Below are 288,358 nucleotides of genomic sequence, written 5' to 3'. Positions count from 1 at the left end.
TAACTTAATATACCTCCTAAACTTTTTCTCTGTCCTCTCTCTCCTATAGTAACCACTATGCAGGGCCCATCTTCTTCCTTTCATTTGAGGCTCACATTAGAGTAAGCCCTTCTGCAACGTATCATTCTTTATCCCTTCCTTTCCTTGAGGTTAAGGAAAAGAACAAAAACTTCTTCTGTAAGAACAAGCTGTTCAAGTTCTAGGTAAAGTGGACTACCCAGTTGGTCATGATGAAGATCAGAATGTCAAATTCTTTTTCAGAAGAGTCAGCGTTCCAGCATGTAAGGAATCTATTTAGTTTCAGGCAGCACAAGATCAGAGCTCTAAGTTGTCTGAAGCTGGCTTTTAGTATGCCCTTTACCTTTAATATCCGAGTGCATTGAGCAAAAGCAATTGAGACTCTGTTTTGTGCTAACCTTGTTTAGTAAAGAAAAGAAATCTGAAACTTGGAGATTGCAACACAAGAAGTCCTAGAAAATAATGTGTGAAGCATTGTTTCATGATAGGAATTACTCAACAGTTGCCTTTCTAAACTTAATGTGACACTGTTAGTGAATAAAGCTTTACAGAAAGAACACTGCCTTTGTAAAAAGTCCCCCCGCCCCCAGCTTTCTTCTAGCCCCTTCAGGTACTGGAAGGTCGCTATAAGGTCTCCCTGGAGCCTTCTCTTCTCCAGGCTGAACAAGCCCAACTCTCTCAGCCTGTCCTCATAGCAGAAGTGCTCCATTGCTCTGATCATCTTTGTAGTGCTCCTCCAGATCTGTTCCAGCAGTTCCATATCCTTCTTAGAATCATAGAATCATAGAATAATGAGGTTGGAAGAGACCCACCGGATCATCAGGATTCCAGAAATGGACACAATACTTCAGTTGGGGTCTCACAAGAGTGGAGTAGACAGAGAGAATCGCCTCCATTGACCCACTGGCCATGCTTCTTTTGATGCAGCCCAGGATACGGTTGGCCTTCTGGGCTGCGAGCACACATTTTCAGCTCATGTTGAGCTCCTCATCAATCAGTGCCCCCAAGTCCTTCTGTGCAGGGCTGCTCTCAATCACATTGTCTTCTATCCTGTACTGAAACTGCAGATTGCCCCAACCCAGGTGCAGGACCTTGCACTTGGCCCTGTTGAACCTCATAAGGTTCACACAGACCCACTTCTCCAGCTTGTCCAGGTCCCTCTGGATGACATCCTGTCCTGATGTGATGTGATGGCATGCAGCTTGGTGTCATCTGCAGACTTGCTGAGGGTGCACTCGATCTCACTGTCTATATCTTCAATGAAAATATTAAATAGCACTGGTCCCGGTATGGACCCATAAGGGATACCACTTGTCATGCATCTCCACCTGGACATTGAGCCGTTGACCACTACTCTCTGAATGTGACCATCCAACCAACTCCTTATCCACTGAAGAGTCTACCCATCAAATCCAATTTAGAGAGAAGGATGTTGTGGGGGACTGTGTCAAAGGCTTTACAGAAGTCCTGATAGATCCCATCTATTGCTTTTCCTATGTCTGCTGATGTGGTCACCCCATCATAGAAAGCTACTAGGTTGGTCAGGCAGGACTTGCACTTGGTCAAGCCATGCTGGCTGTCTGAAATCGCCTCTCTGTCCCTCATGTGCTTTAGAACGGTTTCTAGAAAGATCTGTTCCATGATATTCCTCAGCACAGAAGTGAGGCTGACAGGTCAGTAGTTCCCAGGATTTTCCTTTCTACCCTTTTAAAATATGGGCATAATGTTGACCTTCTTCCAGCCACCAGTTGCTTCCCCTGGCTGCCATGACTTTTCAAATATCTTGGACAGTGGCTTAGCAAGCACATCAGCCAATTCCCTCAGGACTCTGGCAGGCATCTTGTCAAGTCTCATAGACATATATGTTCATGTCATGGGGTGAAAGGGTTAAATGTCAGTCACATATTTCTTATCTAGTAGACTGTGTGCAGAGGGAGCAAGCAGGAGGAAAGGGAGTAGAGGTGAGAAGTGAAATGACACTAGAAGACTGCCTGTGTACAGCTGCACTTGCACTTGGCATAAATTTGGTAGGTCACAGCCCATCCTACAATAGCTGTAACCCACCTCCCTAGCTGCAAAAGAAATCACAGGTCTGAAGCAAGTGTAAAGCTCATACATATAAGCCAGAAGGACAGAGGCAAATTAATGACTTAAATATTTAAATTACAGTAAAGGCAGAGCCTCTGTGTCTCTCTGCCCACATATGAAGCTCCGCCAGGGGAGGTTTAGGCTCAAGCTCCGCCAGGGGAGGTTTAGGCTAGACGTTAGGAAAAAATTCTTTACAGAAAGGGTCATTGGGCACTGGAACAGGCTGCCCAGGGAGGTGGTTGAGTCACCTTCCCTGGAGGTGTTTAAGGCACGGGTGGACGAGGTGCTAAGGGGCATGGTTTAGTGTTTGATAGGAACGGTTGGACTCGATGATCCGGTGGGTCTCTTCCAACCTGGTGATTCTGTGATTCTGTGATTCTGTGAACATAATGCATTAATGTGTAAACTTCACGCTAGTGTTGCTCCTCTAGCTTCTTGCCTTAAGGTATGACATTGTGTAAAATCCATGTTTATCTAGATAAAGGCAGTGTGGTTCATGTGGTCATTGGCAGTTTTCTTGCAGTTAATTGCTGCTAGGCTAACAAGTTGATTTAAAGTCAATGGGAAAGGAGGGGCTGAGGCCTATAAACCATGCTAAAAGTTGTATGACCATGCTTTTTATGATACGCTTAGCCATCTCATCAGTCATCTTTGTGAAGGGAAAGAAATTTATTTTCTTCCTTCTAAGAATGATGTTCATAATTTCCTTAAGAAAGATAATATTAGTACTCAGTATATAGTGTGACTCATACAGATATTCAGGCAGCTGTTTTATTGGGTTCTATTTTCCTGACATGAGTACATAGTACAGAGCATCATTTATAGCATGATAGTCACAGAATGGGTTGGGTTGGAAGGGACCCTTAAAAGTCATCCAGTCCAACCACATCTTCAACCATATCAGATTGCTCAGAGCCCAGTTCAACTTGACTTTGAATGTTTCCAGGGGTGGGGATCCTAGCATCTGGGTGACCTGTTCCAGTGTTTCACTACCCTCACTGTAAAATATTTCTTCCTTTGGTGTAGTCTGAATCTATACTTTTTTTAGTTTAAAACTATTAGCCCCTGTCCTATTACAACACATCCTGCTAGAAAGTCTGTCCCCATCATTCTTGTAGGCCCACTGTAAATACTGGAAGGCCACAGTAAGGTTTCCCTGGAGCCTTCTCTTCTGAACAACCAGTTTTTTTGATAGTCATTACTAGTGAGTTTTGTCATCAGTATTGAGTTTTGTCATCAGTAACAATTTACAACATACACTTAGTTCTACTTGTGATTAGCACATTCATGAATATGACTTCCAGTAGTCCCTTATGTGGATGGCTCTACCAAGTATGTGACTCCTTATCAATAATAAAGTGAACAGAACAAAATGAATTTAAGGAAATTGACACTCCAACTACTTTTCTGCTCTCTGAACAAAACCCTGCCCAGCACTCTCAATGTTTTGTGGGGGAAAGCAAGTGTTTTCAAAAAAAGACTTTCAGACTGAGGCCAACAAAAGAAGCACACAAATCTGTGTGAGAGGACACGCAGGGTGAGTTTTGGACATGCAGAGTAGAACTAAATAAGATGGTACATCATCTCTACAGAAGAGTCCTTAGAGTTAAAGTCATACTATCAAAATGCTTAACTGGACACTCAGCACACATAAGTCCAGTGTGATAAAGATATTCAGTTAAGTTACTCTGCTTCATATTAATCTTGTATAATTTTAGGGACAGTTATGACAAAAAATTTAGGGTCTAAAGCTATCACTGTAGATGCATCTATTTTGCTAGTAGAGCTCCTTGAATGTAATTTGGCATGTGCTAACCCCAAATATAGGAGAACTAAGATAAATGTAAAGCAAACTATGTCCTCACAATCACAGTTGTGCATCAGAACAAATATAACTGAAAATACAGACTAATATTTCAATATTTCATTCAAATGTAGCTGCATCCTAGATCATTACGACTGCTACTGCTTCTAAATGAACATCCGAACAATTGAGCTGAACAAGAGTTGTTTTAATCAACACTCTCCAGAGGAAAGCTAAAATGTCAAATGCCATCATCCTTCAAGTTATGAAATTATGCCTTCGACTCTTAATAAGAAAACAGCTTTTCAGATATCAGAAAGGTAAGTACTGAGTTCTAGCATATAATAAGCAATTATTACTCATGGGAGTTCCAAATATGCAGTTTTCTTTCTCTGTTACCTTCAGTTTGCAATCTGGAACATGACATTGGATATGGCATATAGGATACTTTCTGAACCAGTCTTGACACTTTTTTCCCCTTCTGGCAGAAGTAGTCAGCTTACTCTTATTTTCTTACATTTTAAGCCAGTCAGAAAAACAAGAATCTGAGTCCTGCCTAATTTTGTCACTTCTTCCATCACAGAAGGATTTACGCAACTTTAGCTAAAGAGGAAATATTCTCTGAATCAAGAGCCTCCTTATCCTCTGGCAACAACTTGAATATTTAAAGAAAATCACAAGTTCCAGCAACATTCCAGGCTCTTTTACTGTTTCGAGCTTCCTGTATCAGTTGTCCTCTCCAGGGTATTCTGTGCCAAGGTTAAATGTGTATGCCTTCTTTTTGTACCTGGAAACACCGAGAATTTCTCTGTGGTGGGGTTGAAGTTTTCTTCCTTTAACCCAGAATCAGCCTTCAGTTCTTTATACTCCTGTCAGTGTGGACTATGCCATTTCCATTATACAGCCACAACCAAAAAAATACATACTGACCTGTGACATTTTTCTAACTTTCCTTAATGAAAAGCTCCATGGATTTTACAAGAAAATTAGATCAAGTGTTTTATCAAGGCGTTTTTTGTAACAATTTCTAGAAAAATGTTTTTCTCCTAGAGTACTCCGTTCAGCAGGGATTAATCTTTTCCTGTGTTTTATGAGATATTTCTATAATTAATTACTGATTTCAAAAAAGATTGTCTTTAATGTTTACCAAAAGTGTAGTAAGTAACAGTTTTTTTGAGAGATCTGTCATACTTAAAGAGCAATATCCTTAATTTCAAGGGAGAAGTGCTTTACTTAACATAAACAGCCATTGGACGTATTTCAACAAAACACATATTTTCAAATGAAATTATCATTACCACAATCATTTTCAAAAGACAGTAGTTTCTGTTGATGTGTTCATTTCATCCAGTGAGCCATCACTGTGAAAGTTTTAAGAAAAGCAATCAGATTAATATGATCCAAACATGAGTTTCCCAAAGACAAATGGGAAAATCAGTATAAATGCTTCTTTAATGTGTTTAAAAATGTCAGTGGAACAAATGAGCATTTTATTACTTGAAAGATGACCTCTTCAACATTCAGCTGAGCATGAGTCTTCCACCAGTGCCAGGCAGTAGAAATAGTCTAAACTGGGAATAAAACAGAGAGACCCTGGATCTCAGAAGCACCATATTGCCTGTCAAGCAAACCACAATCAAAAAAGGGTTTGGGAGCTGCAAATGAAGAGGCTTTATAAACAATAACGTATTCTGGAGAAAACTCCAGGGAATGGTAAATGTGTCTGAAGAACCAGAGGAGTATGTCTGGAATAATCAGCCTGCAGCACTTATTAAAAGAAAGTATGTAAGAAACTATGAAATTCAGACAGAAAGACAGAACTGCTAAATAATATAACATCCCATTGAAACTGAAGAGAGCAGCTCAGGAAAGGACAAAGGATGCTAAGGTGTATGGCAAGATTCCTTCAGAAACTGGAATAAATGAAGGTGTAAGGTTAAGTAATTTGGGTAATCTGGTAAATTTTGCAAAGTGAAGCAGAAAGTCTACTAAAGGGTAAGGCTGTAAGAATCAAATATGATAGCCTCGACTACGCTGAGAACTGCAGTATAAAATGCTAGCTACTAATGCCCCAGTGGCTAACGAGAAGGGGGTTTTGTAGCCATGACAAGCAAAGCAGTCCTTGTAAAACGAATGCCCTGCTGTAAAATAAATCTGTGCAGAACTCCAAAACCAAATGCATTTGATAAAGAATTAGGATGTAGGCCAGACTTAAGTTATAGGTAAGATGAGCTTGCCAAAAAGCAACATAAAAACAAGCAGCAAAAGCAACTTTGACCAGAGGGAAACAAGGAACACTCATGAAGAAATACTGTGATGGCTAGGACACAGCATAACTGTGAGTTGCCCCAAAAGAAGATTAAAGAGGTAGATGAAAAAGAAGATGGGTGAAACTCTATGTTGTATATAATGCGAAAGCCAAAATGAAAGAAAACAGACTCTTCAACAGTATCTCAGCCTGGAAAAGCTGAAGCCTTGTAACAGAAACTCAACATCTTGCATTAGACTAGTGCTAAAAAGAACTTCATTCATATTGAAAAGATGGTCTCATACGTATAAACAAGAAAAGCAGATTTTCCATTTATTTCTTTGGACCACAGCTGGGTGCATGAAGACGGGAAACAGGCTTTCATACCTATTCTGAAAAACTGGAAATTATTAAAAAAATCTAGCAAGCAGCTCCTCTGTAGGAAGTAAAACCTTAAAAAAATGTGAGGGAAAAGCCATGGAGAGTGTTTCAGAAGTCTACATTGAAGATATTCACTGTGGTGGACCTCAGAGTCCCTGCCCACGACTACACAGACAGAGAAGTTCATGAGTGTTGCAGCCTCTTTCTACTGCACAGCCCCTGATTTTATTCCCATGTAAACCAAGGCTTGAGAGAAAAGGATAGTAGTGATGAGGTATAGTCATCACACCCTGTTGTGGAATCAGGGTAGAGCTAGAGCTCACATCTCTGTGAGCCCAAAGACATTCTCAGACCATCCTTCTACAGACAGAAGGACAGAGTCAGCCAAACCTTCTGTACGTCCAGAAGGCAGCAAATTTAATCAGTGAGGAAAACCTAGCAGCATTTCTTAGTTCCAGTACAACTAAACAGCTGTCATCTAATTTTTTTCTAGATTCTGTCATATTGAAGAGAATTTGTGACTTTGTCCAGAGCATAGGCTTTTGGGACTACAACTGTCGATTATTTCTACTGCAGCTTTTACAATTAAAGGATAGCCAAAGGGGTAAAGTTTATTTCAGACAAATGGCAAACCTTTGACTGAGTATAAAATTGTGAAGGGAGATAATTAGGCCAGCATCCATTATAAGGTAACTATATGTGCACTTATTCCAGACTACTGAGATATCAGATAGCCCAGCTGGCTGTGCTAACCCTAGAACTGGAATCAGTATCATTGCATCCTCATAGCACTACACTCAAACTAATTAACTGGGTGATGAGAGATTCGGTTTTTCAGCTTGCCATGTCATTTTTAACGTATTATAGCTTAAGCTAAATGTCTCCACTCCACTTGCTTCTGGAAAATGCGTCTCTGTGAGCCTGCTGGGAGTTTGCTTAGGGGACTTTGCATGCTGTCTCCTGTGGCATGCAGTCAGGTCCTGAGTAGACAACCCTAGATGATTGAGTAGGGGCTTGGAATGGAAGAAGTCCTCTGAGAGGGAATGCAAGAAGAGCAGAAGGTTGCCTGCACCTTCATCTGGATGCACAGCTTCATTTAATGAAATTTCATCTCGGGTGTCGTCTCACAGCACATACAGTACAACTGGGTGATCAGGCCCTCTCAGCGTTGGTTTATGAAAGGCAGGTCCTGCCAAACTAACCCTATCGCCTTCTATGACAAGGTGACCCACTTACTGGATGAGGGAAAGGCTGTGGATGTAGCATACCTGGACTTTGGTAAAGCCTTTGACACATCTTCTCACAGTATCCTACTTGAGAAACTAGCTACCACTGGCCTGGACAGACGTACCCTCTGCTGGGTTAAAATCTGGCTCGATGGCCGGGCCCAAAGAGTGGTGGTAAATGGAGTTAAATCCAGCTGGAAGCCAGTCACAAGTGGTGTTCCCCAGGGCTCAGTGCTGGGTCCAGTCCTATTCCATATCTTTATTCACAACTTGGATAAGGGGATCAAGTCCACCTTTAGAAAATCTGCAGATGACACTGAACTGGGAGGAAGTGTTGATCTGCTGGAGGGTAGGGAGGCTCTCCAGAGGGATCTGAACAGGCTGGATCAATGGGCTGAGACCAATGGGATGAGGTTTAACAAGGCCAAGTGCAACCTTCCCAGGGAGGTGGTTGAGTCGCCATCCCTGGAGGTGTTTAAAAGGTGGGTACCTGGGGACAATATTTAGTAGTACACAGGTACAGTGGGAATTGATGATCTCTAAGGTCTTCTCCAACCTGATGATTCTATGATTCTAAGGGGAAGAACTAGATGTTGATCTGCTTGTAGCTCTCAGCATAGCTGGCTAGTAGTCTCCTAACTCACTGACAAGCAGCTGATCCTGGTTTAAAAGCTACCAGGTTAGTGCTGTTGCTATGCTTTGAGAACTCTGCATCCTTATCATCCCCTTGTCAGTGATGTAACATACAAGCAGAGGCATTTCATGCTACTACATGAAATTTAACTGGAGATCATGAATCCTAAAACATATTTAACTGCCACTCCCATAATTTCTTCCTGGTACCACCACTTTGTGCCAGAGCTGCGTTGCTCTAGCCTGACGTGGTTTCATTTACTTTCCAAGGTAACCTTTGTTCTTAACTTGTTGTTTCATAATACTTGGATTTACTGTTAATTTCAAGATCTCTATAGTATATTTTGCCTTAAATTGCTTCTAGGTGCACTTCTCTGCATTGTAGTTGAGGATTTGGGAATTACAGAGCTCTACAGTGATGTAGTTGTACCTGATTTGTTTACAGATGCAATGCAGAACTCACCACCTACATCCTATGTGGCAAAGAACAAACTGGAACACCTAAGCTCTATGTTTACAATGTGTCTAGGTTAATAACAAAACAACTACAGCTCCTTTATCATGCATAAGCCTTTATAGAAACAATAGAGATGAAATCAGTGTAAATTTGGTTAATAGAAGGAGGAGGGGTTGCAGTCAGAGCAGACAGATTTATCTTTCAAGTTGGTGAAGCCTTGGGCTTGGCTTTGCTTTGAGTGGGGAGTTGAACCAGATGAGGTTCATTACAACTACAAATTTTCTGTGATTCTATGATTCCAAGAGATACCAAAGAAAAGAATTCATTTCAATTCCAACTGCACTGTGAATGTCAGATCCAGAGTACAGCCACAGATTGGAGAACCTGACCCGTTGTCAAATAAGAGCAGCTATTAAAATGTCACACAGAACAAAACCACTCGGTTTGATTTCTTCTACTGTTGAGCTTCAAATTTCACCAAATCAATCTGGATAAGGCTTCCAAAGGGTGCCTGACTTTAAGGCGTCTGCCTGCTTCAGCTTCTGACTGGAAACCCTGGCTCTCTACGCAATGCGTTCAAGTCTAATCCTGCTAGCTGGTCCTTCTAAGAAGAGAGATAAATGTAATTTATGCCCTAAATTACAGAAAGCTGCTTCTCTCCTTAGGAGAGTGGGATTAGTTTCCTCCCTTAGGAGGATCCTAGTCAGGAGGAGGGATGTATTTTCTAATCCACATTCTGTCTCTCATCTACATCCCTGTTCTGAATAATTCTTTCTATACGGCAGAATAAAGCAAGTTAAGAGATTCCAGAATATTGACGCTTAGGGTGTAGGGCAATCTGCTGTTATTCAAGGTCATGGGAGAAAGAATTAACACTAAAATTACTAATCAAGCAGAGTAAGGGCTGAAATCAGGTCTGTCAACACCAGTGTGGGTGCCTTAATTGCCAGATTACTGGATCCTTAGACTTCTCCAAAATGATATCACAGCTCAGAATTCTTATGAGTTCTTATGTCAAGTAAGGATTATTGCATTCAGACTATTATTCTTAGGTTGGGGACTCTTTCGTCTCTACCTGGATAGATGTATATATACATATATTTAGCACTTAACACAGTGAGCCTGACACATTCAGGTCCCCATAGACCATACTTAATGGGCAAAAAAGGCATTTGGTCAAACTCCAACACACATGGAGTTTGATGGATTTGTGCATCTACAAACCATTGCTACACTACATGAACATTAGATCTGAATCTTCTGGGAAGTGCCATAACTAGCGTGTGTTTGTTACAGTGTATGGGATTTCTGAACATCCTGCTCTGTGCTTCAGACTGAGTGGTGGAACAACCATAAACATTTTGACAAATGTCCAATACCCTTAAATTCTGCACAGTCAAAATATCTCCAGAATCTTCTGCAGAAAATGCCCATATCCTTGGGAACCTGAAGACCTGATAACTCTGCTTTAAGAGTCAAGTCCTGTTGGAGATTGCAGCAATATTACAACACTACAACTGCAATTAAACCTTAAAGCATAGACTATAAATTCAAGTGTCATAGAAGAAATAATTCCATGGCAGCAAGTGTTACAACTGTGCATTTTGTAGAGTTTCAGTTAACTGTGTTGCAAAGAAATGATCTTATGTTCTAATATAGCTAATGTTACGGTGAAGATTTAGCAGCTCTCCAGTATGTGGCTCAACTGACTGTAACTTACCTGAACAAAACATTTTTCAGTGTTAGAATTCAAATAGCCTGTTGCTTGATGAGACATTAATCTTAACAGAGGTGTCTTGGCATCAGTGGCATCTTGCAACTGTGCATCATTGTCCTGGGTTTGGCTGAGACAGAGTTAATGTTCTTCCTGGTAGCTGGTGTAGTGCTATGTTTTGGATTTGGGATGAAGATAATGTTGTTGACACACTGATGGTTTTATTTTTTTCTAAGCAACCAAGGACTTTTCAGCTCAATCATGCTCAGCATGTAAACTGGTGGAGTCGGCCAGGGGCCAGCGATTGCTGCTCAGGGACAGGATCAATTAATCAATTATTGAGCAATTGCATTGTGTGTCGCTTGTTTTATATATTCTGTTATTGTTTCTATTGTTGTTACTATCTGTCCCCTTTGCTGTCCCATTAAACTGTCTTTATCTTAACCTGCTAGGTTTACTTGTTTTTCATTCTCCTCTCCATCCTATTGCAGGCTGGAAGAAGCTATGTGTAGTCTGTTCTGACAGGCTCTTTGTGTTATACTAGCCTGAAAACCTTAATGAAGAATAATAAAACTTTGCTGAGTAGCATAACTGCATCATATAAGTGCTGACAGTGCAGCTGTGAGATAAGATTCCATTCAAGGATTTGCACTCAAAATAAAGTTTCTGTGATTCTTCATTTTCATGCCTGGTGGCTCTTTGAAGTACCTTTCTCCACCTCCGCTGCCTGAAAACTCACAAACATGACAAATCCGTTCAAGATTGAATGTCATGTCAACAACTCCATTTACAGCTGATGAGCGGTCTTCAGCTCTTCCTCATCCACCTACACATCTTCAGGTTTGAAATGCTTTTTCCTGCCCTACTTTCTGCTGCTATTCCCTCCTTGCTGAAGTCCTTCTTTCTTTTAATACTTTTTTTTTTTCCCCTCTTTATCTGTTTGCTTCTCCCATGTCAATAGCCATCATCCAAGGTCATGGAAATTTCAGAGAGGTGCAACCAGGAGCCTTAAGAAAATGATACTCCTTATGAATCTGTGTCAAAAGAAAGTCTGGCGTTTCTTGGGTAGCAGACTTACCTCATGGCAGTATCAGAGGGTTGCTAACCTCAGAACAACTTCTGGGTTTGAGAAGACTGTTGCCCCAATAGATTTGAATGAACAAAGGCAGTGTTCTTGAAGACCACTGGGGCCACATAACAGATGCGACAATGACAAAGAGCTTGAAAGGATCCTCAGATGGGAGCACGCTACCCAGCTGGCAGCTCATCTGGACTTCTGCACCCCCAGTCCCATGGTCATTACACAGGAAAATGTGGAAGAGTACATACTTCCTAGCATTACTCTGGATATCCAGTTCCTAATCCCTCACAAAACTCTGGAAATTAGATGTCTTCATCTTTCTCTCCGCCACAACCAGGAACAGCAGTTCCCTGTATCAGCATAGCTGATTAAAACCAAATTAACTGCAATACCTTTTAAACATGTGTCAAGGGCTTTGGGTGAAATAATGGCAAATGAGCTCAGAGCCTTGCAGAAGCCATACACATTGCTGACCTGATTCCAAGACAACAGTTCTCTGTGCTATCCCAGAAGCTCTGTGCTATAGGCAATAGCATTGTATGAGCAAACTGATGGCCAGCAGTCACAATACACCTTGTCTACAATGAAAGGCCTCACCCAGTAACCATCATTGGGGTCACCTGAACAAGCACAAGCTTTTTGACCCACTTGTCATTCAGTGAACACTACAAAAGATAAGGGATCATAATTCTCTGCTTTATTTCTGCTCCTTTGCAGAGGCCTCTTACCATTCTCCATTGTCCTGCTACAGCCATCCATAGGAGACAATCTCTTAGGTCACCATGCTGGCATTAGCATTGAGGTAACATCATGACTAGGTGGATCATCATCTTCGGAACTTGACTTCGCTTATTCCTCTCAGCTGACAGTCAAGGCAAAGATAGCTCCATCCCATTTCTTCCAATACTGAAGCCTGTTCTTCAGAGCCTGGGCACTGTGGGGACTGGGCCCATAGGAAACAGAACCGTGTCCTGTATTTGATGGGCTTGCTTTTCTCAGCCCTGCATATTTCTTCGATGAAGAGAGGCCTCAGTACAGATTGTTTTAGGCTTCTAATCTGCCCCTGTCGTGCCAAGCTGCAATGAATATAATGCAACATATCAATTAAAGGGTAGAAGATCCAATTAAACACCAACAAATAGCAAACTTGAGAAACAACGATTATATGACTGAGAAAGGGATGCTATTTTATTTTACAGCTGAATGCATGAAATGGCTTATTTTGAGCAAAGTAAACATGGGAAATACATTAATTATTTTGAACCTATAAAATCAGAAATGCTAAGGTAAAAAGAAATCATTGGGGAAAACAACATTGAGGCAGGGTGTTCTGCTTATATTAAAGGATATTACTAAACTGCTTAATAGAGCAACAGCAAAAATTACCAGGTAATGATTGTGAGTAATGAGATAAGAAGCTCTATAGTTTATATAATTATGTAGATAGGTAAATGACTCCTCAATTATGTCAGCTAGATGTTCATTGTGTGTAATCAGTCCTTGAGGACAAATTATGAAGCTTATGCCAGAAAAGGGCAACTGAAAATGAAAAAGAAAGGACAACTGACCATGAATTCAAAGGTATCACATCTCAGGGTATATTATGTAATTACTAAGCAAAGAAGGACACAGATTTTCATTTTGATTTGGAAAACTACTAAATAAGATACAGAGAAAAACTGAAGCATGAAATGAGCTGACACAAAAGGAGATGTCTACAAGCAATGCTCATGTGTGGATACCTGCTAATGAAAATCACTGATGAAGTATAGAAGCATCATCAACACAAATAATTAATGATTACCAATTAGAATTAAAACTAAAAGAGCCTACAGGCTACACTAATAGAAATAAGAAGAAATTTCATTTATATAGAAATGTATAGTTTTGTACTCAGGACCAAATAACAACACTCTGGGCTAAAATCTGCACAGCTTTACATGACAAAAGAGGAAACTAAAATATACTCATTGAAGTCATGTATTTTTATAAACTGCTGACCTGAGGCAGTTATGAGAAAACGAAATATAAGCTTAAGTTACAATTAAGGTGTTTTCCATAGAGGTATGAAAATATTTTTGCTGTATAAGATCTCAGTGAAACGTCATCTGGAATATTGTATAAAATTATGAACTGAATCTGAAAAAGATGCAAAGATGGGCTCCTGAAATGATTAGGAGAAGATTCTCAGTACAGTGAAAGCTTACAGAACATGGTTATTCTACCCCAATGAAATGAGAGATGAAATGGGATAAGATTGCACTCTACAAATTTATTACTATGGGAATGGATTCTTAGCTAAAAGGGCAAGTGCTGACAGAGAAACCAAAGTGTATATTGGTAAATGCTTTTAGACTGCAAATTAAAGGACAATTGAAGGGAGGTTAGAAGCAAGGTACAACTGTGTCAAAAATGGAACACAAACATTTTGTGAAGGGTCTTCTGTGACCGAGTGTGTGTGATAGCTGGGCACCAGAACCATGCACTCATTAGGCTCCATTTAATCCTATGTTTGTAACCAGGCTATGTGTCTTGTAGCTTTTTCTCATTCAGTCTGCTGTTCCTAACTGAGCAAAATTTTCACATCTAATATTTGATTCCTTTCAATAAGTCTGTACAGTACAAAATTTGTCCTTTACTGAGCCGTTTTACTGTAGTCATGTGACCCACCCAGCCACATTTCTTAAATGTCATGATATAAGCCTCATATGATCAAGTTGTAACTAAGCCTCCGTCCTTCCTCTTAAAAGGATCAGTCCACCTTATAACAGTCCTCACAAATACCAGCCACTCCTAGGAAATGTTCCTGTCACCCACAGGTTTATTGGTACACTCAAGGTACTAAAATGCAATTACATTAGAAAACTTCAATAACAAAGAAGAGAAAAAATATCAAACACAAATATCACTAATATCAAGTTGACTAGGCTTGGCATGGTAGCCAGCACAGTTAAGAGGTGTTTTAATAATTTTTTTTCAAAATAGGGAGTATGAAATTAGACTCCATACTTTGCATCTCATGACAGGTATTTCTGCTGCTTTTAAATGACTCAGCAAGAATGAAAAAGGAGAAACCATGTTTGTGAGTAGTCATGCAGCAAAAGATAAGAATCAGCCAAAAGGAACCTTATAAAGTTCAACAAAGGGAAATGCAAAGTCCTGCACTGGGTAAGAGTAACCCAATGCACTGGTACAGAATAGTGGAAAGCAGCTTTGTAGAAAAGGCCCTGGAGATCCCAGTGAACATTGACCATGAGCCAGCAATGTGATCTCATGGCAGAGAAGGCCAACAGCCTCCTGGACAGCATATCAGGAAAAGCACTGCCAGTAGGTCAAGGGAGTCGATCCTTCCCCTCTACTCATCACTGGTGAAACATTTCTAAGGTCCCAATACAAGATTGACTAGGACATGCTGGAGCAATTCCAGTGAAGGGCCATAAAGGTGATCACGTGATTAGAACTTCTGTCAGGTAAGGATGGGCTGAGAGACCTGGGGCTCTTCAGTTTAGAGAAGAGAATGCTCAGGTGGATCTTACCAGTGTGTGTAAGTACTTACTCTGAGGGAGTGAAGAAGACAGAGCCAGGCTCTTCTCAGCAACAGGACAAAGAGCAATACAGGGAATTCCACGTAAACAGTAGAAAACCCTCATTTCACTATGAAGGTGGTTAAACACTGGCAGAGGTTGACCAGAGAGGGTGTAGAGTCTTTATCCTCGGATACTCAAAACCCAGCTGGACAAAGCCTTGATGAATCTGCTCTAGGTGGCCCTGCTTTGAGCACGGGGGTGGACTAGGTGTTCTAGTCAAGTCTCTTCCATTCTGCGATTTAGTAATTTAGTAATCTTTACTGAATATATATTGCTATCCTAACAGTTGCTACTGAAAACCAAATAATTAGCACGTTAGCATGGAAAACATATAGAAGGTAGCAGAATACATTCAATTGCAAACAACATATTCCTCACTCATCCAGTTTGCACATCTATAACTAATACACATTAAATATATTCAGGATTAAATTTTAAAAACACCCAGAATGCTAAATAAATCTTCTCAATCAGTTAATTCATTAGTAAAAGACAAAAGCAGCCCTTGATCAAAACCTGTATTACTTCTTCGGACAGCAAAATTATAAGTTTCTTTTCACGAGGTGTTCATTCTGTTCTGAATCCAAAGATATCTTTAAATACTCTGATTAACTTTAGTACACAGCTGAAAATAAGTTCCTGGACTTTTCCTGAACCGGTTTAACTAGTTTTGATTGGACTCTTATCCTTGAACCATAATCCCTTAAATTAGAAAACAAATAGTTTTAACTGTATTAGTTACTGCTTATGCAAAGCCCTGGTTTTGAGTTCCTGTAGAACTGTACCTTCTGTACCACACCACATACAGAAGTAAGTTTGCAAATTCAAGCCTAAATTACTGTGAGTGGAATGCACTGTAACTCAAGGATAAGCGCTGTTAATGCTCATAATATCATAAATACACCCTTTACAAATACCTTCCATAGGTATGGCTGTTAGCTCCTATCAGCATAAGCACAAATATTACGAGAATGTAAGATTGCTGAACAGAAACAGCCTGTGTGCATACTTCTGGCAGCACAGAAAGTACATATTTTGTTAACTAATCCTTTCAATACATGTGTTCCATTTACCAAAAATCAGAAGCGAACATCCATGAAGCTCTCATGAGCAGCTAGCTTGTGGTACATGCATGCCCTAGTTTATGCAAAACCCCCCCATACTTCATAATCATAGAATAATAGAATCATAGAATGCTTTGGGCAGGAACGGATCTGTGTCGATGAAGGAGGCACAGACCTCGTAATCTTCTCTAAGCATATTCTTTTAATCAGAACTGCATACAGGAATCAAATTAAGAAAGTACTTCTCTCATTCAGGCAGATCTCTATATAGCTCTTCGGCTTCTGAACTTCAAACAAAAAGGATGTTTTTGTTTTGTCTATTCTACACTTTCGTGACTGTGCTCAGTCATACCTCCAATTCACTTATTCCCGGGAGTTGTTTTCCACCCTGGCCTTCTCACACATTCAAGATTTGTTATCCTGCTTGTCTAGCTTGGAACACCTGCTCTTTTTAATTATGTTTATTTTAATATGCCTGGTACCAGCTTCATGCTTTATCTTAGTCCCAATTAATCTCCCATATACTTAGCGTTGCTCCCACATGAACCTTTACAAATCATCTAGTTAAACGCCCTGCAAGCGCAAGGCCACCTTTAACCAGATCAGGTTGCTCAGAGCCCTATCTAACCTGACCTTGAATGTTTCCAAGGATGGAGCCTCCACTACCTCCCTGGGCAAATATGTCCACAGCCTACTGAAATAAATATACACGACTATTGATTGCATAAATACAATTCTGTTTCTGATGTCTATAGTGACAAAGCTATGCACAGAGAAACAGTTTCTGTATGAACACTGTGTTCCTGCAGTGTGTCTGTAATTTCTAGCGATACTTCATGGTTTTGGAAGGAAGGAAGACTGGGGAGCCTTGTCCAGGATGTGGATGCATCTACTCTCGCAGATAACAAACCAAGACTTGGTCTTGCAGGGACTTGTTATTTACATGTAGATTTCTATAACATTGCGTCACACTACCTCCTTTTGTTGGGTAATAGAATTTCAAATACTTTTTACTTTAACAGCAGCTTTTTTAATACTCCCTAATATAAGTGCATGTTGTTTTAGTTATAAATAATTTATTCGGCGTTCCCAGACCAGAACATATTTTTGTTGGTATCTTCTCAGTTTTACACGTGACGAAAAATTCACAATGCTACTTTGAATAACCAGTTGGTAGGTTCTTTGAGAAGCAACTTCATATTATTACATTACTACATTATTAATACATTTAGCATTGTGAACTCACGCTATATTGTTGCAATACTCTGCTTTATCAAAGCATTTAGTCCTAGTGCAGTATAAGACTGAGAGAGAAAATGGTACATTGCAATGTTAATTTTTTGAATTCACTGAACAGAACTGTACATTGAGCCCATGATCAATACAAACCAAAACCAATGCACTTTGAATACTCCGTGTTTATTTTATCTTCTGATGGCATCTGAAATAATTTTCATAGAATTACAGAGTCATAGAATGTTTTGGGTTGGGAGGAACCTTAAAGATCATCTAGTTCCAACCTCCCTGCTGTGGGCGGTGAAACCTTCCACTAGATCAGGTTGCTCAAAGTCTCGTCCAACATGGTATTTTGTGATACTTCGCTCTGCTGTGTTGCCAAGGTTTAAGCCATTTTTTAGCTATTTTCAAAAATGAGACTGGACAAAATACAATTGTGTTCCCACATTGAAATATTTTTAGCATTCTCCATGTTTCTTCCATTTGGTATCAGAGACATATTTTACAAAGTGAATTCTGAAAAATGCACGCAAATTTAACATCTGTAATAATCTGAGAAACTTTGACTTGCATATATGAAGAGAGATTTTTCTAAAACCAATTTTTTTCTAAGAGTTCATGCACACTGACCGCAATTCTGCATCTGCATCTCTGCTGAAATGGACTCTTGCACGCTGAGGAATATGAAATGACAAAGCTTCATTCCTGTAGTCAGTAAGGCTTCATCAGGATCTCACTACAACAAAACAGGAAATATTGTTGGTGTAGAAGTGTACAACGAAGTAGCAAAACCTTTCAGCAGGAATGTGGGAGATCTGGAATCAAACCTGTGCATTGCCTGCATTGATTTTCCTATATGGTCAGATGATGGGTCTAAGCTTTAGCTTCAATGAACAGGTATTTTCCGAGGAATAAGGTCTTTGAAAAACAGTCCACTAACAGTTCTGATACAGAGTTTAGAGTTATGTGATTCCAAGTACTATGTCATGATGTACTCAAGTACTAGTTTTAATGAGTATTGAGTAGATAAATTGTGGGAGTACACATTTAACAGTAAAGATTAAATCATTACTTAAAACTCTGTGGATTATGTGAGCTCCCATTCTCACGGCCTGTATCAGGCAAAAGCCATCCCCAAAAAGTAACCTGAAGTTGCATAAGCAAAGACTGCATTTACGACAATTCCACGTAATACCTGATATGCACAGTAATCAGAATTAATATCGATAGTACAAGCTTATATAGGGTGTTTCCTAACTTTTGAAGTTGTTTTCACATTTTTAAGCTGATGCACATCCATCTGTGCAATATTTGGTTGTGAAACGAAGGACATACAGTGACAGGGCATGGCATAATGGTGTATTGCTTTGTAGCCTAGGAGTATTTGGTAACGAACAGTGGGGTAAGTGGAGCGCAATGATTTCTGTAGCACAGGTATGATGTGTACCAATAACACACAGGTGACATGGTCTCTGCACGTGTAATGTGGTACTGGATCGGACTCTGCATGTGTAATGTTGATGCAAGCTGCTAGAAACTTCTGCAGTGCTGCTGCCAGGAAACAACCATACCAAGTGATGAGTTCATAGAATCATAGAATGGTTTGGATTGGAAGGGACCTTAAATATCATTGAGTTTCAAACCCCTGCCACAGGCAGGGACACGTCCCACTGGACCAGGCTGCTCAAAGCCTCATCGAACCTGGCCTTGAACACTTTCAGGGATGGGGCAGCCACAACTTCCCCAGGCAACCTGTTCTACTGCCTCACCACCCTCATCATAAAGAATTTCTTCCTAACGTCTAACCTAAATCCTCCCCCTTCCAAATTACAGCCTTTCCCTCTCGTTCTATTACTACGTGCCCTTGTAAAAAGTCTCTTCCTTCAAGTAAAGAAGTCTTGTAGCAGCAGTGTTAAACATTTCGTAACTCTCCATTTCCCTATTCACATTTATAGATATTCATTCATCATGGAATACAACGAACATTAATCATGCTGTCAGGCATCTATCTCAGGTGTTGGATGCACAATGCACCATACACAGGTTCACACGACAGAGTGATGGGCTGATAACCAACTTCTAGAATTACAAGGTCACTACAGTGTTTATCTGCCATCACCACCATGTAATACCCAATGCATATTGTGTTCAGGACACTTTTGTCTTCTTAAAGCTGCACTCTCATTTCATCGATTATACATATACCACTTGCTCACGCATGGTTAATACCAGAAAGCCACCAATCAGGCCTCCTCCCTGGAGGCATTCAAGGCTGGGTTGGATGGGACCTGGAGCAGCCTGTTCTAGCAGGAGGCATCCCTGCCCGCAGCAGGGGGTTGGAACTGGATGAGCTTTAAGGTCCCTTCCGACCCAAACTATTCTATGATTCTATGATCTCCACCAGCTGCTCATCTGGGAGGCCCAAAAGTCTAATGTCTTACAATATCCACAAACAACTGTGCTAAGACTCACTGCACATACTTATTTATTTTCCAAGTACTTCCAGATGGATAAGTATTTTCTATATTTTTGTCGCTACTGATCATAGGCTTTACAATATTGTCTGGTTTTGAATGTTGTGGATTAGAATGCTATAATTTGGGTACCCAAGAAATGAAAGCACCTTGATTTAATGTAAATACAATTTCTAAAACAAAGGCAGCTTCAAGAAAATCAGTTCTAAGGAATCTCAAGTGGTCAATGGAAAGGGCTCGTTATCAGGGAGCACAGCAATAGGAGAAGGGGTAATAATTTTACACCGGAACAGCGTAGATCAAGTTCTGGTCTTAGGAAGAAATGTTTTTTTGTGAGGGTGCTGGCACAGGTTGCCCAGGGAATTTGTGGCTGCCCCGTCCCTGGAGGTGTTCAAGTATATTATAGTACTCATAATATAGAATATATTTGGGCCCCTCACCACAAGAAGGATGTTGAGGCTCTGGAGCGAGTCCAGACAAGAGCAATGAAGCTGGTGAAGGGGCTGGACAACAGGCCTTATGAGGAGCGGCTGAGGGAGCTGGGGTTGTTTAGCCTGGAGAAGAGGAGGCTGAGGGGAGACCTTATTGCTCTCTACAACTACCTGAAAGGAGGGTGTGGAGAGGAGGGTGCTGGCCTCTTCTCCCAAGTGACAGGGGACAGGACAAGAGGGAATGGCCTCAAGCTCCACCAGGGGAGATTTAGGCTGGACATTAGGAAAAAAATTTTCACAGAAAAGGTCATTGGGCACTGGAACAGGCTGCCCAGGGAGGTGATTGATTGACCTTCCCTGGAAGTGCTTAAGGCACGGGTGGACGAGGTGCTGAGGTGCTGAGTGTTTGATAGGAATGGTTGGACTCGATGATCCAATGGGTCTTTTCCAACCTGGTGATTCTATGATTCTATGATTTATACTTTTATGATGATTGTAAAATATGAGAGGATTGTAGTCTTATGGTTATAGACTTATGGTTATAATAATATTATTTTTTATTATTATATATGTAATATTATTTTGCTGGGGAGGTTCAGACTGGATATTAGACTAGACATACAGAAGAATTTCTTCGCTCTGAGGGTGCTGAGGCCCTGGCACAGGTTGCCCAGGGAATTTGTGGCTGCCCCCCAGGCCGGGTGGGACGGGGCTCCGAGCAGCCTGGTCAGGTGGGAATGGGGGTGGGAGCTGGGAAGGGGTTTCACGGTCCCTTCCAACCCGTCCCTTCCTCCCTCCGCGCCCCTCAGGCGCGCAGCATGGCGGCCGCTGGCGGCGGGGGGCGGGAAGCGGGGGAGCCCGGCCGGGGGGGGTGGGGTGGGGCGCGGGGCGGGGCGGGGCTCGCGGGAGCCGCCCAACCCGCGGCCTCCTCGCCCCCCTCCGCGCGGCGCGGGGCCGGCAGCCAATAGGGCGGGCGGGCGGCGCGTGCGCGGCGGCCAACGGGAGCGGCTCTTGTAGGGACCGCTCGGAGCCCGAGCCCCTCGCAGAGCCGGCGGCGGACGGCGCGGGGAGCGGAGCGGAGCGGCGGGGGGGGCACGCGCTGAGTCCGGGAAGGGGAGCGCCGCCCGCAGCAGGTAGCGGGGAGGGTGGGGGGAAAGGATGAGCCGCCTCGCCGCATCCCGCGGGCGGGCGAGAGGGGCCGCCAGGCCGGAGGCGCGGGGCGGCTGAGGGGGAGGAAGGCGGGGAGGGGGGGGCGAGGCCGGCGGCCCCTCAGTGCCTCCTCGGCCCCGAGGAGCCTCCGTAGCCCCGAACCCGCTTGGGATGTGCGGGAGAGACTCGGGCGGGGGAGGCTGGAGCCTGTGCAAGAGAAGGATGACATCGCTTTCACTCTCTAATATTTTTCTAATGGCATATAATGTCGACATTATATGACATTATATGACATTATATGACATTATATGACATTATATGACATTATATGACATTATATGACGTTCTGACCCCGCGTAGATTTAGATTACATATTAAGAAGATTTTTTTTTTTTCTCTGGGGGTGCTGAGGCACTGACCCGGGTGCCCAGAAAAGTCGTGAATTCCCCATCCCTGGAGGTGTTCAAGACCGAGTTGGATGAGGCTTTGAGTAACTTGATATATAGGACTTATAATATATTTATATATTATACAGTCATAATAAAAGAATAAGATGGTTGTAGTCTTATGGTTATAATAATATGCATAATAAAATAATAGTATATATAATATTATTTTGCTGGAGAGGGTCAGACTGGACATTAGACTAGACATAAGGAAGGAATCCTTCACGATGAGGGTGGTTGAGGCGCTGGCACAGGTTGCCCAGGGAAGCTGTGGCTGCCCTGTTCCCGGAGGTGTTTAGGGCCAGGTTGGATGGGGCCTTGGGCAGCCTGGTCTGGTGGGAGGTGGCCCTGCCCTTGGCAGGGGGGTTGGAACTAATGATCTTTAAGCTCCCTTCCAACCCAAACTGTTTTGTGATTCTATGATTAGGAAAAACTTCACCAAAAGGGTTACTGGGCACTGGACCATTTATCGGTTTTCAGGCAACAGTGTGGTTGAGTCACTATCCCTGGAGGTATTTAAAAGACGAGTAGATGAAGTGCTTAGGGATATGATTTAGTAGTGGACAGGTATGGTTGGACTTGATGATCTCAAAGGTCTTTTCAAACCTAGTGATGTTATGATTTGAGACGTGCACCCTACTGTCTCAAGATAGGCCACGCGAGCTGACAGTCTACATCCTAAGTCAACCTTAATGTCTTGTGACATCCATGAACAACCATCAAGACTCACCAAATGTGTTTATTTTTTTATTTTCCAAGTACTTCCAGATGGAGAAGAGTATTTCTGTATTTTGGTTGCTACTGACATAATATTATCTGTTTTAAATGTCACAAAATAAAAAGCTGTAATTTTGGTACTCAGAAGTGGAAGTTTCTTGGTTCAGTATAAATATGATTTCTAAAACAGATGTAACTTTAAGAAAACTAGTTCTGAGGAATTTCATGTTGTATATGCAAAGGGCTCTTTATCAGGGAGTGTAATGATAGAAGGAGGGATAATGGTTTTACACTGAAACAACGTAGATTTAGATTAGATGTTAGGAAGACATTTTTTCCTGTGAGAGTGTTGAGGCACTGAAACAGTTTGTCCTGAGAAGCTGAGGATGCTAGGTCCCTGGAGATCTTCAAGGCCAGGTTGGATGAGGCTTTGAGTAACCTGATCCAGTGGGAGGTCTCCCTGCCCATGGCAGGGGCTTGAAACTGGATGATATTTAAGGTCCCCATTCTGTCATTTTGTGGAATGTTCTGTTTCTTTAAAGAGGAGTTCCAGCTCAATGGGTCCACGTATCAGGAAACAGTTAAGTGGTTCCACAGCTCTTGGTGTGCACAGCAGCCCTTAACTCCAGGTAGAGGATTGGAGTCCTTGTGGAGCTGGAGCTGTTTGGGGCTGCAGAAGGCCTTTCTTGGGTGAAGTTTAAATTGTGGCTAATTGCAGCGATATACTGGTTGGTGGTGGACTTGTAATTGAAGCCAGCTTGAATCCTGTGGAAACGGAAACTTTTAATTTTATTTAACCTACTTCACAGCTTTAATAACTGATAGGTTTTGCTGTTTTAATAACTGTTTCAATAATAATTAAACCAGAAATGGAGCATGTAGGAGTTTCACTATCTTTGATATCTGTCTGTACTGTAACTTCCCCAGCTCATGATGTCTGTACCTCGTAACTGAGCTACCATTATTTCAGCAATTGGAAGATTATGTATTGAGTATATATCTCTAGGATCTCTATTCTTCAGCTTTTCTACTCTGGTTTTGTACCCTTCTCTTGAATATTGCTGGCTTAAAAATCAGCCTTTTCCCTGCCCAAAACTTCCTACAACTTGATATGAAAGACTGACTTTGTAGGGTTTTTTTTCCCTCTGAACTACTGCAGAACTATACGGTAATATGCAAATTAGATCTCTAACTTTTTACTGCAAGTACTTAGTCTTTATTTACTTCATGCTGAGCTGCAGCTCTAATCAAGTGTTACTAGAGACAATTTTAACAGTAAAAGCATAGTGGGCAATTGTGTTCCTTTTAGTGTGACTGTCTAATATAGAGGCATGTTTTGGACATGATAAATACTTTTTCCTTCCTATCGTTACACCACCACCACCCCACCACCACACCCCCCCGCCTCCACTGTCCCTCAATGTCTTTAGCAGCTGCTTGGGGTGATTCTTGTCAATATAAAGTTAGCATTGAGGTAAAATTGTGACTTACAATAGCAAAGGATTTATCCTGATTTGGTATTTAGTGTTCCTCGGACTTTGAAAATGTACAGTATATCTACTAGCTACATGTCAGTAGAGAGCATTGTTAAGTATCAGTTTTACAGTGCAACTCCTGACAATATGCCAGGATTCTGCCTAGAAGAGTCATATTTGAAAGTTCAAGTAATAGATGTCTTGGAATACCTGTACTAGCATTTCTCTTGCAAATAGAGAATCAGTCCATCCATAGAACCTCTTGGCTCCAGAGAGACCAAGCCAAATCTACTTTTGACTGCCATGAACCAAAAGGTCCTCTGTCATCTTCCTGTTTGAGTTCTAGCTCTTGTAGGAGCTCTCATTTGCTCACGAGCGCTGTACTTCCAGTGCTTGGAAGGGATGTATAACAAACTGAAGTGGTTATACAGCAGTTTGGAAAGTTGAAGCAATTTCTGGGAAAAATACTAGTTGATGTTGAAGACGAGGCTGTATCATTGCAGTAATTTCAGGTTTGGTTAGGTTCTCCATTCTAGACAGCTTTCTCTGTGCGTATTCTGTGTGCATTTGTTGTTGGGTTTTGGTTTTTGTTTGTTTTTCTTTTAGCACAAAATATTAGATGTTTGAGGAGGATCTGTGTTCAGTACAGCATGCCTGTTACTTGTCTGTAGGAAGCAGAGCTGCTGGGTACCAGAAGGCAAACAGAAACTTCTGAAAAGGGAACAATATAATCAAAACCTGTGCTTGGTTAGTTTGGTACTTTGTAGGTGGACAACTTCTGATATAGTCCTTTAATGGCTGGGCCTAGTTACTGGCTTCTTGTATGTTCACAGTGTTTATCTCAGTTGCTAATTCTGAGCCTTGCAGCAGTTGGGCAGTCAATAGTCCTCCAGCTGTGCTTTGTTTCACTTCAACGCTTGTGAAGTTTGGAAGTTGCAAACAGTACTAAAAAATACTGTCTCTCTCTGAATAGATTGAGTATTCCTATTTGCTTTTTTTTTTTTTTTAATTCTGAGTGTCTTTAAACCAGGCTTATAGCAAGGCCCTTTAAATTAACTGTTCTTCTTTGCCTTTGTTAAGCTTTTTGCAAACTTTATCAAAGGATGTGTGGGACTTGATGTACACTGTTATTTTGTTCCTTTGTGTGTGGTTAGAAAAACTATGCTTAGTAGACCGTGCTAAGCTGCTGTTTGGTGTTGGTAGCTGTACCTTCACTGTATAATGCCATCCTTTCCATGTTATTGTTCAGCTTGATATTTGTAACTTTTTAGGGCTTGTGGCATAGTAGGCATAATTGATAGATCTGAGTAGCACATCTGTTGATATGAAAAAGAATTGGAGCCCTTAGCATCTACATGGTTAATATCAGCTATAGGAGTGGAGTAAATACCTCTGTTCTTCTGATAAGGAAGAGAGAGGCATCATGCATCTCATTTATTGTGTTCACTTTTATTTGTCTCATTTCTAGGATAGGTAGGCAGTCTGTTAGTAGAACAGTCTGTTATGTTGTTGTGTGTCCCCACCCCTAAATCTTCCTTAAGCTATCTGAAATGTTCAGTTGAGAGGAGCGGAGAGGATCAGTAAGGTTGTTCATTTGGGATTTTTCAATTGAAAAAGGTACAGGACAGTATGGAAGGAGTCTGGAAGTGTTAATTCTTAGGATTTCAAATTCAATGTGTAATGTCTGCTGTAAAATGTGGCTCAAGCCACATCTCTAACTCTGTAATAATATGTGTAATTTAAAACACAAGGGGGGGAACTGTTAACTCAAGTTGGAGGTTTTGTTCTTGATTTAAGTATTCTGATTGTATGTGCTTTGTTAATAAATCTAATCATGCATGCGAAGGCAGTCTCAATAAAGGACTGGCTTAGATGGCTTATCTTGTCCTTTTGATGTTTTGAACAGAACGTAATCGCAGGTGCAGTTTTTGAGTAGTTCTCTGCTCTGTCCTGTCAGATCAATATAAAGAGTATATGGATCTGGGTTTTAATTATCTAGGTATGTCTCTTACCTGTGAAACTAGGCAAACTGATGAGCCCCTTGAGTTGTTTGTCATCATGCCCCCTTCCCCCTTCTTGGTTTTTGGCTTTCCAAAGTTGTTTGAAGAATTCTAAACCTCCTCCCAGCAAAATGACAGTATCACAGAAACAACTGGAGCAATAATCCTGCTGCTGCTGCTGCTAAGGCTTTTCCTAGTGATAACCTGGACTGGGTATCTACATACTCATATGAAGGCTAATGTGATGCCTTAGGTAAATTTGCTTAATGCAATGAATAAGAATTGAGTGAACCTGTAGCTTCGACAGTTTATGTAGTAGTCAACTGTGAGCGCTGGTATGTTCATTATGTTATAAGTGTGTTCTTCAGGCAAGTTTTGTTGTGTTTGTTTGGTTTTTTTTTCCTCCTTTCAGGGTGAACTCAAGAGTCATTTATGCAAAGTAAGACACATAATTTATGCAACTACCTTGATAAACATTGAGGCTTTATCTTGTAATCCTTTCATAACCAAAAGCACAAGGGAGTTTTCTAGTGCAGATTTCTAATTAACCTTAGATAAAATGATTGGAGCTATGATCTTGCTTAGTGAATCTTTCATCTGCTTGTCTCTTTTCATAAAACTAGTTTGAAAGCTTTCTGGTTGTGTTAAACATGTTTCCACATGAGCTGGGCAACTTAAAAGAAATTGTGTTTTAATACGTTTTAAGAGGAGGGACTTAACTATGGAGGAAATACAATTATGGCAAGGGAAGGGACTGCTCTCATACTTTTTGAACAGAGTATTTACTACTTGAAAGTGATTTCAAAATCGGCTGGTACAGAGTCCCTCTGAGTAGAAGCACAAGTGAATGGAAGCTTGTAATAAAATCAAAATTTTGGGTGAAAGAAGGGTTATGAACATGGACATGAGAAGTATCTGTGTAACCACATGCATCAAATACTTTAATGATGAAGTTCTGCTGAGATCAGCTCAGCAGAGGCCCACGTTGAGGTTGGATTCCTCTCAGGAAGACCGAAGGATTAAAGGAGGGTAAAGACCCTAGAATTCTGGGCACAGCCTTAATTTCATAATCTTACCTTCACAAGGATGTCTTCAAATAGCAAATTAAATAGTTTGTGCATTGGGCTGAATGCTGCACATAACTTACAGTTGTGAATTAGCTGGTTCAAATTCAGTGTTTTCTGAAAGCAGTTGACTGACTGCTGTTCTTGGGTTTTGTCATTGTCTTAAAGGAGGTGACAGAACTACTTCAGTGTCTAGTATCAATCTATATTATGGTATCAGTTCTGTAGTACTATTAAACAGTTCATGTTTACAGCAGTATTAGTTAAGTCTTGGCTGAATCAATTTAATAATGCTTTTTTTTTTTAAGCAAGACTACTTTATTTGTGGACATAAGGCTGGCTTATGTTATATAAACTTTGACCTATCTTTATTAGTTACTCTAACTGGTATAGTCTTTCAGTAGATAAATAATTTAAAGTAGACAAATCTCTTCATTGGTAGTAGGTTAGTATCTGAAGATTGAAAAATGTGCCTAGTTTGAAATGTCTGTTGTTGCTTTTCAGAAATTCTCTAATATACTGAGTCTCAGCCACAAGTTTGCCATATTCCGTATACAGCTTTGGGTGTTCTGGTGTACTATAGCTGTGATGCACTGGCTATGATCTTTTGGATTGATTTTGTTTTGTTGCATTTCACTTCTATGTAGAGATCATCAATACAGGCATGTTAGGATACACAAGAGAACTTGCGGTTACCCTGAATGCACTCCAATTACTTGTCTGGAAAGTGTGCAGTGAGACGCTTGCCATCTGATGTACTACCAGGCATATTAGCTAGCCAGTCTTTGCTGTTTTAAATTAGTGGACTCATTTTGATCATTAAAAATGTAGTTGTTCTAGTCCACTTCAGCCCTTACAGTTTGTTTTCCAGCTCCTGGAGATGTGTTAAATTTCTTGGCAGGCTTATCCTGCAGGGTACTGTGGCTTACAGATGGTGAAGAAAATGACCTTGCAGAGAGTAGATAAGAATGTTGATAAAACATGGATAAGTTTGTCTTTGTGCTAGCTTTGGGAAGAATCCCAAATCTTCCATGTGACTGTGAAGTTTGGAATAGGTATGTTTTAAGGTTAACTTACACCGAGGGCAGTTAACAGGAAATGCTCTGTTCCATCATTTCAGGCTTTACTCATCTTCTAAACCAGTATGTTTCACAGATGAAGTTTCTCAATGGGTATAACCTTGGACAGTGAAGGCAAACAAACTATCATCCTTCACTGATATGCTGAATAAGTATTGTCCAAATAGGGCAGATCATTGACCCTGGTGGTTGTTGAAAATGTGGACATTCTGCTGATAGCCTTCATTGATTTACTTTTGTGGAAACAAAACACCAAATGAAATGAGACGTGATATCATGATATGGCCTAGGCTTGTCTTTTTGGCAGTAACCTTGTTTAGGTGAGTTACATATTACTTCCTTTGTCGCCTGAATCAAACATTTATTTTTTTTTTAGCTTGCTGTTGTGTCCTTGCAATGTGGCAATTGAAGTTCTAAATGAAGGACTTGTGTAATGATTTTTGTCTGGTGTGTGTACATGCACGTGTGATGTTTAAAAACACTTGTTTCATTCAGATTTGATGTCTAGATGGACTTAAGCTCCTGAATTTGCATAAATAAAATCTTTCTTCTGCCTTATTTTTAGACTTTTTTTTTTTTAATAGCTGCTGCTGCTAGGTTCAAGCTGTTGGAGGGAAAGGGTGAAATTAGTTTATCAGGCTGTATTTTGGCAGAACTTTATGGCTTGTTGCTGAGGCTTGGGAAGTTGGGAAATACATGCTTTCTATTTCCTGTAATTGATAATCTTGACATGATTGAATTTGGAGGGACTGTGGTGTTGACCTCATGTTTGTCAGGTGATAAACTAGAAAGTGGACCATTTAATCTCAGCATTCACACTCTTTCTAGTTGCTGAATTTAGCATTTAAACATTCAGTGGAGCTGCACAAGGTTTTCTGGCACTTAGAAAGCAAATCTTTCAGCGTCTTGATTTGTGTTTGGACAAATCTGAGCACTGATCTTTTTTCCTGTTAAAAACAGAATTGTCCTTGTTTTGAGAGTCATAGAGACCTCTGAAGTAATGAGTTAAATATTGCTGCAGTAGCTCTGAAGGCAAACAGAGCTGCCGTTGTTTGCTCCATAATAGCACTTGCTCAGCCTTGGACATTAGGATTTTTTACAAGATGGGGAATGTTGGCTAGGATCCTGGAGTGTAGGGGTGCTCCTTGCTGAAGTGCTTAGGAGCCCTTGATTTATCAAAGGACAGCACCCTTCAAATGAGCATTATCTTCAAAGTGTCAGTGGTGACTTAGCCCTCAACCTGTGAATTCAGAAGTATCACCATCAGTTGCTCTGTAGCAACTTAACAGAAGCCGCTTCTACCAGAGTCTGTTTGTCCCTACAAGTCATCCAGTAATTTTAATCATACCTGTTCTAGAGCAAGCGTTCTTCACTGAACTCTTATTAATGCTTCCAGCTGACAGATGTTGCTTTTTCTTGGCTTCTGTTGGTTGAAAAAAAGTAGCTACAATACAGGGATTCAGATGTTCCCAAGTGTGCATTAGACAATTTTGCATTTGATAGGAGTTGTCTGTGTGCTATTTGAAGAGGTAGCTGTTAGCAAGTTATTGAAAAACTGGCTAAAATGTGTTATTGATTAATAGCTGTAGTTTACTTGTTGCAAACATGCAAGGAGTTGATTTCTAAAACTAAATAAAATGATTGCTGATAGGTAAATGTCAACCTTGAAATGCTAAATTCAATTTTGCTTTGTTATCTTGCATGGGAGGACCTGCTCGAGCCTTTGTGTTAGAGGTCAGACCACATTTCCACCAGGGACTACACCTTTCTTGTTAACTGTGGTTTGGTTTTGTTAAAAAAAAAAAAAAACAAACCAAAAAACCAAAACCAAACCACCAAATTATGGTGTTGTTCTTCAGTAATTTGTTGCTATAAATAACTCTAAAAGGTGACACAGGTTATGTCTCACAGGTATAATACAAATCCGTTCTGAACTTGAAATTAGGAGTTGCCAGCAATGCTATGCTAACTGGCATGTGGAAATGCATTCTCGGAGAAGGCAGGGGAAGGTAGAAAATAGGAACATTCTTTCCTGCAGTTGAGAGAACATGTCTTTCTAGGAGGGCAAAACATGGGGTGCTTATTGCAAACTTTTTTCATTCACACCTAGATTCCATATGTGTTTTTTAACCTTAATTGGAATTAGGTGCTTTTGGGCAGGTCCCTCACGATCCTAGTGTTTATTGCTGTAACAGCAATGTGTACTTCTGAAAAGGTCACTGATTCTGTTTCCTAGCTGGAATCTTCCTAGGGGGATGGAACTAGAAGGCGAACTTCATGTGGAAAATCAGTATGAATAAAGTCTACCAGATGCTAGTTGTCAGAGAGCAGGGTAAAGAAAAGTGATGCTGAGAGTTTCTAAAACAATTCTGTCAATCTTTTAAAAACAAAACAGTCAAAAAAATTTAGCCTGCAAATGTAGAGGTGGTGTTGTCTCTCAGGTGTGAATGCGAGTATTTATGTATGTTTGTGGGTTTTTTTAAATGAACCTGTTTCCTGATTATACTTAATTGTAGCTTTGGATCTGAATGTTTTGTAGCTCTGGTATTCTATAAGAGTTTCGGGGTGATTAAGTAATTGTTCCTGATCTGCTGTCAACCTCATACTCAAAGGAGTATGGTTAGAAATAACCGAGATAGAAAGAAAACTAGAAACCAGAATAAATCCAAGTTTCCTATCATATGACCCAAAATATTGTCAGCATTTTTCAGTTAGCTAAAAAATTGTACTGTAACAACACAGTTATTTCCACTGGCAGCAGAACTTTTTCATTGTTTTGGCTTTTAGAAACAGATGTTGGCTTGTAGCCCATGGGTGTTGTAGAAAGGTTCTTGTGTTTACATAGCCAAAGACTGTATTTGCCCGTGTGAACAGGTTTGTAGATTGAGGATATGGCATTATGTCAGAAGTAGTATTAAGCCTTCCGTTGAAGAAGGGCAAGTTAACTGGTGGTATTAAAGTACTGTCATAAGTATTCCACCCCTTCATATGGAGTTATGGCTAGACAGATAAATTAGTAATAAGATTATGTGGGAACCGTAACGAAACTGAATCTTGGTGACAAAAATGGTATGGTAATAGTTGCACAACTTTCCTCTTCTCTTTTTGACAGAATAGAAGTCTTATCCTATGTGTGGCAGCAAGCATGCAGATTTTTAGGTGGAGATGGAGTCGAATGGTGTATGCAGAGACCAGGAAAATGAAAGTTATGAGGAGATAGCTCAGTAGTAGAGAGCATTAACTGTGACTTTAAGAGCCACGGAGTGAAGATAACAGGCCTGTGTCTTACATTGGAAAGGGAGAAATTACTCATAAGCATGCTATATCTTGCTCTCCATGCTTTATTGCAGGAGGTGGGCTTTGAAGTTTGCATTGAAGTCTCTTGACTATGTGGCAAAAATGTTTTAATGTTTCGCTCCATCCACCTCTGTCTCATCTTTAAAGAACCAATTTTGGATGGACCGTGACCAATGGAAATAGTGCTTATTCTGTTCTAAACTTGGTACTGTATCCCACTGTCGGTTTTTTAGATGCTTCACTAATAAATGCAAGACTTAGTGGTGTCGAAGAAGGGAGTGAAAATTAAGATTTGGAGTGTTGGACAGCAAAATGTAAGACTTTTTACCCAGACTACTGAAACTGGGGCTTGTGCAGGTGATAATCATTTCTGGCAAGTAATTATTTACAGCTTGTTCAGAGGCTTTGTTGTGACACAACACTTAAAGAGCACAGCACAAGTGCTTTAATATGACAGTATGGAGATGTAGACATGTGTTCAAAAAATATTCACTTTTCAGGCAAAAAGTGCAAATTAAACTGATACTTGTTCACTGCTAACATACAGCATCTCGTTTGTTCTCTGGTAAGTTCCTGCTTGCAGTAGCCTGCTGTTACAAAAGAACTAAGCATGTTTAGAAGTTACATTCCTTTATTCTTGGGTAGTAGGTAAAAAAAGGTTTAGGTATTCAGTGTTGTAATTCTTACTTGCATAAGAAATTATCTCCATTCAGGAGAGCATGGTATCTGCCCCTTTTTGGTAGCATTTTGGTTTTAATGGTTTGTCTGAATCTGCTACAGGAGACTACAAGTAGACTTTCCCTACATCACCTTGTTGCAAGTCTAATAGGAAGGATTGGTATAACATAGTGGAAGTGTATCCATATGCTATGGTCTTCTACAGTAAAAGTAAGCTGTTCAAGGGTTATGGTGAAGATAAATAAGCGTTATATGTAAAAATGCTGGTATATCAGACTTTATAGAATGGCTTCAAGTTAGCCTGAGGCACAGATTGAGTTCTAAAGGTCACAAAGGTTATGGTCCAAAGACTGCATTAGTGTGAAAAAAGCAATATATTGTCCTTAAAGTCTTGCAATTTCCAGTATCTAGAATTAGATGTAATATCCAAGTGGATATCCAATTAGATGTAATATCCAAGTTGATTAAAGGAGGGGAAAGAAATAATTCTCAAAGTTAACTGAAGCAAAACCTACAATGCTTCTGAGCTTTGTGCTGGATTTGAGTAGCAGTCCCTTGCCCTTTGTTTTCTTCCGATGTGTGATTGTGGATAACTCAAACCTTTAGTTTGTGTGAGAATTCTCATAGCTCATTTGGGGAAAAATAACACTTAATTGATGAAAAGGTTGGAAACTTGTCATCTGTGAAACTGTATTGTAATCAATGTAAAACCAGCAGATCTCATGCCAAGGAACTAACTACGAGATGCGATAGAAAATAGGAGTCTGTGCCTATAAGTCTTTATTTGACAAATTAAGAAAAATCAGCTATGAATACCTTCAAGATAGTTCCCTTCTGAGTTGACACACAGCTGTATATGATGCTGACGAAATTCAAAGCTGTTCCAGAGATCACTTTCTGAAAGGCTGTTGAGTATTTCCATATTTATTTACTTTCATGTTTTCTACGGACGAAAAAATGATTCCTCTGAGCAGTGACTTGATCTTTGGGAAGGGGTAGAAATTGCAGGGAGCCAGGTTGGGCAAACGGGGTAGGTGCTCAAGTACGGTGATGTTTTTCTTAACTAAAAACTGCTTCAAAGACAAAGTGTTATGGGCTGGCACATACCCATGTTTTCTGGCTGAGGATAAGAAAATGTCTATATCTGAATACACATCTACTTCTACTGGGTTAAGCGATTGACTTGAGCCTTGTTCTAACCTGTCACAGTGAGACACGTTCTGTAACAAATCTCCTTGTTTCTCCTTGCCCACTCTTGGTTCTTGAGCTATAGGGTTCATCTTGGTTTTCTTTGTCAGACCTCCTATACCTTCTCTCTGGCCTAGCAGTGTTTGTTGTAAGGCTCATCTTAACACTGACAGGGGACTTTGCTGACACAGGCAAAATACCAGGGCCAGCAATCGGCAGATGCCTGGCTCCCTTTCTTCTGTCAGCATATCAGAAGTGTCTACTTGTGACTATATTTTAATGACACGACCTTTAATTTACATGGAACAGACACTTAGCGTGGTAAAGGACCATGCACATAGAGATAAAAATAGGCTAAAGTTGAACTGTTTTCCTAGACTGAGTGCCTGTCTAATTCCTTAAGACGCTGTCAACAGGGGCAGTTTACAAGAAGATCTGGGATGACTGTAGTGACCCTGTGGGACTTTGTTGGAATGTGGTGAAAAAAGGTGAAAAGACGTCTTTAAGTACTGGTTATAGGTTATTTAAAAAAAAAAAAAAATAGCTGTTAAGCATGTCTTGTGGATATGAGGCTGAATGTTTGCATCTGTGCTGTTTTTTTTCTTCTGCAAATTTGAACTCCTCTAAGTTCCTTAATACACTTCTGGTTTTGATTTTTAAGGTCATCATGGTTTCCATCCCTGAATACTACGAAGGAAAGAACATCCTCCTGACGGGAGGTACAGGCTTCATGGGAAAAGTGCTTCTGGAAAAGCTACTCAGATCTTGTCCTAAAGTGAAAGCAGTGTATGTATTGGTAAGACAGAAAGCAGGGCAGACACCTGAAGCACGAATAGAAGAAATTACCAGCTGTAAGGTATGTGACTATCTAAAAGGTTTTCTGTGCATGCTGGGTGGGATATTTTCCTCCTGAAAAGTCTCATTACCTTAATATTCCAGCTATGCTGAGCACTCTTACTACGTGAAGAACCATCCTTCAGTGCTGCTCATCTTGCTAATACAGAGCATCCTGTCTATGATAAGGATGAAGAGGAAGGGGAGAGATTTCTAGCATGAACTTTGCTAAAGCAGCGTTTGTTTATTTCTATCCAGTTCTTTCTCTTATGGGACATGGGAGTTGACAGCTTAATTTTTCAGGCCTAGGAGGTATGTTGAGATGCCAGGTGGTCTCTATATAGTCTGTGCTTAGAAGATGTTTAAAGGGATCAGTAAGAAAGCATGAATGCATTTAAGCTAGGAGGTGTAAGTTGTTTAAAGGCAAAGAATTTCTACAACTTCCTGTAACCCTGTCAAAACTCTAGTTCATTGCTCAGAAGCATCCACTTTGCAGTCTCGTGTGATGTCAGAATGCAGCAGAATGATTTACAGAGGGGTTCTGTCTTAAAATTGAGTCACAAGTTTTCTTTGCGTAAAACTGTAAGTTCCTCCTTATCTGAAACAAGGAAAAGATCTCCAGGATAAGCTGAGATAAAAAATGAAAAGTTTCTCAAACTCCTTTTTGAATATACTATTACCCAAATGAAAAATGGGGAACATTTGGGCAAAGGAGAGAGTAGCAGTAGTGTGGACTGACTTCAGTAAGGCTTAAACCTCAGTGTAGCTTTTGGGAAACTAATGTGTTGTAAAAGGCTTTAAATTTGAGTCTACATCTTCTGCTCCTAGTCAGTCTCAGCAGGTGCTGATGTGTTTTATGAGTCTCAATGAGTACTTACTGTTGGAACAGATTCACAGTGGAAATCCTGGTAAGCAGGGCTACTGCCTATAGTAATCCTATGTCTTAGTCCCTAGAGTGAGAGCATAAAGGAATGATGTTACACACTTGTGCAGGTGTTCATGGGGCCAGATGTTTGTTCTGTCTTCATCATGTGGTGAGACAAATTAGATTTTAAGTGTATTATTTAGTTGATGTTAATCAAGATTGCTCCAAAAGACTATGAATTTTTTTAATAGGATCTTTTGTCTTAAGTTGTCCAGTTGTAAGGGCTCTGCCAGTAACTTACCACAAGTTGGATGGACTAAAGAATTCTACAGATCCTTGGGCATTCTGTTTTGTGAAGTGTTTAAAATCTAAATAGGCAAGTGTGATAATTAAATGAAACTGCAAATAGCCAAAAACTGTTGTGGTTTCTTCTTGCTTTGGATTTCTGATATTCAATTCCTCTGTTAATTTGCCATAAAATTGCATGTACTCTAGGTGTTTATTCTTGTTCCTCTTTGTAGTGGTGTCAGTGCTAGTACGAGGTATGTAGGAATAACACGTGGCTGTGGATGTGAAAAGTAGCAGAACAGATACAAAGTACAGACTAAGAGTACCAAACTAGTTATTTAAGTGCTTGTCCATGGGATTGTTTTTCTATTATAATGTTTAACATATTAATATGGTTAAAAGGTGGTTGCTTCAGTTCCCTGGAGGCAGGCATTGTCATTCCAACTAAAGAACATAGCAGGTTTATTTTCAAAATGGCAAAAGTCTTCCTGCCCTTAGGTAAGCACTGTTTGCTGTACCCTGTGAACTAAGAATTGCAGAGGCTTTAAATGCTGTCTTGGTGGCTTTGTTCTTTAAGGTGGAGTTTCATGTTTGGGAAATCAGTACAGGACCCCCATCACTGGAGGTGTCCTATATTCTCACTGTAGCATTACCACGACTACTTTAGGTGGCCAGCATTAGGTGTATTAGCTCATAGTTGAGCTGAAAAAGTAACTACTAAAACTACTTTAGGTGGCCTGCATTAGGTGCATTAGCTCATAGTTGAGCTGAAAAAATGAAAAAAAAAAAAGGCAAACACTTTTTTAGTAGTTAACTGGACTGGCAAGTTCGTATGCTTACATAGGCATCAAGTTACCTTCTCTTGCCAGGGCTGGAGAAGTAAAATGGAAGTGAAGTTAGAAAGACCATTCTGTTTGGTAGCAGTGCAAACTTATAATGCCTTAAGAGTCCTGAAACTGTACCATTAGGTGGCTTAGATTCTAGTTGAAAACGAATTGACTTTTCTTCATTCTGTAAGTGTCACTTAACTATTTGTGTTCAGTATAACTGCATGCTTGGAGGGGGGAAAAAAAGTACTGCTGTGATTTTAATACATTATAATCAACTTGCATTGAAGCAGTTGCTAAGAAATCTACCTCTGTATAATTAAGAGGATTCTGCTCTGGTGAAACTTTCAAGTGTGTTTTACTCCCGCAGTACTGTTTTGCTCAGGAAAACATGCATACTAATGCGTGTAAATAAGATGAGGCAAGAATTTTTATCTGTGTGCAATAAGCCACATGGTTAGAACCCAGGTAATTATGAAGAAAATATATGGTGGAATATAACTTGAGTGTGATTTTTTTTTTTTCAGTGAGCATAAGTAGTTGAACACTAGATTTATAGAATTTTATTGGATGTATGTAACCTTCAACCCTGCATTGGGTTAAAGCATGACTCGTGCAAGTCTGCAAGAATTTGAACGATTATTGTCAAACTTGAGAAGGGGCAGACTTTCTCCCCCCACTTTTATTCTGTGAAAAGAGAAGAGATAACAGTATGTGGACTACTACTGAAAATTTCTTTGAGTCCTGGTGTCTAATAGAGACCATTCCTTCTTTCTTCTGATATTGATAGAGATCTGTTTAAGGACATGGACTAGTATTAAAAAAATTTAAGTGCAAGTGAAGACTTACTACCTTCTATACAACACGTGCAATCTTCACTGCCTATTAGTTTGAATTTTTAATTGTGTTTTTTTAACAGCTTTTTGACAAGTTGAGAGAAGAGCAGCCAGATTTCAGAGCAAAAATAATAGTAGTTACAAGTGATCTTACACAGCCTGGACTGGAACTCAGTGAACCAATCAAGAAAGAACTTATAGAATGTGCTAATATAATATTTCATTGTGCTGCTACAGTCAGATTCAATGAATCGCTGAGGTAAGTCTGAAATTCTTTGTACTCTGGTCTGGTAAACCAATGGTTTTCCGAGGAGGGGCTAAATTGGGCATCTGCACAATCTTGCAAATATTCATGTTGTCATGCTGCTTCATGTAGTCTGATGTTTGTGTGCTTGGTCCATTTGGTGATGCCCCTTAAGGTAATAATCTTTTCCCCAAAACTTATCTTAAGCTGTTGGGTTTTCATTTGCTGCTCTTAGAAAGATGGAGGCATATTGTTTTAAACCTGCTTTGCCAGAGGTTAGAATTACACTATTCAACATTGAAAAGTTGTTATCTTTTTAAAGCTTTAGACAAAAAGACAAATCCATTATTAGTGCTTAGAGACTAAATAAAAGGGTTTTGTACTTTCATTTTAGGCCCCTCAGAATTTGTGTGTTTGGTTTGGTGCTTTTTCTTTGTGGTTTTTGTTGTTTGTTTTTTTTTCCTAAATGCCTGTGCCTGAATTTCAAGGCCTTCTTGAAGGGAAGCTGTTGAAGACACAATGCTATTTAGAGTCTTCCTAACTAACAGCATGTGTTGCTCAGATCTCTGAGATGAGTAGAAAGGATATGAATAAATTGTAGCTATATGTACTGTATGTAATATATGTACTAGTAATGTCAGCTTTTTTGCTAGTATGTAAAAGGGGACACAAACTTCGTCCTTCCTAGAAGGGGGACACATTTTCAGAGGATGACTTTTTCTGGCAAAACTGTAGGTGAGAAGAGTTGTAGCATTGCTGTCTACCTGATGAGCAAACAGGAGGTTAAGTGCTGCTCAGTTTTCTCCTTATCTGCAGAAAGAAGAATGGAGGTTTGCATTGGAGGGAGCAGGGATAAGTTAGATGCACAGGGAGAAAGGTGAAAACTGAAAGCTGAGAACTTCCATGGGGAACTGAATCTTGAGGAAATTCTAGAGAAAGGAGTAACAGAAGAAAGAAAAGATCTTATTTGCCTTCTGTAACAAGTAATGATTTGCTTTAGTGTTGAAACACTGGAGTAGATATCTATTTTGGTGCATGACTAAGAGCTCTAGTTTGAGGAGCGGGAGGTAAAGCAACTTTAAGATAAAACACTTAACTCTGCTTTTCTTTTGAGTTGTTCCGGAGGCTGGCACTACCTCTCTAAGAGTGCTATACCGTATGCTGAAATGTCATAAAGTAGCCCATGTTTATCGCTGTTGTATGGCCTTGAAATGTTAAGGAATGTCAACGTGGCAAAAGCCCACTGGGACTTAAAACACCAGTTTGAGAAACTGGTGAAATGTGGTCTTGGTACAAAAAGCCACTGTCAGTTTCTACTTTCTTGTGGGGCCCAGTATGTTGTTCGGCAAAACAGAAAATGTGAGCATTTTTTAGGTGCTCTGGCCTCAAATCTTTCCTAACAGATGTGCTGAAATCGTCAGAGGAACCTTGCAAATATGAAGGCCACATAGAGCAGACTTCATTAGGTATTTAACAGGAATAACTTGTAACATTTAAAATACTTGGCTTGGGCCAGTGGTAAAAGCAATGTCAAGAAAGCAAAATACTTAGGCTTATTTTGGAACACTTCCTAATTTGTGTTTGCTATACAGTCTGTATCTTAAAATGCTGTGTACAGCTCTGGGTGAAACCTCCTTCCTTTGACTTCCTGAAAGAGGCAGTGAAAGCTGAGAACAATACTTTTATCTGAGGGGAAATTGAGAAATTACATTTTCCGTTGATGTTAATTGCTGTGGGATAGTGGTCCCAGTGCTTCGATAATCATGTGTGATAAAGCAGTCTTAAACCCAGAGCTTATTTGGAGGGTGGGGAAACAGGATTTTTTTTTTTTTTTTTTGTTAACACTTTATTGCAAAGACTTTGATAAAGCTTCATTTGTCTGTATTTTTGAAACCTATTCGTATGCTGTGCACAAGAAAATTAGTACCCATAATAAGCTTTATAGGCTAGAGAGAATATCTGAATTGTATAAAACAATTATAGACACTGGTAAGTAAGCCTTGTTCTGCTGGGAGTTGTAGAGGTGTACCTACTCTCCCACAGTGTCTGTAAGGACCCTGTTATAATAAAAAGCAGTGAAGTTGGTGGATGGAAGTATGGTTCTTGGTGGTTTTTCTTTCCCTCCCTCCCTGTTTTGCTGTTGAGTCTCGTGTAATCTTACAAGATTAGGCCAGTCTCTAGTAAAGCCCTCTGAGCTTTTCTCTCTGAGTTTTTAACCTAACTCAACTTGAATTAGGAAGTTTGGAGATGCTGTTAAAACTGAAACATCTCATGTGGTAGGTAGGTGTTGCATGATTTCCTTCATGCTTTAACAAAAAAGTAAGATTGGGATTTTGCTTGAGGACATCAAAGATGCTGACTTTTCCCCACTCTAGTAACAGAGCATGAGAATGACGGTAAGTACAGGGTGTAACTTGGGAAAATGATCCTGAACACTGAGAGGTGCATAACAGTACGCTGCAGTCTTGAATAGGAAGCTAGGACGTTGTTATAATGTTTTTTTGGGGGAGGGTGGATGTTTTGGAATACTTTATATACCCATCACTGAGACATTTAGGAGTGAATTGACTAGTTGTTTGGTTTTTTTTTTTTTGCTTGTTCTTGTTTTGCTTTCTGACAATGAAATTTCTGTTTAATCGACAGAGATGCTGTTCGGTTAAACGTGGTGGCCACGCAAGAGCTGCTCCTCTTGGCACAGCAAATGAAGAATCTAGAAGTGTTCATGCACATTTCAACTGCCTTTGCATATTGCAATCGAAAACAGATTGAGGAAGTAGTTTATCCACCTCCTGTTGATCCCAGGAAACTGATAGATTGTCTTGAGTACGTATTGTATTTTATGAAGCGACTTCAGTTATCTGCAACCATTTTCTTCCTGATAATGGAGTACCCAAAAAATGGTTAGGAACCTGAGAGATTAAAAAATTAACTTATGCTGTCCTAGAAGTCTGACGCTTTCTTTTTCTGTAAAGACGGTGGACTGAGGTTTTATGGTCTCTTTCAGCTGAGTTGGGTGTGGAAGGAGGGGTATGCTTGTATCTATTCATGATGCCTTCTATATGCTGACAGTAGCAGTTGTACAGCTGTGTGGTGAGCTGAACTGGGAGCTTTTAAAACAAGAAAAGCTCTGCTGTTATGAGTATGCTAGCACCAGCATAATGAGGAAAAGCAGTAAAGACAAGAATCCTTTAACAGCAGCCTGCATGCCATAGCAACATCAGCCTGAAATACTGAAATAGTATTACTTAACTGCTCAGAAGCACATTTGTAGAAGTAGTTGCATGAGGTGTTTGGAGAGTGCAAACATTAAAACTCTGTTTCTGTGGCTGTGTGCTCCTGATTTGGCCATTACTGAGGGGAGGAGGGGCTATGGGCTGTGGAAATTACTTGTTTTGTGTTTTATTTTCTGTATGTGTTAGCTGACCCTAACTGAAACAGATGGCAAATACGGGTTAAGTGTAAAGCAATAATTCTAAATGGGTCTCCCTTCTTCCCTGTCATACAAAGCATCACGCCTTGTAAATGAAGTATGAAACTGAAAAGAAAGAATTAAAAAAAATCTTTTTAAACTTGTTATTATAGATGAAAGACCAATAACATTAAAAACAAATAAGGCTCTGCCTAGAATGTGCAATGAGTCAACTTTTTTTATACTGTTGACTTTAAGTACACTTTCAAATGAGATATTCTGAAATAGTCATATTTTTATCTATCTTTTCACAAACATGATAAATATAACTTACGCTGCTTGTTTTGGGCTTGAGCAGCTGTCTGTATATTAGAACTCATGGAAGTGAGGGAGAGTTTACTAAGACACATACAAACAGATTTGGGTCCCTTTCTGGGCTTTTCTACCACTCTTCCCACTCCAGTTTGTATTATGAAGGCAGTCTGATGTTAGTCAGCTTTGATTGTAACAGAATATTAGTGAATAAGAATAACAATGTTAGCTATATTCCGTATGTGTGGCTAAGGTGTTGGGTGACTGAAGCAAATAAAATGAGTGTGCCTGTGTCCCAGATACTGATTTGTTGTGTATACATTTTGTGTTTGAGAATTTAGTTGACAGAATTAGGATTATTGTAAAAGAATGTACTACTTGTTCTGTAGTTGGTGTGTAATAAATTAGTTACTTGGGCAAAAAAATGAATAGCATTGTGCTGCTTTCAGTAGTCACCGAACATGCAACCCCCCTCTCTTTTACAGAGAAACTTGTTTTTGTTTCAGTTGTTATTACTTTTTATTTAAAGGGAAAAAAAAAATCAAAGTAACTTAAATGACAAAAGAAGAAAAAGATTTGATAGTTAGGAAAGTTCATAGATGTGCATACTTTGTATAGTATGCCATGTAAAATGTTCTGAAATACTTTTGGAACTAGGCATGTGTTTTGGTGATTTTTTTCGTTGTTGTTGTTGGGATTTACATTCAAATGTTTAGATTTTATGGTTAATTTGTAACAAAATGAGCATGAAGTCAGTATAAACAGTCTTTAAATTGGTAGTAATGTCTTAAACCAGACTCACTATACTGCTGCTGTAGGATCTCAAATTGTTACCTTCTTCCTTAAGATTCCCTTTTCAGAAGGGTTCTATATATGCAGTTGCCTCCTTAATTTAAATTGTAGTGTGTAATCACAATGAGTAATAAACAGGCTCTATTAAACTTGATTTTTCTGGCCTCTGGGATTGGCCTGCAGTTCAAATAAGCAAAAACCTTGTAACTTTTCCATTTTGATGAATGGTGTTGTAGGAAATTTTAAAGTTAACCACCATAGGAGCTGTCAACAGACTTTGTTTGTTATGTAAATGCTTATGGAAATAGTTTACAACTTGCAACTGCTTAAGTAAAAAGAAGCATGTGGCATGCGAACTTCGGGGGGAGTTGGTGTTAAATTCTGAAAATCCAGCTGAGATTTTAAGTGTACTAGTTTGGATACTGGGGTTGTTGCAGAAATGTGAAGTGCAGAACTGAGTTCTTAAATATTTCCTAAATTTCTTCACAGAATTTCTTGTTCCTCTGCTTGTGTAGCATTCTAGGGGAACGCTAATGCTTCGGTGGTTTTGGGTTTTTTTTTTTCATTGAATGTTTTTTTGCTTGATTTGGGTGGTGTTTTGAAGAGGTTGGACCTCAGTTTTACTTTATGAAGTATTTTTAGATTTATCTGGTTATCCTTTTTACATACTGTTTTTGCCCATACTTTCCTTCCCCTAGTGACACAGCATGCAGTAATTTTCACTTCTGATTTTCTTTCTTTAGGTGGATGGATGATGGCCTGGTGAATGATATTACTCCTAAACTGATGGGCGATAGACCTAATACTTACGTATTCACAAAAGCCTTAGCCGAATATGTAGTACTACAAGCAGGTGCAAAATTAAACACTGTCATAATGAGGCCATCTATTGTTGGTGCTAGCTGGAAGGAGCCTTTCCCTGTAAGTCTTGAGTTTTTACCTGATGTTGTTGCCTGTAAACTGAGTACTTGGCAACAGTGCATTTATCTAGTGACCTTTGCAGATGGAAAACTTTTGAACTATGAAAACTTCTGTTTGAAAAATGAAAAAAATAATAATCAGTATTGAAACTGCCTATCTGCGTTCTCAGTGTAGTCTAAAAGTACTTGTAAACTTGAGTACTTTCAACATAAATATATCTGTACAGAAACAAGCCAGCGTCTCACTTTGAAGGACTAGTGAGTCTACAGGCAGATCTCTTGTCTGAGTCATAGCAACTTGTTAAATCACCAGATTTTGCTATAGAAGAACTTAATTTAGTCATGGAAATTAATATCTTTCTCTTCTTTATTCTTTTTTCCTTCCACCCGTTATGTGTAGAAGCTTCTCAGATTTTCACTTGAAACTGCTGACTTCAGTATACTCTAACAAAACACTTTCCCTTCCCTCTGTTCGTAATAGGGATGGATTGATAGCATCCATGGACCTAGTGGTTTCCTCATTGCTGTAAGTAATGAATATACTTAAATGTTTTTCCTCCTTTTGGAAGGCTGCAAAGCTTATATGACTTACTGCTGGGTCTTCTGTCTCTTCTCTGTTGTTGTTTTGTTCTTTAAGGCAGGAAAAGGAATTCTTCGAACAATGAGAGCTTCCAACAATGCAGTAGCAGACCTTGTTCCAGTAGATGTTGCTATCAATGCTACACTGGCTGCAGCCTGGTATTCTGGAGTTAATAGGTATAACAGGTGACAGTAGAGAGTCCTGAATATTTTGATATGATATTGTGTATTTTAATAAATCAGTCTTCTATTGAACTTCTAATCAGAGTCCTGCTATTCCACAGGATGAAGGAATCTAAGGTTTTAACAGCATTAGTCCCTCAAAGTGTGACTTTCTTAGGCCAAAGAGGAAGACCTCACCTACTGGTGCTGGTGCACAAGCCATGACTGAAAATTCTTTCCTAGGCCTTGTTTTAATCAATATAATCTACAGTTATATAGGTGGCGGCTCCTGTGAAAGAAATGAAATGTAGTTAAAGAAGGAGGATGATATAGGAAGCAAAAAAATCTAACATACGACTCACTCTTTGCTTTTTGTAAATGATGCTATTAAGGAAAAGGATAACTTTGGGTATGTCTTCTGTCTGTGTTTCTAAAAGGTTATTTGTCTTTTAACTTTCTCTTTTCTCTTTTTCTTGTCAGACCAAGAAATGTTATGGTATATAACTGTACAACAGGTGGCACCAATCCTTTCCATTGGGGTGAAGTTGGTATGCCATGTTTCTATTTTTTTTAATAGGCTTTAATAGAAAAATAAGGTTAAATAGTAAAAGCACAGGCTATAATTAGTAGGTCATGTTGCATTTTTATCGTTGAACCTAGTTTAATAGACATACCTCTCAATTTTGCAGTGTACTGTGCTTTTTTCTTATACCCTTAGTTCTCTCCCCTTGTTGCATTAGCATTGTTCCATGTTGTTCTTGTGGTTTTTATTTCATTTTAACTTAAACTTTGGGAGAACCTATTTTTCTGTTTGCTGCCATAATTTTCAAAGAGTAAGTAATTCGTGGAAAAAAGCGTTGCTTAGAGAAGCAGTAGTGATGTTTGGTTTAATGCCAACTTTACTGAATATGTATGTATAAGCAGCTCACAAGTAGATATTCTGTACGTCTGCATGATTGAGAGGTATGATTTTTAGAAGTTGTGTAGCTCTTCATTTGGCTTAAGTTAATTGTTGATTGAGGTGGCTTTTTTCATCGGATAGCTACACGAGAACTTAACTATTCATACACAGGAAAAAGTAATCTGTAAGAAAGTATGGTCACCTATTTTCAGCTCTTAGATATGCTGACTACAATGTAATCAGCATGCCAAAAGCTTTGTAAAAGCTTTTGTTCTAGACAGCATTACAAGATGAGTGGCATGGTAAAGCTGTTGACTAGCTTTCAATCTCTTTAGAAATAGAATCCTTAAATTCAGATTATTTTTTTTCTTTCAGTTAACCTAAATCTCTTTTTATTTCTCTTGACTACTTTCCTCATGCTTTTTACTTGCCTTTTGCCCATTTTATATGCCTCTGTATTTTTAAACCTTATTGCTTCAGCCAAACTTGGAAAATTGCTGACTTCATTTATACTCCAATTTGAATCGGGATATTTAAAATTGGGGTATTTAAACATTGTCTGTAATAGCATTAGTTACAAGAGGTGATGATAAAGATGAGGTGAATTTCCACATAACTTTAAGACACTGATACTGCACATCTGTCAGGTACAGAACTTTTGTGTGTCAGCAAGAGTTGCTAATGGAGTCCCATTCTGATAGCATTTTTGCTTAATACTTAAATATGGATAAGTTGTTTAAAAAAATTATTTAAAACGCACTTCGGATGATTGCGAAGTCCTCAGTCTGTTTTTAAATTATTCTGAAAAACAGCGTTCTTGATGAAATATAGCTGACTATTTAAATAGCATTACATGCTATATAAATTGAAATCACTGAGTTTTGAAATCTGCTTCTAGGATAGGGAAGAGGAACAGAAAGAGAGGCTACAATAAAATTTTCTACTAAAGATGAAGGCATAAAGAACACTCTTGATTATAGTAAGAACTAGTTTAACAGGATTTTAGGGTTAAAAGCTTAGAACTCTTAGTTTCTGTGGATTGTAGAAGAGTTAGTGTGGCTGGTTAAATATTGCACTCTGTAATATTCTTTGAAAACCATTACAATTTACATGGTTATTATCAAAGCTGTTACACAACTTTTCTTTCTCAGAATACCATGTAATTTCTACTTTCAAGAGGAATCCTCTCGAACAGGCCTTCAGACGGCCCAATGTAAATCTAACTTCCAATCACCTTTTATATCATTACTGGATTGCTGTAAGCCATAAGGCCCCAGCATTCCTGTATGATATCTACCTCAGGATTACTGGAAGAAGCCCAAGGTAATGGTGACTAGCTCCGTCTTGTCTGTTCCTCTGACTTTTAAGCAAAGCTGTGCTTACGTTATGATGAATGTTGAATATTTTTTAATTTTTTTCTCTTCCCCCAAATGCTTTGTGATTAAAATTCAGCATTTTATTCTTGAACAGGTTCTTGAATTCGAAGCGACTTTGAACTTTCTAGCAAAAATGAGGGTGTTTTTGTTGGATAGTCTGGGGGGTTGAGTAGTCAAGGTAAACAGAATCACGAAGTTTAGGAAGTGATGTTTGTTCTTGAATAATGAATATTCAAAATATGTTGATCCTTATTTTTTCCTACAGGAGACCTTTCTTACTTGATGTTCGAGAAAGTTCCTTTAGAAGGTGCAATTAGGTACCCTAAAATTAGTTTTCATTCCAACCCCATCTTGCATCAATGTTGTGCTACAGTCAAACATACAATACCGGCATTTTTGCTTGATATTGTTCTCGTACTGACAGGTCGTGCACCACGGTAAGAAAGACAGAGCTAAAAATATCTTGCTGGTAAGGTGGTGGAGACCTGTGAAGAAGATATGGCGTGGGCACTGCTTAGACTTACTAAATATAAGCAATAACAATCCAGTGGTGGCATTTCTAAGAGATTAATGACTGGCTCAACGATATTGTCCAAGATAAGTCTTGGATCAGAATCCAAGAATTAGTTATTCATTAAACAATATGAAGTGGCTTGCGTCAAGATTGTTATTGCTGTTATAAACTGAAAATGAAATGGGAGACATAGTTAATCGTGGCTTATTCCTGTAGATGATCCAACTTGATCTTGTATCATCTCAACATTTCATTCAGTTTATAACATTTACATTACTCTGTGGCTAACTCCTTAAGTGGTGAAAATGGTATAGCTCTACTGAGTAGGCTAACTGAAGTTATGTAGAGGGAATATAAGATGTCACTTCAATTTGTTTCAGATTTGCCAAGCCATATGTTACTAATTCATTGCATATATTATGTTTTCAAAAGTATTTGTCTCCAGACTCTCTAAAAATCTCCACTGTGGTGACTATATTAACACAAGTGAGTATTCATTCCTTACCCTGTAGTTTAGGTCTGTCATACAAGGAGGGGAAATTATGGCTCTGGATCAGCAGAAGGATGCTTTGTAAGTGGTTTGTAGAACACTTCTAAACTGCCTTGCCTTGTGTTCCAAGCCTACTCAGTAGTGAATACAACACTGGCAAGAGACTGTGCCTGTAGAGTAATCTTCCCACATTAAAAAGATGTAAGACCTTCAGATCGAAAGAAGGTATTTAATGTCAAGTTTGTAGCCTTTAGGTTCTTTTGCAATTTTAAGTTGTTATTAATAAAAAAAGAGTAGAAATTCTGACAGATGTGAAGACTTCATCACTCACTAAAAATAGAGATGTGATAAATGCCAGCCTACGGTCTTTCAAATGGTTAGGAAGTAGTACTACTAGAATCTTGTCAGTCTTTAAAAAGTGTCTTAAGTATTTGACCATTGGGATTAAATGTGGCTGGGAATAACCACATTACTTAGAACACGCTTAGCAGTTTTACATTATAGTAGTGGGAATCTTGAATCTTGGGTTTGTTCTCCTTGGAGTTCTTGATGTCCAAAGATGGGATTTAGGACTTTAATCAGTCCTAGTATGGCTGGTAACGTTAAATACATAGTTTTAAACCTGTGAAGTATTACTGATGTGGGTATTCCTAATCAGTTTAATGGAACAGTGGTTAGGGAATTTTCCTATCATGCACAAGATTTCCAGTTTGTATGAAAGATGGGAGATGGAACTAAAACAAGTTAAATCATGAAGGTTACTCAAATGTACTTGAAAGAAAACCTTTTACATTTGATATCCAGCCCACTTGCATGAATGTAGCTTTCATTATATAATGCGCATCTCTTTCTTTTTAATCATTTAAAAAATGGGAGCCTGCAATAGGAGCGATGGAAGCAAATTAATCTATAGATGCAAGCAAGACATGCAGTATTAAATCCTCATGGGCTTTGCATGTTGTTTAATAACAGAAGAAATTTGAGACGGATCTTTTCTTCTTTTTTTGTCTAGCCTTCTGGCTCAAAGTACTTTGAAAAGTGCTTAAACTGTTGAGCTGGAGACTGCCATGGTATAGGGATGTATTACTGTTGCTGTAGTCATTCTGTCTAGTAGACAGAACGGTTTTAATTACGAGATCGCATCTAATAGGAAACTTCTAATGCCTTAAATGTTATTGGAGAGTTTTACGCTCAGTGTAATGTGGTTCTGAGTGAGAAGGGGCTGACTTAATCTAAAACGTGACCTTTTCCACCACAATTTAGCAGAAAAACTTCAGCAGTGTAGTAAAAATGTAGTAAAAACCGTACAAGGAAATCTGAATGGTGTGCTAACTTGACTTCACATGGTCAATGGCTTGCACTGTCTGTGCTGAGACACTGACTTGCTGACTGCTGCTAATGTTCAGATCTTTATGATGATCAGCAGGTCTGCCTTTTTTCTGTGTTGAGCTAATGAATTTTGATGCTTGTTGTTATACTGACTGGTTATATATGGCTTTCATATTTGTGATTTGTATCCAATGGCTATCTTTGGAACAAGCTGTGAAGTGTATATTTCAAAACTTCAGGCTGAGGTTTAAAGTTCCATGATGTGTGTTCATGTTCTGTGAGTTGTGTATGTATTCTCATTTGCAGGAGGAATATGGTAGGAATATGGTGCCATTGAAATAATAAAACTCAGTCTACCAGAGTCACATAAATGTCTGCTAAATGACACTCGCTGCTGGCATCTCTGAATATGCAAGGCTGTCATCATACTTCTTTCTTCCCCCAAAAAAGTGTTGTTTCATGTTGATTTAGTGCAAAGTAACAAACTGTTGCCAACTTTGTAATTGGTCTGGCAGTTGAGTGTGGAGCCATTTGATTCTTTTGGCTGGTCCATCAAGAAACTAACTTTACAAAGAAAAAAATTTTCCACTGGTGAATTGAGTCAGCTGGTTCTATGGCCAGTCACTAAATCCAGCTTGAGTTGGAGGGAGGAGGAAACATCTGCAGTTGAAGCAGAACTCTTAGCCACTTGACTTTTTCTTTTTTTCTTTTTTAATCAGCTTAACTGTGCTCTAAAAGCATATCCATAACTGCAGACACCAAGATTCCTGGAAGACTTTAGTCTTTGTTAGTTTAAATTTGGATTACTTCTTCACAGAAGAGTGAAAACTAATATTAGTGACCAGTAGCAAGCTGAAAATCTAGACTTATAGAATCAGATACTCATTGGGACCATTTTGTATTTTGCAAGCTTTCTTAAACTGTAGCAGGCTAGGCACTAAGGCCATTTTGCTATGAGGTCTTTCTGGCTTGTCTGACCAGTAAGATCTTTGCTTTCCAAGTTTTGGGTTTTCTGAATTTTTTTACTTAACTATTAACGCGTTTTTAATGTTCAGTTCAGTCTTGTTAACACACGATGTGTTTTGGATGCACAGTCTGTGTTCCTATTTTTTGAATTGGAGGAACTCTGGTTCAACTCTACTCCCACTGTTACTGCCTTGACAAACTGATGAAATTATGAACGGGTGTTTGAAAGCATTTAGAAATACCTACTTAATAAAATCAGCTTGCTGGTGATCTAAAATCTGAATACAGCTCTGAATTATACTCTGTAGATAAGTTCCTGTGAGGTTTAAGGAAAAGTAACTGTGCGTTTTGTACTTTAGAGATACTCTGCTTTTTCAGTGGTCTCTGCAATCTCTGTATTACTTCATTTCCTGAGAAGAAAAAGAAGCAATTTTGATATTCCTTTGGATACTGAGATGCCAGCCATTAGTGACAGTAGGGAACACTGAAATACTTTCTTTAGAAGATCTCCTGGGACAATGTCCTATATCCCTTCTACAAGTATGAATGCATCAAGGCAGCTTTCAGAGAAAAATCAATGGGGTTTATTGCATCTATGAACTTTATTGAACAAAACTTACTTTCAGAAAGCAATTTCCTGGTAGTACTGTGGGGTTTGGTTTTCTTTGCCTGCCTTCCTCTCCTTGTGCTTAAAATGGTAGTGTGTCCTGCTATAAGGATCAAATTGGAAGCAGTTCTGCAAAGTGGTAATGCCTCAAACACCCAGAGCAGGAATTTAGTAGCATTAGATTATGTAATACTAGTTAGTATATATTTAAATTGAGTGGCCATGTCTAGCATTGTAGCACTTGAAGCAATTTTCCTGTCACCTCTGGGAACTTTGCATCCAAAAGACTGAATGACTCACATAATTTAGATCTACTTTGGATAGTCTGATCAAAGAAACTTGCCCAAATTGATCCTTATAACATAATTTCTCTGTACTTAATGTGATGACTTTATAGAGTTACTTCCTCTGCATATTAAGGGATGGTGGAAGGTATTTTGATGTATTTTGAAGTAGCATCATCTAAGTAGCAGGATCTGCTATGGCTTATCTGTGCCCTTGAATATTTTCCTGCCTTTTGCTGCAGAGGCAGTAGGGCTAAGGGACAAAGCAATATTTCTGGTTGTTTTAAGCCTTGATCTCTAATAAGCCTTGATCTCTTAGTCACCGTAATAAACCGATTCTGTTTGGCTACAGAGCTCTGGTCTTGCACACTGTGTGGGAAGATCAGGGGCTCTTACTCCCTTGCTTCAAGTTGCCACGTGCATATGTTCTGCACTGTGCAATTTGACTCTTTCATCATGTCAAGTTGATCAGTACAGCTAGATATTTCAGTATGCTGAAGTGAAAAGTGGTTTGTGTCTGTTCTAAAATAAGAGTTGTCAACAGATGACAACATTTTACTATCCCTTCTTTTTGGGGAAGAAACTTACTACTGCACTGGGAAATGGGATTAGGAAAAAAACAGTCCTGTAATCTCTACTTCTATATAAAGACTGGACATCTAAAGTCCACTTTAATGATATGCAGAAGCATCCCATTAGTCTAATATAACATGCTTTGGATACAGAGAGAGGTGGGATATGTTAACATACGGGAGTGGGTTTGGAGGGTAAAAAAATTGCAATCTTACTGCCTGTTTGTCATCTTTGAACTAATCTTTACCACGCTAACCTGTACATTCCATGACTTGGACTGCAGGATGATGAAAACAATAACACGTCTTCATAAGGCCATGATGTTACTAGAATACTTTACAAGCAATTCTTGGATCTGGAGTACTGAAAATATGACCATGCTAATGAACCAGCTAAACCCCCAAGACAAAAAGGCAAGTAGCTGTGTGATGTGAGCATGGGGCTGAAAGTGAAATATAAGCTCATTGATCTAAGATTGAATAAGGACGTCCACTGGAAATGCTGCATGCTGTAATGTAGAGCTGACCCTAGTACTAACTCAGCCCTGGAGATTCCTGTCACATCCTTTCAGTTCTGCTAGTGTGATGTTATGAGCTAGATCAGTGATGTGATCAGAGGTTAAGGACAGGACCCCCTCGAAGGAGGCCTAATCATGTGATCTGGTGTTGCATCTGTATCAACCAGGTGGCCAAGCTGTTATGGTTTTATCTACATCATGAATAAAACAAGGCTTTACTTCTTGAGCACTCTCTCTTTTCTGAGGAACAGGTGGTAGGTTTTGAGGGACTTCTTGTTTTTAAACTAGTTACAACTTTTGTATCCACTTCTTACGCTTGGGGTAGTGCACCCCATTTAAGTGTAAATTCTCTCCTTTCTGAGGCACACTCTGGCTGTGTTACTAGAACTGCGTCATGAGGGGGGAGAATCATAACAGAAGTGGTGTAACGGCAAAGTCCTGAAGGTGGTTGAAGAAGAACAAAAACTTGTTTAGTGCAGGGTCTGAGTAAGAGTGAATGAAAGAGCTCAGAAGAATAGTTTACTTTTCCCACTGTGTGTGGTTGTTGGCCATCTAAGAGTCTCTATTTTGGTGCTGTTTACTGATCTCAGACTGAAAGAAACACCTGGATATCGCTAGCTGGTTCACCCTAGTGACTAGTGCTGACCAAAACTACCTTTTCCCTGCATGTGTGCCTGTGCTGCCAGGTTCCCACCTCCCTGCCCTCGTGGCTGGGAGAAATTATGCAAATCTTACTGGATTCATTTTAAGTTATTCAAAATATGTTTGTGCAGCAGTGAAGCTGTAATGGAATGGGGTAGTACTCTTCCCCAGCCACTATGTCTCATAGGAAACTATGTGTATGCGTTTAAAAAAAAGAATTATTGCAACCGAGATCAACTTTGTCCCACCCCATTTTGAGTTTAAACTTCCTTTCTGTTATCACTTTGTGGTTAGTATTCAGCAGGATGTCCTGGTTTTGGCTGGGGTAGAGTTGATTTTCACAAGAAGTTAGGAGGGGACACAGCTGGGGCAGAGGATTCAAGCTAGCCAAGGGATATTCAATACCATGACATCATACTCTGTTTATAAGGTGTGTAGTTGGCTGGGGGCTCTGTAATCAGGGTGTGGTAATCTGTATTCTGGATCAGGAGCACACTGTGCGTTGGTTTCTGGGTGGTGAGTGATTTGCTATGTGTATCACCTGTTCTCTGTATTATTATATTACTGTTGTATTTTTCTCTTCCTTTGCTGCCCTGTTAAAACTGTTTTTTTTATCCTAGCCTAGAAGATTTACTTTGTTTCCAATTCACCCCATCCCATCCAGGTCTGGGAGGTGGGGAAGCAGCATGTTGTCCTTTGTTGCCAGTTAAACCATGACAAGGATAAAAATAATCAGTTGTAAAAACTCAAATTCCTGTATGCATTTGAAACAGTTCTGCTATCTTTAAGATGGCTTTCCTACTCAAGTTTTTTCCAGAATCTAGTTCTGTAGTTAAGTTGAAAAAAGCTCTCAAACTTTTAAGTAAACTGTTTAAAAGTAGGAAATAGAATAGCTTTTGATCATTCTTGTGTGGAAAGGATTTACACCCCTCGTCCCTCTTAGCACCTCCCAGCAACTTGAGTTCAGGAAAAGTTTAAACAACAAATCCAAAATAACTGTAGAGTTTTGGACTGTTAGTATTTTCAAGTAGCTGAGTTTTCAATAATACGCACACACAGCTATAAAGAACTAGGTGAAATAATGGCTGAAACTTTACTTTACTTATACGTTCTTGCTATGATGATGTATTAGGGAAAATAAAGTTTAATTGGGAGATTCTGATAACTTGCTGGTACTAGAAGGCTGTTTAGCATTTACGTGCAATATCATGACTGCAACTACATGCTGACCTTTTTCTTACAAGCAATGCTAAATTTCGAAGACTAGCTGTGAGTGATTGTGTTCAGAACCATAATGGTTGAAATTTGGAAGACATGCTATAAGAAGCTGGTGATTTGAGTCAGAAATGGGATCTAAATCTGGATCATTCTTATGATTAAAGACATCTTCTTGCATCAAGGAGAAATTGGAATCTCTTATAAAGGCATTTTTTGTCTTCCTCTAAATTATGTGTGCATGTGTCTGTGTGTATATATATCTCAGATGAATTTTTGGGCAACTAACAGTGGAAGCTTTTGTTTTATACAGACATTTAATTTTGATGTTCGACAACTACATTGGGCAGAATACATAGAAAATTACTGCATGGGAACAAAAAAATATGTGCTGAATGAGGAAATGTCTGGGATCCCTGCAGCTAGGAAACATTTGAATAAGTAAGCATAAATTTTTATTTTCCTCTGTTTATATTTTCTGCATTTTACTGCATCTATTGAGTTTTGCTTTTTCCATGTCAAGGTTCTCCAGAATTTTTCTGTTCTAGGCCAGTGGTCTGAAGCATTTTCCAAAGAAGTCAGGTGTTACCTTTCTTATTCTCTTTGCTCCTTGAGTTTAAAATTGTAGTGAAGACTCTGGGCTCTGAGGCTGGAAAATGCTGAGATGTAGGGTTTTTTTTTTTGTTAGTGGCAGTTGAGTTACTTCTGTGTATATGTGAAGCTTTAAAATACGAGGAGGGGAGTTCGTAGTGTTAAATATCACCTTTGTTTTGGGGTGGATGGCAGCCTTCTACAGGCAATTTAGTGTATTATCTTGACTTTAAGAGGTTTTTGCCGAGCAACTATAAAGCAGAAGTTGCCCTAAGGTCGGCTACGTTCCTTGGTTTTCATGGGTTCCACTTTTCAGCAGTGAAATGTGGAAAAGCATCCTGTTTGGTCCTTCACTTATCCAAGTTACTTCTGTCATTCACTGAATAATACTTATACTGTATCTTGACCTGAATAGATGAACAAATTAAATTCTGCATTAGAAGTTAATTTTTAGTGTTCTTTCTTCTGTAAGTCTTGAAAGCTTGGCTTTTAATTATTTCATTTGTTTTTCCTTAGGTTAAGGAATATACGCTATGGCTTCAATACAGTTCTTGTGATCCTGATCTGGCGTATCTTTATTGCAAGATCTCAAATGGCAAGAAATATCTGGTACTTTGTGGTTAGTCTGTGTTACAAGTTCCTCTCCTACTTCAGAGCCTCCAGTACTATGAGATACTGAAGAAGAGAATTTAGCATTAGGACATCTATGCATATGGTGGTCTAACTGCACAAAGCCTGTAACATGTAGTCATCTCACATTTTGTAAAAGCATAATTTCATCTTAAATGGGGGTGCAAAGTACACGGTATGGTATATGTCATGTTAGTTGTGTATCTTCCTGGAAACAGAAAATAAAATGGTCAAGTGCCAGGTTGAATTGGCATTAGACAAGCATTTAAATAACTTAAGTCTTTGACCTGGGGAAAACAATTTGGACCACTGACCAACATAACTGTGCAATTTGGAACGTGTTTGATTGAAAGCTGCCTTAACATGATTTTTTTTTTTTTTTTACGTTTTACTCCACATTGAGCAAGATAAATATCGACTTAGTAGTTTCTAGTTGTTGTAGGCCTATTTATTTGAAATTCCTCTAAATTACAAAGGGTTTTACAAGTTGCAAATTGTAGAAGTGGTGGTGGATCTCCTGAAAAAAATAATTTGAGGATTTTTTTAGAATTCATCTTTAGTTTTTGCCACTTCTTCCTTTCTCAAAGTATGGATGCAACAATGGTGCCTACTTTGCTTTAAGAGGAAAAAGGAGACAATAAACAACCTCCTTAATTGCTGAAAGGCCTTTTGTGTGATCTGGTCTTCAGAATGCGCTTAGTCATTCAGTTCTGTACTCAAAACTGACTGCATCCAACTTGCATTTATGTCAACATGAACAGTTTTCTTCTCTGAAAGCAGAACTGATCCTGTCATTGAGTAGATCAAAGGCAGTGTAACCTTGAGAGGGGCACCAATAAAGTCATTGGCCATCGTTGTTTTTAATCATTTTTACTGAGAACACAGAGCCAGCACTTGGTTGTTACACTTCTGACTTCAAAAGATAAATGTATTTGAAAGGGATTTATTATGCTTAGTTGCTATTTATAGTACTGGTAATAGCAGTTGGACAAAATATAGGCTTACATTAAGTGATATACGTGTTTTTAAATTCTAAGCAATGTTAGCAAATACTTCATCAGTTGATTTTTTTTTTTTATATCTTAGCTATGGAATTTGATGCTTGCACAACACCAGTGCATAAGCACACATTCTCTTCCGTGCCCCAGTAAAACCTCTCATCTCACTGGGCAAGGAGAGCAAGATGTACCTTACTTCAAAGTGGAAGTATCTTAACGATTCTTCCATCTATTTTTTACCTTAAATTATTAAGTTTAAATCAAATAAATCTGAGGTTTTTTTCTGCGTGTTACTCTGTTTCAGTAGGGAAAACATGAAGATAGCAAGTTGTAAGAAAAGGTTGAATCCTTGTTTAAGGCAATACATGAAGATTCCTTTGAATTTTGGTTGCACAGAATTCTGTCTGAGAACACTGTAATGTTCTTCTATTTGATGCACTGACCAGCACCCTTGCCTAGTGTTTGTTCATTAAAATTGGCTTGTACTGATGAATATGTTCTTGAATCTGCTTGAAAAGGCAAATGATGACTTAATTACACAAGAGCTACATTATATTTGCCCTTGGTAGTTTTTTTTTTCTTATTTGAATTAATTTTTGCTGTTCTTGTGAAAACTCTTACTTTAAAGAGGACACCTTTCATGCAGGTGTATATCTCAATTTGAAAAGATAATGGCTTCCTTGCTGAAGCTAAATATTCTGTAGTAAGTAGTTAGGCTGTAATTCCTTTTTAAAGTTACCTGTGTACATGTAAAGCTAGTGATGAAAAGCCTAAATGGTCTAGGACCACACCTTGTGTGAGAGACCTCTGTGGCTGAAAATAAGTTATGGCTTCTGTGATCGAAGATGTTACACTTTTAACAAATACATTAGGTATATTACATTTTCAGTTGCCTCCTCAAGTATCTTACTAGACCTGAAAGGATGCCTAAGCATTCCTGCATTGTAGACTTTTTTTTTTCAGAGGTGCCTACTATTCAGTAACCACCCCCCACACCTTGTCCCATGTTGGCATGTGGCTGAAGTTTGCAAAAGGCAAACACATCATATTCTGAACATGATTCTGTGAAGCAATTCAATTATGAATTTTGGTTGTTTTGAACTATTATACATGATACTTCTAATGTTGATTTGTTAATACCGAGAACTATGAAGCCAATGAACTGAATATTTCTGGTCCAAAACACTGCTTGGAAATCTGTTCTTATGAAAGAACTACTTTAAATGTAAGGATATTTAACCTCTACTCTTACAACACTTGCCAATTTTTGGAAACCCAAGGGTTTTCCCTCTCTAGAGACTGTGGTTCTGTGCACTATTGGTATCTATCGCAAACCCATCAGTCATCCTGTTTAACTGACAGCAGATCAGTGTCACATTTATTACATTAGTTTTGTCACTTTTGTCACCTGTGGTCAGTCTGTGAAATTCTATCTGAGACTACTGGGGGTTTTGCCATATCAGAACCCTATTCTCTTGGAGTTCTTCATACCAGTGCTTGCACATAATGGATGTTGAACAAAAATATACCAGAACTATCTTTTGATATAGTAAGCTTGACTCACTGTACTGACTAGCAAGTTACAGGAGGTATTTCAGTTGGTTAAACAGGAAGAAGAAATGACATGATTACTTAACAGTTACTGGTATTTAAATTTGGGACCAGAAAAAAAAAAATGTTTTCCTTTAATGTTTTTTCTCTGCTGTAGGAACAGGTACTTGGGGAAAAAATGCTAAATCTGTGAGCTTTTATAAACAGAAATATTGGGTGCCTTTGTTTGTAAACCAAAAAATAAACAAATCCCTGGAAAGTGTTGTTACAGTGTTTATTGTATTTTTGCATATTTGTAGTCTGTTTTGTTGAAAAAACCTGGATAGTGTAAATGCTGTCTTGATATATGTGAACATGCTCTTTTCTTTGTGAGAAACTGAAAATCAAGTTAATGACTAATACAGCATTTTAAAAAACAAGCCTGGAAAACCTTCACGATCGCAAACCAAAAAAGCAACAAACAACCCCCCCCAGTCCGAACCTTCATGGGGTGATATCAAAATGCATTTAGGTATGTTTGGTTGTGGTGACTTTCTGTGTAGCTGTTTTCTCCTCACTATCATTGCCTGTTCCTAGTATTAGTTTCAAAATTACTTAAGTAGATGATGAGTGTTCTTCCCTATGCTTTAAAAGGTTACTGTGCTTTTGCAGTAGCTTTTGGATTAACTTTAAAGGAATTGTAAGCAACTACAGCTGTTTGTAGCTTTTACGTTTTGTGAGAGAGGAAAATACAGCATTAAGTTAGTGCAGTCACCAAAATGGCTTGGTTCTTTTGGTTTTTAACCTTAATTTCTTGGAATCTTCAGATGACATGGTGTCTGCCTTTTACCAAGAGCACAGCTCTAGAGATAATGCATGATTTGTCAGCTGTGGTCTGAGGGGCTAGTAGCTTTAAAGCATGACTGTTCCTTTACTTAACTTGATGCTAAACTCCAAAATATAGGTGGGTTTTGTTGGTTTCTGTAGTTCATTCAAAATTGGAAGAAAGGAACAAAAAAAGTTTTAAGATTTTATCCTTTACATGTTTTGTGCTGTTAAACATTTTGGCCTTTCTTCATAGTACAGTACTACATATTGCATTATTCAAAAACAAAGAACAGATTTATAGATGTAACTTAGATCTCAAAAGTACCCTGCACAGAGCTGGGAAATGTAACTTGTTAAGATATTTTTCCATACTTCACAATCTGCGGAGCAGACTTTAAAACAGAAAAGAAGAACAGCCATCGAAGAATGGCTGCTCTGGAAAATGTGAATTCCTTTAAAGTGTGTTCTTGATGTTTGTCAATCTTTTTGTGCTGAAGGACGTGCAGTTTATTTTGTCAAGCCTGGTAGCATTCACTGTGTTTGAGCAAATATCTAGAAACTATTAAAATAGTTCCAATGGAGCCGATAGGAATTGTCTGCTCCCATTTTTAATGTGCTGTACTAGCATAAATTTAGAAGCAATGGTTGACAGGTTTTGTTATCACTTTAAATTCTAGGTTTTCTTGCCCTCTTCTAGAGTGTTCTTCAGAGCTGCTTCAGAAAACTGTCCTCCTTTCTGCAGATGACTCCTGCAAGTTAAAGGTTACTTAACCAAACTGTGAGCAGCTTCTCTGCCATCTTGAACTAAATTTAACCCTGCTTCCCCTTTCAAGATATTTATAAATTTTCTTCCTTAACATCATCTTTAATATTTCTCTTCAGTGCAGAGTTGATGTTCACTTTGGCTTTCCCTGCTCTATAACAATATGACTCACTGGTGGATAATTAATTATGCAACTGTCTTTTCTAGAATACAGAACAATGACAGCTTTGAGCAATTTTTATTCTGCTATGAGAAGCAGGAGAATCTGTGACTAATCAGTAAAAGCACAAGTTCCAACATGTTAATGCACTGAATAAAACAGGGATGCTTAGGGATGTGGGATCTATGTAGGGTGAATGGAAATTTTTAACTCTTCAGTTACATCCACTGACTGTGATTGTGGTGATTATTACCAGACGGCTTTAATTTCAGTCTATTTGGATTATTACACCTTTCAAGATGGTAATTGTTGCCACTATCACTTCTGAAAAATTAATATTTGACATGTAGAAGCAAGACCTCTTTTGCTTCTTTATAAGCATATAAAGAAATTGATGTATGACCTTGCCGTAAAATTCTTTGAAATGAAGAAAATAAATCCAATGTTGAGTCGAAGTTTTCTGGGATCATGTCGAATGAAGAGCAAATCTTTAATTGCTCTTGACCACATGGTTGGAGTTTCTGCTACATCCTCTATGTATGCCTTATCTTTACGGTAGAAACAGCAATTCAGTCTAACACCAGGATTGTCAGAAAGTAGTTGTTTGATTAAAAGAAGAATGTATCTGATTTGCCACTTAATAGTGGCGAAGTACTGAATCACTATCAGTTAACTTCTGTGTATTATGTCTGCCTTTATCCAGATTCAAGACAGCATCATATAGTTGAATGTTTTTATCCTTGTGAAGCTCTTACCTTTTCCTTTGTTCCTGAGGAAATATCCCAGAACTGGATTTCTAGGGACACAAATAGGAGGGACACAGTTAAGTGCCTTACTGTTTCAGGCACTTAACTTGGATGGAATTCAAGAAACTAAAGTTAGGAGTCTCTTTCTTCTATTTCAGTTTTCTTGGTGTCATTCAGAATCACAAGGCAAATGCTTAAAATAAGCAGGGACTTTTCAAAAGCATTCAGATTGTGGGGTGAAGAGGGAGAGGGCTATGGAAATGAAAGGAAATGGTTAAATCTGGGAGCAGGCTGCATATTGTTTGTTCTTATGTTAGTATGTACTTGGAACTGAGGCTGTATTGACACTGTGCTGTGTCATGTGGCTCGTGATTTGCACCATATATAAAGCTGGTAATTCAAACAAATCAGGCAAGAAGTTTGCTGTAGGTGAGCAAGTCTGTCATCTGATACTTCTTACAATATGCCCTCCTTGGGCAGTGCTTATTCAACTTGAAGATTCAGACTCAGTTTGGTGACGGGGAGCAGCTGACAAGATGTTTGCAATATTGCTGACACGATGTTGAAGTCTGTAGAGTATATGGAAAATGAGGTTTTCTTTGCAACTTACAGGATAGAAATCTTGTGAATTAAGTCATTTACACAGCATAGAGCGCAACAGTGTCCCAAAAATACACGTTAATCACTCCCATGAACAGACTCCCAGTCTGTTCAAATAGGTCTTAAAAAGTTTCTTGTACTTCAAAGTGGTAATTAATTTGGAACAAACTGCATAGGACAAGAGGACTTGATGGCTACTCTTAAGTTCTTAGCTAGAAGAATAAAAACTTCCTGATCCACCTGCTGCTTCATATTCCTTCAAGATTTTTTTTGATGTGCTTAATTTTTTACTTAAGTTAATAGTTAAGTATAATTCTTCACTTGAATGAAGGTACTTCTACTTTGAGAGGGACTATTTGTTTTTTGTTTACAATATCTTTCAAATTCATCTTTCCTTATTTCATACATGCTTTTCCAGTTTAGGTCAGCGACCTGCTATTTGTTACATAAGGCACACAGCATCTACTTACAAAATCGTGTGCCTAGTAGCTAGGGTGAAGATTTGAGTCTGTTTCAGGCCAGAGCAGTACAATCTTCCTAAAGCTGAGTTTTCACTCAGTAACTGAACTAACCACATGTGCAATTCTGAGTGTTAATGCAAGCTTCTCCAGGCCTGCAAGGGAAAGAGCTCTACTCTACTCTCATTAGACCCTACCTGGAGTATTGTGTCTGGTTCTGGAATCCCCGACATAAGGATATGGAACTGTTGGAATGGGTCCAGAGGAGGTCTGTGAAAGATGATTGGAGGAATGGAGCTCTTCTGCTGTGAAGGCAGGCTGAGAGAGTTGGGGTTGTTCAGCCTGGAGAAGAGAAAGCTGTGGGAAAACCTTATAGCAGCCTTCCAGTACCTGAAAGGGATTACAAGAAAGCTTGGGAGGGAATTTTTACAAGGACATGTACTGACAGGACTAGGGGGAATGGCTTAAATTGGAGGGGAAAGACTTAGATTAGATGTTAGGAGGAGGTTCTTCACAAGGATTGTAGTGAGGCGCTGGCACAGGTTGTCCAGGGAAGCTGTAGCTGCCCTGTCCCTGGAGGCGTTCAAGGCCAGGCTGGATGGGCCTTGGGCAGCCTGGTCTAGAGGAAGGTTCTTCCTGCCCAGGGCAGGGGTGTTGGAACTGAATGATCTTAAAGGTCCCTTCCAACCCAGACCATTCTATGAAATACAGCGGTATAAACCAATATCCTGTGCATTGGTTGCTGGCAAAGTGCTTGTCTGTAATCAGCTATTTAATATGGTCTAATGTAGGAACCATAATAATCATCTTTTTCCTTTGTATCGTGTTGCAAAAGTGACAGTCTAATGAGCTGCTTCCACATTTGAGTATTAGGTTTAATCTGCCCTTGCTGAAGAGGCTTTTTTAAAAAAGGAAGGCCAGGGCTCTGGATTTAACTGTGCTTCGCTAAGATCTGCTATGTTTGGAGTCTTCTTTTTTTTTTTTTTTAATGGGTTAATTTGTAGTATTGTTAAAAAAACCCAAAGTGGCAATTTCCCTGATATCTAAGTTAAAACTCTTTGAAACAAATCAAAGTCTTTTAATTTTCCTGTGACAGCAAGCGTTGGTCTAAATTATGCACCCATAAGGCTACTTATTGAGCAGAGTATGTCTTGCTGCTTTCCAGTCCATGCGTGTGGCTTTAAGCCACAACTAATCTTTCCTTGTTGGTGACACCTATGGTTTTCCTCTTAAATATTTGATTTGGAAAGGAAAACATACAGGGTAGCTTCCACTCTTCATGACTCTAATTTAAAACCAAGCCTATCCATTTTTAATAGGAATGTGCTGCACTTTACCTAGTAAGTCACTGTTGGGATGAATTGAGTACTTCTGTGCTGGTTTCTGCATTTCACAGCCAGTGGGTGCTTAGCACCTAGGCATAAGTTCAAAGAGCATGAAATGTGACTTGAAATTCTACAGAACAGTAGGTGACTGAAGATATTTTAGGGGCTTATACTCCAATAGTACTCTGTGAAGGCTTTCCTTGTAGCAATGCTCTCTGGTTAGAGAGAGACAGAGAAAAGTTCCATTTTTTTTTTGATATAACAGTGACATCACTTCATGTTTAAGTCTCCAGTGTTAGTGTAGAGAAAGAGGAAAGTACTGATATGAGTTAAAGCACTGGTAGGAAGTGCTGGCTATGTCTGTGTTAATAAGCTGAAATATTTTTAATCAGACTTAATGGAAAAGTACTGGAAAAACTCAGCCACAGAATACAGAAGCAGTTAGTGCTTTTCTCTTTAAAGGTTGTGCTAATACCTATTAAATAAGCTTTCTTCTAATTAGAACTTTACTGTAACTTTGTAAGCAAAAAATGCTTAGACCAAGAAGGAAGTGCAAAAGATACCATCGGCCAGTTCTTCCTGGTACGTCTTTCTTTGTTTTAGAATGAAATGGAATATTGTCACTTTAGTCATTTTGTTGGAAACCCTTGAGTTTTGTTCTTCTTGTTTGTCTTGTTGAACTGTCAGAAGTTATTAGCCAGGGTGCCAGCAGTGATCAGCATAGCTGGCATAGAAGCTGAATAAGGAATTGGCAAGCAGACGATCCCTTCACTCATGGTAGCTTTACAGGTGCTTGGCATGCAGGTTTGGAAATTAACTTTTTCATGTCTGGCATCTTTCAGGATAAGCTGGGTATGCAGTGGCATAGTAAGATAGCTTGCCTCAAAGGGCAACTTCAAAAAGAATAAAATATAATTCAGAAAAACCATGTTAAGTGGAAAGCCAATGATACCCATGTGCTTAAGGTAGTACCCTTTCTAAATCCTGAGGCATTGTCACCACATCAGAATGTTGCCTTGTTGGGTTTTTTTTTCATTTTCAGTTGGAGAGCTATTAATGCATGGCAAGTGAAGATGATGACTTCTGTGTTGATGAATGATGATAATCTTTAAAGCATGAAATCTGTTTGCAGGTCATCTCTGTCTTGATTATTTTTCCCACGTGTGAAACATTGTGTGGCTTCTCTTTTAAGATCACCATTTTAAAAACCCAGGTGGGAGAGTTTAGAGCAGGTGGATATTGCACGTGGTGCTGCCAGAGGACACAGCTGCTGCACATTAACTGCTTGGGGCTTTGGAGCAGGAGAACAAATTCACTTGGGCCTCAAGTGAGGGTCAAAGAATGACCTGCCACCACGTTAAACTGAGAACACATGCTATTAGTCTTTCTGCCCAATTTGCTTTGTTTGTTTCATGGGATTTTCAGGGTTGATTGCTGCTGCATCTTCTTGATCGTTCTTCTAGAACGATTTTGCTGGTTCTCTTCATCAGAAGCAATTTCATCAGGAGAGGGACAGAGACTTCAGGTAAGAGAAAAGAACAAATGAGCAGCTTCCATAAGGAGAGAGAAGCCCTGAAAAGCCTCAGGGGTTCCTTTGAATAGTGGCTTGTTTGAACTGACCCACAGTGAACTTGCTGCTCTACTTGTTCATCTTTTTTGCATCATTCCTCTGCCCCTCTATGCTGACTTGTAAACACTTGCCTCCAGAGGGATTGCTTGCTTCCCCTGCCTCACAGTGTTTGATTAAAGCATTTGTCCTCAACCACAGGTCCTCTCCGTTGTAGTTTGTAAATACTTGCTTCCAGAGGGACCGCTTGCTTCCTTCTGCATCACTGCATTTAATTAAAACATTTGTCCTCAACTGCAGGCATTTTGCAGCCGTGGTTCTTTTGATCTCAGGCAGCAGTTCTTTTTTTTTATTGGAGCATATATGGTGTGTTAGTGGGTGCTGAGACATGTTTCACTGCTTCTTAAATGTCCCAACAAAATGCACTGCGAATGGCTTCCTTTTTGTAGTGCTTTGTTTTGTCAGTACTTCAATATCCTTAGCCTGGGTAGCTTAAGAGGCTGGTGCAAATGCCTAGACAGAGCTCACCAGGAAAACATTGATGTGGTTTCATGTGCATGTAGTCAGCACTCTGACTTGTAAGTTAAAAAAACTGACTGATGTTTTTTTTAATGTAGAATGTGTGCTGGAGCTTTTATTTTTCCTTCCAGCTCTCTGTAGTACTATGTTGTCTACTAATTGTTGGATTTTATAGGAGTACTCAAACTATGTATACAGCACAATGGCTTCTGTTGTTCAGCCTTCTGGTTTATTGCTGGCTTTATTTCCTGGAAATATATATATTTTTTATCAGAATTCTATTTAGAACAAGTATATCTACAGCAGATTTGAGTCCTCCTGTTTCTTTAAAGTATTACTCAGTTGTGTTAATGGCATTATGAACATGTATAGTAGCTTGCAAGCATTGTATAATATTTGAAAAACTTCTGAAGTGTTCAATATGCACGTCTTGTGATCTCCATAAATGTGTAGATGTATATATGTATAAAGAGCAATATATATTGCCAGGTTTTCCTCTTCTGTTTTTTGTTCATGACTTCTGATTAGCTGTTTTATCTGTAGCTCCTTTTGGAACTGAGGGAGGAAACACTTCACCGCTACTATTTTGAAAATGTAACTGCTTTGCAAGAAGGCTAAATATAGAATGCTTGCGCTAACTTGTGCCATCTGTTGGGTGCTTGGCTTGCATCGAAACTGCTCTAGTCCAGTGCTGCCTTAAGGCCAATTTCTTTTGCTATGTAGATGCTGTGGTCTTAGTGTTGGCTGTATGGAGGCACGGTTTGGTCTGAAGAGAAGGTGTGAAGCTAATGTGGATTTGCTACAGCATGACTGGAAGTTCTGTGGGGCTGCTGACTGTTGCTGTGCTATAGAATTAAGTACTCTTCAGCTCATGTCCACTGGTGAGCTGCTAAGGGAGGCTTCTGAAGTATACACCAATGATGGGTGCTAAAAGGTTAATAGTCTTGAGAGGCTTACGGTTTCTAAGAGGACACCAGAACTTAAGTAGATGAGCATGGGTTGTCACCGGTGTCTTGGTGTAAATGTGGAAGACGGGAAAGAACACTTCATCCTTATTGCAGAAATTGCTTCCTGAGATTCATCTAAAACTTTTTGCGCTACTGCCTTTTGAAAGCAAGAAGTATGTGTGCATAAAAGAAATGAGAAAGTGGCAAAAGACATACAACTGGACTGAATAAAACTTGCATAGCTTATGGTAGTATTTGCAGTTCTCTGAAAAAGTGGAAAATAAGAGTTGAAATGGAAGGTGGATGATGAATCACTCTCTTAAAATATTTCTACTGTTGCCCTTTAGAATGGAAAGTATAACTGCTTTAGAGATCTTGTTTTGATATTAAACACCCTTACTAAATTATTGCAAACTCTGGTTTTTGCTCCTGCAGGAACTGGTTTTAGTGTATTTATAAAATTGCTGTAGGATGATGTCTCTTGGGCTGTTTGATTCTGTTCTGTCAAAATGAAGTATTTGAGGAAAGAGAAAAGGTGAAAAGGATGTAACTGTAATATTGATTGCATTGCAGATTTGAACAACAGACTCCTGGTGGCTGGCTGGGATGTCTTTGAAACAGAAGTAATTTGAATACAGGGGATGTTAATTGGTAAGCCCTGCTTACATTTAACTGCACTGTCATTGTGAACTGTGTGCGTTAGAAGCAGCTGATTAGAAAAGCAGTGGGCAGTGTTCTGAAGAAGTGACACAATTACTCTCTTTATTTACTCAGACTGTAACATTATCAGCAGATTTTCTGACACTCCTGTTCTTTCACCTCTTTTTTTCTTTAGAAAAGAATGACTGAAGATCAGTAGTTTGATGGAAACTAAGAAATGCAGAACTCAGATCTCTCTTACTTGGCAATTAACTTCTTTAGGAAAGAGGCTTGTCTCAGGAGACTGTTTGTAAGTGATGCATGTCTACCAATATAGCTTTTTAAAAAGTGCTGAAGTACACAATCTATTCAGTCAATGCTTTTCAAATAAGTTGGAGTTTAATCCTATGCTGACAATACCTGCTATATTACATTTAAGAAGACAGTTCTAAGTGTAATAGAATGAAACATTTTCCATGTCGTTATTGAAGATTAAAATACTATCCCCAACTTAAGTATTTCCAAATAAAAATAATCCTGGATTACAATTTGCTTATTTTTTTGTGTGAACTCTGCAACCATATATCTACAGATATATATGTATGTAAATATCTGCATGTCTTTTCAGTTTCAACCTTTGTAGCATAAGCTAAAATGCTTGCAGTGCAAGATGTGTGAGGTGGCTTTTCACTGCTTTACACAACTAAAAGGTTTATCATATCCGTTTCATCATTATAGGTATACTAAATGTGGTTTGGAGCCTTACAGTTCTTTCTTTAAGTTAGTCACTGCACTAACTTAAAGTTAGTGTATGGCGAGTGTATTGTCATTAAGTTCTGCTCCAGAACAATTGAGTTTTGAATAAAGGATTAATAGAGAGACTGAAAAGTTAAAGACTGTGATAAGAACTATTTTTATGACTGCATGAAGATGTGTAGGTTCTAGTTTGTTTACTGATGGGTTTGAAATCTTGACAAACAGTAAATGAACTTGTAGAGAGATGATATTAGTCTTAAAAACACTCTGCACATACTTGAGCAGGTAGCAATGAATGAACAGATGAGAGAAGAGAGGCAAGTCCAGTTGCATACTATGAAAGGCACTTTCTTCCTGCAAGCTAATGAAAATGACCTGAGAGCTTGTAACTGCACACATTGGAGGGGAAAAAGTAGTTTTAAGTTTACTTTTTCTAGAGCTCTGTAGGAGCTGTATTATAGAGTTAATTTTTAAAGCAAACTTGAATGCACAGCTAAGCAGTGGTTGAGTGAAGGTGCTGGTGCACCATTAGTAATGATACTGCAGCTGGTGTTGCTTCAGCGAGGTTATGGACTAATTCATTTGAGTAGGGAGAGCGAGCCAAAAGAGGTTTTAAAACAGGGATCATACAATGGACTGTTGCTGCATGCAGACTGTTAGGTAAGCAGTGCTAAACAGAGTGCGTGTGGATGGTAATTACTGTGCGCTCTGTTTTGAACACTTAATTGTGCCTTCTGGCAAACACAGTGGTTACTACTGCAGGGGCTGCTGTTAGCCTGTTGTGTGACATCACTTCTGTAATGGAATTGCGGTTTGATGCCATGAGACCCATCTAATCTTCTCTTTTGCACGCCTGTTTCTCTCTTTCCCTGGTAATTCTGCACGCTGTCACTGTTGACGCTGCTCTGAGTGCTCTGTGTGGAGATAGGACATACAGGAAATTCTGATGACCAGCTCCAAGTTGCTCACATTCCTGCAATGTGGTGCAGAGCCCCTGTTGTTAGGATACAGTTGGTGTTTCCATAGTAAACTCTAGGTCTGCAGCCTGAAGCCCTTTAAGGTGGAACTTGGCAAGCACACCAGGGCTGGTTTTGCTGCTGTTGAGCTCAACTGCAGGATCACAAGCTGAAAGAGCTTCTGGGGGCTTTGAAACAGATAGTGAATCAAGGATACTTCACATGGCAAAACCAACTCTTCCTGCACACACACACACACACACAAAATACAGAAGTTTCCGGGTGTCCAAATGCTCAGGAATCTGTAAAATGTGCAGCAGAAGAGTGGGATATCAGAGGTTCTGAATTGCTTTCGTTTTGTTTGGGTTTTTTTTCTTTTTTTTTCACTCTGTTTTTAAGGTAATTTAGTCATTCTGCTATTTTGACCTTTGCTGTGTCTACTCATGCAATGTTAATTGAGCAGTGAAATTCTGTTTTTATTATTTAATTCTATCACTTAATATAATTTTGTACACCAAACCAGGTATTTCAGTGAAGAATGAATGAGTTTAACTTAAAAAAGCAAAACAAAACCAAAACCCAAACAAAATAGATCCCAAACAATCAAAACAGAAAGCAAGACCTCAATTTTAAGAAGTTTGAAACTCAAGTGTACCCAAATTCTGTTGTCAAGGTTTTTCCACATTTATGAAGTCCAGACAGCTGCTTTGTGCATGCCAACTTTATTTTTAACATAATCTGGGAAGTAGAACCTTGACTAGACATAGCTCACAAGTGATAAAGGCTGTGAAAGCACAGAAAATCAAACTGTAAACAGAAGCTTCTTGTGCTCATTGTTGAACCCTGGCCCACAAGCACTGCAGTCCTAAAGTCTCTAATTTATCTGCTGTTCGAAAAATGACTCACATTGAACACAGCTATTAAGTAACCACTAGTTTCTTTCATGATTCTTTCCTGCCCGTAACGATGAAAATATTGGAGTCTGCTTGAATTATTAACTCTTCATAGTCCTAAATCTGGCATCTTTCCTGTGAGTTGAGAGAGGACCTAAGCTGCAGAAACCTTTTGGTTTGCTCTCTTACTATCTGGGAACAGTTCAGGATTTGAAAGACTATTCTACTCTGAGATCCCAGAGTTAAGAGGTCCTCTGTGGATCTGGTACAGAGGAGCAGAATTGACTCCCTCAGCCTGCTGGTCATGCTTCTTTTGATGCAGACCAGGATACAGTTGGTCTTCTGGGCTGCAAGGGTACATTGCTAGCTCATGTCCAGGTTTTCATCCACTAGGACCCCCAAGTCCTTCACCACAAGACTTGATTGCCCCAAACCAGGTGCAGGACCTTGCACTTGGCTTTGTTGAACCTAATGAGGTTCACATGTGCCCACTTCTCCAGCTTGTCCAGGTCTCTCAGGTGCATCAACTGTATACCACTCAGCTTGGTGATGTCTCCAAACGGGCTGAGGGTGCACTTGATCCCATTCTCTGTGCCATTGGTGAAAATATTAAACCGTGCTAGTACCACTAAGGACCCCTGCGGGACAACACTCATCAGTGATTTCCACTGGGATATTGAGCTGTTGACCACCACCCATCAAATCCATATTTCTCCAATTCAGAGAAGGATGTTGTGGGGGACTGTGTCAAAGGCCTTACACAAGTCCAGGCAGTTGACAGCCAGAGCTCTTCTTTTGTCCACTGATGCAGCCACTCCATCACAGAAGGCCATTAGGTTAGTCAGGCAGGACTTGCCCTCGGTGAAGCTGTGCTGGCTGTTTTGAATCACCTCCCTGTCCTCCATGGGCCGTAGCATAGCTTCTGGGGGCATCTGTTCCATAATCTTCCCAAGCACAGAAGTGAGGCTGGTGGGTTGGTAGTTTCCAGTGTCATCTTTTCTACCCTTTTTAAAGATAGGCAAAATGTTTCCCACTTTCCAGTCACCAAGGACTTGCTTCACGTGACTGCAATGGCTTTTCAAATATCATGGAGAGTGGTTTAGCAAGCACATCAGCCAACTCCCTCAAGACTCTGACAGGCATCTTGTCAAGTCCCATACACTTCCGTATGTTCAGGCTCCTCAGGTGGTCAGAAACCCAATCTTCTCTTGCAGCAGGAGAGATGTTGCTTCCCTAATCCCTGTCTTTCAGTCCATCCAGTTGCCAAAGAAGACTGAGGCAAAAAAAGTTGTTGACTCCCCCAGCCCTCTCCTCATCTGTTGTTAATAGTTTGCCTGTCTTGTTCATCAAGAGGTTATGCTTTCTTTGACCTTCCTTTTCTGGGTGCCATACCTGTAGAAGTGCTTCTTATTATTCTTTGCATCCCTTGCCAAGTTCGCTCTAGCCGGGCCTTGGCCTTCTGGACACCATCCCTGCACAACTGGGCAGCGTCCCTAGACTTTTCCCAGAACTGTCCCTGCTCCCACTGCCTCTGCATTTCCTTCTTGCCCTTTAGATTCTGTTCCTTTTCATCCATCTGTCCATATAATCATACCACTCAAACTATGTATGTGGAGGCTTTCTTTGCATAAAAAGATACCAAAACCTACAGTTTACCCCGACCTCTGCTCTACAGAAAGTAAAGAGTTCCTAAATCATGAATTAGTGATGCAAGCCTATGCATATTGCATTAGGGCAAGGAACAGTGCAGCAAGTGGTGCTAATTCAATATAAACTAGCACAGAGTGGCACAAAACTACAGTATTCTGCAGTATTTGTGAATTACAGCGTTCTGAGGGCTTGACATGGCACTTTCCTACATAAAAAGGATTGCATTGTGTACAAAGTTGTGAAAGAAACACTGCCATTCAGTGTGTTTCAGCTGTTTATCTGGAGGGAGTTAGTATTTGCTGTCTAGTTGGTTTGGCCAGAGATCTTGCATGATCAGCACAGTGCTGCTCACAAATATGATGCCAATTCCCCGGCAATGAAGTCTTAAGTCAAGTACGTACAGATAGTGTAGGTGCTTTAGTTTTATCTCATGTTTATGTCAACTTAAGAATAAAGCTTGTTCATTTCAATGTAAAAATATGTCTCTGTTGGTTGAATTCACATGTCAGCAGGCTTTTAGTGCCACGTACCGCTGTTAGAAATAACTGTGTCTTGAAGGAAGAGAGCTGACGTTAAAACTTGCCTGCTTAGCTTTGGTGGACTGTGTGGCAGTTGTTCTAAGTGGAAAGAATTTGGCAGCTTCAGCTGATGCTGTTTGTGTGGAATATCATGCATCTGCTGACGAAGGGCAAAACCTGCTTCCTGTCTTTGAGCATAATGTGGTTTCTGTAGAGTTCTGTGATGTTCGTTAAAGGCCTCCAATTTTTGACTGTATTGCTGCAAATGAACTGACCAGTAGTGTGGTCAGTTTTCTACCTACTGAAGTCTTACATTCACCCTGGATCACCTTTAAATGCACTTTCTTAAGCTATTGAGACTCTTCTGTGATCACTTTGTTGCAATGTGCTGCTTGGAGCTTGTTCTGGCCTGTCATTGCACCTGTGGTAGTGGTAACCTTAACCCTCAAATTCTGCTACTTTGCCAAATCTTGCTGTGGCAGCTGAAATTTATCCTTTCCAAAGCACGAGGCGTGAAGGAATGGCTGTACAACCATGTCTCTTCTTTGCAGTATACATGATCATGTTACTTACCTAAATGTTTTTTTTTAGTAGTTCTAGTATTCATCTTTTCTTTGCCTTGGTTCTTTTTGCCTCTTCTCCTTGCTGCAATTATTTTCACAAAGACTTCATTTGTGTTCGCATATTCAAAGTATGGAACTCTTTGCAAGGCAGACTTCTCATTTGCTACTCAGCGTTTAGAGCTACACCCACCATTGCAGAGACAAGGATTCCCCTCAGTTCCAATGGAGATGTTTTTTATTTCCCCTCTTTCATCCTACTCTCTGATATTTACTGTAACATAATGTGTGCTGCATTTTTCCCTAAAGGAGAGAATGAATATTTTTGTTGCTGGCTGGCAGTACCTAAGCAGTGAGTCCCTTGTGGCAGAAAATGTTGCAGGTGGTTGCATTGATACAAGCTGCTTGCTAAGTCTTTGCTGCTTGCAAGCAAGAAGCTTATTATGAAAGTGAGAAGACAGACATCTTAATTCAGCTTGAGAATTGTAAGCCAGCTTAAGCTGATTTTCTATCAGTGCGTATACCTGTACTGGGATAAATCCTAATTAGGTTTGCTATGGGGCAGAAAGGGTTTGTGTGTTATTGTCTTTGTATGAACAACACTGAGAAACAGACACACAACTGGAAAAGCCATACAGAAATCATGCACCAAATTCTCTGCTGTGTGTCAGTGCTATTCATAATGCACTTACGATTAGATAACGTTGCAGACTTCTTGGTTTTCCTGAAACTTTCCCTGCAGTAAGGAAAACTGTTCATTTCTGCAAAGTCTATTAAGAGGATTATAAGCTAGACTTTCTGATATGACTTTGGATGTCTCGCTGATTTGGCTGAGGCTTGTCTTGCAGTACAAAGGGGGCACAGTTGATATTCGTTTCTACAGCTACTTGTATGGCTGCGTGGTTCCTATACCAGGCAATATCTAACTGTCAGGTGCAGATCAACAACCCCCGTGACAGAACTTGTGTTGCTCTGCCACCTCATGGCAGAGCTGAGAACAGAACACAACCTTTGCTACTTTAGTTTCTCTGAAGATTATTTTATGCATATTAACGTGGGGCAGCTAGAAGAATAAGTATGAATGCAGTTGATTCTGCTGTTGGCTGCATTTTATTTATAAACAAAGGAATTATCCTAGTATTGTTCAATAACCATGTTTGGCTTAGCTTTCCCCTGATATTCCTTTCTTTTTGGCCTTGCGCCGACTTGGCTTGTGCTTTCTACACTTTTAACGTTATTCTGGTAGAGCAAGATAGAGGATCAAATTCTGGTTTTAACTTTGTTGCAGACCTTCTCTCTGGTTCTCTTTTTCTCTGTGTCTCTATTTCAATATTTAAAGGTGTGGACTATGAATCTTCAGATCTTTCACAAAGAAACACAAAACCTACCTAGATTTCAGCCTGGAAAGTACTTCCGAAGAGTTATAAAACCACCTTTCTATCATTCTGGCACAATATAAATAGCTTTATGAGCATGCTACTTTGTCATTTTTCTCTCCTCTTTTCTGACGTGACTTCTTGGTGTAAACCAGTAGTCGAGGGCTGTGAACCTGCTCTCTCATTCTTCCTCTGCTGACTGCGTTCTCCCCTGGGTCCTAGTAATAAGCTATTTAGTCATGGAGACCAAGCCTGGCCAAAAGCAAACAGACCGTGGTTATGCATCAGTTTTCTGTAACAGTAGAAGCTGGTCTCTGTTGACTGATCAAGAGCAAATACTTGGATTACTTTTGGACTTCCTTCTTCTGGACTTTTAAGCTAGTTTGACAAATAATTCATTTCTAATTGCCTGCCATCTGGACTCAGTTCTGTCTCTTTGTAAGGCAGGGGTACCTCCTGTGAAATAGGCTACTCAATGATTCCAAGTTCTGGAATGTTAAAATCGTACATAGAAATGTATTCACTATGCTCTTCAAAAATCAAGTAATTTGTCGCATTTATTTTGGACCATATGACATCAATTTAACATGAGATGTGCAGTTGATTTGATGTAATTATTATGAATGTCTTCTATGTAGCAGGCAATTTTTCCTTTTATACCTTGCTCTCTATGATATTTTAAACCTTTTAAATCTTAATAGGACTATTTATTTTTTTTTATATTTCTTAACTAGTTACACTAAAAGCTTCAATTCTTTATCATTAGTCATGCTGAGAAAAGAAATTGCATTCCAGTCACTGATTTGCTTAATCCATACACCAGATTTTCCTTAGCTGAATAGTGTTATTATTGATCTTCCCTTACAAAGCATTTTGAGATATTCAGGCTCAATTCCTGAGATAAGCACAGTTTTGTTGCCTACATCTTCCTTCATTTCTCCTTTCTCAATTACTCGGTTATGCTTAGATGTAAGGCTGAACTCTAACCAGGGGTAGCTTTGGTCTGTATCTTTAAGAAACATGTTGTGCTTTTCATACGCGGCAGTGTTTCTGCATTTATTGATATTGTTGTTCCATTTTGGCCTTGCTTACTTTGAAAAGTAAAATCTCTGTCTGTGAGAAGACTTGACTGCAAGAGGTAAGTGTTCATCACAGCATTGCTCATAGCCTGTATCTACAGTTCTCGTGTATTGGGGAGCTCTGAAAACAGGAAAATGGGAAAAGGCCAGCAGGTGCTGTTTCTGTAAATTCTTGGTTACCAGTTACTTTTGGCTAGTACAGCAACTATTTCACTTCGCTTTGCATAAAGAAAAAGAGCTCTAGTGCGTTTTTCTCTAATGTTGTGCTTCTTTTTTTTTGCACAGGAGACTCAACCAGCTCTTGACGCATATCCAAAAGCCAAGCCTGAATTAAAGACCAAATGTTCTGGGAAACAGCGTCCTGGGGGAGGCGGTTCTTTGGGCTTTTATCCGATGAGTACTCTTTCAAACATTCTTGCTATTGTACACTTTGTTCCCTGCCCTGACAGGTCACCTGAAGAATTTAGGAGGATGTAGTAAGTTGAAGTAAAAACATTATGAAAAGCTAACCTTTCTTGTTTTACTGCTCCTTCTGAGTCCTTACTTTAGTTAATTAGAAGCAATAAAACTTAACTAAATGTCTCTCTGTGAGGCAAGAACACTGGCCCTTTCAGTTATGCAGAGTGTTGCAATGGGAACACAGTGATAGCGGGGGAGGAAATGTTAAAAGCACAAAGTCTCAGTAATCTGCATCCAAGGGAATCTGATATATTAGGCTGACTAATACTTGGGAGGATGTGGAGTGGATGGAAATTGTGCAGGGGTGGTAGTAGCTTTCCTGTTTGAACTATGGAGTTACTAGGTGACCATATCTTTTAACTTATGCTATGCTGCTAAAAGTCTGTAAAGGTATTTTGCCCTTTCAGGGATCTTCATACCTTAAGAAAAGGGAGTTTGTAATCCCCAGAGTGTGGTAGTTGATTCTTTAGTATTGTAGAACATTGTGGATGTGAGATATGTTTACTAACCAGAACAAGACAGGAGGTCATAACAAAGCCTGGAAGAGAACTGAAAACGCTGGGTCTATTGTCAGGACAACGCTGTGTCCAGAATCTCGTCGGGCTTAAGTTTTGTGATTGCTTTAGGAACCTCTGCTTACAATTTAAAATATCTATCAAAAGGAATGGACTGCTCTGTCTAGTGCATCCATTTGTTCCTCCTCCTTTGCATTAGAACTAGATTTCAGTTTTTGAGCAACAACTTGGATCAAGAAGTCAATCCACGTATAAGCGTGCAAATCCAGTTTCATTAGAAAGAAGAGTATTCAACTGTCTGCCCAGCCTGACCAGAACTGAGGCTCATGCAGGGAGGTGACAGCAACAGACACTTTAATAGAAGATGGGGCACAACTGCTCTCTGAGTAGCAGCCTAAACTTGGGTTGCTTTAAAGCTATCACGAACTTACATGCGCTGTGGGAACATGCTTCAGTTATTTGGATCAATGTGAAGCAATTGCCTTGTGTTTTTCAACAGGTACTGTTTGTTCTTGGCATAGTAACAATCAATTATCAGTGCTGGTTTTATAAATGCATGGAAATTAATTAGGTTCAAAACGGTACTGGGTTAAAGCTTTTCTCTGACCTCTTTATAAATATTTATTTGTTTAATTTTCAGGCAAGCATTTTGCTTCCCAAAACATGTCCCAGCAACTGAAAAATTTTAATTTGCTGATATTTTTTACCCAAACCGATCTATAATCCTCAACAAAAATTCACTAGGATTCGTGTGGCAACATTGAGGCAAAATTCTGTGGTTTGTCTTTTGCAGGAGCTCGAGCAAATTTATCAATGATCTCTGCTGGTCTGAAAAAATGCATGACTGCCAACCATGTGAATCCCAGCTTGAAGGCGTAACGTGGCAGAACAGCATGGTTCTGCTCAGAGATGAGGGAAACCCATGTTTGAGCTGAAGAGATATATGATGTTTTGATGTTAGGAATGGAGAATTTCAAGGAGGAAATTCCCTTACCTTTTCTATAAGTTGATCTTTGAAGTAACATGAAGACTTTGGCTGAAAAAAAAAAGTGAAAGAAAATTTAACTTTTCTCAGTGTGCGAGTGAGTCGTGGTGCGTTTTTTTAAAGTGTATTAAAATTGAAGTGAGTTTTGTGCTGTTTTTATGCAAGGTCTTTTGTACTCATCTTGGTGTCTTCTTTCATTTTTGGGAAATTGTGGGCAATAATGAGCCTATCTTGAGAGTTAAACTTGATTTTCTTATTACATTGAACTTGAGCGTAATTTGAATCAAGTCATTGGAATTACAGTAGGCTAAAACTGTTGAAAACTAAGTTTGCTGGAAAATCAAAATTAATGCACAAACATAAATAAATTTAATACTTATTAAAGCTAAATCTGGTTCTGGTTAAGAGCTGCTGGATTCAAAAATGTAACAGTTGAATGATAAGATTTATCAGGTTTAATATTGCAAGATATAATGTCTTGTTTAAACTATGAAACTGTAAATTTTATTGAACTAATAGATTTTCCAGTTTTCTAGTAGTGAATTGCAAATGGTTCAGATGTTATCAGTGACCTGTAAAAGCACAAAGCCCCCTCTGATTTAAATGTGTCTTTTTTACTGATCTTCCAACAGGTTAATTACTAACCAGCATTTGCTTCTTGTTTTAACCTCCCCAACCCTCTGTCCCTCACTTCTTGTTCCCTCTTCTCTTACATTTCACATTGTCACTATGTGAATAAACTTTCTACCTTTCTTCCTACTCTAACAGGAGGAGCGATGTTAACCAACTTTTCTAGTGAGACTAGAAAGTGTTTTTTTCCATCTTGCAGCCTGGCCATCTCAGTGGTCCACTAACCTTCACTGAAAAGCAGCCTGTGTTCCCTCCCACCAGCCCTCAACCCCATTTGAGACCTCCTCAAAACCAGAAAAAGCAGCTGCTCTGGAAAGTTAAGATGATGAATATTATCTATATTCTTTGCTTTCTCTTGGTGTTAAACTTATGTGTAGATTGTTGCTTTTTAATAATCTCCTGAGAAGAAGCTATATATATTTCTATAACATCAAGCATACTTTGGGGAATAAAATCCTTGTACATGAAATGCACAGCAAAAGAAGGTATGGGCCAGACAGACTATCATTGATTCACACCATTATTTTTGGGCTAGGGACTACCTCTGCCTGCTAAATCTTGGATCAGTCTGAGATTTCAAGCACATGGTCATTTTGGACACTTGGTGATTTAATGGCTTTGCTTTGTCTTCCTACAAAGGTAAAGGATGCTAACAGCTCTACGTTGAGATTTGGTGCACATGCGTGGATGGAGATCAAGTTGAAAGATTTGACCTTTACCTTTCTTTGAGGAGTGATGCTGGCAGGGCTGCCTGCCAAAGCTGTGAATTTTAGGAGCGATATCCAGTGGGGGAAGTAGAAAAAATCATTAGTGCCTCTGCCTGTGCACAGGATAAATATAACAGCTTCAGGAGAAAGATAAAAAGATAATAGAAGAGAAGAGCAATAAGTAGTTGGACAACAAAGCCTGTGCTTCCATTTTGCCATCCCAGACAAGGATCACATTGTACAGAAAGTGCCTTTCTTTGCTTTTTCTTTCTGACATCTGGTTGCTGCACAGTAAGTGTTGACTCTCTGTCATAAATTTGAAATGAGGTGATAGTTTCTCCATTTATCAGCAGGCTGGATGTTTCTATTTCTCATTGGTAAATGGGACAGATGTCATTTGCACAGCATCAGTTGTAACTGCAGGGATTGTTTATTCTTGTTTCTATATCTTCCTGTTGGATGGCATCATTCCAAAGGATGCCATTGTGGTGGGTGACCAGAGAGATATACTATACATGGAACTCATTTTAGGGTTTTTGTTTTGTCCCTGCAAAATACAAATTAATTAATGAAGGACAGCAGCTTTCAAAGGTTTTGGTTAGTGCTGGACTGATATTGGTGATGCAGGTTTCAGAAGTTGGATGATTAGAGGTCTCCACACAATGAGTAGGAAAACTGCAGTCCTAAGAAGTTCTGTGTATTTCTAACGCTAAAACCAACTGCAACTCAAAGTTTCTAGAACAGGGTTTGTATTCAGTTGTTAGTTATGAAACTGCATATTCAGAATAAAATCTAGGGATTTTTTTATCCTCTGACTAGCAAAGGAAAATAACAACGAAAACCTAGAAATGAATAAATACATAAATGATTGTTGGGATGTTGACTGATGGTGGATTGAGGGGGGTATTGTGAAATTCTTGGCCAAATAATAAACATATTCAATAGACTGGGGCTAATGAGTCAAGTACTAAGTTGTTTTATTTGGGAGTCTGAGCAGAATTAAAAAACAAGTGTCTTGTCCTTTGCAGTGGTAAATGCAAGAAGAGAAAGTGTTTAATTACTGTTGCAACTTAATTTTAAAAAAATGGATAGATATTTTGCGTTGTGGCATCTCAAAAAATGTACTTTTGATAAGTTATGACTATGAAGATGTTCAAGACTGAAATTTGTATTAACATGTCTGTATTGTTTACTCCACGTTTCTGTATTCAAAGTTTGTTACATTTCCCATGTGAACGTTAAGGGGTTTGTAGAAATATTGAAGGTGGAAATGTTGAATTATTTTTTACAAAGAGGGGGAAAGCTGAGGACCACAACCACATAGGCCAAGGAAAAAAAACAACCACAAACTATTGTTTCCTGTCTTGTGTAAATATTTCTTTGTTTGCAGATGTAACTATCTCTTGCCCTTTCTGGTATAAATGGGATGTGTGGCCTCTGTCATCCAGAGTAAATCTATTGCTTCTCTTGATGAATCTAATCTCTTACTTGGTGCTTATATTTTTCATATGAATTTAAGGCAGTTCAGATAGCATTTTGATTGTATTTTTCACTTTGTTCAGTCGCTTCCAGGTCAGGAAATATTTACTAAGACTGATGAGACCAAAGTTCTAAGTGGTGAATTTGCAGGTTAATTTAAAATTACGCTTTCTGTTTTGTGAAATCTTTTAATTCAGCTTCTGACATGTTCCTCATTTAGGATTTGATTAGATTTCTAATGACTTGCACCTAAATTGCTATTAAAAGTGGAGTTTAGCCATCAAAGTGACTCAGAATTAGTGCTACTGATTGCACCCCTACTGAAATATATTTTAAAAGCCCTGTCCTCCTTAGTTGACTCTCAAAAATGGGATGTAAACACCATTCTTCTGAAAATATGACACTTCGATGCAGAGAGCTATCTTTGTCTTGTACAACACTGAGCATATTGCCAACAAAGTGATAAATTTTTGGTGTGTTTCTCAGGTCTATAAAATTGGCTAAATATAAGTATAAAGTGTACAGGATGTATATCTGTTCATGTGTGTTCTGATTCAGTGCATAAGTCAGCCTGGGGAATTAAATTGTGGCAAAGCAAGCAATAACTTCATTTTTTCATTTTGCCTGAAAAAACTAGTTTTAGGCATGGCTTTATCTAGTATTTTAAAGCAAAGACTTCAGTAATGGCTTACAAAGAATCATACTCAGTTAAATTTGAAAAACTTTTTGTGCAGGTAAATGCTTTGTGGCTGGATTAATGAGTAACTTCTACTTCAATTAACGGCTGTTTTCCTGCAATGTAGTATTTGGGTTTCTTGTTCCCTATAAAAACTCTCCGTGTTTTCACTCAGTCATTTAGCACCACAAGATGTGTGTTGCCCCAATTAAGCTGCAGCTACTCCTGACAGGGATAATTTGTGCTGCAGAGTGTCATCCTCTACCATCTGCTCTTCAGAAAGGTAGGGTGAAAATTTCACGTCTTGCTTTAGCAGTTTTCTAAGTACTAGTGGTTTTGTTCTCAGGCAGTGACAAGCATGGGAGTCAGTGCTGGAATAAAGAAGCTGCACTAGTTTCACCTATTAAATTTTTGATCCTAAGAGCTCATAGACCTAGACAGAAGGTAGCATTAGAATAAATGGTCTAGTTTTCATTCTTTCTTTTTGTTCCAATCCGAGTCCGTAACTGAAAGTTATCTTTTATTGAGTGATACTTACAAGGCTTTTTTCTGATTCCTTGATGATTCAGAATGAATAACATTAATATATGATATATAATTAATTAAATAAAACTAAATACCCTCAGATTTATAGCAAGTTAATGAATGTCATGGTTTAAGGTGTAACCTATCTTAACAAAATACAGTGAATCATCTTTTCTATTTTCTTACAGTTTAAAATCCAGAGTATTCTTTTTTTTTTTTTTTTGAACAATTAGTGATTACAGTTGTTCCTGTTTCCTTCATGAAGATTTACTGATTTATAGCAAACTGATATGGAAGTCAGATCTTGGCTGTTCCCAGAAGTATTTTGCTTCCATTTTAAATTTGCATGAGTTAAACCTCAGAAATTTACAGCTTGATTTCCCACATTCTGCAAATCACCAGTTTTCATTGTAAAAACACTATTTTGGCTGTCAAAACAGATGTGGCATCTCAATCATTATAATATGTTGCTCACTTAAGTAATCCAAACGTAGTATTCTGTAGAATACCATTCTCTTGCCTCTCAGTCCTCCCATGTAGATGGATGCGACACAGTCTGTAAAGCCATCAGGAATCTTTTGGTCTTAACATGTCCCATGGTGCAGAAGACTTTAGAGTTTGTCAAAATATAGATAATATGTTTAGTACAAGTTAATATTTATATTAATATTATAACTTTTAAGCTAACCTTGTATATGTTATCAAAAATAGATTTATTCAATGCTGAAAGAAAAAAAAAAAAAGGAAAATTTTAGTCCACTAATCTGATTTTTAAAAATATTTATTTATTTACGCCCATTTCCCTGGTACCAAATTCCTTTCCGTAAAACCTAGATCCTATTTTTAAAAACCTTTTCTCCACTTCCTCTTTTCCCTTTCTTCACTGTATCTTTGCACATGGGAAAAAGGTGGGTGCAGTGAGAATTATGAAAGAATGAAGCAAAATCAGATAAACTGGATCATTTCTATAGGAAGCCTCTTTTATTCAAAAGCGAGGGTAGGTAGAATTGTGTCAGCGCTATTGTGACATTGTAATCAGTTGCATCATCCATGCTGCTCCTAAGGACAATTTTAACCTATTTTTATACATGCTGTAAGCTGCACTTTACAGTTTGAAGAATTCCACGTCTTCTAGACGGTGTATACAAGTATTGCCTTTCCATCCTTTGAATATAGTCACCTATCTGCCAGAATAACAACACAATATTCCAAGTTATGGATGCTAAATTTTTCCCAATGTAATTTTTAACAGAAATTGATTGGAATGTATGAGTATTGGTTGCTTTGCCCCTACCTTTCTTAAATTACTACCAAATCAGAGGTTATCACCACAAATGCTTGTTTCAATATATATACTCCTTTAAAAATCCATAAATATTATCAGCTCTACTTAGCCACAGTAAGTGATAATAATAGTAAGTTAAGAAGAAATAACGTTGGCCCAATAGTAGATCTGGAGAAATTCTGCTTCCGTTATGGGTCATCAAGGTCTGTATGTTGTACGTTTTCATCCTATTGGTCTAAAATATTTTAACGGCAAATGCTGAGTTTAAAGAGATTCCTGAAAGCAATAGTGAAATGGTGATTTAGCACCAAAATAATTCCAAAACTTGCTTCAAAAGAGACTGTTGACATCCAGAAAGTTCAAGTAAGCATGGATGTAATGAGCCACATTTACTCATGGAAGGCAAAATTTAATTTTGTGATACAGTTAAACCAAAAAGTGCTCAGTTGGAGAACTTCTGCAAAATAAATCAGCCTTATTCTTAGCTCAATTTAGCCTGGGCAGTTTGTATTAGGAATCATGCAAAGTTTTCTGTTGTGGTTGAGAGACTGCACTGGCCTCTGTGCCAGGCCATGCTTTCCGATTTTACGTACTAAAAGGTAGAAAAAAATCAAATCCAGTCTAAATCTTTCCTTCTTTCCCCTTCTTTCACTCCTCAGATCCTAAGTGTGGGCAGGAAATTCAAGAGACAAAACCATGGAGTTACTTTAACTTTTTCACTCGGATTGTTGGGGGAAACCAGGTGAAACAAGGCTCCCATCCATGGCAGGTTTGCACATACAAATGTAGTTTTATCTTCGGAACAAAGTCCTGACTTTTACTAGAAATGACAAAAGAGGAAAACGGGTATATTTGTGCTTAATGACACTTAATGGTGTGCTCTTGAGCTCCACTCTGCCTTTATGAAAAGGAGTGAGGCAGGCAAAGAGGACATACAACCTCTCCTGCTCTGTAAGAAACCTTTGCTTATAATTTATTATTTTGTTTATAATTTGTTTGGAAAGAGCATCTGTGGATTACTCTGTTGTGTAGAGGCATGGGTGAAACTGCTAAAATATATGACACTGAAGGACATCACCCTCAGCTCCCACTACTGTCAAGCATCATGGATTTGCAGCCCTCCCAGTGACCTGCACAGTAAAAATTCTCAACTAATTAGCAACCTTTACAGCATGCTGGGGACCCCAGTGACTTGGCATTTATTACATGTATGTTGCTTTTATCTACGTAACAAGTCACAGCTGAGTTGAGCAGCAAAGTCCCTTAGATTCAAGGGCCATAAGAATGCCATGAAAGTATTTGCTTGAAATGCAGCATGTCCTTTAGCTACCTGAATCTTCAGGGAACACCTGCCTGTACTCTCTTCTTTCTTCCTCAATCACAGTCAGAGCAGATACAATGATTTTATTTATTTGGCATGCCATCTTTATGGGATGCAGGTTTCCTTGAAACGAAGGCAGAAGCATTTCTGTGGAGGCACCATTGTTTCTGCTCAGTGGGTGGTCACAGCAGCTCACTGCGTCTCAGACAGGTATGGATGTGATATTTCAGGAGCTGGCTGCAGGTGCAGAAAAGCATTGATTGTGAAACCATGTGTTTGCTGTAGCATCTTTTTATGGTGATTACTTACAGGTGCTATTCTCTCATTTGTAACCAGTATTTTCCATGTTCAAACAGAAAGGGAGAAAAACCTTTAAAAATCTCAAATATAATTAAGAATAAAATTATAGGGATTGATGGAGACTGATTTTGGAAGTGTAGGTAAGAATCTGTTCCTAACTATAATTATCAGGTGACTGCAAGTTTGGGATTTTTTTCCAGTGGTAGCAACTTGTAAAGTATAAGCAATTAAACACTGAATGGATCTAGTAGAGACCTTTTGCATGCTGATGGTTTTCAGCCTTAGTGGTGAAAAAAAAAAATATATTTGTGAATGCTGTATGGAAGATTTTGTTATTTCTGAATCTTCATACTAATGTATCTCCTGGCATTAGTAATTTGATCTGAATTTCGCGCTGTATGTGATCCCATCTTGGTCAAATTAGCCAATAACTGCAGAAGGACAGAAGGACAGGCAATACCTAAATCAGTATAAAGATTCCTGACACAAAAGTAAGACTTCAAGTCCGGTGAGTAAATCTGAAGCACTATAAAAATGTATAATGATTGCTTTTGTGCTTCCTTGGTGCATGTCTGATCTGGTACTCGGAGCCCTAAAGCAGGATTCACTGTGTTTTTAAGGTATAAACTGAGAAGGCTAGAGAACTTGTCTTGTTTTTTTCTGTACTTTCCTATGTCCAAATCTTCCCTCCTCCTCCAAAAAGCAGTGTGACTGAGCATTTTTAAATGCAAGAAGAGGAGCTGGTTCCTTAGTGGAATGGTCTTTCTTCCCAGTCCTTTTCATCTCCCAATGTCTATTGTGGGGCATAGTGAACTCTTGCTGACTGTATATATTAAACATAAATTGGAAGATGAAAGTTATTCAGTTATCAGTAGTAATAACCTTCTGGTTTAAAAACAACTCTATTTTTTCTTTTCATTTTGAGGACACTGTAGCTGGGCTTTTATTTTTTGTATTCTACAGGAACCTACTCCAGAACTTGAATGTCACTGCAGGAGAGCATGATTTGAGGATCAGGGAGAGTGGCGAGCAGACACTCCCTGTTAAATATGTCATTAAGCATCCAAACTTTGACCCCAGAAGGCCAATGAACTATGACATTGCCCTTCTGAAACTGGATGGAGCCTTCAGCTTCAGTAAGGCCATAGTTACCTGTGGTATTTTTCAGTAGGGAAGGTAAGGTCTTTGTTTCTCCCACATGCTGTGAGAAGTCTTGAAACTCAGTTTAAACCTATTTCCCACCTGTTAGCTTATACCACTAAAAATCTCCAGAGTATTTCACAACTCAGTTGTTTAAAATACAAGAAGTAAATCAGAAAAATACATCAGTTGAATTAAATGATCTTTTTCAGACTTAATCCTCTCTTGAACAAAAAGGTGTTGGTCTTTCTATGCAGGAGGTTAAAATTTGCTCGAATAGGTGTGTTTTATCTGAGGCGTTTTATCTGCCAGCGATGAATGATGAGGCTACTGAAAGGCACATCAGAGTTTAAAGCATTCTGCAGAGGTTTCAGTACCTCACTTAGACCCTCTCTGCTGCTGGTCCTCTTTTCCCTTGTGGTGGACTGCAAAAAGAAGCATCCTCAGTAGTGGTAGGGTGGACATCTGAGGGCTATAAAAGAGAGGTGAAGGTGAGAGGAGGACAGTTGCTGCTTCCCCATTTCCTGGCCCGTGAGCTAACCATTTCTCAGCTGTACACTAACTTCACCCCACGGTCAGGTTTTCTGGAAGGCTACTTCACATCACTTATTATATGGAGGCCTGGACTGAAGCTTGTGTGGTACTCATGCTTTCCTTTTCCATTCCAAAATACTATGAAGTGGAGGCAGACACAAATTGTCAAATTCCAGATGCCACAAAAACAACAATAGTTTTTAGTTTTAAAAAACTAACTGAGAAAGGAAGCTATTTATTCTGTTCTTTCAAATACTTACCAATAAAATTCATGTCTATGTGGCAGGTTCATCGGTTTTGCCAGCATGTCTTCCTGATCCAGGAGAAAAGTTTGAAGCAGGATATATTTGCACTGCTTCTGGTTGGGGCCGTCTATATGAGAGTAAGCCCCTTGGATTGCTCTTTGACATTGAAGTTTCATGGTGTCTTATTTCTGAAGCCAAGAGCTTGATTGGTCACTGACAGGCCAGAAAATAAAATCAACTGATCATAAGAACTGTAATCTCAAACTGGGATCTCTGCTAGCTTCTGTGTCTACCTGCGATTTATCTCAACGATATATCACTACAATATATAGACTTGTATTTCAGTTTTGAAATAGTTTGGAATTTATGCAAGTAAAGCTTCTTATGTACTCAAAACTAGATGTTTATGTAGCTGGAGCAAGTTTACAACTCTTTGCATGTGTGTATTAGCAGTGACGTTAAGTTCACATTCTTATGAATAACCTCTTCTGTATTTCAGATGGAGTACTCCCTCAGGTCTTGTATGAAGTCCATTTACCAATCCTAAGTAGTAAGGAGTGTTCAAGAGCATTATCAACTTTAAAGAAACCCATCCAAGGTGACACTATAATGTGTGCTGGGTTTCCAGATGGAGGAAAAGATGCCTGCCAGGTCAGCTGAACAAATGTTTCTCAGAAGGTCAAGGCTCTGTGTGCCTATGTGTATAAATACACTGTAAAATGTGATGTTTGGAATGTATTTTTTTATGTGCAAATTCTTTCAAAGGTTCTGTATGGGGCAAAATACTTAATTACATGATTCCATTTTAGTTATTGTATGAGTTGTATAACAGGTTCCTAAGAGCAGTTTTGTTATATATCCCACTGCAATAATGCTTAGGGCCTTCTAACCTCAGGACACTTGATAAATTTATTAGTTTGTGTTGCTAAAATCCTAAGGAGGGAAGTAGAAAGTATTGCCTTGGCTTACAGGAAGGAAAGGAAGTGAGATAGAGGTTAAGGGATTGTTCCTTGTCATGGGAGTGAATAAAAAGCTCCTCACTCCTTTTTACATGCTCAACCACAACAGTTGTGCTCCCATGAAGGAATTAGTTTGTCTCTCCCTGTCTTGGCTATCACGATTAATCACAAAAAGAAAAGTCTGTCTTCACAGTTGTTTGCGGGTGTGTTAGTATGACACTAAAGAGAACTCCCTAAACTCTTTAAGGCTCACCCAGCGGTGTGCAGGCAGTTCTGTCAGCTGCGGGTTGTGGGTTTTACTTGTCATTTTACAGGGAGATTCAGGAGGGCCCCTTTTGTGCCGACGTAAGCATGGTGCCTGGACTCTTGCTGGTGTGATCTCCTGGGGGATGGGATGTGCTCGTGGCTGGATAAATAATGACAAGAAAAAGCATTACAATAGAGGATCTCCAGGAATATTCACAGACCTCAGCACAGTGCTTTCCTGGATTCAAGAGAACATGAGTGCTGGTATTAGTCTCCACACTACTGGATCCCTCACCTTTGATAACTCTTCTGTCTCATAGTAATATTTATTTTTCTTTTCTCTTTTTCAAGATATAATACATATTTTCCCCATTTTTTTCCTGGCAGATGGCTATAGCATTTCACAATGACTTTAAATAGTTGCCAAAAAGAAAGTGAGAGCATTGTAAATGCCTGCTTCTTTTCCACTTTGCCTCTTACTTGGTCTATAAATGTGTGTGTTTACATATATATATATATGCATGTGTGTGTGTATATATATACACACAAGGTTTTTTAACATTAAGAATGGTCATTTTATCCAGCTAGCCAGTTAGCCTGCTATTTTTGAAGTGGGAATTTTACCATTAGAAAGTAACTGAAATTCCAGACACACCTCTTCAAAGTCACTTGCCATTTTTCTCAGCTAAAACATCTTGGATCAGACATTTGACTACATGGGGAAAAGTCATGCTCTCAGAAGTGTATTTACTTGCTCTGCCCAAAGGGTTACAAATACCATCCGTGCCAGGGAACATCATGAAAACTACCTATCGCTTCCAAAGTCATGGAGCGGGAGATAGAAACAACAGTTTTTCCAAGGGTGAACTTCACTCAGGCATTACTGATTTAATAATTTCTTCCAGTGTGTGCTACTTTATTTAAAAGGTATGAAAAGGGTTTAGTTTCTAAAAAATATTTTGGTTTTCAATTTAAAAAAAACACAGAAAAGAGAGACAGGTTCTTGTTATTAAAAAATTACTATTTTGTTCATTTTATCAGGAAAAAAAATATGATTAGCTATTGTTGTAATTGAAGTGTGTTGGCTCTAGTGAACAAAAAAAGCAGTTCAATCCAGGCCTCTATATAAAAAGCAGTTCTCAGTTGCACTACACTAGGTTTTGCTTGCTCTCTCACTCTTTTGTGTTGTCACACTGGTGTGAAAGATCTTAATGGTAATTGCTGCTAGGCTTAATGTCTTTGCATCCCCGATGCGGTGCCAGCAGTTGGATTCTGCTGCCCTTACCTGAAATGTATTTACTCAACAACTATGTAAAATGACAGTACAGTGCTGGTCAGACCGAGCAGTGGCTTACTGATGTATGATTAATTCCATAAACAGCTACTTCAGAATTGTTTATTCCAAAGTCAGTATTGCCTGAACTTGAAATCTTGTTTTAATTCTAAGTCTAGTTTATTATAGTCATTATGTCCTCAGGAATAACTTGGATTTGCCTCAGTGCTAGCTGTATAAAATTACCATTTCACTTGAATAAAAATAAAGCTTACATTGTGAATAGGAAACTAAGGTAATTTATTCTTCTTTTTCTACCCCCTTCCCTAACCCTCTTTTTTAGATCTGAAAATGAAAAGCTCCACAGGTGAGTACAGTATTTTTTCAGTGTCTTCAGTGTTAGAGCATAAAAAGACCCTAGGAATGGTCTGATACATAATCTATGAAAGAAGAAACATGAAGAAACGTGTCTCATCAAAGCATTTTTAAACGTATACTTTAAATATATACTTATTTCCTCCGGGTTCTGTAAAAAGATTACTCATGTAGCACTGCACTTATGTACTGGTGACTTCAAAAAGGAATTTTCCTTAAGACAGCTACATATATAAAGCTATATTTTTATTGAAATGCAAATACAATTAATGGGAAAACTTTAGAACAGAACCTCAAGCAATGCTTGAAATCTAGTTAGTGAAGTTGATTCTGTATGAAAATACAGATTCTAGATAGAAAGTGTGAGGTATATTAATAGAACTTCTGCACAGTCTCTGTGCAGACTGTCTGCTTGTCTGATGTCTAGTTTTACGAATAAAATGCGACATACCCCCCTGAACATAACATGTTTAAAAATCAAAGTTTTACTTTGATTCTGCCATACTTACGTTATTGTTGAACTCTGTTCATCTAGGTTTAAGTTCACATAAACATACTAGAAACAATTCTTGTGAACTACATCTTAAAATTTTAACTTTAGTAATCCAGAGTGACATTTCTCAGATTGTAAATGAACTTGGTCAGTTTGTATAGACTTGTTGTGGCCAGTGAAAACTGGGTATTTAAATGCTGTTTGTTTCTCTGAAATTTTTAACTGGTCTTCCTAGAATGCTTCAGGTAAGATAATCTTGTAAGTTCATGACTCCTTGTATTTGTTTTCATATACATAGTTGTTGATAAATGTCTTACTGGCTTACCTTGCAAGGAGAAGGAAAAGCAAAAGGATATTATTTTTGTAAGTAATTGTGTTTCTAGTGACATTTATCTGGAGAGGAAATTTTCTGTTTCTTCTATTAAAGTGACTTTAATACCTGTTGCAAAACTCTCCTGTAGTAATGTAGCTAAGGTTGTTATTACAAATGGGATACAATGAATAGTTTTTTCACATCTTGAGGTATGCATTTTTCCTCCATGAAAATTACTGAAATCCTCATTTAACAAGTAGTTTCTTTAGGGTAAAAAGCAAGCACTACCATTTTTGCAATAACATATGATGGCGCATTGGCAGTACTTCATTTTTTTCTCTGAAAATGTGTTTTAAAACTGACTTATCATAATTCCAAATAAAGAAGACCCAGCATCAGTCTGCCAGCAGAAACGAGGTACAGCTGAGCCTCCCAATATTCTCGGGATGTTTGAGCTTGTTGGTGGAACAGATAATTGCATATATGTCAAACCTGATTCCTTCTATTTTGTTATAACTCTATAATGCAGCATTTTGTAGCATTCAGGATGGGAAGCTCCCTGGCAGTGAAGGAGAATTACATTTCCCTGGAAGTCCCAAACAGTTCTATCAAAACCACCAGTAAGTAGACAAAACATAGTCTTCCCCAGAAACTATTCCCCATACCTGTGTGGCTATTTCTTTGTTGCAGTTTTGTGAGCAGGAACTAATTTGTTGTTCCAGATTGTGTGTATGGACTCTGTTTGTACCAGAAGGGGATTACATATTGCTTCATTTCTCCCACTTTGATATAGAGCCAGACCCATTTTGTGACTATGATTCTTTATCAGTCTATTCAAAAGACAACAGACTTGTTGGTGAGTTACTGTCTTTTTGTTCTTTGAAAAAATCTGTCAGTGTAGAGATTATGGCATCATTCTGATGGCAAGTACACCCCATGAGGATGTTGCAGCAGGTTATGTTTTACTTATGATGTATACATTGTGATGTATCATCTAAAATAAAAGACAAAGAAGGTGGGGTAGGGAACACTATCAATTGTGTTCTCAGTTTTTAATTGTGTGCATCTTTTATTTGGGAAAATAAAAGTGACAGGGGACAGGACAAGAGGAAATGGCCTCAAGCTCCTCCAGGGGAGGTTTAGGCTGGACATTAGGAAAAAATTTTTCACTGAAAGGGTCATTGGACACTGGGACAGGCTGCCCAGGGAGGTGGTTGAGTCACCTTCCCTGGAGGTGTTTAAGGCACGGGTGGACGAGGTGCTGAGGGGCATGGTTTAGTGTTTGATAGGAACGGTTGGACTCGATGATCCGGTGGGTCTCTTCCAACCTGGTCATTCTGTGATTCTATGATTTCCTTCCATCTTTAAATTTGTATAGCCAAGAATTTAAAATGGTACATGCAAGTATTCTCAAGTGACTAAACACTTAAAATGGTGATTATTCTCTAATACTATATTTCAGGAAAATTCTGTGGAGGAGATCTTCCATCACCTATTTTGATTGGCTCCAATAGTTTAAGGCTGAAATTTGTTTCTGACAGCAAGGATTATGGAACCGGTTTTTCTATGACCTACAAAGCTCTTACACCAGATATTGTTCCCAGTAAGTCTATCACTAGTAACACACCTGTCTGAGCTCTTGGGTGGTGGCCTGAAAAACATTTTCAGAATAAAATAAATCACAGGAAGCTCAAATGGCCAGAATTAGATGATCTTTAAGGTCCCTTCCCACTCAAACTATTCTATGGTTTCTCTGTGTGGATGATGTTATTATAAGCAAGGTAAGTGTGCTTAGGCTGCTATGTGACATCGTGCAGAAACTGGGATGCCAGAAAGAGATAGGATAGACGCTCTTGAGACAAGCCCTCCTTTAACTTTGCCTCTTCTCCATCTGCTTTATACAAGATCTCATTTTCTTCCCTACTTCCAGAATGTTTTAGAACTTATTTAATATGATTGGTCAAATAAGCAGAATTTCCAGATGAAAGCTCATTTGCTAGTCCCAAACCTGCTTTCCTGGAGGGGCCCTGAGGGAGGCAGCTAATGCCAAGATATATGTAGGGGAGAACTGCTTTCAGTTTTGTTGTGCGGAGTGGTTTACCATCCCTAGGGAGTGGCCCAAGGGCTGTCCGCTGAGTCTGGACAATCCAATTACAGACAGACATCTGTTTTTCCTGTTTCTGCATTTGTTCCAACTAGTGTCTTTCCTTTATATAAGGACAGGGTGCAGTGAGGGTGCATAGCCCATCAGGAATCTGCTGGTTTTGTTTTATGTCTCCACTTTGATTTCCAAAGAAACTTGGCAAATGTTCTTCTGGTACACCCATGTCCTGCTTTTCTGTCGCGTCACACTGGTAGCTATGCCTGCAGCACACTGCCTGTAGCCAAAAGAGAAATGCTGTATTCATGGATTGAATTGCTCTTCTGCCTGGGAACAGATTAAGTATTTTCTTCGTATTTTTCATTCCAAAGGATTTAGCTTCCTGCTGTTGTGCTGTTGTCTTTCTCAGCTGTGTGGAAACACCACAAGAATTTTTCTGGATTTGATTTTTTTTTTTTTTGGTGAATGATTTAATAGGAAATCACAGTGCCTCCATTTTTGTTTTCCTGGCTTTCCAGATTCTGGCTGTGAGTCCTTAGCCGTCCTTTTTGAAGAAGGGGTGTTACAAAGTATGCACTACCCAGAGCCCTACAGCAACATGGCAGACTGTCAATGGGTTTTTTTTGCACCAGAGAACCATGTAATCAAGGTATAATATGAGCTCTTCTTGTGTCTACAGAATGGGAGCGGGCAACATTGAGTTAAAAAGAAATTATGCAGCTAAGGACAGACAATATCTAGCAATATAAGTGTGAATAATACAGTTAAGAGAAATCATTCTCCACCCTAAAAGCCAAATGTGCTTTGATTTCTTCTATAGGTTGTAGTAAAATAGGATTTCCTCATTGAAATTTAATCATGACAGATTGTTCTGGCAAATGTAAGATGCTGTGTATCACCTGTGAGAGGTCTGATAGTCACGTAAACCAAGCCCTAATCCAATTGTTGAGAATAGTAAAAGCCCTATTGTAGATCTTTGAATTTTTCTTTGTGAATTTAACAAGGTTTACTTTCCATGTTTTTATTTAAAGCTTACATACCAGTCTTTTGAAGTAGAAGATAGTGAAGACTGCTCTTATGATGCTGTGACTGTGTATGAAGATGTGGGAAAAGAGGAGGAAATTGGTTTGACTTTTGTGTTTTGGTGTATTTTGGGCATGATCTATTTCTGTTATGACTTCTCCTAGTCCTATTTTACAGTCTAAAATCAAGCATGCCTCTAAAGTGTCAGATGATATTATAAGGTACTAGTTTTAGTACCCTGAAAAATAGTTTCAGGAGTCGCTGCTTCTGTTGTACTTAGAGGCCATTGAAGAGAACAGTTTTGTGCATTTAAGTTCTATATGAAATACAGTTATGAACTCATGTAAATAAGAAAAGGGCATGATGATAATTTATTTTTATGGGAATGATCAGGCACAGAGAGCACCCAAGAGATCTCCTTTTCATATTCCAGTTGTTTGTTACTCCAGATGAGCATTTGTGTAATTCTTGCCACCTTGCAGGAGATTCCCCTGGCTTACATTAGTGCGGAGAGAAAGACCTGTCCCAGTCAACTGATTTCAGCACTTGCTGGTGCTCAAACACTTAAGAGGGGAAATCAAGTTTCCAGTGCGTTCTATGTACAATGGCAACCTATGAGCATGAGTGCTGCAATAGTCTTTTGTGAAATAGTGTAAAAGTTTTCTTGTTCTTTTAAGATAAATACTGAACAAGGACAGACTGACAAGAATAACAGAACAATCCTTCAACCTTGGTCTACTTATCTCTGCTCCTCTCTTGTGCACAGTTATTTTTTACCCTCCCATGTGAGAGCTAGAATACATAGAATATTAGGTACCTACTGCTGAAAGAGATAAAGATGAAAAAGTACATGTTAACCTGCATGTTAACTTTCGTTTTCTCATCTTTAGCCAAGTCATGTGGATTTGACCTACCAGCACCTGTTCCAAGCTTCTCTGCTGTGATGTTGATTGTCTTCCACTCTGATGAAACAGAGACCTTTGGAGGATTCAGAGCTACAATCTCTTTTGTTCATGTGACAGGTAATAGAAGTAACTTGTCAGACTGCCTCTTCGGGGCAGCACAAAGGATTCTTCAGTGAATCTGTCTATTCACAATTATTTTGCTCTAGGAGGTTCTCATCTAAGAAATTGTTTCAGCGATAAAACTGTACTGTGAACCTATGGAGGCATTAAACAAAGGTCTTAATGAGTGGGTGAAGAGAAACAATGCATCTACCCCAAACCTCAGAGGGGCTTTTTGTGTAAGGCTGTTCTGATGCATTTTAACTGGCATTTTACTACCATGTGAAGATGTAATAGCACAGATTGCATAGAAATCTATTCCTTCTACAAAAAATTACAATAAAAGAAATAAAAGTGATAACTGTAATAAAAAGAATATCACTCAAGGAGGCCGACTAACAAATTTGTTGTTTTCATTTGCTAGATTTAGATACTTTGGATCCAACCAGTGAAGCAGAATTTGAAGATACAGATATAACTGAAGAAACAACACAGATTACAACAGGTAAGCCAATTCTGGTTACATTTTCTTCAGGGGAATAGGGAGCACCTTTTGAGCTATAATTTAAATGGTGTTTTCTCCAAATATTTAACAGATACAGTCTGAGTTGTCCAAGAATTTTTCATTAAGATATTTTGGGGAAATAAAGACATGAATAGTTACGCTTCTATGCTTTACCTTTAGAATAGCAGAACCTAATATTTCTTGTTTCTTTCATCTTGTTAAGTCATTTACAGTAAGGCAATGACATTATTTCAGCTTCTATGTCAGTTTACATCTACTTGCGTTTGTGAAAATAATTGCAAAGAGTACAGGGTAGTTGAAAATAATAACCAGCATTCAGAACTTCTATTTTTCCCTCCAATACTTTATGGAGAATGGGATGAGATTATATTCATTGCAGGTTTGAGGCTAAAACTTTTGAAGCTAAGTAGTTGCTTTGATCTTGGTGAAGCTCTGGTTTTGCTAAGATCATCTCCTCATGCTTTCTGTAGACATTGAGATCCTTTGTAATAAGGGAAGCTGAAAGATTTAGCAAAAAAGGTGAGCAGGAAAGCCTGAGAATTTGTGGGGTAGTTCTTAATTGGGCTGTTCTTTGCTTCTCCAAATCTTAACCCATAAAGAATTCTTGAGACATCAGTGTTCTCTGTTTCAGGTTATAGTTGTGGAATGCCTTCAAATCAGCCCAGGTTCATCTTCAGTAGGATAATTGGGGGTGAAGAAGCTGTACCATACTCATGGCCTTGGCAGGTCAGTGTGCAAATTTCAGATGAGCATATCTGTGGAGGAGCAATTCTTGCCAAAGAATGGGTTGTCACAGCTGCTCACTGTTTGAATTCTAAGTAAGTACACTGGGATGAGCCCTTCCCTGGGAACGTTTGTGATTTTACAGTGTTTCTCTGCAGCATGGTGCTTCTGCCCAGGGTGGCAGGCACAGTTTAGGTTACCACCTTCTTGCAGCTCACTTCGGCATAGGATGCTTTTGCACCACACGTGCCATGATCATAGTGGCTATTTGGAAGTATGTAACCTACTTATGTAGGCTTGGTTTTCATTCAGATCAGTTTTCAGAAGCGATGACAAGATACTAAGTTTCTTGTCATCCATCACTTACCCTTAGGTTAACTTTGTGTTTGGGTCATTTGCAGAGCATGTTTTCACCCAGTTAGAATCAAGCTATTAAAAAATTACTGAATTTGTGTAGATTTTGGAGGATGTGCAGGAGGGGTTTGTGCCATTCACTTTTTAAGAGCATATCAATACATTGAATCAAATTACATGATTTTTTTTTTTCCTTCTTTATTGAGAGGAGCCAATAGGATAGTCTGTGTGAATTTTAGACTCTTCTAAAATACTTCCAAAAATGCAATTTGTTTATTCATCTTCTAGGCTGAGTGCTACCTGACTATTTTGAATTTCAAATTAATCACAAATACATCAATTTAAAATTCACATACCTTGGGTACATTAAAATATTTTTTTAAAATCCTCTCAGAGTTGCTGTAACAATTACGTATTTTTGGCTTGTTTTCAAATAAAGTTGCAATTACTTGAAAATGGGGGTTAGCTTTCAAGAGCTGTGAATGCCAAAGATACCTAGACATCTATATTCTCAATTTCTTTGATTCTTTCCCCTCCCCAACAAAACTGGGGATCTGAAATGCAAGTGGTCTTTTGAATTTTGGACTTTGCATTCTGAGTTTCTAAATATGAGTTTGTAAAATTTTATGTCAAGGGTATTATTGTCATTGTGTGTTGAAGGTACTGCTTTAAGAGCTCTCTTGAGGAGGAATTGCTTATTGCCATCACGTTAGAATTTGCATACAGGGATAAATGGTTCTACACAACTAATTTCATCAGGGATTTATGACAGGTTTTTCAGGTACTGAGAGGATTGGCTTAAGAAATTAAAGGGTGAAATGAAATGCTTCTGTTGCATGGGTAGTTATGTTTCAGTGTCACACACTTTTTTCATTAAGAAGGTAGGGACCAGCACTGTCCCTGGATGATGTGGACCATGAAAACCTTATATTCTGCATGAGGCACTCCCAGTCCTTATAAAATTGACCTTTCTCTCAGTTTGCTATGTGCTTGAGAGATCCTACTGCCTCAAGTTTCATGCTTTCTGTAAGACAATGGAAAGGTTTCTATGGGTTTGTATAAGACTATAGGCTTCAGGAGTTGTTGGCATAAGAAATATGTAGGGCCCTCCTATCTCTTTTGGGTGGGCGAGGTTCCAAGAATGCTGTTACATCACCCTGAGAATGTACTTAACTTTTCTTTTTTTAAGGGAACTATATAGAGACTTATGGACGGTGGTAGCAGGACTTCATGATCTTACAGAAAAAGAATATAGACAGGTACTATAAGTTCTGCTTAAGAGTAAAATACAAATCAATTTCGTGAAAGAGTTTTTAAGGTAAATCCATCTCCCAAATTGTTCATGACGTAGCAATCTAACAGCCTACATACTGACCTTGATCTGCATTTACACAACACCTCTAGTGTGAAAATGGAGTTTCCTGATCCATGTCCACGAGGCATAATCTTAACCTGTTAACATAAGAAAGCTGATGACTTGATCAGCTGCTTTTAAATCCTCCTCTTAAGGCATCTCACATATATGCCTTGAAAATTTTATAAAATCAAAATTACTCAAAGTCTCAAATTCCTAAGTCATTCACAAAATGTCAATGCCCTTGCTTTCCTAGAAAAGGTCGGTAAAGCAGTATATCATACATCCAAGTTTTAACAAGACCACGATGAACTCTGATATCGCCTTACTGCAACTGGCAGAGCCCTTAGAATTCAACGACTACGTGCGCCCAGTGTGCCTCCCCACCAAGGAGGAGGTGGTTCAGCCCTCGAGTGTGTGTGTTGTCACAGGATGGGGTGTGCAGGAGGAAGGTATGCAGTCTTTGCCATTTTGAAGTTAAAGAATGCTGTAGCTGTGTTTTAAATACTCCATTCTGTGTTGTAACATTCATTCTGCCTATACATTGTTTCTGAACAACAGAGTTGTTGAAAAGTTTTCATTTGCGTAAGCTCAGCTAGAAGTACAGGGAAATGGGTGGGAGGAAAGAAATATATCATTTAGGTTGAGACCATTCCAAAAAGAGGAGGCATAAAGCTTCTTTCTGTAATCACCATGCCTCTGCTGGTTTCTGAGATGTCTTTTACTTCAAGACAGAGAAAAGGGGAAAAAATTGCATCAGCTGGAAGTCCCCATCCTGATGCTTGACGCGTGTCAGAGCTATTACATAAATCTTCCCAGTAAAGTGACCCATAGGATGATCTGTGCTGGATTCCCTCTGGAAGAAGGCAAGGACTCATGCACAGTAAGTTGCACACATCACCTTTGCCTTCTCACACTTGGGGTGTAGCTATATGGGTTCTGAAAAGGGAAATGCTAAAACCTCACTAAGAGCTGTTTTGCAAACAAGCTGCAGCTGAATTACAGCAAAGACTCCTTAAAAGTAGGATTTTAATTACTCATATCACAATAAGAGATACTTCCCTTGAACAATGATTACTTCTTTCTCTGTTTTTTAAAAAACAGAAACTCCCACATATGTGACTAGCTGGGACCTCTCATAGCTGAACTGATATTTTAAACATAAGGAATGAAGTTAACTCGTAACAAAATTCTTTTGTCCTTGTGCAGGGTGATTCTGGTGGCCCATTAGTTTGTCCTTCAGAAGATAACTCAGGATTTTACACCCTTCATGGAATCACTAGCTGGGGCCTGGGCTGTGGAAGGAAGAGCTACCCAGGAGTATACACAAATGTCAGTGCTTTTGTTGACTGGATCAAGCAGAGTGTTAACAGTAGTGGTAGGTATGAAAAACACAATGAAGTGAGTCCTTTTGCTATTGCTAGATACTTAATTTGAGGTCTTTTCCAGGGAGCCATTTTTATATTTGAGTGACCAGCATTTACTGAAATCTTGGCTGTTTAAAATAGCCCTAGCGGAATGCCCAGAAATATGAATCTATATCAGCAGTCCCTTCTCAAAATCTTATTCTTTCCAGATTTATTATTATTCCCCTCTCTGTTGCATTTCTCATATTGGTGAATATGTTTTCCTTACTGCTGCTTTACTGCTTTGCTTCTCATAACTGAGGAGAGGTAGGGAAACGTGGCCTGGCACATGATGACAGCTGAGTCCACTTCAACAAGCTAATAAACTGCCTTTGTTGATGATATTTGCCAAGTTTACCCTGTTTTATTTTTCTCCTTTCTGTAGATCTCCCTGTTTTTATGGTGTGACATCAAAAGAGCAGTTCTGATGGGCAACACTGGAAAACACCAATCACAAATGTCACTGAAAACAAAATTTGGAGACATCATATTAGTTCACGACCGGTGAACAGATTCCAAAGTAGCTGATACTTATCCTGGTGAATTTACTGCTGATTTACCTGAACTGAGACTTTGGCTTTACATGCGTGCTATCTTTGTATCCGAGTTGATTGTTAGGGTACTTAATTTTTGCTTGACTGCATGATGTTGACCTTTTGTGTTTCTCCTAATTTTACAAGTGATCTACTTTTCCTTTTGCATGTTGTGCCCAAATTATTCTGCGATTCCGTAAGCTGCCAATCTCTTTTAGCAATAATGTGAACTTTTTGTGGTGCAAATGAAATCTGGTTAAATATTATTTAATAAAATATTACTTTCAATGGAGTTCATGTAATGGAATTGCATTTTAGTTTTTACAAAGTTTATATGTAGTCCACTTTAATTCTTAACAGTTACATGAGACTTTCCTGAACTCTGCTGTCACAAGGTAGGATTATAGTAGACTACCTAAGTATTGAAGTGGGCTCAGGTTCCCTGCACACTTAAAGTCTGGATAATAAACCTTGTTCTGCTGGCATGTAAGTCAAAATAACTTCTTTGTAATGTTATATGGAAACAAATGAACGCTCTTGGCATTGTTCACTGGCGCTACATTAAATATTCAGAATAAAATTCCATATCCTGTTCTGACCTATGGTTAGCATGAGCATCTCCGAGCATAAGTCCTCCTGCTCAGCTCTGAAACGTTAGTCCTGCTCTGTATGTGTGCAGGGGCTGTAGTCCGGCTACATTGCCAGTGAAGCACCTGGAGAGCCTTTGCAGGAGTCGTTATTAAAGCATTTTTGTAACTTTTGTTGGAGAGGGAAGAACTTAATCAGAAAGTAAATGGCTGTTGTTAAAGCATGTTTGGCAGTAGAACAGAAGACGAATCAGGTATTGCCTGAAACCTGGGTTCTGGCTATGTAGATAAACAAGATGTTGAAAATGTTGTTGATCTCTGACTCTGGCATTATCTCTGTGAATTCTTGGTCCGTAATTATTTCACTTTGCCTTCTCTTTTCCCAGGTTAGGACTGCATAGTGACTCACTTGCAGCATAACACTGCTCTGGTTGCTCGCGTTCCCTTGACCTCCTGGGTGAAGCCAGCGGAGCAACAGCGCAGCAGCAGCAGCATCCCATCCCTCCTTCAACGCGCTCTGCTTGGAGGTGCGTCCTCTCTTTCCACAGCGGGGTCTGCCCGAAAGGATCCCGCAGTTTTAAGATTAAGGGGGTAACGCACAGCCGGGAGATGGGGAGGGGGTATGGCCTGTGCGGGGGATCGGCCTCTGCGGGCGAAGGGGCGTGGCCCGGGGGGTGGGGCGCGGCAAAGGGGCGTGGCCGATGAGGCGTGGCTTGTGCGGCGGAGGGGGCGTGTCCGGTGCGGATGAAGGGGCGTGGCCAATGAGGGCGCGGGGCGGGAGGAGGGGCGTGGCCTATGCGAAAGGGGGCGTGGTCTGCATGAGGAGGGGAGGTCGGATGCCGAGGGGGCGTGGCCGATGGAAGGAGGGGCGAGTGGATGAGGAGGGGGCGTGGCCTGTGTGGGGCGCGTGAGCGGTATGGTGAGGGGGCGTGGCCTTGCCGGGGCGTGTCGAAGGGGGCGTGGCTTATGTAGGGTGCGCGGGTGGCGTGGGGGCTGCTCGGAGCAGCCACGGTCCGGGCCGCCATGGAGATGTTTGCGGTGAGGGGCTTGGGTGAGGGAGGGGGAGAGAGAGAGAGAGAGGGTGGCTGGGTGGGTGTAGCGGGCGAGCTGTTCCCTCAACCACTTGTCCTCCTCTTCCTTCTCCTCCTCACAGGGCGCCCCGGTGGTGGTCGCCGTGGCCGCGGTGGCCGTGTCTGCGGTGCTGCTGCTGCTGCTCAGACGGGCGGGGCGGAGGGCCGGCGGCCCCGTCACCTTGCAGGACCCCCTGGCGAAATACGCGCTGCGGCTGGTGGAGAAAGAGGTGACCGAGCGCCCCGACCCCCTCCCGTGCACTGGGCAGGGGGCGCATTGGCCCAGGGGGGCTGAGGGACAGGGGTCTCATTGGCCCAGGGGGGCTGAGGGGTGGGTGGTTCGTTGGCCCAGGGGGGCTGAGGTTTCAAGTGGTGGCTTCAAATGAAGGGTGGAGTCGTTTCTTTGTAAGCTTAACCCTAGTCTGAAGCTTTGGTTCTCCTTTGATTTCTGTCCGATGTATATCAGTAATAAGTAATCCTAACAGCCTCTACTTCTGCGTGTCGTGTCTTGCCTGATCTTTGGCTGCAAAACGTGCTCACTGACCTTAGGTAATAGAGGGCTTCCAGTTTTTCTTCATGTAAAGGTGCTGAAGGGATTGCACAGACAGCAAAAAAACACTCATTGTGGAATTAAAGAGGAAAATACTTAAGTTCTTAAATTTCTGATCTGCTTAAACTTTATTTTTCAAAGCCATATAACAGAATTGTAGAATCACTAAGTTGGAAAGGACCCACGCTGGATCATTGAGTCCAACTACCCTGCTTCCCTTCCTGGCGTTTGGCTTCCATGCTTATAAAGAAAGTGCTTACTAAAGTATATCACATTGAGTTTGGTTTGAAATCCAAAGCAGTGGGGATGTTGACCTCCTAATATTGTTTGTTTCTTTTTTTTAGGAAATCAGTCACGATACTAAGAAATTCCGTTTTGAGCTACCTTCACCAGATCATATATTAGGCTTACCTGTAGGTAAGTACTGAAAACACTTCATTACATGTATTTCTGGTTTTAGGGTTGTTAACTATACTCATAGTTCTTAGGCTTGTAACTGTTTAGGAATCTAATGCTCAGCAAAACAAGGAGTTAAAAACTCCATCTAAATGCTTCTGTGTCAGAGGGTAAAGTCTGATTTCCCGAAGGGTTGTGTTTCTGATCTTTTATGTGTGTGCTTTGTTCTGCTTGTGTTAAATTTTCTAATGTAGTTGAGGACCTGAACCACGAAACTGAACTGAGTCTGATGAAACTCACTGCTAGTCACGATATAAGCAGAATGGTACCTGCCAAAGCTTTCTTCATACGTCTTATTTGTGTCCTCAGTTTGTTGTCAGCTGCCCTCGGACTTTTGATGAGTACAGTTGCACTTGTAGATGAGAAAGAGCACAACTCTTCTGTGCAAAACAAAGGGGACAATACAGCTACTGTGTATAGAAGATGCTACAATATTCAGAGCTTTTCCATGCGTGCACTTGCCTTTGATTTGCATGCACAGGTGTACAACTTTGTCTTGCTTTCTGTAGCATGAAGTTCAGTTCAGACTAGAATTAGCATAGTCATCTTTCCTGTACCCTGCAAAACTGATGGCATTGAACCTTGGACCTTGAATTCACGTTTATCTATATAGGGGAAAGTCTCCCTTTCTGATCTGCAGATGTAGCCCAGTTTGTGCTGTGCTGTGTTTCAGTTTCCCTTGCTGTATGGCAAGTGTCAGGGCCTTTTCAAATTCCATGTTATGAGCACATCCTCTCTTATGCTGCTTGTCAAGGACAGCAGTCTTTCTCCAAGTTATCTTCTGACTTGTATGGAAAAGTGTAATTGAAGCGTCCACATTAACTAGGCAAATTATAAACAAATTGAGATGCACCCTGCAGTGCTTATGTTTTCCAGAATTTATTCTTAAGAGTTCAGGAATAAGATTGTGAAACTGTATAGGCCAGACTACTTCCTGTGAGATTCCTGCCTTCTACTTCTTACCAGGATCATTTTGTTAAAAACAAAAGTGTTTTCTGCCAGCACTGTTGGCCTTTTTTTTTTTTTCTTTTCCATACTACCCTCCAGATCAGTGCCATTTGGCTGAGGTGACTATCCTTGGCATGGAGTTTCAGATCTTTTAATCAGGAGAAAGGAACGTGTGCCTTTCAGAGTCTGCCTCTTGGAGCATTAGGTTCCGAGCATTAGGAACTCCTTGTGGACAGCAGTGTTCAGTGTCCAGGAATATGGCCCAAGGCTTTGTTCTTAATGTCTTGTTGCAGAATCTCTGGGCAAAGTTTGCTCTGAAAGATTGCTGGTATTAAATGGTAATACTTATTTCTTTCTTCGTGTATCTGAACTGGTGTGTCCTTACTTTCACTTCATTAACCACCATAAGAACAGCAGAGCCCAAAACATAGAGAGCACTTGAGAATGAGCAACAAACTTTCTGTATTGCTATTGTACTATAAATTTCCTGCTTTCCTAGTGTTTCATCCTTGATTCTGTAATGTATCTGCTCTGCCCAGTTTCCACATGCTTCAGAAAGTCTTGTTGAAAAAAGAAGAGAGACCAGGTGTTTTATACAGAATTTATATGGTAAAGATTTTCTTCGTTGTTGATTGTGTTTAACAGGTTATAATACCTGCTTTTCTCTGTTTTCTTGCTCTTTAGGCCTAAGAAAAGCTTGAAACCAGTGATGAAATAAATAATCAGATTGTCATTATTTCTCCCTAGGCCAACATGTTTATCTTTCTGCAAAAATTGATGGTAATCTGGTGATTCGAGCCTATACCCCAGTTTCCAGTGACGAGATAAAAGGTTATGTTGATTTAATTATAAAGGTAAATGTTAGTTTCCTTTAATATAGGTAAATTGCTAACTGGAAGGAAGGAAGGAAGGGAAGTATTTAACTTTAGTAAAATATAGGGTTTGTTTTGTTTGATCTTCTTTCATATAGGATTACTGCATGGCAAACAACCATTTCGCATTATCCTTGAATAATAAGTTGTATCTTACGTATCCACTGTATGTCACTGAGAAATAGCAGAGGCAGGGAAGGTGACGAAGGGAATCACTTCCTTGGCAGTACTGCAGGAACATCCCTAGTATCTTTTATTTGGCAATGCCCGAATAGTGATCAGTCTCTCTCAAGCTGTTTATACTGTTACTAGTACTTACTGCCATAGCCATAAGCAAGAAACAAGTCGATAACATCTCTCTTTGGTGACACTACAGACATTCTGCATCTGTAAGCGTCAGAAGTTCTGCTAATTACTAGTAAAATGGGATACAGAAACAAGGGAAATCATTTAAGTTACGGAATGCAGGATGACTTGATCCCAGGACTTCTAGATTTTCTAATCCTTTTCTATGATTTGTCCCTAGGTAAAAATCTGCCCTTTTTTTTTTTTTTTGCATGCTCTGCTTATTATGTTGCAAGTATGTCAAATTGTTATTAACTTATTACGTGCTTTGAAAGGTGAAAAAGCTATTGTGGCTCAAATCTCTGGGAAAATCTTAAAAAGAAAAGATGTACCAATGCTTTTTTCCTAAGGCACGATTGCAAAAATGGGTAACATATGGTTCTTGCTGGAGCAGTAGTAAAATGAGGGCACTCATGCATCATCTGCCTACCACCTATTCGTATTAGCCTGGCTGTCTGAGAGCATTGGAGCATTTGCATGAGAGTGCATTTTACTTATTTGGCTGCTTCTTGTTGTAAGGTGCAACATATAACGGAGAGCAAAGAATTGTCACAATTTCTTTCTTGGATGTTAAATTTCAGACCTGCAGTGTTGTGTTCTACAGTTTGTCAGATTGTCTGCAGGAAAACTAGTGGTTCATATCATATGAATTATTATTTTTACAGGTCTACCACAAAAATGTGAATCCCAAGTTTCCAGAAGGTGGGAAGATGTCCCAGTACTTGGATGACATGAAGATTGGAGATGCTATTGATTTCAGAGGGCCAAATGGACTCCTTGTCTATGAGGGGGCAGGTACTGTGACTTGGAAGGTGGAGGTCAAAAAGGAGGGACTTATATTGGTTATTTTCAGAGGTATTTTATAAAACTTGACAACTGCATATAGAGAATCATTTTTTTAAAAAGTGGAAAAGAGAAAATCCGCCTTTCCTGGTCTTGATCAAGTGCCTATCAGAACTGATGTGCTGGGAAAGAGTACTCCATTATCTTTGTGTGAGGCTTTTGCTTCAGTCCAAGTACCTTATAATTAAATCTGACAAAATTGCTATTGCATTATATTACTGAGAAGGCTGCACTGGAAATAGTAGCTCAGCTATATGTATGGAGAGAGATACTCCAGAGGCTTCTTAAACAAGGGAGTTTGTGGCCTAAAATGCCCTCTGAGGATATCAGTGTTGTTACTGAATAACTTGCTGACTGAGAGCCAGCTCTGTTTCATAATTAAACCAGGTCTGAGTTGACTGGGAGGAAAGAACTTCAGAGAAGTAATCCTCTTTCAAGATGTAAGTAAAAGATTTTGCACTGATCTTGACTGAGAGGGACTGTGCACTTAACTTGTACTTTAGGGGGATAAGAACTCAGCGCTTCTCTAGATCATGACCCTTTATGATAAGTAATGCACAGATGAATCTGTTGTATCTCAGCGGAAACTAGCGATGCACGTTTACAAACTTTCCTTTCTGCTCTGCTTTGGCTGCTGTAAAGAGTGCTATGACAAGTGCTTTTTGTGTAAGGTGCTTTTCATGGGCTTTTCACATGGCTTGGTCCTTGGAGATTAATTCAGCTACAAACTGTCTGGTTTTGTGACAGTTTTGAAGCAACAGTATACCCAGGTGTGGAGCAGAAATCAGTGAAGTCTTAACACAGGATATTAGAAGACAGTCATCAAGCTGGCTATGAATGCCGCAGGCATCTCATTAACTGGGAATGAATTACAATAATAAAGTGCTTGATGGTAAAAGTATGCAGGGGCCCAGCATTCCTAATTCTCATCGTTGCAGGGATTTTTGCTTGATGCTTGTTTAATACAACTTGAGTGAATGTGGACACAGAAAAATGGCTAGATCTGTGGTCCAAGTGAGGATGAGGAAGATGGCCCAAGAAACCTGTTTCTTTGTAGTAGAAGCTGTTGTTACCTTTAGCTGATGCTGTCATCCACAGTTATTGTGTTCTAGGCAGTGATGTGAGAATCCTTGAGTTTATTATAAATTGTGTCAGGTAGAAGTAAATCAGTTGTTCAGAGCTGGGATTGGAGTTTACAGAGACAAGGTCTCTGCTCTCTGCTCAGGACTTAATGATGTGCTGAGTCCATTTAGCATTTCCAGAAGATCTGTCTAAATTTGTTGGTAGGCTATAGTAATTTATTCCCATGGAAGTTGTATCCATGTTTATTTAGGAGGTAATGTACCTATAGGTTTTGAATATTTCTTCTAGGTACCTTTCTTATCAAGCCTCATAAGAAGTCTGAAGCAGAGAAAAAGTTTGCAAAGCATCTTGGGATGATAGCTGGAGGAACAGGTAAAACTACTCTCATCATATGGAATGCCTAGAAAACAAAGACGTCTTTATGGATGTGCGTGAGGAGATTCAAACGCTGTGCTTTAGCAGCAGAGCACTTCCACCTGTACTTCTTTTCATGAGTGTTTGGTGATAGCGAGGCTTTCAGATGGCTTGAGCTTGGTCCTGGGAACTAGCAACTGCACAGTTTTAACCTTGATTTGCTGTGTGGCCTCAGAGGAGTCACTTTGTCTCTGACATTCAGTCTCGATGACAAAAAAATATTTTAGGAGAATGTCTTGAGAGTAAAAATACTGTATATGATAGAGAATGTTGAAGAGGAGAGCCTCAAATACCATTATTGTGGTTTTGGTTTGAAATAATTTGTGATAATAGAAACCCCCAGGCTCTGAACTTGGCATGGATTAGATATTCAGAGGTATGTAGCCCTGTGCAAACTAAGCATCTAGTGAAGACTGAAGGAAGGCAGTATATTGAAAACTGCAGCTTTATGTGGGTTGAAAGAAATACCTTTTTTTATCTATTGTCTGCTTTGTTTTTTGTCAGGAATAACTCCTATGTTGCAACTGATCCGTCGTATCACAAATGATCCTAAGGACTCCACAAAATGTTACCTTCTTTTTGCTAATCAGGTGAGCATACAGACTCATCAGTTTTGCTTCTTTAATGACCAGCTTTTATTGTTGGCCCCTGAGCTTTTTAAATTGATGGGATATTGAGCTCTGGAGGGGCCAGTCTCTTTGGATTTGCATTTTCACCCAACATTTATGAGAAAATATTATGTGAGGTAGCACATTTCAAAATGATCACCATAGGGAGGGGCAGGCAGTGGTTGTTATGTAAGTTCTTAATCTCTTGTTAAAATAATTTAAGAAGGAGAAACTGAATAAAACAAATGAGACATAAGGCCCCTTATAAATACCTCATGGTGCAGTCATAGTTCCCATGATCCTCTTTTATTGTTTTGAACGTGGCTTGTCATAGCTTCACTCACACTCACTAATTCCTCTATTAGGGAATAAGTAGTGTGAACAGATCCTTATCCCTCTGCTCATTTTACTCCTTCACTCAAGGGAACAGGATTTTACTTCATTAATCTGTTTCCACAGTTAACCTTCACCATGCTGATGCAGAGCTGTATTTGCCAGGGTTGGAGACAAATCCAGCTAATTGTGATTTTAGCCTGGATTATAAAGTTCAAATTGTCATCTTAGGTGGCTATTAAGTCTCATAGTTGATTGAATGTACAGAAGCCTGTAATGATAACAGCCTATCATCTATTGCTTTCTTGGTGTGAATGAGTTATTACTGCATTTGTCTTGTTGAATGCCAGAATAGCTCATGTAAAAGGGCATCTTGAGATGATTTGGAGCTAAACAGCAGTCTCATTTTGCAGACAGAAAAAGATATGTTACTGAGAGCTGAGCTAGAAGACATTGCTAAGAGGCATCCTGATCAGTTCACGTTCTGGTATACGCTGGACAGGCCTCCACAAGGTAGGCTACCAGTACACATTGGAAATGCCTTTGTTCATTGCTGTACAACAGTCAGAATTTTACTCTTGTTCAAGGGACCATTAGTATTGTATCAACTTTTCTTGTCTTACACTTTTAAACAAAGATACCTCCGTCCCCTCAGAAACAAGCCTTACCACATCACCTTTTGAAAAGTGATCTATTGATGTATTTGATGTATTTCACGATGTGCCAGTTTTTGGGACTTCTAAACAAAAGTTACAGCCCTGTTTTGTGCTCTCTGCCAAATCAGGTGATGTGAGCATGCAGTTGATCGCTTAATACCTGTAAATACTACACGCACATCTTCATTTTGTAGCAGCTTTAGATTAGGTTGTGGTAAAACAAAACTGCCATGTGTCTAGATTAAGGCATTAACTGTAGGCTGGTATAGTGCTGAATCAGGAATGGAAAGAGAGGGTGAACTCTATCTACTCATCTCCTTTGAAACTTGGGTATTCATGTTTGCTGATGTTGTAAGTAGTCTGAACTTTTATTTAACAGAATAAGAGCCAAACTGAGTTAGATCAAAGTTCTGTACCTCTTGTCAGCAATAGCCGTGAGTGGGTGGCCAGAGAATAGCAACCAGTAGGCCTTGATACTCACTCTGGAAGTGTCTTTAATTTTAATCAGTTCTGAGTGAAATGTGTCTTTACAGATATATTATAGTAACTCTCAGTGGACTACTTTTGTATGAACTTAGTGTCTCCTTTGGACCCTGGGTAAGCTTTTTGGCACTCTGTTAGTGCCTTCATAGGATTAGCACTTTTTTGTGAAGAATGACTTCTTCTGGTTTGCATCTGCTTCTTGGTTCTCACGTTAGAAAAGAATGTGAAAAGCTGCCTATCAACTGTCTTCATGTTACCAATTTTACATCCATCAGTCGCACCCTACTGCCCCATCTCTTCTGTCCTGAAGTTTGCGGGTCTCCTCCACATACAGCGATTACACACCTTTGCTCATCCTTGTCCTCTCAACCTTTTCCAGCTCTGCTATGTCCCTTTTTGAGCTCAGCAGATAAAAACTGAACAGCACTGGTCAAGATGCAGGCAGACTATATTTTTACTTTGATGTTGTGTTCCTTTCCTGATACTTCTTAACATTTCATATGCCTTTTGATTGATTTGATTTTTGTAACCCCAATATCTTGCTCCTGATAAATGAGCTATGTGAAGGTGGGATTTTTCTTCCTACTTGGCTCACTTTAAATGGCAGATGCATTCACTAATATTACTGCTTGAAATCATTCAGTATATCTTTCCTCTTTTAAAATTTTTATTTTTCTTTTATCACTTAACTACACAGCAGAACTTTTGTCATCATCAAACTTTGTCAGCTCACCACTTGATCTCTTTTTCCAAGTTTTTTTCTTTAATTTGTTGGATGGCATAAGTCTCAATCCCTCTCCCTGCACAACTGCCCTGGGTGACCTCTCTTCACTGGAAAAGCTGATTTACTCCTTCCGTTTATCTCTGTCTCCTGTCTAATTTTTTTTTTTAAATCTATCATCTATTCACAGCCTTTCATGTCTTATCAACCAGATCCTTGTTATCCACATGCTTGTTGTCCCTATTGAAGGGGACCACTCAGTTTGAGCTCTGAGAGAGATTTAAACCCTCCCTTAGCTTGCAGTGATGATGGCGTAACTGCTGATTCTTCAGCTGCTTACTGAGTACTACATAGGCAGTTTAAAAAGGCTACAGCTGGTTCACAGATTCAAATTAATAGTTTAATTTTTTGGTTTCAGATTGGAAGTACAGTTCTGGCTTCGTCACTGCAGACATGATTAAAACCTACCTCCCTCCCCCTGGCAGCGAGACGCTCATTCTCATGTGTGGGCCACCACCTATGATTCAGTTTGCGTGTCAGCCCAACCTGGACAAACTCGGTTATTCCAAGAGCAGTACCTTTTCATATTAACGCCAATGTCATCTGATACCTTTTCATAAGTACTGCATATTTTCCTATGGGAACAACTGGTATGTAACTGTGCAGTATTTTTTTTTTGTGTGTGTCTGTTTTTAAACTGCTAATGTGGATTGTAACTTCATAATTACCTTTGCGTGTTTTAATACTAAGAAGCTGAGAGATCATCTTGAATTGTGTGGAAGTAGCTTAGTCTAACTTCTTAAGCTAGTATGAAGTGTTAATTCTGAGGAAAATAAATATAAATAGGACAAAGATAAAAGAACACTTGTTTGTTAATGTGGGTATGGAAGTAGGAGAGGGCTATAAAATTGGACTAGGACTATTTGACTGTGCTCTATAGGTAATTCATTTAGCGCATCCTAGCAAAGAAGAGTACAGTCTTTTTACTACCTAAGAAGTCAAAGTATGCTATTGAAAATCGTGTCTAAACAGCATTTGAGTGACATGCAAATTGCTTATTACTGTAACAGGAGTTCTGATTAGTGTGAAATTTCTTCAGGAGTATTACATAACTTCATGCTGTTTTCTAACAGCCTTAGCTAAACAATCACTGCCAACTGTATATGGAAGCTCAGGGCTGCATATACAAACAACTATGCAATGATTTGAATGTCATTCTCAAAGGGTAGTGCTTGCTCTTTTGGCAGCTTCATAAATGTCTTTCGCTTAGAGAAAACGTGGCTTCTTACTTCCTGTTGTAAGCTATGCTGAGTCGATTTTAAGCTCAGCTAATCCCTCATCTCATTGTTTTTACTGTGTAGCATTTAAGTCTTCAAGGCCTGAAATGCTGCGTGTTCATGTCCGGGAATTAGTTTATAGTACATTTGTTCTAAGGTGAGACAAATCCCTGAGCCAGAGGACTTGTTTCTTCAGGTGCTAATGAGTATGTTTTGTAACTATTTTTATTTATTTAAAGCAAACTCATTCTACCTAAAAAATTGACACGGGGTTGGGTAGTTCATCAGTTACATTTGTAGCAATACAAAGAAAGAGGGTTTGGACTGCAATTCTGGGTCTGATAAGAGATCAACCAGGTGTATTTGTTAAAATCATTCCACAGTCAGTAAGAGATGGAGGAACATTCAAAATTTATTCTTAACAGGCCAAAAAAATAAGCATTTATGCTTATGTTATGCTAATTGGGATTTCTTACTATATACATTAAAAATAATCAATTTTGTAGTTTGAGAATTCACAGCCACATTAGCACAACACCACACTGAGTTATAAATACCTCATCAAAAGAAAATCTGCTTAGAATATCCCAGTGATATTAAGACTGCCTCTGTTGGAGCAGCTTATCCTATTTGTAGTGTTGTAGTAAGTCTGTTGGCTAATTAACCTGACAAAGCATTTCAAATGCCTGTACTATGTGATCTGGTCACTAATTGATTGCATTGCCAAATGAGAGATGTACTCGACTGATACATTTGATACCTTTTATTAAGCATTTTTAGACTGGTGGGTAGACTGAAATCTCATTCCTTTGTATATTGTATTGTCATTTCATTTTTCAGTGACTGAAAAAAATTTGCCTCAGTTTTACAATTTTGGACAATAAAATCATGTGTTTAGCTTCCAAAATCTGACCATACAGCACAGAGTCTGACATAGAGTGAGGACTAGAGTAGATCACCTTTAAAAAGCGCCACTGATGAAGCCTTAACTGCAGTGGCCTTCCAACCCAAACCATTCTGTGATGGTTCTTGAAGAGACCTTAATGCAGACTCTGGCCAGTACCTGAGATTTCTTCTTTATTTGGAAGGGTTGTGGCTGGGAGTGACCTGCCTTCTGGCTACCTTGACAGGTAAACCAACACCCTGCAGTCAGTAAGGGGAGAGCAATGCAAAGCATCCATATAAAGACCAAATCTTTTCTGTACAATTGAGCCTCTTTATTTTCTGGCATTTCCCTGTTTATTAGTATATCCTGTTAATACCTTAGTAATACATGAGAAACATGTGAACAGATGCCACAAGTAATTGCTGCTGCAAAGAAGACAATTTCACCCTTGAACAGCCCCGAAAGTAAATAGTGAGAGGCCTGTTTCCCTCTGTACAGCGTTTGCAGTTCTGCCTGTCTTAGTAGAATAGTAACAGATCTGTTTTGTCTGGTGTTTTAAAGAAACAAAAATCTAGTTTATTATGGTACTTGCCTGATGCTCCTTAATCATGTTTTACACATCACAGAGCAGTAATGTTTGTCTCTTAGCAGTAAATAAAGTATTCTGTGAAAATCTATCTGTAGCTGGAATGAAGGAAAAACTGTAAGTGACCACCATTATTGTTTACATCACCAATTCTCATGCAAATAGTACAAAAGTGTTTCTGCTGCAGTCTGCAGTCCTCAGGGCTGTTTGCATGCATATATTTAATTAGATGTAACTATGGAAAGAAAATAGGCTTACCACTATCCCTGTCTTCCTGAGACCCTATGCTGTTTCAGACCAATCAGGTATGGGGCTCAGAAAGCTTTATCTGAACCATTTTGGTTGTTCAGAAGGCTTATGAGCATCCTGGTGCTTGCACGTGGTGTCAGTATTAGTTTTAGACAAAATGTCAGTGTGCATAAAGAGCCCATCCAATAGTTCTAGTTAAAGAACTGTTGTTTAAAACCAAACAATGGATCATGCTGGAAATGCTGTTGCACTTACCCTACAGATTGCAGCAAACACCATTCTTCGTTACATTTACATTAGTTAAGTGTTGCGACTGCTCCTTGATTATGAACATCTTTGTACATATACAAAAATGTGATTAAAAAGACCTCCATGTTAAATGAAGCACCAGCTTTTGAGTTTTTCTTGTAGTCTAAAATTTACATTTCCTGCTGCAGTCATTCAGTATCTTTGAATTAGGTAAAGATTTGTGAACATCCCATCTTGATTGTCATCCTCCTGATAAAAGGAAGGGCTTGATATGTAGTATTATGTTCCATTCTTCCCATTCTGCACTACACTTAGAGGAAAAGCGGGTAGGATACGTGCTAATGACAGGGACGAGAGATTAAAATCCTTTTATGGGAAACAGTCTCTGGCAAGACTGCAGTAGTAGTTAGTGAGCCACTATCATTGCACTCACCATCATCCATCTTAATTTCTAGGTGGCTCCGATTAGTCCTCATGGAGCTATAGAATATTTATGATTCCTGCATTACAATTACAAAAATAAAAAAATTACAAAAGGTCTTTCATATAACAGTACACAAACATACCAAGTAAAAGGTGACAGAATAAAGGGATACATGTTGCCAGTCTTGGTTTTCCAGACTCTGGAAAACAGTACCACTTCTCTCAACAGTATTTCACATTGTGAAATATTGAAAATGGCACGGAGGAGAGTTACCTGTAATGCGTTGCTACATTGACAGTATTAAATGCTAAGTGGTAAGTTGCATTGCAGAAGAGAGGTAAAGTTTTTCTGCACCACAGCATCAAGCTTCTCCTGGCCATCCCTCTGGACGCATGAGGTATTCTTATTATATTGGTCACACGGAAACATCATCTCCAGTCTTCAAAGGTAGGTGTTAAAAACCTGCTGTCATTCAGCATTTCATCTTGGCTTAACAGTGTCTGAAAAAACAAGATGTGAACAAGTAAGCGTGTTCACTTAGAGGCTTGCAGTTAAATCCAACTGTAATGAGAACAGATTCACAACAGAGGGGGTTAGAGCCACATACAATTACAAGGAATCTCTGGAATGCAGCTTTAAATAAAGTATTATTTGCTTGAAGTTCTCACTAAGATTTTGTGCGTGGCATGTGACTCAATGTGATGTAACTCTTCATTATAGCTTTCAGTCAATTTTTTTTTCCAATTACCTTCTAGAGAGTCAAGAATTAATACTGATCATCGTTTTGTTGGTTTGTTTCTGCATAAATTTGCAAGTCTGTACCTCTGATAGACTTTGCATGGGAGGGTTGTTACTTGCAAAATCTTTGAAGAATTGTTTTTATTTAAGGGGTGAATATCTGTCTGTGGTTTAAAGAGATAGAGTTCATGAAAACTTGAAATAGGCCTAAATGAAACTAAATTTCTAGTGCAACTTAACAGTATTTTTTTTTTGACTGTGAATATACAACCAGGCTATGAAGAAGTATTTAACAAGAATAGGGACCCGCTTATTTTTAGCTAACACCAGCAATGACCAGTGCTCACTGCATTCTAGCAGAATACATTTGTGACTTTAAAACAAGAGTGAAAACAGTACATACCGTAAGATGGCTTATGCCTTGAGAAAGAGCCCCTATTTGCATTACTGTTCCTTCTGAATGTTCCATCTGTAAAAGTATTCAGGAACTAGTTCAAGTCAGACAGTACGTGCAATTTTATTCACTCTACATGCATCTTTGGGAGGTATCTGTGCCTGGACAAATGAAGTTGTGATAAGTTTAAAAGCTCTGATTTCTGCACATTAACAAAAATGCCTCCATGCTATAAGGTATGTGAAAACACATTTAACGATAGGGACAGTGGATCCTGATTAATCAAGATTGATTCCATGAAACCTGAGCTGTAATTCACACAACAAATCAAAAAGCTTAACAGATATTACCAACGATGTGTACTGTTTTCCACTTATACTTCTGGCGGTCTCCTTTCACAGGCAAGAAGTAGAAGTAAGTCCTTCATGATACAGTACTACCTATTCTTATATAAAAAGGTTATCACCTCTAGGGCATTGAGATTTTACTGCATGACCACATGCTCGGACATTGTGCTTAACAGAAAGACCATGCTCCTAGAGAAAAATCCAGTATTTTTTGTAATGCTTGAACAACTGCAGAGTGTCAGCTCTTGGCACAAAGTTAATGCGTTCACTTGCAACTCTTAACTCTGCAAGTGGACATTGATACTAAATTACAGTCAGGATTTGATATTGTGGCTGCTTGGGAACAGTATATTACTGAAGCATACACTGAAAAAGACAATGGTTAGATAATGAACACAAATAAGATGTTAGATGCAGTAAACCATGCGAATGACAAAGATTACTTTCACAGTTAGTCTTTTCAATTTTGTGACCATGCTCTTAAAATGTTTTTATCTTGCTTAAGGCCACTGAAGATAAGACAGTTTACCCTAGCTGCCCTTGGGTGTTGCCAAAGTTCATACACGCTTCCAGAAGCTCCATTTTTCAGGTTTTACATCCCTTTACACAACAGCAGAGTTGAATAAGATTTGATGGTTTTTAGTCTTCATCATTTGTCTGTATGATATCTAGACAATTTCTTTCAAAAGTTCACTACTACGTAACAAAAGTGTATTATTTAAGGATGATTTATTAATAATCTTGTTCATTACTGATGCATTGTTTTCAATTATACCATCTAAGCATAACTACTCCCCGCTGTACATAATGAAAGAAAAATTCAGTTGGATTCTTTGATTAATGTCTGTTAAAAATATACAATCCAGTTGTACTTTAATATATAACTTGATAGCTTTGTACAAATGAGTTCAATTAAATTTATTACATTAAAAACCACCCATAGAGATATTGAAAAAAATAGCGTGCTGCACTGAGATTACAAAAGCTAGAAGTACAAAAGTCTTGTTTACTGCCACCACCACCTTAACTGTCAAAAAACATCAATCTTCATGGTGTAAAGGTGTTATATTCCTGAAAAAGGGCTCAAAGATGGATGAGTTTGTTATGATCATGTTCATTAAAAAAAATTAACCTGACATTCTTAGTACCAGAACTCTTTCCAGTGTCCATAACCAATACTTTCTCAGTAAGTTCATGCGGATGTAGTGAATAGTTTGTTATATGCTAACATTTGGTTATTCGCAAGCTTTGGAATGCATGGAGAGGATGAGATGAGAATGGCATCAGTCCGTCTGTCCCACCTGATCCAGTTCCCTATCAGTGAATGGACTGAGTCCTTTGTATCCACTGTGGTTTTTTTGAGTACCATTTGTAGCAGCTGGGTTTGTATCCATAGGACAAATGTAGTCTGTTGATTCATCAAATTTCTTTTTTCTTAGGTTTCCAAAATGTGAAAATCCAAGTTTCTTTGGCTAAAATAAGACAACACAAGTTTTGAGTGAGAAAAATGAGGCTGTCCTTTAAACAGTCAAAATCCTTTCCTTTTTGATTTGCTGCTATAGCCTAGGCCTTAAAGCACATAGGTTCTAAGCCAAATAAATTTGTTTTCAGACTGGGAGTTACAGCTGATGATAAATACATGCAGATAGTGTTCCTTCTAAGAAAAGACAGAAGGGATTACCTGTTTTATTTCAGAAGTTGACTTAAACAGATACAAATCAAATGCTTTTGTATCTACAATTAAGGAAATTTAACATTCCTAGAACCAACCTTTCCATGCTCATGTTTGTCCCTTTTCTTTATAAGATGGGGTAAAAGAAGTCTGAACTTCTGAAATATCTTTTCTTTGAAAGCAGTACATACCCGAACTTTGGCAGTGGTGGTCAGAGGTGTGTATGCTGTTGACTCTGTTATTTCTCTTTTTTCTTGTTGTGTCTCTGGTCCAATTAATACGTTAAAATTGGTCGTTAGGTGGCGTCGCAGTAGGGTCTTTTGAGGTGGAATATTCAGCAGCATTGCAAGCGTGTCACAGTTGAAGCGAGGTTCGAGAATCTAATAAAAATTGTAGAACAGTTATTTTTTTATATGGTTAAATATTTGCAATAGTAAACCATTACAGCGCTTATCAGAGGAATTTCTCCTTCTACTAATCTATCTGTCTACATCAGACCTTTAATGAATCACTTGTGATATGATACTCACTAGTGTTTGAATGGGAAATACACAGAAGTAGGCACAAAGAAATGCAGAGTGTGATCAGGCAAATACATATTTCTACTTATGATCAAGCCTTATATTTATTTGATTGAATAAGGTTGCTTTCAGAACCTTCTGCTCTACTCAAAGTGTAAAAAAATCTGTACAATTTTCTATTTAATTTTTGCAAAAATTCTACAGCAGGAGTAGCATGGTATTTCAGAACTCTGACTTTACTAAGTTACAAATAGTTCTGCATGTTTTGAATTAAAAAAGAGGCCATTCTTGCCGTTTCTGGCAAAACTGCTGCAAGTTCAGGACAGTTACTGACTATAGCTCAGAAATACACACTCAACAATACCTTATCAATTAGTAACTATCCCATGGTACAGTTTTTTTGTTTCTTTTTTTTTTATGTGCTACTGTTAAACACTCATGCACAGCTCAGTGTTGATTATAAAAAAGGCTTTAGCAGTTCCTCTTTATTTTAATTTTTCCTTTGTAAAATTAAGATAAAGGGGAACTGCTAAAGCCATGTTTTCTTTGTAAAATTAAGGTGCATAGATCAGAAAGAGGCTGTTTAGAAAGCCTGATGGTGCTGTCATATTGCAGATATATTTACTTCCCCCTGCTTGACAAACACCAGATAAAAGATGTTTTATATTAGTCTGTCAATTTTTAGTAGACGTGTAGTAAAATGTTTAAACAAATTCTTACAATCAGGCCACCGTGCACTCCACTTCCTCGAAGGTTTGGTGCATATTCTGCCAGATCAACTGATCTGAGCCATTCCATCACTCTATGATTGGACCACTGAACTACTTCCGAAGGCGAAATGTTATTCTGTTAAAGTAAAGAGAAAAGATAATGACAGTATAGCCTGCACAACATATATGTATCCTTAGCTCAGATAAAAACATCATTCCTCCTCTTCCTCAAAGAGCAGTATTTTTTCCCTGATTCTATAGTATTCTGTTTAAGACCTCTTTCAAATGTCCTGTGATGAGATGGCAACCATAGTCTAGTACAGCTGAAACCCCACATACTGCATCAAGCAGTGTAACAGCAGAGATTCCAGATGCTTGGTGTAAAAAAAGGAGCATTTTGAGAGCAGTATTAGTCTCTAATACTAAGAAACTAAGCTATGCTAACCAGGTAAGGCAAAAACCTTACAGTCTTTGAGAGTTAAAAATCAGGACAGGCAAAGAAAAAACTTTGCAAATTATTTTCCTAGAAGTTTAATCAACTTCGTTTAATCAAAGCAAATGATTTCTAAAGGAAAGTGAATAATATCCAACTTCTAAGTGGCTCAAGCACTTAAAAGCTGAGTAGATTTTTATTATCAGTGAATAATGTTACATTTCAGAGCTAGAAAGCAGCATAACTACTGCTTTAGAGGCAATTCCCTGGTAGCAGTGATTCTATTGTACACTGCTAAATTTCTGTCCCTGTTGGCTGGAATTAGGTAATTAGTGCTTGTTTATATTAATTTATTTAATCATTCTTTTACCTCCTCAGCTGGTCTCCTGCGTAGACAGTTGGGGTTAAAACCGTTGACATGAAGCACATGAATGGCACATTTAATACTCAGATGATGCAGCTGACTGGTGACTTTCAGAAAGAGAAGGTCATTCTGTAAAGGAGAAAGCCTTTTAAATGGTGCAGAAAACATACCAAAACAGGTGCTTTCCCCCAAGAAGAAAAATATTAAGCTTGCTATGCAGTTTTATGTAAATCACAGTAATTGTAGTTTACATTAAATAGAAGTTTATATTTTAAAAAATAGCTTTATAGGGCGGGGATTTAGGGGGCTACTGTTGGTTTTGGGTTTTTTTTTTTTAAACATTGCACTGTGGCAAGACCTGTCTAAGAAGTGAAGGAGGGGTTGTAACCTATTAAGTAAGATGCGGCTCATAGATAGTTTCAAAATATTTAGATTGTTTCTGATGTGAATAAGATCCTATTATGGGTAGAATCCCTGCATCGAGCAACACACACCTAACCATGGAACACCAAGGACCATGCTTCTATAACAAAGGCTCCTTAAGCAGCATAGGTAAGGCTGTACTTTTGATAACAGCTAAATTAGGCATTTTTTTCATAGTATAGTTAACAAAAACAAATACTTAAATACCCAGACTTGGGCAAGAAAAATGTAAAAGAACACAGCAGCTATGTGTAGTGCATGGTTTGCCACTAATGTGGTGGAGGTGTACAGTTTACTGGATTTGTTGCTTATCTTTGTTTTACTGAACATTGTTGCTAAACTGGTGTGGAGAACAACACACTCCAGGTCATTTTAGGTCATTTTGCCTTTAATCGTGGTGTGACACATGAAACTGAAGGAAAGACTTTGCACAAGTTAGCTATAACATTATGACTTAGCTATAGCATATGACTTATTTTATGTACCTTAGAAATAGTAATTGTGCACTAGGCAACACAAAGGCATTGCTACTGGCACTATTTTTGTCTTGCAAAAAATTCTTTAACTGCTTATGTTCACATAAAAATTCTAAGATTCTTTGCTCATTCTGAAGTTAAATATGGTTAAGCTAAGGAAAAGGGATTTTAGCTTACCACAGTTAAGTACTGCAACATTCTCCCATCAACTCTGGATTCATGAAACTGGTCTTTGTACTGAGGTAAACCAATATCATCCAGCCATCCTGCAGATACAAGAACAGTACTGTACCCAAGTCCAGATCAGTGAGAATGAAGCCCTTCTCCCCTCCTTGTCTGGACTGGCTTCTTCTGAGGCATTCATGTAGCTCATTCTATGTATTCACCTTTCTTAAGAGAAGCCAAAAACCAACACCCACTAAACAGCTTTGTCTGCACTACTCCTGTGATGTCTTACATGCAGTGTGTGACTAAGCATGTACCTTCTGCAGCATAACGCCACCCCCCGCCCCGCATTTACTTCATAGAATGGTTTGAGTCGGAAAGGACCTTAAAGATCATCTAATTCCAACCCCTGTAATCTGAATGACAGTTTCCCTTGGAAGATCTTACTATATTGCTGTATGTTTGGATGTCAAGAACAGCACAAAATTCCTCATTCTGTGGAAAATTGTACTACGTTCAAAGTTAGTCTCTTAAAGATGTTTGGTAACTGCTTAAACAAACATATCGGGCAGCTCTTCACAGGGATAGGGAAAATTCCTTTCCAAACAATTCCATGATAGGTCAAACACTTACGTGTCACCCAGATATGATCAAGTTGTGCAGACTTCTCATCTTGTTTTGCATTTATTGATTTAACGGCCAAAACTAATTTCTTCCTGTGCAGTGGATGCTTTATTCCCATTTCCTGCAACAATAACCATTAACAAACAGTTTGTCTTGCCTCTGGCTCTTTACATCTCATTAAGGATCTACAAAAATGGGTACTAGGTATTTCAGAAAGGTAGAACTGCCAGTTGTTTGAAGGGGCCTGGTTGTACAGAATAAACAGGTTTACTTGAGAGAAAGTTACAGATTATTACCTTTTCCATGTCCTGAGGTGTCGCAGTTAACAGTGTATGGCCTGAAGTCACCCACTGCCGTGCAAAAATGACGTACTGACCAAGACCAAAGTCCTCAAGCCAGTTACAAACTCTTTCAGTGCTCCACTGAGCAAACGGAGCATTGTAGTCACTGAAAAGCAAAAGAAATGTTTGAAAAATCTTAAAGGAAAGAATTAGGTTAGTATCAGAAAAGCCATCATGTGCCAGAGGCAGTACTATAATGTATGGATTAGTGTGCTTTGTTCAGGGCAGAAATAAAAGCCAACAGCAATCTCACAGTGTATGTCACAGCACTAGTGTCCTGTTACTTTGGCTGCTCAGCCTCAACTTGTGAACAGCTGGGGGAGGTGGAGGTTGACTAAGAACTTCCCATTTTCTGTTTGAAAACAGGAAAAGGGTAATTGCTGAATCCTCGTCACTTTGCAGATATTCCCACAGGAGATGATCAGGTTTGGTTCTCTTTAACAAGGTGAATTTTTTTTACATTCCAACTTACAGCTGCTGCTGCAAGCTGCAGTTTAAGGAGTGCAGATAGGCGAGCTACTTGGGATACATTTACCACCAGAGGAATTCTTTCCAGTTGTTGTGGAACTGCACACATAATGATGTATGTTGGCAAAAAAGCATTTCACATAAGGAGGGTTTGGCTGTTCAGCACATTTAACAATACCACATAATATGCTGTGCAAGGTAGAGAAGTAACTTGCCTTTTCTGGCCTTTGGTTTCCTTTGATCTGGATAACCGAGGTCCAGCTGTTGCACGGAGACCACCTCTTCGAAACTCAGCCAAACCCAGGTCATCTGCAGGGAAGTTACCTGACTGAGTTCTTCTTATTCTTTCAAGACAAGAGTGCCAAGATAGTTGTGTTAGCTTGCAACAGAAAACGTTTGTTTCGTATGCAAACTATCGTGACAACTAGAATCTGTATTAATCTTCCTGTAACCCACAAACATCTAATTAAAGTAGTAGCTGAAGAAGCTCCAGGCAGACACAGTCCAGACCTAACTCTGAGAAAAGAAAAAAGCTCTGCAGAGCAGGCATAACCCATCAACCCAATTACTAATTCACACTGGAGTCCAGACTCATAAATGTCTGATGTCCTAAAGCAGGGAAAAAAAAAATAAAACAGTTCCCCTGCTTTTTGTTTCTTCTGTTTTCTGTCTTTTTTTTTTACCTGATGGCTTCTGCAATGAGCAACTTGATATCATTTGCTTTTTCATAGCTATTGAAACTGTTTGCATTCTAAATTATTAGCACTATAATAAGAAAGCAGTGTATTATATCTTCCATGAGCATGACACTGAACGTTACCTTCCACCTTTCCACACCCACGTGTGCATATGAGAGAGACACTTCTACAGTCACAGAACTTTACTCTCCTTTTCCTGAATTGTACTCTATTCTTGCTGTATATATGGTAGCTTTTGCTGACAAATAAATTCATTCTTAACCAAAATGCTTTGACAGGGAACTCAACAGAAAAAAACCCAAAAAAACCCAAAGCCAGAAAACCCTTACTTTCCCCAGATTTTCTTGATCCCTTTTGGACTCTTTCTGATTTCTGGAGACAATGGAGATTGTGGACCTGAATCCGTTCCCGAAGAGAGAGGTGAAAGGTCATCTGAGACTACAGTACCATCCACATTTTCTGTTTCTCCTAGGTTAACAACAGGAATAGTCACATTTTATACTAATTATTAACAAAGTTGTTATCTGGTAAACTGAGTTTTAAATGCAGAACTTAAAAAGATACTTATAAAATTGTTCTTGTATTAAGAAAACCATGCTCAGCAGGTGAAAAAATAGCAGCTGTACATTTGATAAAAAAAAAAAAGAATAAAACATTGGGTAAAACTGTTATTTCAGTCATTTGTGTTTAAATACATTATTTTAATTAATTCAAGGTCTTGAGAGTGAAGCAGACTCTTCAGATCTTGCCTTGCCTATTATTAATACCAAAACTTCTCCATCAAAAACAGTGGGATTTTTATTGTTGACTTCAGCGAAAACAGAATGAAGCAATGAATAAGTATCTTTAAAAAAATCCCATCCAACTGCCATAAAGCAAAAGTTGTCACTTAATTTCAGTACTGCACTTCAGTAATTCAACTGGGATAGCCCACTTGGTGTTAGTATTTTATAGTGAAGAGAAAAGCAGAGGAAAAGGAAAAAAATAAGCAGCAAAATTTATGTTAAAGTTGCACCTTGTTTGGATACAGTACCTAGCACTGGTGCACTGACACTCCTGACGCGATCTTCAGTCATCCAAGAAGCAGAAAACCAGATGAAGCAGCAAAGAAGATATAAAACACCAGCAAAATAAAGTTACAGGAGAGCAAAGAAGTAAGCTAAGCATTAAAAGCAGAAACAAAAAGAAAAGAAGCAGTTATGCTTGACATGAAAGTGAATATGCATTGGTGCACACAAGCCCCAGGAATTCTGTACAGGTCATCTTAAATAGAAAGGGATGATCATTTGCCTGTTATGGGATTTTTTTTAACTATTCTTAGACAATTTTAACATTTAAGCATATACTATAGAGCTCCATAAAGCCTGCAGAATATCTGAAATGAAGCAATGTCTAAGATTACATCAAATTCCTCTGAAATACAGAATTGGAGGTGTAATGGCTTTACTGCACATGCATAAAACAAATCAACCTGCACAAAAAATTCTGTTAATTCTGTAAACTCTGTTAATGACAAGGAGTCATCGCTCATTTCTAGAAAAAGAATGTTCCCCTTTACAAGATCACCCATCCTTGGATAATCTTGTAGTTAGGACATAATAGCATGGCTCATGCATTGCCCAGGATATTGCAGTCGCAGACGAACTCTCTAAAAAAACCCCTAAACAACCCACAACCTATTGAAATCTTGAAACTAGAGTACCCTAGCAGCTTTTAGTACCACAAGGCCTTAGAAAAAGCATGGATCACCCTCCCCCTCAACTTTTAAACACATTAAAAACACATTAAAAATCACAAAGGATACTTCTCTGCCTGAGCTCCCAAGCTCCTCAGTCCTTGGCAATACCTGATTCTGTGCCCCACTGTACTAATTTTTGTCGATAAATCTATGCTTAAGATGTCACTGAAAATAAATTAATATAGACTTCCACGCATGGCTGTAGTCATGAAATAACAATATACTTGTATTTTCAAAATCCACTTATGTTTTTCTGCACCCTGCAAGTTTATTATTCACTTGTGGGTCCCCCACAAGCTACAGCCATCAACAGGGTGAATGCTGGCACATTAGCACTAGTTATATCAAAGTTTTGCATATTGAAATGCAGTGGAGTGGCAAGGGAGAGGTTGGTTTGTTTTAAAAATGTACACTAGATTGGTGTTTTAAAAAGTATTGATGTACTTAGCTGTGCCTATTTGCTTTCTTGTGTTTTTAAGAAAACAGATCAGCAAGCTCAGTGGGGAAGTAGAAGCATGTCTAGAAAAAACACTGCTTATTCATACCGTCAATATACATGCATCTCTAAAAGTTCCAATTTAGTTACAGATTTGTTGACTTTCAGAATGTTTCACAATCTCCAAAACAGTGTCTCTTCATTACTTATGCTGTCAATGATGTCAGCAGATTATATCATCAAGTGCAACAGAAAAGAATGCTGTAACTTTTAACTATCCTTTACTCTCCAGTGAGCTACCGTGGAATATTTTTTGTGCATTGTTAAAAAGAGAAATACAACATTCTATAAGTGAATCATACGAATATCGTAGTCCATTGTTCTGGCACAGCAGATTATGTTATGTCCCAATCCCTCAAGACAGTTCTCTTTTTTTTTCTTTTCTACATGACCCTCTCAGAGGGGTGTGGATACATACTTAGGCCCAGGATGCTGTTCTCCTCGTTGTCATTCATGCCACTCCCATCCGGCAAATTACATGATCCCTGCTCTCCATTCTGTAAGGGTCGAGGCAGCTTTCCTGGCAAGGTTTGATACTTGCTGCCTTTCACAAGTGGCTTACTCTGTTGGTTTTTGTTGTTTTTTTTTTTTTTAAAGAGGGAAAAATAAAATAAATAAGTAAATTAAAACAAAAAATCAAATAACTCCTAGTATTTGCAATTCAGTACAGAATACTTTAAAAGTTGAGAAAAAGTATTTTAAGTTCATGGTTCAAAATGACATCACCCCATCCATGTTCCTTCTCATAAATAATTCTATTTATATCCCGTAATCATCTGACAGTTTCCTAGCTAAGACAGAGCCTTCTCTTCCCTCGTACGTCCCTTCCACTTCAGCCAAACTGTACATTACATTAATATATATATATATATATATAAAATGTTGTTTTATCATAAGAATTTTTCTAGCAGTCTCCCTTTCCTCTAGGACCCTGGCACTACTAAATAATTTGTTCCTTCCAAGGTCAATTTTGATACTGCCAGAAATGCATTTACTTATTTCTCCACTTCCCCCTCTAAATTTCACCAGACTGTCTGTGTTTCTGCCTCGCAATTGTATCTCACTGGAATTTAAGCCAAATGTACTTGTATAACTCAAATTTGTAACATTACAAGTGTGAGGTTTTAAAAAAAATAATTATAGCTAAACATATAGCTGCCAAACATATAGCAAAAAATATAATTGCTAATTCTATTATCATACAGAAGCATGAAATATTCTCTTGATGTATTCTGGAAAAAAAAAAAGCATAGACTGAGCTGCGTTTTAGGGCAAGTCTGAATGGCTGCTGACTCTACACTTTTTGTCCATGTCTAGCTAACACAGAGCCTAATAGATGCTCTCCTGCAGGTATGGCAGGCAGAGTCACTGGCATCAATGAGATTATTTATGCTGGAAGGACCTTCTTCCAGCAACAGAGCTCACAAGAGGCCATCCTTAAAGTCTCAATATATTGTACTGACAGGGAAGTGGTATGTACAGTTTGCCAAAAGGAGAAGATCTCTTGATTTTCCTCACATTCAATTATATCAAGTTATCATTAGATCATATACGTATATAATATATATATAAGTATCAATTATAATCCAAGTTATCAAGTACTTTGAGGTTTTCCTTCTTGTAGAAGGGTAGAATACAACTTGCATAAAAATCTGATAGTTTTGAGCCGAACAAAGTATGCATTTCACAGAGGTACTCATCTACAGTTCGGCAAACACCATGTTGAGACTTCTTCAATACTGAATACAAACAAAAAAGATGAAGGAGCCATCACTCTGGACAAAAACTTATATCCCACAGCTGTCCTCTAGGAATACAGAGGCTTTTGCAGTGAAGCAGTGAACCTGCAACTCTGACATGAGTGGGAGTGGTGTACCTTCAGTGTGTGTTTTGGAATGAGCTCATATTGGTAAATCTCAGCATGAGAAAGAAGGTTATATAAGAAAACTTTATACAGAAAATAAGAAAAACATTTATTATCCAGAAACTTCTAACCTCACATAAAAACTTAGATAAAAAAAAAAAAGATTTTCTTCTCAAATACTGACTCCTGTTCTCAGAGTTTGTCGGTACTCGAACTATGCAAATGTTTTCAAAAGAAAACAAACATAAAATGAAGACACAGTCACATCATCACAACAGACAGACATTAAGAGAGTTTACAGTTAATATACCTCTTGTTCTACAACAGGCTGTACTGGTTTTCCATCTACAAACTATGGAGTTGCAGGGAGGGTAATTTCAAAAGTTTTATGAAAAAAAGCAACAGACAAATGTTAGTATTAACATACATACACATAACATCAATTGTAGTCTTATTACTATAGTGATGGTACTTAATACATTAAAATTATATTATAAGGTCTGTTCTCTCTTCATTTCATTTCAATAAGATGTTTAATACTAAATGCGTTTATTCAAACCACTCCACAAAATTCAATCCCTGTTCAGATTCTGCTGTGATCAAAGGAAGTTTTCTATTTTCAGGCTTCTGGGTGGTCCTTTTAGGCTTACTTTTAAGATACGTACCATAACAGTGGTTTCACAATTAATATGAAAATGACTGACACAAAAACCCGCCCACAAATGTACACAATACTGTATATATCCAGCCGAAACCACAAAGAGCTATGACAGAAATGAAGTGATAAAAATACCAGCATGACTAGGGCAGAGACCAATGTGTTTTATTTTATTATTGCTGGGTGTAGTTGCAATTTGAGCTTTGTGCAAAGTAGACGAGCTCCAGTAAACAGCGCTGCTAGCACAGCTTCTCTTGAACTCAGTCGAAGAACCAAAGCCTTGTCATGCTGGTCTAGCAAAGCAAGATTTCTTCGCCTTAGTGGTTGTAACTAATTCACATCTAGCCACTCACTCATACACATAGGGAGGTCTCATTTATTTCACTAAGAAGCCCCGTGCCTAAATTAGGGCACACTACTTAAACGCCTTGCTGAACATGAGGCTGGCTTGCTACAATTCTCTTGTATCCTTGGTAGTTTCTTTATCAGAGAGACAAATTAAGTTTTTGAATTTAAGATAGGAAAATAAGTTATGAAAAGACAACAGACCTTCACAAATTCCACACTGAATGAAATGTTAGTTGTGAACTAATTCATCCCAAGTATGACTACAACCAAATGAGTGCAGCAAAAATTTCAGTCATTCTATTTGGTCACTGTTACCTTCACAGATTTAAGAAAAATGTAAGAAAATCTGAAGGATTGGGACAATCACATAGCTAGTATCCTTTTTAAATGGCACTACTGGGCATGCATAATTAGAATTAAGCTGAATCTGAGTATAGAAAGTGTCAAGAACAGCCTCACAAAACACTATTACAAGTGTAGAAAAATTCCAGTGTGCACAATGACAAAACAAGCCGCTGGACCATAACATACTGAGACTTTGTAAACTGGAAAATCTTTATTCTGTGACAGAATTAAGCCTTAGAAATAATAACACTACCATCCTCAGGAATGCCAGTTATACCAGAAGTCTAAGTTAGGGAGCAACATTCATCTTTACAAGCAAACATTCAGATAAGGAATCCTATGTGCAAATACTCAGTCCCAACACTTAATTAGTTTCAGCATTTGCTGCCTTAACATTTTTAGCAATTTGGAAGTCAAAATTATTTTAAAAATACCTATAAACCAAGTAGCACTGCACTTAAACAAAGTTACTCCTTATAAACAATATTTATTGCATTTTTAAAGAATATTTTTCTTCTCTTTCAGATGAAAAGCTGAATTTGAGGATGTGCACATATAGGTGTTTCATCTAGTTTGTTTACTCTACACTTGGCAATAGGGTAAAAAATGAACCTGAACTGTTTTATCATTAGGGTGTTTTCCTCCACATACAGTGTATAAATATACAAATACTTGTACTTGACCTTTATCTTTTAATCATGATATTAAACACCACGAACTGTGATTGCAAATAAACTAACCTTTTCCAGGGCTTCACTCTGCAAATCTTCTAAGCTACTTGACTTTTTTTTCTGTGGAACCCTTAAAATAACAACAGGTAAAAAAGCAACAGTTAATACAACATACTATGTCTGCATATGCCGCAACTGTATCATATGACAGCTGTGTGTATCACATAATGGCCGCATATAACAGATAATTCAGAATTAGATTAATTTCTTATGTTACATTTTTAGCCTAAAACTCATTGTATTGGGAACTGCAATAGATGAAGTCAGAAACAGCAACAAGACATCCTTTGATCAACAATGAAAGGCAACAAGGCACAATGGACAGTTTTAACCCTTATATTTGTAGATGACTTTTTAGAAGCTCTTAACAACCAAAAGTAGACAGTAATAACTCTCTGTGGACAGCATGCAACATCAAATGCTTTACAAAATATTTAAAAAATAGAAGAAGGCAGATTTTTTTTTAAAAAAAACTGGCTATATGTTCTACATTTCAAATAAAGTTACTAGTTCTTACCTATTTATGCTTTCCAAAGATTCTTCTTGTGCAGAGGTTAAATTAGTTGGCACTGGAGTGCTTCCACTTTAAATGAGAATAAAATATACTGTCTTAAGTTCTACAATAAATACATTCTGATATGTGTAAGTATTAATTTATTCCTGTAATTAAAACCTCATATAATTAAGACGTACTGTAAAACTCCATGGGAAACACTGCTTTTACATCTACTCAAAAGTTCTTGCAAGACAAGATCCCAACAGTTATGCAGATTAAATAATACAGAATTAGGACAATCCACACCAAAAAACCCCAAGAAACAAAGGTCTTGCCTGATTTCCATAGCTTTGTGTGGCACTGGACAGAGCACAGCTGGTGACAATTCTCCCGAAGAGGCCTATGTAAAATATAAAGGTTTCAAGCCTGTAACTCTTGGGCCTCATTCTGAATCTATAGTGCCCGTACCCAAGAGGCACAAAAATTCAGCAGGGCCAAACCCTCATCTATGTTACTTTAGCTAATACAGAGAAACAAATACAAACAAATCATACGTACAACAGAACTTGCTTCTAGAATATCTTTACTAAGTACCTCTGTTTTAAATAATTCTCCTTGAGGATTATTCAAAAGATTCCACTTCCTTAAAGTTGGATCAAGTTCTTCTTCACTGCCACCAGAGATGGAAGAGCCTGTGAGCATGGAAGATCAGAATTAGAGAAGGAGAGAAACAGGCCAAAACCCCCAGATATTTAGGACTGTATCAGACAATCTAAATACTCCAGTCTTCACCCGATCCATGTAGTTTACCAGTCTCTCCACTCATCAACCCTCCTTCAGGCTCTTACTTACAAGCAAGATGCCTTCTATTACAGCAACAAATTTATCACTTGTATTTTATGCTGTGCTTGATTGCAAGTAGATGAGCTGCTTATGAAGCAGCTTCTGGAGCGCTCTTAATTGATTGTTTGATGTTCTGAGGCAAGTTCAATTCAGTATCATTTTCTTACTCACAGCATATCACTTTATAGGTAGTGTGTGTGTTTGATACCATCTGTATAATAATGCAGTGCCTCATGCTCACTTCAAGGATGAACATGGTAAAACATGCTCCAGGTTCTTCTGGATGTTCCAGATCTAAAATACTGAAATACTTCAAGCTCATTATTTTCTAGGATTTCTATTCCTAATTTATCAAAGCTGCAATACTACATCAGGGTCTGAATATTTAGTGCTCAGCAAACTTCCAGAATAATTGGGATAAGATTTTTTTTTTTTTTCTGAAGATCTCTTATGCATAGGATTGCACGTATGATGTGGAAGGGCTGCTATGCCATGATGGAGAAATTTATACTGACCTTTAAGCACATTAATAATTCCTAATTTACATAAAAGCTCTAGGCAGTTATGAAAAAACACCAAATCTTATGGTTAAGCCTTGGCACTATTAGAAGAGAGATCCCTTGAAAACTCATTAGACATGCACTTGTCTATCCTGCTGTTCAGCTACAAAGACTGCCGACAGCCTGACACCCATCGCTGGCCCTTCAGGATAGGACGGGGAACTTAGGCTATGGTTGCACAAAGCCCTTCAGTTAGCACAAAAGCGCTGCCTACAGTTAAGGTCAGCTTGGCTCCTTTACATTTTACTCAGACGTTGGTGGCTGTTTCATGCAGCTGCCCTACTTTAATCCAAAACAGATTTTTTTCCGATGTATGTACTACCTATGGTGAAGAGTCAGTCATGTTTTGTCAACATGATTTGTGGCTTGCCTTAAGAAGAAATAAGAAATGCTTAAAATATATTGTGTTTCTGTACCATTTGAAACAGTAATTAAAGACAGAATATTTCAACCCATCGATTCTACCAAAAGATTCTAACAGAGGTTATGCTACAAAGGGAACTTTTAAAACTCACCTCTAGAAATAATAATAATAAAAAAAAATATAATCAACGGAGATATTTCTTGGCAGCCTAAACATGAGACCCATACAAATGCTTACATGGTAACAAGCTCACTTGGGCCATGATAAAATTGTATCCATCACAGGATGGCCTCAGTGTGGACACTCTCAGTATATACTCTAGTTAACACACAAGTTTTGAGGTTTGTTTTTGTTTTATTATGCCAAGCATCACTGTTTTCTTATTTATACTGTACTGAATGTCGACACTAGCATACGTTAACAACTCCCTGCAGAACCAACTCTATAATCCAGAGCACCATGGCTTGCCACTTGCTTATGAACACAAATGTCCTCCAAAAACCGTGTCCCACAGGGGAGCAGGCGCACTCAAATCTACACAACCAGGATGTGGCTGAGGAGGTTGGAACTGCAGGCGTTACTGTTGAGAGCACCTACTGTCAGGGCCAACAGTGGTGTAGCTACCTTGGGAGTTAATATCAAGATCTCCAAAAGCTACAATCACACCTTTCAAGTGAGAAACTACTATATTTTTTTTTAAAGAAAAGAACATTCAGAAAGAGATTTACCTGTCTCTTGTTCCCTGTTCTTGTGTGTTAAGTACAAGTTTCCATTCTGCCATACAAGACCTGAAAATATTGTGTTTGTTAATGTGATGATGTACATTCAACAAAATTGTCCTTTCATAAGGTTAAGTTTCCCAGACTAAAAGTAGTACTCAAAACTAAGGTGGCAGCTTAAAATGAGACTGTCCTAAAACTCATTCCACTTCCTGCAGTGTAACTGAGAAATGGGACAAAGATTTTTCCAAGTTAAATATATAATATTGTATACACCAAAGCAAACATGGGTTTTAAGTTGTTTCCTCCAAAACAGAACTTGCCTAGTCAGCTGTCAGGATTTTTCTTAGAGGAAGGGATGGGCGACAGATCTTGTTATAGTCATTGCAATACTTTTTAGTAAAAAAGAAAAAAAAATGCCACCTAACAGAATCAAATTGCACCTAAGATCAGCTTCCCTTTTATGAATGCCATATAAAAACCAGGATATAATAGGAAAACATTGCGTCTTTAACACTAGCTGGTGGGCAGCTGATCATTACTGCTTTTTCTGATGATCATGCTGTTGACCTGTGGTGTAGGAAATCTGAATATAGGATGCATCTAATTAGAGTTCATCATCCACTAAGGCTTCCTGATACCGTTTTACACTGTAAAAACTCATACCGTAACGGGCACAGGAAACACCATACAAACTTAAAACCTATATACTTTATTCATCTCCTACATATGAATTAATTTAAATCAAACTGAATGACATTTTCATTTTGAATAATAGATTCTTAAGAGGGATATAATGCAATTTACTAAGAATACTGGAAACTCATGCCTTTAGCTAATTTCAATTCACTTTCCTAATTGCCCCGTGTTGGATACAAGACTTATTCAGACTTGTTGGTGTCAACAAATGGGGAGTAGCAAGGCTAGAAAAACACGTTTATCTTGCAAAGCAGATGAGGCAGATTGTGGTCTAACATTTAGTCAGCTCAGTGGTGCGTGGGGTGAGGTGCAAGTCTCAACCAGATGTTGCTGCAGTAAAGTCAGATAAGACCACCACACCCCCACCTCCTACCTGTGTATCAAAACTCCCTGTCCAGGAGGGTGTGCTGAGCTTAGTTCCACCGGCAAGAGCCCACTGACACCCAATAATTGACTTAGTCCCACCTCGCTAAGAATCACCAAGAGCATAAATCTGGCATTTAGAATGCTCTATTTTGAGGACAGAGCCTCCAACTATGGCATGGATCGATGGGCCTGAATCTCTGTCTCCTCCCAAGGCAGGGACACCTCCTTGGTAAGATTTGTGCCTCTGACCACATCAGATGTTACCTGGGAAATTACAGTTATCTGTAAGTGCTTAATTTTTAGATTTGGCTTGATTTTGCAGTGAATTTATCACCAGCAACCTCAAACTTGTTATACTCATCGCTTCAATAAATTTTTATTGATTCAGCTTTGTGACTTTGATCAGTGAATTATGGGCTCTGACAAACAAACACAGGTCCTTTTCAACCTTGTGAAACTGCTCAGTGAAAGCCCTCTGCGGATGCTGGCTGGCCTGATTAGGTGAGTCAAGTTTGTGAGACTGTTCAATGAAAGTCCCTCTTCAGACACTGACAGCTGACTCTAACCGGAGGGCTTCCTTTTCTTAGCCACATGTCAGACCCTTTACCCTTTTAATGTGACATTCCATGTTGACAAATTCTATGCCTGCACGAGCGTCCGGCTGTCTGCTCACTCCTTTTCACCCTGTTTGCTATAATTCCTTCTGGTCTGGCTTCTACAGGCCATGTACAACCAGCAGCAGTGAAAAATGAAATGTGAAGTTTTGGCCATGAAGGACACTTCAGGACCGCATGAAGTTGCTAAAGAACCTGCAGCCCCAGCTGCCCACCCAGCCATCACTACTTGGATGCAGGAGTTCTGTGACCAAAGCTCCTGCCCCATTGCAGTATATAGCAAAAAGTGTTTTAAGGAGAACAGTTGCTGACTTCAGATTGCCTTGGCACATAAGGAGGTAAATTGAAGTGCTTCAGACCCTGTCAGTTGATAAGCACTTCACACAGCTGTACAGTCAGAGCAGTAATCTCATCAGTAACCCTTCCTTATCAATCAGAAACATTAATGACATCATGTTAACCAATATCTAACACCAAAATTAGGCTCCAAGGAGGAATTTACTATTAACTGATACAGAACAAATTTTAGCTTATGACTTAGAGTCAAGCATGAGATTCAGTCACAGAAGTCTTACTCAGTTGTAATGTTGTAATTAAACCTCCAGATAGATTTGACCCTATTTTTCTGTACTGCCTACAGCATAGGAAACAAAAAGGCAATCTCCACAAACTACAGACAGTAACACACAAGCCTTGTCAGGACATACTGTGGTTCTCTGTATCTGAATGATTGTATACTTACAGTCATAGCACTCCAACATGATACAAATATATGCACAATTAAATATGTACTACTATACATATATATTTAAAAGGACAACAAATAGCAGCTGTAGTGCATGCAGTTTTCAAAAGACCTGATATCAGGAAATTATTCACAAGACATTTTACCATGAGCTGCAATCATTATCTCTTTGACCCTCCTGTACTGGCTTAGCAATAAGGTTAACTCCTGTATTCGACGGTCCTGTGAAAAACATTAAATGAAACAATGTTTAAAATCCTACATTTTTAACCTGCAGAATCACATTCAATCCTGTGATTTTGGACTGTTCTTTTTCCAGCCTACTGGAAATTTGGACTGTTTTCTTTTTCTGAGCCTACTCACATACCTCATAAAGAACATGTCTTAGCTTTTATTTGCCATCATGTGTAATATCTGCCAGAGAGTATGAAATTATGGATATAAGGAAAACAGAGGAGTTTGATATTACTAGTAAATTATTTATGTACAGAAGCATAATTTGGAAATTTGATTTTACTTTTAAGAGTCAAGGGAATATTCTGGAGCTGAACCTCAACTGCCTGAAGTGGCCAGTGCTTGATTTTTGCCAGCATTGTACCTGTAATTTTAAAGTAAATCATGTTTATGTTTTTTACAGTTTAACAATCTCATCATGTTCTTTAATCCTCCCTTGTAGGATATGTTCTGCATTCCCACACCTACACTTATTCCAGTTTTGAACACATCTTTTTGAACTTCAGCAGTCAAACCTATACAGTAGCCAAGAAATGATATCTCGCACATGTCTGATGCATTATTCCACTCCACTCTTTCCCTAATACTCTTCTATTATGTATGGAATGCCTGCTGATTCACATATGCAGGGAGTTCAATTGCTTTTTGCACAGACTTGACATAAAGAGGAGAAGTAATCATTATTTAGTTGATTGGATCTGTCATTTCCATCGTTTCTATATATGATATTGTGTCCCTGATAATAAATTCTTGCTATTGGTCACTAGATGTGTGAACTTGCAGTGTGCACCCTTACAGTTTGCCCTGTTTCTCTGACCCCATTCTAAGACTGTCCTGTGCAATAATCTTGTCCAGTGCTAAAGAACTAGTTTTCACAGGCAGGTGTCAGGAAAGCCATGGAAGTAAAGAAGCAGTCACTGGAAAAAAAAAACGACCTGCCAGGAAAGTTGGCAGTGTTTAAAGGATTGGCTGATGCTGAGCTGCTGCACTGCCTTATTGCTAGGTCAGTGTCAGAGATACTCAAATTAAAATCTGCTCCAGTACATGTATGCTACGTTAGAGTCACAGCAGGTATCAACTGAGTAGTAGGAGTAATTGCACAGAAACCAGACCTTTACCACATTAGAGAATAGTAGATGATGCTGACTCTCCCTTCACGCCTCAGCAAGTATAAGTAAGACAAAAAAGGTTTAATATCAATACCCAGTTTTCCCAACTATGGATCCAAGTAATACATTCTTCCTCATAGCAAGGAACTGAGACTAACATACCCATTTTTTAAAAAAAAGAAATATATGCTCCTCTTACTAGCAACTTTGTTGAGCACCTTCTGTCCTAAATGACACAAGGAATACTTAGAAGTTATCCCAAAAGCTATTCAGATTTATTTTCCCTCAGGAAGAATATTTTATTTTTGCAATATTATTGAAGGTAGCAGCTCTATATTAAACAGCTGTGGGTCAATCATCAGTCTACTAGTTTAAACACTACAGTTTCGAGGGAAGCAACCCTCCTTTCCCTCTGAGCGTATCCAAATATTAGGATATAAGCAGAAGTATTTTGTGTTCCATTCAAATGCAAAAAGCTTATCTGGCTTGGATTAACTTTGGCAAGAGATAATGTCACGTCTTTTATTTTCCCAGATGTAAAGTTTGGCTTTTTCAGGTTTTAAGAACTAAAGGTTGCTAAGAGTCACATTAATGTTCTTCAGAATGAAAATTGCCCTGTCCAGATTCTGCAAGTACTAAAGGAGGTTTTTAGGGATGTATATTATTGTCTATTTGATCGTACACGAGAACGTCATTGTAAAGGTAAATCCTGTGGTCTAGTTTATTACCCTAAACTAAGAATTACAATTTTGTCAAGAATTAAGTACCCCCAATCTCTCCACTGCCCTTCAATACTAAGGAACAATTTATGTAGTAAGTCAGTGGCATCTGAATGGGGAGAGTCAACATCCTGTTAGACTGAGCCCTCAACCCTGCACTCACATTGTCTAATTGACAGGCAAACAGGATGCTAGTGAAAAGAAACAAAAATCATACTTACTATTTAAATGTGTTTAATTTAACTTCTCCTCTCCTTCAGTACTTCCCCCACCCCTGACTCTTTAAATCCTGGTCCCTTTCTCCCAAAATTTGAGTCTGATTCAAGAATCATTTTGACTTTCTTTTAATATCATGGTCTGAACTCAGGATATCAACATACTTCAGATTAAGTTTGGAAGATGATGAGATGCCAGAGACAACCAAACCTTAGGCATCTTTTCAACAGCAGAAACCAGGAGGTTCTGCTCATTACAGCTTTGGCTTTCTAAACCCCCCTGGAATCTAACTAACCGCCCAGGTTCTGCAGCCAGGTTAAAAAGGTGAGCCACACGTTTTGTTCAAAAATCAACCTTCTGTCACAATCTCAGGGGATAATCCAAATCAGAGCGATTACATGCATACAGAAGGCATGTTATTCAGATCATTGCAGGGATTCAAACCCCTCATTTCATTCTTATTATGTAGAATCAGGATTATTTTCTCACCTTTTCTTCGTTTGCAGCCAATAACGATTCCATTCCTATCTTCAACCGCTGAACTTCTTGATCTAGAAAACATTTTAAAAAGTTAGAAGGAAAATACACTTGCTGTCTTTAGTGTAAAAAATATATCTGTTTTGTGATATTGTCCCTCTGTTCTTATGAGTAACCAAAATAATTTAACTAAGAGCTTTTCAAAAGCTGTGTTGTAGACATATGGCATGACACAAACATGCTGGTTTTGCTTATAGAAGGCTAGATAATATTATTTTATACTCTAAAAGTCAAATAATTAAAAAAATAAGAAACATTGAAGGTTATTTTGAAAAAGATGAGAGTGTTTTCTGTTATACATTAAAGGAAATATTTTTAAGTATGACTGAAAATTAATTATAGTCCATCTAGGAAAAACATTAATCAGCTTCTGAAAAGTAGTTCAAGGACGTGCATGAAAATGAAATGGAAATGAAAAATAATAAAAACTATTTTGATATGAGGAAAACCTGTGAATTTTCAGTATGAATAACTGAATTAAAATGTACATCAAGAACAAATACAGAATTGCCTCACGCACAATTCAGTGTTATAAGAATGACGATATTCAGGAATTTTATAGTCAAAAACAATTAAAACACACCCTCTGAGAATGTATGAGGTTGTTTATCACAGAATCGTAAATATGCCGAACCAAATCTTTTATTTCTTCTCTAGACACTACTCCTAAAAAGTCCTCCAGGTCCAACCTATACTAAATAAAGTTTAGACGATGGAGACAGAACCTGAAAATTGCTGTAACAGCCACTCAAGGAATTCATGCTTTGACATTAAAACAGATCCATTTGTTTCACAAAAGTCTAAGAAAAACAGATGTGGCAGGCATGAAGTCAGTGAGAAGAAAGAAAATACTGTTAAAGAGGATCTTAAAAAGAAAACATTTCACAACTAAATATTGAACATATAAAGTCATAGCTAGACTATTAGCAAAAGATATAATTAGTTTTTCTTGTAGTGATTCTGAAAAATACATACCTTGTAATGAGCAGGTTTTAAAACATGGAAATTGTCTTTGCAAGCGTTTCTCTTGCAATAGAGAACACTTAGTAACGTAAGACATGCAAAGACACAGCCAAATTAAAACTAAAGCTGCAGGCAGTGGGCAAGCAATTAGAAGATTTTCAAAGTGTGATTAAAAATCACAGTCCTACTGATTTCCTTTTATAAATATTAGACTTCAAAAAGTACTGGTGTCAAGGTATTTTAAGTATATTAAAGCAAACTTTACTTACAATATTTATAACATCATCGAATGTACGGTAACATTTCTGCAACTGTCTTTTTTAATTTAGTGCACTGATTAAAAAAAAGCCCAAATCCTCCCTCTCCAAGGAAGGAGGCTTTAATTAAAGCTATCTTTTCAGATGTTATATGGGTTTTACATACATACAAATAAAAAAAGTTAAAGGTTAAGTTTTGGCTCTGTTAACCTTGACAATGTCCCTTTGAAGTCCAACTATCTGATTTGTGAACCTCTGATTTTATTTTTTTTCCAAAGTGAAATCTTTCTAAACAGGGCAAGTAGCTGTCTGCTTGCTGCAAGCAGTGAAAGCAATGTCTCATGTATATTACAATTAGACAGCCAAATCTAAACAAACATTGAATTATTGCTGCAGAACGCATTTGAGTTACAATTTGTGTGAAAGGAACAGTGAGATAAAGCCAAAAGTGAATTGCAAGGCTTACGTTTTTCTTTTAGCCTTCTCCTATAAACTTCCTCTACGATGGCAAATGGTGAGAGTCAAATAAAGTATGTAGAAAAAGCACATATTAGATAAATTTTGCAATTTAATTAGAATATGCATTCTAGTGTACTACAAAAACATTATTTTTCAACTTTATTTGAGATCCCCTAAAAATCTGATAAATAGGTTTTTTTTTTCTTTGCAGAAGAACTGTTACTGCTGTGTACTGTTTCCATTCAAATACAGACAAAGTGTTTTCCTTAAATGTAGCCTAAAGAATCTGTAGAGGGTTTGATTCTTCCCCACTGGAATCAAGGGGAGTTTCACCTAACGTCAACATGAACAGGATGAGACATGCTACTAGAAACTGAAAATTGCTGAGCTCTTTATTGTCATATCACTACCTTTCCCTTGAAATACCATAAATTATTTGGGAATCTCTCATAGAAAATACAAAATTCTATTAGTAGAAGAGTTCCTGTATAAAACATTTCTGTTAGACTAAATTTCTAGTTAGACATGCAGTTCTCTTCATGCACAAGCTCTGCAGCTGAGTGAAATCAGTACCAAGTATATGTTAGGTCACTTATTTGGAATAAACAACAGTCACAATATGAAGTATGCTAGAAAAGAAACATTAATAACTCCTGCAAGGGCATTCTCGGTAAGCCTTGAGAAAGAGGTGTCATAGCACCTGAAAAGTCACATCTCAACAAGGGCGCTCTCTGGAGTTGTTAGTTAACACCCACAAAAGAAGTTAGTGCAGCTAAGCTGATGCACCATGGAGAAATACACACAAATATTCCTGCGTGGTTAAGTGTCACAGTATTACAGGAGGGGGTAACTGCTACCATACCGCTCACATCCCAGCAATTGACAGGAACTCCAGGGAGTCAATATTTCAGAGAACTGTGACATGACTGGTTGAGAACAAAGGCTAAGCAAACTGGTTTAATTCCATTGACCTGTATCATCAGTGCAGAGCTAAAGCAGAAACCTGCAATATCATAGAATCATAGAACACTCAAGCTGGAAGGGACCATCTGGTCTAAACCTGCACGGGAAGGGGAGCCTAAATGAGATATAGTCCTGACTATAGAAATAATGTGAATCAATGTCTATCTTTCAGAATGCTTGGATACTTAAACATCATGCTTAGCTACTACTCTGACAACTTTGTTTTTCTTAAAACGTAGAAACTGTAACGATTTTTTCAAAGAAATTTTGAAGGTATAAACAAAATATATTCCCACTGAACTACAATGAATTTCAAATTACAAATCAAATTCCAGCAGAAAGAGTTTCAGTTCCCTTAGGATACTTACTAGAATTTATGCTGCCTCTATGTTTGGATGGAATTTCACACGTTAAAAGCCTCTGCTCTACCAGATGACAAACTATTTTTCACCATTTTTCTTCCCAAAATAATTTCCCTAAGTCCATTCTTCTATATCTTTGTCTTCCTTTGAAATACTCAACCAAGCAGCTACCAATGGGAAGTTAAAGTAGGGATTTGGATTTTCAATTCCCCTCCTCTTACCTCTTTCTGCCACTTCACTATGTGACGAGGTCCTAGATAGCTGACTTTGTAAGCGTTCTAGTTCTGCATCTTTTAGAGCTAATTGCTCTTGAAGCTGGGCTATCTCAGCCTGAAAGAGAGTACAACAAATTCAGAATAACATTTTCATAGCTTTTTCTGTGATTTTTTCCCCCATGAACTTGAAAGCTCTCAATGCTACAATACTGGTCTCAATGCTTTCAATACCTAAATGACAATAAAAGGGCAACTCTTGAATTCTGCATGAAGACAACCAAAAGGTAACAAAACTTTTTTTTTTTAAAGATTCTGCTTTTTGATTCGAGTTACTACTCTTTAATACAACGGAGGATCTATTAATGCCAAACCATCTTTTCCATAGCATGAAAAATCAGTTCTTCCTCCCATCAGATACTACAGGAAATAGGCCAGAATCAAAGCATGACTTGGAAAACAATCACATATATGCAGCATGTATGCATCACTGTTTATTTACACTTTCTGCACTTTGTGCTGCCACTAGATTAGGATCATAATATTTACACATCAAATCACACATTGAACACCTCAACAATATAGATGGAAAAGAATTCTGTGACTATCCAGCTGTCATCTCTTTTTCCTATTTATGGGAAAAACTGCCTACAGCATATTTTACTAAGTCAGTAGCTTCATCAAGATTTTCTTCAGCAGCTTTAAAGCCTTTATATATCAATAGTCTGCATGTTTCCCAGCAAAAGCAGACCAAATCTCTGTAAAGTTGAAGGAAAAACAAAAGAAAACAAAAAAAAAAATCAGTAATGTGACCAGTTTCTCGAAATACTAAAATAAAGCATGAAAAAATGCAAAACACCAAACAACATTATCCCAACAGGGAAATACATGGACTAATTTACTCTAATACACAGACTTATTTTCAATCAGGAAGCAAGCAGCTGGATGGCAGCAAAAGATCACCACTCTGCCTGCAATTCCACATGGAATAGAAGATTCTTCAGAGATGCAATGAGGCAGAGCTCCTATACCTCCCAGTGACTACTATGCTTTTTATATCCAGCAGTGGAAATATCCCAGTTTCTCATCCAAGAAGCTGGAGCAACAGGAAGACAAAAGCTGCAGACCTCTTAATGCCAGATTTGGGGTTGTCTCCCCTGGTCTATTTGATCTCATGGGTCTTTTAAATACCCTCTTTTCCTTTAATCTCTCATTCCTGTCATCTCTACAATTGTTTTTTTTCTTCCTCTCTTTTTCTCTGTACTTTTCTTCCTTTCTAGTCTGTATCTTCTTTCACTCAATGGGTTTTATGATTCTTCTTTCTTATTTGCATTCTGTTCCTATACTTTCCATAATCTTTATCTGTCTTGGCAGCTGGCCACATGCTGCTTGAGAAAATATTTTCCCAAAGACTGTTCATTTCCACCACTGCAGAGAAAACATTTTCACGAATATAAGAGCTATTGTCTCAAAAGGAAAAAAGACATGATATCAACATTTCAATATTCATCTAAGAATGTCCAAAGAAAGAAATGCTAATAAAAATAACAGCCATCTGCCATTCCTGGATCAAGCTACCAAGTACTCAAAAGAAAGCTCAGTTTAATAATTTGAAATGTTTTTCTAAGATCCAACCGCACCTAAAAGAATTCAGTAATTAGTATGAATGGGGATTATGGTACTACACAAATATAAGGAGGTGTGATTACAGCACAAAAATGTACCTCAGCAGGGAAAAATACTAAAGTGTTTTTTAATCTGGTGGAAAAGGCTAAAAATTCAAACTAAAGTGCAACTGTTTAACGATGAGAACGTTCAACTAGAAAAATGAATTACTGAGGAAGATTATGAGAACTTTCAAATGTTGAATTTCTCCAGATTACAATCCAACAGCCTTTCAGGATTTAAGGTCAACAGAAGGGAAAGGCAGCTATGACCTTTGACATAAATAAAGGCAAAGCAGATGATCTAATGGTGTATTTTGGGCTTAATGGCTATCAAAATAAATTCCATAGTAAGTGAACATCCAGCCAACTTTGCTTGCCTCCTCTCTTCAGTCTGGAAAGCATAGTCCACAGAGGCATGTCACAATTACTCAGATAAAAGAAAACCTTCAAAGACGGTTTCCTCAGAACAGTCTTCTGTAAGTCTAAACGTCTTCTCTTTTTTAAAAAAAAAAAAAAAAAAAAGAATTACGAAAATATATAAGACTGGAAACTAAACTGCAGGGAGGGAGAAGGCACAAAAAGCAGCTACAAAAAAATTTAAAGTATTTATTCCAAAGATGGTTGAAGAAAACTTGACTTTATATTGGGCCCTGACATAAGGCAACTGTAAGAAAAGTAAATATTGATGAGAAGTGAAGCATATGCATTCCCAGCCGAAATAGGTCTGTCATTGGCAAATGTCAAGTATTCTGCTTACTTTGGTTGCTTTTAATTGCCACTCATATTGATTTCTTTCATTTTCCAATTCTTCCACTTTAATTTTAAGGTGTCTAAGTTCCTGTAGCAAACCCTGCAAAGGAAGAACAGCAGCTATAATTAAGATTACTCTGGTAGAAATTAATTTTCCATAGCCTGTATTAATGATCATGCATGAACCACACAGAAAGGAACACCAAACCAACACATTAAAAACTCAACTAGTCTAAGATGAAAAAAAAAAACCAACTATTTTGAATTAAGAGACAAGAAACACTTCTTCAAACTCTCCACCTGAGCAAATTTCTTAGTCTATTAAGGAAGATAGCTGAGCCTGCTGAAGTCATGCGTCGCAGTGAAAATGAGCCAAAAAATCTACAACTGCAGTGTCATATAACATTAACTACTGGGTTTGGGAGGAAGATGGGGGGTTTGTTGTTTTATTTGGGTGTTGTGTTTTGCTTTGCTTTGTTTTTCAGCCACTCAGAAAGTAAACATAAACAGGTAGTGCTAAAACTTTACTAACTTCCGCTGATGATCCTCTCCCAAGCACGTGTTTAAGCTACTTACCAGGAAAAATAACCCTCAAGACTAAATAGCATCTAGCAAGCTACAAACATTTAATATTGTAGACATACAGTCAAATATGACTACAAATATGCTACTTTCAGCAACAATATTTGTCACTTTGCAAACCAAGAGGTGCAGCCATCCATGGTTCCTAGCATTCTCCATCTATTCTTCTGATAAATCTCTCCTAAGTGTCCTTTCACCCTTCCCTTGATAGAACCTTATCAATGTTGATTCTGAAGGACAGCGTTATTAAATCCACGACAGAGCTCTGATGAGAACCAATGTCTTAAAATGAACTTAAGAAAAAATTCTGAAGTGAAACCCAGTTTTGGACTCCTGCATATTTTATACACAAAGCAATCATACCATTATCTTGTATTAAACTAATGTTTATTTTTAATGACTCCCAGATTTGATTTCAGATTACTTCTCCAATATGCAGCTTGTACTGTCGTCTAATAGCTCATTGCTTAGTTCTAGACAGAGGCAGGCTCAGAAACAAAAGCATTGCTTTCAAAACAGGCATCATATCCAAGTAAGTTAATTTTGTAAAATAAACTTGAGAAAAACTACTGAAAAACTCCCTCCAATATAAGCAGATTATTTATGAAATGAGTTTTGAGGATCCAAATTGTAACCAAAGACATATGGCAACTAAGGCAAACAGATTTAAAAACAAATACTAAAACTGACTTTTTCAGGCACACCAGTATCATTCTACCTTCAGGAAAATTAAGCAGTTTACACAAAGTAGCTTTTGTTCTGAACATGTGAAATAGTTTTTATCAAATATGACTAATATCTGTAATTTAAATTAAAAATTTCTTTTCTGGTGATTGCTAATTTCAGGGAATAAACAAAAATGCATTACATGTGCTGTTTTAAGGGTACAAGCAGATTATTTTTATTACCCTTTTTTTCATTCCCTTTAACATCACCATTACTAAAAGAAAGGATACATTTCAGATAGTCTTACCTGCAACTGTATTTTATACTTGTGCTAAGCTTTTAAGATATTCAGGAATTAATAATCTGTGTTCAGAGGACTGGTTCGGATGCACTATCATACATGGCTAGGGTGGCATTATCATGAGGAAAATTAAACTACCAAACCATGCTAGCATGCTGCATATTAGAAGACAAATCTCAGCTAAGGAAAAAGAAAAAAAACAAACCGAAAAATAAAAAAAACAAACCACCCAAACCATATACCTCCATGCCTTTGGTTTTTGGTTGGTGGGTTTTTTTTTTTTGGTAATTGTTATGACCACCTCACTTTTTCCCAATGAAAGCCATAAAGATTAATGTCAATAATTCACAACATAGCTCTAGTTAGTGGAATTTAGCTTCTGCAAGAGAAAAGAAAAGGCAATATACAGGCTTCTACTCATACTTCACACTGAGAGCAATTCTTCTGGCTGATAATCTCTACCACTGATCTTGAACTAGACTGAGGACCATTGGGTGTCAAGTCTGGTTTCCTATCTTGAGACTTTCTTTCTTGGATTCTACTATTAATTTCCAGCTGCAGTTTACACATCTGCTCCTGTAGCTCACTGATCAGGTTCACTACTGACTGGAAACACGGGAAGAAAGAAAGGAAAAGAAAAGAATAAAAAAGACAAAAAAAAAGACAGGTGAGAAAGAAAATGATGTAAAGAGGATATTTCTACAGTTGTAGCACAAAGAAATACCTGAAGCATATCGAAGACAATGACAGATTATGTGTTTCCTTTCTGATAAAGTATATGTGAATGGGTATAAATATGGAATATTGCACACAGTTATAGTTTAAATAGAACAGAATCCTTATTCCAGACTAATTAATGATTCTGATCTTAACGTGAAGATCAGAATGTGGCCCTTCATTTTTAGAAACTTATCCACTTGAAGTCAGATATAAGGAAAAACTGGAACATATTTAGATATGCTGGCTGAGAGGCATACTTTTGCAGAAATGGACTAGATTACATTCATTTACACAGCCAAATCATTCACTGGAAATAAATTGCTAAGTGCTCAGTTGGAGCCATGACCTACTCTTTCACAATTTATACACAGAATTTACTCATAAGGTAGTTCTGTTTCCAGATCAGCAGGGTAACTCCATTACCTAACTTGCTAGCTAGGCAGTATCTTGACATGGAGAAAGGGTTAAGCAACATACACAGGAGAAATCAAATGATACCATGGAAGAAAGATCAATTACTTTTGTCAAGTGCACCGGTTTGCTGATCAACTTCTTGGATTTGTGTGTATCAATGATACATGAAGGAAAAAAAAAAAACCAGCTACAGGAAGCAAACTAAAGATAAGTATTAAATCCTATATAACATTTCACTTAAATTCCCCAACTCAGTTAGCAAATAGTGCTGGGCATTTTCTCAGGTGTTACAAGCTCAGAGTGCCTTCCTCTTAATTTTCATGTACATTAGCAACAAAGGTTTTGTGATTTCTCACAAGCGGAATAAATTTGATACGATTAATCCATCTCCCAAAGGAGCGAAAAAGATTTTAGAGGACAGAACAACAGATGACATGGCATATTTTTTTTTTATTTTCTTCATCACACTGTTCTCCTTTAATCTCACCACTCTGGTGAACCAATAATCTCAAAGCTAAGGAACAGCTACTGCAGGGACAGTACATTATTCTGACCAGGTAAGTATTTAACATGACCAATCTTAAACTGAATCAGCATCCACAAACAACTTTAAACATTCACAAAAGTTCCCTTTCAACAGCATGTGTATCAGTTAAGTGAAAGAGTTTCACATCAGTGAAGTATTTTTCTAGGGCACTGTGCTTAAGATGAAACTCTGAAAAGCAGTTGCATATATTTCACTTGATGCATATTGTTCTCAATCAGGATCACAAATCTGATGGTCGTCCTCTATCATCCAACAAACCTTTTATGCATGTAAATGAGGATTAGTTCCACAAACAAAGAATTTAGAGCAAGTACTCGGCCCCAGCATACCAACTCTGTAATACCCAGTCTTTCAGAGGGCTGCACAGGTAAGAAAACACATCCTCCTTGAGTATCAACTTCTCTAGGTGAAACCATATCCTTCATATGTTCAGTGGGTACATTAGCTTCTTAGCAGCAATACAGAAGGACAGTGGTAAGGAGAACACCCCCCGATGTAACTCATCTTCTAACTCGCCACATATCAGAGTGCTGCAAAGCAGAACACCTGCAGGACTAGCTGCATGCACAATTCAGGTACAAACCCTCCATCTTCCATGCTTAGATTTTGTTTCTTTTTTTACCATCATCTCTGCAATCAGATACCTCACCGAGCAGTACCAACTGGAGAGTGGAATTATCAGGACGCAGAACCATCTCCCTTGCTTTCTTTTAAGCAGCAGAGCTTTAGTCTGTGCTCGTCTTTGACAGAGAACTCTGTTTACCTATACAAGGTTCTGAAGAATGACTGCTCAAAAAAGGTGCGCAGACTTTTGAGCACAAACTGACTGTCGCTCCAGTTCTTGCTGTGGGGGAGAAAATCCTTGTAAATGTTTTCTCTTTTGCCTCGCATTAAAACCTGGAATGGGAAACACATTGTGCCCACACAGACTTCCCTGAGGGCAAATTTGACAGTACAGAAATAGCAGAAATCCTTATCCCAGTGAAGGATAAGAGATCTATGGAGGAGAAACAGATGAACTCCAGCTGCAATGGATGACTTTACAGTTGTTTCTAGTTTCAAGGTAGAAAAAGCTTCTCATTTTTGAGATTCTTTCCCAGCATGAAAATGTATTAACACTAACATACTATACCTTGAATTTGATTCAGGTGAGACAACACATCAAAATCCCCAGTGGGAGTCAGTGCCTCAATGATTCAGGTTTCTTTGAAGCTGCAGTTAATTATGAACTAGATATTTAAATCAGAATTGTTCACACAAGAGCCACAAAACACTTCCCAATGGCCTATAGCAAGCTTCAGATTCTTAGTCCGAAAAAGCAAAAACCACAATGTCTCTTTTGTTTGTGTTCAGGTAGAGCTGGTATCTGGGCTGCCATTAATTGCTTGATAATGCTGCTCTCTCATACCTTGCTGCATTCAGAAAACACATTTCCAAAATTTCTAAGGCTTCTCTGGCAAGAGAAAAGCTACACAAACTCCCTTAGGTGTCATTTCAGAAACCTTTGCAGCATTGCTATGGCAAAAGTAGAATATTTTCCACCAAAAGGTAATTAAAAAATGACAAAGCCAAGAGTGAAATGGTCCATTTACAAACAGCTACTCTCCTAGCCCTTGTGTTATATATATATATATAAATAAACAGCACTTTAAATTTAGCATGTGCTTTTGAAGAGCCAGAGACAAGTGGCATTCAGTGTGAAATTAATACCTTTGAGAGGAGGTTAGAGATGCTTGATAAACTCATTGCTGCTAACTAAAACTAAACCACAGCTGCAAAAGATAAAGTGAAACGAATCTGACACATTAAAACTTGTTCATATTTAGAAGGATATCTTACTTTGCTTTGTTCCCCTCGACCCAATCAGCGAAATAATTCTACAGATAAATTCTATGTGACTGGAAACAGCTGCTGTGAAATAGGCTGACACAAAATTAGAGTACAGAGCAAATAAGTTTTAGCTGAATTATTCTGCAACGTCACATTTAATTTTAAACTTCTTAAAACTCATATTTAGAAATTACAGGGTCAGCTATGAAGTATAATTAAGAGGCTGTTTAAAATGGTTTAACTACTGGATGCCTCTGCAACATGCACTAGGGCGAAAACTGAGGACTATTATTTCTGATGGTAGCAAATCTATCATATCACTGTTCTGCTTACCTCCGTCAATCCTAAACTCAGTCTTGAAAGCAGAAATTGGCCAGCTACAGTCTATAAGAAAGGCTCTAGCTCTGTCACCCATAGTTTTCTTCCACTTATGTGAAATACTAATTACAGTTTAATTTGAGGGACCATACACTGTAAGACCGTGCTGTAGTAGCCATGACTTTCAGAAACACAATTACAGGAAGATTAATTTCATTCAGCCACTGTCAGTTTGGAGAACTGTCTCACTATGAAGTAATTAGGCTTCCACAGCATAACTGTGTACGTATAAACAAGAGTAAGCAAAAGGTAGACTGTTGGCATAAATAAAAGTGGTTTATTTTCTAGAAAGATGTAGTCAAGCAGTGGACGCAAGGAGTTCAGGAAGACACTCAGAGCTATTACCAAAATTAAGCAACAGTTGTAGTCTAACAGTATAAAGAAAACATATGAGATTCTGAGGTTTGAAATTGTGTTTCTATTAAAAATTAGTAAAATTCACAGTAAAAGGAGCTGAAACATGGTTAAAGCATTAGAACTCGAGTAAGCATCTGGTTTGACTGAAAGCAACCCCTGTTTATCTTAAATTGGATTAACACTGATTCAGGACAACCTGAAATTATTTTTAAAACAGCTCAATGAGAAAAACAAAAATGCCATTTATTTCCCACAGCTTTACTGACAATATCTGTTTTCATTGCTTTCTGTGCACAGGTTTGCAACTTTCAACAGGCTGGAAATCTAACCACATCTTGGGGTAGTTAATAATTCAGGGTACACTTAACACAATTATTCTCAACTTCTCCATCAGATTAGAATACTTTTCCATCTCAGCAAGTATGTCTCCTACCACTTAGCAATAAAACAAAGGTTTCCAGGCCAGTTAAGCTCAACTCTTCCATCCATGGGAGACACACACCTTGTTGCAGTGGCAGAAGAATTTCACAGGTTACACCTCACCCTCATCACAGGCTCAGACCTATTGGGTGCTTAAAAGTCCTGTCAATATGAATGCACTCAAAAGCTTTGTTGCTCTCTAGGAGTCAGGCTGCCCTTGCATGTCCTGCAATCATTTAAGCAGCATCATCCCTGTATTTGACATGCAATGGGAAGTGCTGAAGGCGTCTCGAGAAGACGAATTCCAGGAGCAGCCTGTAGCAATCAAGCACTGCACAGACCTGTTTAGATTTTCAGGTAGTACAAGACACTGTACACAAGACACTGACAATTATGGGTGAAAGAGCATCAGAAGGCCACAGATGATAAAAACAGCAGCTGGAGCCTCTCTAGTTTGCAACCACTTCCAGAAATTGCTCTCTTTGAGTTATCTTTTAATCTCCAAAGAAAACTTCAGAGGATAAGTAAGTCAAAGCCAAACACACCCCAAACTTACTATGTTACTACAGGTAAATTACTTATGCATAGTTATAAAATATTCCAGTAAGCAACATTATGAAGAGCAAACAGGTTCCTAATGCTGCCTGGATTTAAAATTCTCCTAAATCAATGTGGAACATAGAGGGCTTTTTTTTTGGTCAGCAACGTATAAATCTTATACCTAGCAATCCTTCCTTGCCAGGTAATGCTCTCCTACTACCCGCTTCCCTTACAAGGACCACTGAGTAGGGCAACACATGGCAATTTGTACAAATTACTGTCTTTCAAAATAGCTTTTCTTTCCAGCTCCCACCTGCTCTTACTACCATGAAATGAACATTATTCATACCATTTCCCATTTCATATTCTGTTTCTTAACCAATATGGTAAAGAAGAAAAGCTTCTTTGGTGTCTGAAACTATCCACATCTGAAGGGGAGCAAGGATTAGACTTTTCTCTAATGCATGTCATTTTTTTTTATTATTTTTTGCACTATTTATTGTTCAACAACAAGCAGAAAGGTTCATTTGAGGAAAACGCCCTGTCCCTTGCCTCTCCCTCCCAAGCGCCATGAATGAATTAAAAATCACCAAAGGTGATCATCTCACTGTTTGTAGCACCCCTGATACTACTGAGCTGACAGGCTTCTCTGCCACATAAAAAAGGAGAAAAAGCAGCTCTGGCAGGCATCACGTGGCCATGCCAGTCCAGCTCCTGGGGAAAGGAAAGGGTTAAGCAAATACCAACTGTAATGTATGCTTCTGGAAGGAACTTTGTGCCTTGATTAAAGCCAAACAGCAACCTTTGAAGTATAATGAGAGAGGGGAAAAGAAACCACAACCCAAAAATGCATAATCATATTCCTCACTGAATTCACAGGATCAATGATACAGACTGTGCTGTGAGCACGGAAAGTCCTATTGCATGCCGATTTCAGATCAAAAGCTCAGGTGTATGGCAGCACACCATAGACACATGATAGGGGGAAAAAAAAAAGAAAATGAGCTAATGAAAGAAACTCACCTCAGCTTTGTTCTGTTTCTCCTCATATTCACTCTGTTCCTTTTCCATACTAACCAGCTTAATCTTCAGGTCTGAAACTTCAGCCATTAGGTCTAATTTCTGAGTCTCCAGTGATGTTCGACTTAGCAACTCCTGAAAGCAAAGCAAAATATTTTCTCCACTTATTTATTTGAACACTGACAGAGCACTATGGCAAGGAAGGTGATCCTCCCCCCTCTACTCTACTCTTGTAGAAGATGGTCAGAGGAACAGAGCACCTCTGCTATGAGGACAGGCTCAGAGAGTTGGGGTTGTTCAGCCTGAGGAAGAGACGGCTCCCAGGAGACCTCAAAGCAGCCTTCCAGTACCTGAAAGGCACTACAGGAAAGCTGGGGAGGGACTGTTTACAAGGGCATGTAGTGATAGGACTAGGGAGAATGGCTATAAATTGGAAGGGGGAAGATTTAGCTCAGACATTAGGAAGAAGTTCTTCATGATAAGGGTAGTGAGATACTGGAAGAGGTTGCCCAGGGAAGCTGTGGCTGCCCCATTACCAGAGGTGTTCAAGGCCAGGTTGGATGGGTCCTTGAGCAGCCTGATCTGGTGGGAGGTGTCCCTGCCCATGGCAGAGGGGTTGGAACTGGATGATCTTTAAGGTCCCTTCCAACCCAAACCATTCTATGATTCTATGTGATTTACCGACAGACCCATAGAAAACTCTCTGCCCCAGTGTTTAATACTTTCTATATGAAAGCAGAATTATTCTCTTCTTCAGAAGTCACAGTTGCTGCTGCTTTACAATGCAAAAAGCGCAGGCAGAAAAAGTAACAAAAAAAATATAATGGAGTGCTTAGCAAATTCATATGAAAGCATATTTCTCTACCTCTTTTCATGTTACATGTACTTTAAACTGTTTGAAATGTGTGTTTGTTGAGTTCTACAGCTATTTTCACCTAAACAATCTCCTATGTTAATCACTACCAACTGTGATCCCCTCCCTATTTCAAGAAAACATATAGCAGAGTTAATTCTGGGCAAGACATGAAACCAGAAAAAAATACTAAGGCTGAACAAACACAAACTACAGAATGTTACAGAGACCTTCACATGACACATTACAAACCAGCCAGCTCCTTCCTAAAGTACTCAGACAAAACTACATTTTAGTATTACAATGAATCATTTTAGTGTTTCTTATAATGTATTATTCAACAAAGGATGTATCACAAAATGAGCACCCTAACCAAAGCAGATTACCAAAGACAAGCAACATTTCTGCAGTTATGTTAATCGTACTTAAAACATCACATAGTACTTTACACCACACAGTACTTTTGAAGGCTACACACTCTGGAGGGAACAGCATTGAATGAAAAGTGGAGTGCCCTAACTGGTATTTAAAAGCCAATGCCTAAACTGAGTAACAGTGCAAACAAAAAACAATCGGCGACGACTTTGGCTTGTGTGTCCTGAATTTGTTCTTCAGATTGCACAGAAAGGCTTACTTTGGACAGAGTAGTATCACTGTGTTTGGAAAATATTTAGTATTGATACCTTCATTGCATCTTCCAGTTTTCAAGAAAGTCAAACAAAAAAAATCTTACAAAGTTTAACAGAATGTATTTTACATATATATATATACACATATATTATATGCTTCTGTTGGTCTTCATTTTGAAAGAAAAAAAAAATCCATTCAGGAGTTTAAGCCTTAGTAAAAGTATCAATACCTAACTTTCCAAGTGCCTATTTAATTTTTGCAAAAGAACTATGGTTTCTAAATGGGTAGAAAACTTTATTGTAATTCATAACTCACATTGGTGTTTTGATCATATGAAACACAATGAGGAATCACACTAGATTCTCGTTTGAATTACAGGGAAGTGACTTAACTGAAGTTGGCATAGTTATTCTCAATCTATGCTGATGTTACTGAGTGATCTGAAACTGCCCTGTCCATCACCATTTTCTCATCTCTTCCTCTTCCACAAACAGTATACAATGTTGTAGACTATAACTTAGAGCCAAGTGAGCCACAAAGTTTTTTGGTGTTTGTTTGGTTTTTTTTTTTTTTTTAAAATTATACAGTTAAAGCTTATTTGGAACTCAGATCTACTCTACATGATTGTTTTAGTTGGGTGGGAATACTGCCCAAATTAAAAATAGTACTAAACTTGCATCTGCATGGCAACACCAATTCTCTAAGTCACCCACTATTCCCAGTGCTGTGACCATTCCTGCTGACATTGACAATAATAGTTGTGTAAGGATGGGAAAATAAACAGAAATGTAGCCTCATGGTTTATTTTATTTTTATCTCTGAATGAAAGAAATCAAGCACTAATCAGGAAAACACAGTGCACTGACTTGTTTTATTGAGAATCTCTAAGAGGCACTCACCTAATGAAAGCCAAGTAGTAGCTGCTTTCTATAAAGATGATTACAAATTATAATTATAATTACAAATAACTCAGTATCCTCCAGAAAAGCATTAGTTTACACAAGTTCCAGAGGCACATTCCCATCCAGACTGGAATGGGCTCTGTACAGCTGTTAATATAGCAGATTTTGCAGATGAAGACAAAGCTATAAATGAGAAGTTTGATATGAAACAAGGCCACTGAACACAAAAAATGCTAGCAGGATGAAGTGACTTTGGCCCTATGGACAGGCTCTGTTCACTGCTGAACGGAAACAACATTCAGATTTTTACTTTTTTTGTCAGACAGACATGGTATTCCCAGATAGGGCAAGAAGATTACTTAGTAAGGCAAAAAGACATGGCACCCCTGTAGAAATTCTTAACAAAACATCTATCCTTTGAGTGCAGCATCTGGCATTACTCCTCACTTTTTCTTTAGACTCCCAAATTGCACTTAGTTATGCAATGGAGAGTAATACCCCACTCTGCTCATTCTCAGTTCAGCAGCTCTGTGTGAACACTAAGGTGCTACCTGGTATAAGTGAGCAAGAAGGCAGCTGACTTTTTTAAAAAATAAACTCAAATAAAATTGTAAAATTTGCTCCGAAGCTGGAGAATCAGATCCTCAGCTAGTGTAAACTGGCATAAAACTCTTGCCTTAAAATAGACAAAATAGCTAGCTATCCCTAGTTTGTTTTCAGTGGAGCTACACTGATTTAAAACAGCTGACAATTTCTCTTGCATCTAGAGAGTCTAACTTCTGCTTTGAAAGAAAGTGCCGTTTAAAGTAAATGTCCCCTCTTGAAATGCTAACATCTGGAAGCAATTATTTTCATCTTCAAGCAGATGCTCACAGTGAACAGCTCATTAAGAATGTGACCCATTTTGTTACAGAGAAATTATAGTGTATTTCAGTGGTATGATGCAACTTGAATTCAGCCAGAATAAATATGCAATTGTAAGAAAAGAAAATACAAATGTATGTTATTGGTTTTAAAGCAAGAAAGATAATATAAGACAGGCAAAACGGTAATTTGGGCTGTAGCAGCTTTAGGAGAATCTAAAAGAGCTGAAATATAGAACAGAAATAGAATATATTCTTGGGCATTTTATTTATAAACAAGATCATGTTTTTTAATTTTATAATGTACTATAAGTTAAATTTAATTTTTCAAAGTTCTTTTCTTGAAACTAAACTTTTAACTTTAAAAATTAAGGAAAAAAGATATTTTAGAGTCAAATAATTAAAAGACGAGTCATGCAAAAGCTACAATATGCATGTACCAGACAGATCAACGAAAAGCAAACTGCTTCCAAACACTATCATAGTTTTAAAAGTCACACTGTATACTTTAAAAATATTTAAATAAGTTTTTCAACAGTCCCAATGAAAATGAAGTACATGCTGTACACCTGACTTTCACATTTTGTTGTTATAGAAACACATAATTCTTATAAAGCTGCTTCTAAAGTTTAACATGGCAGAAAATAGCTCAGGAAGAGGACACTACAGTATTCTAGGCTGTCAGCTGCAAGCACAGAAAATTCAAGGATATTTATCACACCACAAAACAGAAGCAAAAAACTTGCCATACACTGATTGAGAAATCACAAGATTTTAGTCAAGCATGGAGGAAAACAACCCCAAAGATCCCATTTTGCCCTCGTGCACTAGTACAGAACTCAGCACTCAGAAAGTTTCATACTTTTCACCCTTATTAAAATAGCTGAGAGAGACAGAGAAACAGACCAAGCTACCTACCTGGTGAGCAAAATTCAGCAAGAACCACCACTAATGAGGACTGCACTTTTCAAGTGCTTTGTGTCAGCTGCGGTAGAAATAAGATATTTGCTTAACTGAAAACACAGCTGAGAGCAATGTACACGTGTAATCACCATGAAATGGTGAAAGTCAGTAGCAGAGAGTGAATTACAGCCCTCCAGTTCATCATTTGCCTATTATATAGTTAAGCAATGGAAAGGACAGAACTTCCCATTGCCCTGCCAATTTGAACAGCCCTTTGCATATGCCCGATGAGCAGGCTCCTGCCTACATTAACTATAAAATGACAAAGCAGTGTAATGCTCACCTGCCTAGATAGGCTGCACAACTTGAGAGCACTCTCTGAAAACCTTACACCTCAAAACCAGAGCAGCACACAGCACATTTCAAAATCTGAAACAGCAAGCTGGCTACTGGCAAGAAGTTACTGCATGCTATAAACAAGTGCTGAAAACCATCTAAGATCAGATAACTCAGGCAACTGAAATTCGAAGGAATGGTGCTTGCCAGCTAGCAAAGCTCCTGAGAAGCAAACAGATACGCACCAGATTTATACCCTGCAACCAAGACAGGATTCTGGCTGCCCTGAGCATACGACAACTGCAAAACCAGAACAGGTACATACAGAACTCCATTCGATTCAAGCTCCTACTCTCATAGAGCTCCTCCCTGCATTCTTTTAGCTGCTGGTTTTTAAAAGGTTACCCTTTGAGAGGCACAAAGGGCACTGTCTGGGACACTTTTGGCTGCTCCTTGCACCCAGGTTTAAGTTGGTCATAAAGCAACATAAGAAACAGAAATTCACTCCTGTTTGCATTCAGTCACTTCTGTTTCTATGTGTATTTTTTAAGACAGAAAGAATCCTAAAGATAAGTGCACTGTACATCACAAGAGAATTTACTTGATAAAAGACACAATTCTATTTACACAATGCAGCTATCTGACAGGAGTCCTCTGGGTTGCTTCTTGCAATTATGTGTCAGAAATAAGATGGAAGGCAGAAATACAGTCAGACCACATCTAGCATTTTGTACCAGTCAGGTACAGGAAAGACACTGCCACACAGACCAGCATTTTGGTTGGCAAAGCAAACTGTATGCTGTTATACTTTATCACAGAACTTCAATTGGAACTGGTATCTGTTAAATAAACCAAATGTAGCACTGGAACAGCAAAGAGGTAACCAACTATTCTTACTCATGATAATTACCATAAAAAATGCACTTAAAAGTACTGTGGAGGTGACATCTGTATGTGTAGATAATTCACTTTTCAAACTGACTTAACACAGCTGTCAAGACTGACAGCATAGATTCCATAGCACCAATGTGTTTACATTATACATGGTTGATAACTTTCTGTTATGGGACAATTTAGGCTACTTTATAGAGCAAAAATTACTCTTGCTTTCCATTCTGTTCTATAGAAAAATTGATAGAAAGCTGATAGGAGCTTCCCCCAAGGCTAACACAGCAGATGTTCAAAATCCTTTCTTTTCTTAAAAAAAAAATATTTCTTTCTTAAAAGTGACTGAAGAAAGTACTTCAAAATGCTACAAACTAGCTTAGAACAAGGTACATGCACATCATTCTTCTCTAACATTGGCTATTTTACATCTTAAAGCAGCTGATAACTGGAAATAGACTGTCACAGCATAAATTGTTCACAAGGGATAATTCTAGGAGTTCTTTTTTGTATTGCAAGACATTCATTTCAACGTATTAAGAGGCAAGGCAGGAAACTATTTGGAACGGCTGGAATTTCCATGTTCTTCACACATTCAATAACAAGACAGAGATATCATTGGAAAGCAATTCTGTGAGACCAAACTGGTATCTCGCTCCCAGCCACGCTTCAGAAAATTTTGTCTTAATATTTTCTAAGAAGTATGACCAGGGAAATGCGTTTTTCTTGGCCCAAACTGGAACCATACTTAAGGACTGATTTAAACTTTCACCCCTGACTTTCATGAGTTTTTGAAAAACCCACTTTATTTTAAAGACAGAAAATGCAAATACCTTCAACGTTGAAAAAGCTTTTTCTTGATTAAAGTCTCTAGTGGAACAAGTATCTTTACAAAAGCAAAATGTCGAGTTTGAAACCGTAAACATCACGTCTCATGAAAAAACACGTGCATTATCTGTAACTGTGCACACCAGGGCACCTCTGCATCTGTTACACAGGATTCTTTTGTTTCAAACATAGCTGAGCTGTATTTTCTTTGGCTGTGTTTTCATAAACAGTGAAGTCAAATGCACATGTCACCATTGCCCTTATCCCATGCCTTGACTTTTTCTGTGTGCTGTTTCAAGTCACTAACCCAACAGGAAAACATCCTCTCCTTTTTAAACTCCAAGTTAGTTTTCTCCAAGTCATTAAGGAAAAAGACTGATAAGCTTGACAATCAGTATACAATAAGTTGCAGAAGCACATGGTCAGGAACAGGTAGGAGGATGAAAAGAAAATGAGGTCTTCTCCTTTTTGTAGAAGTAACCTTTATATTGGCTCAACTAATCCCCTGGAAGTTCACATTTCAACTAAGTAATATTGCACTGTTCTCCTCAAGTGATGAAGACTCATGATTTTACACAAGAAGCAGCAGTATCTGTTGCTACTGTTTTGCATTCAAGATGTTCACAGCACATGCTGAAAAGACATTTAATGTAATTCATATAAAGTTTATTTTAGCTGTTGTTTCAAAAGTGTTTCCATGATCACTTTGCAGCAGGGTTCAAAACAACTCTGTATAAAGCAGAAGCCAGAAGGACTTTAGCCAGTAACTCCACCCTGACAAAGCAGACAAGTCTCTGCTAGCACAGATTCAGCAAAAGCTATTTTACAGGGTAGCTTTACATACCCCTTTTCTGTTGTGGAACTACCAGATATTGTCATTAAATTATCTTAACAAAGTGTATGATTCTTTTTCCCGCTTTTATTGTAGCATTTTGGGCACAGAATTACTTAAGAGTCACTTTTCTCATAGTTATCAAAATTAAAAAGTTGAGGCTTATTCTGGACTCAGGTATATAGTTTCCTAGAAAAGTAAATAATATGCTTACCCATACTGCAGTTAGCTTAGTTCTACTAATATACATTAAAGATTTTTCAAGGTAGGGCAATTCTCTTTATCATTCAATTTCCCATTTAGAAGAAGCATTCAAGTTCACAAGGTAAAAATCACTGGAGTCCAGTATATTTGAAATAAGCAAGGAGAACCATAAAATAAGGTTACACATGCACTACAGAAGGATAACAGAAGACTTCCCTTCCTGAAAAGCAAGAATATTTCAATAGATACAAAGAGCAAGATGATTTTTTATTATTAGAAATAAGTTAGTTTACTGTAAAAATAAGTAAATGCTGTCTTCGAAGACCCACTAAATAGTTGTCACTGGACAAACTCAGCAACAACACCAATATCCTTCATCTGCTTGCTAAGCATTAGGAGCACTTGTACAGGACAATGGCAACTATAGGCTGAGAAGATCTGAATCCAACTCTCCCCAAACCCTGATTGATTTATTAGTCTCCTGAAGCCCCCGAGGACTTGTTCTACTTTTGACAAGTCAACCTCAAGAAGTCTTACTGGCAATATATTTTACATGAGCATCCAAATCATCACATCATCAGGTCATTTTCTTCTCTCCAAATCTCAACTCATTCCCTGTAGAGTGTAATGTTTCCAGCAAGATGAACTGAGAAGAGAACCTCCAAAATAGTTTATAGACAAATAGTGTCCTTAGCTGAGCCATAATAAATGTATAATTTCTCCGACTGTTCAGACTTTGAGAGCTCTATCTTGCGTTTCCCACATCTCACTGTCTACTGGAGGACGTAATCCATGTGAGAAAAGACACCACAACCATTTCTTCATCATCCTCTCACTTAACTTGCTCTTCTTATTGTTCACAAAATGAAAATGTTAATTAATGTCATTTTTTTCTCATTCCAATGAGAAAATAAATTTTAAATAGCTCAGTTTCACTCTGAATTTATTATTCAGTTTTGGTTCAGCTATTGAAAGTGCATCACTCACACTAAAATTAAAATACTCAGTGTATGCGTTTGTGTGCGTACCTGTGCAAAGCTCAAATGGACAAACTCACAGGATTAAAAGAAAACACAAATGTTTACCAAGTTGTGGCCTAGATAATTCTTTGTTTTAAAACAAAAAAAAACCAAACCACCAAACTTTAGCTATCATATATGCTGTAAACATGATAGATGACTCACTTAGAAATTTAGCAGTTGACAAGGAAACTTGTCAGTATTTCTGTAAGTTACATTCAAATGCAGTATCTCAAAACTATGATACAAAACAATCAACAGATTTGAGCTTACTGCTAACTATTTACAGGAAAGAAAATAAATATGAAATTACTCTAAATAGGCAAGCATTACAGCTGCTCAAAGTGATCTCAAAATTTAGATACGGTTTATGTTAAACATAACTAACTAACTTTAACTTTACTACAGACTTTTGTAGCTAATCACTGTAGGATCAGCTTTGTAAGCAATTTGTGCACATACCTAATGCCAGATGGGTAGATTCAAAAGTTTTCACTGAAATAACAACGTATATGTATTACTATATTATGTTTTCGGGCATCCTGGTTTTGGGTTAAATCAGGCTTTAAATTCACAGCTTCTATCAGAACAGAATAATTTAAGCCAGAGAAACAGTAAATAGTTTTAGCAGAAGTCATAGAACAACTATCTAGTTTTAGACTGAAACAGGAAACTTCTACACTCTACAGCAAATGCCTTCCTGAAGTTTGAAAACAGATTTTCATAACTTAAACAGTTACTGTTCTTTGAATTTCACTTCAGATCTCACTGGAAAAATACATGCACTTGCTATTTGCATTTTTAAAAATGTCCTCTTATTTAAGTACGAGAATAAAAATTTTCCCAGCAGGAAACACTTTGGGCTACAAAAGTTGTGCAAGGCCAAGATTTTTTTTTTTTTGAGAAGCTTGGAGAATTATAACTTGGAAAACGTTTAGGATAGAAGTTAATTTTAACAGGAACAGATATATACATACACACATATTTATGGACCTTTATCACAGTAAAATAAGCTCATATACATAACTTTAGGTATAAACATAAGTTTATACAGATTAACACAACTATAATTTAAAGCTATGACTAGTTCATAGAAAGAGTTGTATATTTCACGTATACTAAAGCAGTAAATTTATAACACAACATTCTGGGTCAGGAGAGGAAGTAAGTTCATTAAGAACGATATCTATCCTGCAAATTCATGGTATAGATTTTGTGGGTTATTTACCATTTCAAATCTATTTTTGATATCTATTTACAATAGTACCAGCAGATGATCTGCATCTGTAAGAACAGAAAATTACACTGGAAAAGTTCTTTTGCATCGACAGACCTGCCAGCTCTGCAGTAACTTACAAAACGTAAGGTATTTAATTAGTAATTTCTTCTGCTCCTTCAACATAAAACAAGCAAGAGCCTGAAATCGTTCCTTGAAATAAAAAAAAAAAAAAAAGCCTCTACATGCTACCTTTCTTTCAAAAATAAGAGGAAGGCTCTTAAATCAGGCAAAAATAGTTTTAGAACCAAACTTGGTACCCCTTCAGCTTCAAAGCCATATGAAAATAGAAGTTATTTAAATAAAACTTCTTAATTCTGTAACTCCCACACATATTAGATACATTTAACCTGTCTAACCAGTTACTCAACCATGTCCAAATTCAGTTCGTCAGCACAGCACAAATAAGACACAAGTTTCATTTTACATGCTGCCACGTACAGTATTATGCAACCAGGCAGTAAAATGTTTCTGCAGCAAGAAAACAAAGAAATATTTACTGTGAAAAAAATGTGCAAAGCAACAAGAAAAGAATAAAAGAGGCCTTTTGTTCCCCCCATTTTATCTTGTTGTCAAAGGCACTTACACATGCAGACAAGCTGACCATTTATGTTCTTCCCGCTTTTGGAGAAGATTATGCAAGAAGCTTTCCAATCTACAATCTTACCTGTTGAAGCATTTCTTCTGTAGCATTCAGTTTCAACTGATGCCCCTCAAGACAGATTTCTAAGTCCCGAATTTTCTCTCCTTGAGCTTCTACCTGGTCTGTAAGAACACTCACCTGTAATTCGAGAAGGACAATGCTACTGAACTGACTGTAAATAAGTTTCAGTTACATTATACAATTAGCACCCAAATGCACATTTTCACAGCAAGTTTTCTTTTGAAGTCTTCAATGGTTTAATATTCTTGTGCACCGCAAAAACCTGCTCTATCAAGACAATCAATTTTTCCTTCTTACCTATATTTTCCTTCAACCCCGCCTTCTGCCTCCTTTCCCCCACCCCCATTTTAATATAAAAAAAGGAAGAGCATTTCTTGAAAAGATGGAAGATTACCTATAGGTAGCCTGAGTCAGTTCATGCAAAAGTCTGAAAAATTAGAAAGCACCACACAAGAACATAGGATACCGAAAATATTTTAAGTTGTTTTGAAGCATGCATTGCCATTTCAGGTTTCATTTGCATTTCACTCCCTAAAACGGATAAACAGTAAAACTGTTCATTCCGAAGCCAACCAATTATTTGACTTCTTACAAGAAGAAAAAAACAGCTTACCTATCAATAAAGTGTTCTGAAGTTATAAAGAACGCAATGAGTAAAAAGCATGTTTTAGCAGCGGCAAAGTTCTATTCCAAGAAAAATTCCCAGGCTTTGCAAGCCAAAACATGAAAACAAAAGAAGTGAGATACAGACAATGAATCCCAGGAAAAGAAACAATCAGCAATACTGGTAAAGAACTGTGGGAATGGTGGTACGGATTGGTGATTGTGTAATAAAAAAATCTCAGCAGCCTAACTCAAAGCTTGCAAAGCTGAAAAACTACACTCAGGACAACATTAGAAAGACGTGGGAATAAAATTCCAGTGTTAGGTCCTATGTTAAGCATGCATACAGTCTGCATATTCATTTTTACTATTTATAAGAAAGCCTTGATTATACTAGAAAAATGATATCTCAAACAAAAAAAGCAACCTTAGGTGTTTAAACTCCAGATTGAATAAAATGCATTAACAAAAACCTATCTATGCTCTCATATCCAACCCTGCAACACCTTTATTTAAAAACAAAATAAAAAGAAAGTACAGTATGTGGAAGTGAAACTTTTAAGATGTACCTGCTACAAAGCCTTTCTAAAACCCAATCAATGAACAATTGAGTTAACTTCAGGAAAGTTGCAGGAGGGGTGAGTGATCTGTAAACATAATGACAAGCATGCATGGGAAAGGAACATAGAAAAAGAAAAGAAGAGAACAATTTGATTTGTTTTGTTTTTCCTTTAAATTAGTTGCTTGTAGGGTAGACTACAGATGAATGCAGGATGAGAGATGATAGGAAGCAGTGGCTGTATGCAGATGGCAGGGAGACACATCCAAGCTGGGGCAGGGGAAGAACATCCCTCCCACTCCAGGGAAGCCTGTTTCATGTGTACATTTTCATTTTGCTCCCATTAAATGAATGATGGCACACAAAAAAAAACCCCCGCCTTGTGAGGTCAGAAACAAGAAGAAACAAAGTCAATCCTTTCAATCCTTTCCTTCAGCCTGATGCATCTTCCAGAGAAAGAAAACAAGCTCTACTGAAAGGGTTGGGTTATGTTCCAACTAGCATTGTGACCTGTAAGGAAAACTCTTTATGTTAAACATGACCTGCAAAGGAATTTACTAAAACTTTAGCAGCTTTAGAAGCAAGTATTAGATGTTCCAGTAGTTAGGCTGAGGCACATTAGCCACTTTGAGGTCATACTTTCCCCTCTGCTCTCAGGACCACATCTGCCAGACTCTTCAGGGAATCAGTAGGCTGCACACAAAACATAACTCCAGCACATGCTCTGCTGGCAAGTCTGTCTTGCTTTATTAGTGCAACACCCACGACAGTCAGCCCATAGATAATATATTTCTGTAAATATCTATAAAAGTAAAACTTATTGAACAATTAGCTAAAAATCAACTGGTATGGGGATTTAAAACATCTTTGTGAAAAAAAGAACATGAACACCTAAAGAAATACATTAGCTCCTATACACAGATATTGAGCTATGGAAAGGTATCTCAGATGATGCAGCATTTCCAGCTTCCACTACAGACTGAAGAGTGGAAGCAGGTTTCAGGATGCACTGTTTAACTCAGCCTTGGTGGGCAGAGACACCGGGCACTGCCTGTGCCCACTACAAGGTGCCTTGTATCTGCTTCTTCTGCAGAAAGTGTGATGCAAGACTGAGTGGTCCCAGCCTCGTATTCCCTATAGATTTCAGCTACAGACCACAGTCACTGGCACAATGCGACATGAGCTACAGAACAGACACGCTCCGTTGCCCATCACCTCCTCATCCTTCATGGCAATGGTCACACCAGGAGCCAGGTTTGTACCAGCAGTCTCCCTCAGGCCTGTGTTACCTCAGCATGGGACTTTCCTATATTACTCATATTTGACTGCCTCGATAGAAAATGCTGATGTAAACTAGGTTCTAACCTCAGCTCCATCTTGGAACTTTTATGTTGGTGTTGATGATGTTCATCTATCAGACTGCGGTTTTCATCTATTTTATTTGCCTCAGATTTTTTGAGTTCTACTATAATACTGTGCAGTGATTGATGAAGCCTTCAGATTTGGTGGGGGTAAAAGGCAAAAGAAAAGCAATTTCTACATCTGATTTGGCTATGTTGCTTTTGAGAAAAACTCAATGCAGGTCTCCAGACCATGTCATAGAAATCCTTTCTTTGTGAGTTTGGCTGGCAGCACTCAATAGGTACCTTTTTTTTTGCATGAAGAAACTGTTACTAAAAGTCAGCAAGGCAAAGACAGAAAAAGTACATGCTGAGCAGTAGCCCAGAACAATCTCCAGGAGCTTATAAGCACAGGTGACTAGCAGTCCTGTTATATCCAGAAGAGCTGATACACTTTGAACACCAAGGTTCTGCTGAATCTCTATAAACCTAACAGCACGCATGAGCATCAAAACTTGGCTGTATAGCATGAATCACATCCAAGACAATAGTGGCTGCTATATGCAGACAAAGATTACGCATGTGATATAAAAAAGGAGGCCTTCAGGGACAAAGCCACAAATGCATCAGTACAACCCTCTGCTTCTGAGTAAACAGCTGGGTTTGGGCTCCTGAGTGTTACTCTAATTTTGAGTTACGCATGTGTCCAAGTGAATTGTGTGAGAAGTGGATGTGCTGTGTGAAAAGTTGTTTGCTATTATTAATAGAATCAAAACGCTACAGTTAATAACCACTTGATTAATAAATAGTGTTCTAATAAATATCTGTGGTGATATCTCCTCTGACCTGATTACCTCTCACGAAAAAGAAAATCCGCAGCATGCACTTGAACACTTAAATTCCAACCAGAACTTTGGTTTTCCCTAGGACTTTTAAATTTTTTCCTTTTCTAAATTTGGAAATAGCAATTTTAGTTTAAGCATAATGAAAAGAGTAAACCAAGCCTAAGCTTGTCTCTCCCAAATCGTTTATTTTTTTATTTAACAACAGCACTGAGAATTCTGCTCATTAAATTAACACAAGCGTGATCAGAACATACAAGATAAAACATGCTTACAGAAGCTGGTAACTGAAAGTAGGGAGAACACCTATCCAGTATAGTTAGGTAATGTTTGAATTATCTATCTATCTATGTTTATAATATGCTTTTGTAAGCATAAAGAGAAACTATATAAAAAGACTATTTAGACAATCCCCAGCTTCAGTTTTAAAAAACATGTAAAGTGCCCTTTAGTAATAATAAAAATATCCATACAAAAAGAATTACTTTTTTTTATTATAAGTTGTACAATGTGTTTTCTGCAGCAGGAAAACTTATACGGGACAGGGGATCTGTTTTAAAAAGTCTTGGTAAACTGAGAAACAGGAAACCTGGAAAAACTTAGGCATTCATTTTACTGTCAAATATTCTTTTTCCCCTTTACCTCCCCCTTAAGCATTTTGATGATGTAAAGCAACTTTGGTACAATATACAAGCAGGCATTCTCCCTGTTACTGCTGTTACTCCCCTCTCCTCTAACCAGTTACACCACCATAAAACCAGTCAAATGGATTATACAAATTATAAATTAATTCCTGATTAAGTATCAGTTCTATTTGGTGATCTGCCAACAACGTTTAACAGAAAATACTCTGTCACTTCAGCTTTTATTCATGGAGTAGCAACTACATAAACAACGTTCTTTTTCAGACATACCTGCAGTATGAGAGACTCTTTATCACCTTCTAATCGTGCCAGTCTTTCCTGATAGGTTTCATTATTAGATGAATGATGATTCACCTGCGACTGGGGGAAAAAAAAGTGCTGTGAGAATTTTTTACAGTTAATATTAAAATTTCAAGCATTAATTAATAAAAATTGATATATATTGAGTGGCTGTAACACAGAAAACATGCAAAATGCATCTACAAACCAACCTGTTTATTTCATGCATGAAACCTTTTGCATGTACCTTTTTTTAGCTGGATTTTGAATATTTTCCTCATTTCCAGCAATGAAAAACAGTACAGGAATAGATTTGATATTTTCTAACAAATTATAATTTCATTGGGAAATGACATCTTATCAAGATAATAAACATTTAATTTGAAATATCTGGTCTCATTAGTCTTTTGCCAAAGTCAAAGATTCCTGGTGTTTATTTTTAAATGGTAAAAATTGCCATATGTATTAACCTAGAAATTAATGAAACAAAAACATAAATTTTTTATTAGCAATTAACAAATTATTTAAATTAGCAAATTCTTACCAGGAACTACTCTATGTAACCACTTATAGATTTCTATATGTCTCTAAGGAGAAAGGCCTTCTAAAGCATGGCCTGTTCCTAACTATTATAACCCATTACCTCTGAGTTTCAATACTCCAGATACACAACTAAAATAAAAATAATAATCTGCATATTTATTTTAAAAAGTTCAGAAGAGTCCTGTAGCTTCATCCTGCATTCCAAAACATTGTGTAACTGTGGGAATGGAGCAGTTTGCTTAAAGCATTGAAAGGAACATGAGCCCTTGGTTCATTTTCCCAGCTCCATTGCAGGCAATGCATTGCTGCTGAGGAATAAAACACTGGCTGGCTTTTCAGCCAACACAAGAATCCAACTTCACCAAGTCCCCTTCAACTGCACTAGTCAGCCGCTTACTACTCATTTATAATTGCTTGTACAATGACATCAATATAATTAAAATCCTCCTCCCTCAGCTGTCCTTTCTTTTTCAACTTGATACTTGTGAATAGGATTTTTTTTTTAATATTAAATATATTCATTGCTTCTTGATCTCCACTGAGGACTACAGGCCCAAAAGTAAAATAGGTGATGAAAATAAACATGGTGTTAATTAATGAAAATCGAGAAATAAAATATTTATCCAAACAAAAGACACTTTTCAAGCAATAAAGTGCTGAAGTAGATATAAGTATGGCATTTTTCTGAGCTTTGCTCCTCCTTATATTAAGAAATACCACCTATCCTCCCTGAGCCCAAGCCCTCACTGTGTTTATAAAACACACACCCTCAACTTAGGCCCTTTGTGTTGAAAGTTGGTCAGTCCTTGTAGTCTTAAAGTTCATTCCTTATTAACTTTTATAGTACTAAAATGGAAATAAAGAATCCTTATAAGTAAACAACATGAATAGCTGTATTTCTTCCTAGATAATCCTTTGACCTCAGCTTTACATCCTCAGTCGTACTGCCAGCCATCCTGCCTGGGTTACTCCGCTTGCAGAGCAAAGCCTTATACCGTACTTCAGAATTCAAAATCTTTAACCTTGGCTCCTAGGTTTCCGTTAAGGTTAAAACTCCACTACATACCATTAAATGAGCTTTCTCAGTGGAGAGCCCACAGGCCCAGTGTGTTTCTGGCTCACACACAGCAGTAGGGGAGACTTTCCTGCATCTAGAACATCAAGTATTCAGGGTAGAACAGCACACTGCTATGTAGGAAAAGATTCTCTTAACAACAAAAGCTAGTGATGAAGATATTCTATTCAGGTAGACTTTGTACCCTTTCTGTTGCCACCATTTGCTATTTTCCTATGCTAGTCTTAAGAAATATACCTGTGACCATTTACGTAGTCACTGCCCCCCTGGTCTTACAGGCACACTGAGTTAAGTTATTGCAATACACTCTCATATAACCAATCTGTCATGAACGCAAAACAGTTCAACATTTCATATATTCAGTAATTAAGAATTAGTTCAACATCAAATCACAAATAAGATATTTTACTACACTCACATTTACCAAATATATTGCTTCCAATGATGTCTGCTGCACTGAGTGACTGTTAAATATCCTCGTCTGGAAGTCCAATACTCAATACCCAGGTAAAATCCAGTAAATCTCACCAATGTGAATAGAAAAGGGGTGTAATCAAACCTGCCGACAGATCTGCTAGAGAGTGCTCAGATAAGTACAGGATAGTACAGTAGAGAGAAAATGACCTGCTAAATAAAAGTGGCTGACTGACACACAGCAGTTGTTTAAGACTTGGGAAATCTTCGTGGCATGCATAAAGACAAGATGAAACAAAGTAATATGAACCTGGGCCATCTGTGCATGGTTGAAGTGCATTCTGCAGTTGTGAAATTCAGTACTGGGAAGAAACTGAGCAACTATAGTTAGATATCACATGTATCCACAGCAAATGAATTTATGACCACTACCACTAAAGCCACAAAACTACAGACCACTCAGGCTGGTGTAAAAGCTCACAAATAATAAACACTAGACTTGCAACCACATGAACAAGAGTCAGAATCACCAAGATTTTCCACAAAGATGTTATTTCGGAAGATGCAGAATTAAAACCCTTAAAATCATTACCTAGCCTCCACAAATTATAAGCTAAACATGTTAATTATATTTCTTGTAATGAAAGAATGAGAGAAATTGCATAAAACTTAAAAAAGTTTATGATAACACATGCTAACAAAGTAGAAAGAAAGGTATGCTAAGGCAAGGTGGTTGAAACTACCTTGATGGTAGTACCACTACAGATGAAAATTTAAGTGTATATGACAAAGATTTTCCTAAGGGAGCTGCAAAGCTGTGTCTTGAGGCACCTGTCTCCATAGAGATTTTGGATATAGTTTAATGCTTGTTGGATTGCACCAGGTATTAACTTGAAATGTTTTCTCAAACAATTCCTAATCAACTGTTTCTCCCAGATCTAGGAAAAAAAAACCCAAAAAACCCGCTTTTCATTGCATCTTCTGCTTCAGCTTCTTCTTCAGCTTTAATGGATGAATATCTTGCTGGAATGTGCTCTGAACTCTAACTCAGGCATAATATTAGAAACCTGACTAAGTATCACTTGCATGATCAAGTCATTACAGAGTCCTTTTCCAAAAAAAAAAAAAAAAAAAAGCCTAAGTATTCCTCCAAAACCTATGAAACCTATGACACGAAAAAAATCAGAATTCAGAGTATGATTCAACAGCTTTAAATTAAAATTGGGACACTCAGCAAAAATATAACAGGTCATGGCAAGAAAGAGAAGAAATGCTTGATCAACCAAGTTAGTTACCTTAATTTTTAACACCCTTCTCAGATCGCAGTAAGCATAGCATGTTAGTTTTCTTGCATGTTATTTTAATAGGAAACAATTCAGAATGCAGCCTTTATTGACAAAGCAGAATGACAACCATTGTATAGTACTTCTGTACGGATGTTCTGTTCAGAGGCTTCTGTAATAGAATTTCTAGCTGATTCTTGATAGGCTATAAAAGTAAGCAACTTAACGCAAGCACACATACAATGTAATAACATTGAATACAAGCCAGTTTATGGTCTCTTGGTATGCTGTTTCAGTTTCAGGTCAAAGAACCTCCAACAGTTAATTTTAAAGCAAAAAAATTACCAACTTCTAAAGTTCATCAGCAACCTGTTACACAGAAATTTGTTTACTAATAACATGGATCTTATATTGGGCTGTGGAGCAGGGAGAAGCTGGGTGGTGAGTCTGGCAGTCAGTTATAGTGGTGATTTGTAAGCTTTTTCAACAAGTCACCTGTCTCTTTTAGAAGACAGTTTACGTCATAACCCTGCTTTCTGCTCGTTCAGTCACATGAATCAACTTCAGTTCGACTGACAATTGAATAAGATGCCTGTGGCAACTATAATACTTGCATTAATAGGGAAGATTAGGGACATGCTTGAGGTATTGTCTTTTGTTGCAGTTTAGAAGCTGGAAACAAGGAGTGTAGTGAGCAGAGTTCACACAGTCAGATTTCCCCTAAACTATTAGCAGCACACAGACCGTAGTATTATATTTCAATACAAGAAAATTTACACTATAGCCTATTAAAAGTTGATAATATTTAGAAGACCACAGACTTTCCATCTCTTTATTACTCTTCTGGGTCAGATGATGTTATGAGTCACAGTAGTAGCTATTGTGTAGTGATGAGTGAGTAGCCTCCATGGTAAACATTTTAATTTTGGTATCTGACTACGGATGTAATAGAAATTTAATCTCTTGGCATGTTAGTACTACCTCAGATACACACCCATCTGAATATCTGTACATTCACTCAGTGTACTTGTAGGAGGAGGATAAAGCTGGAGCATGATTTCTGGATCTGTAATTCCTGCCTTTCATCTGAAGGCAATTAATAAAGCAACAACAGGATTTTCTGTTTACCACTGCTCTTTGTTGTCTAAATAAAAGTGGTAGTCATTCTGGAAAAGCTAACAGCATATAGTCTGAAATTAAGCAAAGACAGAGTTAAGTAATTTTTTTGTAGTGCTTAAATTAAAATAATTCTGACCAAATTTTTATAATTTATCTGGATAATTTTTCCTAATACTAATACATATTTTCTCCTCCAGAAAGTTAGATTACTTAAAGGAAGATATCCTTCCAGAAGCCTTAAGACTCATCCGCAGTATCATGAGCTTAATGGCTATAGCATGGGTTTGATTTTCCTGCCTCTTGCTAGTATGAATAGTATCCAGAAGAAAGGGAAGAAAAGCATAAGAATAATGTAAACATATATCAGGTCATCCATCAGCTCCGTGCTGCACGCACTTCGAAAGTAAAGCCTAAAGCAAGCTACAAGTGTCATCAGATGCCTCCACTTCATATGAATGCACCTAATTTTCAAAAGAAGACACTTTACCACTGGACTAAGTTTCCCAGAGGCAAGAGACTTTCCATTTTGCTGAAATTCGTCTACTGCAGCTCAAAAAGCTCCATTAATTTACAATGTCCTTAGAGAACCCGTAATACTATTTGTAGTAAATATCAGCATTTATGTTTGAGATGCTTGTTAATGATTTGTAATTATACTTACACCTCTCTGTGGCATCTAAGTATCCCCAAAACGTGATTGTGCCATTTTTATTTGGAATTGGTGTTTTCCAATTAAGGCCAGATGGAAAGATATGAATAAAGCAACAGGACAACAAATGAAATTGTATGTGAACCCTCTAACTGTATCACATGGCATGACCAAAGAATGTTTTCTAAAGATGAGTCACTACCAGCTTCAGGTAACGAAGGTTGTCTCAGGTTCCTTAGCTTGCAACAGAAACTTTTAACAGTGACATATTTGAAAGAATGGCATGAAAGAACCCAACATCAGTAAACTGCAAAACACTTCCTACAAACTGCACATCGACTACTTTATGAGAACTACTCAAGAACTTCACAGAATGGTTTGGGTTGAAAGAGACCTTAAAGATCATCCAGTTCCATGGGCAGGGACACCTCCCACCAGACCAGGCTGCTCAAGGACCCATCAAACCTAACCTGGCCTTGAATACTTCCAGGGAGAGGACATCCACAACTTCCCTGGGCAACATCTTCCACTGTCTCATCACCCTTATAATGAAAAACTTCTTCCTAATATCTAATCTAAATGTTCCCTCTTCCACTTTAAGTCCATTCTCCCTTGTCCTATCACCCCATGCCCTTGTAAAAAGTCCCTCCCCCGCTTTCTTGCAGGCCCCTTTCAGTACAGTATAGGTGTACCCACTACAGAGTTTTGTCTTTCTGATATTAGGTAAGAAAAGGGAAAGTTGTTTCTCTCGTGAGGAATACTACTGCAAAATTTATTACGAGCAAAAGTACTAGCAAAAGAGCTGAAGTGTGGTGGCACCTTACATCCACTCAACCTAAGCATTGCTTCCACGCTGCTGCTGTTCCATATGGCTACTATACACGTTAGGTTACAAGACTATTGCTTAAAACCAGATCCTCTGTTCTAAACAACTGTTACTTTCAGATGCATCTGTCATTTTGCCTGCCTGGATCTCACGATATTCACATTTGTTTGCTGCCCTAACCCAGTCAAAACTGCAGATATCATGCAAGTCCAGCTTAACCAACCAACTGCAACACCAAAATAATCCTGGTTTCTGAAGTGATGGTTGCAAATTATGAAATTGGAGCCAGTTTTAGCATACTTCACCAAGGGTTTATAGAAGTCTGTTGCAATTATTTTCTGTTAAGTGTCATTTGTTTCTCTGGAGAGTACTCATACTTTCGTTATCAACCAAAGAGCAACAGTTTATGATTGCAGGGCCTGAAATTTCATGTGTTATCAGAGCTAATGCCAGACATGTGACATTAGGATTCTTGAACATAAGAATTAAACAAGCAACTTAGTTTGTTTTAACTTTTTTTTTTTTATATCACTTGTCAAAGGAATTTGAGAGCAGACTGCTTAGGTTCTCCTGGGAACAATGCAAGATCATTTTCAGTTCTCCTCACTTCCCCCACATGTGCTCACCCCCTTAAAGAGCTTGCAAGTAAAACCAGCAGCGTTTCTCTTCCCCTTTATGTATCCGACATAAAAGGAATTACACACAACCACAGTAACAGCCTTATTAATTTCAGTAAAAGCCTGTGCTACGTTTGAATGCAGCATGCTTTCCGAACATAGTGCTCGAAAATCATCCCCAAACCACCCTTTGTTAACCCCTCCAAATCTGTGAACACTTCAGTGTGGGACTTTCTTCACTGAAGCTATTTCTTGATCCCTTTCTCATTATGTTATCATTCTCAGTGTATCCCAAATGCCATTCAACCTGTTAACACCACACCTTAAACTTCTGTTAGCAAACCTACCTTCTTAGAAATTAAATTTAAGCCAGCAATCAGAGGTGGCAGGCATACCTTATTCAAAATCTCATTTCAATAACAAATTAACATGTGATCTCAAAAAACACTAAGGAGTTACTTAGCTTTACCTGCACACAGTACAGGTTAAATGAATAATAAAGTTAGCAACTGCTACTTACTGTTGTCTCTTCTCCTTCACTATCCCACTCACTCTCCATTTAATCCCTTCCCCATCCACACTTGAGAAGTGTAAAAGTTTCCAGAACCTGATGTAAATATTTTGTAAATTAACTTCAAGATTCTCAATATTTTATTAAAGACTGACATTATATAATGAGTATTTTACATTCATTTAAGAAACTAAACACACTAAAGATCCTAATCACATTTTATGTATTTACTTACATTTAGTTATGCAACTAGTAAAAAAAATAGAGTGTATGCACATGTGTATTTTTAATTCAGTGCAATACAGGAGCACTAACATAAATGGTATGTGTAGAATTTGCAAGAAAAGTACAGATAGGTTAAAACATATTTTAAGTATAACAAGAAGATGCGCTGCTTATATGACACAAATTAATATTGTAAATAAACAGTACACTGGTGAAGTATCTATTCATATCCCATTAATGGATTTTTCAAATACTAAAAGATAAATACTTAGAGGCCTAAAAAAATCTAAAAGGTGGCAAAACCAAAGTGATTTTTACAAGGTAACAATAGCAGAAATCTTTTTTCTTTTATAGAAGACAAACCCAATCTTATGCAGTTAATTCATGTTCAAACAGTTCATCATAAAATTAGATATTTATTAGCACTATCTTTAAAAAACATAATTTTAACAGAGTAATTTGTACAGGAAAAAAGTGCCACCATTTTCATCCAAAACAAAGGCATCCTAAATGGTCTCATACAGTTACCCTGGTGAAGAACTGATTAAGTGAAGGAGTGCAAATAATTTGTCATTTTAAAGCATAATATGGTAAACAACTTATTCTCCTTTTTGCCATACATTCCCATGAGGATGTGCTTTGTTGTATTACAATCTCAGGAAAGCACGAGCACTTGCTAGATTATAATGCCATTTGTTCAAAGTTTAATCCTAGAATTTCATTTTTAAAGACAAAGACAGCTGATTCTCTCCCCCTTCCCTAAGCTTCCTCCTCCTCCACAAAGAAACATCTTTAACTCATTTCTCATGAAGAAAATTACAATATTTTATGCCTGAGGCACTCAATACGTTTCCTCACACAAAGCTGAAAATTCTGACCAAGATTTGCTAAAGTGCATTTACAAAGAGAAAACAAAGCCCAGCAAATCACTTACCCTCTTTAGCCACGAGAAGTGCTTGTAAATATCAATCTCACCATCCATCCTTTGGGCCCATCTCAGCAGTCACATTCCCAGTGTTAAAAGAAACTTTTGGAAGCAAGCGCACTGCTTTGTTCTACAGGATATAGCTGCGACTTCTTCCCCTTTCAACCCTTTATTTCTAAAACCTTGAAAGCCGGTTCACATTTTAAGCTAAATCTTCTGCCTCTGTCCCACAGTCTTATCCCAAATGCGTCTCACAGATGTATATATAACACACAACTGTATAAACTTCAGACTCTCCTCCAAACATCTGGTTTTTTTTAAACAGCAGATTAGTTAGCAACAAGAACAATGTAACTCCAAAAACGTCAAAAACATAACTTACTAAATGATCTTTAAAAAAAAGGATGTTTCAAGAATAGAACAGAAACTGTTCCCTTTGAATGTTGAATAACAAGCTAAAAATTATTAAGCTGTCACTGAGAAACCATTTTCAAGTAATGCCTTCTCTGGCTTTCTGTTTCAAGAGTGGCTGGAATTCATTACCAAAGACCCCCTATTTCCTGTCTCTGTTTTACTCCCTGTTTATCGTAACACTACTCAGCCTTCTTAGTTTATTTCAGGCTCAGTCTAAACCTAAAAGTACATTCTGCTCTTTGAATTACTTGCCTGTAGTGTCAAAAGGCATTATTAAAGAGGAAGAATTCAAGGACGATCCTGTGGATAAGTTAATTATCCCATAAATACTGCTACTGCCGAAGAAGCAATTTTCTATTTTAACAAAAAATGATGATACCCTTTATAAGAATTTTGCCTGCTCCTGCTGAAGCATCACAGCATGGCAAATTTTTAAACTTGCAAAATCAAGATAAATGCATATGAATGCAGTGTTCTGGCAAGAAGGGAAGTTTGAAAGTGTTGCCTGTTACTGTGGTGTCCTCTAGTGCCTCCACAGAGTAGTTATGATTATGTTCTAATTTTTCCCCAATGAACTCCAGTTTCCAGTGTTCTATCTCCCACTAGCTAAAGGTGGCTTTGGCCTTAAACTGGGCAACTGATCCTTCTTCACACAAGGACAACAACTGCTTGGGTAATGCCTTTTAAGATCAAAATGCAGCTGTCCCCATGGGATTTTTGGGATGATCTCAGAACTTTTACTTTTTCCCTATTTTATTCAGTTTCTACAGCCAAACTCACTTCTGCCCTTAAGGCGAAGCACAATGGCAATTTGGAAGAGCCAGTGTTAAACTTGCCCATCATACTAATGATTTATACAAAGAACTCAAAAGTCTGAAGCTGTATAATACCCTGAAAAGCAGTTCTTACAGGGACCTGTCTCACCCAGCCATCTACCCACACTGCAAACTGTGGATTCACAAATAGATGAGTTTCTGCAGGGGTTGTGGGGTTTTCTTATTTCAACTATTTGTGATCCATTTGACCAGAAAGACCTCTTATTAGAATCTTCCATGACACAAAGTAAGAGGGAAGGATATAGACCTATGCTTCCAGTTTTCTTCATATTTATTACCTGCTGTTACTTAAAGTCATGTGACAAGAAAATTACAATTTTTTTTTAAAGTTAGTGCTGCGAGTTTCCTGTAGGTGCTGGGATACCTAAAATCCCCAGTAAATGTGACAAGATAAAAGAACTATCAGTTTCCAGAGGTGATCCAAGCAACAAGACAGATCTTAGGAGTACTTGGGGTGCTCTGCATATAGAATGTACTTACGTTACACTGATTACACAAGTTTTATGTTATCTTAAAGCTGATTAGAGCAGCTGTTTTGCAAATAGCTCACACCATCTGGCAAAAGCTTTAGTAGGTTGCCAGTGGTGTATTAAAAAAAAACCACAAAAACATGCACTTAATAGAGTGCACTGTCATGGCTGAGAAACTGAAGACCGAATAGGGGTTCTCTTGACATTAAAACAAGAACTCCCTACAGCTTAAGGCATATTCCCCCAGAAAACTAGTTACCTAATCATGGAGAACAGCAAATACATCAAACTTTATCTCAAAGTATTGCATATCCCATAGCACCACCACCACCACAGAGCCTCAAGTTCCACATTTCTTCCATTTCAAAACGTCGGCTTTAAGACTCTCATTTAGGCTTACTTGAGGAAGGAGAAAACATACCTCTCCCAAAACATTCCACTACGTGTAACCTCATAATGATTTTGGTTTCTGTTTTAAAAAAGTACAGGAAAACTATACTATTTCACTTACTAGTGCCTCAGAGTAGCATCTGCAGCGAGGCAAATATCCATTTCTCCTCTCAAAAGTATTTAAACCAACAAACATACCTTATTTCTGCCTTGTCATTCGTCCTGGATTTCAAGCAAAGGCCTCTTGATTCTGTTAGTCAGTCTTCCTGATTAAAAGGTAGACCTGCCTGAATTTTCTGCATCTTATCAGCCACAAATGTTGACAACACACATTCCAGACTGTCACATGTTCACTTTTAGCCTGTTACCTGCATGCTGAACTTTACATCCTGCTTGAGCTTTGTCCTGAAAGAGTTTCAGACACTAGCTGAATGCAAATCAACGGCCTCAGATTTGCTTAGAATGCTTTTCTGTTTCACTGGAAAAACAGGTTAGTTTCTCTGGGTAGCATGAAAATAAGGAAAATACATTGCAATCTGAGGACTGCTTCATCAAGTTACCAGTGTTTTGGTTTTTCTTTCTTATTTTAAGAAGTCCATGTCTGTGTGTAGCTCTTCATTGAGCTACTAACTTCTAGTTCAACGCAGAAGTAAAAAGCACACACACACCCCCCCCCACTATAGAAGGGGTAGTACCACCACCCTCAAAGTTTTACCCCATAGGGAGAGAATGATCTAGCTATAACTTCCTTCCCTCAGAAACTGTTTATTTTCTAGAGTGCCATCTCAAAAATAAATAAAAACACATATCACTGCAAAATAAATGCAAAGTAGGGCACTGAAATACTGAAATGTTTAAAATTAACAAAATTTATATACTCTGCAAGGTGTATGAAAACACAGAAAGATTTCTTTGCCAATTCTGTCTTTTCATAGAAAACTGCTGACTACTGCCACTGTTGGTAGAACTAAAAACTCCATTTGCAGAACAGCAAAGGTGCTAGCTAAGTGAATCATAGATTATCCTGAGCTTTAAGGGACCCAACAAGGATCATCGAGATGCATAGCTCATAAAAACCCCTCAGACAAACAGCGCATTACTTTATTAGTCAATGTCAAATATTTCAAACAAGATTTTAAATCTTTTTCAGACAGTAAACAGACATGCTGTAACAGCTTTGAAACTGAAAGTAACAGAATGGTTTAAAAAAATCAGTTACGCTTCTCATGTCCCTCCATTCTAGACCTATGAAGAGGCAAGAAAACATCCACAGATCCTCTCAGAACTTTGGAGGGACAGACTGGCTGGTGTATTCCCTCATCTCCTATCAACACTGAAGCTGGGGAGCACAGACTTGTTTGCTTTTCTATCACTGTCTCTCTTCCTCCCACCCAGCTGAGGCCCTCTGAACATTACAAAATTATATTTTTTACTGTTATTTTATAAATTTCAGTTTGTATTCAGTTAAATTAGTGCTAAACCCCATGTTTTGGTGATCTTTTAGAGCAGCACAAATGCAAACTGTGAATAGTGTTTTTGTATTGGCACTGCATTGACTGGGAGGTTAGAAAGCAAGAGAATAGGAAGCAAAGCATAAGTTCTTCAGCCTTCATCAGGTCCATGTCCCTAGAACATAGCACCTCTCTTCCTTTTCAGCAATAACTTTTAGATCATTTTGGTTTCAAGATCCATCAACCTCTGAAAACACTAACAGAACATCCACTTGCCCTTTTAAGCTAAGAACCAAAAGGGCCAACTATGTTTTTCTTCCAGCCTCATCAGGAGAGTCTAGGTGAGTATAGACATGCAATAAAAATTTACTCATTCCCAAGCATTAGTATCAACTTTTCCTAGTTTATGCTTTCCTACTTTATGCTCTTCCCAACCCTAGCACTTGGGCTGCTTTGGACACAAAGGGATTAAGGCCAGATTTTAAAATGGAAAAATTTCCTCTGCATGCCAATTCACACACCTGTCATTCTCATCCTGCAGAAAATGCAAGTGATTCAGACTAAAGAAAGAAAGAATATGAGGATACGCCTGCACAGGAATAGTTATATAAAAAGAAATTCAGGCCAATTTTGCAGAAGACAATAGAGGAAGGAACAATTTTTACATGGTGAGGAATGGTTTCACAAATCTAGAATAAGGATTTACAGCAAGATAATTTGTCTTAGAGTCTTAATCATGATGAACTCACAATGCCTAAGTAACACAGAAAGATGAAACTCATAAAATGAAAGAAAAAAAATATGGCATTTTGCATATAAACACATTTGCTCTACATGTGATATTTAAAAAAAAAAAACCAAAAAAACAAGTATCCTGGGAAACAGACTAGAAAGAATATTATGCATATATATGATCAAATAATACTTTCTAAACATAAAATGCATCAACTCCAAATGGCTTAATTCTTTGATTAAAATCTGTATTTCAGAAATAATCAGACTCAGATGGCTATTAGTTCAAAGACAGCATGGTTAACTCTCATCTTTATTACATATTGGCAGTGGAGGGGAGGTAATGCTTCAAACAGGTGCTGACATCTTTGGAGTCATTCCCATCTGCAGGCTGTATGATATCTCATATCTCTAGCACTAATATGTCCTTTCTGATAACTGCTCAAGTAACTAGCTCTCTTCCTTTTGCTTGCATAAAGAATATATTACTAATACTTAAATGAAGTTACTTTTCATTAATTCATCCACAGGCATTTGCACATTCTTGGTGGTTTCAAACATTCCTTGCCATATACCAAAATACTTTTCCTAGCTGAAGTTCTAGAAGAGCGATAACTTTTTGCATGAGACTTATTTAGAAGAAAATGTAGATTGTAAGAAACTTGAGTACTATGTTTTTGCATAAAAGCTAAAAAACGTTTTCTAGTTAACAGAACAAGAAAATCACTGTGGACACCCCCACCACCCCAAGTTGCTGTAGGCAAGAAAAGAGTACACTGATATGTAAAGAAAGTATTTAAAGAAATACGTTGTGTGGTAGAATGTAAATATATTACAATAATTCAGGTTTAGTTTTCAGTCTGAAAGGTTTCAAAGCACTGCTGAAATTACTAAATATGCAGTAAATCAGTATATGAAACATTTTAAACAGAATATTTACCAAGTATTTACACATACATAAATTACCTGGTAATGTTACCAGGTAACATTTTGCCTCTACTTACTATGAGACACACCAGATTTTCTCTTTTAAATTTCAGGATGGAAAAAATGGTAAACTACTCCCCCAAAAAAAGAATAAGCTGCAGACAAACTTCAAAAGTCCTTATTTCTGATAAGGAATATACAAAGCATTTCATTATTTCAGGAAATAAATCACATGTTTATCTACTTATGAAGAAGAGCAGCATACTAACACGTTGTACACTATCTAAAATAAGTATAATTTGTTCCCATTTTTGGAAGATCACAAAACTTGAAAATATACTTATCTGCACTTCAACTAAATACAGGTTTGTTTGCCACTATTCTTACCATACTATTCTAAAAAAGAATGAAATAATTTTGTTGTGAATTATATTATTGCTGTGTTTGTCATAGCTGATAACATTTATTAAATGAGATAGGTCAATCTATACAAATTCTGTGAACTCTGAACAAAGCTTATATAAAGAAATACTTAAACTTATTCCCTTTCTTCAACATTCAAGCAATACCTCCAAAACAATACAGGACTTTTAAAAAGAAAATTTTGCCCCCAGCTTCTTTACATAACCAGTAACTTTATACCTTATCTGTTAGCACTATTATTTAATTAAATATTTCTTTCTCACCAATCCCTCTCTTAAATACTTTACGGAAAACATTTTCTGATGTTTCCTCTAGCTATACTAAAAAAAGCAGATACTTCAGAGCAGTTACATTTATACATGAATGTTTGTTAACTTAATACTCTGTATCATATTTGAATCAGAGAAAAGACAAGGCAGCTGGAAATTCTAGTGACAGACCACAACGTGAAATGAAAAAGGGACACCATGCATAATATTAGACAAAAAAAGGAAAGACAAACTAATGTTAATATTCAGCCACTCAGTTCAAAGGAAGGCACCAAAGCCAACAGATGAAAGAGTCTCAGATAAATGGAACTGAATAAATCATATTCATCACTTAAAGGTGAACGTGCAATTGCTGTATACAATTATGGCTTCATACAGAGTAGTCCTCTATTTCCTAAAGATGTGGATAGGCCAGGCAGATGAGGGTTGCCCCCACAATAGTGGCCTACTTTGAAATCTAGGAAAAATTAACATATAAAGATAACAGGCCCTGCTATTGCAACAGGAATATCACCTTAAATCCATCAGTACCCTAAGCCTAAGTCCATAACACAATTCTGTTTAATCACTCCTGGTCCTCGTAGTTTAAAGGTGACTCTGTTAAGCACTGCTGACCATTACAAGGGTGAAAGAAAATGCCAAAAACTAATCTCACCGTGTCATTTTAAGAAGATCTAAAGCAGCCATACTCATTGCAAAGCTATTTTAGGCTTCTATTAGTTCTTCATGCAGAAAAGACTTTCCTACCTCTGCTGACAGGTACTAGAGCGAGCAGTCACAGTCAGAGATGACAGGGCTGACACCCAAAGCGGCCCCTTATGACATTATAAGAAAATTAGTCCTGGTTTAGAGAAATTCCATGCAAGCTGTGTACACCCCCCTCCCTCGGCTCCAAGGCACTCTCTAGTATTCATAAATAGCTACACACATGAAGGACACTTCTCTTGTTTCTTACGTGCTGTGAATTGCTCTAACACGCTTGGGGAACTCTGAGGGGACCAGATCTTCCAGTTCAGGGCTTCCTTGCATCATCAACTCATTGAAAAGGAGCTGGAGCGCAGCAGAAGTCATACAACTTTCAACTCTGACTACAGCTCAGAAAGCATAACCACCTCATGTTTAAAGTTGGCAAAAATAAACATGAATGTTTACAGAATGACGGCTTTTCTACACTGTCCCGAGCAGGCTCTACTGGTCCATTTTCAATTTAACATGTGTTAATACCAGTTGGCAACGGGAAGATTCAGCTATATATAGCTCCATCATGACTCTCAACAGTTGAGTCCCACAGTCAAAGCTACCAGCAGATAAATACACTTGCTTTAACTGGCATTTTTTAAAATGTATTATTTTCCCATTCAGCTGTTGCTGACAAATTCTACTCATGCTTTTAAATATACCTGAAAACATGCATTATAAGTGCCCTGCACTGCAGTCATATTCTGCCCCCGTTTTGCACAGACTGTAAAATGTATCTTCGACACAAGTGAAATATAGAGACCAGTGATTATGTTTCAGCAGAGCACTTTAACAACATGCTTAAAATAAAACTTTAAAGCAATTTTAAAACTTCACAAAGTCCACCATGTCAGAATTCTGAACTGGGGTTTACTGTTTTAATCCATGTGTCTGTGAAGACACTGGGGAAAAAATGTATTGCTTTTAACACGCAGTGGAAATAATCTCTTCTAAGGTTAATCATAAGCAAACGCTAATCAAAACTCAAGAATTGTGCCTGGTTTTACCACTACGGAGTGCATGACATGAGATTATGCACAGCATAAATCATAAGGCAAATAACATCAGTTTAACAAATTCCACACATTCCTCTACTATTTCTTCTGTTCCTCTCCTCTTCCTATTTCTTCAAATGTAGAACATTTAGAAATATTTTGAGAATTAAGCTTCTGAGAAATAGCATAATCAGGAAAATACTAATGAGTTTTCAAGAATCAATATTTTGAGGGCCAGTATATAAAGCTACATGGTGAAATGGCTTGCTTTAGCAATAAATGTTCCACTGGAAAAAAAGATGATATTTTGTGATCCTGGAAATGAGGCTTTTACTCATACTTATAATAATTTTAGGACCACTGTTAAGACCACTAAGGTTCCTCTTTACTTAGAAAAGGTTGCCATAAAGATATATCGAATGAAAAAAGAAAACAAATAGCAGTGTAGAAGTCCATTTAGAGCTATGGAATGAAACTGTAACTAAATACATTCTCTTATAGCTCACAGAGTCAAATACAGCCAGTTGTTACTGCAGCAGTTAATTTTTAATGCTGAAATTACTACCTGCTTTGTGATATGTCATGTGGTCACATGCAATACTAAAATATTTACCAAGCAGCATTGAAACTACACACAAAATGGACATTATTGTTTCATATGAATTCTCCGTGATAATCCTTAGGTCCTTCTGTTGTGCTTTTAAGTTGAAAGAATTTACAGTCATAAAGCACGTAAAACATCCCAGGCATTCACTCTGAGGCAAAAAAATTGTAATACAGTTTGTAAAGAGTCAAAAATCTGTAATTAATGATGCTTTATTCCATTTTATCTTTGTCAAAAGATTGGTGCTGTCAGAGCAAATATTAAATCTTCATTCTATGAGACAGAGTAATCACCTTTCTAAATTCAGTGCTAGCTTTGTCAAACCTATATCATCTATCTTAAAGCACTGACAGCACAATTACAATGCCCGCTAGACTCAAGAAACTGATGTGTTCACAGATCCCAGGCCACAAGCCCAACAATAGGATGATGAGGAATGGCTTCAAATTGGAGGAGAGAGATGTAGATTAGACATCAGGAGGAAATTCTTCACTATGAGGGTGGTGAGGCACTGGTACAGGTTGCTCAGGGAAGCTGTGGCTGCCCCATCCCTGGAGGTGTTCAAGGCCAGGCAGGATGGGGCTTGGAGCCCCTGAACCAGTGGGAGGTATCCCTGCCCATGGAAGGGGGGTCAGAACTGGATGATCTTTAAGGTCCCTTCCAACTCAAACCGTCCTGTGATTCTACCACAGGCCAACTTTACTGTGAACAACTCTGAAAACCTTTGTGTTTTATACATTAAAAGTATCTTTTAGCTATTGCAAAGGTTTAAGAAAGCATTAAATTTTCTGCTAAAGAAGGAATTCAGTAATTGCTGGCCTGAAGATCTGGACTTAAAATGTAATACTGTAAATTCAAATTAAACATTGCCTCCATATTTGCTTTCAAAGTTGTTACGAAATTCTTGTTGCTTTCTCTCATACAGTCCCAAACAGGACTTTCCAGCCATACACCTGCACTGCATGGAGAATGCCAACAAACCAGCAGTTAACAGGTTCAGGCAAATGCAGCTGCCTTTCAAACAACTTTAGGTTATTATAGACACAAGGCAGATAAAGAAGATAATAAACAGCAAACCAGAAGCTACAGACATAGTTACATAACAGTCATGTGCATTGACAAAGCCAGAAGAAAACCTATTACTCTAGAAAACTTTTCTGAAGTTGGGAAAGTAATAGCTAGCTTTTACTCTTTAGGAAACCACCATTCACTTGCAATAGCAGGCTTGGTGAAGATGAGTGTTGCAGCAGGACCTGCTGCTTCTCTTCCTTTACATCCAATGTGTCCCTTCTTTTAGGTTCTGTCTGAAGATCTGCTTCTTACCTGGTAAGCCTCAATCTTTTCCAATAAAGTCAAATGTTTATTCCCCATCTATCCCAATATGAATATCTGGCATTCATAAACTAGAGCTTTACTGTGTTTACCAACAGCATATGGCGTACAAGATATTTTGGAGAGTCATAGTACTGACACTTGAGGTAAAAGAAAATGCAGCAAGGAAAAAGGAGAATCATCCATGTTTTTTCTACATCTATTTTAACAGACTTCTGTTTTTAGAATGTTCACCACATTCTGAACTGGTGGTTTGAAAATGTAGAAGTTTTATAACAAACAGGTTTATAACTAGTTATGTCTAGTAAAGGACGAACCAAACCCAAACAAAAAACCTGAAGGAAAGGTAATTAATTTTTACTAACTTTTCTTTTACCAAGGACATAAGAAGGTATTTTCTTATACTTTTTATACTCCTATATCTGCATTGCTTTACTAATCAGCACATAAATTGGTAATGTCCTCCACTTTCTATGATTGCCTGCAGTTCTCTAAGTACACAGATTTCAGTTATTATAAAAATAATTGAAGTATCAAAACACTTGAACAAATGTGGACAAAATGGAAAAGCTATAAATAACTACTCACCAGATTCTCTTCAAACCACTCCCGTATACACATTGCTGTGGCCCCTGGAATTTGATTTCGCAGTGCTTCTTTCTCTTGAGGATCTTCCAGCATTTCCAATGCCATCTTTAGATCTTCCAGGAGATGTAAAATTTGAAATGTGCCCAAGTACACTGATGGAGCAGGTGACACAATATCATAACCACCATTAGCATATTCTGTAGCTGTTTTTGTACCTAAAACAAGTAAAAACAGGAGAGACAATAACGTTATATTTTTGTTACTTACAAAACAATTTTTTAGGTACTACACGCTATGCCATTTGGACTTCATATGCTAATTGACAAGTATTGGTATTTCATGTCTACAAATACTTGAGTAAGTTTACAGATAAGTAAGGAACACTGGAGAATTAAATGTGATTGGTACGCACAAGCATATTAAAAAAGAATTTTGACCTAGAAAACATTTGCAATGTCTGTTAAACAGGAATGTCAAAACCTTACTACAAATCACCTGCAATTTTCTGCGGTTACCATGAGATGTCACTAACTTCTTGGCTACATAGTCCCCACAGAGGACTGTTAAGCAATGTAAGAAAGATTGATGCAGTCCTTGACAAGAAACTTAGATGAAAATAGATTGTGTTACCAGAACTAGAAAAATATGTGACCTTGAGCAGGTTTAAAACGATCTCACAGTGAACAAAACCCATTCAGCAATAAAAACAGCTAATAAAATTTTACTATATCTCCAATTTAGAAAAAGCTCTCTAAATTCCAGTACCTCCCTCCAGCATCAGTATTATTTTCTCAAGAACAATAAGCACAGCAACAAACATCTCACTCAATGGAAGAATTTAAATAATACAAATTCCAGTATCTGCAAGTCTTTGCATTTGAATGAGATGCACACTAAAATGAGCTATCTTTTCTCTGTCCTGAATTTCAGACCTTGATTTCATTTAATGTCCCTATGCTTCTTTAATAACCAGTCAGATGGAAAACTTCTATTCGCTCTACTTTTTAGAGTTTATTGAGAATTCATTGCCTCATGTACATAATGGATTGTACTCATGTTACATGTCTTCACTCGTGTCCTCTCTGGCATAAGCAATCACATTTTCCACCTTTATTTGACTTCATGGATGATTTTTTTTAGGTTTTTGATCATTTGTATTCTAGTCCTCTCAATCCTTTGATTTTGTAACATAATTTACAGGTGTATTTTCGATTCACATAGCATGTAGTATTCCTTAGGAGGCTGTATCATTGATCTACACGAGGGGTCTATAACAAAATCAATACTACTCTTCATGTTACTCCTCTGTTTAACATCATTTACATCTTAGTTATAGAATCATAGAATAACCAGGTTGGAAGAGACCCACCGGATCATCGAGTCCAACCATTCCTATCAAACACTAAACCATGCCCCTCAGCGCCTTGTCTACCTGTGCCTAAACACCTCCAGGGAAGGTGACTCAACCACCTCCCTGGGTAGCCTGTTCCAGTGCCCAATGACCCTTTCTGTGAAAAATTTTTTCCTAATGTTCAGCCTAAATGTCCCCTGGTGGAGTTTGAGGCCATTCATTATGAAATGAACAGAAATCTTCACTAGCCCTTTGAAAATTATTTGCTAAGGCTTTTTTTTTTTCTCTGAGCAGATCTTTAAGTAATTCAAATTTTATTCTTGAAAGCATGCTACTTTGCAGTAATCAATGTTAGTTTGCCTGCTGTTGTTATTTATCTATCATGATTCGGACATTAAAAATTATGTTTTAACCCAATAGTTCATTTTACATGTAACCCAATATACAACTAATACCTAAAGACAACTCATGAATACACTGACGCTCTAGATTCTAGTGCATTGAAATGCTTTCTGCGCCTAGATTAGCTTTTAACTGAAGTTCCAGCTTAGGTTAAAATTTAATCCTAATATTGTTTCCCATCTCAATCAACTTTTTATGCAAGCCAATATTTTTCTCTCATTTTGTGACCACTTTACTCAAAGCTTTTGGGAAAATTGTAAACACTACTGACCAGGTCTTCTTCAACCACTGTTTTAATAACACAAAGAAGTCTGACAGATAATTATCTTCATAAAAAAAAAGCGTGGTTTGAATTCTACTGTACTATTTATGTGGTTTTTTTTTCCTTTTTATTTCACTGTTTTAAACAATGCTAAAGCAATCCCTAGAAAATTCTAACATTTTGTGTGGCTTAGTAGTATGGATTTTATTTTTTTCAAAGCATCACTCTTATTTAATATATTTCACATAGTCTTAACCTCTTTTCAAACTAAGAATATTCCCTGTTTGTTCCTGTTGACTTCCGCTGCTTATGAGTTTATTTTAATGCCTCAAGGGTGAGATCTCATCTTAATTTCTGGCTAAGACCACGTCCAAGATAAAGTTTCTTCTTGGCACAAGCCAACTTCACCTCATAAATCAACCTTCTCTTCCTGAGCTACTTCCTTTTGACAAGAGGATCAGCTAACTGTTTTGCTGAATTTCAATATTCTAACCACTAAAAGATTTTTTTCTTCTGTATTTCTGTATCTTAGCTACTTATGCCAACTCAGATTTTCTGTTTATATACTTCCTAATACAGATTAATATTAAGCTCTAGCAACTAAAAATAGCAGATTTCCAAATTATGTAAGAGTCATTTGGATCATATAACCACATAAATCTTTTCATTCATCCCGAGTGGCTCACTACTTACTTTCTAAAAGAGACACATACACAAATGGAAATCCGACATTGCCTTCTTAAGTAGCATTGATGCCACTTTTAAAGATGTGGCTTCCTTGGTTATTGTGGACATGAGGCCATTTAAGCTAGTTTTCTCACTCTTTTGGAAAATCCCATGCTAAATTTTTCTGTTCTTTTGCTTAGGAAGTATTTTTCACACCAGAAAAACAGACAGTCATTTCATAATCAGCTTTGGTAGCTACCCCTTCAATGAACTGACAATTTAGAATAGATATGGAATGGGGAAAACTTAATGGAGCTTTCTGCTGTTAAATGAATATTTTGTATATACAGACAAGAGAGAAACAAACAAACAAAAATCCACTCAAGGCAAACAAAACCACTTGATATTTCAGGCCACGACCAATACTTCAAGTGTGAAACAAAAGCCATAATATTTAAGCTAAATTTTCAGATTTAGAAAAATTGTTCAGGATTTCAGTTAATTATATTAGGTAGTTGTTTTATATAGCCGAATATACAGCCATTCCATACACAACACTGTAACTTTCTTGAAGATGGTATTGGTGACATCCTCCCTCATCAGTCTAAATGCTTCACTACTATCACACATCTTGCTGCATTCCTAGGTTATTATGGCTACAACATTATCGGTAACATCTACGTTCTACGGAAAATTATTTTAAATTCTGTAGGATAAGTCAAGGACAGTGAAATTCACACATTTTGGCACACCTTTACTTTCCCTCTACCAAAATACTAGGAACAAAACATATACGCACACTCTTTGCAATCTTATCAAGTGGAAGAACTGGCACCCTTAAGAAATTCAGTTCTATAAAGGTAAAAATTCAAGTGCTTAAGCACAGCAAGGGCCAACCAGGAACTGTGCTGTATGATTTCCTGAGCCTGGGCATACTCCATATGCACTCTTCAGTTATTCCAAGCTCTTCAACTGATTGTTCAGACTGGCAGAACTCTAAGCATCCTCCAGGTCTCACATTTAACACAGCAGTGAAAGGTCCTTGTTTCCCAGAACTCTCAAAAACTTGGTCCACGTGTAAGGCATGCGTGCTCAGTTTCCACAGTGGTAACTAAGGTGCGTCATGAGTACAGTCCTGTCCTGTGTAGGGACATTTGGAAGGTGGTAATGTGTTTTTGTGGGGAGAGAACATCAGCTTGAGACATGGTCAACTTAAGAATTTTCAGGTTTTTTTCTTACCATTCCTCTCCATTTAAGTTTGCATGAAATAAAAAAGGAGCCAGAAGAGGAAAATATTTTTCTATTAGTTGCTAACAAAGAGATGCAACAAATAAAAATAGTCAAAGACATCCTTATGGTGAACTTGTGTTCCTTGAAATACATAACAACACACAAAACTGGTATATCTTATAACTTACCCAATACTTATGTCTGGGAATGCATTTTGAGCATAAAAACTACAGGAGTTTAAACTGCAGAAGACAATAAAGAAAATACTTTCAACATTTTCTTAGCTAATAATAAACAGAAACCACAGTATTTTTTTGCTTACAAGAATAAAGGTGTAAACGGTCTGCACTGGCTCCATTAAACCTTGAAAGGAAAAACATCTCTTTGATGAATACCAACTGAAGCTAAATGAAGAAGTAGAGATTGAAAGCTTTGATGTAATTCATAATTTTAAATCTTTCAACTGAGGTTATTACCCAAGGAAGAAATTATTTTTATATACATATCAGTAGTATTCAAGATTTCTATTTAGACTTCAAAAAGCAGGCACTGCCAAGAGAAGAATGCACCCATGTCTGATATCATCAGAAAGACAAAAAACCACAAACCACATCTGTAGCATTATGATGCTGAGAATACAGCATATAATTCTGAGATATGCTGAAGATTCCACTAGATTCAAGTCACTGGGATCACAAATCCTAAGCAGGGACTTCAAAATGGTTTGCTTTGCTGGATTAGGGCCAGAGTACTCAAAAAAAAAAAAAGTTACAAAACCTCTCCTACATGTAAACTCTTGTCTGGAACAGGAATTACCCACAGATCCCAATGCATCACTAGAAGAGCACTACACTTCACACCTCCTCATCAAATGAAAGCATATACTCCTCCTTTGTGAAATTATCTTTAAACTCATTTGCTATGGGGTCACTGTTGCAGTACCTTTTATCTTCCTGGCTGAAATGGAAAATGAAGAATCCCTCCAAATGCAACTACTTTATATGAGCTAAAAAAATGCAGAAATACAGAGTTTAAATTGGCATTTTAAATAGAAATCTTCCTGTTTTACTGTTTAAATTCAAATGAATCAGAGACTTCCTTCTTCTATTTGCTTTCCACATAGTTTCATATTAAGTGGGAAATATATTGCTCACCAGAAGGACAAGAACACACCCTGAAAACCAGAAGTAAAAGTGCGTACGAGTAAATAATTGTATTTCTTTGCAGGAGTTTAAACCTTTCCGTCATCATGGCACAAAGCACATTAAGTTTTAGCACCATACAGTAAGAATTTGGATGTCCTTGCAGGAAAAAAGAGATGCCACAATGCAAACACACCACCATGTGTTACCAGTATATTCTACCATTAAGGACAATTAATTTGTGTGTAGCTTTATTATAGAGAGCTGAAGTGGGGAAGAATGTGGTTCAAACACTAGAATTTTATTGATACTCAGGAAAAATGAGTGCAGTTTTGAACTCTTGCAAAAAGATGTGTTGTATAGCCTTGAAAAAGTCACTGTCTTCCTGTGCCTTGTTTATTTCCAGGAGTAAAGAGGACACAGGGGAATCTTTTGTCATTATGTTTATATAATACTCAACACCATGGTTTCCTAGTGTACTACTGGAACACAATTCATCATCATTAACTTCCACCTTAGAAGAACAAGAAAGAAAGAAAGAAAGGAAAAAAAAAAGGTACTGGCACTAAGACAGGCCAAGCAGCTCAGTGCTGTCTACACACAGACAGTGGACAAAAGAGGTTAAACATTGCTGAACAGTATTTGTATGGTAGAAAGAATAAGAAAAGTAATAAAAAAGGAAAACAACTGTTAAGTTACACATTTTCTGCACTATGACCATGCAAGCACATTTTGAGTTCAAAGTTCCTTGCAATTAGTTGAATGGCTTCAATGAAACATTTCTTCTGGACACACAGAAATTATTTGGAAAGCAGCAATACCAGTAGATTGCTAAAGTAAGTTACTAAGCAGAAGTAAAGAAAGAAGCAGAAAGTCTGAAAATCCACTCTCCTCTACTTATATTGCATACATTCATCTGCCACCCAACTTCAATGGCTCTTAGCTGTAACTACTGCTTCTGATCTATTGCTTTTCCTTGCCTGTTAACTTCTGATCCTCTGCATTCATCCTTATTTTCTCAGTCTTTTTGCTCTAAAACTGGCTGAGTTTTAGAAAACTAATCCTGTTAATAGACAAGTCAAGCATCAGTGGCTAAGAAAAGATTTTTCTAAAACTGCTGACTCCTTTAGTCCAGAAAACAGCAAAAACCCCCAACAACAGCCCCACAACAAAGCCCCAAAGCTACTTCTACACTTGGTAAGGATGACTTTCAATAAAGCTGAAATACTCAAAGGTAACAGTTTTGATATCTGACCAACAGTGGTTAGAATAAAATTCAAAACATACATTTTCTCTGGTTTTTCAGTCAATCATTACACTGCTAGAATTTTTTTTTTTTTACCTGAGTTTTTACTCAATGAGTTTATAGGTTGTCCAAGTTCTTCCTCTCTCCTTCAAGGCTTCAACGTGTCATTTTCTTTGAAGCAGAGCTCTCTCGTTCTCTTGAAGATAGCCTTGAAAACTTGAATTTATGTAAACTAATAGTAAGGTCTGGATGGGACATTACTCAGCCTCCTTGTTTCTAAGCCTTCTCTCAAGGGAGTGAAGAGGTAGCTCACACAATCCTTTCCTCTAATGTTGTAATGCAAAATACATGATAACTGGTGTATTCTGAATCATAGTTCATATTAGCTTCTCCTCAAATCTCTGCTTTTAGGTCTTTAAGTACAGGGAACAGGAACTGTTGAGCTGGATTAGCAGGAAGTCCTAGGAGAAGATCTCCAAGCCTAGAAACACTACTGACCACATTCCGATGCAAGTTTCATGCAGCTCAGATGATTTTCAACTGAGCTTTATTTAAAACCACACATGGAATCCTTAAAACAACTTAAGAACTGTCTATAATTTCTTATTCAAATTATCTGTAATTATTCAACCTATTTTCCTTTTACATGCTTATGAACCTTCAACTGTGATGTGCAGCACATTAGGTACTATATACACAATTGCAACAGAAAGATCTCTTTTATCCAGAAACTGGAGCCAAGCAGCCTTACAGCTGGTGAAAAAAGGAAGATGGGATTATGCAGCTGTGAGGGAGATATAAGGTCAAGTCAAGGAAAAACAAGATCAACACATTTTATTAAAGACAAGAAGAAGAAGTACTTGCACTGATTTTCTCTCTTTTTGTTTGCATTTACACAGACTCAAAAAGTGTATTTAGGGTCAGTGACACCAGTAGTCAAATTAAAACAGTGTTGTGAGACTAAAATACATCTATTTAGTACAAAATCCAGAATTACTTGTAGAAAGCAGTAGTAAGCCAGTGGTAACATGAATACCAGTTCACAAAAAAAACCCAAAAAGAACATCTGAAAGCATACAGAAAATAAGAACATTCAGAACATTCATTTTGTGAGGGAATGAAGACATCTTATTTTATAAAAATTACACTAGTTTGATGTTTTTACAAGTCTCAAATCAATTTCATTGCCTTAAAGCAGGAAGTTGAGAAGCTATGATTTTGAATGTAAAGGAATCCCCTGTTTGATAAAAGTTGTTCAAAGTTAAATCTTGAAAATCTGTTCACTAGTCCAACAACTGAGTGACTCATCAACAGAAAAACAGATCCCATCATATAAACCACAAAAGAACTTTTGTGTCTCAGATTGTCAATCCAGTGGGGTTATGGTCACCATGGTTTAACTGGCTTTCTTTGCTGTATGCTCTACCTGCAGCTATTTGCACTTCCACTTCTTTTCCATCCTTTTTTTGTAACTTAATACAAATACTATGATGTATGGATTTTGTTTTACGTAAACATAAAGCAGTACTGCATTTCTGGTAAGCTGATGTAAGTGTCAAGGTCATGACTGTATTTTTGTTGTTTTATACTGACAGAACTGTTTATCTATAGTCAGAGATAAAGAGTTTAAAGTAGCATATTTCAGTTGCAAAGAATTCTCCATTTTGAATTAGTCTTAACTCTTATTTTCAAGAAAACTTCTAATTTTGTTGTTTTGCTGGAAAGGCAGGAACATAAAGGAAGTCAAAGACCAGCTTTAAGATCAGCAAATCATTGTTTGATTTGGAGCTTCAAAGAACAATTTTGTCTTATACAAAACAATTTTAAACATCTATTTTTATAAAATTACAGAATTTTTTAGATTGAAAAAGACCTTTAAAATTATAGAGCCCAACCACAAATGGTAAAAGATCAAGTATTTATAGGAAACAAGTTCTTAATGCTTTCAGCTCCATAAAATTCTGTAGTACTGCCCTGTTTACAGGGATTCCATCATTACTCCAAGTAGGATTCAGAGAATCTTCACTCTTTCTTGTGCTCAGACATCCACTATCTGTGAGAAAATACGCTTATGATAGTGACAGTATAGGAAGCATGTTTTGGGACAGTAGCCCAAATAGCTGTAATGACCTCTTGCAAGGTTAAGCACTCAAAATTGAGGAAATTCCAAACTTCAGGTTGCTCAGGCAACCCTGAGTAAGGAATGAGTAGACAATGCTGCACATACACCACTAAGTTCCAATTATTTTCACATGCTTTTACCACAGAGATCAAAACTGCACCTGAACGGTTGTGCAAGGTCTTAACTTGAAGGCTACAGAATGTGTAAAGTCCCTACAAAATAAAGCATCAGATGGCTGTAATGGTTATTCAAGCATGTGCAGTTTGTGAGGCTTAGATGTTGTTAACAAACCTAAAAGAAAGGCCACAGACAGCTGACGTGAAAAAAAAATGCTTTAAATAAATAGGAAGACTGTGAACTGCTAAATTTCTAAAGATTTTTAAAAGATTTTAAATTGTTTTAAATCTATTATTATTGACAACATCTGAGGAATGAACTAATTAGATTTTCTGAAGTCAAGTATCTGAAGGTAAATGTCAGCACTTGACAAGCTATAAGAAGTGTTATAAAATAGAGATAAATGTTGAACTACGAATGAAACCCTAAATACAGAAGTGTTTTTATGTTTTCCACTTAAATTTCCAAGATGGCTAAGGATCACCATTTTTATCCTTTTTTCCCCTCACATTATCCTTAAAACATGATTTTCTTTTGACAGGAAGCTGTGTATTTCTCTATAAAAGATCTGATTTCAAGTAAGTTATTATTTAATTGCCTTTTCATATCTCTATTGATAGAAGATCTATCCATAAATATGCTCTAGCTAATAGTTTCAAAAAGCTGCTATAGTATGTTGTATAGCACAACTTCACAAAGGCTCACCTGAGTTAATGCACAGCAGTAACAAGATAAACAAAAAGTCTTATAGACATATTTCTTTTGTTCTGAAGTACACGAATCATAACTGAAACACAGCCTATTAACAGGATTACAATTTATTTAGAAAATACAACAAAACCACTGCAGCTGTTGCTATTCAATTACTCTGATCTGTAACAAAAGAAATTTCTCATTATTTACATTTTTCTGTTTCTCTCATCAGTATTTCAACTACAGTTTGTCAATTAAGTGCTCTAAAATAAAATTCTACAAAGATTTCTGTGCTGAAATAATTAAGTTACACACTTTTACTACAGAAACTAAATTTTGGATTTTAAAATATTGTGAACCTTTAATAGCACATAAGTTATAAAAATATAAAGCCATTTGACTTGATACTGAAAATTTTAAAGAAAAAAAAGAAGCAATTCCATAGTCATTCTACACAAGCACAAGAGGCTCAGATTGCACATCAGCTGCATGTCACCCAGTGTGTATTTCAAACAAGACCCACCCACCCAACTCTCCTAAACACACACCACAAAATAGAATTAAGTTCTCTCTGCCTGGTCTGGACAGTTTCAGTCCCTTACAAAGCAGAACTGAATTGTCTATCTTCTTCAACTAAAGCGCTGTAAGACTAGTCCTTACATTCTGAATGAATCCTATGATGACATGTATTCATGGGTAAAGGATGAGGTCACTAGGAAGTATTTGGATTTCTTATTATTTAGGTATGAACTCAGTGAAAACCTTATTCTGCAAAACCAGAAATCCATCCAAGGGGGTTCAAATGAGAGTGTCAGTAGGTTTTGTCCATGCCTGCATTTTTAATCCAAGTTTTAATCACTTAACTGAAGGTGATTTAGTAATCTAACATACCCAGGAACATAATGTAGCAAGCAACTTTATTATTTTCATAGTAAAATTATGAAAAGGCAGAACAATAAAATAAAAAAAAAACCTCATAACACTCCCCAGAAACAGGTCCTCCTTCAAATTCTGGCAAGTAGATCCCATGAGGACAACATATTAAACTTGAACTAAAATCTTTTTAATCTCTCGGGCATAATTTCCTCTAGAGGCCCCTTTTTCAGCAAGGGAGTGGGAAGTGATTGGGATTGTAGCACACAGCCAAAGCAATGAACTGGACACAAATGTTCTGCCACTTCAAGAGAGGGTAATTTAAACATAGAATCATAGAATCACTAGGTTGGAAAGGACCCACTGGATCATCAAGTCCAACCATTTCCATCAGTCCCTTGCATGCTTCTTGGACAACTTCTTGACAAACTTTTTCCGTTACCTATATTTTTAACTATTTCAGTACTAATACTGAAATACAGTGACAACGGAAGTGATAACACATTAAACTTTCTCACTTTTCAGGAAGAAATAATTGCAGGAGCTGTGGTTAATAAGGAGCTCAATAATTACACTAATTACTTGGTGGATTTGAAGAGATTCTGGAGCTGCAGCAGATTATATTATTGTGGCAGGATTTTTTAGATCTTCTAATTATGGTCATTTTTCACAAAAAGAAACAATGGATTTCCAGATTGTTGACAGAGAGAAGCAATTTGCTATAAAATAAAAGTAAAATAAAAATTCTTTTAATTCATAGTATATATTGGAAAGACAAAATAATCAAACTGTGCAGTCCTATAAAGAAACACATTTTAATAAATGGGTACACGTTGAATAAAATGGTAAGTAATGACTTGTTAAAACATCAGCAATGCCAATGTAATTTACCTCAAATAAAGATTGCATAGACAGTTCTGACATATGGGTGCTTTCTTTAGAGAATGCCTCTGTTTGGAGTGCAAGTCATTCTAGCTAATGGATAAGTCATGCTCATTGACAATCATATTAGCCTTTTTTGCTATTTTAGTCAAATAAGACTAATCACACAGCATGCCTAATTTATATAGCTACAAGGGTGGGTTATCAGTGCAGATGTACTGAAGCATAAAACACTTGGGAACACTGACTTATCTGTCAAATTTGATCAAGTCCAATGAAATTCAATTTGTTAATCTTGCTTCACAATCCTAGCCTCATGCACTCCAAACACGAATACATTTTGTATTGCACTGAGATGCACGGTCAACAGGGACACTTTGGATTAATCAGAATTGTGTATGTTAATGTTTGGAGTAAGGGATACAACTTAAAATTAGAAGTCTAGAAGTAGGACTGCAAAGGTGTAAATATTTGTAATATGTATTTGCATGCCCAGTTCTTATCTTCAAGGATAATGTCACAATCTAATATTTGAATAGTATCTACAGCTAATAAAAGACATCAGTACTGCTTTCTCATAAAAGAGAGAAAATGCTGGTTTTGCATAGGTATATACACACATCTACTCAAGCTTCAAAAATCAATCAATGCAAATTACATGTCTCTGGACTTCTTAATTCTCTAAAACAGTGATTAGTGATCATGTTGTGTCTAAAACAAAGTTTTCTGAGGCCAACAGAAGAGCAGAGCTCTCCTAGTACCCACTCAGGCCTCCTTCCAAAGGAAAGATCATTTTCATCAGCTAAATAGAGCTTCCAACAGTCACGAAGTTTAATCTCAGTATTTGAATTCCATGCTGCATGGAGACATCCACAGAATCTGGATATAGTGAATTGAAACAGCATAAACTCGGTATAGCTGATTTTTTTTTTGCTGTTTCCAGTCTACTCCAAGAGCAGTCACAGATGATTTGTCCAATATTTGTATAATATAGTATATATAAATCTGCAGTTAGAAGACTCTCAATCCTGGTTTATTTCATGGCAGTCCTCTAGTCCTCCTCCTGAAGGACTTCCTACCTTATTTTTTCTCTTGCCACACAGGCCAAGAGAACATTCCTGCTTTCCAGTCCCTGCCCAACTGCATGCAGAAGCTTACTGAAGTGAATTAGAGAGAATCAAACTTGAATAATTATTATATTCCTCAATACGAAACAAACTGGGATAATAACTGTATCCAAGTATAGGCTACAGAAGATATATTTGGTCCTTCAATCATATCAGAACATTCAAGAAACCGTTCTGGAACACACAGAATATTAGGTAGAGGAGAATGACCAGAACAAACTTCACTCCACCTGTCTTTAAATGTCTTATCTATTTCTATTATAAATAAAGTAACAAAAACAATGCATGGAAGATGCAGAGATCGTGGATAGTACCTAAATTGCAATAGTCATGCAACTAAAAGTAAGAGAAGGAATAAAGCAGACAGAGCTTTAAACTAGACCTGAAGGAGGCTAGATTTGAAGGAGGAGTAGGATACTATCAGGCTTGCCTGAGACAAGCTGAGAGATGAAATGGCAAGGTTAGAGAAACTGGATTCTGGTCAGGGCCCTCAGCATTTGTCTCTGAGATGTGCTAGGTACACTGGAGCACAGCTGAAGTTATATGGAGATGAGCCAAGGGCTACTGAGGTAATAGGAGCCAATGCATCACTACAGACTTGAGGAAGAGTGGCTAGAAAGCTGCCTGGCAGGAAAGGACCAGGGGTGTTGGTCAGTCACCAGCAGTGTGCTCAGGTGGTCAATAAGGCCAAAAGTATCCCAGCTTGTATCAGCAATAGTGTGGCCGGCAGGACTAGAGAAGCGATTGTCTCCCAGTACTCAGCACTGGTAAGGCCACATCTTGAATACTGCGTTCTGTTTTGGGCTGCTCACTACAAGAAAGACATCAAGCTGCTGGAGCGTGTCCAAATAAAAGCCACACAGCTGGTGAGGGGTCTGCAGCACAAGTCTTACAAAAGGTGGCTGAGAGAACTGGGGTTGTTTATTTTGGAGAAAAGGAAGACCTCATTGCTCTTTACAACTACCTTAAAGGAGGTTGTAGTGAGGCAGGTGTTGAACTCTTCTCCCAAGCAGCAAGTAACAGGATGAGAGGAAATTACCTCAGGTGGTGCCAGGTAAGGTTTAAACTAGATACTAGGAGATACTACTTCACCAAAAAGGTTGTCAAGCATTGGAACAGGCTGCCTAGGGTAGTGGTTGAGTCGCCATACCTGGAAGAATTTAAAAGACGTGCAGATGTGGCACGCAGGAACATGGTTTAGTGGTGAACTTGGCAGTGTTGGGTTTACAGTTGGACTTAGTGATCTTAAAGGTCTTTTCTAACCTAAACGGTTCTGTGATTCTGTGAAGTAGATATAATTCTGAAATCGCATGGGAAGTATTCAATTAACATTGATGAGACTTGACAAATGCATAGTCTGTGAAATATCTTGGTTCTTTTCCCATAAGATATCTCTATATAAGCCTGTTTCACAAATTATACTGAATATCAGTGGACATTGGACTAAAAATATAAGTAATGTGAAGTCATAAAGTTAACTTTCTTGAATAGGTTGTCAATTTACTCTTGACCTATCCATGCACTGTGGAAATGAACTCTGCATACCACTAGTATGCCTGAATCTTTTTGTTTTAGAGCTTGGGTATCAACACTACTACAAAACAAATGTGACTGGTGAAAAATCAGTGTAAACAGAATATGTCTATTTTTCTATCTCTTGATTTTTCTGAAGAATGGAATCATCAGTGCAAACATGACATCACCAATGTGTGCTGGGCTATGTATAAATCATAACAGATGAGAGACACTGAGTAAAATTTCCAGATGTGATTTATCATCACAGATTCCATAGCATAATTAAAGGCACATCAGATTCTATGTTATTTTGGCTAACCCAAGATTTGCAATGGCTAAGAAATTACTTCAGTTCCCTAATTTAGGGCTTATAGTTTGGGACTTGCTTTTCTTATTCTCTCTGACATATCTGAGAAAAGTTCAATGCTTCCTTGGCTGTCTGTTTACATGTTTTGTAAGAGGTCAAAAAATAAAATTTCTGTTGGTTAAGATTTTGTTTGAATAAGTTTCTGAATTTAGAAAAAGGAGAAAGAAATATATATCTAGTTCCTCCTGTTTGCCTGGAACTTGTTCCATTTGTGTGAAAAGTTATTTGTAGACTTATATCTATCCATATTCACATTTACACTTCTGTATATCTTAGCAGTCGGTTAAAGCTGACACATTTGGGATAAAGTGAAGACTCATACATGGATGGGAGAAAAAAAATCCAGATATTCTTTAAACTAAAAATCCTGGATAACGACTTCCTTTATAATCACAGTAATACTTGAAGCTCTATATTAATTTCCTGATAGAATGCTTTACTAGAATAGCAGGCAGAAGCACAACTGCAGCAACAAGAGGCTGATGTAATTCTCTTCATCATTACGGAAAAGAAAAAAAAATTAATCCACAGCATGGGTATCACTAAGTTTACAAAGCTTTAGTGAATGCTTTCCCATTGTGAACAAGTGAGATCATTGCCCTACCCAGATATTAATTTTAGGAGCTCATACCGAATATTCTGTGAGCACAAACCCCAAGGCTACTGAATCCTAACCACAGAAATCAACTTCTCTCCTTGGATGATGTAATGTTGAGAGAATTTTTTTAATTGCATTACCATGAGAACACTGGAAACCAGCAAACTTTGTCTTGCATCATATTCCTTTCTACTGGACAGCTATGTAAAAAAAAAATTCACAGCTTTACTCCTGGGTATAAATGTCAACAAAAAGATAGGCATTAACTCATTAGACAGTGAAGGTAATTAACAGCTATGCTTTTTTAAATATATACATCAGGAAAAGAGAAAATTATGTGTATTTATATGTAGACAAGTATTTACGTATATCTATATGTTGTGGAGGTAAAATACAGATGTATTCTATCCAGGTATCTGTAAGCCTTGTTGAAAACCTTTTTCAAAGACACATTTGAATAAAAAAAAAAAAAAAAACATGTACTATATGGAATGTTAGCACATGAATTAGGATGCTTTTAAGTTACCATGTAGCATGAGTGGAAAGCAAATCTCTCTTACTTCAATATTGACATGTCTGAGATGGAATTGTGGGATTTCTCCCTCGACTTTACTTTACATTTTCTTCACATAACTGCTGAACCAAAGAAATCTGCATGTCACAGAGAACTTGACAAATCAAGAACAATAATCAGAAAGTAAAAAACCAAACAGGAATATTGCAGGAGGGAAAAAGACAACGAGTTAAATCTCAGAATAATTTGGTGTAAAATAAAGCATTATTTTACCTGCAATGATGTCATCCATCTGCTCCAAAGCTGCTTCCAGCATATGACTAGCATCAGAAGCCATCATCTGTGATTTCTTCAGACTTTTACTATTTCTACTGGAAAGACAGAGGAAACCACATGTATTATACCTAACCAGACCTGACAGAAATATATATGTCACTGTTACATTATAAATTAAGCCACACAAGCGAAAGTACACACTAGCAAAAATACAGCCTAATAATTTGAAAACTAATAAAATCTTGATAGAAGATTTGGGATTGCAGAGGTTTTTAGTCATCATTGATTCATAGGGCTTTTGAAGAGATCTTACTAATACAAGGAAATGCAGATGGAAACAAAACCAAACAATTACAAATAGTAGAAATTTGAGGTCCCCCTACCCCTTGCTCTTAAAAATGGTTCAAAATTCAATGCATTTCAACCTTTTACACCTTAAAGAAAAAGAGGATTGACTAGATTTCAGTGAAGAAATGAATACATGGTGAAAAACATGCTTAACCTGTAAGCAGAACTCTGTAGGAGCTCTGCTTTTTCATTGTTGCCTTAAGAGTAAAGAAAATTCTGAAATAAATTTTACTCCTCCTTTCTATATGCCCATTCAATCTTTCTACCACTTCTTTCATGAAACTGTAAATACAGTTCTTTCCATTGCAATAACCAAAATGCCACAAGTGTGAAGTTTCTAAAGTTACTGCTGCCTCTTTAAAACAGGATTAAAGACATTCCTGTTACCATCTGACATTAAGGATAACAAACAAAATGTTCCAAAATTAGTCTCTACTTGTGAGTTGGTATTGCTGGACTCAGAGAAGTGGCAGTCACTGTTGTAAGCAGATGACATTTCAAAAGGGAAAAGAATTTACGCTGTCCATTTCATGCTAGTGAGAAAATTCTGTCTAAAATAAGGCCCTTTTACACATCACTTCATCACTGAAGTATGAAACCAGTGCCCACAGAGCAATGAACAGGGATCATATTTGCGCATAATTTTTTGCAATGCTTTAACGCACAGCTCAAAATATTGGCAAAGCCTTTAAAGGGTAATAAAAATTTGATTTCTCTTCCATGAAGGCTGCAATTCAGTCTTCTGACATTCAGTTTTCTGATACAGCAATTTTTTAAATCTGTGATTCAAAACTGTTCAATTCTGACAGCTTCTTAAGCACCACAAAAGACACTTGTCTCACAATAGCTAGAGATGTCCTTCAAATGATGCAGGTTGTAGGTAAGCATAAAAGCAATGCTCATGTTGAGAAGAGAAGGCTTCAAGGAGATCTTATATTTTAGGCTAGACATAATGAAGAATTTCTTCACCATGAGAGTGGTGAGACACTGAAACAGGTTGCCCAGGGAAGCTGTGGCTGCCCCATCCCTGGAGGTGTTCCAGGCCAGGCTGGATGGAGCCTTGGGCAGCCTGATCTAGTGGGACGTCCCTGCCCATAGCAGGGGGGTTGGAACTAGATGATCTTTAGAGACCCTTCCAACCCAAACTATTCTATGATTCTATGTTTGTGAGGCTGATTATTCTAATGCCACTGAAAAGACACTAATCTGATGACCTGTGCTAAGAATTCAATTATTTTGAATTTAAATAAATACTACAATAATCTCTAATGGCAATTCAAATAGACGAAAATATTTTTGTACCATGTTCATTCAGTGACAGTTCAGACACTGGCCACCATGACCAATAACATGACTGGTACCCAAACCACTCACATTTGCTCTCTCAGTTGGACCCTGCCTAAACACTAGAATGTAGAATCAGTAGCCAGAGGATAAAGCTAGTTTTAAAATAAAAGCCTACCTGCTGTTTTGCTTTAGAGGGACCATAAGCAAAAAAAAATCCCTAAAAGTACACATAAGGCTGAGTCTGAATTACTACATCATATGCAATGCACAACCTCAGTAATAAGCCCAGTGCAACATAAAAATTTTTAGTGACAAATCAAGGTTATTTGCTTCTCTTACAAACTATGAATACTGAGAAACAGGCTTTTCCTCATGGTACTGGTGAAATACACATGAAGATAGCTAAATTCTTAATAACCTCTCTGTTATCAGTTAGGTGTGTGTCCTATGTCCATTCTAGTCAATGTATACAACACTGCTATTTAGAGGGACAAATGCAGGAAAAACAGTTCTAGCATAAACTCTATCATTTCTAGCTTGTTGTAATGGGTAAGGTGTTATTTAACTTCAGATCAAATTGATCTGAAGAGCGATACAAGAGCACCTTAATGGAAAAATGGAAAAGTCTTTAGTCTTTGTAAAAATAACAATTTAAGTATGAAAAATGCTAAATGTAACTGAATTTCACCAAAACACATCTGACCCAAATATTTTATTCCATGGGATTGGAAATACCACAAATTATGCTCAGAATAATCTAACAAATCATTAAATTAGCTGACATAAACATAGGATTTCAGAATGCTCACATATGTGAACTTTACAGACAATCTCTCAGATTCTTTTGCTTCTGTTTGTTGGTGTTGGCAACCAACCATCCCTTCTGTAGTCGCTTGGCAGGTTTATTAAATGCTTTAGAGATACCAGATTCTTAACTGCAATGATCCTCCCTATTCGCCGTATTTCTGCTAGTTCAAAGCAACAATAACATTGGTAATAATCATCTCATGGAAAGGAAACCCAGCTATAGTGAGCAGCTGCCAAAGAGGCACGTGCGCTACTGTGCTCCTTTGGTGGATGTGGCCACCAGCCACTCCCCTAGAAACCTATGGCCACCAGCTGCACTGACAAGTCAGGACAGTGGACTGGCTCAAAATCAGAAGGGAGAGAGTGAAAAATACTAAAAACAGCATAGAGTTTCTCTTGCTAGATTGCAGTGCATGCTCTTATTTGTGCTGTAAGACACTGATCCATGTGCTTAAACCAGCTAGAGCAATACAGTTAACAAGAAAAGCAGGACTAAATTGCTTATAAACATCAAACTAAGCATTTGACCCTCTGTAGTGAAGAATGTACAGGAATTGCTGATTCATTACATTACAAACTTTTTTTTCTCATAGAAGAACCCTCAGATCTTGGTACAAACCAGAAAGCTTTGCTGAAAAATACTACCAGAATGAAGTCTTCTATCTCCTCCCAACCTCCACACTTCACCTGTTTTCTCACCTGCATCCACAGTGTATTTGCTGCTTAACTGCATTAAGCTAGAGTAAAACCTGCTGATCAGACAATGATTTATTAATAAAAGCAATGTTCTTTGCTCCAGGGCAATTGTGTAATATTACTTGCTTGACATCTTTTTCTAGACAGACCTGTTGCTTGTGCTTCAGGCAAGTCTTACTTTCCCAGACACTCCCTTCTTACAGTTTGACTGGTTTCAGCAATATTATGGAAATAGCTTGTTAGATCTCATATCCTTTCAGCTACCATTTCTCATCTACTTTTATAAAAATATCTGCAACTGTGGATCCTTAAATAACAAGACACCAGTATCAATCCCAAGGCATGCAGAGTGCCTCAAACATGAGCCATCTATTTGCTGGCATTTTAATTGCAATTCTTTTCACAGTTATCATTCCTGAATGATATCAACAAATGCAGAACATGATGACTTATCTACCTAGATAAAAACATACATATATTTTGTAAAATAAGATTTTTCAGCTTTGGGAAGGACTGAACAAAAATGACTTTAACATTTACAGTACAAACTTTAATATTAGTAACTTCTAACCTTCAGGTTTTTTTAGATTAGCATATAATTGTGAAATACAAGAACCAATCTACTCACCTTTCCAGGTCCCTAAGAAGAAATGAATTTATTTTTTGCCTGATCAGTAAAAAATGCACACTGTTAGTAGCCAAAGCTTTACTGTTAAGCAGACACAGGTCTAAATTATTTTCATCTCTTCTAAGCCACACGCTCAAATGAATGTAGAGCCCAGCCCACAGATAAAGATATTGCAACCCTGTTTGTTATAATTATCTAAGTAATAAGATCTTCCAGGAAGTGCAGACAGAGCAAACTGGTCTGAACACCCTAAATTTATTTTGCCTAGCTAGCTTTATCCTATAAATCCCAATCTGAGATTTGCATTTCAAAGAAAACGAAAAATCTCTGGTAGAACTATCATGCTTAGAGTCAATCTCTCTTGCAAATTTCTTAAACTACTTTATCTATGTAAAACCATAGCTTACTATGTCCAAAAACAACATAATATATAACAGACACATTATTCACTATGAGCAAGATGTTCTTCAGAATTATGAAAAGCCTTAATTAAATTTGAATCTTTCATGGCTGCCTGGAACCAGCAGCTGTTCAGAGATAAGAATGTGAACATTTAGGCAATGCATAAGTCCGATATTTTTCCAATGCTGCTCCTAAGAATGAAGTTGCTAACTTTATCGGTTATGCAGAGGGGTGTGTTTTCTGACAAAAACTCTTGAAATCCTGATCTTGCCTTGATGTCAATGCTATGGGTGGCCTACAAATTCCTCTTAGATTTAGGGGACATGGCTAATAATTAACTACCACCAACCTTTTTTTTTTTCCCTGGCATGAATAAATACATGTTTGTAAACTATTTAAAGATTCAAATTCAAGCATCACATTGCTTTGTACTTAATGGTATAATGAAATATCAAGTGGCTTATTATATAAGCCTCAGAAGTTTTTTTCAGCTATGAGAGGACTCCTGGGCTGGAAGGAAAAAATGTGCACAATTTCTACCCCCACCATTTCCCACCTTGCTTCTCCCCCAGCCACATGCTCTACTGTATCCAGACACCCCACAGGAACACAGATATCTGTTCATCTCTCCAACCTGTCTCAGGAGTTCTCATGACGCCATCAGATAGAAAAGTTAAAAATATTATTTGGATGCTGGCCTTTTAGGATCTGGCATTCCTCTCTAATTAAGTTAGTCCTTAGTCCTAAATAACCATCCACAGCTGCTGGGAATAGAAAAATTCTGATAATCACTAGAATGACTGCCTAAGGAACACTACTTGTAAAGCAACCCCCAGGGCTATCCAATCAGAAATCATATTCCTCTGCTTACAGCCTAAATGTAATGTATTTGTTAATACTGACACTTCCTGCTCTATTTCCCTTTCATATGCTTCACCGGAATAGGTGGAAGGATAAATGGAACAACTCCTTCATTTATTAACCTTTATGTAATAAATAAAACCAAAACTATAGTTTCTTTAAAGAATAACTAGAATGGGAATTAAAAAAAAAAAATATCTTCAACTAGAAAATGTAAAAGGTTCATTCAAAGGAAGGGGGAGTTCTAGAGAGAAATACAGATTAGCTGAAGTTCAAAAAAGACCTGATACCAAACTATTTCAGGTAGATGGTAAAAGAACTGGTAAAGTCTCTAGTCAACATATTGCTGGGAGTCTTTATATGAAGGAATATCCTTAAGTGAAGCAGAGTACTAATCCAGTATCTCCATGATGAAAATGAGATAACTATGCTCGTTAACTAAATAAGCTAAACTAAGTTAAGCAGGTGGCTGGGTAGTAACTTGGCACTGTAAAATCACTATGTTTGCGTGCTGCTGATAAAAATCAGAGTGACAAGCAGCAAGAACTATTTTGCTTTTAAACGTATTGTACTAAATAATTTCATTTAAAACATGAAAGGAACCAAATGTAGTTACATTTGCTGCATTATGAAGTAGCAAAGTCAAAGCCAAACATCTGTTTTCAAAAATAAACCCATTAAGTTTGCTAATACAAGTCTGAATTTCAACTTTGGGGGAAGTAGGAGGAAGGGACAGGAAAAAAGAAAGCATCCTCAGAAATACGCTAAACGATCTGGCTAGTACCGCATGATAGTTTAAGAGCACACATCACCTCAGAGTAACTCCTGCACAGGACTCGTGGATATTAAGTTACAGTTGCTATTGGTACCATAAGTGAATTTCCTGACTCATGTTTGTACAAAGTCTCATCCTTACATATAAAAACTGACACTGACAGAATGGCATGTGCAAAGTGAGGTTTCTTCACCTCCTCTCTACAGCAGTTCTAAGAACTGTAGAAAGCCCTTAATTCCTTCAGTGTTGTTTTAAACGTTGTTCATAAAGCTGAAAAAAATGCTTCATAATTTTAAATGATCAGATACTTTAAGTTTTCGCTCTGCTTTAGGTAGTATAAAGTGAAACATCGTAGCTTCCCACTTCGCAAAATCTTAAACCCAAACCCAAATTGCATTAATTATTTATTATTATATTAAGTGATTCTCCTCTGAATATTTTAGTTCAGCTGTCATTTAACTAGTTCCAATTTCTAGCTAGTTAAAATTTCAAAATCCCACCATGAATAAATACTTTGCATTTAAACGTCAACTGAATAAAGCACTACCTGGTAAAATAAATGAGAGGGAAGTTTCAGAATGAAAACATAAACATTTCTGGTCTTAAAATAAAGGCAAAGATGAATGACATACAAAGTTAGATTTGGTACCACAGTTCACATTTAGTTATAGAAATACTACAATTTAAAAGAGTTAGATCTCCAAAATTCCAGCGTTTAAAATAAACTATGCTTTTTCCTTTCCCTTCTGATCTCAGGTATTCACTGGCCTCAAGGTCACAGCTTCAAATTTTCTTCATGAAGGTCAGCATTTCAACTAGGTCTTCTAAGTTACTCAACTCCAGACCCAGTGCCTGGGAAACTGCATCTCACCGCACCCACCTTCCCCCCCCAAAAAACCCAAAACACCTCAACAACCCAAACCCCCCAAAAAACAAAACCCCTCCAGTAAAACTATACAAGATTTGGAAAACTTAAGCTGAGAAATGATATAATGAATAATTCCGTTAAGTTAAATTCATGCTCTAGTAAATTGAAAGGTGAGAAATGGTAATAAAGTAAACACACAACTCATGCATGCATGAACGAGCTTCTTGCCCTAAAGTAAAATAGAGGACAAGACCTTGAAAGAAATTGAGAGATTAGGGACATAAAAAAAGTATACAAAGCTATCCTTTATAAAAATCCTAAAAATGTAGACAAACCATTCTGCTGGAAAAATATATTCACTAAAACTTCAGAGTTAGGAATAACATTTTTTTATGGTTTGTTGAATAGTTCTCAGGCTTTTTCAAATCTCACTCAAGCAAAGGCTTCTCAGCCTGGACATGACCAGCCTACTGGGATCAGAGCAGTCCCTTATAGAGCAGAGTTTCAGGAGAAAGAGGAGGGTTAACAAGCTAGAAAAAATGATTTCCTGCAGTCAAAAGACACAACTTTCATCCATAAGATTTCTAAGGTAAAAATGCTGAGATCTGCTTTAGACTACACAGAGAAACAGTCCAACTTAGACACAACTAAGAGAGATATTTCTTCTGATTATTCCTCATTACAAATTGATTTACACTTGGATTTCTCAGGTTAGAAAGCTCCATCCTGAATTTGCCTCAACTTTATTAATATGAGATGAAGATTTTTGTGAAGTCTAAACTCAGCTTTAGATATAACGCTTAAAACCAAAATCTAAAATGGTAGCTTGCTTGAATTTGCAAAATTTAATTTCATATTAGTATTTCCCCCTCTTTGCAACATTTTGTAAGGCAAACCATAAATAACCAGAAACATCACTAGGCTGGTTTGATATGACCCACCCTGCATCTGCAAACACAAACATGCTGAATTCGCACTAACAAGAAATGACTGTATCAAGTACTTCTGTATAAATTTAAGCTTCAGTAGCTATTTTGAGGAAAGCGTTTGTGGGAAACAAAAAAAAGAAAAATATACTTCTGCTAGAAACAGCAAATTAAATGTAAGTGAATCTGCTTGGATTAAAAGTATTAAAGTAGGAACAACAAATGGGACACTATGAAAAGCACCAGATCCCACATTACTCATCACTTCAGCGAAAATATAAATTTCAACAGCTGTGTCAGTTTAATGCTTATGCTTATACACAAAACATTGTTATGTTAATTGCTTCCTAAAGATAAATGAAAATACCTTTGGAAAAATCTGTCATCAAGTTTTTCTCTTTCTGTTCATAAGAATATAACCAAGACACAAAAAATTCTCCACAGCAAGTTAAATCCAGATTTACCTTGTACATTTTGTTGATTTTGCTCCTCTATTATTCAGAACATAGGACATTTTAGTCCTTGCAGAACTGGTCAATAAGTAAGGAAGCTACTGTATTAACATTGTGCCACAGCTGAATTCTAAATCAGAGAATGATATATTCTCCTATCAGTTTTACTTTCCATACTTAATAGATTAACAATTTTCTAATTAGGAGAAAAAGTATTATACAGAGAGGCAGTGTTGCAAGACAGAGGAAACAGTAACTTGACATCCAATATCTTTAAGAATCACATGGGGATGAGAAACTTGTAGTATCGCCCAGCTGAAGAAACATTATTACAGGTGGCAAGAAAAATGTGACATCCTTTCCTCCTGTTTTCCCAGTGGATTCTAGAAAAAATACTTATACCAAAATGACTAGAGACACATTAAGCACACACCAAAACCAGGAACTGACTTCAGAGGAACACGAAGCAGCTCATAATGAACGTGACTGCCTATATAGGTCTCCTCAATGACCTATTCTATGGAAGAGCTATACTTGCTCACACAAAAACATGTTCATCTAGCAAAGGATCTTAACAGAACCACTACACTGAAAACCCACACAAGTGCTCAGCTTTTCTACTTGCTATTCTTTTATGTGAGCTGTTACTGTTTCCGCAATATCCCCACAAGTTTCAGGTGACAGTATATCCAGTTTTGAGTATTTGGTTTTAGCGCCTTACAAAAGAGCTCTGAAGCACCCAGCATGCTCTTTCCATAAAGTAGATTTGTTTGATGGCACAAGATACAAAAGAGATCCAGTAAGCTTACTGTTATATATAGGGGCTTTTATTATCAACCATGCTAGGAATTCTCAAGTTCTTACCAACCACAAAGCCTGTCATGTCATGCCTGTACACCATTTCAAGGCATTTCTTCTCATTCTATCCAAACAAAAAATCAACAAGTTTCTGTGTCAAATCATGTTATCAAGGGTAAGTAAAATAAATTTAAATTTCTTCTTATAAAATATACATGATAGGTAGGACTAATAAAGAGTTCAGAAATGAACAGCCAGAGTTCCATCCATCAGAATGCTTATTTGAATTTGCAAAACTAAAAAGTACACATCATTTCCAGAAACTAATTGCTCAGTAAAACTGTTTCCATGAATGAGCCTCCAGAGCTACCATATCCCAGTTTAGTCATTTTTGGCTGACAGGTTCGCTAGGACACTTAGTTCAGAAAGCTTTTGCAAGTTTTGCAAATCAAAAAATGCCTTTCTGAACACAAACTGAATTGGACCTAGAAACAGACCCATTCATAAACTCGGTATTCTACTGGGGTTTATACACATACCGACATCTGAAGTTCAGGATGCTGCCAGTGTAGTTTGTCAGTGGCGTATGTATAAGGGGTCACTTTTGTTCTCTTATAATAGTGATTTCCTATTAGTTTTAGGGCATAAAAAAACCCCAGAAGTTAAACCATTATAATGAACATACATAGGATTTCTCTAGATTAACTCCCAGATAAGCATTTTAAATAACTACTTGAATGTGAACAATGACTCAAAACTATTTGCCAAAAACCCACCCCAACTGTGGACTAAAATTTGTGCTATGTGTTACTTCCAGTCCAAAGAAAAACTCCTTCATATGATTGAAATACATAGCAAAATTGCAGTTGTTACAGCTAATGCTGGAGTATAACAGTACCAAAGCAATACATTGTTACAAAGGTAGTCAGATTTTACTGGCTCTGAAATAAATGCATTAGACAACTTTGTACTGACAGAGAAGACAAATGAAACAGAATCTTTATGTTTCTTTAAAGGGCCCAAGTGTCATTATAGCAAAGCCAGAAGCCCTAAAGTGCACCGTCAGTCCCAAACAGCAATGACACCTGAGGGGAAACTGAACATCGGGCTTTTATGCATCCTTCCTCACTTCAGTTTAAGACTCAGCTGCATTTTAGAACTGTTTGATAGGCTTACTACTCGTATTTTGATCAACTTTGAATAAACCTATGATAGTAACTTAATAATGTATTTTACTATTTGATAACAGTGCCTTTACCAGACCTGTTTATGATAACAACCACAAAACAAAATTGTTTCAAGCTAGTAACTTGCAAAGTCCTTTAATCGCTAACAGCTATCAGCTGATTTGTCTTTATGAAAAATGCCTCAGAAGTTTCTTACATCTACGGTCAAGTGCATAAAAATAACAATTAAAAAAAAGCAGAAAAAAACCCTAAACTATTCAAATAACCATCCATTGGATGAAATTACTTTGGTTTTCATTCTGTTTAAGGAGATGGAAGGAAATCAGTTTACTGTCACTTTCTTCAGTTTATTTCATTTTCCAGAAAATGGATCAAAGTCTCCTCCCATACCAGTCACCAAGACAACTTTATACTGTCATACTAAATTTATAAGTAAAATTCAATTTGCGATTATATTTGAGAGATTTAGTCCCCTGTGTTTCAGTGGTCTTCAAAAACTCCAAATGGAAATTTCCAAGACAGTTTTATTAATTTGAAAAAAAGATACAGTCTTTTCCTACTTGAAAAGGAAAATATGGTCATTTTAACAAACACTGAAATACTGCTCTGTCATGAGGAAATTACTTCTTCTCTATTAGGCCTTATTGATAAGGGACAGTTTTGCTCCATGACAGAAACAGTACCGTTTACTTTGTTAGTTAAGAAAAGCAAATAAAATATATTCATTATAAAATGATATTTATAGGCATACTGCCTAGCAAACTAGGACAGCTACTCTGGCAGTTTTATCAGTCTCAACTGATTTGGATCCTCTGCTAGGTAACCAGAGTTTCCAAAGGAAGTGAACAGCTGCATAGTCTCATTCTTCTCAATTAATCCCTGCATAATCAGAAGCTTTGATTAAATAAAAACTGCAACTGTCCCATGAATCCAAGCTAAATTCATTCTAGAGCATGATTTCCCATTGCACCTAATTGTCTACTCTGAGCACAAACTCCTCTCCCCATGTTATAAAGACGCAGGCTTCTACAGCCCATGCTTTTGCAAGTACTTTATGCGCAATGAGAACCAGCTGGGCTTCACAATCTACAAGCAGAACTGAAGATGCTACCAAATTTCCTAATTAAAATGGGAATACAATTAAAGCAAAACAGATTTGGACCACAATTCTTGCAGCAGCTTTCCACTCCCCAGCCTAACATGCAACTATTACGAAATGTAGCTTACACTGGGGTAAGTGTGGGTGAGTAACTATTATGGACTATTAAGTATTTTTCACAACACTACAGTATGTTCTGCAAAGCAGGCCAGAACAAATCTTTTTCTTGCACAAATCTTGTTATACAACTCTCCTTTCTTCTAGTAACAAAAAGTTCTAATAGGATTTTCCTTTGGCACATCGGAAGTTTGCCAGATGAGACCACAGATTGCTCTTTTCATTTCAGGTAAAATAACTACTTTGGATACATTCAGCTTCCGACATTGAAGAATATTTTAATTCAATAAATACTTACCTAATAATTTATTAATGAGATTTTCAGATTTGATATAAGTATTAATACCAAAATACTTTGTATATGTACTTTACATTACAGAAGATTACTTGCAAGAAAAGAAAACTATTCACTTCACTAGTCTTGGGTTTGTTGTTTTTTGGCGGGGGGGTTTATTTGTTTGGTTTTTTAGATGCAATTAACACATTCTTTAGGAGTATTTAATCTCTTGCTTTCATTGATAATTTACAACCAGTCTGTGTTTCTGGTCCATATAATGAGCTCTGAATTTTAAGGTCAGTTCTTCCCCTCTTCTTGAAACATTTATTATGTTGCTTACAACAAACACTTTACTATATATGTGTGTACATTTATCCTTACTGAGTATTTGCAGAAAAGTATCTTAAGTTCAGCTAGAGGAGTTTTTATTGATTTTTTTGGGACTGATCTCAAGATCAGTGACTCGTTTTGTCATTTTTCTCCTGGTCTGCTGAGTGACCACAGATCTCCCAGTGAAACTGTTTAGACAGTGATAATAAGGCCGCTGGAAGAAGACCCATGCTTATATGATTTTTCACTTGTACCCCCACTGCAAAGTATATAAAGAAATTACAATCATAAATAAAACAAAGCACAACTTCATACCTTAGGTTGGGCATAAAAACTTGAAAAAAAAGAGGTTTTATGCATGAAAGAAAGGAATAGATTTAATAATTCAAGGTAAGACCTTGTGTTAACTGCATTGTGAAGACCTGCACTTAATAATAACAGTTTTAAGAAGCATATGTGAGTGTTATCACAGCATAACTGAACCACAGGATAGTTGAAGTTGGGAAGCACCTCTTCAGATCACCTACTTCAATTCCCAAGAGCTTCTTTCTATTAGTATATAGGATAACATTGGCTGGAACGTCACCAAGGCACTGAATGTATAAGACAAAAATGATTTAACAGAGATTTCATTATGAGCTACAGAATGATATAGCATTTTAAGTAAAAGATGGAGAATTCTTATGCAACAAGATCTTAATATATCCCCTGTCTAATATTGCACACAGCAAATACCATCCAGGTGAAATGCAAAAACTTTGCTTGCCAGGATGTTTTGTGCTGGCTTCCTACCTATTTAAGATGTTGGATTTACTTCTCAAAGGTCTTTGCTACAGATTTCTTTTTGGCTGGAGTGAAACATTAAAATACTTTCATTTAGGATCTCACTGGATTACATGCATTAATGTATGATCAGCACAGAAACACGTTCATAAATCTTACTGCAATTCCATTAGGATGTTCTGATTTTGTGTTATTAAAGCAGATGCTACCATCTGCACTAGACGGTAGTGGAATAAAAATATGATTCACTATATTCAAGGGACACTTGGCAAATATTTTCACTGGTCAAACCAAGACTTCTGAAATAAACTTGAGGCTGAAAATAGTGCAAATTGTAAACAAAATTACTTATTTGTCTGACAGAAACGAGAAGGCATCCCCAGCTAAGTCACCTCTCAATGAGAAGACCAACCAGACTCATTTGTAGAAAAGGAAAAACAGCAGTTCCCATACTGTCAGTGTTTGAAATCCAGATTAGAAATCAGCATCTTAAAGTAATCACTGAAGATAAGTCTAACTGTCATACAATCACTTGATCTTAAAGACTATGAAGGCCTAGCCAACAAGTGAATCATTCTCTATGAATATTCATAGACCTTAGTTGTGCTCTAATTAAAACAAGACTCTCAGTCAGCATTTGATAAGCAAGATATGTAACAAAACCAGGCTTTGGATCTGTCTTTCTCTTCAATCTAGAATGTCTTGACCTTGACCTTATTTTATTACTGAAGCCTAATTCGAGATTTTGCTGAAGGAGAATCAGGCCCGCTGATCTGTTTTCTCCAAATTCACACCCGCTTCAGGAACTCAGCACCATGTCCTTCAGTAATATGCAGAACATCTCTCATACAATCAGCAGTTCACACTCTGTCATTGCAACTTTTTGGAAGTTAGATCCATCATTTACCATCCCAGGCAAGCTGTGTGCCACATACTATCTGTTCACCATCAGGTTGCTTATCTTTTCTCTTCTCTAAACCACAAAGCACTCTGTATTCAATTCTCAACTTTTATCTTCAGTTAATTGATGTTTTACCTGGATAATTCAGCTAAACAGATGAAAAAATGTATTTATGTGGATATGAAATAAATATAAGAATATATTTTATATATCACATACACCGAGTTGAGAAAAACACTAATGTCTCCCCATTAAGTTTGTTGATCATCAAGCAGAGCAATAATTTTCTCCTCTCTGCTCTGATTTTGACGGATTATTCCTTGGTCAAAATTCATTACAATAATTTTGAAAAGCATCTTCATTATCCTTTGTTCGGTTTGAAACATCAGAATTAAAAGCTTTAGAAAATATGCACCAAGCATCTGTGCTCCTTCCATTTTTCTGCACAGATATAAAAGTGTATATGAAATCATACAGTACAGGATACGGTGACTTCAATTTATCGGTGGAAGGAGAAAAATAAAAAAACTTAAGAAATTGATTAAGAAAAAACCCAACAGAAAACCGACCTAGAATGTCAAAACAGTGAAAAATATTTTTATCTGTTACTATTGGATCTTCAGTTGTGATTCCTTCTATGAATCAAAACACATCCCTGTGAATTTCATTGAGAATACCGTACTACTTTACAACTAGGTTGTAACTGATCTAGGTTCAGTGCATTTAGGGACCTGTTTAGTAAACAATTAAACTGACTCATGCTCCCATCAAGAAAGCTAAGGAAAAAAAAATCAGATTAGGAGACTACTAAGGCACTGGAAATCGATTCTTCTCCATAGATAAGAACATCTTCTCCAAGAGTATGCAGAGAGATGCATCCTAGGTAACTGAGATTCTATTATTTCTCTGATGAATTCAGGAAGCAGAATAGGGGAACTGCATGATAGTACTGTTTTATGCTTGTGAAGATAGCCAATTTTCCTCTTTAACCAGTATGAAAATATACAGGTCTTTCGACTCATATCTTGTTTTATATAACTTGTTTTATGTTACAAGTCTTCAGAAATACTAGTAAGCTACACAATATTCACAGCAATCTTGCTTCACAGGTTATCAAATTAGTTTAAAACTGAGGTCATGCTTACAGCCCTTTAAATCACTACATTGTAACTTGGCAGATGCACAGTATGAACATAAAATCTACAAATTGACCTAGACTGGCAACAGTGCCATTAGGATTTACTTTTTATGTTTCTTTATAAAAGGATTTGTCTTTCTAATTTAACTTCTTTGTTCTCCACATCAATGAATTGCCAAATAAGAGCAAAGTGCTACTGGGACATGGTTTTACAGCAAATAAACACATGAGGATGCAGGGCAACAAAAGAAGTAACAAGAGAGATAAAGTAAAAACATTGTGCTAAAACATACAAGGGGAGACATCTAGCTACCAAAAAAAAAAAAAAAAAGCCCAAACAAAAAAACCCCAAACTAAAACTAAGTACCTTTATTTTCCTGCTTAATGTACATCTACTTAAATGGAGAACTATAAAAGACTGTAAAGGGGTGGTGGGAAGAAATTAAAGCTGTCACAGTTTATCAAAAGCATCTTATCACCTTGCAGATCAGACAAAGTTAAAGAAGAGATTGTCCAAAGCAGGGAGTCAGTTTCTCCAGCAATTTGATATAAAGGGTGAGTTGACAGCACAGAAAAGACAAGACAAAACCAGAGAAAATTTAGGGAACTTAAAATAGTTTATGGCTTAAACTTTCCAATTTCTTAGCGACCAAATTACTGAAGCTAAATGATTTCACATACATTTACTGAACTCTTGTAACTAATCAAGTGTACCTCCATGGACAACCATTGCTGGCTAAACTTTATTCATCAGCTTAGCAGAATTTCAAGATTATACATTAAGAAGTTGAATTCACTGAACACTGAGGATGAGATGGCAAAGTGAGATGATAAACATCTCCAGGGATTTGAATGATGCAACTTCACTAGCAAAAAAGCGACTTCTGAAGACTCTCACCCACAGCCTTCAACAATGTATCTCCTGTTACATTACTATTTCTATGCTACTAGGTATTTCTGGAGAATGCAGAAAAGCCCTGCTTGGTACAGTACGTTTAATGGTAACATGTTTGCATCTATACTGAGTGATCATTATCACAAAACCCATTTCCCTACTTTGATAAACATAAACGCTATGTCCCCTGAATCATACTATAGAGATCTGAAGCAAAAAAAAAAACGGAAAAAAGGAAAAAAGAAAAACAAAATCCTGTTCATCCTGTTCCTGTGAATATCATTTCTGGGGTGCAGGGAGCAAGCTAAAAGGTAAAAAGTGGATTTTTTTGCTAGCTATCAAAGCCCCAGTGAGGCTGTATATTAGCACAGTCCTTTGCTAATCTTATCATATCAAGAGTCTCATTTGTTCAAGTTGAAAGGCTCAAACAAATCCCTAGCTGTGAAGAAAGGTAATTAAGTTTCTGGACCTTCTCTGGGTAGTCTAGTAAAAGCGATAGATTAGAGTGTCTAAGGACAGGTGCTTTATAAGTTTTTGTGGGACTTTGTTTGAGAGACCAAAAGACACAAACAGGCTAGGTAAATGAGGGGTAGATGTAGAGATACACATGGAAAAATATGGTGGGTCACTACTGTTTGTTCTGTTAAATTTTGCCATGATTTGCACTCATAGCACATTCTCCCTCTGCCTTTCCCCCTTGTTTGCTGACCCTATCAGAGTGTTCAGGGAAGGTGATACATAAGGTCTTTGCTTATTCTTTTCCACCTGTTCTTTTCCTATCACCTTCCATTCAAATACACTTTAGCACATTAAGTCACCTTTTGCTGCCTTACAACCTGCACTGACAGTCCACAGGACTCGGTGTAACAGAAGCACAACAGAGGAAACGGAGAATTAATGCAAGAACCTACAAAACACTTCTCTAGCCTGCATCTACACTGACATATTCTCCCTCTGTTTACACACACACACACAGTCCCAGATCACTTTCCCACACTGCTGGTACCATGTTAACAAAGCTGAAGTGAGATCAGATACAGTAGGAGTGAGGGGAGAATAGTGCTTATTATCCTATCTCTACTTATTCCTTCCTTCCTTCCTGTCCTCCCTGCTTCTCCCATAGTCCTAAAATGGATGGGGTTGCTGGAGTTAAATACAGACGATAGCAGCCAGGCCCTCTGCCATCATTCCTCTAATCCCTCAACTTCCTGGGGTAGGAGATGAAAGCAGCAAGGGAACATCAAACCAGGGAACAGTGCTCCCAGCCCCATTCCTACCATGCTTCAGCTACACAGATTAATCAGTTTCTGCCCCCTCCCTCCAATTTGGCACTTTCCATTGGGCAGAGCCCCAGATGTATGACAGATAAACTCCTATAAGTGTTGCCAAGACACTTGATTATTTCCTGACTCAGGTAAACAAAGTATTTAAGTTTTCAAAAGCGATGCTAACATTGGTTCAAATGAGTTACAGGCATGCACACGTGCCTACAAGAGATACAAACATCAGCAGTCAGTGTCAGGATTAGTCTTGAGCTGTCATTCTGCTCAAGTCTCATTACTGAGGACTTGAAATTATTTTATATATTACAAATTATATTATAAATTGTCCTTTTACATAATATTTTCCCCTTATATTCTGGTACCAGACTATAGTTGTCCTGAAGACAAACTACAGGTTTGAGTTTCCCATCTACTCTAACTGACACTGGGTTTCCTTTAAGTTCAAGAGGCCGTTACAATTGCTTGCAACTGGAACTTTCAGCAAATGGAGGGTAAATCCATATCATTTAAAAACAACTCATAATTGCTTAGGTTTGTCTCAATTTTTCCTTTCACTCTCCTGTTATGCTGTGTTCTACTCCAAGCATTTCTCCATTTGGAAGACACAAGGCAATGTAAAGATTTATTGGATTTAGGAAAGTTCATACAGGAGATAAAAGTCAAGGACATGAGCAAAGTAAATCAATAAACCTGGAAAGCTGAAATTCAACCTCCTTTGCTCTCCCACCTTCTTGCCACATTTCCATAAAACTTCCAGGATGAAGCCCTTCATTCAGTTGTTAACATATTTCTGTTTACAAACAAACAAAATGACCCAAAAGAACACAGAAAAGTGCCCCTCACTGTTCCCTCTCCCACCAAAGCCTGCAATTAAAATCTGAAATTGTAGAAGACCGGTATAACTATGGAAACACAACTTGTTGGACATGCAAATCTTCAAAAGCACATATTGCGCTTCACCTATATACAGCCAGACCCGCAGCCAACTACCAAATTAATACTTAGCATCTTACTTTGCTCCATGCAAAACTGAACAAGTGACTGTACCCAAAGGTGTGCAATCCCCTTCTCTTCTCGTAAATGCTAAGAGGGAGGCGTTTTTATCAGTGTAGTATGATAAGACGAATTCTAAATGATGAAACTGGAGATGACTTGACATCTCATACTCGCACCTCCCTTATCTCTGAACCGGTAAAACAGCCCGTAACAGCCAGTTTCATCCTCCAGCTGTTCTCTTCTGAAGATGCTTTTAACTACCTTATTTCCCTCATATCTTTCTTCTTAATTAATCTTCAATTAAGGGGGGGAGGGGGGGGGTAGGGAGAACTCCTCACTTGGCTGCAGCTGGAGGTCATTCCCGACAGCAGCGTCCGGATCGACTGTTCTACGTCGGCAACACGGTTTATTTACCGAACTCAAGTTTCAAAGCTTTCGCTCGCTGCGAGAATAAATATTTAACTTACAGCAGCCGCGTGCGTTTCAAAGCCTCCTCCACGGCTCGGAGCCCCGACCTCCCCCCGCCAACTGCTCAGCGAGGAGAAGCAACAGCCGCATCTGCAACCTCTCTCGGAGCGAGGTCGGGCTGCCCCGAGCCCGCAGCGCCGCCTCCGCGCCGGGAGCATCGGCTAACCCCGCCCGGGACCCCGCTAAACTCCGCCCGGGAGCACCGGCTCACCCCGCCCCGCCGGCACCGACCTGCGCCACCTGCTCCAACCCAACCTGCAGGTGCGGCGAAGCACCTGCCGCCCGCTCGAACCCAACCTGCAGCAGAGCGTGGCCACCTGCTCGAACCCAAATTGGCATCAACGTGCCCACCACCTGCTCAAACCCAATCTGCAGGTTCAGTGAAGCACCTGTCGCCCACTTGAACCCAAACTGAGAGCAAAGTGCCTATTGCCTGCTCAAACCCAACCTGCAGCAAAGCACCCACCACCCGCTCCAACTCAAATTGGATTCAACATACCCACCTCCTGCTCAAAACCAACCTGCAGTGGCAGCAAAGCACCCGCCACCTGCTCGAACCCAAATTGGCATCAAAGTGCCCATCACCCCCTCGAACCCAAATTTGGCATCAACGTGCCCACCACCAGCACAAACCCAACCTGCAGGTGCAGTGAAGCACGTGCTGCCCGCTCGAACCCAAATTGGCAGCAAAGTGCCTGCTGCCCACTCAAACCCAACCTGCAGCAAAGCATAGCCACCTGCTCGAACCCAAATTGGCATCAACATGCCCACCACCCAAACCCAAATTGGCATCAAAGTAACCGCCACCTGCTGGAACCCAACCTGGCATCAAAGCCTTGCCACCCGCGCAAACCCAAATTGGCACCAAAGTGCCCACCAGCCGCTAGAACCCAGACTGGCATAAATGCACCTGACACCTGCTCAAACCCAACCTGCAGCAAAGCGTAGCCACCTGCTTGAACCCAAATTGGCATCAACACACCCACCACCTGCTCAAACCTAACCTGCAGTGCAGCAAAGCGCCTGCCACCTGCTTGAACCTGACCTGGCATCAAGGCCTAGGCACCTGCTCAAACCCAAATTAGTACCGAAGTGCCTACCAGCTGCTAGAACCCAGATTGGCATCAACACACCCACCACCTGCTCAAAACCAACCTGCAGGTGCAGCAAAGGACCTGTCACCCACTCAGACGCAAATTGACAGTAAAGTGCCCTCTGCCCGCTCGAACTCAACCTGCAGCAAAGCATAGCCACCTGCTCGAACCCAAATTGGCATCAAAGTGCCCACCACCTGCTGAAACCCAAATCAGCAGCAAAGTGCCCACCACCCACTTGAACCAAAATTGGCATCAATGCACCCACCACCTGCTTAAACCTAACCTGCAGTGCAGCAAAGCACCTGCCACCTGCTTGAACCCAACCTGGCATCAAAGCCTTGCCACCTGCGCAAACCCAAATTGGCACCAAAGTGCTCACCACCCACTAGAACCCAGACTGGCATCAACGCACCTGCCACATGCTTGAACCCAACCTGCAGGTGCAGTGAAGCACCTGCCACCCGCTCGAACCCAAATTGGCAGCAAGGTGCCTGCTGCCCACTCGAACCCAGCCTGCATCAAAGCATAGCCACCCGCTTGAACCCAAATTGGCATCAACATGCCCACCACCTGCTCAATGCAGCCTGCAGTGGCAGCAAAGCGCCCACCACCCGCTCGAACCCCAATTGGCATCAACATGCTGACCACCCACACGAACGCAAATTTGGCATCAATGTGCCCACCACCAGCTCAAACCCAACCTGCAGCTGGAGCAAAGCACCTGCTCGAACCCAAATTGGCAGCAAAGCACCCACCACCCACTCAAACCCAACCTGCAGCAAAGCATAGCCACCCGCTTGAATCCAAATTGGCATCAAAGTGCCCACCAGCCGCTCAAACACAGATTGGCATCAAAGTGCCCACCACCCGCTCAAACCCAACTTGGCATCAACGTGCCCGCAACCTGCAGCGGCAGCAAAGCGCCCACCACCTGCTTGAACCCAACCTGGCACCAAAATGTAGCTTGTCCCCCTGATTCTTGTGGCTCCTGGCTGGTGCCTCAGTTTCTGCAGCCACCATATTTGCTGCAGGAACCAAGTTGCTGCCATCTAAACCTTTCCAGTCACCTCAGTGCAGAGTTGGAAACTGGGTGTTATCAGCTCTTCAGCAAATTTCAGTGGGAAGGGTTTGAACAATTCCCCCTCCCCCCCCCAAATTTCTGAATTTTATTCTTCGTATCATTGTTACTGGAAGTAGAAGGATTAATTAAAATGATGTTGTTTTAAATAGTGTTACCAGGTGTACTTTTGGTGCATATTCCTACTTACCAGGTATTTTCTAGGTTAACAAAAACTTTGTTATTAACTGAGAAAAGTGATCCCCTCTTTCTCCAAAGATTTAAAAATCAGTTACTTTTATACCAAAGCACTTCTTATCTATTTTAATTTAATCAGTACAAGAATAACATAGGCCATTTATATTGGAGTGGTTTATGTCATATTTTTGTCAACTGCTGTTTTGAAAACCTTCTCTAATGCTATGTTTATGATTAAAAAGACTTGAATACAAGAACTCTCTAAACAAGCAAACACATAAAACAAAGACTCACACTCAAAAAGTGTAGGTTTTTCCTTCTTTCTGTAGAGATTCCAGGATTACTTCTAGAAACGTGAAAAGTACTGCAAGTTTTGGTCATTGGGAGTTTCTAGTCTCTCTATGTACTTTGCTGATTCAAAATCTGTTAAGGGTTTCTATTGCCTTGTTTTCACCCAAACAGGTCATCTCATACACACTGACACAGCTCTTTCACGGCATGTGTGCTGAGTCCTTCTGATGATCCCAGTTTCCTAGGGAGTCACTAAACAACAGCAAGCGTTTAGCAGAAAGTGAGATGAAGTTTCGGGTACTTGTAACATCCACAATGCAATTAACACACACTTCTCACTGTTTGTGGAGTGGTTGTATTTCAATCACCACTGTTTGTTGTCTTCCTGCTGTGATGATGTTGACTTCCATATAAATAGTCTAAGCACATTTAATACACGATGTTTTCATGTAATTCTATTACTTACAACAGTTGTCCTCAGTTTTATTTATTCCTTTTGCTTAGTACTGTATTTGGAAAGTTGAAACATTTTGTTCCCTGTTACCAACAGATACACTCTCTCACTTTGTGATGTAAGATTTCAGTTTTCTTTTAAGATTATGCAAGAGACTGACCATGAATCACATACTAGATATTCCAGTTAAGGAATTGGACCTCATTCACAGAGCAAATGTGCCCAAGGTGGGAAAGGGAGAAAATGGGAAGTGAAGCAGAACACCTTTGAAACATCTCTGAACATGTTGAAGAGTAATTAAAACTGGCAAGAATCCACATGCTGTGTATTAATTTGACTTGGTTTTGAATTTTTCTTGTTTTTCCTCTCAGCTTTGAGGGAATTATCTTAAATAGGTCACACAGAGGAGTGGTCAAAATTGTAATGGTTTATAACATATCTTTTGTAGTACTGATACCAAAGAGTATGACCATAGCACTGTTTGCTGCGGTATTGTTAAGCCCAATGTTAAGCCATTTGGGAAAGGGTCAGTGGAATTTAGAACAGTCTGGGGCAAAGCTGGGAGTCTGGTTTCCCCTCCTTTTCCCCAGCTAGCCTCACTATGGTCTAGGCCAGGTGTCAGGGTGACAGAAGCAGCCTCTGGAACCTCATTAACTCCTTTAAGGCCATATAGGGTTGTCACCTCTTTCTTGTTTATTCCTGGCCTAGAGTGGCCAAGACCCCGCTGGTACATGCTGCACTCCAATGTTTTCTTGGGAAAAGTAGTATCTGCCCGTGGATGGGAAGGTGGGCACAGCCATCTCCTAGTGCTGTGAAGGGAAAGGGTCTGGAACAGAGAGGCTGTGCAATTAATGCCACTCCCTTGGGAAGCAAAGGCAGAAGCAGAGGGAGGTTAAGCAGCACAGACTGAGCATAGAATACAAACCACTGTTCTGCTGCTGCTGCAGTGTTCATGCATAATCATTTTAGTGTCCTGTTTCTCTGTTGTTAGATATATGGAGTGCTGATATTACTGTAATATTATTGCACCACAGGAAAACAGGGAGAATCCTAATAAGGGGCACTACTTTTAGCTTATTGATCCTGTCTGTCCTTTTAAATATCATTTCAATTGAAGTGGATTAATTCTGCATCTGTTTTGCAGTGTAGCGGGTTTCAGAAGCCCTCCTTCAGCTGTCCTGGCCTCTTGGCTAATTACCATTCCAGAAGTCCTCCCTTTGGTAAGAGTGGTTTGTTTCTTTTCTGCAGTAGAGCAGAGACTTACTGTCACAAAGCTGGCATTGTGTTAAGTCTTTGCCTCTCTTATGTAACAATGAAGCTTATTCAGGAGAGCAGAACCATCCTTCTCAGAAAAGACCCATGAAAAAATAAGTTAGGGACCTCAAAAGAGAACACTGCTGGATACTGTTTACTGACCATCTTCATTTCTCCTATCTCAAAATTCAGCAGAAAGTTGTCTGTGAGATTCCAGATGTTGCTCTGTAACAGTTTATCTTAACCAGATGTAGTGACCAGGGTATATTTTTATATTGTTAAAAATCATTGAGCAGAACTGACTGAGTTTCTCTTCCTCAGTGTCACAGTCACATCATGGGTCACGCTGACAGTGCTGGGAGGCCCTGTATTTGAGTTCAGGCCCTGTTGCTGGTCCCGCAAGCATGCTTGAATGGTGCTTAGGCTTATGCCTTAGTGCACGGCTTGGTCTGTTGCTGGATTGTACAGAAAAGTGGCAAAATGGTTCACGGTTACTGAAGAGGAAGGACCCAAAGAGACGCTTAGATGAAGGCTCGACAGGCCTATGCTCCCCTGATGGAAGCTCATGGCTAAAAGGTAGGAAAACCCATTCATGTTTTGATACATCAGTTTACATTATGCTACAAATAGCTGGTTTAATTTTTAAAAAGATTTTATAAAGCTTTAATTTTACTTTTTATATAGAAGAGTAAATTAGCTGCAACTAACGTAGTCTAAATTCAGTCCCAAACCTTCTGATTTTTTTATTATCAATTTACTCAAGAATTCTTACAAGAAATACCAAAACTTCACATCCTTCTTTATCAAAAGCTTTACTCCAAGAAGACTACTGAAAAGGTTAGTAACAGTGTGATTTTACTGTTTTCCCCGAATCACGGTGCTCTTAGTCATAGACTGTACAGACTATAGACACCAGCATTGAAACAATAAATAAGCATTGTGATGCAGGACTGTGAAAACTGTAAGAACTTTGTAATCTCTTCTTTGTGGAAAAATGATCCATTTAAATACTAACTTTCATGAAAATTTGGTTAGATCAGCTGTAGGCAGGAAATAATGGATTCGAGAATCCTTTCCCATTGACTCCTTACAGCTAATCCATTGTGTCTCATTAGAAAGTGCAGTCTGCCTTATCTTTAACAGAGATTTATGGCCAGTTATGTTACTGATTTCCTCTGGTAAGATGGACAACTTATCCTTTGAAACCTTTTTTCTAACATATGAGGTATGCTCTTTTTCAAAGGGTAAGATATGGTTGTGTGGTTTTCCCCAGGTCATTATTTGGTGAAGTTAATGTGAAATATTCAAGATGGGAGTTTAAATAAAGATATTTTGTCTCTCTCCATAAAATTGCACTTGAAATTTTCTTGGACTCTTGCAGGACAGCCACAGCTACTTGGTACTAAGCCAGGACTTATTATTTTCTCTCCCACAGTTTAGAATGTAACTGTTCTGTAGCAGTACGTGTGATATAAAAGTCATCTTTTCAGATATCTCTTACTCAGATGGATGAAATACACTTTAAAAAAAATCTCTTAATATATGGATAGTTTTCTTAAGAGACTGTTATACTTATCGAGCCATTTTTTTTACAGTCTTCTGTTTAAATGCCAGAAATTTTTATGGACACATGCAGTGCTTAAAAAAGGCTTTCAGGAACATACTGTTCATTTTGTTCAGCATTTATAAAGACATTTAAACAAACCATTGATCTGGCTGCTTGCATGTAACTAGTTGGAATTACACCCGAGACAGCTGTAATGCTGTAAATTTAGCTAGTTGTGTTGCAAGGACATACCTCCATCTAGTGTTCAACTTTTAAATCAGGCAGGAGTGGTCTCAAGAGTTTTTGGAATGAACGTTCTTGTCTCCCAGGTAAATACTTTCTCCGTATGTTGAGGCATTTCATAAATTTTTAGGTTGGCAAGCTTGTAATAGTAACTTAAAAGTTAACGGAGGGCAGGTGCAGTCTTTTCAGGCAAACACAGCTGTTCAAAACATCTGCATCTGTGTTTGCTATAACCATCAGGCAAAAACCTTACTGTAGCTTAGAAAACAGTCTTGACTGTAAGTTACTGCATGCCTTTATATAGAGAATACACTACCATATAAGCTGCTATTCCATCTCCTTTAGTGAAACAATTTTGAGTCATGGGACTTGTTTCAGTTCAACTGTTGTCAACATCTGGAGATTTGGCTTTTGTCTAAATTTGTCGCATTAAAAAATGGTAGAAAACATACATGCTAGAAAGTATTGTGAATTACATAAACCATTATCAAGTTATTTCTTGACTCATAAGATATCCATTGTTCTAATATTTTTTTGATGAAAGCTTCTAGCCAGCATTTGAGTTAGATTCAAGTAAGATGTATTGTTAAGAAAAAAATACACACAAAATCCTGTACCTTCGAACACAGGAGAAACCGTAACAGCAGAAGAATTCCAAGTTAATCTTACCTGCAAGTTTTGAGCCAGCAGCCAAGGGTCTCTGTCTGTCTTTTTTCCCAGATAATGCTCTTGATTGCTTGTCTTTGACTGTTTTGGTTGCTATCACACAGTTCTTTTTCTCATAATCATACATGCAGGTGCAATAAGTCATGCCTTCAGCTTTGTTTTAAAGGCAGACCTTAGGCAGCTCCAGCTGATGCTTTTTTATATTATGATTCAGTTAGTATACTCTGTGCTTGCTTAGCTGTAGAAGTGAGATGTTGTGTATGACTTGTTGCAGCTCTCAGGCAGCAAAGATTAGCCTAAGCCACTTACATCTAACCTCTACATTAGCAAGAGCAGACAAGGTCAGTTATTGTGACTCAGCTGATATACAGGAACTTGGTCACATGCCTGAGCTCTTGATTTGTTTACTGATCCTCTTTCTTTTGTTGTTTTATGGTGTTTGTTAAAATGTGACTTCATAGAGCATGAATAATACCTTCTGTGGAGATTAAAGACAGGGCAACCTATCAGTCAAGTATAACTGAATCTTTGCTGATACACATCTTAAAATTATCTTAAAGGTCAGCCTGCAAGCAGTCATTAAAATCTATTACCAAAAATACCCTCCATAATGCAACCTCCAAAACCAAATCAAGAACAGGAAAAAGCAGCAGGTCCCTATCTCTAATGACTGTCTTGGATCCAGTAGCTGATAACTCATGTGTGTGTACCATAGCTTGGGAATTATGAATATTTGGCCATGATTGACATATGCAACAGGAACTCTTAGATTTACAGGTTCCCTGGGGGTACATAGCCTCTTTCTACACAATACAGGTTTCCTGTCAAAGCCCTGCTTGACTCTTTCTGTAGTCTGAATTTTAGCCATTTCTCTGTTCCTTGTTCTCTTTGTTCCTCTCTCTGCCTTCAGAGATGAACTTTGTGTTTTTATGTGACTTGATCTTGCACCTAAGACCTATTTTGTCCATCCACCGTATCCATCAGACTGCATGCTTTCAGCAATTCTTCTGTCTTAGGTTTTGTTTGGGTTTTTTTCAGGCTAATGTGACTCCCATCTCTGCCCTGACTTCGAGAAGTAAGCCCAATTTGTAGGTGACGGCCCACATCCCTGTTGCTATACTTTCATTAGGTTTTGGAAGTAATCAGACAAATATGTCCTCATATATTTCATATTTTTTAGATTAACTAGCATAGATATCTTAAGTCTCATACTGTAAAACCTGACTACAACCACGTTAATTCATTTTCCAGTGAAATGCCTATAAATTTAAAGTTAATTATAGAGAAAGAAAGTCAATGTAAGATGATGAATCACAGATTTTATGTAAATTTGGAAGTATTATCAGGGGATGATAAATAGTATCAGCCACTTAAAATTCTCCTTTCTCTTGTATGGCCAAAACAAATCATCTTGCCCTTTTCACTCAAATTTAGATACACATCAAGTGTTCTTCATAGTCTTTACATAGACACATGGATCTTACCAAAACCTAAAGTCTCAGGGCCTGTCTCCGTGGTTGGAGGTAAAACAAATCCAAACCAAAACATTCAATGTGAACTGCTTTTATGTATATATATATATTTATATATATTTCCAGTCAGGAAATCAGAGAGACATTCTTTATGCATCACAGATTTCCTGCCCCTCCTTACTTGTACAATTCTGAGAGAAGATCTCGACTAAAACTTGGGATAGAAGTTGTACAGCCTTCACACACCTTTATACCACATTAAAACTAGAACTTATAGAGAACCAAGTTACTTAGAAGCATGAGCTTTCTCAGGAGGGTTGTTTTTATCTTGATCACAGTGCCAGAGCTTCTGGAATTTTGGCTGACTCTGAGAAAACTTGTGTTTCACTGCAAATGACCTCTAAATCCTGTTGTGATTTTGCACTGGTTGCAGCTATCTAAGCTTCTAAATAAGTTTATTTAAGCCTCTGTAAGTTTAAGCAAAAAAATCCAGTTCCTTCTGTGCTTTGCCATGATTTCCCCTGGTCCAAATAAAAGCAGAACATAGAATCATAGAATGGTTTGAACTGGAAGGGACCTTAAAGATCATCTAATTCCAAACCCCCTTCCATGGACAGGGACACCTCCCTCTAGACCAGGCTGCCCAAGGCCCCCTCCAACCTGGCCTTGTGGGAGAACCACAGCTTTCCTGGGCGACCTGTGTCAATGCCTCACCAACCTCATTGTGAAGAATTTCCTCCTAATGTCTAGTCTAAATCTTCCCCAGTTTATAGCAGCTTTCCCATGTCCTATCACTACATGCCTTTGTAAAATGTCTCTCCCCTGCTTTCTTGTGCACCCATTTCAGGTACTACTGGAAGGTTGCTATAGGGTCTCCTCAGAGCCTTCTCTTCTCCAGGCTGAAGAAGCCCAACTCTCTCAGCCTGTCCTCATATGGGAGGTGCTCCAGCCCTCGGATCATCTTTGTAGCCCTTCTCTGGACCCTTTCCAACAGTTCCATATCCTTCTTATGTTGAGGATTCCAGAACTGCTCACAATACTCCACCGGGGGTCTCAGAAGAGAGGAATAGAGGGGCAGAATCACCTCCCTCAACCTGCTGGAAATGCATCTTTTGATGCAGCCCAGGATATAGTTGGCCTTCTGGGCTGCGGGCATTGCTGGCTCATATCCAGCTTCTCATTGACAAGCACCTGCAAGTCCTTCTCTGCAGGGCTCTCTCAATCACATCATCCCCAATCCTCTATTGAAACTGTGGAAAAGGTTATTTATGAGCTCTGTGGATTTTGACACTTGGGCAGTTATTATAGCAGGATTTTTCAGATAATTTGCAGTGTAATTTTATTATACACATTCAGACTTAGCTAAAGATATATATGTTACTGTGTGTTATCATAACACATTATTTTATTTTCTTCATCTTTTTAATGTGAACTGTATTTGACGTGCTATGTTAATAAATAGTTAGGAGTTTCTGTCTCCCAAGAAGTCCTCTCAGAACAGGAAATAATTATGATCAGTCTTACATGTTGTGGCTCTGATATTTGTTTTAGCAGAAGTGCTCTGCTTTTGCTATGGAACTAAATTTCTCTGCTTTTTTGCAATCAACCCAATCCATATTTTTTTCCTAAATATGAATTTATGGCTAAACAGAAGACATACATCAGTATTAAAAACTTGCTGGTATGATGACGACTGAATTCTTGTCATAACTGCAACTTAAGACAGTAGTTTTCTGCTTCCAGTCCTGATTTGGAACTCACAGGTTCACCCTGAGAAATGTTTCACTTTTTGCTATTGTAAACAATTCTATTCTCTGTTAAGAATTGTTGTGTGCTTTCTAGCTGATATATTCAGAAAAAGGTTAACTGCTTTCAGACTCCTTTAAAAAACTGCTGTATTGTTTGGTCTTAAAGCCTAGTTCAACACTCAGAGAGAACCTAAAAAGCTGACTTTATTCTGTACAATTTTACACAGAAGAAATGGAATGAATAAGGATATGAATTTAGCTTCTGCTTTGTCTTTGTTGTCTGTTGTCAGTTATCAGGACTCTGCATTCCTTTGAAAAAAGTATTCAGATCTTGTTTATGAACATTCCTTATTGTTTTTCTTGGAGAGTCAGTCATGTGATGTCGTATTTCCTCACTAAACAGTGAAAGTAATTCTTCTAGCATAGACACAAAAAAGGGTGAAATTAAAATGTGATTTTTATGAATACTAATACTTATAGTGTTGACAATAATTTTAAATTGTGAGCAATACCAGAGAAATATGACAGGAAATGTTAGTATAACCAAAAGGTTTGCTTTAGCTGGAAGTGTATGGTAAATAACACCTTCCTTGCCCTACAGCTCTGTTAGAGGGAGTCACTAAGATCATAGCTTGTAAAATCAACTGCAACTTAATTGTGTCTCCTGGATTTCTGTGCTGTGCTCTGCCTGATAAACCTGGGGAGGCTTGTGCTGCAGGAGTATCTGGATGTATGTGGGTGGGGAGCACGCAAAGGTTTTCATTAGATCTCTTCTGCTCTGCAAGAAAAAGGAGGTGCTTTGTTCCAGCTTATGAAATAAGCTTTAGATACATGGTTTTATGGTTCTGATTTCACCTGGAAAACTACAATGATTTTTTTTTCATAATTGTACAGCTGCATGCCCTTTTTTTGTTCCTGTTTATGCATGTGCACTTGTACATGACAAAACACAAACATACACGTATATGACTATTGCCAACGTAGTTTAAATTGCTTAGAAAAAACTGTGCACCTATTGGTTAGTAAAACAAACCATTGTTTTCAGTACAAATTTGATAAGAAAAAAAATTATTCAGAGTATGTATCATATAACTTGGGGCACAACAACCCTGTGCAGTGCTACAGACTAGGAGAAGTCTGTCTAGAAAGCTGCCTGGAGGAGAGGGACCTGGGGGTGTTGGTTGACAGCAGACTGAATATGAGCCAGCAGTGTGCCCAGGTGGCCAAGAAGGCCAATGGCATCTTGGCTTGTATCAGAAACGGTGTGACCAGCAGGTCCAGGGAGGTTATTCTCCCTCTGTACTCGGCACTGGTGAGACCGCTCCTCGAATCCTGTGTTCAGTTCTGGGCCCCTCACCACAAGAAGGATGTTGAGGCTCTGGAGCGAGTCCAGAGAAGAGCAACAAAGCTGGTGAAGGGGCCGGAGAACAGGCCTTATGAGGAGCAGCTGAGGGAGCTGGGGTTGTTTAGCCTGGAGAAGAGGAGGCTGAGGGGAGACCTCATTGCTCTCTACAACTACCTGAAAGGAGGTTGTAGAGAGGAGGGTGCTGGCCTCTTCTCCCAAGTGACAGGGGACAGGACAAGAGGGAATGGCCTCAAGCTCCACCAGGGGAGATTTAGGCTGGACATTAGGAAAAAATTCTTCACAGAAATGGTCATTGGGCACTGGGACAGGCTGCCCAGGGAGGTGGTTGATTCACCTTCCCTGGAGGTGTTTGAGACACGGGTGGATGAGGTGCTAAGGGGCATGGTTTAGTGTTTGATAGGAATGGTTGGACTTGATGATCTGGTGGGTCTCTTCCAACCTGGTTATTCTATGTTCTATGATAAGTTATGGTATTAGCAAATCGGGGAATGAATGATATTTATTTGAAATTTAATAAGAAATTATTTGTTGATCAGACTGAATTGGAATGTCGTGGTATCAAATGTGCAACAAGAATGGGGATATGTTATTTTTCTTTTGATCCTAATGCCATGAAAACAAAAGGATGTGGGGTGGCCTGGAGGCTGTTTCAGTCTGTCTGCATGCAAATCCTGTGAACTTAGAGCAATACATTTTGACTTTACTGCTGTCATCAGTCCTGCAATTTTTTTTAGCCTTTTGTGGACAACCTATTTAATAGCAAACTCTTTTTTTTTCCTGGATCTAGCCAATAACTTCCATAATAGTGGAGAAAACAAAAATTTCATGGCTTTCAGCAGAATTGCTTCTGCTAAAAAGATTATGAAAATAAAATCTTTTTGAGATCCTGATAGAAGATAACATTTTCTTTGGTGATATTAGTTCTGCTTGCATTTCGTAGAATCATAGAATAGTTAGGATTGGAAGAAACCTTAAAGATCATCTAATTCCAACCCCCCTGCCATGGGCAGGCACATCCCACTAGATCAGGCTGCTCAAGGCCCCATCCAACCTGTCCTTGAACACCTCCAGGGATGGGGCAGCCACAACTTCCTTTGGCCACCTGTGCCAGTGCCTCACCAACCTCACGCTGAAGAAATTCTTCCTTAAATAAAGCCTAAATCTGCCTCTCTCCAGTTTATGCCCATTCCCCCTCATCCTATCACTGCAAGCCTTTATGAATAGTCCCTCTCCAGCTTTCTTGTAGGCTCCTTTCAGGTACTGGAAGGTCGCTATAAGATCTCCTCTGAGCCTTCTCTTCTCCAGGCTGAACAAGCCCAACTGTCTCAGCCTATACTCATATGGAAGGTGCTTCAGCCCTCGGATCATCTTTGTAGCCCTCCTCTGGACCGTTTCACAGAATCACAGAATCACTAGGTTGGAAAAGACCCACTGGATCATCGAGTCCAACAGTTCCATATCCTTCTTATGTTGAGGATTCCAGAACTGCTCACAACATTCCACTGGGGGTCTCAGAGGGGAATAGAGGGGCAGAATCACCTCCCTCAACCTGCTGCCAATGCTTTTGATGCAGCCCAGGATATAGTTGGCCTTCTGGGCTGAGAGCGGGCATTGCTGGCTCATGTCATGCTTCTCATTGACCAGCACCTGCAAGTCCTTTTCTGCAGGGCTCTCTCAATCACATCATCCCCCATTGTGCAGTGAAAACAGGGATTGCCCTGACCCAGGTGTAGGACCTTGCACTTGGCCTTGTTGAACCTTGAGGTTCTCACAGGCCCTCTTCTCCAGCCTGTCCATGTCCTTGTGGTGCAGCAACTGTACCACTGAGCTTGGTGTCATCTGCAGACTTGCTGTGGGTGCACTCAATCTCACTGGCACTATCATTGATAAAGATATTAAACAGCACCGGTCCCGGTATGGACTCCTGAGGGATACCACTTGTCATGGATCTCCATCTGGACTTTAAGCCATTGACCACTACTCTTTGAATACGACCATCCAACCAGTTTCTTACCCACCAAATGGTCCACCCATCAAATCTATATCTCTTCAATTTAGAGAGAAGAATGTTGTGGTGGACTGCATCAAAGGCTTTACAGAAGTCTAGATAGAAGCTGATTGTTTCTGGGACTGATTTCAGACTGTTCCCTCAGTTTTCTGGATCCATATAGAGAACTGCTAATGCTTTAAATTGAATTTTGTACCCATTCTAAAAGAAAACCTTTTCTGTCGAAGTTTTTACCAGCTGCCTATGTGGCACTGGAAAGCTGGCATTAAAGCAGCATGCATCTTGCAGACATATTAAAATTGCTTTTGGAACTACAGCGTGAGCATAAAGCCAAAGTAAATCTTTGTAGGTCTCATAGGGAGAGCCATCCATCCACAGGGCACAGTATCAATTTCAAATTGAGTATGTACACAGGAAATTACATTGACACTTCATCTTCTAATCCTCAGTTGAAGTAAATGGACAGTGGTAGTGCAAGCAGTATAAGGCTAGGCCTTGAAAGAAAAAGCAGTTTGGAATATGTGTTGTTTAAACTAAATATTGTGATAAAACTATATTTAAACCCTCACAAAAATGCTTAGCTCATCCTGGATATTTGTTAATGGTTACAGGTAACTTCAGACATTACAAGGGATAACAAGAACAGTAGAAAGTATAAGATCAGTGCTGGTCCCCAAAATACTATAAAGAAGATTATTAATCAAATAGTACTTAGATAACAGATAAGCATATAAGAAGTTCGTGATCTAACTCATTGCATTAGCAATTAGTGTTCATATGTTGGATTCTTTCCTTTTCCAGCTAACTAATAATAATAAAACTGCGATTAACTCTGAGGTCACACAACAACCTAGTGTAATAATCCTCTATTTAAATGATTTTTACTTGCACTTTCTAATAGAAGTATTGTTTCTAACCTCATGTGTTATAAATGTAGGACAAGAGAACTCAGGGAAGAGTTAGAAAATGATCAATTTTTCAGTGGTTTTATACCAACCGCTTATTTCAAAGCAAATGAATGCAACATCAGATCACACATACTGAGTATCCCATGTACAGAAAGGTTGGTCTAGTCAAATGATTTTTATCGGCTTTGGAGCTTCACCAGTTTTCAGGAGGGGCACAGGTTCCTAGAGACCTAAAATACGCCTGGCAGTATGCTCATTTTCTGCAGTGATCTTCTCAGGATAGCTTAGAAAGTGCCCAGAGACCATTCCTCCTCTCTGCTGGTGACTACTGTTGTGAATCACTTGTCAAAGTGGAAGATTACCCAATCCTGTACTGTTCCTGACAGAGAAAGCTGCAAGTCTCCTGTCACTGCAAGTTCCTAAGATAAAAAAGCCTGTGCCAAGGTTCACTAGCCTTGTAGTCAGAGAGTATTCTGATGTCTAACCTGTCTGTGGTTTGAATTACTTCTGTCTATCAGAGATATGGAGGACAGATACTTCCCTTCTGTTCTCCCACAGCTTTTTACATGTTTGAAGCTTGGTTTTTCTGCTGATCATTCCTGCCTAAGTTCTTTGCTTTTGTCAGTACAGAATTACATCCCAGGCTTTTCTGACCATTTTCCAGACTACTATTGTTAGAAATGAGGCAAAAAATTCAGTCCTTACTAATAGCCAGACCTGGAATGACTTGGTTTAGCTCACAGCAAACAACACTGAGGTAGCAGGAAGGGGTAGTAGTATTTACTTCAGAATACCAAAGAGTTTCTTTTAAAAAATTACTTTGTAAGAGCATATTCTTGCAGGTTTATCTAAAACTAGGTGACCTTATTTTTGTATCACTGAATACAAGGGGTTTTTTTGCTTGAAATAAACTGTTTCAAGCATAAGAGAATAATTTTGCACTTTTAAGATACTAAAAAGATTAACAAAGCTCCAATATTTGCCTTTTTTTCATACATATTTCACAGTAACTCACTGTTAGAGGTTTGTTTCTTAGGGAAACTGTGATTTGCTGATTCTTGTGCAGGGTCAGTTATTCAGTATTACCCCGTAAAACATGAGCAACCATTAGCAACATTTTGGTTTTTGAAATGCCTTGTCTAGTTGCAGTAATGGCATCACAGAAATTTATGGTGCATTTAATGGAAAAGATCAACTTCTTCACTGGAGACATTTTAGATAGCCCTTTCAGTGTCAACAAGATTCATGGGATGTATAAAAGAGCAAAAGTTGGCCTCTCTTCTAAATCAGCTTTCTGAAGTATTCGTGCCAACACTGCCGAATTTTTGAGATCCAAATAAGCCCACAAAGAAAGTAAACAAAACATTGGGACTCTTGTAGAGACATACAAGCATGACATTATGGAGATACAACAGAAGTTAGAAAGAAACTTCCAGTTGCACCAACAGGCTGTGGGCTAGGACCTTAATAGAAATAAATGGGTAAAAATGTCATCACAAAGAAATCTCCATATGAATCAAGCTGTTTAGGAGAGAGACAAATGGTACCGGCAGAGTTCTTACCAATATAAAGCAACATAAACAGTGACCATCATTGTCCATCAACGAATACAAAAATCCCTTACTCCCTCTAAGAGATGCCAAGCACCAGGCTAATTCTCTGACAGGAAATCCCCACACTGCCATTCCCCAGCACATCCTACTGCCTTGCCTGCACACTGGAGTTCCTCCACATTTCTAAATGGAGTTTGTTTGCACTTTTCTTTGGTTTCCAGTTAATGCACTCCTTGGATTGTATAATCTATTTGCTGAGCTTACGGCTCAATATGGTGCAAGTGTAATAAAAAAGTGTTATCTTCTTATATACAATGCAAATGTATGAAAAGTTCGAATAACTTAAAGAGCCACAGGTCTCAATTTTTGCCTTCAGGAGGAGCTATTCCTTTATTTTAGGATAGCTGTATCAGAATGGTTTTGATTCTGCAGTTTCTTTTCTAAGCTTTAGGCATGTCTCTGCAGCAGTGTCCTCTGACTGGTGACAAGCATACAGGGTGGGAAACATCACATGGGGAAAACAAGCACTGTTATGCAGCAGGTTGACAGTAAACATCTAATAATTGCATTGCTTAGTTATAAACTCACAAGTAACAGACACGTTGTGTGCATTTTTCTTATATGGTGGCTGCTTGCATTAATGCTAAAATGAGTTCTCATCCTGCAGATCCAGGCAGATGTAAATGAAGAAGATAAAGTGAAAGAAAGATTATTTTCTGGTTAACAAGCGTCTCTCTGAAACCCTAGTTATACCGACATAATTTACACCATGCTCCTAGCATCAACCTCTGCTATACCAATAAAACAGTTGCTTTTGGCATACAATCCACAGATCCTTGGCATCCACAAAATCCAAAGAAGAAAGCACACTGTTGTCAGGAAGTTTAAATTCATCATACAGGTTTGAATAAATAAGGTAGGCTGAAAAGCCTCCTCGCTATGATAATTCCAATTGCTTCAAGCACATAATCCTTGCAGATTATTCCAGCCTAAGTGAGCCCTCTGCATAAGAGCTGGCAGAAAGAATGGAGGGCATGGAAAATGAGGGTTATCTGTGCAATGAAACCCTGCTATCTAATCATACCACTGGAAGGGAAGGTCATGATTTGATACAGAAAAAGGATAAGGTAACTGGCATCAGTGAAGAGAGGGTCCTTTATCACAGCCAAAGCACTGAGGGCACCAGTTGTTGTTACAAGGATTGTGATCCTGCTGTCATAGCAGAGAATGCTGGATTCTATTCTGAGACCTGCAGTGAAGAGGACCTGTCTGTAGAGTCAGAACGTGAAATTGCAGCACTGCAAAAGCAAAAAGCAAGTGTTTCAGGTGAAAGTGGCGCATGGAGAAATCAGAACATGGTAGGACTTGAGCTATTCGGACAGCAGTTATCTAGATGATAAAGGTAGAGGTCTTAAATGGTCTTTCATGTGTTTTTTGTTCCTGATAAAGACTTCTGTGTGCTAATCTCCTTGTACCAAATTCATTCCCATGATAACAATCAATCATATCATCTACCTGAACTGGAAGCCAATGCCCTCTCTCATGCAGACTTGTCATGGCTTAATACAGCCTTGTGAACAGCACTTTGTCCTCACTTTTTGGAGAATGGTTACTTGGAGCCCATTACTCATTTCCGATATTTGTGATTCTTTCCTTTCTGATTCTGAATAAGCAGTCCTTGTGTTTGCCCTTTGTCATCCCAGAACTAACCAAATGTCTCTTCCAACTTTCTAAAAAATATCAGGTTGCGTGCTACCATTTATGAAAATGAAGCAAATCATATCAGGCTGGGCAGCTTGATCCAGTGGGATGTGTCCCTGCCCATTGCACAGTGGTTGGAACTAGATAATCTTTAAGGTCCCTTCCCACCCAAACTATTCTATGATTCTATGATTCTATGATTCTATAAGCCTATGAGATATATGTATGAGATTAATTTCTCCTCCAGGTTCCTGATATTCTTTCCCTCTTGCCTGAACATTACATGATCAGTCATATTCACACACTTGACTTTCTCAACTGCGTCATTGCTGCGGTAAGCCCAAGAAACTTGGAAACCTGTCCTTACAGTTCACAAAGTTCATATGCCACCCCAACCCAGAGCCCATTTCTCAGTTTATTCCATGCTTCAGGACTAGTAGCCTAATCTATGTTGTGTTCCAGGAAAAGAGTGGGCAATACAGAAGTGTTATGAGTTGTTCTTTGTCTTTGCCATAGTTGTGGTGAAGCATCTCAGTGAACCTCCCAGGTGAGTGCAGGAATTAGAACATACTTTGTGTTGCAGAAGAACACTGAAAATATCCCCAGGTATTAAGAAAAAAAAAATTGAGAACGTTTGTCCTTAAAACTAGAAAACAGAGCAAGGGTGACAGACTGAGAAGAATCCCTGCCGTCTCCAGCTCCTTGTGTGGTGTCAGTATAGCAGGTCAAAGGACAGCAGGCCCTCTCCTCCCTTCTCTCTGGGAGCTCTGTGCAGAGGAAAGTGCACCCCCAACATTCTCCAGTGGCAGGACATTGGGAAGAAGAGTCTGTGCAGCACTTTGCAATCGGCAGTTCTTTTACAGAGTTCTGAGAGTCCTCGTGCAGGCCAGCTGCACCTCCCTTTCTTGCCAGCGGGATGTCTGGGTACTGCACCACTGGCAGGGAGCTGGATCATTAGGGGGTCACTGAGGATCCCTGACCCTCCTGGAACACCTTTGCCACCATCTCATCCAGGAGAGTCCAGGGACGGGATGAGGAAGTGCTGGATCCCAGGCACACAAGGGGAGGTGGAGGGCAGCAGAAGGGCACAGGGGAGTGATCCCCAGGAAAGGGAGAGTCGGCACCCAAGCTTGAGAAGTGCGCCCATGTGAACCTCATGAAGTTCAACAAGACCAAGTGCAAGGTCCTGCAACCTCCCGTATTGATACAGGCTGGAAGATGAAGGGGTTGAGAGCAGCTCTGTGTACCAGGACTTGGGGGTACTGGTCAGGGAAAAACTGGACATGAGCTGGCAGCGTGCGCTCACAGCGCAGAAAGCCAGCTGTATCTTGGGCTGCATCAAAAGTAGATGTAGTCAAGAGTAGTAGTCAAGAGAGGTGATTCTGCTTCTCTGTTCCACGCTGGTGATACTCCACCTGGAGTACTATATCCATCTCTAGAGCCCTCAGAACAAGTGAGACATGGATCTGTTGGAGTGGGTCTAGATGGGGGCCACAAAAATGATTAGAGGGATGAGACACTTCTCCCTCGAGGAAAAACTGAAAGGTTTGGTTGTTGAACCTCTAGAAGAGAATGCTTTGGGGACATCTTATTTCAACCTTTCAACTACTTAAAGGGGGCCTATAAGAATGATAGAGACAGGTGTTTTAGCAGACCCTGTTGCAACAGGACAAGGACTAATGGTTCTAAACTAAAAGAGGGTAGATTAAGAGTAGATACAAGGAGGACATTTTTTCACAACAAGGGTGGTGAAACACTGGAAGAGGCTGCCCAGAGAGGTGGTAGATGCCCCATCCCTGGAAATGTTCAAGATCAGGTTAGATGGGGCTCTGAGAAACCTGACCTAGCTGAAAATGTGCCTGTTCATTGCAGGGGGTTGGACTAGATGATCTTTAAAAAGTGCATTCCAATCCCAAAAATTTTATGATTCTATGAACTTCATGGAAGAGAAGACCTCAGTGAGGCTGAACACAGAGGCAGTGACTCTGGCATGAGTCACTAAAGGGACAGAGACATGTCTGCACTATTATTATACTCTTCAATTTGTGTTCTTTTTTGGTACCTCTTCGAGACTGTTGGCTTGCCAACAAATCAGTACCAGGATTAACATCTTCAAATTGTTTGAGTTATTCATATACATTTTTGAAACTATGAGACTTGAAAATTTGCCCTCCCCTTATTACTGAAACTCAGCTTTGAGATTCATGAAAACTCTGTCATTCTATATTCTTGTTTTTATTTCTTTCACGTTTTGTACAATCTGAAATAATCTAGTAAAGTTCATCCATACAAAAGCTTTTCCTTTTATCAAAACTAAGCAGTACCTTTAATTCATTATGATGCTTGGATTTCCAGGGCAGCAAGGTTCAGAGAGAATCCTGCCTGAACTTTTGAAGATTACTTATTGAAATGTCTATATAGCATAATAATGCAGACTTTCTCTGTTGTATAGTAGTGTAGAGCATAGCAATTCCAGGAATGCCTTTTCTATAGAGCAGACTCAATCCATATTTACGTCAAAAGCCTTTATTTGTGAATTATAGAAAATTACAAATCCTTTTGCAGTAAAAGATCTCGATGCATTCCAAAGGTGGCTAATACTGTTCTGTATTTCTCTGTCTGTTATTTTACAGATAAGGAATAAAAGGCCAAAGAGTAGAATCTGCCTTTGACCCATGGTCACACAGGAAATCAGTGCCAGCTCACCTTACTTTCAGGCTGAGAATGTCTTTAACCATCCTTCTTGTGGCTTCTGTAACACAGAAGTAATGCTACAGTCTTTAAGGCTGCTTAGAATTGTATAGTTTCTTTTGCTAAAAGCAGAGCAGCACTACTGCAATTCAGCAGTCCATACACTCTAAGTTGTATGCTGCAACTCCTTTTCAAAATAATTCCCTGATGTCTGGCTGTTCTGTTGAAGCTATTTTAAAACAGAACAACAGCTCTTTCAGTGTGAAGAACAAAACAGACTTTATGTAGAAACAGCTGTGGGTTGCTTTTCAAGCATCATCTTTTTTGGGGTGATTTTTTTTTTGTTATTAAACAGAAATACAGCTGTCATTAAAGTCTGTAAGCTGCATCTAGTAGCTGTATTTCCCAAAGAGAAGTCCAGTAAAAGTTAATATTATTTTTGAAACAAAATGTGGTTTTTGTATTTACCTGGAGTTTATTTGTCATTCACAAAACCAGAACTGACCAGTGGCATGCCCTTACTTACACTGTTCTGCTCCTCAGGGCACCTTTTCTGTAGAAGTATTTTGCTGGAGTCAGAGGATACAATAAGATCTCACTGTGAGCAATGGAAGAGATTCTAAGTTTTGAGAAAGTGCTTCGTAACTAGATGCTAAAACAGATGTTAAAAGACTTATAAGAAAGGAAACAATCAGAGAGAGATATGGAAACCATTTCAAGATAGAATACAGTACAGAAGGGATTCTCTAGGAACACTCCTGACACACAAGCAGTGATACACTGAAAAAAATTGAAAGGTGGCAAGTTAAAGCTGATAAAAGTGAATATTTAACTGTAGCTAATGTGTTAACAGGATCAAAAGTAGACCGTACAACTATATGCATAACAAAAATGTGGAAATTCCATGGAAACAGTCTAGAAGTTCAAGGATTAGGAATTATTCGTTAAAAATAAACCATGTTTGTGAGGATGTGTACTCTTATGCTTTGTGATACAACAAACCTCTCTTGTTAAAACTTATAGATAATTACCTTAGAAACATGTGATTTTATAGTGTTTATGAGAAGGCTTTCTACAGTGAACTTCAGGGTAGTGAAGATTGTCAGATGTGTGTTGGACAGGAAGGACTTTTGATTTGGTTTCCATGGCACTGAGGCAGAATACATGTATTTGATAAGAAGAGAACATGTCAGAGCTGGATTCATATTGTTTTTTAAAATTAATTTTAATCTTTAAGACTAATTTCTCTGTGTGGTTGTACATTCTGTAGTACTGAATCATCATGTAATTCATATTAATGGATTCTTCACATATTCTTAATTGGACGGAAGTTGAAGATAACTGGGGTGTGTAAGCCTAAATTTATGTAAAACAGATGAAAGTTTTAACAGATGGGAATAATGTAATTTTAATACACTTTAATGACCATGTTGACATGGGACTGATAGCTTTTAAGTATATTTGAAATGATACTAAAGATTCTAAACTTTTTTCTTTGTGTGAAGCTTGTAAATGATCTGGGATCCATCACCCCAGGCAAAGAGTTGCTTTTCTTTAGGATTGTAATGTATAGTGGAATGGCTACCTTGACGTTTTGGAAAATGCAATACTGGGATTTCATAAGGACTTACAGCATCCAAAACATCATAAACACATTGTATGCGAGAAGTGCCTCCACTGGGAAAATTGTACACAACATAGAGTGTGTTGCATGCCATGAAAGCTGCTTCAGCATCCTTGCTATTGCATGATGTGTCCCATGTGTGCTCTACTGACATGGTTATGTGGTTGATTTTAGTAATTACAATGTTTCCTCCAGTCTCTGGTTCTGCGTGAATTGCCCAGAGCCCTTGCTCATCAACAGCAAGATCTATTTTTGTAGATGGTGAAAGCTGATAGGCAGGAATCCTTCCGGCCCCTGGCAGTTGCATTTGATCAGCTATTTTTCTTTTCTGGATATTGAATTTAATTATCTCATTTAAGGAGCCATATCTATGATAGAACAGGAAACCCTGATATACCACATGACCAGTTCCTTCCCAGGGAAATGGCAAGGTGGTTCTATGAGCTTTCAGTGTATGATTGCTTTCCATGAATGTCATGATATTTGCAAATTCCAAAATAACATTATTTACAGAACCATTTAATAAATAAATCTTTGCATGCTTTTTGCCAGAATCTTTCATCCAAGAGCCATGCTTATCTCCAGTCTTCTTAACTACCTTTAGGGACTTGATACCTGCAAGCATGTGGTCACAACCTGCAAGGAAACATCCAAAGACAAAAATAAAATATTAGAATATCTGTGAATTTTCTAGTTTCCTTTCTTTGAAGTACTTATTTTCCTTTCAGTCTACCTATAAGACCAGAGTTAATGTATCAATAAAGGTGTCAGCAGTGTGGTTACAGTAAGCAGTCCTGAAGTTAATTTTATGTGATATATTCAGCATCTCCTGCTAAGGAAACTGCAAAGCTTCAGCTACACAGCATGTTATTGTGTGCTTTACTAGACTACTGTTCTCCTAAAGGGATTCTGTTTGTGTACCTGAGAAAAGACCAAGAGCAGAGTTAGTGATTCTCTTATTTGTCTTGTCAGTTCTTTTACAGGACTATGATTTCCACGTCAGAGAAGTGACTTCTGTTTTAGATCAGCACAGTAAAATAATCAAATTTATCTCTTATTGGAGACATACAAATTGAAATCCATTTTCCTCATATGCCATGTGTACTAGTATTTTTATTTCAGGAGTCCTCTTAGCCTCTGTTAGCTTTTTTTTTTTTATAAGAAGATAGATAAAAATAGGTCATCATAACAAAAAGCCAAAACACTGGGCTATCTTCCCTAAACAGGGAACACCTACAGCACAAAGGAATTAGATCAGATACATGGATCACAAAATTGGGAATGCCCATATATTAAGGTGGTCATTAAAAAACTGGTACGATGTCTATGTTATCAATTCTTATGCTAGAAGCATGTCTGGTGGGGTTACACAACTGTTTACCTCATTACAGGGATAAAATTGACACCAGCAGAGAGTGAGTCATAGGTTTGGCTTAATTAATTTTGTATGTACTTTGCACAGATATTTCAGCTTGAAAAGCAGCAAGCCTGGGAGGACTCAGGCATTTAGACTCTAGGATCTCTGTCGAGGACTATCCTTTCCAGAAAAAACTCTATTGCAAAGCATAATAACAAGCTTGTTTACCAAAGACAGTCATAAATTCCAAGAGACACTATTTGAAGTTAAAAGAATTGCCTTTAGTAAACTGCAGCCATCTTAGTAAACAGAACAAACAAAGCCCTAAAGCAGGAAATTCTGGCAGTAGATGAAATGGAGAGAGCAAAAAACCAGCCTCCTTTTTACCCTGATATGAACCTATTGAAGTCAGTGGCAAGATTGTAGTTGCCTGTAGAAACCTTTATGTTGATTGTGTGTACCGATACCCTCTAACCAAAGAACTTGGCTATTGCTGCTATAGCATGGATTATTTTGCTGGAACTTCTGATTCTGGATGAATCTTCCCTGATCAAGTCACAATAGCTTTCCCAAAACTAAAGTTTATTGATTAAATATGTTCTAGAAACTTAAAACTAGTCAAAATACCTAGGCAGCCTTAGCAACATCTTCTTCTTCAGGAGAAACAACCAGATTACTACATGAAATCTATGTATAATGTCTCCTTGAGAGAAGCTTTTTAACTGTCTTTGGCTTTCATAACAGCTTGCAGGAAGATTGAGAAACTGAGACATTCACAGTGAGCAGAAAGTTTTTCTACATACTCCACAATGATATCTTCAGAGATCACCATTTTTTATCATACTCCAAAATATGCAGAAGATAATTTCCCATTTTCCACCCAAAGCAGGGTTAGGCATGTAAGAACAGTGATTCTACTTGATTTAATTTTTGTTTCAGTTCTCTGTGAACTTAAACCAAAACCAGTAAAAAAGTTGGTCTTAATAAAAGAACATTTTTTGCTAGAGTTTTGGAGTGACTTAGAGAAAGTAATCATAGTTTCTGGTTCATATATGAGAGTGTAGAAGCAGAGCTGCTGTTTACTAACATGTCTTGGTACTTTTCCTAAGTGTTACAAAATCTATACAGGGACTAGTTCTGACATTTACTTCAATGGGGTAAGCATCTCACTACTATTGACAAAAGTATAGTCACTATGAACTGCTGCAATAAAATTAAAAATAATTTCCAACAAAGAAAAACAGAAAGTAATTTATCCCCCTCAGAAACACTCAGGAGATAATTTTTAAGGGGTTCTTGCCACAGGCAGTTTAAAAATCTCTAAATTTTTCTGCCTTTCAGAATAAAAAGCAGAAGTAAGTCTTTTTTTTTCAACTTGTGCATTCATTTCTGAGTTGAGGTTTTGACCCCCACACACTCCAAAAAGGGAAAAAAAAAAAAAAGGACCACCATAAATTGCTTGGTGTAGCTGCAATACTCTGAAATGCACTGGCATTTTTTGGGACTTTGTGAGTGCATAACTTCAGAGGCTTTTTATATTACTTTACAATAAAAAGCAGATTCCAAAGAATCAATTTGATGTGTGGTAATCTGCAGTATAAATGTTTGAATTGTACCTTCTTCCCTCCCTCTCCCATACAGTTTTTGTAGTTGTGATTGCTTTTATTTTTAAATCTAGTATTTGTACAGTCAAACCCTCATGCAGTTACCTGTGGTATTCATATAACTCAGGAAAATCTTTACCCCTATGTTAGCATGTAGGCATTGCCTAGAAGACAGGCTCATTCAGACCAAAGTTCTGAAAAGTAAGCTGTTCTTACTTGCATTGAGCATGAGTTTAAGTTTCTTTTTTTCTTCCGCTTCTTCAAATAGCTGCTGTTTCACCAGGTCTTCATGTACTTCTATACATGTGTTAGAATCTCTGACAGATCCAATATAGTCAATGTCCCTTTGTGCTCGTTCAATTCTTGTTAGTAAATTCTGTACTTCACTTTTAACCTCAGTCTTATAACTGTTCAGTCCTGCTAGGCGTGACAGTATCATCTTCGAAAAGTCTCGGAATTCTTCCACATAATCCAGTATGTCTTGGTTGCATTTTTCCAGCCTCTTCTTGAGTGAGAACAAAGGAAGAAAATACATGAGTATATGTGTATATTCTGTATAGTTTACAACCTCATTCATGATTTCTTTAAAACCTATGTTATTCTCTCTTTTCCAGTACCTCTGCCCACACCTCTTTCAAACCAATAGTATATTGCTGTATATCTACATGAAGAGGACATATTTGACTGTCACTAGCATTCATTCTTCTGGACAAAAATACAGACTTTTTTTCGTGCCGTGGTTAGTGGCAACCAGATACTTTGTTTTGCTGCCTGAAGAGCGAAAAATAGTCTGGTAGAAACAGCTAGAGATACTTAAGGGCACATGATTACTTGCTTTCCAGAAACTTTTCAGAACTTGGCCTGTAGGTCCACTGGTGAAGCAGTCTCAACAAATTCTCTGCAGGAAATCTACAAACCTTCCACATAAATACACCTTGTCTGACTAAGACAGCCTCTACTGTGGATATTTTTCATCCTTTTAAAATGGAAAATAGAAATATTGAGATGTGTTTGTGAAGCTATGTTTTTAATTTTTGTGAAATCGTTGACTGTATTTAAAAAAAATACAGATGTTTCTTTATACCTAGATTTAAATTATCAACATATTTAAAGGTAAATAGAAACCCAACTGCCACTTTGAGAAGATTAGGAAATTGGGACAATATTTAAGTTGAAACACAAAATCATAGAACTGAGTGCCAGTTTATAATTCAGAGCTTTGTACAGAGATTTCAGGTGTTTTGTTTTTAAGGTGGTCTTTTAACAGATGATGTCAGAGTTTACTGAATTATTAGTGCAGTATGCAGTTGTTCCACATAATCTTGGTGGTTTGTTTGTTTATTTTGCAAGGTGTATTTTTTTTGCGCCCTCCCCCATCTATACTTGACCATAAGTCTCCAGGACGCTGAGTAATTACTTTCTAAAAATCCTTCCTTTTAAATGTTTTCAAGTGTTCTCTTCAATATCTGCCTCAGCTTTGTCCTGTTCTCTGTTTGGTACCTCTTGCACCTGATTCCACAGGTGAGAGTGTATAATTTTTGATGTGTGCCAAATGAATAGAAATTGCCAAATGAACAGAAATTACCATACGAAGTTATTCTTGTACTAAGAAAATTCAAATTTCAGTCTACACAATGGGAACACAATACCAGGCTAATCCTTCAGTCATTTCTGTGTTGTGAAGTTAAGACCAGTGAGAGCTTTGAACGAAAAGGGAATTCAAGATCAGGCAGGTTAAAGTTTCTCTAAACTGCTAAGGCAAGTCAGGAGCCAAGGACATGTTAATGATTTAAGATAAGCCATGTATGAATACAGCATGCCAGTACTGAAAAGGTATTTTGCATTTCTGGTAGGTTTTTTTACTGCAGAAAAATAAGCAGGTACTCATCCTTTTATATAATTAATTGAAAGCAAATACCTATTTCAATCTCCCAGCTCTTAGGGCATTATTTCAACTCCTAGTTAAAATGCAGATACACTGCTAGTTTACATAAACATGTCTTAAAACTACTCTTCCAGGTAGATTCATCTGTATGTAGCAAAAATACCTGATAAATTTTAGTCTCCTTGTTAATGCTTGACAGCATTTCTACTGATGACAATATGGTTATACTGTTCCCTAGGATAGACTGTGATAGTACTACTAACATTTGCATAATTAGCTAAGGTCACTGATGTTGTAAAAAATTACAAGTGATAATAGAATAAAAATAGAACATTCTGAAATGATATCTGGTAATTAATAATGATATGATAATTAGGAATCATGGTAGCTAAAGGTTTAACTACAATTTTACTTATTTATTTATTAGAAAAAGCTGGAAATTTCTCTTCCTAATATTGTTTATCATACAAACTGTTCTTTGATCACACACATAGAACATTCATACTTTTTCAAACCTCTTTTCAGTTAGGCAGAATTACATGATACAGCTAGCACATACCTCTAAAGACAGGAGACGCCGGTCAATGTAGTTCATCAGCGCTGCATCTTGCGTCATATATTGTGCTGCTCCCAGGATGCTTGTGACAAATGGAACTAATAAAAATCGGAGTTGCAAGACTACCATTGTTTCATAAAATTTTGAAGCAAAATAGTCATGAATTAATTGTGTGTGTGTGTGTATAGGGCAATCCAAGAAGCTAATGCCAGTCCAGGGTTAACAGTGATCTGATGCCGTGATGTGAAGAAGTGATACTAAAAATTTCTGAAAAATTAAAAATGCTGTGGCTGCAATTATTAAAAGGACTTAAAATGGCTGTTGGAGTTTGTCATTAAAAAAATAAAGTTGTGGAAGAGGAACTGAATGTGTTTATTTCTAGAAGCCAGATGACTGCTTTCCAGTTTGTGATCCTATGATCAATCCCAGATGTTCAGTACTGAGTCACAGAAAGCCTGTAGGCCAGATTTTATTAAATGCAAATAAAAATAATTTATTTTCCCTCCTTCCTCCTCCCACTTGCTTTCTCATGTGACCAGCACTGTGCAGTATGTACTTGATTTAAATCAGCATATGTTCAAATTCAGTGGAGCACTGGTCATGCTTTCAAAGGAAGATCTAGTGCATAATGTCTGTAGCTGTTTCAACAACCACAGCTGTTACTAAATCTAAAGCAATTGCTTTCACTTCTAGTATTCCACCTATTAACAGCAGGACTGAATACTGTGGATAAAATGGTATAAAAAAAAAATATCTTTTTCATTCCCTTTCCCTTCTTCTCTTGCCAACATTCTTCCAGCCAAAACCAATATCCTTAACACAGTTCTGTGTTAATTTTATGGAGGCCTTGATAGGTCTTTTCTTTCAGAATAGTAATTCTCCTTAGGATGGCATAAAAATTAGTTACAATTAACTTATATGAGTCTATTGATTTTGGGGTAGTTTTTATTTATTCTTTTTCATAATTTCCATGACTGAATGTCTTGTCTGGAAATATACAAGGCTATGCTAACATTGCATTCACTGGAAAACCATGTGTTACGATGTTAGAATGCTCCTTTTGTATCTGAAGCCAAACTGGGTGTCTCTTGTTTTCTTTTCTCAGAATTCTCCACCTCTTCACTTCCCGCACCACACCCCCCCCCCCCCCCCCCATTATACACAGCTTTCCTTTTCTTTCTGGGTGTCTTGTAGGTAAGCATGGGACTTGTGACAGAATCCATGAAAATGTGTCATGGCAGGTAGATTTTTACCTCCACTTGCTTGATTTTTGCAAGATAGTGTTATCATGCTTTACAGGCAAATTTCACAGAAGTTCACAGATAAGGATTTTTTTCTTTCAATATTGCTTTATCCTAAGAGTTCTGAACAATTTGCCAATTTCTATTTACGGGCAAAATCAGGATTGCATAGAAAGGCTTATACTTGGTTTTCCATTCCAGTGTCATTTGACTTTTCTCCCTAACTCCTGTATGGGAGGATGGAAAGCGTGCCTGCTTGGATCCTTGAAGGATCATACACTGAAAAATAGACAATCTAGATATGAAATGTATAGTCTTCCTTGATTATGTCCTGTGGAATATCTTGAACGATATAATCGGCTTCTATGGGGAAGAACATAGGAAAACGAACCTTTTTTCTTATCTCATACATGAACCTGGAATCTTTCAGACTTGTTCTCAGAGTTTAGTATGTTCATCATGGTAACCTAATGTAATGATCCGGAGATGAATACTATGGAATTCAGTGGGTTAATTTCTTCATTTAATGGAGGGAGAAATCATACATCTGTGTAAAACAAAAACTGTCATGTTTTGTCTGCAGTTTGGAACAAGCTTGACTTAAGTTTTAACTGCAGCCCCTGTCTTAAGGTAATATGAAGCAGCAACTTAACTTTATGCCTCTTAATATTCTTTTTCACTGCAGTTTGTAGTATAGGTTGCTTTCTAAAATAAGGCAGTAGTCTCTTTGGAGAATTTTAATGAAGTATGTGAGAGCATCAGTCATAGCAGAACTCCTTACTGAAAATTTTTCCTGAGAAAGAGGTCTTGTAAGTTGTGTCTGAATTTTTAATAATTACAGACAATTCCTCAGACTTCACTAGATGAACAGTACATCATCTTAAAACAGGTATAAATTATCTACAAAGCCAAATATTTTAAATTACTAAAGATCCTGTATAAGCTTAAGCATGCTGTGTAAGACACTGGATTTTGTATTGTTGCTCTGTCATTTCTTAGAATTACCAGCAGCTGAAAGACCAGAAAAAGAGACCAGAATGTCTCTTAATGAGACATTCCCATGCTTATTAAACCATAATCTCATGGTAAATGGCAACAATGATCTATGTCAGATGCAGTATTCTGTGAGTTCATTCTATGGCATCTGGTTAAGAAATGAGCTTTGTTGCTTTGGGTTTTTTTCATTAGTTTTTATGTATTTTCCAGTTCTGTTCTGCCTAGATATATACTCGTACATATACATGTTGTTTGTTTTTTCTCAGAACATACTAGGTGTATGTATAATAAATAAATAAATAAATTTGTTTATGATAGTGATTTAAGATGGGACTGCTTGACATGCCTGGCAAGACATTGGTCTCTGTGCAGGATGTTACATGCCAGGAGAGTCAGAAAGATTGTTCTTAACTGAAGGAATGCTTTTTTTTTTTGTGAACCAGTCCTGAAACAGGTTTCTTATCACTGTCTTGATTTGACATACAAACCTCTAAAAGGAAACACATACACTGATGGAAGTGTATATGCCTTTTCACTCTTCTTGTCCTTCTCCCTCTATGTAAGATGGTATTCTTGTCAATTCTGCTTCTTAGCTGCACTTATTCCACCTTTTTACCATTCGCTGTCTCATCTCTGTTTTGACAGCTGTTTGAGGTTTCCAAATGAAAAACAGGCATTTTCACCTCCTCATCTGTGTTTGTACTTTTGATTTCAGATGCTGGATGGAGTTTTTTGTGTTTTAGAAGTGATGTTGAAATCAGTTCAGTGTGGATATTAGATTTGGTGGGAAATGACATTTCTTTGAGATATTTCACTCTTATACTATTGCATGCCCTAGTGTTTGATTATTTTTTTTTAATTTGTTTTGGGTTTTTTTTTAAGTCAGTTTCTTTCTGACTCCAGTTGGAAAACTACAGCAATGCCATTGTAAGCCAAGCTCTTAGCAGTAATTTGAGACACTCTGTGGTAACTGCAAACCCTGTTATTGTCAAGGAGAATGTGTGTAAACTGTGAGTTTATTTCTTTGCAAAATATTATTTATCCATCATAGTCATGATGAAGAAATATTATCTATCATAAGATAACACCTCAGCCATGGAGACCTGGAGGTTACTGTTCAAGACACTTGCCTTATCTGAGATGAGTCTTTCTCATGTGTTGCAGATCTCCAATTCTTTGACATCACTTCTGTAGTTTCCTCTTCCAGGTCTTTCTCAGTTCTTTGGTTTGCCTCCAGTCCCACTGCAGCTCTTTGTAGGCGTGTCTTAGTTCCTCACAGGAATTGTGTGACATGTTTATTGTCCCACCAGAGCTGTAACATGTAAACCACATTATGTTGTTGCTGGGTCTGTCCATGTCTGTAACTCTAATAGAATCACAGAATCATAGAATGGTTTGTGTTGGAAAGGACCTTAAAGACCTTATGGCTAGAAAGCTGCCTGGCAGAGAAGACCTGGGTGTGTTGGCTGATGGCTGAATTTGTGTCAGTAGTGTGCTCATGTGGCCAAGAAGGCCAATAGCATCTTGGCCTGTATCAGAAACAGTGCGGCGAGCAGGACCAGGTGAGTCATTGTTCCTCTGTGTTTGGCATTGGTGAGGCCACACCTCGAATACTGTGTTAAGTCCCTCCCCAGCTTTCTTGTAGCCCCCATTCAGGTACTGGAAGGCTGCTATAAGGTCTCCCTGGAGACTTCTCTTTTCTAGGCTGAACAGCCACAACTCTCTCAGCCTGTCCTTATATAGGAGGTGCTCCAGCCCTCTGGTCATCTTTGTAGCCTTCCTCTGGACCCATTTCAACAGTTGCATATCCTTGTTATGCTGGGGATTCCAGAAGTGGACACAGTACTCCAGGTGGAGTCTCTTGAGAGTGGAGTAAAGGGGGAGAATCATGTCCCTCAACCTGCTGGCCTCACTTCTTTTGATGCAGCCCAGGATACCGTTGGCCTTCTGGGCTGTGAGCACACATTGCTGGCTCATGTTGAGCTTCTCAACAATCAGCACCCCAAGTCCTTCTTCACAGGACTGCTCGCAATCACGTCATCCCCTGTCCTGTATTGAAACTGCCGATTGCCCCAAGCCAGGTGCAGGACTTTGCATATGGCCCTGTTGAATCTCATGAGATCCACACAGGCCCACCTCTCCAGCTTGTCCAGGTCCCTATGGATGATATCCCATCCTTCTGGTGTTTCAACTGCACTCACAGTGTGCTCTGTAAGTCCAGCCTAACGTTTTTCTTTCTGAGCTTTGGAAACACCCCTGACTTACAAGCTCCCTCGTAGTTCTTCCTTGGCTTTTACTGAGCAACAGATGCTCTCTTAATGCTCAGCCCTATGTTATTACAACCCTGAAAAAGGTGGGAAGTTCACACTCCTGTCGCTTAGATCAAATACACATATAGATGTACATCAGATTTTACTCCTGAACTCCAGACTGACTTAAAACAGCGTTGATTTTGTTTTTTATCTTTAGTTAACATCCACGTGTAAAGTAATAATAGAGAGATGAAAAGAAAACATCAGAGAAATAGTCTGATTTACAGCTTTCTGTATTACAGGCTTTATACACACATGCATTAGAATAACTGCTACTCTGCCTGATACATCAGTGCTACATCAGTGTGTGTCCCTCATGGTTTTGCATCTCACGATCATTAATTAAATGTGTTCTAGGCAAAATAAGAGGAAAAGAGATAACTATCTGAAATAACAGGATTTTTTTGTGTGTGTGATTGCATTTTTGCTTAGCTTATGGTTTTGTGATTCGGTAGGTTTTGGTGCTCATGAATTACAATGATGTTTTATATTAATAATAATTAGTGCATCATTGTCTTCTTGTGCATTTTCTAATTTTGTTCAGACTTGAGTCTACAGAACTAAGTTCCTTGTTAATACTGGCCACTACCTGATTAGGTTGTCTAATGCTGAGATCTGTGCTGTTAGAAAAGATTTTTCTCACAGTGGGAAATCAACACTTAATTCCAATTCTGCCTTACTTTTTCAAACCCAGTTTTATATCTTAGAAAACGTTTCACATTGCTGTAAAAAGAGAAACGTGAAATCCAGTTGAAGTCCTTACGTGGTGTTCAGCTATAAGAATGGTGTCGGGAGTGATAGTAATGAGGGATGAGATACACTGTGATAGAAAGGAGACTTTGCTGAATTTGGGGATTTGGACAAAAGACCTCCACTAGGCGGCTCTCAAGGTCTTAGAATTGGAAGGCGAACTGCCCTGAAACACATCATTTCCCGACTCTCTGAATGAGATAAAACATAAAAGGGGAAATATGGTTCAGAAGGCTCAAAGTGACACACACGCACACGAATGTTAAGCCGTTAGTAAGCCAGATTACTGTAGGTTTTAGCAATCTGCTGCTGCACTCAGGAGTTCGCAAGCTTTAGGGGTCCGTGCCGTCAAAAATGCTCAAAACTAAACACTTTCTGGAATCAGCAAGAGCTTAGAATGTCCAGTACCCACAGGAAAAGCTATTAATCTCATGAGAACTGGCTCTAAAAGAGAAATTACAAAGGAAAATGAATCCCCATTTTATTTATACTGATTTATAGCTGGAGTTAGTTAAATCATAGAAATTCTGGGGTTGGAAGGGACGTTTAAAGGTCATCTAGTCCAACCACCCTTGCAATGAGCAGGATCAGCATCGACTACATCAGGTTGCTCAGAGCCCCATCCAACCTGACCTTGAATGTTTACAGGCATAGGACATCTACTGCCTCTCTGGCCAGTGCGTTCCTGTGTTCCATCACCTTCATCATGGAAAATGTCTTCCTTATATCTAGTCTGAATTTACCCTCTTTTATTTTAAAATTTTCCCCTTATCCTACCACAACAGACCCTAACACAACTGCTAAACAGCTTGTCTCCATCTTCCTTACAAGTATTGAAGTAATCCATGGAACTTCATCTGGGCACAGGTCATGAAATAGTCTGATATAAAAATCAACCATGTGTAATCATTTTGAATGGCCTGTTTGTTTGTTGTAAAGCTCAGAATTACATGTTCTGTTCATCAAAAGCAATTCCCTGTACCTTGAAGCTTAAATATGTATAACCCTGGAAGTAAACAAACATTGAATTGTACCATTAAATGTAAAATAATTTTTTTTTTTGGTTTTGGCTTATTTTACAGTGTGGAATCCACTCATGAATATTCTCACCAAAATTTCTTCTGCTCAACTGTTCATGTTCATTAAATCTATTCACACGAGTACAGTAGTCAAAATGACATTGCTTTAAATTCAGAATATTTGCAGGAACTGATTATGACAATGACCCAGCTCAGTTAAGTTGACAATGGCAGTTGTGGTTTTGATTGTATCTATTTTTGAAACAGATATTTTAGGTGTGATGCACAACTTAAGTTTATTAAATATCATATTAAAGCTTGCCAGAGTAAAAACCTGAAAAGATATTTTTTAAAATTTTAAATGCCTGCAGTGATATGTTTTACCTTTTTTAATTTTTTTTATTTTAAGTAGAAGACACTGACATTATAACATTTTTCATATTTCAAAGTTGTTTCATGCGTTGCACTGAAGGGATGGATTCATGAGCTATGTACCTTACACAGCAAAGAAGGGAGAAGAGATCTGTATGTATTACACCTTGGAAAGCTGTTAAAACTTACTAAGTAACTTTCTCTTTGAGATGACTAAATGTCATTAATGGTCAGAAAAAATATGTTTACCAGTGATGGATAATGCGTGGGTTTGTGTTTCACTGGTAGATGTGAAGAGAGTTTGTAACAAGGTGTTGTGAAAAGAGTTTGTAACAGGGAGATGTGCTCTGAGGCGGCAGCAGTGAATTCTGGATTCTTCAGTTATATTGTTTGAGACTGAAACTCTGACTCTACATTTAAATTTCCAAGTGATCACTGATGACATGTTCAGAGATTATGGTGATAGGTACGGTACCAGAAACTTGAGCTGAATAGAATGGAGTTGTGCTAGCAAGTGTCTAATTAGATCTACCCAAAACCTAAAAGATAGGAAAATGTCTGTGAACTTGCAGAACTAGGACAGAAAAGGCCCTGAAGGGGCCTTGCAGAAGTTGATGAGGATGATTGAAATTTGTTGTGCTGCTTTTATTCACATTACCGATAAAACGAGTCCTATAAAGAAGAGAGGCCAAGCCCGAACTCAAGAGTCATGCTTAAAAATAAAGGGTATTTTAAAATATATATATTTTTAAAAAGATGAGAATGTGATTAAAGGAGAAAAGATCTATGATTATTTTTCTTTGCTTTTTATATCTGCTTGCTGTCAGCAGAATCCTGGTCTCAAGATTAATGAGGCCTGCTGTGTTCTCAGATTTCTACATCGGAGTCTTGAGATTTCTACTTCTGGAATAGTTGGTTAAATTTTTATACTCTTCAGGCGTAGTTCTCTGGATGAATTCAAAATTAAGGATTGTGTTCAGGAACTGAGCCAGAGATGCATACACTGACTTTAAATGTACATCCTCTGAGTAAATGGAGATCTACAGTTAAAGATTTCTGTCTCTCTCTAATCTAGTATAAAAAATAAATTCTATCAGTTTAACCTTTTTTTATTTCTAATTTTTGTTTCTGCGAACCTATTTATGATCTCAAAGTTATTTCTGATACATGCCAGAGAATCTAAGCAAAATAAATTCTTAGTAATTATGTTGCAAAGCAGGAGAATCTTGGTTAATAAGTGCAGAATAAGGAGAGCGTGTGTTTTTGGTGCACATTAATGTGAGCATTAGTTCAGAGAAGTCTCCTGAGAGACAAGCTCCAGGTCAGAAGAGGGTGTGTCAGGTGAACCTGCAGATCAGTCAGGTGTACAATGTTTGTAAATGACATTTTTCAAAGCCCTGTCATGTCAAGATACTTTCGTATTTTCGTTTAATGTAGGCTTCATATTATGCTGCACCTTATATAGGAAAATGAATAAAACCCAGGGCACACATGGAGGTCTCCATATTAGAAATAGTCCCTTTCAAGCCAGCAAAGAGTGAATTCAAAGCACGACACATATGTAAGAAACAGGCTTCATGGCCTTTATTCTCTCTCTAAGGTTAGAGCTATCACATTTGAAAGTCAGTGTTTCAGATGAGGTGGTTCTAGTTCACAATGAATAATCAAACACGTGCACTATGCTGATTCAAAAGGGCACAAACAAGTTAAAATGTCATGAATAATGGACAAATATTTCTTCAATTCTTTACAAGTCAGCCTTTTGTTTAGCAGTGCTATCATTGTTATACTGAATCCGTTCCTCAGGCTTTGCTTTACCACAAAAATTAATTTTCTCCAGCCAGGGAAAAGGTCACATATATCTGTGCACAGCATGTAACATTCTGCAATGTTTTATCAAGTGGATTTGATCTGTTCCTTTTGACCTGTGAAGGCTCAGGGCACACTGAATTTTTGTCTTTCTGCATAAAAATATGCAACCTATAGAGTCTTCTTTTAGGAAAAATACAGGATGCTTGTCTTAAGAGGAAAGCTGAAAAGGACTGAATCCATTCAGCAATGCACAATATGTGGTAAAATTTTCCATCTCTAGCCCTCAGTTGGTCAGATAATCAGAAACTATTTCTATTAACTGATTAAAATAGAAATTCAGTACCACCATCATGGCCTTTTACTGGGTTATAAGGAAAAAAAAAAGCTGTTCTGCCCTGCAAGCTATCCAGCCTGGCTCTGTTTGTTTCTCTGAGTAGATAGGGCATAACTAACTCGTCCATATGTTCAAACATAAAATTCCTGCTGTGGTTCTCTGCAACAGTGGACAAACAGCATCTGTACATAAGGGATATATTTTCTGAACTTGAATCAGTCCTCCAATGGGACATATTTATCCCTGACACTTGAGAGCAAGCACACTACTGCGTCTCTTATGCCTGCTGGTATAATAGCAAGATATTCCCTTTTCTGCACATGATATGTGAGTATTGCATCCAAACGCTCTGCCACGAACTTATTGTCTGCTCTGTGCACTTCTGTCTCTGGCAGAAAGATGGTACGGCCTCTGTAGAATTGTCATTGTACTGGGTCCATGAACACAGTTGGAGTCACTGCAGTCATTCTTACACGCTATGCTGCCATGGCAGTTAGGCAGAGAATTTGTGTATCTTCCTATGGGCTGTGTTAGTGTTAATACATGAATGGGTGGTATGTAGATTCTTTTAGATCCTCTGACAAAATTATCAATGTACATTTGCCTGAAAGGTAATTTTAAAAGTTGTTCCTGCCCGGCATGGTACAATTATAAGTGACAAATTAGACTTGGCCACTAGCTTATTTTCTATTGCTTTCTTCCTGGTCTTTGTTGCAAGCTAGTTCATGGTCCTCCAAACTCTGAAGTACGTCTGTCATTTACTAACACAATACTGAATGAAATGGCATAGGATGTAGGAAAAATCCTGTGGCGTGTTTCTGCAGAGACTTTACAGAAAGAGATTTCAAGCTTTAATTCTGGGCTTTGTCTTTTCTTTTATTGGAACTCCATCTTAAGGAAACTTTTGTCCGTGTTTGACATGTGCCAGGTGTTAGAAAGTACATACAGCTTTGCAGTCTGTCGGGAATATCTTTGTGTGCTATGATTTGCTACATGTATTATTCTTAGCTCCTAAGGGCCAGAGTTGTTACGCAGCTGAAGATGTGCTATGACTTCTTAATTATAGATGAGAATCCCAGACTGCTTTATCCTGCCTCGATGCGGGACCACAGATTCTCTGCTTGTGTATGTTTCACGCAGGGAACAGGAATCATCATTTTTAGCTGGCTTTTCTCATGATTTAGTTATTCTTCTTTAATTTTTTTTTTCAGGTAATGACAATTTTGCAAATAGCTTTCCCTTTCAAAACAACTGAGCCATGTTTGACCTCATTCTTCTCTCCATGTATATGAAGTACCTGTAGCTGTTGTATAGACAGGAAACAACTCAGACTAACTGAAATGTGACATTGGCATGGGAATTGTTGCTTTACAAACCTGTTGGAAGCTAATGAGCTCTTCTTTCTTGTGCTAGGCACTTCCAAAACCATTTTTATGTAATAGTTTGGGTTCAAATGTCAGCTGGAAGAATATGATATAGCACATTTAGAGAAATGTATAGGATATGCTTTAGCTCCTTATTAGACCTTCACCAAACAGATATGCTTGTGCATAGTCTTACAAACACAGACAATACTAGAGAGTTAAAGATGAATCAGAAGAAAGCAATAACAAGAATATTTGTAGCCTAGGCAATGCAACTGTAGCCCTACCGTGTAACAGGCCCGAAGCTGCGAACACACTGCTTTTTGTAGAGGAACCAGATGCTGCCACTGGAAAATGTCTCAGTTTGACATCTATGGCCAGATGGTCAAACCTGTGCCCTCTGTATATTGTAATGCAGGCAGATAATCTTGCCAAGTGTAGAAAAACAGGAATATGATCCAGTGACTGCCAGCAGTTAAAAAGAATTACAGCAAATCCTTACATACACAGCCAAGGACATAAAGTTGTTTCTGACTGTTTATGCTGCATGTGTGACACGATTGTGAGATCTAAGCTTTGGCCCAGTAATGGTCCTGACCTTCAGCAACTGTTTCAGTTTAGGACAGGCTTGACTCTTTAGGGAGGAAACAGACACTGGATTATTACCCTTTGCCTCAGTTGCTACTGATAATGGATTTCATTATTTCTCTTTTGTTCTGCTCCAGCGTACAGTCAAAAGACTGAAACCATCCACAAATTAAGTTATGCTGTTGGACTTTGAAATGGAAACAGGAACAGTTTATGGTAGCATGTAGGGACAAGGCACAGGCCCACTCACTGCATAGGAACCTGAACTTCTGTTGCTTCGCACTGGCTTTCTCCTGCGGAAGCAGTATTGAAAAGCCATCCATGCACCAAGCAGAGCTGCTGAGCTGGGCTGGGAGCTGGAGCACAAACCTGGACTCAAATCCAGACTAAATGAGGATGTGGATAACCCCAGTTATTTTAAATGGGAATACGCACACCTGTAAACTGTCTTGAGCTGGTAAGACAGCTATAAGGGTGTGGTATGACATCGAAAGAGAGACTCCTGGATAAAGCTATTTGATTAATTACTGGTAATTACAGATACAGCTATATGCTTTGTAACATGGAGCGTGGCTGCAGCTAGATGATCTGGTAAAAGAGACCTCTTAATTTCTTTCTTCTGGAAATTGCCATTGGCTGAAAAAACTTGAAATCCATTTTCCTTTCTCTCTCTAGGCTTTACCTGGCTGCCTGGCATTATTAAGCAGTTGTTTTGTTTTTCACAGTTTCTGCATTTCAGTCCTAAACATGATAGGTGAAATACACTTTGGATGAAAGATGCCACAGATCACTGAGTGTTATTACGGGACTTGTTTCCAAAGTAGTTATTGGGAATGCAATTGTACACTCGAGAGTCTTTTTTCCCTACCTAATTACCTAGTGTTTCTGTCTACAACTGGGCTAATAAACTTTAAAAGCTGTGCAAAGATTTTACAATGCTAGTGATACAGACATAACATTTGCCTTTATTTTTACTGCTCAAAAGCTTCAAAAGCTGTGCTATCCTGATTACCTTTCTTCAATGCACATCTTCCCATGAGAAATTTCAAATCCCATACAATCTGACTGAATGTAGGCAAAATGGAAAATGCACATGGAAAAATCATTTTGCCCAGCAGGACTTTTGCACAGACTAATTCTTAGAGAAGAATTTTAATTCACTCCAAAACACCTAGAGTGATTCCTTCGGGTAGCAACTGCCAATTTATGCTCAATGAGGAACATCAAACTACCTGATTAGCATGATATACTTCTTTTCTCTACAACAGTATCCTTCATACTGTAGAATAATTGTAAATTACCCTGTTTACCAGATTGTGACCTATGGGTGATGGTTGGCTGCTGTAATGCTTCTTTTGACAGTATCAGATTTACTTAGAGTAACATTGGAGGCGGGGGTGAAGTACTGCGACCTCATTGTCGAGGTTACAGTTGAGGATGAAACGAGAATGGAATTCAAGTTTTTTAAGCATAACATTGCAGATTACCAAAGTTAATTGGTGATCAATTATTCAGAAAATATGATTCTATATCATAAATATATGTACATAGTTATTGATTTCTGATTTGAACAGTTGACATAAACTTGGAAAAAAGTTACAAAGTTGTTGAATATAGAATAGTATACAGATTGCTGGTACTGGATTTAGATCCTTATGGTAAACAATCCTTGCATGGAATTGTATTTTTAAGTAAGGAACTGTCTAAAGTTAGGAAACATTCTGAAGATGGTAAAGTATTCCTCTGAAGTCTATAGAAATCATAAGTAAAATTTTATTTGCATGCATTACATCCCACTACTACTTTTTCTGCACTAGAGTTAAAATTAAGATGAAATTTACTCCTCTCCAATTTCATTCCTATTAATGACATTGAAATAAGTGGTGATTACCCTGGATATGATGTCTTTCTCAGGTTTTTTTTCTCTTTTTGGCTTGAGTTTAACATTTTTAGGTGGTGCAGTTTAGTCAGGATGGCTTTGATGTCTGCAGTACTCCTCTCCTGCAGCTTTTTCTTGTCCTTTAGTATCTTGAGAACCAAGCTGAGGAACTTGTGCAAACTTGTCAAGTTTTCCATCATTCTCTTACTTTCATATTCACATAATGTGTTCATGAGAATGACAGAATGATGCAGCTAGATACTGTATGGGAAAGAGCGCTGATGACTATGAACTACACCATTATACCAATGTATTGGCTTTGTAAAAGTAATTTTTTTTATTCAAAAGCAACAATTTTTATTTTTCTGAATAGTATACACTACAGAATGGCTTTTCAATTGAATTTTAAAAGCATCATTTTGAAATTTATGCTTACCTATTTTGGAATGCTCTGGTGCTTCACATGTTCCGATTTCCTTTTCCTTCAATTTCATAGCTGCTTGTAATATTAAGTATATACTCATGACTAAATAAATAAAAAAACCCCAGCTCTCTTGCCTGAAGGATGTTTATTGTGTGCTTGTAAAAGGTTGGTTCAGGGAGCTGAATTCTACTGGACCACACATGCTTGCAGGAGCAGTCATAAATTTTGCAGTTGCTAGCATGGTTAAATCTTTTATTTATAAGTTAACGTACTTTTCATAGTGTCAGAAAATAGTGAGTAGAATGTACTTCTGGTGCATCTGTCTTAATGTCAGGAATGTCTGCCAGTTTACAATTTTCAAACAAATGTTTGTTGTAATCTCAAACATCAGTCTTCAGTGTGAACTCTTGGGTACTGAATTAAACAAACGAAATCCCTGTCTTGCTATAAATAGAAGGCAAACATGTTTTGATAAATTACTTTTAAAAGAACCTTAATTATATGCAAAATATTGTGGAGAAAATATAAATTGTGAAAGGTCTATTTAATTACAACTGGCAAACAGAGGGGGCTGGACAGATTGTGGCTTTTAATTCTCAGTGCCGCCTATGGGGGCTAAAGAATCTCAGTTCTCCCAGAACTGATTATAATACATCTGATGTAGCACTATCATCTCAGAGATTTCTGAAAGACATGGATTTTTTTTAGTGAAACTAGAACAAAAAAAGACTAAATTTGGACATAGGTCTGTGTGCTGTGGGTTTTTAACTCCATATGCTTTGTCTGTATCCATGTATATGTATATACATGCTAATTAATTTAGAAGTAAGCTTGGTGTGTTTGAAACCTTGTTTTTTAAATTTTTTTACAGCTGTATCACTTGATCTAATAAAAGATGTTATGTTTCCCAATAAATTTTGCCTGGCTTATATCATTAAGCTATTGTGGCTACAACAGTGTTAATTTTCCAGCTTTTGCACATATATTGCAGCCAAGTTGTGGAGAGGTGTAAAGTAAGACAGAAGCAATTTGATACATTATGCGATCAACTACATGTTAGTATAATATTTAGGTTATTTTTAGTCTGCTTTCTGTAAAGCATGGGCAGCCAGGACAGTGCAGGTATAGCTGGGGAAGCTGCAAAGCAGAAGAGCTAAGTAGGTGCTTGTTTATTTCTTAGGAAATAAATGTGCATTTTTTTTCAATTTAATTTTGCATTCTGCACACAAAACAATCAAATTCTAAAAAGCCGTCTTGTCATAGCTTTCTGCATTGAGTATTTTTCAAATTATTAATTAATAGAATAGGAAATGTTTTTGGAGTGCTTAATCTGAATAATAAATAAGCAGAATAATTTACTACCCACCCTTTGTTAAACACAGTCTCACTAATTTCAGTTATAAATTCTGCTGTTGTTCAGTGAATGCTGTCTTATATGATGTTGTGACATTAGCAGTTACCAGCAGGAAATTCAAAAGGCATTCAGCAGCTTCATTTTTATATTACATATTAACATAGGAGTCCAGCCAGGTAGTAGGCCTAATGTCCCTGAAGACAAAGACAAAACAGATTTTGCTTATATATATAACTATATTACAATTTTAATTCATTACTGGCTGAAGTGAGACATACCAAATCTTGTTCAAGTTTTTTTATATCACATGAATTTAAATGCAGTTATAAGAACAGCATGGAATCAGTGACACAATAACCAAATAGTGATGAGCTTCATCAGGGATGCTGTTCAGATTTATAGGAATGCAGTAATTTGTTGCACTATTTTTCACTCTTTTTTTTTTCATATGTATTATTGGCAGAGAAGGACGCATGATGTAGGAATCAGACAGTAGACACAGCCCTGAAACAACTGAACAACAGAGAAAGCATTTTGTTTACTTTCTCAGGGCTGAATGCCTGTTTGCTTTTCTGTATCATGTCTTTGTTTTGGCTTTGCTGCACTGGTGACTATCACAGCAATCTTTATGCCATCTTTCAGCAAGGCCTATCTTTTCTAGCTGTGGAACTGGACCTTGTTTGGGGCTCTAGGCATGGCTCTGCACTGAGCTTTTGGATCTAAGTCCTTGTTCATGGACATGTTCTTCTGTTCAGCTTCATCTGCTACCTTGCCTCCTGTGAGACAGAGTTAATGAGCCAAGTTGGGCTGCCCCTTGGATTCTTTGTCTACCAGTTGGACCAGCCTACTATTTCAAAGTGGTTCCACATATGAATTTAGCTTACTAAAAGCATCTTCTTCTGCTGCTAAGCTGGGAAGAATAGCCACTTTCTTCTCTTGCTTTTTAAAGGCTTTCCACAAATCTCTCATCTATTTTCTATTTTCTTTCATTACTCAGGGAATGCCATAGACAAACCAGAGCAGAATATCCATCATGTGGTAGACCTTGATCATCTTTTATCTCTCAGATGTCCTTCAAACTAACTTGGACAAAAATAAACCCTGAAATTTTCTGTCCTGAGTGCTTCAGACATGATTAGTCACTGACTACCTCAAATGGGTATTTTGTCATTTGGCTTCTTCAAGTCAGGAGGATAAAAAATGGATGCTGTCAGTTGAAAGCACTCTAAATAGCTTAATAGCCATTACCTTAGGCAGTATCTTTTACTCTTCATTTTGTCTTGATTCCAAAATACGACTTTATCTTCATCATTTGTTGACTACTTTTTCAGATTTGCAGTCTCAGAAGATGAAAGTGCCTTCCTGTACCCAGAATAGTTCTTACAAATGTGTCTGAAAATGTATTTTAGAAATGCATCACTATAAATCACAAATATTTGTACTGGGGGCGGGGGCCTACATAACCACCCGTTAGGTGTACAATACTTCTTTTCAGTGTCTGGCCTGGAAAAGATGTGAGTGTATTGATGCTGTTAAGTCGAGTACTGATCTTCAGTTTCTAATTTTTCACTGTGATATATGTAAACATATTACTTCAGAAGGTGAATGCACAACAATGTGGTTAGAATACTTGTATCAAAACATGTTGTTTTCTCAGCAACTCACATGGTATTTAAAAACCACAATAGATTGTACATAAGTGCACCGTGTGTCTGTCAGTTTATAGCCAGGGATCACGAAATATTTTATGCACATTAATTGTGAACAATAAGCAATAACATATGCAATCTCTCTACATGGGGAAGGAATTTTATTTTAGTTTTAATTAATCTTGTCTGAGTTTGAAAATCTTTTTATTTTTTCACAAGTATCAGGAGGTATTAGGAACAATTTCAAGTGACTGAGATATTTATTAAAATCACTGAGGACAAAAATGACCTTGGTTTTTAACTTGAAAGTTACTATCCAAGACTTGTGTCTCAAATCCCATTTTAAAATTGAGAATATAAACCCTGAATTTAAGGCACTTTGTCAAAGATGCCAGGGTTCAAAGAATAAAACTAATTTTTAGAATTTTACTTTCTTAGATTTCTAGTTGTAAATTTCCTTGTGAAAAGACTGAGCACTTAAGTGGTCTTCTTGAAATGCTAAAAATTAGATGAATTAGAGCTGGAATTCAACGATAGAATCCTCTTTTGAGAGATTGAAAGTCTTCTGGAAGCAGTATTGAGCAAGACTTGCCCTTCATAAGCAAAACTAACACTATTTGGACACTTAACGCACAATTTCAGTGCTGTTCTATCAGAACTTATAGTGTATTGCAGAGGAATTTTCCATGTGATTTTCATGCTGAGCTGGATAACCGACTATTTACCTTGGACGTGAACCAAGTAGAAATGGCTCTGTTTTAGCTGAGAATATAAAATGGGCCAAATCACAGGTGCACCTGCACAAGCACCTGCACAGATGGTTGTGGAAGAGCTCTGTGTGGGCATTCAGAGTCATCCAAATCATTCCGTGCGGAAGTTCTAGGACCTCATATAATGATGCAGGGCGATTGTTACTGACTTATTCTGACAACTCAGTATTTTTTCTCTATACAAAAGTAATAGAGCTGGCATGACTCACAGAAGAAAAAGGTATTAGGGTGGTAGAGACATGAAATTCTTGAGAGAAGGCTGAGATCAGTCAGGCTTGACGAATATGATTTTGTGTTTGTTTCTTGTGGTTGTTTGAGGGATTAGCTAGTAAAGGCTATGAAAAAGCAGTCTCTATAAAATTGAATGTATGAATACTTTGTCAAATGCAAGTTGGGATTTGCACTAATTTATATATGAAACCAATGATGGGACTGAGTGCCTGTGCATCATGCACAGAAAGGCATTTGGCTGAAAATGACCTAAAAGGGATACTATGTGCTGGAACAACAGAGACAGCAGCAGCAGAGTGTGCTGCATGTACATCATCTGTACAGATCCTAGTGCTTTTATGATTTGTATACTCCATTATAGGAGTGATTGCTTCTGTATATGACCAGATATGTTATTTGAAGATCACTAATCAAATTTCCCAAGACAAAAGAAACATTAGGCAATTAATTAAGATGTAATACTAGTCTTGTAAGAGGGTTCTGACTACACTAATTAATCAAACCAAGTTGAAGGATATTGTTTGAGGAGCTCTGAAACACTTTCAGATATACTTCAGAGAAAGAAACTGTGAGTGTTGCAGAGGAGATCTGAAGTATTTAAGGCACCCATTTTGCACTCATATCTGCTGCTGATATGATGGATTGTGTATTAGAAAGTCATGGTGAAATCAAAAATTTTTTTTAAGTTAAAAAGGCTTTTGTAATGAGCTGCAGTTGAGGAAGCCCATCTTTCTCTCTGCTGAAACAGAAGACAAATGTTTTAAATTTTGAAGTGGAGACAGGCTACTGGTTTAATTATTCATTTCAAGGGAGCCTGAAAATAATATACAATTAGGAAAAACTATGTCAATTATTATGCTCATTATTTTTAGTGTTTAATGCAACAGCATCTAGGAGCCATAGGTTGAAGGCTCTTTCTTGTCGACATTGTAGAATGTTGTACAACATTGTCTGATGAAGGAAATGTTCCTGTGTCAGTAACAGAATTTTAAAACTTGCAGAAGATGCTGAAAAAAGTAAAAGCAGGTAGTCGTAGAGCAGTAGCTAACAAAGATTACTGTCTTGAAGTATGAGCCTTTCTTGGATTCCTCTGCTGCATGACAATAAGAACAGAGGCTTTGTATAATAAGAATCTGTCCCACCTTTGTCATATTACAAGGATGTTAACTTCAAGAGAAGGGAGGCATATATCCACTGCTGCATCTTCTTGGCAGTCCTGCAAAGGGGAAGACTGTTCATGGCTACTAGTGACCCTGTGGGAACTTCCTCATATATATTAATAACTGAAAGTCATAAATCATGTCAGTATTACTTGAAGATTTCAGCCTTAATGTTGCAGGACACTGCATGCTTTCTCATGTTTGGCACGGGCAAGTTCTTCAAAGGTCAAAGTGAGAGGTTCTTCAGGTTCATAGAAGTGTGATAGCAACCTTCATCTGCTGCTGAAAGTAACAAGGACAATTCTGTTATTTTTTATTTGAAAGCTTTTCAAACCAGCTCTAATTAGAACTGTTCCTCAGTATATTGTCTGAAGAGCCTGGACAGATAAGTTTATGAGAAGCCTGCTATGGTCAGTCATGCAGGAAATAAAGTAATTGGAAGTAAAAGATCAGACTATTTGAAGGCTGTTTAAGAAAAGTAACCGTTAGGTATGGAAATAAGTAAGCAAAGATCTCTTTTGACATATTATCAAATATAGCAGTCAGGAAAATTAATGCAATATTCTTGTAAATTTTCAGACTAACAATTAAAACACAAATGGAGGTACTTGTTTTCTTGGTTATTGTAGCACATTTTAGTTGTTATGTCAAGCAACTTCCAAAAACTAGCCTGACTGTTTTGATAGTCATCATCTGGAGTTCTCTCCAGAGAATATGCCTGTATAGGAGGTAGAGAAAACGTTGATTAACCAAAAAGGTCTAGAGCACTTAAAAATTGGAGAGCTTGCAGGTATTAAAAATTAAGAAGTAAAAAGTTTCAATGTCATAGAATATCTTTGACAACTAAGGTAGCAAAATGGATTAGGCTTTGACAGACTGAATCAGATAAGAGGATAGGAACTGTATTGATTGGATTTTATGTGAAGATCTGTGGCTGTCAACCAAAAAGAAATCTGCTAACTCAATCAAGGTTAAACAAATACCAATCAGAACTGAAGGGCAAATAGTGGCTGTAGCACTGTTTCTCCAGAAAAGACAGGCATGAGAATAACGTATCTTATTATGGTTAAGAACATGTCTGAGAGGCCGACTTGACTACTAGCTTGGGAAAACTGCAAGATGTTTCCATAGAAACAAAAATGACAGATTTATTTAAATGGTTGCTCCATGGGCCAGAGTCTTTCCTTACTGCAATGAGCAGAACAGGCAGGTGCCAAACTGATGAAATCATCACTGGTAATGAAACCATTAATTGAGTTGGAAATCTTGCAGGGGAAGGTATCGCAGTAGCTGATACATATGGAAAATTAAACGAGTTATGAAATACTCAACCATCTTTGACAGCCTGCCTTTTTTAACTGTGTTAATTGGTCTAATAAAAGATATTACCTCTTCCCACAAACTTTATCTTTCTTCCATTACTACATAATCATGAAACAAACACTACCATTTGAAAAAAAAAGAAAAGAAGTTGCTATTCATTTGTAACTGTTATAGTTTTTTAACACCTCTTTTTCTCCTGAGATTTTTGATTTTTCTTCAGAAAAGAACAAGAAAGTAAAAAGAAATATACATGTGTACACAGATATCTGTGAGGAACATGCTCATATATGTTATTAAAAAACTTTAAAAATGTGCATTTATTTTTGAGTACATGTTAAGGTGGCTGAACAATATTTCTAGGGCTTACCTGTGTAGCATAATATTAAAAGGTTGAGGAAAATATTAAATAATATCTGGGAAACATTTTTTTTATTTTTAGGAATCATGTAGCGCCAACAACATTGTATTATCAACAATGCCATCTGATGAAAAGGAGAAATTATTTTTAGCACTTTCATGCTTAGGGTTGTGAATATTCTAAGGTTTTCTTGATTGTGTCTCTTCCACTGTAGATCTTCTAGGTATTTCTAGATGCAGACTTCTAGAGAATAAAATAACCTGAAATCAAAAGTGTGTCATTTGGTTCCCAACAGCAATATAACTATTATAAGAAGAAATTGTTTTTATTTTTCTTAATTAATTTTCTTCTCAGGATGGATGCCTGGATAGAATTACTATAAAGGGGATTTTAGAGTAGTTTAGTAAGCTAGCTTACTAGTTAACAGTAAGCTTCCCTGGAAAAAAAGATAAAATCCTATCTATGTAATTCCTGTGTATGTGGAACAATAAAGTACAGAGAATATAAGAAAAAGGAAAAATAACACCTTAAATCTCAAAAGAGAAGAAAATATGCTGATTAAAGTATCAGATGAAATTAGAGGTATGAGAATTTGGACAGAATTTCACATTATATCCATATAAAGCAAATATTGCCAGGAAAACGTACAATATAGTAGTGGTTTTCGTAGACTTGCCATCACCAATTTTTTCCAGGTTCTTGTATGAGTATGAATTTAATTTTTTTTCCAGTATTTTTTCTAAAAACTTAGCAAACTGTGTGTCCTGGCTGATCTGAATAAATTCCTAGTAGTGAAATGCTGATCAAAAAGGAAAAGATATTCTGGATGGTTTGGTTTATGGTTTGGTGTGTTTCCTTTTTCCCCCACAAGTAGAGCTTAAATTCTGTCATTTAGCAACCAAAGAAAAATAGAAATTATGCAAAGCCAGTTTTTATGTGTGACTAATACTTTTGACACTAATATTCATGAACCGACTCAAACTGTGACCTGCTTATAGAGAGTTTGTTAGAGTTTGTATTGTTAGGATATGATAAAAAAAACCCAAGCATGTTTTACCTAGAAAGAACTAATGCTACATTTACTGTGTTTAGCATGTAATGGCTTCAGTTTTTCTAGGTTCAAGCAATTTTTTCTTACGTAAGTCATATGATTTCTTTGACAAATTCTGTGTAAGACTGATAGTTGATAGGGCAGATAATTTTGTGTTTATTATTCTGATTAAATAATGTTGTATTTTTATCGTCTAGGTCTGCAGTATTCCAAACTTAGAAACATGTTACTGCCGCATTTAGGAAGGATTAGAGCGTATCATCCAAGATATGCAAGTCTGAAATGAAAGAAGATTGCATCAGGATATTGTGGGCAAGGTAATTTTTATGATAACTTGACAGACCAGGTTACTCCAATTAGTATTTATAAGTTGATTTGTTAAAGGACATGCATGTTGCTTTCTTAGCTAAATCTTAGCTAAAATGCATTGTATTAAGCTACAGTGTTCATTATTTCACACTGAGGTATTTATTCTTTTTTAATTTTTGATTAATCTGTATATCACTGGAACATCATCTCTACTCTGAGTTGGAATATTGTTCAGGCTAAATGGGCAGTGTTATATGCTTAAATAGTTTTATTTTTACACTTCAGAAATGTATACATTATTACAAATAATCTTGTAATTCAAGGTGAAGCAAAGCTTGACTTAATACAGTTATTTCTTTAAAGTCCATGGAGTCAAGATATTATTGTGACTACTTATATTTATCTTTCTGGGGAACTGGTGAGACTGAAGAGGAGGGGAATGCAAACAGGGAAAGCCAAATCTGCACTTGCCAAAGTTTGCAGCAAAACTTCCATTCACATGATTTGTACTAAAGTTTCACAAAAGCTTCTAACAACATTATTAATAACAGAATATTATGCCTTTTCATACTATTCCTATGCTAAATCTGCTGTAACAATTTGATCCTGTGAGTTTCTGCTTTCTCTTCTCTCTGATTCTCTAATGATTTATGGAACACACTTGACATTAAATTCAGAGACAGTTAAGTTGAATTTATTTATTTTGCAATAAGAATAGTAAGCTTGGCCCACATATCCTTGCAATATGAGATATTTGTGTATTTTACAAGTACACAACAAAACCAAGAATATACTTAAAAACAAATAAAAATTCTGAAAACATTCCTATCCAGAAAAACATACAGATATATATACCTAGGACTCACTGAATTTATAAAATTGGGTCACATGTTTAAATACATGCTTTATTCCGTGTTTGAATATGGATGGACTTTGAAACGTCCATAAGTATTTAGCCAAGTCCCAGAAGAGTGTTAATTTAATTGTTCGTGTAACACATTTTCTAATGCTAGGTCTAAATTGTGTGTCTTGATGTTTACATGACTCCCTGTCAAGACAAGACTCAAGGGCAAGCTAGATTTCCCTTTCCTCCTTTTCTTGCTCTCCATGGGAATGAAACACATAAAGATCAGAGGACAGCTGAGGCATGCATCAATCTCAGTGGCAGAATGTGTTAAGGAGCATACCGATCTACCTTGTGGCTGTATGGAGTAAGATTGTTCAGATGCTCATCTGCAAAAGTCTATTATCAATTTACTAACTCAGAAATATCTTCACTATTGCTTTGTGGAAATGTGAAGGGAGTATGACTTCAGAAAAGCCTAAAGAAATGCATGGTTGAATAACGAATGATTGCGATGGTGAAACTGTTTGTAATAAAAGCTTTCTTTGAATTCAAGTGTGAACATCAAAAAATTCTGATACATGATTACAGATTGAGACAACCTAGCCAAAATGATTCTACTGTTATTTATTGATCCTCGTACAGTAAGCCTCTTCCATCATTCTCCAGATATTTTTTGTGTGGCTCTTTTCAGAGTTGTTACTTCAGTATAAATGGAAATGAAATTTAGTTGTGCAAAGTTGCTTTGCTTTCATTTTCTGTGATGACACCATTTACACAATTTATTTTTTGTCTCGTGTTGATTCACATCCCTCCTCAGCTTTGCTACAGTTGAAGTAATTCAGCTCAGTAACTGTCAGGGAAGTTGACCTTTACAGGGTATATTGTGCACGCAAAGGCCTACGTGCTAGTTCAGGGAGTCCAAGGAGAGAAAGATGTGAACAGACCAAAGGCCACATTTTCTCTTAAGAGTCCTTCTCTCAGGCATGGTCTCATCAGTCATATCATTACCAGTACATTGACATACTTACTAACAGATCTTAAATGCCTTCCTTTGTCATTGGACATGAGCTTTGCATCCTATGTAGCAGGTACGTGTTTTCCATTAGGACGATAGATGCTGCAAGGTGCATCAGCCAGGAAAAGATCAAGGAATTTGCACCATAATCTTAGCTTGGACACCAGCTTTCTTATGATTTTGGCATACTATTTTATTTTGACCTTTTATCAGCTTTCACAAAACTCTGTATACATCACAGATATTAAAGCAGGAAATATTTCAGGGCTTTGACTGGGAAAATCATGTGCTTTGTTATGGTAGATATCTTTACAATCTTTGATATCTAATTTTGACAAGGTTATAAGTCATTTTGGAGTAAATGAAGTTTTACTTGGCTTAATCTCTTTGTTCTGTCATTTGGCCTTTTATCACGATGACTTCTAGTTGATTTTTTTTTGTTGTGTTTTTAGTCTTTATGTGACTCAGAATGAAGATTCTATAGGCCCTTTCACTAGGGCAAGCAGAAGCCCCCTCTGTTTCCTGCTGCTCTGCTGAAGCAGAGCACCGTGCCTCTGCCTTGTAAAGACACACTTTAGTGTATACGAGAAACTTTGCAAGATGAGGGAACTTTGAAGTCACTTTTGATATTCTGTCACTGGAGAAAAAGGAAGTGGTGACAGCCTATGATTTGTCACAAGACAAGAAATAACCTTTGAATAATTGGTCTCAATAGATAGAGGCTTGTTGTTATGGTAATATTATCATCCCAGTTGATGCAGAAAACTGAATAAGGTCATAAAACAGCAATTACGAGACATGTCAAAGTGAAAGAATTCAGTAAGAAATAGTTTTTCAGGAAGTGAATGTTGGCAGATTTCCCAGGAAGCTTCTAATTCAGAGGTGTCTGATCCACCTAATTCCTTGATGCAGTCCACAGAGCACAACTATAATTGTCGGCTTACTGAATGAAGATCTTTAGATCAAGACCATTCACTGAATCCTGAAGGCACCATATTGAGTAAGGAGACTCTTTTCTCAACTTGTCCCCAAAGGGACAAGTTGAATTTATCCTGCAGCCCCTTAGGGCTCCAATTATGATACTGAAACCTTTAAAAATGTTCAGAAGTTTGTGAATGATGTGATCATACTGTGTGTCTGCAGTGTGTCGTATACACAGAAAGTTGGTTGCAGAGGGAAAGATTTTGAAGTTGGAAGATTAGGACTGTTGTTACTATGGAAAAATCCTTTGCTGTGCTAAGATGAGCTTTGTTAAATTAGATCTTTTTTCTTTTAATGCCATTTAATGAGCAAAGAGAAAGCTTAATTAAAACAAACAGGAAGATTTAACTGTGGAGAGTAAAATTTAACTGTAAGATAAATAATAGCAGTGGGTTGCTTGGATATTTATGAAGGCAAATTTCTCTCTATCCTCCTACCTGTTATTTAGCCCATGAACTTTCTCAAGTTTTATCTCCTGTTTCAAGTGCTACAAAATTTAGGAGTTGCTATATATGTATTATAGGTTGTAGGTCAATCACCAGCTCTTTTGTTGAAGTGCTGCGTGTTAAACATCCCAATTTCTGCACTTCAGTTCAGGAACAGTCAGGGTATGTTGATTCTAGTAAATTGAATAGTGCCAGGGAACATTGCCATGTTACTGGAGCTTCGTTCCACAGAGGGGAATTAGCTCAAATGGTAGAGAGCTCACTTAGCCTGTGAGAGGTGGTGGGATTGATGCCCTCATTTTCCAAGGGTTTTGAGGGCAGTAAGACACTAGAACAGGTTGCCCAGAGAAGCCGTGGATGCCTCATCCCAGAGGGTGTTCAAGGCCAGGTTGGATGGGGCTTTGAGCAACCTGATCTAGTGAGAGGTGTCCCTGTCCATGGCAGGAGGTTGGAACTGGATGATCTTCAAGGTCCCTTCCAACCCAAACCATTCAATGATTCATTGTCTGTATTGTTATAGTTTTGAAAATGTCTCCTGCTTGATTTTGGCCTGAGCTCTCTGGCACTTCTGAAAACAACAGCTAGGCATTACTCAGAAGTCAGCATTGGTCAGGGAACCTTCCCAACATACCTGTTTTGACCGAGAAGAGAGTTTAATATTGTGGACATTAGACATTCCATGTCAGCTGGAGGTTTTTTTTTATTTTTTGTAAAATTAATTGTAATGGAATTCAGTTTCAAATTCTCATTTCAAATTGAAAAGTCAAGGTCCTTGGTTTAAAAATGCCAAAATGAAATATTTCAGCAATACACAGCTGCTATTTATGCTTTGTTGAAATGACTTAAGAATTCATTTGTGTGCAAATTAAAATTATCTTAGAAATTGTTTGAAATACAGTTTTTTCCTGTTTCAGTGCCTAATTTCTTTCAGAGTATTTAGTATCCTTAACTCCCACAGTGGTCAGATAGGATTCGTGTGCTTCAGCTCTTAACTAGAGTGCTCTCTTTTGAAATGTGTGGTGACAATATATGTATGAAACAATTGACCTAGGCAAGCACAGGTGTGCGGGCAGGAAGTACAATATCTGCCATTACCAAACATACAGTATTTTTCTTTTGATTTAAATGGCAGCTAGTTAGGTAGTTAGATGCATATGTGACCTTTTTCAATATTCTGAATGTTTAAGAATGTTACTATAAAGCCTTTCGCCCCCCCCCCGCCCTTTTTCCCCCTTTTTTTTTTTTCACAGCTTTGACTTTACCATTTAGTGTAATAATAGATATGGAAAAAATTTTAGGCATTCAAATAAAATGGATACAATGTTACAATTCAAAGAATGTCTTCGTTTCATGTTTTGGATTAATCTTTTTGAAACAAATTTTACCCATTTTTTGTTTTCCTAATTAAACTCTGCATGAAGAAATACATTAACTTGAGAAGAGCAAACATGTTTAGTTAATGGATTTACATAACAAGTTTTATTATCATTATTTTTAAACTCTCTTACTTTTACAAACCAATGATATCTCCTCTAGTTCACCAGAGTATTTTCATGATAAATGTGTTAAAAAGAGTATTTCCCAAATCTTCTGTTGTAAATGTGTTCCTGATTTTTCCACATACTCTTTAATGCTCTCTTTTGTTGCTAACAAAAATTCCGTATTGTCTAGGATTCACAGTGAAGATGTTTGGGGTTACAGTTGCTAATTATAATCTCTGCAAATTAAGGGGCTTTTGTATTTGCAGGTAGCTACAATATGTTACTGCCTGTAACTAGACATACGAGAAAGAAACAATCCTTCCAACTTATAATTTTCTGCATGAGGCAATGAAAAAAGAATGAAAATTTTCTATTATTTTCTTTTAACTTTGATCGCTAGTGAAATGACAAATTCAGAAATACATTAATGGACTGATGAAATACATTGTGGGGAAGTAGCAGAAGCTGGACTACTGAAAAAACTGAAGAACATGACAGAAATAGAGGGTTGCATCTGATTAACCCAATGTCTGGGAAAGGGAATGACATTAAAATTAGTGGAATCATATCAATACTGCTTAGACAGGGCACAAGGATGTAGTCATTGGAATTGGTACTTGTTGGTAATTGATGATGATAACTCATGACATGAAACACAGCATCAGCAAGTACACAAGTATCTGCAGACATCCAGGTTCTGAAATGTGACCCTGATTTTGTGAAGTCAGAATAAAAAGTACATCTCTGCCCCAACAATGATTTTCTGTCAGGCAAGACTTGACAGAAGTAGATGGGTAAGGCAGGGTGAAACTCCACTAATTTATATTTTTATAACAAAGAATGGTGAATTCCTTTGCTCTTAGAATGTTATGATTTTTTGTGAGCCAGATCCTAGAGTGTGCAGAACCTGAATCTCTGGGGAGTGAAGACTCCTAAATATAGCTCAGTCTGAGAAGTATTTGGATGGCACTGGTGTAGGGAATGTTTCTTGAGGCTTCCATATATAAATAAAAGATGAATGCAATTAATGCTCACCATAGGATATTTCTTTCTATGTGACCCAAATTTATTTTTTCTATGGTTTCCAGCAGGAGATGTGTCATCAAATACCTTTTGAATATCAAACAGTTCAAATGAGTTGCCATAATCAGCTCAATAACCTTTTGTAACCATCTTTGTGGATGAAAATTTTCCTTTTGAAATCCATATTGGCTATTCTCTTTCAGGTTATTACTTCAAATATGCTCTACAGCACTCTTCTAATTAGTGATTCCATCTTTTTGTAAGCTACAGATGAAAAGTGCTATTTTGGTTTCTCCAGGTCAAAGCTGCATGCTCTTTATAAACATTGAGGCCTCATCTTTGTACTTTTGGACTCCTCACACTTTATTTGTGCTAGTAATTTTTTTATGATGACTGCTACAGCCTCTGAATTCACCTTGATCTGAATATTGACCACCAAAATATCATAGAGCCTGAGGTTTCCATGAAGTTCTTGGAGTTAGATTTGTTCAATACCTCCAGTGGCCACACTTTGTAAAAACTCTAGAATACTTTCATAAAAAAACACATAGAACACTCCATAAAACTTGATAAAAAAATATATATATAAAACACTTCATAAAAACTCACACTTCTTAAAATCATTAGAATGAGATCAGTAGCATTTTCAACGTTATTAAAATACTTGTGTAAATTAATATATTTCCTTCTGTTATTCATAAAATTACTGGCATCAATATTTGCCAAGAACTGAGTCCACATCCAAGTCCAATGACATCTCTAGGGGATAACACTTTGAATGCACTGAGGGAGAATGAGGATTTTTTGTGGGCATTGTCTTAAGGCTGCAGTACTCTGTAATCAATTAGTTTCATAAAATTGTCCACCATCACCCTTCAGAAGTTTCAAATACCCTATTAATAGTATAGTGCATGGAGTAAAGGACTCTTGTTTGCACAGGAAGGGACACTGATGTGAAAAGAGCCTGTCTTCCCATTCAATAGCAAAGCAAGTATGTTTGTTCACTCATAATTTCTCTCTTCCTGATGCTAATTTCCTAATCAAAACAATAATTACCTGTTTCTGATATTGCTGCCTCAGAAATATGAAGCTGTCATGAGGAAGAAGTATAGAGACAAAGGAACTCAGATTGGGGAATAAAATATATGAATAAAAGATATAAAAATTTTGAGATTATTTTCCCAGTGTATTTATTTCCACGTGCCTTGCATTCTGAGGGGCAATTTGAGTTTGGAAACAGAATTTCTGAAGTCTCTTAAGATTGTCTGTTCTATGCAGTATTTCCAACCTGACCAGAAGTACATTTTCTCAAAGATCTGGAGAGAAAATCTGTTCCTTTTTTTTTCAAATCAAAAGCTATTCTACATTCAGCCAAACCCCTCCCTTTTGTTAGTAAGATTGTTCAGTAAACAGAAGTTTCCTAACTTGTGACAGGATTTTGCTCTTTTATGGTACCAGGAAATTTTATAATGGTTCTCAGCCCTTTGCTTTCTGTCAGTTGATGATTACTTTTGATTTGTACAAGCTTCTGAACGTCTGCAGTTCTATAAATTAAACTGAAATTTTCAAGTATTTGCTATTGCACTAGAATCTTCACTGCTGTTCCTCTCAAATGCATTTAATGTGAATGCTTGATACAATATTCAGCAGTTTACATGACTGAGTGTCTCCTGTCTTTGTAAGGGTGACTGGGAGAACGTATTTTCTGTTGGGAACTTGCTGTACTCTGTGCTAATCCAACAGACATATGCATCCTAGTTGACCAAGGTACTCCTGGGCCAACCCATACTATACAGCCAGAGGTGATGATGAGAAGAAAAAATAGTATTGCAATAGAAAACATACACGTTTCCTCAATTTTTCCTCTATGTTCCTAAAATTTTCTCTGTAATATCAAAATTAAGAACTAAGGTACATGGTCAAGCTATAATACATCCATTGACCAATTTTAAGAGATAATGTACAATGCTTTTAGCCTATTGCAGTGAAAGAAATTCAAAGTGATCTAATTTACCTCACAGTCCATTACTGCAATTAACTGAGAGCCTGCAATCAGTCTTCTGCCCAAGCTCTATCCCAGGTTGGCGTCCTTAGTAACAAATTGAATGCTTATAGAAAACATATTAATCTCAAGTGACTATAAATAAGCATTAAATTCTCCATACTTTTATGGTTAAATTCTGGCACATTAAAAACCAGCTATTTGTGATGTTACTACTTTTTAAAAATTTTTTTTCATCCATCAATGTTTGGCAATTGCAGTCACACAATGATGAATACAGTACTCTATAAAGGGAAAAGTGTTATAGCCCTTGCTTTTGAAGAGCTTCTGGGATAAAGCAGGCAAAAACTAAATGAGGTAAACTGAGAGAAGGCAGAAGGTCATGATAGAGGGGCTATGGTTTGATAAGCATTGGTCAAAACAGACAAAAGCTTAGCTATGCTGTTCTAGACATTGCTGTAAAAGAAATTTTGAATGAGAGATTTGAAGGAAAACAATAGGATTGGTTTTGCATAAATTAGAAAGTACACAGGTACAGTGCCTCTTGAGAGAGAACAGGCAACTGACATTACACATATACTATCTTATTTGATATGATACAACCTATTATGTGTATTTAACTACAGCAGTGGAACAGTTCTGTCTTCATGACTGGAAATAGTATTGTCCTATTACTAACCTCAGTAGTTATGATCTTCAAAAATCCCTCAGGCTGACTGAAAACAAAATTCCTCTGTAGTGTTGAATAACAGGGACTTGAACAGGGGAAAGAAAAAAACTTTATTGGAAGTAGAATCATCATCAAGTGAAGAAAGGTCGTTTGTCACAAAGCAAAAGTTTGTAAGTGCTGAAGTTCTTGCTGTGTTTCACTGTGTCTTACCAGTACTGCAATCTTATCAGTAACTAATGAATTTCTTTTATTTGCATTTGATTACCATACATTAGATTGTATATCTCAGTCAGACATCATAAAAAGTTGTTTTCCAAGTATCTAGTGTATCTTCATGTTTTTAAGAAAAGGCAAGAAAGTCATTGGTTTACACTGTTGAACTCAGCTGAAAAATCTGAAGTATTTAAACAGGGTAGAAATGAAGGTAGGATGTGTCTCTTGCTTCTTGTGCAAACGAGGGAAATGGGTTATTCCATGCACGGGAGCACATGTTGCAGAAAAAAACATTGAATGAACAAAGAATGTGCAGGTTATAAGGTTTCTTTGGCGGGAAAATAAACAGACCCTTAAAGTGTCCTTTCACAGTATTAGTTCTTGGAAGCGCTTGTTGCTGATTGTGAATTTTAATTTTCTGATACAGTAATAAAATAATTTTATCTTGATTTTCAAAAGTATGACTCCATTACATATTGAATTTCTATATTATTTATCTACACTGGTTTGAGTGAGATTTTAGCTCAGCTTTGGAGCATGAAGTATTGACAATTTCACAATCAGTTATGCTTGTCTTCATTGAATGTCACATTATTATTTCATATGATTTATCTAGTTTATATGTAACATCTTGAGTTGTGGTCTGGCCTAAAATTTCTTACAATTCTACTTAATTTCATTAGAACATGTTGAAAACTTCTGAGAAAAGTTTTATCTGAGGGGAAGGAAAGTTCTTGGGTTTTGGCAAATATTATACTCAAGAGTTTAATTCAACTCAATTTAATGCCAAAGATGGTATTATGAAATACTTGGGAAGAATCATTAAAGCTCAAATTTGCAATTAAATTATTTGAGGCTGCATTTTTCTGTTATTGAGATAAAAAAAAAAAAAAGAAAAGAAAAAGGCCAAAATGAAAGGCTTCTGTGGAAAACCAGTGAGAATATATCTGTGTGAGTTAGGCTCTGCCTGTGTACACCCTTTCAGACAAACTTTCAGACAGCCTGCATCTAGGCAATAAAAGTAGGGATGTGAAAAAATATTTTCCATTTGAAAACTCATCAGCAGAAAGGAATAAAACATGGCATAATCAGATAATGTTTAGAAACTATTGATAATTTAGCAATTATTTATTTTTTTTATGCTGGTAGAATTTTTTTCACTGAAGAGCTGTTAGAAATGTGTAGTTCATCTAATTTACTTCTTTAATGGTCATAAATATTTTGTACATTCTTTATATTAAATATGAATGATAGTAATTCACTTGTAAATATGTTCTCAGGAATGAGTTTTGCTGAAGACTGAGATATCACAGAAGAATATTCTGCCGTTCTGGATGATTATCTTAGCATTTCCAGAACTGCTAATTTGTTGTCTTTCCCTGCACAACTGTGTTGTTATCTCTGTTCTGGTGAGATAAGGAGAAAACTAAAGAACATAGAGATTAAGAAGAAAAACTGAGAAACAAAGCTTCTTCCCCTGGGTTTCTTGCCTCAAACCCAGTTTTCCACCTGACTTATCCAACGTTCACCTGTATCTCTAAATGCAGGTCTTTGCAACGCTCCATGTGTAAATGCATTTGTTTTCACATTATCTCACAAGAAAAAGGTATATGTTGGCAAATTTTATGTCAATCACTGTAAACTTCATGGTGGCTAGGCAGGAGTCTGTGCAAAGCATGACCAGTGAGGAGGCTGGCATAGCTGACAAACTGTTGTGGCTGTACGGAGTCTTCTGGGGAAATGAATGCAAGAGCAGATGTGCTGCTGCAAACACTCGAACACTGATAAGGCGAGTTTTGTGAGTGACTGGAGGAAACTGAACAGTGGTTTTGTTTCTGCATGTGTTTGGCTGCGTGTTACTGGAAACAGGATAAATAAATTATGGTACTGTTCAGGCAGCCTGGGTTTATTTGATGCCCTAGAAGAGACTGGTAGCAAACCGCTATTGGAAAAACTGCTCCTAAAATCAATTTGATAAACATGGAAAGGTGATAGTAAGGGGATGTAAGCCTTTCCTCCCAAAGGCTCTGGGAGAAAACGTTTAGAGCCAGTTACAGTGCCCATCTGGGCAAAGCTAAGGAAAATTGAATTGGAAATCGGGTACAGGAAACAAAGGCTGTGGTTCGGTATGGTTTCTGAGTATTTTGCAGAAAAGATAACAAACAGTGGCTTTTAGAGAACTTCTTGAGATCAGATGGAAGGTGACAGCCTTGATTAGAGGGCATGACAGAAGGCCTCTTGGGAGTTTGAGCCTGTGCATCTTCAGATAATATCAAGATTCTTGTTCAACGCATGCCAGAGAAGCCCAAGGCAGCTGTAGCTGTGATTGCAGAGCCCTCCCAGAGCTAGTATGAACTCCACCAGAACTGCAGCAGTAGCCAAAGTGAGCCAGAGTTATGCAATGTGACAGTTTGCAGATCTGAGTAAAGCAACATTGTTTGATAGCTGAAATAATAAAGTGTGTTCCAACAGTGTTTACAATTAGATTATGAAGTCAACAGCCAGTTCTCCCGCCTTGCCTGGAACAATTCTTGTACTCAATGGGAGTTTATATTAGATGAGATTACGGTCATAAATGCTCAGATGATTTTTATTACAAATTTAAAGAAGGTTTTCTAAAATTGCTAGACTTCTAATGGCCTTTGATAATTCTGGACGCTATAAAGATGCTGGGGTATTCAACTTCACAACTACTGTTGAAATAAACGTCAACATTTTTTGGTTTTATGTTTGTTGCCCCTTTCTAAATGTGCTAAAAGTGAAAGCTATATTATTCCAAAAACTTGGCAAGTAATATTCCTCTGAATGTTTAATTTGCATTTGTTGATGTTTTGTCTCTGTCATACATAATCTACTGCAGATTCCTTTAAAAAGAAATTCCTATACACAGGAAATGTGTGCCAGGAATAGAATCATAGAATCATAGAATCATAGAATCATAGAATCATAGAATCATAGAATCATAGAATCATAGAATCATCACGTTGGAAGAGACCCACCGGATCATGGAGTCCAATGTTCAGGCTGGTGTTCATCTAGGTTTGTTTCCTCTTCTTATCAGAGGCTTCTACATCACAAGTAATTATCCATACAGAAATTTTAAAAGTAAGGTCTGAATCTTGTCAGATGCTGAGTGCTCTAGTGCCAACTGAGCAAAACACTTCATAACACATGCTGAACTTCAGCAGACTGTATGAATTTCTACTTACAGTTTTGTGGTAGGTTGGATCAGGACCACAAGTCAGCACCTTGCAGGATCCAGCCTTATGTTTGCAGAGAGTATTCTAGAGCAATTCAGACAACAAAAGCATTGATGGCAGCTTACAGAAAGTCAATTGAAAATACCCCAAAACCAATAGCCATCCACATCTGTTCACATATCCTGTCTTATTTTTATGTTTCTGGTACCATTAATGAAAAAGTGATTAGGACAAGAAGGTGAGATCCATGCTCAAATGTATGCTGCACCCCTGGTGTGCTGCAGGTTTTTAATGCTGCAGGTCTGAATTGCTGTGGAAAAACTGCTTTTAAAAAAACAGTTAGGTACTTGGATTATTTTAAGTTTCTGGATCTTTGAGCCTCTTCCCCTCTGTGAAAGTACATCCCTAGAAAATGACAGGCTCAAAGGGTTATGAAATGCTTAGAAAATACTGTAATAAGGATTATCTAAGTACATCCTCTGATATGTTTTGAAACAAAACCATATGTAATAAGAGGAGGATTTAGGTACACACCAAAAACTTTCATGTTAATGCAATGCATACTAAAGTGTGTAAGTTTGAGCTGACTTAAAACTGCTGGCTGCTCTGAAGTCTTCTCTGATAATTTGTATTTTATTTACTTAAAGGCTCATAAGATTTTTTTCATCCTCTGGACAATGAGGGCTTTAGGCTTCTTCATACATACCTCTGCATTTTGTTGTTGAACTTACAGAGCGAAATTCACTTTTCAAAATCTGGTTTTGAAGAAGCATGCAATTGAGAATAATGAGAAAATAATTCAATTGAAGCTTATTTTAAAGATAAGGGAATGTGTACCTAATTAAATAATGTGCTGTAAATAATTAATCTTATATCTGTTGCATAAATAATAATGTATTTCAGACTGAGCTACTTGAGGATTCTGTAAGTGTTATGCTGTGTGTGTATCCCATAGGGGCAGGAGAAACCAGCAAAGTTTTCACATTTCATTAAACCTTTAGACAATTTTGTAGATTTCAGGCCTGCTGAGGTAAGAGATTGGCCTTAGGTGACTTCCTCAGATGAGATGTGTAAACACTTTTCTTTGGCTACAGTTTTCAAAATGTTTTACGTGCTACTAGATACTCATGTCTGGATGAGCAGGCAATGGGAAACTTGTATATGCTTTGAGCAAATGAACTACAAGGCATTATCAACCCTGATATATGCTGATATAGGTCAAGTGTAATAATGGTAATATTAGGATGAAAGTAGATAAAGAGGTGCTTCTTTTTAATAATTCAAGATGCTGTAGATAGTATGACCTGTATTTAGGAGCTGATGAAATAATTAATTTAATACTTGTGCTGAAAATCTGTCAGGCACTGTGAGATCCAGAACATAGTGTCCTGATTTCACTTGATTTTATTTACTTGTACATGTAATCAGTAGAAATCTATACATTTTTCATCATCCCGTATTAGCAGGACCTGCCATGTTAAGAACAGCTGAATGAAACCAATAACTTGGGATTAGTTTGGATAATTTGTCTGATTATTTCATAAAGAAGATAGTAATCAAAGAGGTCATCTTTTCCAGGAGTAATAAAAATACAGTAACAACTCATATCAACATTTTATTTTTATAGAAGACAAATGTAGAGGCAACTTTACTACAGCCACTTAATATGCTTGGGCTGGAATCCTTAGTTACCTACTTTTTTCAGATTCACTCTCTCAAAGCCGTGACTCAGCTGTTTCCATGTCTTAGGATGTCCACGGTTCTTGTTCAGTTCAGCACTGAATAAAGTTAAGATCCTCTTAATATCTTTCTTATGTGTGGTTGTGACTGGTTTATTCATTTGAAAGAAATGCTTCTGTATTAAGAAATAAACTTTAAATTCTGCTGGTACACTTTCTTTGGGTCCTCTACTCTTCAAAATGATGGAATCATTTAATAGTGTTTTTAAGTGATTCTAAGTATCTCCCTCTGTGTCTAAAAAGAAATGCTAATTGAGGAATAATTGAAAATCTGTCCTCACAGATAAGTAACTCTATAGTAGATGTTACAATAGTTCTTTAGAATTCCTATCTGTGACGTACACTTTATTGCTCTGCTCCTTCATGTATCAGTTCCATAAGCTTTCAAGATTCAGAGAGTAGAATTAGGCACTAACAGTGCTCAAGGGACCCCTGCTAGTCTTTGATTACAATCTTTTCTGGGTCAGATTAATAATTCATACAATATTTCTCTGTGAAAAGAGATATGTTGCCTGTCATCTCCTGTCATCTTTTTAAGGTTTCTTTTGGCCCTCTAATGGGACTGAGGCCTGATAAGTTCATTTGAGGATTAAACTTCAGAAAAAGTGTAATTACTTGGTTATATGAACATGCAGCAAACAAAGAGCATTCTTAACTTGGATGTGTTTTCTGGATATTCAGCTATTAGACTGTGGAGAAAATTTTCATGGAAAATAATGGAAGATCCATTACATGGGGCTTAAAATGCAGTTGATAACTCATGATGGGGAAAAAAAAATCACTGTTGGGATTAATATTGCTCTGTGCAGGAGCTGTAGATCCAAATAAATTTTGCAATAGGGATACATTTTCTTTTGCTGATTCCTTTAGGCCATTTCATTACTCTTGATATCTTGTTCATGTTCTTTAGGGTACAAAAGGTACCCCAAAGGTAAGCCGAAGATGTTGTAAGTTTTAGACTCAAAATATCATCTTTGATTTAAGAAAAAATGGATCACTTTACCTACAGTTCTACTGAGTGAGGAAATCCCTCTGAGAGAAAATCAAGTACTACGTAAACATGTGTTTGAACTGAACAATTTAGAACACAAGGTGATGCCCAGAGATTTTACATTATCTCAGAAGGGGTTTGGTTTTCAGGTTTTTGAGGTTTTAAAAAATTACACTCAGTTTTCCTGCAATACTCAGGACAGAGATGGTATTTTCTGTCCCTTTGTCTCTTGCCTGCTTTCAAAAGAAAAAGGTGAAGTGTGGCTTGTCAGTCTTATTAGACTTCTTATTCTTTAAAATGAGATTGAAGGAGAACTCTGGAAAGGGATGAGGAGAACCTCTCAGTGTAGACATCTGTGACTTGCATATTCTTTCCTACAAAGCTAGGGAACTGATGAAGAGAAAGGGTTATCCAGCCCAAGAAGAGTGAATACTGATTGAAATCCTTGCCATAATAGACTTTATGTATGACAGTGGAAAATTCATCTGGCCTCCCTGCCCACTTGTAAAACAGCCAAAGGTGAGGAGAAATGTGTTAATGTGACGTACCTAGTATTAGAAAAATGGGCCTATATGTGTTCTTGTTGTCCTAGAATCATGCTGTAAGAAGACTGTGGCAGGGAAGGAGAATAATTAATCATGGCTGCTTTTGATTAATTATTTTACTAAAAGATATAGTAATTTAGCTTCACGTTAAACCTGAGTATCCAACCGTAAAAGGATCTGGAACAGTTTACATTACATTGAATCAAATAACTGAAATATGATTCAGATCAAGTTGCAGGATAAGGTCTTGAAGATCTGTTGTTTGAAAGACAAATAAATATGTAGAAGAGTATAAAGTTAATATTTGCTGCATGGATAACTGATGACAACAGTGTTTTTTCTTTCACATTCCATCAGCCTGGGAAAGATTAATTCCTAAAATATCAGCAGAGATTACAGCATAAAACTGACTTATGAAGGAGAGGCATTGTATTCCCATCTTTTATAATGGTATGGGTATGATTAAATTGCAGGTGAGAGACTCAACTTCTTTATTATAGCAGTGTAAAAGTGTAGATGGGGCTAAATTACTCTTTGACACACACATTTCAAGAGCATTGCACGATCACACTGAAAGAATAGCAATATAACTTGCAAGGGAAGTATTCAGGACAAAGAAATCACTGCTGAGATTTAAAGGTCTAATCACATATGTAAGTACTTAATCCGTGGCAAAGCTTGGGACAGCTTAAACTGCATCTGGAAGAAAAGGAAGTAGGCTTTGAGATTATTTATGTTACATTTTCTAAGTAGAACCCAGGACTTCTTTGAACACTAAAACTATCTTGTCTTAACCAGCAACACCTGCTGTCTTTTACCACAACCTCCAAAGTATTGCATTAGGGAGAAGTGCTGGTGTTTGCTGTGTTCACAGCTCCAATTAATTTACCCTGCTTTTAAATTCCTACTGTACCAGAAGGGCAAGAAATGACTGTCTTTATATTTGGCCTGCAAAACTCGTGATGTGATTGTTTGCATTTTTAATGACATTTTTTTGCTGTTTACCTGCAGATGTTACAAAACACATAATATATTTTTGTAGCAGATTTTCTGGTTATTGGGTAACTGTGCTCTGCTATGTACAGTTCTTCCAAAGGTGGCAATCTTATAGATTGCAGCTGTATTTATCTCTTGTAAAGAATTCAGAAGGGCAGAGCTAAAACATTTTGATAAAAGTGGCGTTTCTTACCTTTTGCTAGTAGTTTACTCCTTTTTATGTGAAATACTAATTTTAAAGTAAGTCTTTGTGATTTTCAGAAGGTGGGTTTAAAGTGAGGGAAACGTCAGGATGAAAATTTTACTTGTTTTTTTAAAACTACAACTGGAGATGGTTGCGTTCAATCAAAATACTCAAAAATATCCAGGAAGTGCAGAGCACTATTGGAAAGTTAAGTGATTTTAAAGTACTGTGAGATGTGAATGATTTCATGTTAGTTTGATTATATAGAGAATATTTTCAGTAGGGGATTTTTTTTGCTTTGTAGAGGTGTTCTTGAAACTTAAAATATTTGTAGGTCTTGAATTTAATGAACTACACGTTGTACATCTGAGTGCTCACCAAAAAGCTGAATGATCTTACAGCCTTATTGCCATTTCAGGCTCAGCTAGGAGGGAAGCGCATTTGAAATTTTCCTCTGGTTGAGCACAAAGCTGTAGTACAGTAATCAAAATCTGATGAATTTATAAAAGCAAAGTTTATAGTTATAAAATGTCCCAAGTACTCGACTGTCCAAAACACAATGCATTGACCTCTAAAAATCAAAACAGAATGCATTGTCCTCTAAAAAAAAATTATTGCATAAAATAAATAAATGGTCTCTTTTATTGCTGACATCCAGGTTCATTTTATTAATGAACTAGTCAACCAAAATGACTTCTAGAAGGAAGCACTTGACTGTGAATCAGTGTTGATACTTCTCTTTCCAGTCTTCCTTTAAATGTCAGCGTGGCAATAGCTGCGCTAGCGGTGAATTTGGAGGAAGGATAAGACCTTTTATTCCGTATCAGCCTGTGCAACGATAAACCAAATAATTTCTCATTCATTACAAACCCCCTTCCTTAGGGGAAAAAAATCTACCCAAACCCTGTAAGAGCTCACCAGCTCAGACAAGTGATTTTTTTCTTGGCTAAATGCACTCTGACAGTAACACAGGTGTCTGTCTGTGCATCTTTGATAACTCAAAACCAAGTAGGTTGGTTAGCCAGAAAAAAATAGTTCAGAGTAGGTTTTTCATGCAGTCTGCTTCATTGTTTGAATAAGCAAGGGATGCTACAGAGGTCTTCAAGATTGCTGCATCTGCTTACTGTAGTTTGTTACTAGCACAGGATCCACCTCAAAATACAGCCCCTAGCTCTGCAGCTCTGAAAAATGAATTCAGTTGTCTGCGTAACAAAAGAGCTACCAGAAACCTTATTGCTAGGGATATAAAGAAATAAATAACCCAGACAGAGCTGTTTGCATTTTTGTTAAATGACAGTTGCAGACGTTATAAATTACTTGTGTTATTTTGTACTTTAGTATTGCTGTCCCTGTGATTTATGCAGACTACAAAACAATAGGCACTGATGATCTCAAGGGTGTGTGAACATCACAGGGAAACAACATACTTAGAGAAGGCTTTGAAAAGTATGTGACCACTGCCCGAATGAATGGGACTGGCAGCGACAGATAAAATTGACTTAATTCAGACAGGAGGTGGCTGCTAACAGTTCTGTCGTTCAGGGTTCAGGTGTCCATGGCTGCCAACTCCTACTTACTCTGACACCAAAGCTTGGATTGTGCTCCTGCTGGCACAGGTGTGTTGCTCGCAGGGTCAATACAATCTGTCCCATCTCTCCTTGCAGTAGAGGTTTTGTGGAGAAAGACCTGTTAGTACATATCCACTATTTGTGTTTTCATGTGCCATTTTCAGTTTTCTGGCAAGCAGATATACAACCCAGTGAATATGAAAGAGTTGGAGGCACCACTGGACTCCCTGAGTCACAAGGATTCACCTTATTTGCTTTTTTTCAAAAACTGGACCAGTTTTCTTTCTTACCTATGTTATTTTTCCATCATGTATTTACTTGCAATTTTTGTAGCTCATACGTAGACAATTTATTGAGTTTAAGTGTATTTTGAGGCTTTAACATTCATTTGTTCCAGTAGTATTTCTTGCTAACAGAATAGAATTTTTTAAAAAAAATTGAACCACAGTTTTCAAAAGAAAATAGAGCTGATGGCAATGGTGCCATATGATAGATACTTATGGTAGTGTATTCTGTCAGCTTGTTCCTGTCAGGTTAGTGGAGGCTCATGGTAGTTCCTTCATGCTGTAGTTTTCTTCACTAAGGATTACTGAACTGAGTAGATCACACTTTTTATTTTAGATCCTTTATGGACTCATGAAAGTGCTCAATTTTTTTTTTTTTTTCATTTTGTTTACATCATTATTAGTGCCTTTATTTTAGACTGACATTCTGCAATGAAATGTAATAAAGGAATAAACTGTGTGTCTGTAGAATTGCAGAACAGAAAGGGGCCTGATGGGTGGCAGAATAATACATGGGTTTTCTGTGCTGTATGATATCCAGCTCAGTAAAGACTTGTTGCTCAAGATTAGTAGTTATTAACCAGTCTGTAGAAAGGAATAACTTGAATTCCTAGCTCCCAACTATTTATTATTTGGTAAAATTTATGGTTGCACATACATACATACATACATACATACATACATACATGCATACATAGATCAGGTTTCCCTACATTCCATGATTCACCATTATCTTTGAAATGTAGGTGCTGTTGGCAAATGTTATGATCCTACCAGAAGAGTAGGTTAAGAGTTATTGTGTAACATCATGAGGAAAGAATTTAGTAGGGAATACATAGTTATAGATAAAAAAAGGGACTACTATTTATTTGGCAGTTATTACTATATTGTAAGAACTGGGCTGTGCTCAAAAATCAATTATTGCTAGAATTTACAGGTCTTATTTCGTATTTCACTGCAATCACAATGTCATTTTGTGAAAATAATTTTATTTAATGCTTGCTATTTATGTTTTGTTGGCATATTCTTTGCTGTTTGATTCACAAATTGACTTTTCAAAATTTCCTAGATGTAAATTTGGGATCAATGAGAAAGATGAAAATAAGATGTGAATACTGTAAATGCACGTTTGAATTATCTGACACTCTTCATCACTGCTGGTATCATTGAAAATGAAGAGTAACATCTTGTTAGATCCATCTTAAAAAGGATTTAAAATAACCTTTTTATTCTTATTCGAAGACTATCAGATACAGTTTTCTTTTTTATAAGAACATGTTGAAATGGTTGTAAACTGTAAATATGTAAAAGAATTTTAATTATACTCTTTTAAAATTACATTTAACGATGAAGGACAACATAAGGATTGTCATGTTCCAGAATTTAAGCATTCTGTGGTTTATGTATAATAAATAATCTGTCTCATAAAGAGACAAGTCATCATGCATATATGAAATTCTAGAAGAGAGCCACAGGATTTCTTTTAAACTGTGAAGCACAGTCTGAAGAAAAATATTGACAGGAAAGAAGAAAACCTGCTTCTTAAAATATGAAGTATGACTGGATCGCCCATTAAAATTATACTTCCGAGCCTGTCTGACATTAATAAAAGCTTTCATATTTTCCAATTCTGTTCTCGTTATGACTTTGTGGATTGATTTTTCTACATACTTTAGAATAAATTAAATATAAATTTGAGCTGTTCATTTCCTATTTGCCAACTTACTGAAACTTTCTCCAGCTTCTGCTAGTAAGTAGTAGAACAATATTTAATTTGCAGTCTTTTGAAAGACTGTGATTGTCAACATTGAATGCTGCAATTCAGTGTGACTGTAAGAATCTGGTTGAGGTATCAAGAACAGATTAGTCACAGCAGCACAGAGTAAAGGTAGACCGTTTAATCCTTAGGTCACACACACTCTAATGTGCCTAGTTAATTGTTCATTATTTTTTAAATAAATTTTACTATTAAACAAACAACTCTGTAGTGCTAAGACTAATGAACTTCTGAGCTTATATTTGCACTTCAAAAGGAATAATTGTAAAATTAGTCCTGTTTTACTGCATATGATCTGAAAACATTTCGTAACATAATGCTATTCCAATGAACAAATGGAAAGTTTATCCATATTTCTCCTAATCAGAATTATTTCTGGAGACCTGTTTTATGCATTATCACAGCACTAGTCTCCAACATGACCTATCAGCTTGTTTTAAAGAAAACAAAGAAGAAAATGAGAAGGAGCTACCATTACTTTGAAAAGTTACCAAGAAATGTGCGTTTCTTTTATTTATATTAAGTGATATGGGAAGATGTATTGAAGCTAATTGGCCTCCTTTGAGAAACAGGTTCAGGTGATTAAAGGAAGGTGTAAATTGTTAGAAATACAAAGATTTTGGGTAGATCTAACAGTCAGGAATAGCTCATTTCATCTGAGTGTTAAAAGCACATAACAGCTTTTAGCCTGAGCATTTAATCCCTTAAAGTTTTTGTTTGGAAGCTTATATTCTTTCCAAAAGACCTTGTGACATTAGATCTGCTCCTCAACACAGAGATGACAGAGATGTAGGTTGAAAAGTTATTAGAATTACTTCCACACACACCTTAAGGAACAAAAGATGCATCAACATCCTGAAGGCTACAGACTTAAGCTTCAGTCTGTAGAAGAGGGAGTGCTATCTAATCAGAAACTGTTTATTGGAAACAATGTTTAACAGAAACAGCTGGGAATACATCCTTCTCCACAAATCCTTGGTTACCCTTTTCTAATAAGACCCAAATTGGAATAATAGAAAAGAAAAAAATTAATATTCTATGCTAAAAGTTTAATTAAAACCAGTAAATTATTAAATTCAAATCCATTTATGGTGGTCCTTTCTGATGCTTTACTTTTCACTACCAAGGAGATTCATGTGAGAATATAATCTTACCATGATGTCACTCAACGTACATATGTTATTTGATACTGGGCATTTAGCTAGTGCTAAATTCATGGGCTTTACTGTGGTAGGCTGAAATCAGCTTACAGAGACACCCGGTATGATAACAATGGAACAGTGATGCTATGTTAATAAATAGCATTTAAAATCATGTGGGATTCACCCAAGATTTTAGTGCTTGTTCTGCATCTGCTTACTTTCCTATAAAGTAAATATAGTGATAAAGCAGTCTCTAACATGTGGAATTTATAGACACTTTTACAGAACTCATGTTTTTCTGTTGCCCTTTGTTGAACAAGGATTGTGATTCACAGACTGAAAATTAGCAAGCAGCAATTTTTCAGGTAATATTTGAGTCAATGTGGAACACTTTTTTTTTGCTATCAGCAGTCTATGTAAAAGAAAAATTAATTTGCATGGTTGCAAAATTAGCAAGGTTTGAAAAGGAAAAAAAAAGATTTCTGTGCTAACTAGTTATACATTTTAATCTAATGTTAAAAAGTCAAAGCTGAAGGTTTCCTTTCTATAAATTCAATTTAAAATGTCAGAATGAAATCTCTTCCCCCCTTATCATTACTTTTGAACACACAGTAATATATATTGGCTGAAAAAATACAGAGAGCACAAATAATTATTTCAGAAGATCATAGCATAGCTGAAATTCCAAAAGGTTCAATTTAAAGTGTAGGCTAATTGTGTTTCCTCAAGCCCCAAGGCAAATCATAATGTCTCTATGGCAACTGTTCTTTACCTTTTTAATTTAGGAAACTGTTTAGGCTTCATACTTCTCATATTATTTAGTATAACAAAAACCAAATACTGGAGAAGTTTAATAGTCAGCAGCTTTTCCTTTTGCAGTATTTCCCAGAGTGCAGATAGCACAGTTGTGATTTTTGATCTTAACTAGGTTTTTTTTATAATTAAGTGATTGTTATATTTTATTTTTGCACAGCAAAATATGTATGTGATGGCAAGGGAAATGATATCATGTTTTCTTACGTTATTGCAGGAGTAACTCAGCAGATTCTAACTGCCCTTCATCTGTATGCAGTTTACATGTAATTTAACAGACATGTCACAGCAGAGACAGTGACTGACATCAATAACAAATCTGAGCCTGATAAACTAGATTGGTTTTGGTTTTGCAGTCCATATCATGTGATTGGTACCTGGCTATTTCAGTGACTATATACTGGAGCAGAATTAGGACTAATATACTGAAATTGAAAAGGGAACCCAAGTTACTGAGGGAGAAAAAGAACCTAAAAAATATTTCTCTGATGTTCAGGCTGGCATGTTCAAGAAATGAATACCTAAAGTATATTTGCCATCCAAACAAGCTTACTAAATGACCGCAGACAACTCATTTCACCTCCTTAACTCAGTTCCTGCAGGTACATATGACATTAATGATTTGCTTCTGCAACATGCTGCAACATCTGAACGTTTGAAAAGAGATTAATTGTAGCTCAAATCTTTTAACTCTTAGTGAATACTAACTTGCTTTTTGGTAGTATTTTATCATTGTCAGTTCCACCCATTAATGTTTATTTATGCCAATGATACCAAGAATATTTCAGTTACCTGCACAGCCTTAATAGTTGCAGTCGCTCAAGAAGGCTATTTGTCAGTTTGAGTCCTGGCTTCCTGTTCATTTTTGTCAGCACAGTATTTTTCCTAGGGCTACCTAATTGTATTTCCTCATATTTGACAAAGATGTAGTTGGAGAGCTTTTGGACAGCTGTTACTACCTGTACTTTTAGCTTACAGCTAAACTTTGTGCCAGCGTGGCTCATATCATGTGAACTTTGAGTGGTTGGGAAGGATTATATCTTCTCTGTGCAGTCTTCTGGAAGGGACTGTGGTGTGCACTGAGTGAAGAGGGATGACTGAGACAGACTCCTAGTCTTGTGATGATTCTCGACCTTATAGCGGGACTCAACTGAATGCAATGATCAGTTTGGGGAGGCAGTGGTAGTGAGACCTGTGAGCAGTTCTGGACAAAATCTGTCAAGAATATTTTAGTTATGGTAAATTTTTTTTGTATAAATGAGGATGTGCAATAGATGTCTGTGACCTGTTAGGGTCCCCTCCGTATGTGTTCCTAGAGTTTTATGATACTTTTGAATAAGGAATACATTTGAATTTTTTTTTCTTTTTGATTTTAAAAATTCTTGCTTTAGTAATTACTGAGGGTTTTCTTTCCTTCAAAGATTTAAATTTAAAGTTGCATGAATAAAACTACACTTAAGGAGAGGCTTAAATGTAAACACTTCTTTGGATGCTTTATTGAATTGAAGTCTGTCCTCTCAGTGTCCCATTCTGCCTTCTTTACCCTCTCCCTAAGAAATGTGAGACCAGCATTATGACGCATTGTTCTCTTGCTGTTGTTGGGGTAGTGTTTAGATGAGTCAGTGTAGAATATTTTTAAGAACATTTCCCATTGTTTGAATTAATCTTTAATAACTCAGGGAACAACAAAACTACTGTATGACCTTGAACAAAAATGACATAATTCAGTTGCCTAATATAGTGGAAACTGTTCTCAAGCACTGTAGTATAAATTGTTGGCCCAGAGTAATTATCCAGTAATGATCACGTCTATAAAGAATTTGTAATTTGTTTTTATGGAAAATACACACACACCACTTCCCCCAACTGTGTAATAGTAATAATTCATTTATTGGTAGCAGCTTGATAATAACAAACTGCTAGTCTATATTCTAGCTCACGCTAATAAGAAATTTCAGTCTCCTGTGTTAGTTCTAAAGAAGTATAGTGGAAAGCAGAATTAGACACACATTGTGTATACCTGAATGCCAGTTGATTACAATACTTCCATGAAAGCAGCTAAAAAAAAACTTGTGGTTTTTATTTGCACACATAGCACAGTTATAGATGTGTTTATTTCCATGAAACTGAACACAAACTGGTTCTTAAACAGTTGGCAGGAGAGAAAAGTATTGGCTTAGAACATATTTATTGTAATCTCTTTGTTTTTCTAATAATGATAATAAGCAAGAACATGTTATAGAGTGAATGCGTGCCATTCATAGTAGCTTTGCTTTTTCTAAACCTAGGAGCAATAGCACTGGTGGATTTACTTAATATTTACATTTAATATCACCTAGCTGATGGGCTGTAATGTTCTAGGGCTATTACAAATATATAATAAAAAGTCCCCACTTGCGACTCAAATGATCTATTTAATATAATTGTGATTTGTTCTTATGCCTTATTTATTAAAAATGACATCTCTTACACTTGACATCTCCATCTCTAAAGGCTTCCAAGAGCACTCAGAACTAAGGCTTCAGCTTTTGTTCTTATTAAAGTGTGATCTGTTTTAGGAGCTTTTGGACACCCTAAAGAAGCCCCAAAAGAAATGGGGGAACTGCACACTATCTGTCAGGGGTTAGAGGTACTGTAAAAGTTAAAATTATCCTAAATAAGAATATAACCTCCTTTTTTCCTAAGCAAAAACTTATGCAGATAAAACCCCCCTAGTTAATTAGTACAAGGTCTTGGAGGTCTTGGTATAACCTGCCTACAGCCTAAGGTGACCTTAACTACTATAAGTCTCAAAGTCAGTTTAAATAAAACCAAGAAACCAAACCAAATAAAAAAACCCCATGATGTAAATAATGACTAACGTGAGTTGGTGTTATTTCTTATAGCTTGAACACAAACAAAAATCATAAAGTTTTGCTGGCAAAAACATGAAAATAGTTGATTTCATATGTAACATCTGTCTCATTTTATTGTCTACTGCTATATTGACACCATTTACAAGTATAGCACTAAACTTTGGTGCAGTAATTTTGGTGTGTATGAGTAAAAGATGGAAAAAGAGGAAAATTCAGAAAAGAGAGAACAAAGGGGACCATTTTTTTTCATTGTTTTATTACTTTTCCATTCCTTTTGTCCATGTACTAAAATGATGAGATAATTTGTATGGTTGCCATTAACTAATTACTTTAAAAATAAAGAAACTTGTTAATGTTAGGTGTAAGGAAGTTTATAGAAATGTACTTATGCAGTAACATCTGGATGCTGACTTGGAAACAGAACCCTTGCTGGACCTTCAGTTTTATTGCTGCTAACCCATATAGTTCACTGATGCAGAAATACCATGAAACATAGGGACTGAAACCAAAGACAGGGAAGGGGCAGAAGAAATAGATTAACTCATAACTCCCAAGTGACAGGGGACAGGACGAGAGGGAATGGCCTCAAGCTCCACCAGGGGAGGTTTAGGCTGGACATTAGGAAAAAATTCTTCACAGAAAGGATCATTGGGCACTGGAACAGGCTGCCCAGGGAGGTGGCTGATTCACCTTCCCTGGAGGTGTTTAAGGCACAGGTGGACGAGGCGCTAAGGGGCATGGTTTAGTGTTTGATAGGAATGTTTGGACTCGATGATCCAGTGGGTCTCTTCCAACCTGGTTATTCTATTCTATTCTATTCTATTCTATTCTATTCTATTCTATTCTATTCTATTCTATGATAAGAAAAAAAAATCAAGTTTCCATAAAAGGGCCTTAATTAAACAAAGGGATAAGGAATGAGGAGGAAAGTAAACATAGAACTCATGGAAACGGATTGATTTTATGGCAGTTATTTTTAGCACTTTTCACTGGTGACAATTACTGTGGCAAAAGTGCTTCTTAGTACATTTTTTCCAATACTGACTATGGTAGAGTGTGTGTGTGTGTGAGTATAAATATGCATAGATACAAGTCTAATACTGAAAGATTTTTAGCATGGGTTCAGTCATTTAGTATACATTAATTCCCATTTAAACTTTAGCTGACCTTGTTTTTAAAGCTGAATTTCTCTAGAAAAGTAAAGGAAAACAACCTGTATTGTTTTTTTCATTATTTACAAACACCATCTGCAAGTTTAAATCAATCTGGGGTTAGTTATTCGGTACCATAGAGGCAATATAAAGGCAGATGTGATTATCAGAGAAATAAGCATTCTCCTTTTGGGTAATGATACAAGCATATTCCTTGTGTTATGACTGAGGATGTAATGATGTATCAGAAGACCCAGCCGATCCCACATGCCTTTGATGATGCAACATCATCCTGATGTAGATCAGGGTTTAAGGGCCACAGGAGAGTCCTGAATGCATGATTTACACTTTTGGCTTCTTCTGAAATGTTCTTTGATATTCTAAGAAAGCATATTCTTCCTGCTCACCAGTATGGGAAGAAGGCAAACATATGTGTGCACTCTCATACATGCACATTTACTCTATGCAGTGCAGTTGAACAGGGTAATTAATCAACTTTGTATCTAAGAAAGATGGAAAGTGTATTATTATGGTTTCTTAGCATCAGGGACCATGGAATCTAAGAACATTTTTCCAGAAGAGATAGACTGGAGAGATTTTGATGCAGGTTCATCTTTAGAACCAACACAGGCTGTAGATATAATGAAGTAAAGCAGCATTTCATAAACACAATTTTTAGTTTAGTATGTAGGAGAGCTTGATTTTGGCATCCTGAAACAAAAGGTGAGATACTTCACTCCATTTTCATTACTCTGCTTTTTTGTTTCTTTTACATTGGATCCTTTGGAGTTCCTTTGAAAATCCATTAAAGCTGTCAGGATGTTTTCTACATAATTTTCTTTAATTCTTCTTCTGCCTCTTCCCCCCCACACCTCATATTCCTCCTTCTCTCTGTTTGTCTTTGTTGTTTTACTTCCAGCTCTC

At 37.9% G+C, this 288,358-nt stretch overlaps 5 protein-coding genes across 12 annotated transcripts; 3 read left to right on the top strand and 2 right to left on the bottom strand.

Annotated features, from left to right (window-relative positions):
- The first annotated feature begins 21,478 nt into the window (after nucleotides 1–21,478).
- FAR1 (fatty acyl-CoA reductase 1) lies at nucleotides 21,479–57,051 on the top strand. 2 transcript variants are annotated; one of them, XM_069857536.1, is made up of 12 exons: nucleotides 21,479–21,575; nucleotides 34,197–34,391; nucleotides 37,269–37,444; nucleotides 40,073–40,252; nucleotides 42,686–42,863; nucleotides 43,344–43,388; nucleotides 43,500–43,618; nucleotides 44,084–44,151; nucleotides 46,146–46,317; nucleotides 50,927–51,056; nucleotides 53,331–53,458; nucleotides 54,125–57,051. In XM_069857536.1, the coding sequence occupies exons 2-12, from the start codon at nucleotides 34,203–34,205 to the stop codon at nucleotides 54,285–54,287; spliced, it is 1,548 nt and encodes a 515-aa protein (XP_069713637.1). In that variant the 5' UTR covers nucleotides 21,479–21,575; nucleotides 34,197–34,202; the 3' UTR covers nucleotides 54,288–57,051. The 2 variants fall into 2 exon arrangements, with proteins under 2 accessions (XP_069713637.1, XP_069713636.1); XM_069857535.1 differs by lacking the exon at nucleotides 46,146–46,317 and adding an exon at nucleotides 45,656–45,827 and having other exon boundaries at nucleotides 21,480–21,575.
- Nucleotides 57,052–76,155: 19,104 nt separating this feature from the next.
- On the top strand, nucleotides 76,156–97,174 carry OVCH2 (ovochymase 2). Of its 2 annotated transcripts, XM_069857525.1 has the most exons (22): nucleotides 76,156–76,693; nucleotides 78,733–78,840; nucleotides 81,027–81,136; nucleotides 81,807–81,898; nucleotides 82,952–83,124; nucleotides 83,949–84,044; nucleotides 84,407–84,558; nucleotides 85,181–85,376; nucleotides 86,729–86,752; nucleotides 88,096–88,186; nucleotides 88,289–88,422; nucleotides 89,029–89,169; nucleotides 90,186–90,316; nucleotides 90,699–90,792; nucleotides 91,581–91,712; nucleotides 92,119–92,199; nucleotides 92,852–93,038; nucleotides 94,487–94,556; nucleotides 94,908–95,103; nucleotides 95,383–95,534; nucleotides 95,861–96,029; nucleotides 96,443–97,174. In XM_069857525.1, exons 2-22 carry the CDS (start codon nucleotides 78,750–78,752, stop codon nucleotides 96,463–96,465), a joined length of 2,535 nt encoding a protein of 844 aa, XP_069713626.1. In that variant the 5' UTR covers nucleotides 76,156–76,693; nucleotides 78,733–78,749; the 3' UTR covers nucleotides 96,466–97,174. The 2 variants fall into 2 exon arrangements, with proteins under 2 accessions (XP_069713626.1, XP_069713627.1); XM_069857526.1 differs by lacking the exon at nucleotides 83,949–84,044 and having other exon boundaries at nucleotides 95,861–97,174.
- Nucleotides 97,175–98,200: 1,026 nt separating this feature from the next.
- Nucleotides 98,201–108,889, top strand: CYB5R2 (cytochrome b5 reductase 2). The gene is made up of 9 exons (XM_069857116.1): nucleotides 98,201–98,215; nucleotides 98,277–98,477; nucleotides 99,142–99,214; nucleotides 100,949–101,055; nucleotides 102,084–102,213; nucleotides 103,633–103,716; nucleotides 104,263–104,348; nucleotides 105,113–105,212; nucleotides 106,978–108,889. The coding sequence occupies exons 1-9, from the start codon at nucleotides 98,201–98,203 to the stop codon at nucleotides 107,148–107,150; spliced, it is 969 nt and encodes a 322-aa protein (XP_069713217.1). The 3' UTR covers nucleotides 107,151–108,889.
- Nucleotides 108,890–109,031: 142 nt separating this feature from the next.
- PPFIBP2 (PPFIA binding protein 2) lies at nucleotides 109,032–213,031 on the bottom strand. 5 transcript variants are annotated; one of them, XM_069857519.1, is made up of 30 exons: nucleotides 198,381–198,484; nucleotides 194,612–194,709; nucleotides 179,232–179,446; nucleotides 160,867–160,956; nucleotides 156,612–156,725; nucleotides 146,417–146,548; nucleotides 140,611–140,793; nucleotides 138,646–138,738; nucleotides 136,231–136,339; nucleotides 134,692–134,724; nucleotides 132,958–133,019; nucleotides 130,337–130,412; nucleotides 127,776–127,835; nucleotides 125,875–125,972; nucleotides 125,616–125,680; nucleotides 125,302–125,367; nucleotides 124,794–124,854; nucleotides 123,013–123,054; nucleotides 121,257–121,401; nucleotides 118,934–119,072; nucleotides 118,122–118,250; nucleotides 117,394–117,544; nucleotides 117,107–117,218; nucleotides 116,486–116,574; nucleotides 115,416–115,538; nucleotides 114,623–114,748; nucleotides 113,573–113,761; nucleotides 113,011–113,181; nucleotides 111,372–111,437; nucleotides 109,032–110,730 (listed from the first exon to the last, which is right to left on the bottom strand). In XM_069857519.1, exons 2-30 carry the CDS (start codon nucleotides 194,676–194,678, stop codon nucleotides 110,659–110,661), a joined length of 3,078 nt encoding a protein of 1,025 aa, XP_069713620.1. In that variant the 5' UTR covers nucleotides 194,679–194,709; nucleotides 198,381–198,484; the 3' UTR covers nucleotides 109,032–110,658. The 5 variants fall into 5 exon arrangements, with proteins under 5 accessions (XP_069713620.1, XP_069713621.1, XP_069713623.1 ...); XM_069857520.1 differs by lacking the exons at nucleotides 140,611–140,793; nucleotides 198,381–198,484 and adding an exon at nucleotides 212,936–213,031; XM_069857522.1 differs by lacking the exons at nucleotides 127,776–127,835; nucleotides 140,611–140,793; nucleotides 198,381–198,484 and adding an exon at nucleotides 212,936–213,031.
- Nucleotides 213,032–234,243: 21,212 nt separating this feature from the next.
- On the bottom strand, nucleotides 234,244–240,672 carry OLFML1 (olfactomedin like 1). 2 transcript variants are annotated; one of them, XM_069856998.1, is made up of 3 exons: nucleotides 240,219–240,672; nucleotides 237,991–238,276; nucleotides 234,244–235,449 (listed from the first exon to the last, which is right to left on the bottom strand). In XM_069856998.1, exons 1-3 carry the CDS (start codon nucleotides 240,342–240,344, stop codon nucleotides 234,671–234,673), a joined length of 1,191 nt encoding a protein of 396 aa, XP_069713099.1. In that variant the 5' UTR covers nucleotides 240,345–240,672; the 3' UTR covers nucleotides 234,244–234,670. The 2 variants fall into 2 exon arrangements, with proteins under 2 accessions (XP_069713099.1, XP_069713098.1); XM_069856997.1 differs by having other exon boundaries at nucleotides 237,991–238,279; nucleotides 240,219–240,671.
- Nucleotides 240,673–288,358: the final 47,686 nt, after the last annotated feature.

This window comes from Phaenicophaeus curvirostris, chromosome 5, assembly GCF_032191515.1.
Source record: "Phaenicophaeus curvirostris isolate KB17595 chromosome 5, BPBGC_Pcur_1.0, whole genome shotgun sequence".
Lineage (NCBI taxonomy): Eukaryota > Metazoa > Chordata > Aves > Cuculiformes > Cuculidae > Phaenicophaeus > Phaenicophaeus curvirostris.
The sequence above is the reverse complement of the archived record's forward strand: the minus strand, read 5'-3'. Positions and strand labels throughout refer to the sequence as shown.

Coding starts and splice junctions, on each gene's coding strand:
- FAR1 (XM_069857536.1), top strand. CDS start 34,203: ATGGTTTCCATCCCTGAATACTACGAAGGAAAGAACATCCTCCTGACG. Junction 43,389..43,499: donor CTAGTGGTTTCCTCATTGCT/GTAAGTAATGAA, acceptor TTGTTCTTTAAG/GCAGGAAAAGGAATTCTTCG. Junction 44,152..46,145: donor TTTCCATTGGGGTGAAGTTG/GTATGCCATGTT, acceptor TTTTTCCTACAG/GAGACCTTTCTTACTTGATG.
- OVCH2 (XM_069857525.1), top strand. CDS start 78,750: ATGTGTGTTGCCCCAATTAAGCTGCAGCTACTCCTGACAGGGATAATT. Junction 91,713..92,118: donor CTCTTTTGTTCATGTGACAG/GTAATAGAAGTA, acceptor TTCATTTGCTAG/ATTTAGATACTTTGGATCCA. Junction 95,104..95,382: donor ATGGGGTGTGCAGGAGGAAG/GTATGCAGTCTT, acceptor TTTTACTTCAAG/ACAGAGAAAAGGGGAAAAAA.
- CYB5R2 (XM_069857116.1), top strand. Junction 99,215..100,948: donor TATATTAGGCTTACCTGTAG/GTAAGTACTGAA, acceptor ATTTCTCCCTAG/GCCAACATGTTTATCTTTCT. Junction 102,214..103,632: donor CCTTGTCTATGAGGGGGCAG/GTACTGTGACTT, acceptor TATTTCTTCTAG/GTACCTTTCTTATCAAGCCT.
- PPFIBP2 (XM_069857519.1), bottom strand. CDS start 194,678: ATGATGGCTTCTGATGCTAGTCATATGCTGGAAGCAGCTTTGGAGCAG. Junction 179,447..194,611: donor GATGGATGACATCATTGCAG/GTAAAATAATGC, acceptor TACTTGTTTTAG/GTACAAAAACAGCTACAGAA. Junction 125,973..127,775: donor GAACAGGGAACAAGAGACAG/GTAAATCTCTTT, acceptor CCATGCTCACAG/GCTCTTCCATCTCTGGTGGC.
- OLFML1 (XM_069856997.1), bottom strand. CDS start 240,344: ATGGTAGTCTTGCAACTCCGATTTTTATTAGTTCCATTTGTCACAAGC. Junction 238,280..240,218: donor GGCGTCTCCTGTCTTTAGAG/GTATGTGCTAGC, acceptor TTCTCACTCAAG/AAGAGGCTGGAAAAATGCAA. Junction 235,450..237,990: donor TAAACTCATGCTCAATGCAA/GTAAGAACAGCT, acceptor GTTTCCTTGCAG/GTTGTGACCACATGCTTGCA.